Source organism: Corella eumyota, chromosome 1 (genome assembly GCF_963082875.1).
Source record: "Corella eumyota chromosome 1, kaCorEumy4.1, whole genome shotgun sequence".
Classification (NCBI taxonomy): domain Eukaryota; kingdom Metazoa; phylum Chordata; class Ascidiacea; order Phlebobranchia; family Corellidae; genus Corella; species Corella eumyota.
The window spans coordinates 7,370,916-7,650,325 of record NC_137490.1 but is presented as its reverse complement, the minus strand read 5'-3'; the positions used below and the strand labels follow the sequence as shown (position 1 = coordinate 7,650,325).

At 29.2% G+C, this 279,410-nt stretch overlaps 41 protein-coding genes, 2 non-coding genes and 1 pseudogene across 58 annotated transcripts; 20 read left to right on the top strand and 24 right to left on the bottom strand.

Annotated features, from left to right (window-relative positions):
• Nucleotides 1-54,518: 54,518 nt before the first annotated feature.
• LOC145755683 (glutathione peroxidase-like) lies at nt 54,519-56,595 on the bottom strand. The gene is made up of 5 exons (XM_082571938.1): nt 56,339-56,595; nt 55,982-56,112; nt 55,585-55,722; nt 55,298-55,425; nt 54,519-54,901 (listed from the first exon to the last, which is right to left on the bottom strand). The coding sequence occupies exons 1-5, from the start codon at nt 56,526-56,528 to the stop codon at nt 54,823-54,825; spliced, it is 666 nt and encodes a 221-aa protein (XP_082428064.1). The 5' UTR covers nt 56,529-56,595; the 3' UTR covers nt 54,519-54,822.
• A 920-nt stretch (nt 56,596-57,515) lies between these two features.
• On the bottom strand, nt 57,516-62,184 carry LOC145753279 (allene oxide synthase-lipoxygenase protein-like). Its single transcript, XM_082569722.1, has 14 exons — nt 62,101-62,184; nt 61,945-62,011; nt 61,483-61,614; nt 61,104-61,236; nt 60,659-60,721; nt 60,369-60,525; nt 59,725-59,976; nt 59,239-59,431; nt 59,015-59,095; nt 58,826-58,944; nt 58,601-58,720; nt 58,370-58,504; nt 58,147-58,245; nt 57,516-58,067 (listed from the first exon to the last, which is right to left on the bottom strand). The coding sequence occupies exons 1-14, from the start codon at nt 62,182-62,184 to the stop codon at nt 57,888-57,890; spliced, it is 1,815 nt and encodes a 604-aa protein (XP_082425848.1). The 3' UTR covers nt 57,516-57,887.
• Nucleotides 62,185-63,767: 1,583 nt separating this feature from the next.
• On the bottom strand, nt 63,768-63,849 carry Trnal-aag (transfer RNA leucine (anticodon AAG)). Its single transcript has one exon. It is a non-coding gene; the product is annotated as a tRNA-Leu (tRNA).
• A 200-nt stretch (nt 63,850-64,049) lies between these two features.
• Nucleotides 64,050-64,131, bottom strand: Trnal-uag (transfer RNA leucine (anticodon UAG)). The gene has a single exon. It is a non-coding gene; the product is annotated as a tRNA-Leu (tRNA).
• Nucleotides 64,132-64,915: 784 nt separating this feature from the next.
• On the bottom strand, nt 64,916-69,912 carry LOC145759209 (allene oxide synthase-lipoxygenase protein-like). Its single transcript, XM_082572980.1, has 14 exons — nt 69,814-69,912; nt 69,525-69,717; nt 69,156-69,287; nt 68,537-68,794; nt 68,140-68,224; nt 67,767-67,923; nt 67,062-67,313; nt 66,598-66,790; nt 66,292-66,372; nt 66,104-66,222; nt 65,899-66,018; nt 65,637-65,771; nt 65,396-65,494; nt 64,916-65,320 (listed from the first exon to the last, which is right to left on the bottom strand). Exons 1-14 carry the CDS (start codon nt 69,844-69,846, stop codon nt 65,141-65,143), a joined length of 2,037 nt encoding a protein of 678 aa, XP_082429106.1. The 5' UTR covers nt 69,847-69,912; the 3' UTR covers nt 64,916-65,140.
• Nucleotides 69,913-75,388: 5,476 nt separating this feature from the next.
• Nucleotides 75,389-77,600, bottom strand: LOC145740665 (ATP-binding cassette sub-family A member 9-like). Of its 2 annotated transcripts, none has more exons than XR_014280906.1 (4): nt 76,279-77,600; nt 76,129-76,200; nt 75,922-76,022; nt 75,389-75,528 (listed from the first exon to the last, which is right to left on the bottom strand). XR_014280906.1 is itself a non-coding variant. In XM_082558487.1 (4 exons), the coding sequence occupies exons 2-4, from the start codon at nt 76,144-76,146 to the stop codon at nt 75,456-75,458; spliced, it is 192 nt and encodes a 63-aa protein (XP_082414613.1). In that variant the 5' UTR covers nt 76,147-76,200; nt 76,279-77,491; the 3' UTR covers nt 75,389-75,455. The 2 variants fall into 2 exon arrangements, 1 of the variants encoding a protein (XP_082414613.1); XM_082558487.1 differs by having other exon boundaries at nt 76,279-77,491.
• A 2,035-nt stretch (nt 77,601-79,635) lies between these two features.
• On the bottom strand, nt 79,636-96,869 carry LOC145740664 (cholesterol transporter ABCA5-like). Of its 2 annotated transcripts, XM_082558485.1 has the most exons (38): nt 96,730-96,869; nt 96,387-96,574; nt 96,103-96,169; nt 95,497-95,641; nt 95,097-95,203; nt 94,715-94,848; nt 94,487-94,573; nt 94,147-94,288; nt 93,762-93,947; nt 93,266-93,413; nt 92,625-92,787; nt 92,223-92,392; nt 91,508-91,704; nt 91,100-91,219; nt 90,279-90,417; nt 89,879-89,969; nt 89,492-89,631; nt 88,966-89,112; nt 88,412-88,557; nt 88,171-88,288; nt 87,535-87,660; nt 87,099-87,229; nt 86,463-86,604; nt 86,047-86,156; nt 85,550-85,720; nt 85,221-85,334; nt 84,839-84,979; nt 84,348-84,538; nt 83,743-83,878; nt 83,371-83,466; nt 83,046-83,174; nt 82,899-82,970; nt 82,673-82,773; nt 82,030-82,200; nt 81,350-81,469; nt 81,039-81,156; nt 80,292-80,456; nt 79,636-80,152 (listed from the first exon to the last, which is right to left on the bottom strand). In XM_082558485.1, exons 1-38 carry the CDS (start codon nt 96,817-96,819, stop codon nt 80,090-80,092), a joined length of 5,022 nt encoding a protein of 1,673 aa, XP_082414611.1. In that variant the 5' UTR covers nt 96,820-96,869; the 3' UTR covers nt 79,636-80,089. The 2 variants fall into 2 exon arrangements, with proteins under 2 accessions (XP_082414611.1, XP_082414612.1); XM_082558486.1 differs by lacking the exons at nt 95,497-95,641; nt 96,103-96,169; nt 96,387-96,574; nt 96,730-96,869 and adding an exon at nt 95,398-95,416.
• Nucleotides 96,870-107,686: 10,817 nt separating this feature from the next.
• LOC145764156 (cyclin-C-like) lies at nt 107,687-108,615 on the top strand. Its single transcript, XM_082575751.1, has one exon. The coding sequence runs from the start codon at nt 107,725-107,727 to the stop codon at nt 108,583-108,585; it is 861 nt and encodes a 286-aa protein (XP_082431877.1). The 5' UTR covers nt 107,687-107,724; the 3' UTR covers nt 108,586-108,615.
• A 161-nt stretch (nt 108,616-108,776) lies between these two features.
• Nucleotides 108,777-110,803, top strand: LOC145764157 (phosducin-like protein 3). Its single transcript, XM_082575752.1, has 6 exons — nt 108,777-108,905; nt 109,149-109,257; nt 109,401-109,482; nt 109,707-109,850; nt 109,975-110,183; nt 110,302-110,803. The coding sequence occupies exons 1-6, from the start codon at nt 108,900-108,902 to the stop codon at nt 110,439-110,441; spliced, it is 690 nt and encodes a 229-aa protein (XP_082431878.1). The 5' UTR covers nt 108,777-108,899; the 3' UTR covers nt 110,442-110,803.
• A 504-nt stretch (nt 110,804-111,307) lies between these two features.
• On the top strand, nt 111,308-114,086 carry LOC145750434 (putative imidazolonepropionase). Its single transcript, XM_082566475.1, has 9 exons — nt 111,308-111,453; nt 111,710-111,920; nt 111,999-112,087; nt 112,212-112,373; nt 112,555-112,780; nt 113,167-113,291; nt 113,412-113,505; nt 113,596-113,756; nt 113,928-114,086. The coding sequence occupies exons 1-9, from the start codon at nt 111,308-111,310 to the stop codon at nt 114,019-114,021; spliced, it is 1,308 nt and encodes a 435-aa protein (XP_082422601.1). The 3' UTR covers nt 114,022-114,086.
• A 288-nt stretch (nt 114,087-114,374) lies between these two features.
• Nucleotides 114,375-124,758, bottom strand: LOC145745695 (syntaxin-1A-like). Of its 4 annotated transcripts, XR_014281268.1 has the most exons (9): nt 124,440-124,758; nt 124,090-124,176; nt 123,827-123,926; nt 121,340-121,482; nt 120,562-120,753; nt 119,526-119,663; nt 118,526-118,636; nt 114,876-116,876; nt 114,375-114,788 (listed from the first exon to the last, which is right to left on the bottom strand). XR_014281268.1 is itself a non-coding variant. In XM_082563844.1 (8 exons), exons 1-8 carry the CDS (start codon nt 124,467-124,469, stop codon nt 114,708-114,710), a joined length of 882 nt encoding a protein of 293 aa, XP_082419970.1. In that variant the 5' UTR covers nt 124,470-124,758; the 3' UTR covers nt 114,398-114,707. The 4 variants fall into 4 exon arrangements, 3 of the variants coding, with proteins under 3 accessions (XP_082419970.1, XP_082419979.1, XP_082419988.1); XM_082563844.1 differs by lacking the exons at nt 114,876-116,876; nt 118,526-118,636 and adding an exon at nt 118,303-118,413 and having other exon boundaries at nt 114,398-114,788; XM_082563853.1 differs by lacking the exon at nt 114,375-114,788 and having other exon boundaries at nt 114,826-116,876.
• Nucleotides 124,759-125,865: 1,107 nt separating this feature from the next.
• On the bottom strand, nt 125,866-128,889 carry LOC145763371 (protein DBF4 homolog A-like). The gene is made up of 10 exons (XM_082574808.1): nt 128,749-128,889; nt 128,429-128,498; nt 128,210-128,301; nt 127,808-127,925; nt 127,555-127,614; nt 127,405-127,480; nt 127,174-127,272; nt 127,020-127,101; nt 126,814-126,911; nt 125,866-126,638 (listed from the first exon to the last, which is right to left on the bottom strand). Exons 1-10 carry the CDS (start codon nt 128,860-128,862, stop codon nt 126,017-126,019), a joined length of 1,431 nt encoding a protein of 476 aa, XP_082430934.1. The 5' UTR covers nt 128,863-128,889; the 3' UTR covers nt 125,866-126,016.
• Nucleotides 128,890-128,998: 109 nt separating this feature from the next.
• On the bottom strand, nt 128,999-129,899 carry LOC145763329 (large ribosomal subunit protein uL10m-like). The gene has a single exon (XM_082574760.1). It carries the CDS (start codon nt 129,837-129,839, stop codon nt 129,114-129,116), a length of 726 nt encoding a protein of 241 aa, XP_082430886.1. The 5' UTR covers nt 129,840-129,899; the 3' UTR covers nt 128,999-129,113.
• Nucleotides 129,900-130,630: 731 nt separating this feature from the next.
• On the bottom strand, nt 130,631-132,523 carry LOC145750608 (N-sulfoglucosamine sulfohydrolase-like). Its single transcript, XM_082566682.1, has 2 exons — nt 132,229-132,523; nt 130,631-132,117 (listed from the first exon to the last, which is right to left on the bottom strand). Exons 1-2 carry the CDS (start codon nt 132,491-132,493, stop codon nt 130,859-130,861), a joined length of 1,524 nt encoding a protein of 507 aa, XP_082422808.1. The 5' UTR covers nt 132,494-132,523; the 3' UTR covers nt 130,631-130,858.
• Nucleotides 132,524-133,271: 748 nt separating this feature from the next.
• On the bottom strand, nt 133,272-152,422 carry LOC145764050 (staphylococcal nuclease domain-containing protein 1-like). The gene is made up of 22 exons (XM_082575617.1): nt 152,297-152,422; nt 151,806-151,955; nt 151,573-151,693; nt 151,357-151,438; nt 150,957-151,117; nt 150,429-150,507; nt 150,061-150,238; nt 149,614-149,720; nt 148,924-149,106; nt 148,607-148,748; nt 148,305-148,405; nt 147,984-148,094; nt 147,777-147,899; nt 147,443-147,534; nt 146,932-147,041; nt 136,057-136,245; nt 135,814-135,984; nt 135,331-135,495; nt 134,920-135,033; nt 134,545-134,661; nt 134,101-134,232; nt 133,272-133,622 (listed from the first exon to the last, which is right to left on the bottom strand). Exons 1-22 carry the CDS (start codon nt 152,369-152,371, stop codon nt 133,554-133,556), a joined length of 2,772 nt encoding a protein of 923 aa, XP_082431743.1. The 5' UTR covers nt 152,372-152,422; the 3' UTR covers nt 133,272-133,553.
• Nucleotides 138,824-146,102, top strand: LOC145763629 (leucine-rich repeat-containing protein 4-like). Its single transcript, XM_082575131.1, has 12 exons — nt 138,824-139,204; nt 139,598-139,771; nt 140,640-140,894; nt 141,684-141,893; nt 142,151-142,281; nt 142,581-142,717; nt 143,729-143,893; nt 143,966-144,153; nt 144,519-144,692; nt 144,842-144,995; nt 145,196-145,888; nt 145,981-146,102. Exons 1-12 carry the CDS (start codon nt 138,824-138,826, stop codon nt 146,100-146,102), a joined length of 2,784 nt encoding a protein of 927 aa, XP_082431257.1.
• A 554-nt stretch (nt 152,423-152,976) lies between the features above and the next one.
• Nucleotides 152,977-155,839, bottom strand: LOC145754841 (ciliary microtubule inner protein 5-like). Of its 3 annotated transcripts, none has more exons than XM_082571000.1 (4): nt 155,724-155,839; nt 154,048-154,070; nt 153,764-153,866; nt 152,977-153,603 (listed from the first exon to the last, which is right to left on the bottom strand). In XM_082571000.1, exons 1-4 carry the CDS (start codon nt 155,735-155,737, stop codon nt 153,372-153,374), a joined length of 372 nt encoding a protein of 123 aa, XP_082427126.1. In that variant the 5' UTR covers nt 155,738-155,839; the 3' UTR covers nt 152,977-153,371. The 3 variants fall into 3 exon arrangements, with proteins under 3 accessions (XP_082427126.1, XP_082427119.1, XP_082427112.1); XM_082570993.1 differs by having other exon boundaries at nt 154,048-155,325; nt 155,724-155,760; XM_082570986.1 differs by lacking the exon at nt 155,724-155,839 and having other exon boundaries at nt 154,048-155,692.
• A 3,065-nt stretch (nt 155,840-158,904) lies between these two features.
• Nucleotides 158,905-163,901, top strand: LOC145753182 (uncharacterized). Its single transcript, XM_082569615.1, has 12 exons — nt 158,905-159,074; nt 159,421-159,586; nt 159,757-160,108; nt 160,254-160,514; nt 160,785-161,151; nt 161,355-161,586; nt 161,850-162,000; nt 162,184-162,273; nt 162,463-162,702; nt 162,875-162,970; nt 163,105-163,275; nt 163,648-163,901. Exons 1-12 carry the CDS (start codon nt 158,905-158,907, stop codon nt 163,899-163,901), a joined length of 2,550 nt encoding a protein of 849 aa, XP_082425741.1.
• Nucleotides 163,902-164,362: 461 nt separating this feature from the next.
• On the bottom strand, nt 164,363-166,769 carry LOC145763406 (U11/U12 small nuclear ribonucleoprotein 48 kDa protein-like). The gene is made up of 6 exons (XM_082574847.1): nt 166,598-166,769; nt 166,115-166,230; nt 165,830-166,015; nt 165,446-165,564; nt 165,021-165,085; nt 164,363-164,809 (listed from the first exon to the last, which is right to left on the bottom strand). The coding sequence occupies exons 1-6, from the start codon at nt 166,741-166,743 to the stop codon at nt 164,461-164,463; spliced, it is 981 nt and encodes a 326-aa protein (XP_082430973.1). The 5' UTR covers nt 166,744-166,769; the 3' UTR covers nt 164,363-164,460.
• A 580-nt stretch (nt 166,770-167,349) lies between these two features.
• LOC145763405 (actin, muscle) lies at nt 167,350-168,628 on the top strand. The gene is made up of 2 exons (XM_082574846.1): nt 167,350-167,826; nt 167,934-168,628. The coding sequence occupies exons 1-2, from the start codon at nt 167,370-167,372 to the stop codon at nt 168,611-168,613; spliced, it is 1,137 nt and encodes a 378-aa protein (XP_082430972.1). The 5' UTR covers nt 167,350-167,369; the 3' UTR covers nt 168,614-168,628.
• An 872-nt stretch (nt 168,629-169,500) lies between these two features.
• LOC145754092 (uncharacterized) lies at nt 169,501-175,269 on the top strand. 2 transcript variants are annotated; one of them, XM_082570555.1, is made up of 5 exons: nt 169,501-169,662; nt 172,951-173,025; nt 173,562-173,728; nt 174,026-174,459; nt 174,583-175,268. In XM_082570555.1, the coding sequence occupies exons 2-5, from the start codon at nt 172,959-172,961 to the stop codon at nt 174,857-174,859; spliced, it is 945 nt and encodes a 314-aa protein (XP_082426681.1). In that variant the 5' UTR covers nt 169,501-169,662; nt 172,951-172,958; the 3' UTR covers nt 174,860-175,268. The 2 variants fall into 2 exon arrangements, with proteins under 2 accessions (XP_082426681.1, XP_082426680.1); XM_082570554.1 differs by lacking the exon at nt 169,501-169,662 and adding an exon at nt 170,077-170,125 and having other exon boundaries at nt 174,583-175,269.
• On the top strand, nt 170,998-172,380 carry LOC145753822 (BTB/POZ domain-containing protein 19-like). The gene has a single exon (XM_082570277.1). The coding sequence runs from the start codon at nt 171,127-171,129 to the stop codon at nt 172,000-172,002; it is 876 nt and encodes a 291-aa protein (XP_082426403.1). The 5' UTR covers nt 170,998-171,126; the 3' UTR covers nt 172,003-172,380.
• On the bottom strand, nt 175,117-182,425 carry LOC145754066 (protein O-mannosyl-transferase 1-like). 2 transcript variants are annotated; one of them, XM_082570551.1, is made up of 15 exons: nt 182,271-182,425; nt 181,691-181,842; nt 181,392-181,538; nt 180,970-181,205; nt 180,570-180,713; nt 180,403-180,496; nt 180,060-180,181; nt 179,466-179,597; nt 179,200-179,349; nt 178,848-179,015; nt 178,060-178,297; nt 177,466-177,640; nt 177,061-177,237; nt 176,628-176,747; nt 175,117-176,408 (listed from the first exon to the last, which is right to left on the bottom strand). In XM_082570551.1, exons 1-13 carry the CDS (start codon nt 182,387-182,389, stop codon nt 177,075-177,077), a joined length of 2,040 nt encoding a protein of 679 aa, XP_082426677.1. In that variant the 5' UTR covers nt 182,390-182,425; the 3' UTR covers nt 175,117-176,408; nt 176,628-176,747; nt 177,061-177,074. The 2 variants fall into 2 exon arrangements, with proteins under 2 accessions (XP_082426677.1, XP_082426678.1); XM_082570552.1 differs by lacking the exon at nt 182,271-182,425 and having other exon boundaries at nt 181,392-181,504; nt 181,691-181,797.
• On the top strand, nt 175,754-176,726 carry LOC145753085 (colipase-like). Its single transcript, XM_082569512.1, has 3 exons — nt 175,754-175,825; nt 176,236-176,355; nt 176,604-176,726. The coding sequence occupies exons 1-3, from the start codon at nt 175,754-175,756 to the stop codon at nt 176,724-176,726; spliced, it is 315 nt and encodes a 104-aa protein (XP_082425638.1).
• Nucleotides 182,426-185,773: 3,348 nt separating the features above from the next.
• On the top strand, nt 185,774-190,803 carry LOC145754456 (modular serine protease-like). 3 transcript variants are annotated; one of them, XM_082570583.1, is made up of 11 exons: nt 185,776-186,368; nt 186,640-186,679; nt 186,970-187,116; nt 187,275-187,442; nt 187,994-188,158; nt 188,368-188,532; nt 188,777-188,860; nt 188,942-189,055; nt 190,041-190,172; nt 190,295-190,408; nt 190,538-190,803. In XM_082570583.1, exons 1-11 carry the CDS (start codon nt 186,315-186,317, stop codon nt 190,654-190,656), a joined length of 1,302 nt encoding a protein of 433 aa, XP_082426709.1. In that variant the 5' UTR covers nt 185,776-186,314; the 3' UTR covers nt 190,657-190,803. The 3 variants fall into 3 exon arrangements, with proteins under 3 accessions (XP_082426710.1, XP_082426709.1, XP_082426711.1); XM_082570584.1 differs by lacking the exon at nt 186,970-187,116 and having other exon boundaries at nt 185,774-186,368; XM_082570585.1 differs by lacking the exons at nt 190,041-190,172; nt 190,295-190,408; nt 190,538-190,803 and adding an exon at nt 189,273-189,992.
• A 2,517-nt stretch (nt 190,804-193,320) lies between these two features.
• On the top strand, nt 193,321-196,401 carry LOC145752990 (sodium/glucose cotransporter 4-like). The gene is made up of 13 exons (XM_082569402.1): nt 193,321-193,497; nt 193,639-193,803; nt 193,992-194,178; nt 194,251-194,456; nt 194,568-194,703; nt 194,809-194,925; nt 194,991-195,132; nt 195,220-195,387; nt 195,473-195,593; nt 195,699-195,794; nt 195,855-195,935; nt 196,022-196,079; nt 196,196-196,401. The coding sequence occupies exons 1-13, from the start codon at nt 193,324-193,326 to the stop codon at nt 196,399-196,401; spliced, it is 1,857 nt and encodes a 618-aa protein (XP_082425528.1). The 5' UTR covers nt 193,321-193,323.
• A 2,831-nt stretch (nt 196,402-199,232) lies between these two features.
• On the top strand, nt 199,233-202,516 carry LOC145754414 (sodium/glucose cotransporter 4-like). The gene is made up of 14 exons (XM_082570580.1): nt 199,233-199,363; nt 199,460-199,636; nt 199,778-199,942; nt 200,036-200,222; nt 200,313-200,518; nt 200,621-200,756; nt 200,901-201,017; nt 201,084-201,225; nt 201,332-201,500; nt 201,572-201,691; nt 201,768-201,863; nt 201,924-202,001; nt 202,091-202,148; nt 202,234-202,516. The coding sequence occupies exons 1-14, from the start codon at nt 199,241-199,243 to the stop codon at nt 202,455-202,457; spliced, it is 1,998 nt and encodes a 665-aa protein (XP_082426706.1). The 5' UTR covers nt 199,233-199,240; the 3' UTR covers nt 202,458-202,516.
• LOC145754430 (tubulin--tyrosine ligase-like protein 12) lies at nt 202,269-210,539 on the bottom strand. 2 transcript variants are annotated; one of them, XM_082570582.1, is made up of 13 exons: nt 210,381-210,539; nt 209,938-210,118; nt 209,340-209,473; nt 208,955-209,114; nt 208,405-208,538; nt 208,135-208,328; nt 207,518-207,633; nt 207,101-207,294; nt 206,643-206,797; nt 206,114-206,252; nt 205,777-205,918; nt 202,710-202,880; nt 202,269-202,386 (listed from the first exon to the last, which is right to left on the bottom strand). In XM_082570582.1, exons 1-12 carry the CDS (start codon nt 210,501-210,503, stop codon nt 202,729-202,731), a joined length of 1,824 nt encoding a protein of 607 aa, XP_082426708.1. In that variant the 5' UTR covers nt 210,504-210,539; the 3' UTR covers nt 202,269-202,386; nt 202,710-202,728. The 2 variants fall into 2 exon arrangements, with proteins under 2 accessions (XP_082426708.1, XP_082426707.1); XM_082570581.1 differs by having other exon boundaries at nt 202,283-202,880.
• Nucleotides 210,540-211,465: 926 nt separating this feature from the next.
• Nucleotides 211,466-215,261, top strand: LOC145752890 (sodium/glucose cotransporter 4-like). The gene is made up of 14 exons (XM_082569293.1): nt 211,466-211,588; nt 211,978-212,154; nt 212,225-212,389; nt 212,569-212,755; nt 212,853-213,058; nt 213,169-213,304; nt 213,393-213,509; nt 213,582-213,723; nt 213,852-214,020; nt 214,108-214,227; nt 214,308-214,403; nt 214,461-214,532; nt 214,645-214,714; nt 215,056-215,261. Exons 1-14 carry the CDS (start codon nt 211,466-211,468, stop codon nt 215,259-215,261), a joined length of 1,986 nt encoding a protein of 661 aa, XP_082425419.1.
• Nucleotides 215,262-215,676: 415 nt separating this feature from the next.
• LOC145749742 (proton myo-inositol cotransporter-like) lies at nt 215,677-220,713 on the top strand. Its single transcript, XM_082565597.1, has 14 exons — nt 215,677-215,820; nt 216,172-216,303; nt 216,505-216,700; nt 216,956-217,115; nt 217,450-217,576; nt 217,724-217,799; nt 218,087-218,195; nt 218,445-218,608; nt 218,773-218,893; nt 219,255-219,372; nt 219,442-219,571; nt 219,719-219,871; nt 220,065-220,211; nt 220,338-220,713. Exons 1-14 carry the CDS (start codon nt 215,740-215,742, stop codon nt 220,412-220,414), a joined length of 1,791 nt encoding a protein of 596 aa, XP_082421723.1. The 5' UTR covers nt 215,677-215,739; the 3' UTR covers nt 220,415-220,713.
• Nucleotides 220,714-220,844: 131 nt separating this feature from the next.
• Nucleotides 220,845-227,816, bottom strand: LOC145760279 (small subunit processome component 20 homolog). The gene is made up of 3 exons (XM_082574152.1): nt 222,794-227,816; nt 222,418-222,575; nt 220,845-222,212 (listed from the first exon to the last, which is right to left on the bottom strand). Exons 1-3 carry the CDS (start codon nt 227,677-227,679, stop codon nt 221,278-221,280), a joined length of 5,979 nt encoding a protein of 1,992 aa, XP_082430278.1. The 5' UTR covers nt 227,680-227,816; the 3' UTR covers nt 220,845-221,277.
• LOC145752797 (small subunit processome component 20 homolog) lies at nt 227,817-230,271 on the bottom strand. The gene is made up of 4 exons (XM_082569176.1): nt 230,167-230,271; nt 229,929-230,076; nt 227,872-229,696; nt 227,817-227,828 (listed from the first exon to the last, which is right to left on the bottom strand). The coding sequence occupies exons 2-4, from the start codon at nt 230,069-230,071 to the stop codon at nt 227,817-227,819; spliced, it is 1,980 nt and encodes a 659-aa protein (XP_082425302.1). The 5' UTR covers nt 230,072-230,076; nt 230,167-230,271.
• Nucleotides 230,272-230,342: 71 nt separating this feature from the next.
• Nucleotides 230,343-231,372, bottom strand: LOC145752658 (5-formyltetrahydrofolate cyclo-ligase-like). The gene has a single exon (XM_082568967.1). It carries the CDS (start codon nt 231,104-231,106, stop codon nt 230,528-230,530), a length of 579 nt encoding a protein of 192 aa, XP_082425093.1. The 5' UTR covers nt 231,107-231,372; the 3' UTR covers nt 230,343-230,527.
• Nucleotides 231,368-231,694, bottom strand: LOC145752698 (DNA-directed RNA polymerase III subunit RPC10-like). The gene has a single exon (XM_082569058.1). The coding sequence runs from the start codon at nt 231,692-231,694 to the stop codon at nt 231,368-231,370; it is 327 nt and encodes a 108-aa protein (XP_082425184.1).
• A 17-nt stretch (nt 231,695-231,711) lies between these two features.
• Nucleotides 231,712-232,684, bottom strand: LOC145752648 (3-hydroxyacyl-CoA dehydrogenase type-2 pseudogene; annotated as a pseudogene).
• Nucleotides 232,685-236,834: 4,150 nt separating this feature from the next.
• Nucleotides 236,835-239,027, top strand: LOC145753060 (enoyl-CoA hydratase domain-containing protein 3, mitochondrial-like). Its single transcript, XM_082569449.1, has 7 exons — nt 236,835-236,944; nt 237,398-237,513; nt 237,596-237,731; nt 237,854-238,044; nt 238,155-238,264; nt 238,367-238,532; nt 238,624-239,027. The coding sequence occupies exons 1-7, from the start codon at nt 236,906-236,908 to the stop codon at nt 238,730-238,732; spliced, it is 867 nt and encodes a 288-aa protein (XP_082425575.1). The 5' UTR covers nt 236,835-236,905; the 3' UTR covers nt 238,733-239,027.
• A 104-nt stretch (nt 239,028-239,131) lies between these two features.
• On the bottom strand, nt 239,132-242,963 carry LOC145745255 (DEP domain-containing protein 1B-like). Its single transcript, XM_082563273.1, has 9 exons — nt 242,656-242,963; nt 242,199-242,299; nt 241,750-241,925; nt 241,377-241,607; nt 240,742-241,246; nt 240,488-240,602; nt 240,209-240,282; nt 239,899-240,093; nt 239,132-239,757 (listed from the first exon to the last, which is right to left on the bottom strand). The coding sequence occupies exons 1-9, from the start codon at nt 242,902-242,904 to the stop codon at nt 239,469-239,471; spliced, it is 1,935 nt and encodes a 644-aa protein (XP_082419399.1). The 5' UTR covers nt 242,905-242,963; the 3' UTR covers nt 239,132-239,468.
• A 2,753-nt stretch (nt 242,964-245,716) lies between these two features.
• LOC145763464 (centromere protein V-like) lies at nt 245,717-246,845 on the bottom strand. Its single transcript, XM_082574914.1, has 3 exons — nt 246,726-246,845; nt 246,346-246,530; nt 245,717-245,850 (listed from the first exon to the last, which is right to left on the bottom strand). Exons 1-3 carry the CDS (start codon nt 246,824-246,826, stop codon nt 245,717-245,719), a joined length of 420 nt encoding a protein of 139 aa, XP_082431040.1. The 5' UTR covers nt 246,827-246,845.
• A 774-nt stretch (nt 246,846-247,619) lies between these two features.
• On the top strand, nt 247,620-250,611 carry LOC145763519 (uncharacterized). The gene is made up of 13 exons (XM_082574979.1): nt 247,620-247,716; nt 247,831-248,002; nt 248,093-248,240; nt 248,323-248,463; nt 248,705-248,828; nt 248,905-248,982; nt 249,060-249,129; nt 249,233-249,360; nt 249,439-249,521; nt 249,705-249,820; nt 249,916-250,020; nt 250,129-250,240; nt 250,384-250,611. Exons 2-13 carry the CDS (start codon nt 247,844-247,846, stop codon nt 250,506-250,508), a joined length of 1,389 nt encoding a protein of 462 aa, XP_082431105.1. The 5' UTR covers nt 247,620-247,716; nt 247,831-247,843; the 3' UTR covers nt 250,509-250,611.
• Nucleotides 250,612-251,460: 849 nt separating this feature from the next.
• LOC145758468 (uncharacterized) lies at nt 251,461-254,375 on the top strand. The gene is made up of 12 exons (XM_082572514.1): nt 251,461-251,624; nt 251,722-251,872; nt 251,936-252,070; nt 252,167-252,287; nt 252,372-252,458; nt 252,523-252,592; nt 252,676-252,803; nt 253,081-253,166; nt 253,480-253,586; nt 253,659-253,763; nt 253,848-253,950; nt 254,065-254,375. Exons 1-12 carry the CDS (start codon nt 251,466-251,468, stop codon nt 254,178-254,180), a joined length of 1,368 nt encoding a protein of 455 aa, XP_082428640.1. The 5' UTR covers nt 251,461-251,465; the 3' UTR covers nt 254,181-254,375.
• A 141-nt stretch (nt 254,376-254,516) lies between these two features.
• On the top strand, nt 254,517-258,093 carry LOC145751942 (uncharacterized). Its single transcript, XM_082568105.1, has 5 exons — nt 254,517-254,740; nt 255,796-255,988; nt 256,197-256,348; nt 256,845-257,050; nt 257,575-258,093. The coding sequence occupies exons 1-5, from the start codon at nt 254,574-254,576 to the stop codon at nt 257,721-257,723; spliced, it is 867 nt and encodes a 288-aa protein (XP_082424231.1). The 5' UTR covers nt 254,517-254,573; the 3' UTR covers nt 257,724-258,093.
• On the bottom strand, nt 257,528-261,284 carry LOC145751931 (thioredoxin domain-containing protein 5-like). The gene is made up of 7 exons (XM_082568093.1): nt 261,066-261,284; nt 260,809-260,958; nt 260,351-260,660; nt 260,126-260,227; nt 259,735-259,878; nt 259,314-259,532; nt 257,528-258,338 (listed from the first exon to the last, which is right to left on the bottom strand). Exons 1-7 carry the CDS (start codon nt 261,236-261,238, stop codon nt 258,198-258,200), a joined length of 1,239 nt encoding a protein of 412 aa, XP_082424219.1. The 5' UTR covers nt 261,239-261,284; the 3' UTR covers nt 257,528-258,197.
• A 1,725-nt stretch (nt 261,285-263,009) lies between these two features.
• LOC145761958 (uncharacterized) lies at nt 263,010-266,668 on the top strand. 4 transcript variants are annotated; one of them, XM_082574622.1, is made up of 7 exons: nt 263,010-263,643; nt 264,556-264,743; nt 264,824-264,883; nt 264,971-265,088; nt 265,180-265,311; nt 265,491-265,621; nt 266,020-266,668. In XM_082574622.1, the coding sequence occupies exons 2-7, from the start codon at nt 264,571-264,573 to the stop codon at nt 266,246-266,248; spliced, it is 843 nt and encodes a 280-aa protein (XP_082430748.1). In that variant the 5' UTR covers nt 263,010-263,643; nt 264,556-264,570; the 3' UTR covers nt 266,249-266,668. The 4 variants fall into 4 exon arrangements, with proteins under 4 accessions (XP_082430748.1, XP_082430747.1, XP_082430746.1 ...); XM_082574621.1 differs by having other exon boundaries at nt 263,010-264,743; nt 265,183-265,311; XM_082574620.1 differs by having other exon boundaries at nt 263,010-264,743; nt 265,494-265,621.
• Nucleotides 266,669-275,417: 8,749 nt separating this feature from the next.
• On the top strand, nt 275,418-276,638 carry LOC145763632 (uncharacterized). Its single transcript, XM_082575134.1, has 2 exons — nt 275,418-275,987; nt 276,088-276,638. Exons 1-2 carry the CDS (start codon nt 275,581-275,583, stop codon nt 276,176-276,178), a joined length of 498 nt encoding a protein of 165 aa, XP_082431260.1. The 5' UTR covers nt 275,418-275,580; the 3' UTR covers nt 276,179-276,638.
• The last annotated feature ends 2,772 nt before the right edge of the window (nt 276,639-279,410 follow it).

Here is a 279,410-nt window from a genome sequence, read left to right as displayed (position 1 = left end):
TTTTTATTTTGGGTTTAATTAGGTCACGTGATATTTTTGGCCAATGTTATTGCATACAAATTTTAAAAAAAAATAAAAAATTTTAAATGGAAAAATAATTGTTTTGTTAGAACCGCACAGGTCCAATTACCGTGTTTACATAATATTTTTTTAAAAAATTAATATTCATAAAAGTTATGACACTTTTATTAAAAATTTATGAAATCTCAAAACCTAAAATTTTGTATTTTATTAGACGCGCATTGGCCTAACTAACATTCAAAATAAAACATTTCGCAAAAATTTTTAGTAAAACAAAAGTTTAAGATAATTTTTATTTTGGGTTTAATTAGGTCACGTCTTATTTTTGGTCAATGATATTGCATACAAATTTTTTGAAAAAAAATAAAAAATTTTAAATCGAAAAATAATTGTTGTGTTAGAACCGCACAGGAATGACTACTGTGTTTACATAATATTTTTCGAAAATATTAATATTCATAAAAGTTATGAAACTTTTATTAAAAATTTATGATATCTCAATGATATTGCATACAAATTTTTTGAAATAAAATAAAAAATTTTAAATAGAAAAATAATTGTTGTGTTATAACCGCACAGGTCCAATTACCGTGTTTACAAAATATTTTTTTTTTAAATTAATATTCATAAAAGTTATGAAACTTTTATTAAAAATTTATGAAATCTCAAAACCTAAAATTTTGTATTTTATTAGACGCGCATTGGCTTAACTAACATTCAAGATAAAACATTTTGCAAAAATTTTCAGTAAAACAAAAGTTTGAGGTAATTTTTATTTTGGGTTTAATTAGGTCCCGTGATATTTTTGGCCAATGATATTGCATACAAATTTAAAAAAAAAAATTATAAATTTTAAATCCAAAAATAATTGTTGTGTTAGAACCGCATAGGTCCAATTACCGTGTTTACATAATATTTTTCGAAAATAGTAATATTCATAAAAGTTATGACACTTTTATTAAAAATTTATCAAATCTTAAAACCTAAAATTTTGTATTTTATTACACGCGCATTGGCCTAACTAACATTCAAGATAAAACATTTCGCAAAAATTTTAAGTAAAACAAAAGTTTGAGGTAATTTTTATTTTGGTTTTTATTAGGTCACGTGATATTTTTGGCCAATGATATTGCATACAAATTTTTTGAAAAAAAATAAAAAAATTTAAATCAAAAAATAATTGTTGTGTTAGAACCGCACAGGTCCAATTACCGTGTTTACAAAATATTTTTTTTTTAAATTAATATTCATAAAAGTTATGAAACTTTTATTAAAAATTTATGAAATCTCAAAACCTAAAATTTTGTATTTTATTAGACGCGCATTGGCTTAACTAACATTCAAGATAAAACATTTTGCGAAAATTTTTAGTAAAACAAAAGTTTGAGGTAATTTTTATTTTGGTTTAATTAGGTCCCGTGATATTTTTGGCCAATGATATTGCATACAAATTTTAAAAAAAAAATTATAAATTTTAAATCCAAAAATAATTGTTGTGTTAGAACCGCATAGGTCCAATTACCTTGTTTACATAATATTTTTCGAAAATAGTAATATTCATAAAAGTTATGACACTTTTATTAAAAATTTATCAAATCTTAAAACCTAAAATTTTGTATTTTATTACACGCGCATTGGCCTAACTAACATTCAAGATAAAACATTTCGCAAAAATTTTAAGTAAAACAAAAGTTTGAGGTAGTTTTTATTTTAGTTTTTATTAGGTCACGTGATATTTTTGGCCAATGATATTGCATACAAATTTTTTGAAAAAAAATAAAAAATTTTAAATCCAAAAATAATTGTTGTGTTAGAACCGCACAGGTCCAATTACCGTGTTTACATAATATTTTTCGAAAATAGTAATATTCATAAAAGTTATGACACTTTTATTAAAAATTTATCAAATCTTAAAACCTAAAATTTTGTATTTTATTACACGCGCATTGGCCTAACTAACATTCAAGATAAAACATTTCGCAAAAATTTTAAGTAAAACAAAAGTTTGAGGTAATTTTTATTTTGGTTTTTATTAGGTCACGTGATATTTTTGGCCAATGATATTGCATACAAATTTTTTGAAAAAAAATAAAAAATTTTAAATCAAAAAATAATTGTTGTGTTAGAACCGCACAGGTCCAATCACCGTGTTTACAAAATATTTTTCAAAAATATTAATATTCATAAAAGTAATGAAACTTTTATTAAAAATTTATGAAATCTCAAAACCTAAAATTTTATATTTTATTAGACGCACATTGGCCTAACTAACATTCAAGATAAAACATTTCGGGAAAATTTTCAGTAAAACAAAAGTTTGAGGTAATTTTTATTTTGGTTTTCGTTAGGTCACGTAATATTTTTGGCCAATGATATTGCATACAAATTTTTTGAAATAAAATAAAAAATTTTAAATAGAAAAATAATTGTTGTGTTATAACCGCACAGGTCCAATTACCGTGTTTACAAAATATTTTTTTTTTAAATTAATATTCATAAAAGTTATGAAACTTTTATTAAAAATTTATGAAATCTCAAAACCTAAAATTTTGTATTTTATTAGACGTGCATTGGCTTAACTAACATTCAAGATAAAACATTTTGCAAAAATTTTCAGTAAAACAAAAGTTTGAGGTAATTTTTATTTTGGGTTTAATTAGGTCCCGTGATATTTTTGGCCAATGATATTGCATACAAATTTTAAAAAAAAAATTATAAATTTTAAATCCAAAAATAATTGTTGTGTTAGAACCGCATAGGTCCAATTACCGTGTTTACATAATATTTTTCGAAAATAGTAATATTCATAAAAGTTATGACACTTTTATTAAAAATTTATCAAATCTTAAAACCTAAAATTTTGTATTTTATTACACGCGCATTGGCCTAACTAACATTCAAGATAAAACATTTCGCGAAAATTTTCAGTAAAACAAAAGTTTGAGATAATTTTTATTTTGGTTTTCATTAGGTCACGTAATATTTTTGGCCAATGATAATGCATACAAATTTTTTGAAATAAAATAAAAAAGTTTAAATAAAAAAATAATTGTTGTGTTATAACCGCACAGGTCCAATTACCGTGTTTACAAAATATTTTTTTTTTAAATTAATATTCATAAAAGTTATGAAACTTTTATTAAAAATTTATGAAATCTCAAAACCTAAAACTTTATTTTTTATTAGACGCGCATTTGCCTAACTAACATTCAAGATAAAACATTTCGCGAAAATTTTTAGTAAAACAAAAGTTTGAGATAATTTTTATAGGTCACGTGATATTTGTGGCCAATGATATCGCATACAAATTTTAAAAACAAAATAAAAAATTTTAAATCGAAAAATAATTGTTGTGTTAGAACTGCACAGGTTCAATTACCGTGTTTACAAATTATTTTTAAAAAATATTAATATTTATAAAAGTTGTAAAACTTTTATTAAAAATTTATGAAATCTTAAAACCTAAAATTTTGTATTTTATTACACGCGCATTGGCCTAACTAACATTCAAGATAAAACATTTCGCGAAAATTTTCAGTAAAACAAAAGTTTGAGGTAATTTTTATTTTGGTTTTCATTAGGTCACGTGATATTTTTGGCCAATGATATTGCATACAAACTTTTTTTTAAAAAATAAAAAATTTTAAATCGAAAAATAATTGTTGTGTTAGAACCGCACAGGTCCAATTACTGTGTTTACAAAATATTTAAAAAAATTATTAATATTCATGAAAGTTATGAAACTTTTATTAAAAACTTATTGTATTTTAAAACTTAAAATTTTGTATTTGATTACACGCGCATTGGCCTAACTAACATTCAAGATAAAACATTTCGCAAAAATTTTCAGTAAAACAAAAGTTTGAGGTAATTTTTATTTTGGTTTTCATTAGGTCACGTGATATTTTTGGCCAATGATATTACATACAAATTTTTTGAAAAAAAATAAAAAATTTTAAATCGGAAAATAATTGTTGTGTTAGAACCGCACAGGAATGATTACTGTATTTACATAATATTTTTCGAAAATATTAATATTCATAAAAGTTATGATACTTTTATTAAAAATTTATGAAATCTCAAAACCTAAAATTTTGTATTTTATTAGACCCGCATTGGCCTAACTAACATTCAAGATAAAACATTTCGCTAAAATTTTCAGTAAAACAAAAGTTTGAGGTAATTTTTATTTTGGTTTTCATTAGGTCACGTGATATTTTTGGCCAATTATATTGCATAAAAATTTTTTTTTAAAAAATAAAAAATTTTAAATCGAAAAATAATTGTTGTGTTAGAACCGCACAGGTCCAATTACTGTGTTTACAAAATATTTTAAAAAATTATTAATATTCATGAAAGTTATGAAACTTTTATTACACGCGCATTGGCCTAACTAACATTCAAGATAAAACATTTCGCAAAAAATTTTCAGTAAAACAAAAGTTTGAGGTAATTTTTATTTTGGTTTTTATTAGGCCACGTGATACTTTTGGCCAATGATATTACATACAAATTTTTTGAAAAAAAATAAAAAAATTTAAATCCAAAAATAATTGTTGTGTTAAAAACGCACAGGTCCAATTACCGTGTTTACAAAATATTTTTTTTAAATATTAATATTCATAAAAGTTATGACACTTTTAATAAAAATTTATGAAATCTCAAAACCTAAAATATTACATTTTATTACACGCGCATTGGCCTAACTAACATTCAAGATAAAACATTTTGCGAAAATTTTCAGTAAAACAAAAGTTTGAGGTAATTTTTATTTTGGTTTTCATTAGGTCACGTAATATTTTTGGCCATTGATATTGCATACAAATTCTTTAAAATAAAATAAAAAATTTTAATTAGAAAAATAATTGTTGTGTTAGAACCGCACAGGTCCAATTACCGTGTTTACAGAATATTTTTTTTTTTTAATTAATATTCATAAAAGTTATGAAACTTTTATTAAAAATTTATGAAATCTTAAAACCTAAAATTTTGTATTTTATTAGACGCACAATGGCTTAACTAACATTTAAGATAAAACATTTCGCGAAAATTTTTAGTAAAACAAAAGTTTGAGGTAATTTTTATTTTGGTTTAATTAGGTCACGTGATATTTTTGGCCAATGATATTGCATACAAATTTAAAAAAAAAAATAAAAAATTTTAAATCCAAAAATAATTGTTGTGTTAGAACCGCACAGGTCCAATTACCGTGTTTACAAAATATTTATCGAAAATATTAATATTTTTAAAAGTTATAAAACTTTTATTAAAAATTTATGAAATCTTAAAACCTAAAATTTTGTATTTTATTAGATGCGCATTGGCCTAAATAACATTCAAGATAAAACATTTTGCGAAAATTTTCAGTAAAACAAAAGTTTGAGGTAATTTTTATTTTGGTTTTCATTAGGTCACGTGATATTTTTGGCCAATAATATTGCATACAAATTTTTTAAAAAAAAATTAAAAATTTTAAATCAAAAAATAATTGTTGTGTAAGAACCGCACAGGTCCAATTACCGTGTTTACAAAATATTTTTAAAAAATATTAATATTCATAAAAGTTATAAAACTTTTATTAAAAATTTATAAAATTTCAAAACCTAAAATTTTGTATTTTATTAGACGCGCATTGGCCTAACTAACATTCAAGATAAAACATTTTGCGAAAATTTTCAGTAAAACCAAAGTTTGAGATAATTTTTATTTTGGTTTAATTAGGTCACGTGATATTTTTGGCCAATGATATTGCATACAAATTTTTTGAAAATAAATAAAAAATTTTAAATCGAAAAATAATTGTTGTGTTAGACTTGCACACGTACAATTACCGTGTTTACAGAATATTTTTTTTTTAAAATAATATTCATAAAAGTTATGAAACTTTTATTAAAAATTTATGAAATCTCAAAACCTAAAATTTTGTATTTTATTAGACGCACATTGGCTTAACTAACATTCAAAATAAAACATTTCGCGAAAATTTTCAGTAAAACAAAAGTTTTGAGGTAATTTTTATTTTGGTTTTCATTAGGTCACGTGATATTTTTGGCCAATGATATTGCATACAAATTTTTTGAAAAAAAATAAAAAATTTTAAATCGAAAAATAATTGTTGTGTTAGAACCGCACAGGTCCAATTACCGTGTTTACAAAATATTTTTTTTAAATATTAATATTCATAAAAGTTATGACACTTTTATTAAAAATTTATGAAATCTTAAAACCTAAAATTTTGTATTTTATTACACGCGCATTGGCCTAACTAACATTCAAGATAAAACATTTTGCAAAAATTTTCAGTAAAACAAAAGTTTGAGGTAATTTTTATTTTGGTTTAATTAGTTCACGTGATATTTTTGGCCAATGATATTGCATACGAATTTTTTGAAAATAAATAAAAAATTTTAAATCGAAAAATAATTGTTGTGTTAGAACTGCACACGTCCAATTACCGTGTTTACAGAATATTTTTTTTTTAAATTAATATTCATAAAAGTTATGAAACTTTTATTAAAAATTTATGAAATTTCAAAATCTAAAATTTTGTATTTTATTAGACGCACATTGGCTTAACTAACATTCAAAATAAAACATTTCGCGAAAATTTTCAGTAAAACAAAAGTTTGAGGTAATTTTTATTTTGGTTTTCATTAGGTCACGTAATATTTTTGGCCAATGATAATGCATACAAATTTTTTGAAATAAAATAAAAAATTTTAAATAAAAAAATAATTGTTGTGTTATAACCGCACAGGTCCAATTACTGTGTTTACAAAATATTTTTTTTTTAAATTAATATTCATAAAAGTTATGACACTTTTATTAAAAATTTATGAAATCTTAAAACCTAAAACTTTGTATTTTATTAGACGCGCATTTGCCAAACTAACATTCAAGATAAAACATTTCGCGAAAATTTTTTGTAAAACAAAAGTTTGAGATAATTTTTATAGGTCACGTGATATTTTTGGCCAATGATATCGCATACAAATTTTAAAAACAAAATAAAAAATTTTAAATCGAAAAATAATTGTTGTGTTAGAACTGCACAGGTTCAATTACCGTGTTTACAAATTATTTTTAAAAAATATTAATATTTATAAAAGTTATGAAACTTTTATTAAAAATTCATAAAATCTCAAAACCCAAAATTTTGTATTTTATTAGATGCACATTGGCTTAACTAACATTCAAGATAAAACATTTCGCCAAAATTTTTAGTAAAACAAAAGTTTGAGGTAATTTTTATTTTGGTTTTCATTAAGTCACGTGATATTTTTGGTCAATGATATTGCATACAAATTTTTTTAAAAAAAATTAAAAATTTTAAATCGAAAAATATTTGTTGTGTTAGAACCGCACAGGTCCAGTTACCGTGTTTACATAATATTTTTCAAAAATAGTAATATTCATAAAAGTTATGACACTTTTATTAAAAATTTATGAAATCTTAAAACCTAAAATTTTGTATTTTATTAGACCCGCATTGGCCTAACTAACATTCAAGATAAAACATTTCGCAAAAGTTTTCAGTAAAACAAAAGTTTGAGGTAATTTTTATTTTGGTTTTTATTAGGTTACGTGATATTTTTGGCCAGTGATATTGCATACAAATTTTTTTTAAAAAAATAAAAATTTTAAATCAAAAAATAATTGTTGTTTTAGAACCGCACAGGTCCAATTACCGTGTTTACAAAATATTTTTCAAAAATATTAATATTCATAAAAGTTATGAAACTTTTATTAAAAATTTATGAAATCTCAAAACCTAAAATTTTGTATTTTATTAGACGCACATTGGCCTAACTAACATTCAAGATAAAACATTTCGCGAAAACTTTCAGTAAAACAAAAGTTTGAACTAATTTTTATTTTGGTTTTTGTTAGGTCACATGATATTTTTGGCCAATGATATTGCATACAAATTTTTTGAAAAAAAAATAAAAATTTTAAATCCAAAAATAATTGTTGTGTTAGAATCGCACAGGTCCAATTACCGTGTTTACAAAATATTTTTCAAAAATATTAATATTTATAAAAGTTATGAAACTTTTATTAAAAATTTATGAAATCTCAAAACCTAAAATTTCGTATTTTATTAGATCTGCATTGGCCTAACTAACATTCAAGATAAAACATTTCGCAAAAATTTTCAGTAAAACAAAAGTTTGAGGTAATTTTTATTTTGGGTTTAATTAGATCACGTGATATTTTTAGCCAATGATATTGCATACAAATTTTTTTTAAAAAAATAAAAAATTTTAAATCGAAAAATAATTGTTGTGTTAGAACCGCACAGGTCCAATTACCGTGTTTACAAAATATTTTTTTTTTAATTAATATTCATAAAAGTTATGAAACTTTTATTAAAAATTCATAAAATCTCAAAACCTAAAATTTTGTATTTTATTAAACGCACATTGACCTAACTAACATTCAAGATAAAACATTTTGCGAAAATTTTCAGTAAAACTTAGGTTTGAGGTAATTTCTATTTTGGGTTTAATTAGGTCACGTGATATTTTTGGCCAATGATATTGCATACAAATTTAAAAAAATAAAATAAAAAATTTTAAATCGAAAAATAATTGTTGTGTTAGAACCGCACAGGTCCAATTACCGTGTTTACATAATATTTTTTAAAAAAATTAATATTCATAAAAGTTATGACACTTTTATTAAAAATTTATGAAATCTCAAAACCTGAAATTTTGTATTTTATTAGACGCACATTGGCTTAACTAACATTCAAGATAAAACATTTCGCGAAAATTTTTAGTAAAACAAAAGTTTAAGATAATTTTTATTTTGTGTTTAATTAGGTCACTTGATATTTTTGGTCAATGATATTGCATACAAATTTAAAAAAAAAAAATAAAAAATTTTAAATCGAAAAATAATTGTTGTGTTAGAACTGCACAGGAATGATTACTGTGTTTACATAATATTTTTTGAAAATATTAATATTCATAACAGTTATGATACTTTTATTAAAAATTTATGAAATCTCAAAACCTAAAATTTTGTATTTTATTAAACCCGCATTGGCCTAACTAACATTCAAGATAAAACATTTCGCGAAAATTTTCAGTAAAACAAAAGTTTGAGGTAATTTTTATTTTGGTTTTCATTAGGTCACGTAATATTTTTGGCCAATGATATCGCATACAAATTTAAAAAAAAAAATAAAAAATTTTAAATCGAAAAATAATTGTTGTGTTAGAACCGCACAGGTCCAATTACCGTGTTTACATAATATTTTTAAAAAAAGTTAATATTCATAAAAGTTATGACGTTTTTATTAAAAATTTACGAAATCTCAAAACCTAAAATTTTGTATTTTATTAGACGCACATTGGCCTAACTAACATTCAAGATAAAACATTTCGCAAAAATTTTCAGTAAAACAAAAGTTTAAGATAATTTTTATTTTGGGTTTAATTAGGTTACGTGATATTTTTGGCCAATGATTTGCATACAAATTTAAAAAAAAAATAAAAAATTTTAAATCGAAAAATATTTGTTGTGTTAAAACCGCACAGGTCCAATTACCGTGTTTACAAAATATTTTTCGAAAATATTAAGATTTATAAAAGTTATGAAACTTTTATTAAAAATTTATGAAATCTCAAAACCTAAAATTTTGTATTTTATTAGACGCGCATTGGCCTAACTAACATTCAAAATAAAACATTTCGCGAAAATCTTCAGTAAAACAAAAGTTTGAGGTAATTTTTATTTTGGGTTTAATAAGGTCACGTGATATTTTTGGCCAATGATATTGCATACAAAGTTTTTTAAAAAAAATAAAAATTTTAAATGAAAAATAATTGTTGTGTTAGAACCGCACAGGTCCAATTACCGTGTTTACATAATATTTAAAAAAAAAATTAATATTCATAAAAGTTATGACACTTTTATTAAAAATTTATGAAATCTCAAAACCTAAAATTTTTTATTTTATTAGACGCGCATTGGCCTAACTATCATTCAAGATAAAACATTTCGCGAAAATTTTTAGTAAAACAAAAGTTTAAGATAATTTTTATTTTGGTTTTAATTAGGTCACGTGATATTTTTGGCTAATGATATTGCATACAAATTTAAAAAAAAAATAAAAAATTTTAAATCCAAAAATAATTGTTGTGTTAGCACCGCACAGGTCCAATTACCGTGTTTACAAAATATTTTTCAAAAATATTAATATTTATAAAAGTTATGAAACTTTTATTAAAAATTTATGAAATCTCAAAACCTAAAATTTTGTATTTTATTAGAACCGCATTGGCTTAACTAACATTCAAGATAAAACATTTCGCGAAAATTTTCAGTAAAACAAAAGTTTGAGAAAATTTTTAATTTGGGTTTAATTAGGTCACGTGATATTTTTGGCCAATGATATTGCATACAAATTTAAAAAAAAAAAATAAAAATTTTTAAATCGAAAAATAACTGTTGTGTTAGAACCAGACAGGTCTAATTACCATGTTTACAAAATATTTTTCGAAAATATTAATATTCATAAAAGTTATGACACTTTTATTAAAAATTTATGAAATCTCAAAACCTAAAATTTTGTATTTTATTAGACGCGCATTGGCCTAACTATCATTCAAGATAAAACATTTCGCGAAAATTTTTAGTAAAACAAAAGTTTAAGATAATTTTTATTTTGGGTTTAATTAGGTCACGTGATATTTTTGGCTAATGATATTGCATACAAATTTAAAAAAAAAAATAAAAAATTTTAAATCAAAAAATAACTGTTGTGTTAGAACCACACAAGTCTAATTACCGTGTTTACAAAATATTTTTTAAAAATATTAATATTTATAAAAGTTATGAAACTTTTATTAAAAAATTATGAAATCTCAAAACCTAAAATTTTGTATTTTATTAGACGCGCATTAGCTTAACTAACATTCAAGATAAAACATTTCGCGAAAATTTTCAGTAAAACAAAAGTTTAAGGTAATTTTTATTTTGGGTTTAATTAGGTAACGTGATATTTTTGGCCAATGATATTGCATACAAATTTTTTGAAAAAAAATAAAAAATTTTAAATCGAAAAATAACTGTTGTATTAGAACCATACAGGTCTAATTACCGTGTTTACAAAATATTTTTTGAAAATATTAATATTTATAAAAGTTATGAAAATTTTATTAAAAATTTATGAAATCTCAAAACCTAAAATTTTGTATTTTATTAGACGCGCATTGGCTTAACTAACATTCAAGATAAAACATTTCGCGAAAATTTTCAGTAAAACAAAAGTTTGAGGTAATTTTTATTTTGGTTTTCATTAGGTCACGTGATATTTTTGGCCAGTGATATCGCATACAAATTTAAAAAAAAAAAAAAAAAAATTTTAAATCGAAAAATAATTGTTGTGTTAGCACCGCACAGGTTCAATTACCGTGTTTACAAAATATTTTTCGAAAATATTAATATTTATAAAAGTTATGAAACTTTTATTAAAAATTTATGAAATCTCAAAACCTAAAATTTCGTATTTTATTAGATCCGCATTGGCCTAACTAACATTCAAGATAAAACATTTTGCGAAAATTTTCAGTAAAACTTAGGTTTGAGGTAATTTCTATTTTGGGTTTAATTAGGTCACGTGATATTTTTGGCCAATGATATTGCATACAAATTTAAAAAAATAAAATAAAAAATTTTAAATCGAAAAATAATTATTGTGTTAGAACCGCACAGGTCCAATTACGGTGTTTACATAATATTTTTTAAAAAAATTAATATTCATAAAAGTTATGACACTTTTATTAAAAATTTATGAAATCTCAAAACCTAAAATTTTGTATTTTATTAGACGCACATTGGCTTAACTAACATTCAAGATAAAACATTTCGCGAAAAATTTTAGTAAAACAAAAGTTTCAGATAATTTTTATTTTGTGTTTAATTAGGTCACGTGATATTTTTGGTCAATGATATTGCATACAAATTTTTGAAAAAAAGATAAAAAATTTTAAATCAAAAAATAACTGTTGTGTTAGAACCACACAGGTATATTTACCGTGTTTACCAAATATTTTTTAAAAATATTAATATTTATAAAAGTTATGAAACTTTTATTAAAAATTTATGAAATTTCAAAACCTAAAATTTTGTATTTTATTAGACGCGCATTAGCTTAACTAACATTCAAGATAAAACATTTCGCGAAAATTTTCAGTAAAACAAAAGTTTAAGGTAATTTTTATTTTGGGTTTAATTAGGTCCCGTGATATTTTTGGCCAATGATATTGCATACAAATTTTTGAAAAAAAAATAAAAAATTTTAAATCGAAAAATAACTGTTGTATTAGAACCACACAGGTCTAATTACCGTGTTTACAAAATATTTTTTGAAAATATTAATATTTATAAAAGTTATGAAACTTTTATTAAAAATTTATGAAATCTCAAAACCTAAAATTTTTTGTTTTATTAGACGCGCATTAGCTTAATTAACATTCAAGATAAAACATTTCGCGAAAATTTTCAGTAAAACAAAAGTTTAAGGTAATTTTTAATTTGGGTTTAATTAGGTCACGTAATATTTTTGGCCAATGATATTGCATACAAATTTAAAAAAAATAAATAAAAAATTTTAAATCGAAAAATAACTGTTGTGTTAGAACCACACAGGTCTAATTACCGTGGTTACAAAATATTTTTTTTAATTATTAATATTTATAAAAGTTATGAAACTTTTATTAAAAATTTATGAAATCTCAAAACCTAAAATTTTGTATTTTATTAGACGCGCATTGGCTTAACTAACATTCAAGATAAAGCATTTCGCGAAAATTTTCAGTAAAACAAAAGTTTGAGGTAATTTTTATTTTGGGTTTAATTAGGTCCCGTGATATTTTTGGCCAATGATATTGCATACAAATTTTTGAAAAAAAAATAAAAAATTTTAAATCGAAAAATAACTGTTGTATTAGAACCACACAGGTCTAATTACCGTTTTTACAAAATATTTTTTGAAAATATTAATATTTATAAAAGTTATGAAACTTTTATTAAAAATTTATGAAATCTCAAAACCTAAAATTTTGTATTTTATTAGACGCACATTGGCTTAACTAACATTCAAGATAAAACATTTCGCGAAAATTTTCAGTAAAACAAAAGTTTAAGGTAATTTTTATTTTGGGTTACTTAGGTCACGTGATATTTTTGGCCAATGATATTGCATACAAATTTAAAAAAAAAAATAAAAAATTTTAAATCGAAAAATAACTGTTGTGTTAGAACCACACAGGTCTAATTACCGTGTTTACAAAATATTTTTTTTAAATATTAATATTTATAAAAGTTATGAAACTTTTATTAAAAATTTATGAAATCTCAAAACCTAAAATTTTGTATTTTATTAGACGCGCATTGGCTTAACTAACATTCAACATAAAACATTTGGCAAAAATTTTCAGTAAAACAAAAGTTTAAGGTAATTTTTATTTTGGGTTTAATTAGGTCACGTGATATTTTTGGCCAATGATATTGCATACAAATTTAAAAACAAAAAAATTAAAAAAATTAAAATCGAAAAATAATTGTTGTGTTCCGAAGAGGTCCAATTAGCGTGTTTACAAAATATTTCTCGAAAATATTAATATTTATAAAAGTTATGAAACTTTTATTAAAAATTTATGAAATCTTAAAATCTGAAATTTTATATTTATTTAGGCGCGCATTGGCTTAACTAACATTCAAGATAAAACATTTTAAAAAAATTTTACATAAATTTTTTTTTTTTAAATAAAATAAAAATTATAAAAATGTTTTTTTTTTAAAATAAAAAATTTTAAATCGAAAAATAGTTGTTGTGTTAGAACCGCACATGTACATTTACCGTGTTTACAAAATATTTTTAGAAAATATTAATATTCATAAAAGTTATAAAACTTTTATTAAAAATTTATAAAATCTCAAAACCTAAGATTTTGTATTTTATTAGACGCACATTGGCCTAACTAACATTCAAGATAAAACACTTCGCGAAAATTTTCAGTAAAACAAAAGTCTGAGGTAATTTTTATTTTGGTTTTCATTAGGTCACGTGATATTTTTGGCCAATGATATTGCATACAAATTTAAAAAAAAAAAAATTAAAAAATTAAAATCGAAAAATAATTGTTGTGTTAGAACCGAAGAGGTCCAATTACCGTGTTTACAAAATATTTCTCGAAAATATTAATATTTATAAAAGTTATGAAATTTTTATTAAAAATTTATGAAATCTTAAAATCTGAAATTTTATATTTATTTAGGCGCGCATTGGCCTAACTAACATTTAAGATAAAACATTTTAAAGAAATTTTACATAAATTTTTTTTTTAAAAATAAAATAAAAATTGTAAAAATGTTTTTTTTTTAAAATAAAAAATTTTAAATTAAAAAATAGTTGTTGTGTTAGAACCGCACAGATACAATTACCGTGTTTACAAAATATTTTTCAAAAATATTAATATTCATAAAAGTTATAAAACTTTTATTAAAAATTTATTAAATCTCAAAACCTAAGATTTTGTATTTTATTAGACGCACATTGGCCTAACTAACATTTAAGATAAAACATTTCGCGAAAATTTTTGGTAAAACAAAAGTTTGAGGTAATTTTTATTTTGGTTTTCATTAGGTCACGTGATATTTTTGGCCAATGATATTGCATACAAATTTAAAAACAAAAAAATTAAAAAATTAAAATCGAAAAATAATTGTTGTGTTAGAACCGAAGAGGTCAAATTACCGTGTTTACAAAATATTTTTTAAAAATATTAATATTCATAAAAGTTATGAAACTTTTATTAAAAATTTATGAAATTTAAAAATCTGAAATTATATATTTAATTAGGCGCGCATTGGCCTAACTAACATTCAAGATAAAACATTTCGCAAAATTTTCAGTAAAACAAAAGTTTGAGGTAATTTTTATTTTGGTTTTCATTAGGTCACGTGATATTTTTGGCCAATGATATTACATACAAATTTTTTGAAAAAAAATAAAAAAATTTAAATCGAAAAATAATTGTTGTGTTAAAAACGCACAGGTCCAATTACCGTGTTTACAAAATATTTTTTTTAAATATTAATATTCATAAAAGTTATGACACTTTTAATAAAAATTTATGAAATCTCAAAACCTAAAATATTGTATTTTATTAGACGCACATTGGCTTAACTAACATTCAAAATAAAACATTTCGCGAAAATTTTCAGTAAAACAAAAGTTTGAGGTAATTTTTATTTTGGTTTTCATTAGGTCACGTGATATTTTTGGCCAATGATATTGCATACAAATTTTTTGAAAAAAAATAAAAAATTTTAAATCGAAAAATAATTGGTGTGTTAGAACCGCACAGGTCCAATTACCGTGTTTACAAAATATTTTTTTTAAATATTAATATTCATAAAAGTTATGAAACTTTTATTAAAAATTTATGAAATCTTAAAACCTAAAATTTTGTATTTTATTACACGCGCATTGGCCTAACTAACATTCAAGATAAAACATTTTGCGAAAATTTTCAGTAAAACAAAAGTTTGAGGTAATTTTTATTTTGGTTTAATTAAGTCACGTGATGTTTTTGGCCAATGATATTGCATACGAATTTTTTGAAAATAAATAAAAAATTTTAAATCGAAAAATAATTGTTGTGTTAGAACTGCACACGTCCAATTACCGTGTTTACAGAATATTTTTTTTTTAAATTAATATTCATAAAAGTTATGAAACTTTTATTAAAAATTTATGAAATCTTAAAACCTAAAATTTTGTATTTTATTAGACGCACATTGGCTTAACTAACATTCAAAATAAAACATTTCGCGAAAATTTTCAGTAAAACAAAAGTTTGAGGTAATTTTTATTTTGGTTTTCATTAGGTCACGTAATATTTTTGGCCAATGATAATGCATACAAATTTTTTGAAATAAAATAAAAAATTTTAAATAAAAAAATAATTATTGTGTTATAACCGCACAGGTCCAATTACCGTGTTTACAAAATATTTTTTTTTTAAAATAATATTCATAAAAGTTATGACACTTTTATTAAAAATTTATGAAATCTTAAAACCTAAAACTTTATATTTTATTAGAGGCGCATTTGCCTAACTAACATTCAAGATAAAACATTTCGCAAAAATTTTTAGTAAAACAAAAGTTTGAGATAATTTTTATAGGTCACGTGATATTTTTGGCCAATGATATCGCATACAAATTTTAAAAACAAAATAAAAAATTTTAAATCGAAAAATAATTGTTGTGTTAGAACCGCACAGGTCCAATTACTGTGTTTACAAAATATTTAAAAAAATTATTAATATTCATGAAAGTTATGAAACTTTTATTAAAAACTTATTGTATTTTAAAACCTAAAATTTTGTATTTGATTACACGCGCATTGGCCTAACTAACATTTAAGATAAAACATTTCGCGAAAATTTTCAGTAAAACAAAAGTTTGAGGTAATTTTTATTTTGGTTTTCATTAGGTCACAAAATATTTTTGGCCAATGATATTGCATACAAATTTTTTGAAATAAAATAAAAAATTTTAAATCGAAAAATAATTGTTGTGTTAGAACCGCACAGGAATTATTACTGTGTTTACATAATATTTTTCGAAAATATTAATATTCATAAAAGTTATGATACTTTTATTAAAAATTTATGAAATCTCAAAACCTAAAATTTTGTATTTTATTACCCCCGCATTGGCCTAACTAACATTCGAGATAAAACATTTCGCGAAAATTTTCAGTAAAACAAAAGTTTGAGGTAATTTTTATTTTGGTTTTCATTAGGTCACGTGATATTTTTGGCCAATGATATCGCATACAAATTAAAAAAAAATAAATAAAAAATTTTAAATCGAAAAATAATTGTTGTGTTAGAACCGCACAGGTCCAATTGCCGTGTTTACATAATATTTTTCGAAAATATTAATATTTATAAAAGTTATGAAACTTTTATTAAAAATTTATGAAATCTCAAAACCTAAAATTTTGTATTTTATTACACGCGCATTGGCCTAACTAACATTCAAGATAAAACATTTCGCGAAAATTTTCAGTAAAACAAAAGTTTGAGGTAATTTTTATTTTGGGTTTAATTAGGTCACGTGATATTTTTGGCCAATGATATTGCATACAAATTTAAAAAAAAAAATAAAAAATTTTAAATAGAAAAATTATTGTTTTGTTAAAACTGCACAGGTCCAATTACCGTGTTTACATAATATTTTTTTAAAAAATTAATATTCATAAAAGTTATGACACTTTTATTAAAAATTTATGAAATCTCAAAACCTAAAATTTTGTATTTAATTAGACGCGCATTGGCCTAACTAACATTCAAGATAAAACATTTCGCGAAAATTTTTAGTAAAACAAAAATTTAAGATAATTTTTATTTTGGGTTTAGTTAGGTCACGTGATATTTTTGGTCAATGATATTGCAAACAAATTTTTTGAAAAAAAATACAAAATTTTAAATCGAAAAATAATTGTTGTGTTAGAACCGCACAGGAATGATTACTGTGTTTACATAATATTTTTCGAAAATATTAATATTGATAAAAGTTATGATACTTTTATTAAAAATTTATGAAATCTCAAAACCTAAAATTTTGTATTTTATTACCCTCGCATTGGCCTAACTAACATTCAAGATAAAACATTTCGCGAAAATTTTCAGTAAAACAAAAGTTTGAGGTAATTTTTATTTTGGTTTTCATTAGGTCACGTGATATTTTTGGCTAATGATATCGCATACAAATTTAAAAAAAAAAAATAAAAAATTTTAAATCGAAAAATAATTGTTGTGTTAGAACCGCACAGGTCCAATTGCCGTGTTTACAAAATATTTTTCGAAAATATTAATATTTATAAAAGTTATGAAACTTTTATTAAAAATTTATGAAATCTTAAAACCTAAAATTTTGTATTTTATTATACGCGCATTGGCCTAACTAACATTCAAGATAAACATTTCGCGAAAATTTTCAGTAAAACAAAAGTTTAAGGTAATTTTTATTTTGGTTTTCATTAGGTCACGTGATAGTTTTGGCCAATTATATTGCATAAAAATTTTTTTTTTTTAATTAAAAACTTTTAAATCGAAAAATAATTGTTGTGTTAGAACCGCACAGGTCCAATTACCGTGTTTACAAAATATTTTATTTTTAATAAATATTCATAAAAGTTATGAAACTTTTATTAAAAATTCATAAAATCTCAAAACCCAAAATTTTGTATTTTATTAGATGCACATTGACTTAACTAACATTCAAGATAAAACATTTCGCGAAAATTTTCAGTAAAACTAAAGTTTGAGGTAATTTTTATTTTGGGTTTAATTAGGTCACGTGATATTTTTGGCCAATGTTATTGCATACAAATTTTAAAAAAAAATAAAAAATTTTAAATGGAAAAATAATTGTTTTGTTAGAACCGCACAGGTCCAATTACCGTGTTTACATAATATTTTTTTAAAAAATTAATATTCATAAAAGTTATGACACTTTTATTAAAAATTTATGAAATCTCAAAACCTAAAATTTTGTATTTTATTAGACGCGCATTGGCCTAACTAACATTCAAAATAAAACATTTCGCAAAAATTTTTAGTAAAACAAAAGTTTAAGATAATTTTTATTTTGGGTTTAATTAGGTCACGTCTTATTTTTGGTCAATGATATTGCATACAAATTTTTTGAAAAAAAATAAAAAATTTTAAATCGAAAAATAATTGTTGTGTTAGAACCGCACAGGAATGACTACTGTGTTTACATAATATTTTTCGAAAATATTAATATTCATAAAAGTTATGAAACTTTTATTAAAAATTTATGATATCTCAATGATATTGCATACAAATTTTTTGAAATAAAATAAAAAATTTTAAATAGAAAAATAATTGTTGTGTTATAACCGCACAGGTCCAATTACCGTGTTTACAAAATATTTTTTTTTTAAATTAATATTCATAAAAGTTATGAAACTTTTATTAAAAATTTATGAAATCTCAAAACCTAAAATTTTGTATTTTATTAGACGCGCATTGGCTTAACTAACATTCAAGATAAAACATTTTGCAAAAATTTTCAGTAAAACAAAAGTTTGAGGTAATTTTTATTTTGGGTTTAATTAGGTCCCGTGATATTTTTGGCCAATGATATTGCATACAAATTTAAAAAAAAAAATTATAAATTTTAAATCCAAAAATAATTGTTGTGTTAGAACCGCATAGGTCCAATTACCGTGTTTACATAATATTTTTCGAAAATATTAATATTCATAAAAGTTATGACACTTTTATTAAAAATTTATCAAATCTTAAAACCTAAAATTTTGTATTTTATTACACGCACATTGGCCTAACTAACATTCAAGATAAAACATTTCGCAAAAATTTTAAGTAAAACAAAAGTTTGAGGTAATTTTTATTTTGGTTTTTATTAGGTCACGTGATATTTTTGGCCAATGATATTGCATACAAATTTTTTGAAAAAAAATAAAAAAATTTAAATCAAAAAATAATTGTTGTGTTAGAACCGCACAGGTCCAATTACCGTGTTTACAAAATATTTTTTTTTTAAATTAATATTCATAAAAGTTATGAAACTTTTATTAAAAATTTATGAAATCTCAAAACCTAAAATTTTGTATTTTATTAGACGCGCATTGGCTTAACTAACATTCAAGATAAAACATTTTGCGAAAATTTTTAGTAAAACAAAAGTTTGAGGTAATTTTTATTTTGGTTTAATTAGGTCCCGTGATATTTTTGGCCAATGATATTGCATACAAATTTTAAAAAAAAAATTATAAATTTTAAATCCAAAAATAATTGTTGTGTTAGAACCGCATAGGTCCAATTACCTTGTTTACATAATATTTTTCGAAAATAGTAATATTCATAAAAGTTATGACACTTTTATTAAAAATTTATCAAATCTTAAAACCTAAAATTTTGTATTTTATTACACGCGCATTGGCCTAACTAACATTCAAGATAAAACATTTCGCAAAAATTTTAAGTAAAACAAAAGTTTGAGGTAGTTTTTATTTTAGTTTTTATTAGGTCACGTGATATTTTTGGCCAATGATATTGCATACAAATTTTTTGAAAAAAAATAAAAAATTTTAAATCCAAAAATAATTGTTGTGTTAGAACCGCACAGGTCCAATTACCGTGTTTACATAATATTTTTCGAAAATAGTAATATTCATAAAAGTTATGACACTTTTATTAAAAATTTATCAAATCTTAAAACCTAAAATTTTGTATTTTATTACACGCGCATTGGCCTAACTAACATTCAAGATAAAACATTTCGCAAAAATTTTAAGTAAAACAAAAGTTTGAGGTAATTTTTATTTTGGTTTTTATTAGGTCACGTGATATTTTTGGCCAATGATATTGCATACAAATTTTTTGAAAAAAAATAAAAAATTTTAAATCAAAAAATAATTGTTGTGTTAGAACCGCACAGGTCCAATCACCGTGTTTACAAAATATTTTTCAAAAATATTAATATTCATAAAAGTAATGAAACTTTTATTAAAAATTTATGAAATCTCAAAACCTAAAATTTTATATTTTATTAGACGCACATTGGCCTAACTAACATTCAAGATAAAACATTTCGGGAAAATTTTCAGTAAAACAAAAGTTTGAGGTAATTTTTATTTTGGTTTTCGTTAGGTCACGTAATATTTTTGGCCAATGATATTGCATACAAATTTTTTGAAATAAAATAAAAAATTTTAAATAGAAAAATAATTGTTGTGTTATAACCGCACAGGTCCAATTACCGTGTTTACAAAATATTTTTTTTTTAAATTAATATTCATAAAAGTTATGAAACTTTTATTAAAAATTTATGAAATCTCAAAACCTAAAATTTTGTATTTTATTAGACGTGCATTGGCTTAACTAACATTCAAGATAAAACATTTTGCAAAAATTTTCAGTAAAACAAAAGTTTGAGGTAATTTTTATTTTGGGTTTAATTAGGTCCCGTGATATTTTTGGCCAATGATATTGCATACAAATTTTAAAAAAAAAATTATAAATTTTAAATCCAAAAATAATTGTTGTGTTAGAACCGCATAGGTCCAATTACCGTGTTTACATAATATTTTTCGAAAATAGTAATATTCATAAAAGTTATGACACTTTTATTAAAAATTTATCAAATCTTAAAACCTAAAATTTTGTATTTTATTACACGCGCATTGGCCTAACTAACATTCAAGATAAAACATTTCGCGAAAATTTTCAGTAAAACAAAAGTTTGAGATAATTTTTATTTTGGTTTTCATTAGGTCACGTAATATTTTTGGCCAATGATAATGCATACAAATTTTTTGAAATAAAATAAAAAAGTTTAAATAAAAAAATAATTGTTGTGTTATAACCGCACAGGTCCAATTACCGTGTTTACAAAATATTTTTTTTTTAAATTAATATTCATAAAAGTTATGAAACTTTTATTAAAAATTTATGAAATCTCAAAACCTAAAACTTTATTTTTTATTAGACGCGCATTTGCCTAACTAACATTCAAGATAAAACATTTCGCGAAAATTTTTAGTAAAACAAAAGTTTGAGATAATTTTTATAGGTCACGTGATATTTGTGGCCAATGATATCGCATACAAATTTTAAAAACAAAATAAAAAATTTTAAATCGAAAAATAATTGTTGTGTTAGAACTGCACAGGTTCAATTACCGTGTTTACAAATTATTTTTAAAAAATATTAATATTTATAAAAGTTGTAAAACTTTTATTAAAAATTTATGAAATCTTAAAACCTAAAATTTTGTATTTTATTACACGCGCATTGGCCTAACTAACATTCAAGATAAAACATTTCGCGAAAATTTTCAGTAAAACAAAAGTTTGAGGTAATTTTTATTTTGGTTTTCATTAGGTCACGTGATATTTTTGGCCAATGATATTGCATACAAACTTTTTTTTAAAAAATAAAAAATTTTAAATCGAAAAATAATTGTTGTGTTAGAACCGCACAGGTCCAATTACTGTGTTTACAAAATATTTAAAAAAATTATTAATATTCATGAAAGTTATGAAACTTTTATTAAAAACTTATTGTATTTTAAAACTTAAAATTTTGTATTTGATTACACGCGCATTGGCCTAACTAACATTCAAGATAAAACATTTCGCAAAAATTTTCAGTAAAACAAAAGTTTGAGGTAATTTTTATTTTGGTTTTCATTAGGTCACGTGATATTTTTGGCCAATGATATTACATACAAATTTTTTGAAAAAAAATAAAAAATTTTAAATCGGAAAATAATTGTTGTGTTAGAACCGCACAGGAATGATTACTGTATTTACATAATATTTTTCGAAAATATTAATATTCATAAAAGTTATGATACTTTTATTAAAAATTTATGAAATCTCAAAACCTAAAATTTTGTATTTTATTAGACCCGCATTGGCCTAACTAACATTCAAGATAAAACATTTCGCGAAAATTTTCAGTAAAACAAAAGTTTGAGGTAATTTTTATTTTGGTTTTCATTAGGTCACGTGATATTTTTGGCCAATTATATTGCATAAAAATTTTTTTTTAAAAAATAAAAAATTTTAAATCGAAAAATAATTGTTGTGTTAGAACCGCACAGGTCCAATTACTGTGTTTACAAAATATTTTAAAAAATTATTAATATTCATGAAAGTTATGAAACTTTTATTACACGCGCATTGGCCTAACTAACATTCAAGATAAAACATTTCGCAAAAAATTTTCAGTAAAACAAAAGTTTGAGGTAATTTTTATTTTGGTTTTTATTAGGTCACGTGATACTTTTGGCCAATGATATTACATACAAATTTTTTGAAAAAAAATAAAAAAATTTAAATCCAAAAATAATTGTTGTGTTAAAAACGCACAGGTCCAATTACTGTGTTTACAAAATATTTTTTTTAAATATTAATATTCATAAAAGTTATGACACTTTTAATAAAAATTTATGAAATCTCAAAACCTAAAATATTACATTTTATTACACGCGCATTGGCCTAACTAACATTCAAGATAAAACATTTTGCGAAAATTTTCAGTAAAACAAAAGTTTGAGGTAATTTTTATTTTGGTTTTCATTAGGTCACGTAATATTTTTGGCCATTGATATTGCATACAAATTCTTTAAAATAAAATAAAAAATTTTAATTAGAAAAATAATTGTTGTGTTAGAACCGCACAGGTCCAATTACCGTGTTTACAGAATATTTTTTTTTTTTAATTAATATTCATAAAAGTTATGAAACTTTTATTAAAAATTTATGAAATCTTAAAACCTAAAATTTTGTATTTTATTAGACGCACAATGGCTTAACTAACATTTAAGATAAAACATTTCGCGAAAATTTTTAGTAAAACAAAAGTTTGAGGTAATTTTTATTTTGGTTTAATTAGGTCACGTGATATTTTTGGCCAATGATATTGCATACAAATTTAAAAAAAAAAATAAAAAATTTTAAATCCAAAAATAATTGTTGTGTTAGAACCGCACAGGTCCAATTACCGTGTTTACAAAATATTTATCGAAAATATTAATATTTTTAAAAGTTATAAAACTTTTATTAAAAATTTATGAAATCTTAAAACCTAAAATTTTGTATTTTATTAGATGCGCATTGGCCTAAATAACATTCAAGATAAAACATTTTGCGAAAATTTTCAGTAAAACAAAAGTTTGAGGTAATTTTTATTTTGGTTTTCATTAGGTCACGTGATATTTTTGGCCAATAATATTGCATACAAATTTTTTAAAAAAAAATTAAAAATTTTAAATCAAAAAATAATTGTTGTGTAAGAACCGCACAGGTCCAATTACCGTGTTTACAAAATATTTTTAAAAAATATTAATATTCATAAAAGTTATAAAACTTTTATTAAAAATTTATAAAATTTCAAAACCTAAAATTTTGTATTTTATTAGACGCGCATTGGCCTAACTAACATTCAAGATAAAACATTTTGCGAAAATTTTCAGTAAAACAAAAGTTTGAGATAATTTTTATTTTGGTTTAATTAGGTCACGTGATATTTTTGGCCAATGATATTGCATACAAATTTTTTGAAAATAAATAAAAAATTTTAAATCGAAAAATAATTGTTGTGTTAGACTTGCACACGTACAATTACCGTGTTTACAGAATATTTTTTTTTTAAAATAATATTCATAAAAGTTATGAAACTTTTATTAAAAATTTATGAAATCTCAAAACCTAAAATTTTGTATTTTATTAGACGCACATTGGCTTAACTAACATTCAAAATAAAACATTTCGCGAAAATTTTCAGTAAAACAAAAGTTTGAGGTAATTTTTATTTTGGTTTTCATTAGGTCACGTGATATTTTTGGCCAATGATATTGCATACAAATTTTTTGAAAAAAAATAAAAAATTTTAAATCGAAAAATAATTGTTGTGTTAGAACCGCACAGGTCCAATTACCGTGTTTACAAAATATTTTTTTTAAATATTAATATTCATAAAAGTTATGACACTTTTATTAAAAATTTATGAAATCTTAAAACCTAAAATTTTGTATTTTATTACACGCGCATTGGCCTAACTAACATTCAAGATAAAACATTTTGCAAAAATTTTCAGTAAAACAAAAGTTTGAGGTAATTTTTATTTTGGTTTAATTAGTTCACGTGATATTTTTGGCCAATGATATTGCATACGAATTTTTTGAAAATAAATAAAAAATTTTAAATCGAAAAATAATTGTTGTGTTAGAACTGCACACGTCCAATTACCGTGTTTACAGAATATTTTTTTTTTAAATTAATATTCATAAAAGTTATGAAACTTTTATTAAAAATTTATGAAATTTCAAAATCTAAAATTTTGTATTTTATTAGACGCACATTGGCTTAACTAACATTCAAAATAAAACATTTCGCGAAAATTTTCAGTAAAACAAAAGTTTGAGGTAATTTTTATTTTGGTTTTCATTAGGTCACGTAATATTTTTGGCCAATGATAATGCATACAAATTTTTTGAAATAAAATAAAAAATTTTAAATAAAAAAATAATTGTTGTGTTATAACCGCACAGGTCCAATTACTGTGTTTACAAAATATTTTTTTTTTAAATTAATATTCATAAAAGTTATGACACTTTTATTAAAAATTTATGAAATCTTAAAACCTAAAACTTTGTATTTTATTAGACGCGCATTTGCCAAACTAACATTCAAGATAAAACATTTCGCGAAAATTTTTTGTAAAACAAAAGTTTGAGATAATTTTTATAGGTCACGTGATATTTTTGGCCAATGATATCGCATACAAATTTTAAAAACAAAATAAAAAATTTTAAATCGAAAAATAATTGTTGTGTTAGAACTGCACAGGTTCAATTACCGTGTTTACAAATTATTTTTAAAAAATATTAATATTTATAAAAGTTATGAAACTTTTATTAAAAATTTATGAAATCTTAAAACCTAAAATTTTGTATTTTATTACACGCGCATTGGCCTAACTAACATTCAAGATAAAACATTTCGCGAAAATTTTCAGTAAAACAAAAGTTTGAGGTAATTTTTATTTTGGTTTTCATTAGGTCACGTAATATTTTTGGCCAATGATATTGCATACAAATTTTTTGAAATAAAATAAAAAATTTTAAATAGAAAAATAATTGTTGTGTTATAACCGCACAGGTCCATTTACCGTGTTTACAAATTATTTTAAAAAAATATTAATATTTATAAAAGTTATGAAACTTTTATTAAAAATTTATGAAATCTTAAAACCTAAAATTTTGTATTTTATTAGACGCGCATTCGCCTAACTAACATTCAAGATAAAACATTTCGCGAAAATTTTTAGTAAAACAAAAGTTTAGGATAATTTTTATTTTGGGTTTAATTAGGTCACGTAATATTTTTGGTCAATGATATTGCATACAAATTTTTTGAAAAAAAATAAAAAATTTTAAATCGAAAAATAATTGTTGTGTTAGAACCGCACAAGAATTATTACTGTGTTTACATAATATTTTTCGAAAATATTAATATTCATAAAAGTTATGATACTTTAAATAAAAATTTATGAAATCTCAAAACCTAAAATTTTGTATTTTATTGCCCCCGCATTGGCCTAACTAACATTCAAGATAAAACATTTCGCGAAAATTTTCAGTAAAACAAAAGTTTAAGATAATTTTTATTTTGGTTTTCATTAGGTCACGTGAGAGTTTTGGCCAATTATATTGCATAAAAATTTTTTTTTTTTAATTAAAAAATTTTAAATCGAAAAATAATTGTTGTGTTAGAACCGCACAGGTCCAATTACCGTGTTTACAAAATATTTTATTTTTAATAAATATTCATAAAAGTTATGAAACTTTTATTAAAAATTCATAAAATCTCAAAACCCAAAATTTTGTATTTTATTAGATGCACATTGATCTAACTAACATTCAAAATCAAACATTTCGCGAAAATTTTCAGTAAAACTAAAGTTTGAGGTAATTTTTATTTTGGTTTTCATTAGGTCACGTGATATTTTTGGCCAATGATATTACATACAAATTTTTTGAAAAAAAATAAAAAAATTTAAATCCAAAAATAATTGTTGTGTTAAAAACGCACAGGTCCAATTACCGTGTTTACAAAATATTTTTTTTAAATATTAATATTCATAAAAGTTATGACACTTTTAATAAAAATTTATGAAATCTCAAAACCTAAAATATTACATTTTATTACACGCGCATTGGCCTAACTAACATTCAAGATAAAACATTTTGCGAAAATTTTCAGTAAAACAAAAGTTTGAGGTAATTTTTATTTTGGTTTTCATTAGGTCACGTAATATTTTTGGCCATTGATATTGCATACAAATTCTTTAAAATAAAATAAAAAATTTTAATTAGAAAAATAATTGTTGTGTTAGAACCGCACAGGTCCAATTACCGTGTTTACAGAATATTTTTTTTTTTTAATTAATATTCATAAAAGTTATGAAACTTTTATTAAAAATTTATGAAATCTTAAAACCTAAAATTTTGTATTTTATTAGACGCACAATGGCTTAACTAACATTTAAGATAAAACATTTCGCGAAAATTTTTAGTAAAACAAAAGTTTGAGGTAATTTTTATTTTGGTTTAATTAGGTCACGTGATATTTTTGGCCAATGATATTGCATACAAATTTTAAAAAAAAAATAAAAAATTTTAAATCCAAAAATAATTGTTGTGTTAGAACCGCACAGGTCCAATTACCGTGTTTACAAAATATTTATCGAAAATATTAATATTTTTAAAAGTTATAAAACTTTTATTAAAAATTTATGAAATCTTAAAACCTAAAATTTTGTATTTTATTAGATGCGCATTGGCCTAAATAACATTCAAGATAAAACATTTTGCGAAAATTTTCAGTAAAACAAAAGTTTGAGGTAATTTTTATTTTGGTTTTCATTAGGTCACGTGATATTTTTGGCCAATAATATTGCATACAAATTTTTTAAAAAAAAATTAAAAATTTTAAATCAAAAAATAATTGTTGTGTAAGAACCGCACAGGTCCAATTACCGTGTTTACAAAATATTTTTAAAAAATATTAATATTCATAAAAGTTATAAAACTTTTATTTAAAATTTATAAAATTTCAAAACCTAAATTTTTGTATTTTATTAGACGCGCATTGGCCTAACTAACATTCAAGATAAAACATTTTGCGAAAATTTTCAGTAAAACAAAAGTTTGAGATAATTTTTATTTTGGTTTAATTAGGTCACGTGATATTTTTGGCCAATGATATTGCATACAAATTTTTTGAAATAAAATAAAAAATTTTAAATAAAAAAATAATTGTTGTGTTATAACCGCACAGGTCCAATTACTGTGTTTACAAAATATTTTTTTTTTAAATTAATATTCATAAAAGTTATGACACTTTTATTAAAAATTTATGAAATCTTAAAACCTAAAACTTTGTATTTTATTAGACGCGCATTTGCCAAACTAACATTCAAGATAAAACATTTCGCGAAAATTTTTTGTAAAACAAAAGTTTGAGATAATTTTTATAGGTCACGTGATATTTTTGGCCAATGATATCGCATACAAATTTTAAAAACAAAATAAAAAATTTTAAATCGAAAAATAATTGTTGTGTTAGAACTGCACAGGTTCAATTACCGTGTTTACAAATTATTTTTAAAAAATATTAATATTTATAAAAGTTATGAAACTTTTATTAAAAATTTATGAAATCTTAAAACCTAAAATTTTGTATTTTATTACACGCGCATTGGCCTAACTAACATTCAAGATAAAACATTTCGCGAAAATTTTCAGTAAAACAAAAGTTTGAGGTAATTTTTATTTTGGTTTTCATTAGGTCACGTAATATTTTTGGCCAATGATATTGCATACAAATTTTTTGAAATAAAATAAAAAATTTTAAATAGAAAAATAATTGTTGTGTTATAACCGCACAGGTCCATTTACCGTGTTTACAAATTATTTTTAAAAAATATTAATATTTATAAAAGTTATGAAACTTTTATTAAAAATTTATGAAATCTTAAAACCTAAAATTTTGTATTTTATTAGACGCGCATTCGCCTAACTAACATTCAAGATAAAACATTTCGCAAAAATTTTTAGTAAAACAAAAGTTTAGGATAATTTTTATTTTGGGTTTAATTAGGTCACGTAATATTTTTGGTCAATGATATTGCATACAAATTTTTTGAAAAAAAATAAAAAATTTTAAATCGAAAAATAATTGTTGTGTTAGAACCGCACAAGAATTATTACTGTGTTTACTTAATATTTTTCGAAAATATTAATATTCAAAAAAGTTATGATACTTTTATTAAAAATTTATGAAATCTCAAAACCTAAAATTTTGTATTTTATTACCCCCGCATTGGCCTAACTAACATTCAAGATAAAACATTTCGCGAAAATTTTCAGTAAAACAAAAGTTTGAGGTAATTTTTATTTTGGTTTTCATTAGGTCACGTGATATTTTTGGCCAATGATATCGCATACAAATTAAAAAAAAATAAATAAAAAATTTTAAATCGAAAAATAATTGTTGTGTTAGAACCGCACAAGTCCAATTGCCGTGTTTACATAATATTTTTCGAAAATATTAATATTTATAAAAGTTATGAAACTTTTATTAAAAATTTATGAAATCTCAAAACCTAAAATTTTGTATTTTATTAGACCCGCATTGGCCTAACTAACTTTCAAGATAAAACATTTTGCAAAAATTTTCAGTAAAACAAAAATTTGAGGTAATTTTTATTTTGGTTTTCATTAGGTCACGTGATAGTTTTGGCCAACTATATTGCATAAAAATTTTTTTTTTAAAAATAAAAAATTTTAAATCGAAAAATAATTGTTGTGTTAGAACCGCACAAGTCCAATTACCAAGTTTACAAAATATTTTATTTTTAATAAATATTCATAAAAGTTATGAAACTTTTATTAAAAATTCATAAAATCTCAAAACCTAAAATTTTGTATTTTATTAGATGCACATTGACCTAACTAACATTCAAGATAAAACATTTCGCGAAAATTTTCAGTAAAATTAAAGTTTGAGGTAATTTTTATTTTGGGTTTTATTAGGTCACGTGATATTTTTGGCCAATGATATTGCATACAAATTTAAAAAAAAAAATAAAAAATTTTAAATAGAAAAATAATTGTTTTGTTAAAACTGCACAGGTCCAATTACCGTGTTTACATAATATTTTTTTAAAAAATTAATATTCATAAAAGTTATGACACTTTTATTAAAAATTTATGAAATCTCAAAACCTAAAATTTTGTATTTGATTTGACGCGCATTGGCCTAACTAACATTCAAGATAAAACATTTCGCGAAAATTTTTAGTAAAACAAAAATTTAAGATAATTTTTATTTTGGGTTTAATTAGGTCACGTGATATTTTTGGTCAATGATATTGCATACAAATTTTTTGAAAAAAAATACAAAATTTTAAATCGAAAAATATTTGTTGTGTTAGAACCGCACAGAAATGATTACTGTGTTTACATAATATTTTTCGAAAATATTAATATTGATAAAAGTTATTATACTTTTATTAAAAATTTATGAAATCTCAAAACCTAAAATTTTGTGTTTTATTACCCTCGCATTGGCCTAACTAACATTCAAGATAAAACATTTCGCGAAAATTTTCAGTAAAACAAAAGTTTGAGGTAATTTTTATTTTGGTTTTCATTAGGTCACGTGATATTTTTGGCTAATGATATCGCATACAAATTTAAAAAAAAAAAATAAAAAATTTTAAATCGAAAAATAATTGTTGTGTTAGAACCGCACAGGTCCAATTGCCGTGTTTACAAAATATTTTTCGAAAATATTAATATTTATAAAAGTTATGAAACTTTTATTAAAAATTTATGAAATCTTAAAACCTAAAATTTTGTATTTTATTAGACGCGCATTGGCCTAACTAACATTCAAGATAAAACATTTCGCGAAAATTTTCAGTAAAACAAAAGTTTGAGGTAATTTTTATTTTGGTTTTCATTAGGTCACGTGATAGTTTTGGCCAATTATATTGCATAAAAATTTTTTTTTTTTAATTAAAAAATTTTAAATCGAAAAATAATTGTTGTGTTAGAACCGCACAGGTCCAATTACCGTGTTTACAAAATATTTTATTTTTAATAAATATTCATAAAAGTTATGAAACTTTTATTAAAAATTCATAAAATCTCAAAACCCAAAATTTTGTATTTTATTAGATGCACATTGATCTAACTAACATTCAAGATCAATTATTTCGCGAAAATTTTCAGTAAAACTAAAGTTTGAGGTAATTTTTATTTTGGGTTTAATTAGGTCACGTGATATTTTTGGCCAATGTTATTGCATACAAATTTTTAAAAAAAATAAAAAATTTTAAATCGAAAAATAATTGTTTTGTTAGAACCGCACAGGTCAAATTACCGTGTTTACATAATATTTTTTTAAAAAATTAATATTCATAAAAGTTATGACACTTTTATTAAAAATTTATGAAATCTCAAAACCTAAAATTTTGTATTTTATTAGACGCGCATTGGCCTAACTAACATTCAAAATAAAACATTTCGCAAAAATTTTTAGTAAAACAAAAGTTTAAGATAATTTTTATTTTGGGTTTAATTAGGTCACGTCTTATTTTTGGTCAATGATATTGCATACAAATTTTTTGAAAAAAAATAAAAAATTTTAAATCGAAAAATAATTGTTGTGTTAGAACCGCACAGGAATGACTACTGTGTTTACATAATATTTTTCGAAAATATTAATATTCATAAAAGTTATGAAACTTTTATTAAAAATTTATGATATCTCAAAACCTAAAATTTTGTATTTTATTAGACGCGCATTGGCTTAACTAACATTCAAGATAAAACATTTCGCGAAAATTTTCAGTAAAACAAAAGTTTAAGATAATTTTTATTTTGGTTTTCATTAGGTCACGTGATAGTTTTGGCCAATTATATTGCATACAAATTTTTTTTTTTTAATTAAAAAATTTTAAATCGAAAAATAATTGTTGTGTTAGAACCGCACAGGTCCAATTACCGTGTTTACAAAATATTTTATTTTTAATAAATATTCATAAAAGTTATGAAACTTTTATTAAAAATTCATAAAATCTCAAAACCCAAAATTTTGTATTTTATTAGATGCACATTGATCTAACTAACATTCAAGATCAAACATTTCGCGAAAATTTTCAGTAAAACTAAAGTTTGAGGTAATTTTTATTTTGGGTTTAATTAGGTCACGTGATATTTTTGGCCAATGTTATTGCATACAAATTTTTAAAAAAAATAAAAAATTTTAAATCGAAAAATAATTGTTTTGTTAAAACCGCACAGGTCAAATTACCGTGTTTACATAATATTTTTTTAAAAAATTAATATTCATAAAAGTTATGACACTTTTATTAAAATATTATGAAATCTCAAAACCTAAAATTTTGTATTTTATTAGACGCGCATTGGCCTAACTAACATTCAAAATAAAACATTTCGCAAAAATTTTTAGTAAAACAAAAGTTTAAGATAATTTTTATTTTGGGTTTAATTAGGTCACGTCTTATTTTTGGTCAATGATATTGCATACAAATTTTTTGAAAAAAAATAAAAAATTTTAAATCGAAAAATAATTGTTGTGTTAGAACCGCACAGGAATGACTACTGTGTTTACATAATATTTTTCGAAAATATTAATATTCATAAAAGTTATGAAACTTTTATTAAAAATTTATGATATCTCAAAACCTAAAATTTTGTATTTTATTAGACGCACATTGGCCTAACTAACATTCAAGATAAAACATTTCGCAAAAAATTTTCAGTAAAACAAAAGTTTGAGGTAATTTTTATTTTGGTTTTCATTAGGTCATGTGATATTTTTGGCCAATGATATTGCATACAAATTTAAAAAAAAAAATAAAAAATTTTAAATCGAAAAATAATTGTTGTGTTCGAACCGCACAGGTCCAATTACCGTGTTTACAAAATATTTTTCGAAAATATTAATATTTATAAAAGTTATGAAACTTTTATTAAAAATTTATGAAATCTCAAAACCTAAAATTTTGTATTTTATTAGACGCACATTGGCCTAACTAACATTCAAGATAAAACATTTTGCGAAAATTTTCAGTAAAACAAAAGTTTAAGATAATTTTTAATTTGGTTTTCATTAGGTCACGTAATATTTTTGGCCAATGATATTGCATACAAATTTTTTGAAATAACATAAAAAATTTTAAATCGAAAAATAATTGTTGTGTTATAACCGCACAGGTTCAATTACCGTGTTTACAAAATTTTTTTTTTTTAAATTAATATTCATAAAAGTTATGAAACTTTTATTAAAAATTTATGAAATCTCAAAACCTAAAATTTTGTATTTTATTAGACGCGCATTGGCTTAACTAACATTCAAGTTAAAACATTTCGCGAAAATTTTCAGTAAAACAAAAGTTTGAGGTAATTTTTATTTTGGGTTTAATTAGGTCACGTGATATTTTTGGCCAATGATATTGCATACAAATTTTAAAAAAAAAATTATAAATTTTAAATCCAAAAATAATTGTTGTGTTAGAACCGCACAGGTCCAATTACCTTGTTTACAAAATATTTCTCGAAAATATTATTATTTATAAAATTTATGAAACTTTTATTAAAAACTTATGAAATCTCAAAACCTAAAATTTTGTATTTTATTAGATGCGCATTGGCGTAAATAACATTCAAGATAAAACATTTCGCGAAAATTTTCAGTAAAACAAAAGTTTGAGGTAATTTTTATTTTGGTTTTCATTAGGTCACGTGATATTTTTAGCCAATTATATTGCATAAAAATTTTTTTTTAAAAAATAAAAAATTTTAATTTGAAAAATAATTGTTGTGTTAGAACCGCACAGGTCCAATTACTGTGTTTACAAAATATTTAAAAAAATTATTAATATTCATGAAAGTTATGAAACTTTTATTAAAAACTTATTGTATTTTAAAACCTAAAATTTTGTATTTTATTACACGCGCATTGGCCTAACTAACATTCAAGATAAAACATTTCGCGAAAATTTTAAGTAAAACAAAAGTTTGAGGTAATTTTTATTTTGGTTTTCATTAGGTCACGTGATATTTTTGGCCAATGATATTACATACAGATTTTTTGAAAAAAAATAAAAAATTTTAAATCGAAAAATAATTGTTGTGTTAAAACCGCACAGGTCCAATTACCGTGTTTACAAAATATTTTTTTTAAATATTAATATTCATAAAAGTTATGACACTTTTATTAAAAATTTATGAAATCTCAAAACCTAAAATATTGTATTTTATTACACCCGCATTGGCCTAACTAACATTCAAGATAAAACATTTTGCGAAAATTTTCAGTAAAACAAAAGTTTGAGGTAATTTTTATTTTGGTTTTCATTAGGTCACGTACTATTTTTGGCCAATGATATTGCATACAAATTTTTTGAAATAAAATAAAAAATTTTAAATCGAAAAATAATTGTTGTGTTATAACCGCACAGGTTCAATTACCGTGTTTACAAAATTTGTTTTTTTTAAATTAATATTCATAAAAGTTATAAAACTTTTATTAAAAATTTATGAAATCTCAAAACCTAAAATTTTGTATTTTATTAGACGCGCATTGGCTTAACTAACATTCAAGAGAAAACATTTCGCGAAAATTTTCAGTAAAACAAAAGTTTGAGGTAATTTTTATTTTGGGTTTAATTAGGTCACGTGATATTTTTGGCCAATGATATTGCATACAAATTTTAAAAAAAAAATTATAAATTTTAAATCCAAAAATAATTGTTGTGTTAGAACCGCACAAGTCCAATTACCGTGTTTACAAAATATTTCTCGAAAATATTATTATTTATAAAAGTTATGAAACTTTTATTAAAAACTTATGAAATCTCAAAACCTAAAATTTTGTATTTTATTAGATGCGCATTGGCGTAAATAACATTCAAGATAAAACATTTCGCGAAAATTTTCAGTAAAACAAAAGTTTGAGGTAATTTTTATTTTGGTTTTCATTAGGTCACGTGATATTTTTAGCCAATTATATTGCATAAAAATTTTTTTTTAAAAAATAAAAAATTTTAATTCGAAAAATAATTGTTGTGTTAGAACCGCACAGGTCAAATTACTGTGTTTACAAAATATTTTAAAAAATTATTAATATTCATGAAAGTTATGAAACTTTTATTAAAAACTTATTGTATTTTAAAACCTAAAATTTTGTATTTTATTACACGCGCATTGGCCTAACTAACATTCAAGATAAAACATTTCGCGAAATTTTTCAGTAAAACAAAAGTTTGAGGTAATTTTTATTTTGGTTTTCATTAGGTCACGTGATATTTTTGGCCAATGATATTACATACAGATTTTTTGAAAAAAAATAAAAAATTTTAAATCGAAAAATAATTGTTGTGTTAAAACCGCACAGGTCCAATTACCGTGTTTACAAAATATTTTTTTTAAATATTAATATTCATAAAAGTTATGACACTTTTATTAAAAATTTATGAAATCTCAAAACCTAAAATATTGTATTTTATTACACCCGCATTGGCCTAACTAACATTCAAGATAAAACATTTTGCGAAAATTTTCAGTAAAACAAAAGTTTGAGGTAATTTTTATTTTGGTTTTCATTAGGTCACGTACTATTTTTGGCCAATGATATTGCATACAAATTTTTTGAAATAAAATAAAAAATTTTAAATAGAAAAATAATTGTTGTGTTAGAACCGCACAGGTCCAATTACCGTGTTTACAGAATATTTTTTTTTTTTAATTAATATTCATAAAAGTTATGAAACTTTTATTAAAAATTTATGAAATCACAAAACCTAAAATTTTGTATTTTATTAGATGCACATTGGCTTAACTAACATTCAAGATAAAACATTTCGCGAAAATTTTCAGTAAAACAAAAGGTTTGAGGTAATTTTTATTTTGGGTTTAATTAGGTCACGTGATATTTTTGGCCAATGATATTGCATACAAATTTAAAAAAAAAAATTATAAATTTTAAATCCAAAAATAATTGTTGTGTTAGAACCGCACAGGTCCAATTACCGTGTTTACATAATATTTTTTGAAAATAGTAATATTCATAAAAGTTATGACACTTTTATTAAAAATTTATCAAATCTTAAAACCTAAAATTTTGTATTTTATTACACGCGCATTGGCCTAACTAACATTCAAGATAAAACATTTCGCAAAAATTTTAAGTAAAACAAAAGTTTGAGGTAATTTTTATTTTGGTTTTTATTAGGTCACGTGATATTTTTGGCCAATGATATTGCATACAAATTTTTTGAAAAAAAATAAAAAATTTTAAATCAAAAAATAATTGTTGTGTTAGAACCGCACAGGTCCAATCACCGTGTTTACAAAATATTTTTCAAAAATATTAATATTCATAAAAGTAATGAAACTTTTATTAAAAGTTTATGAAATCTCAAAACCTAAAATTTTATATTTTATTAGACGCACATTGGCCTAACTAACATTCAAAATAAAACATTTCGCGAAAATTTTCAGTAAAACAAAAGTTTGAGGTAATTTTTATTTTGGTTTTCATTAGGTCACGTAATATTTTTGGCCAATAATATTGCATACAAATTTTTTGAAATAAAATAAAAAATTTTAAATAGAAAAATAATTGTTGTGTTATAACCGCACAGGTCCAATTACCCTGTTTACAAAATATTTTTTTTTTAAATTAATATTCATAAAAGTTATGAAACTTTTATTAAAAATTTATGAAATCTCAAAACCTAAAATTTTGTATTTTATTAGACGCGCATTGGCTTAACTAACATTCAAGATAAAACATTTTGCGAAAATTTTCAGTAATACAAAAGTTTGAGGTAATTTTTATTTTGGGTTTAATTAGGTCCCGTGATATTTTTGGCCAATGATATTGCATACAAATTTTAAAAAAAAAAATTATAAATTTTAAATCCAAAAATAATTGTTGTGTTAGAACCGCATAGGTCCAATTACCTTGTTTACATAATATTTTTCGAAAATAGTAATATTCATAAAAGTTATGACACTTTTATTAAAAATTTATCAAATCTTAAAACCTAAAATTTTGTATTTTATTACACGCGCATTGGCCTAACTAACATTCAAGATAAAACATTTCGCAAAAATTTTAAGTAAAACAAAAGTTTGAGGTAGTTTTTATTTTGGTTTTTATTAGGTCACGTGATATTTTTGGCCAATGATATTGCATACAAATTTTTTGAAAAAAAATAAAAAATTTTAAATCCAAAAATAATTGTTGTGTTAGAACCGCACAGGTCCAATTACCGTGTTTACAAAATATTTTTCGAAAATAGTAATATTCATAAAAGTTATGACACTTTTATTAAAAATTTATCAAATCTTAAAACCTAAAATTTTGTATTTTATTACACGCGCATTGGCCTAACTAACATTCAAGATAAAACATTTCGCAAAAATTTTAAGTAAAACAAAAGTTTGAGGTAATTTTTATTTTGGTTTTTATTAGGTCACGTGATATTTTTGGCCAATGATATTGCATACAAATTTTTTGAAAAAAAATAAAAAATTTTAAATCAAAAAATAATTGTTGTGTTAGAACCGCACAGGTTCAATCACCGTGTTTACAAAATATTTTTCAAAAATATTAATATTCATAAAAGTAATGAAACTTTTATTAAAAATTTATGAAATCTCAAAACCTAAAATTTTATATTTTATTAGACGCACATTGGCCTAACTAACATTCAAGATAAAACATTTCGCGAAAATTTTCAGTAAAACAAAAGTTTGAGGTAATTTTTATTTTGGTTTTCATTAGGTCACGTAATATTTTTGGCCAATGATATTGCATACAAATTTTTTGAAATAAAATAAAAACTTTTAAATAGAAAAATAATTGTTGTGTTATAACCGCACAGGTCCAATTACCGTGTTTACAAAATATTTTTTTTTTAAATTAATATTCATAAAAGTTATGAAACTTTTATTAAAAATTTATGAAATCTCAAAACCTAAAATTTTGTATTTTATTAGACGCGCATTGGCTTAACTAACATTCAAGATAAAACATTTTGCAAAAATTTTCAGTAAAACAAAAGTTTGAGGTAATTTTTATTTTGGGTTTAATTAGGTCCCGTGATATTTTTGGCCAATGATATTGCATACAAATTTAAAAAAAAAAATTATAAATTTTAAATCCAAAAATAATTGTTGTGTTAGAACCGCATAGGTCCAATTACCGTGTTTACATAATATTTTTCGAAAATAGTAATATTCATAAAAGTTATGACACTTTTATTAAAAATTTATCAAATCTTAAAACCTAAAATTTTGTATTTTATTACACGCGCATTGGCCTAACTAACATTCAAGATAAAACATTTCGCGAAAATTTTCAGTAAAACAAAAGTTTGAGGTAATTTTTATTTTGGTTTTCATTAGGTCACGTGATATTTTTGGCTAATGATATTGCATACAAATTTTTTTTAAAAAAATTAAAAATTTTAAATCGAAAAATAATTGTTGTGTTAGAATCGCACAGGTCCAATTACCGTGTTTACAAAATATTTTTCAAAAATATTAATATTTATAAAAGTTATGAAACTTTTATTAAAAATTTATGAAATCTCAAAACCTAAAATTTTGTATTTTATTACACGCGCATTGGCCTAACTAACATTCAAGATAAAACATTTCGCGAAAATTTTCAGTAAAACAAAAGTTTGAGGTAATTTTTATTTTGGTTTTCATTAGGTAACGTAATATTTTTGGCCAATGATATTGCATAAAAATTTTTTAAATAAATAAAAAATTTTAAATCAAAAAATAATTGTTGTGTTAAAACCGCACAGGTCCAATTACCGTGTTCACAAAATATTTTTTTTTTTAATTAATATTCATAAAAGTTATGAAACTTTTATTAAAGATTTATGAAATCTCAAAACTTAAAATTTTGTATTTTATTAGACGCACATTGGCCTAACTAACATTCAAGATAAAACATTTCGCGAAAATTTTCAGTAAAACAAAAGTTTGAGGTAATTTTTATTTTGGTTTTCATTAGGTCACGTGATATTTTTGGCTAATGATATTGCATACAAATTTTTTAAAAAAAAATAAAAATTTTAAATCGAAAAATAATTATTGTGTTAAAATCGCACAGGTCCAATTACCGTGTTTACAAAATATTTTTCAAAAATAATAATATTTATAAAAGTTATGAAACTTTTATTGAAAATTTATGAAATCTCAAAACCTAAAATTTTGTATTTTATTAGACGCGCATTGGCCTAACTAACATTCAAAATAAAACATTTCGCGAAAATTTTCAGTAAAACAAAAGTTTGAGGTAACTTTTATTTTGGGTTTAATTAGGTCACGTAATATTTTTGGCCAATGATATTGCATACAAATTTTTCGAAAAAAAATAAAAAATTTTAAATCGAAAAATAATTGTTGTGTTAGAACCGCACAGGTCCAATTACCGTGTTTACAAAATATTTTTCGAAAATATTAATATTCATAAAAGTTATGAAACTTTTATTAAAAATTTATAAAATCTCAAAACCTAGAATTTTGTATTTTATTACACGCGCATTGGCCTAACTAACATTCAAGATAAAACATTTCGCAAAAAATTTTCAGTAAAACAAAAGTTTGAGGTAATTTTTATTTTGGTTTTCATTAGGTCACATGATATTTTTGGCTAATGATATTGCATACAAATTTTTTAAAAAAAAATAAAAATTTTAAATCGAAAAATAATTATTGTGTTAGAATCGCACAGGTCCAATTACCGTGTTTACAAAATATTTTTCAAAAATAATAATATTTATAAAAGTTATGAAACTTTTATTGAAAATTTATGAAATCTCAAAACCTAAAATTTTGTATTTTATTAGACGCGCATTGGCCAAACTAACATATAAAAATAAAACATTTCGCAAAAATTTTCAGTAAAACAAAAGTTTGAGGTAACTTTTATTTTGGGTTTAATTAGGTCACGTAATATTTTTGGCCAATGATATTGCATACAAATTTTTTGAAAAAAAATAAAAAATTTTAAATCGAAAAATAATTGTTGTGTTAGAACCGCACAGGTCCAATTACCGTGTTTACATAATATTTTTCAAAAATATTAATATTCATAAAAGTTATGAAACTTTTATTAAAAATTTATAAAATCTCAAAACCTAAAATTTTGTATTTTATTACATGCGCATTGGCCTAACTAACATTCAAGATAAAACATTTCGCAAAAAATTTTCAGTAAAACAAAAGTTTGAGGTAATTTTTATTTTGGTTTTCATTAGGTCACGTGATATTTTTGGCCAATGATATTGCATACAAATTTTTTGAAAAAAAATAAAAAATTTTAAATCGAAAAATAATTGTTGTGTTAGAACCGCACAGGTCCAATTACCGTGTTTACAAAATATTTTTCGAAAATATTAATATTCATAAAAGTTATGAAACTTTTATTAAAAATTTATAAAATCTCAAAACTTAGAATTTTGTATTTTATTACACGCGCATTGGCCTAACTAACATTCAAGATAAAACATTTCGCAAAAAATTTTCAGTAAAACAAAAGTTTGAGGTAATTTTTATTTTGGTTTTCATTAGGTCACGTGATATTTTTGGCCAATGATATTGCATACAAATTTTTTGAAAAAAAATTAAAAATTTTAAATCGACAAATAATTGTTGTGTTAGAACCGCACAGGTCCAATTACCGTGTTTACAAAATATTTTTCAAAAATATTAATATTCATAAAAGTTATGAAACTTTTATTAAAACTTTATAAAATCTCAAAACCTAAAATTTTGTATTTTATTAGACGCGCATTGGCCTAACTAACATAAAAAACAATAAAAAACAAAAAGAATTATTTTTTAATTTATTTTCGAATTATAAATACTATAAGATAAAACCGACCAAAATTTAAAAACCTAATAACAATCTTTAAATTTAAATAAACAAACACTAATTAATTAGTAATTAGTGACAAAATTAAATTCGTTTTTGAGTTACTAATATCATGATATCTAATTGACAAAAATTTAAAAAATTAATAACAACCTTTAAATTTTAATAAACAAACACCTATTATTAAGTAATTAGTGATAAAAATTAAAATTTTAATTTTTTTTTTAGTTAGTAATATCATAATATACAATTGACCAAGATTTAAAAAATTAATAACAACTTTTAAATTTTAATAAACAAACACCTATTAATTAGTAATTAGTGATAATTAAATGTCGTAAATAGGAGGTTTGCGATTCGTTGGGATAATAACAAACATACTAAAAATTTAGAACTTTTAGTTTTAAAGAACAAAAGTTATCGTCTTTCAAAATTCTGACTAGAAAGAATAAAAACAATAATAACTAGATTTATTTGATAAATAAAATATGATTCGAAATTATTTGATTATGTTTAACATAATTTTTTTAAATTAAAAAAGGTACACATAAACATTAACTAAGAATATTACATATATTTAATTTTTAAAAAACAAACAAGCATTTAAATATTATATACATACAAAAATTAATATTTTAACCAAGTTTTAAGTTGTTAATATCAGGATATACATTAGACTAAATTTTAAATTTCTAAAATTAATTTTTGATTTTTTTTAAATAAACAAGCATTTACAAATGATAAATAAACAAAAATTATTTTTTAAGTGGGTTTTTTAACTACCTATATTATAAAATACATTATATTAAATTTTGAATACTTAATGTCTAACTTTAATTTTAAATAAATGAACAATAATTTAAATATAATAAACAAACAAAAATTAAATTTTTTATCTATTTTTGAGCTACTGCTATCATGATATACAATAGATTAAGATTTAAAAAAGTAATAACAATCTTTAAATTTTAGTAAATAAACACCCATAAATTTTAAGTTAGTGATGAAAATTAAAACTTTAATTCATTTTTGAGTTACTAATATTATGATATACAAATGCCCAACATTTAAAAAAGAAATTACATTTTTTAAATGTTATTAAATAACCACCATTAATTAGTAATTAGTAAAAAAATTAAAATTTTAATTCATTTTTGAGTTACTATTGTTATGATATACAATTAACTAAAATTTTAAAAATTAACAACAACCTTTGAATTTTAATAAACAAACACTTATTAATTAGTAATTAGTGATAAAAATTAAAATTCTATTTTATTTTTAAGTTACTCATATCATGATATACAATTGACCAAGATTTAAAAAATTAACAACAACCTTTAAATTTTAAAAAACAAACACCTATTAATTAATAATTAGTAAAAAAAATTAAAATTTTAATTCATTTTTGAGTTACTAATATTATGATAAACAAATGGCCAACATTTAAAAAATTAATAACAATCTTTAAATTTTAATAAACAAACACCTATTAATTGGTAATTAGTAATAAAAATTAAAATTTTAATTCATTTTTGAGTTACCAATATCATGATATACAAATGGCCAAGATTTAAAAAATAAATAACAAACTTTAAATTTTAATAAATAAACACCTATTAATTAGTAATTAGTAAAAAAAATTGAAATTTTAATTCATTTTTAAGTTCTTATTATCATGATATACAAATGGCCAAGATTTAAAAAATAAATAACAATCTTTAAATTTTATTAAATAAACACCTATTAATTAGTAATTAATAATAAAAATTTTAATTTTAATTCATTTTTGAGTTACCAATATTATGATATACAAATGACTAAGATTTAAAAAATAAATAACAAACTTTAAATTTTAATAAATAAGCACCTATTAATTAGTAATTAGTGATAATTAAATGTTGTAAATAGGGGAATGAAAACACAATCTGATAATAAACAACATACTAAAATTTCAAAACTGTAAATGTTCACAAACAAAAGTTATGTTAAATCAAAATTTACAGCTTACAAGACACTGGAAAAGATTAATAATAATAATAATAATGACAATAACAATATGTTTCGAAATCTAAGATTTCGAACTATAATAATAAATACACTGACAATAACAATATGTTTCGAAATCTAAGATTTCGAACCATATTTAGATTTATTTGATAAATAAAATATGGTTCGAAATCATTTGATCATTTTTAAAATTAATCTCTATTAGTAAATAAAGTTATGCATCAACTAAAAACGTATTAAATTATTAAACTAAGAAAATTTTAGAACAAAATTATTTTAAAAGTTTTAACATATCAATCTTAAACTTTTCAATCAACAAAAAAGTAATTAAATATACTTAACAAACAAAAATTAATTTTTTTTTACCAGTTTTAAGTTGTTGATATCTAAATATACATTAGACCAAGTTTTGAATGCCTAGAATTGATTTTTGATTTTTAATAAATAAACAAGCATTTAAATATAATAAATAAACAAAAATTATTTTTTAAATATGTTTTTTAATTACTGAAATTATAAAGTACATTATACTAAATTTTGAATGCTTAATATTAAACTTAAATTTTTAATAAACAAACAAGAATTTAAATATAATAATCAAACAAAAATTAAATTTTTAATCCATTTTTGACTTTATAATATTATAATATATACCTGACCAAAATTTGAAAACCTAATAACAATTCCTAAACTTTAATTAATAAACATCTATTAATTAGTAATTAGTAATATTTAAATTATCAAAATAGGAGGGTTGGAATACGATATGATAATCAACAAAATATTAAAATTTTGAAGATTTATATACACAAAATCAAAAGTTATTCGATTTCAAAATTCGGATTAGTAAGAATAAAAATAAAAATAATAATAAATATACGGACAATAACAATATGTTTCGAAATCTAAGATTTCGATATGTTTCGAAATCTAAGATTTCCAACCATAATTATAATACGGCTTTTCTTACGAAAGACGATCAGACTCGATTGTTACATTGGAGGTCTTGCCGAGATCCTGGTTCTTGAAAAATTAAAGATGAATTGTTTGAATGCCATAAAACACGATGAAGAATTGCACTCCGCAATTTATCACCATTTACCATCTATAATCGAAAGTGCCCTGGAAACTGAACAACTTTACGAACAGCTGTATCGAGTGGATTTATGCCTTAACTCAATGTCGTGTACCAGCACTAAAGACTACATTACAAAATCAAGCCGTTCTAATTTACCATGTGCGTTTGATCCTATTCCCAGTCCGACAAAACCTTTTTTTGTACAGAAATAAACACAATTCAACAACCAAAAGCGATTACTACCAAAAAGAAACTGGTTCAGGAAAATGAAACTTTTTATATGCCTATTCGTTCAATATCAAAATTAAATGACGATGATACTAATGAAAAAGAAAATGTCCAGGCCCAATTAGAAGACCCTGATATAATAAATGTAAAATTTTATCTTCGTTCTAAGCCAACTAATAATATAATTTCCACAAAATTTAATGGCCAGCTCTCTTCATTGGTGATCAAAGATGATGTTCAATTTCGAAAATGGGAGTCGGCATCGGGGTCAAAATTCCACTTACAAATGGTTGTTTCAGCATCGCTACAGGCAGGGATTTTAAAGAAGGCGAGTGAAGGCCATAAGGGGTTATGTCGACGCTGAAGAGATTACGACGACGTTTTTATTGGACATTATTAAAAGCTGATGTGATTAAATACAAAAGGCAGTGTGCGTCGTGCAAGGAAAGAAAAAGAGATAAAAATGGAGAATCGCGAAGTTTTGTTCCCGGAGAGACGGTCTGGCTTCGTAACAAAAGTTCGGGTGGAAATTTACAAAAAGACATTTGCGCAGCTTTTGTAATTACGCAAAAGCTCAATGACAATACCTATCGCATAAAAAAAACAATATGTTCAAACAAACCTATGGTCGTTAGCAGAGCAAGGCTCCATAAACTCTATTAGTTTCAGGGTGAATTCGTTTCTCATTTTTGTTGAATATTTCCTGCTTTCATTGGGAAGGGAGGAATGTAACGTATCCGCCATCTTGTTGTTTACGCCAAAGTCCTATCTATTCTGCAGATCACGTGTTTACACCTATTGCCGATCTGTTACTCCTTATCTCTGTCACGTGGCTTAATCACGTGATGTATTAGTTTAACTGTTTCGGATGTATTTGTATTTAGTATTCGTGGTACAAGCTTGTGAACGGTTGTATGTGTATCTTTCCGCAATTATGAACTATAAATTATAATACGGCTTTTCTTACGAAAGGCAATCAAACTCGATTGTTACAGTAATTGCTGTCAATGATTAGCTAACATAAAATTAGATTTTTATGATGGTTCCGCTTAATTTGTTTCTTAACTTACATCTTACCAAAGATGTTATTTCAGACTAACAGCTTTGTTACATTTAAAATGAACAAGTTAGTTTTAAGTTTGATAATTTTAAGTTTAAATGTTGTAAATGGGCAAAAGTGGTTTGTATACGAGAATGTAGAATATTATTTTAGTTTAAGTCACGTTAATTACGCAACAGCAATGACAAGATGTGCAGAAATAAACTCAATGTTGGCAATTCCCAAGACATTAGAAATCCGTGACTTTATTAGACAAACAATATATTTAAATGAAAGTGTAGGATCTAATACACTCCTACTGTGGCTTAAACAATTATTAAACCCCAATAGAGTACGCTGTAAAGATGAGCATCGATAAGAAAGCCACACTTAATTAAAATACACAAAATAGTCGTGTTAAATCAAACTCGCTAACTTATTACCAAAACCTGCCCAAGGATTCAATCTACCAAATGTAATCTGTACAAGCGGCTTTTAATCAGAATTGAAACTACAGGAAATGCGAAATAAATGCGACACAAAAATATGACATAAAACACAAACTACAAAGTATATAATCAACAAATTAAGTATAAAAGCGAAAGTCTAATTGTGTGTTAAACCTTACTTCGGCCTTACTTATTTATGAGTTTTTACGTCCAGCGAACTGACCAAAAGCTATATTGCCAGTTATTTAAAGCGAAATAAAATAGGAGAAAGCGCATACAAACAATAAAGAAAATACAAAGCATTATCGATAAACAGAACAACAAGTGCGTCATAAATGACGATGGGGAGTGAAAATCTCCCGCAGCTGGGATCAAGCCGAATGATTCAGCGTGAAACGCCGGAGCTCACTAAAAGTGACCTCCCGCTAATAAATCATTTCAAATTTTTAATAAGATCGATAATGGACATAACAGAAAGTGAAAACCTAGATTTTAAACTCAAAATGTTTATTTAATGATGGGTAATAAATAATTACTTCTAAATGAACAGTTTTAACCGGAGTTTGTATTTGCCAACGAAATTTGCCAGCATGTAAGTAATTTATAAAATAGTTCTTAATTCTACTTTGTTAATTTTTGTTAATGTACAGCTACAACTACAGCAGCTTCTAATCCTATGACGACAACATCAAAGACAACAAACCATATTAAAACAATCAGCATGAACAAGGACATCGCGAAAACAGAAGTTATGTTAATAAAATTATCTTTAAAACCAACAGCAGACTACCCTACGGTCAGTACCTAAACTTGTACCTATAACATAACTTTTAAAATTGTAAAAACTAAAATTCCTATGACGACAACATCAAAGACAACAAACCATATTAAAACAATCAGCATGAACAAGGACATCGCGAAAACAGAAGTTATGTTAATAAAATTATCTTTAAAACCAACAGCAGACTACCCTACGGTCAGTACCTAAACTTGTACCTATAACATAACTTTTAAAATTGTAAAAACTAAAATTCCTATGACGACAACATCAAAGACAACAAACCATATTAAAACAATCAGCATGAACAAGGACATCGCGAAAACAGAAGTTATGTTAATAAAATTATCTTTAAAACCAACAGCAGACTACCCTACGGTCAGTACCTAAACTTGTACCTATAACATAACTTTTAAAATTGTAAAAACTAAAATTCCTATGACGACAACATCAAAGACAACAAACCATATTAAAACAATCAGCATAAACAAGGACATCGCGAAAACAGAAGTTATGTTAATAAAATTATCTTTAAAACCAACAGCAGACTACCCTACGGTCAGTACCTAAACTTGTACCTATAACATAACTTTTAAAATTGTAAAAACTAAAATTCCTATGACGACAACATCAAAGACAACAAACCATATTAAAACAATCAGCATGAACAAGGACATCGCGAAAACAGAAGTTATGTTAATAAAATTATCTTTAAAACCAACAGCAGACTACCCTACGGTCAGTACCTAAACTTGTACCTATAACATAACTTTTAAAATTGTAAAAACTAAAATTCCTATGACGACAACATCAAAGACAACAAACCATATTAAAACAATCAGCATGAACAAGGACATCGCGAAAACAGAAGTTATGTTAATAAAATTATCTTTAAAACCAACAGCAGACTACCCTACGGTCAGTACCTAAACATGTACCTATAACATAACTTTTAAAATTGTAAAAACTAAAATTCCTATGACGACAACATCAAAGACAACAAACCATATTAAAACAATCAGCATGAACAAGGACATCGCGAAAACAGAAGTTATGTTAATAAAATTATCTTTAAAACCAACAGCAGACTACCCTACGGTCAGTACCTAAACTTGTACCTATAACATAACTTTTAAAATTGTAAAAACTAAAATTCCTATGACGACAACATCAAAGACAACAAACCATATTAAAACAATCAGCATGAACAAGGACATCGCGAAAACAGAAGTTATGTTAATAAAATTATCTTTAAAACCAACAGCAGACTACCCTACGGTCAGTACCTAAACTTGTACCTATAACATAACTTTTAAAATTGTAAAAACTAAAATTCCTATGACGACAACATCAAAGACAACAAACCATATTAAAACAATCAGCATGAACAAGGACATCGCGAAAACAGAAGTTATGTTAATAAAATTATCTTTAAAACCAACAGCAGACTACCCTACGGTCAGTACCTAAACTTGTACCTATAACATAACTTTTAAAATTGTAAAAACTAAAATTCCTATGACGACAACATCAAAGACAACAAACCACATTAAAACAATCAGCATGAACAAGGACATCGCGAAAACAGAAGTTATGTTAATAAAATTATCTTTAAAACCAACAGCAGACTACCCTACGGTCAGTACCTAAACTTGTACCTATAACATAACTTTTAAAATTGTAAAAACTAAAATTCCTATGACGACAACATCAAAGACAACAAACCACATTAAAACAATCAGCATGAACAAGGACATCGCGAAAACAGAAGTTATGTTAATAAAATTATCTTTAAAACCAACAGCAGACTACCCTACGGTCAGTACCTAAACTTGTACCTATAACATAACTTTTAAAATTGTAAAAACTAAAATTCCTATGACGACAACATCAAAGACAACAAACCATATTAAAACAATCAGCATGAACAAGGACATCGCGAAAACAGAAGTTATGTTAATAAAATTATCTTTAAAACCAACAGCAGACTACCCTACGGTCAGTACCTAAACTTGTACCTATAACATAACTTTTAAAATTGTAAAAACTAAAATTCCTATGACGACAACATCAAAGACAAAAAACCATATTAAAACAATCAGCATGAACAAGGACATCGCGAAAACAGAAGTTATGTTAATAAAATTATCTTTAAAACCAACAGCAGACTACCCTACGGTCAGTACCTAAACTTGTACCTATAACATAACTTTTAAAATTGTAAAAACTAAAATTCCTATGACGACAACATCAAAGACAACAAACCATATTAAAACAATCAGCATAAACAAGGACATCGCGAAAACAGAAGTTATGTTAATAAAATTATCTTTAAAACCAACAGCAGACTACCCTACGGTCAGTACCTAAACTTGTACCTATAACATAACTTTTAAAATTGTAAAAACTAAAATTCCTATGACGACAACATCAAAGACAACAAACCATATTAAAACAATCAGCATAAACAAGGACATCGCGAAAACAGAAGTTATGTTAATAAAATTATCTTTAAAACCAACAGCAGACTACCCTACGGTCAGTACCTAAACTTGTACCTATAACATAACTTTTAAAATTGTAAAAACTAAAATTCCTATGACGACAACATCAAAGACAACAAACCATATTAAAACAATCAGCATGAACAAGGACATCGCGAAAACAGAAGTTATGTTAATAAAATTATCTTTAAAACCAACAGCAGACTACCCTACGGTCAGTACCTAAACTTGTACCTATAACATAACTTTTAAAATTGTAAAAACTAAAATTCCTATGACGACAACATCAAAGACAACAAACCATATTAAAACAATCAGCATGAACAAGGACATCGCGAAAACAGAAGTTATGTTAATAAAATTATCTTTAAAACCAACAGCAGACTACCCTACGGTCAGTACCTAAACTTGTACCTATAACATAACTTTTAAAATTGTAAAAACTAAAATTCCTATGACGACAACATCAAAGACAACAAACCATATTAAAACAATCAGCATGAACAAGGACATCGCGAAAACAGAAGTTATGTTAATAAAATTATCTTTAAAACCAACAGCAGACTACCCTACGGTCAGTACCTAAACTTGTACCTATAACATAACTTTTAAAATTGTAAAAACTAAAATTCCTATGACGACAACATCAAAGACAACAAACCATATTAAAACAATCAGCATGAACAAGGACATCGCGAAAACAGAAGTTATGTTAATAAAATTATCTTTAAAACCAACAGCAGACTACCCTACGGTCAGTACCTAAACTTGTACCTATAACATAACTTTTAAAATTGTAAAAACTAAAATTCCTATGACGACAACATCAAAGACAACAAACCATATTAAAACAATCAGCATGAACAAGGACATCGCGAAAACAGAAGTTATGTTAATAAAATTATCTTTAAAACCAACAGCAGACTACCCTACGGTCAGTACCTAAACTTGTACCTATAACATAACTTTTAAAATTGTAAAAACTAAAATTCCTATGACGACAACATCAAAGACAACAAACCATATTAAAACAATCAGCATGAACAAGGACATCGCGAAAACAGAAGTTATGTTAATAAAATTATCTTTAAAACCAACAGCAGACTACCCTACGGTCAGTACCTAAACTTGTACCTATAACATAACTTTTAAAATTGTAAAAACTAAAATTCCTATGACGACAACATCAAAGACAACAAACCATATTAAAACAATCAGCATGAACAAGGACATCGCGAAAACAGAAGTTATGTTAATAAAATTATCTTTAAAACCAACAGCAGACTACCCTACGGTCAGTACCTAAACTTGTACCTATAACATAACTTTTAAAATTGTAAAAACTAAAATTCCTATGACGACAACATCAAAGACAACAAACCATATTAAAACAATCAGCATGAACAAGGACATCGCGAAAACAGAAGTTATGTTAATAAAATTATCTTTAAAACCAACAGCAGACTACCCTACGGTCAGTACCTAAACTTGTACCTATAACATAACTTTTAAAATTGTAAAAACTAAAATTCCTATGACGACAACATCAAAGACAACAAACCATATTAAAACAATCAGCATGAACAAGGACATCGCGAAAACAGAAGTTATGTTAATAAAATTATCTTTAAAACCAACAGCAGACTACCCTACGGTCAGTACCTAAACTTGTACCTATAACATAACTTTTAAAATTGTAAAAACTAAAATTCCTATGACGACAACATCAAAGACAACAAACCATATTAAAACAATCAGCATGAACAAGGACATCGCGAAAACAGAAGTTATGTTAATAAAATTATCTTTAAAACCAACAGCAGACTACCCTACGGTCAGTACCTAAACTTGTACCTATAACATAACTTTTAAAATTGTAAAAACTAAAATTCCTATGACGACAACATCAAAGACAACAAACCATATTAAAACAATCAGCATGAACAAGGACATCGCGAAAACAGAAGTTATGTTAATAAAATTATCTTTAAAACCAACAGCAGACTACCCTACGGTCAGTACCTAAACTTGTACCTATAACATAACTTTTAAAATTGTAAAAACTAAAATTCCTATGACGACAACATCAAAGACAACAAACCATATTAAAACAATCAGCATGAACAAGGACATCGCGAAAACAGAAGTTATGTTAATAAAATTATCTTTAAAACCAACAGCAGACTACCCTACGGTCAGTACCTAAACTTGTACCTATAACATAACTTTTAAAATTGTAAAAACTAAAATTCCTATGACGACAACATCAAAGACAACAAACCATATTAAAACAATCAGCATGAACAAGGACATCGCGAAAACAGAAGTTATGTTAATAAAATTATCTTTAAAACCAACAGCAGACTACCCTACGGTCAGTACCTAAACTTGTACCTATAACATAACTTTTAAAATTGTAAAAACTAAAATTCCTATGACGACAACATCAAAGACAACAAACCATATTAAAACAATCAGCATGAACAAGGACATCGCGAAAACAGAAGTTATGTTAATAAAATTATCTTTAAAACCAACAGCAGACTACCCTACGGTCAGTACCTAAACTTGTACCTATAACATAACTTTTAAAATTGTAAAAACTAAAATTCCTATGACGACAACATCAAAGACAACAAACCATATTAAAACAATCAGCATGAACAAGGACATCGCGAAAACAGAAGTTATGTTAATAAAATTATCTTTAAAACCAACAGCAGACTACCCTACGGTCAGTACCTAAACTTGTACCTATAACATAACTTTTAAAATTGTAAAAACTAAAATTCATTTAAGTTTTTCATTTAAGCCTTTGGTATATTTTATTGTAAATTACAAAACTTTGTGAGTTTAGAACATTTTCCTAGTCATAGCATTGGCAATTACTGGAGCATTTCTTTTTATTTTTGTTCTTTTGAGTCTCTGTCTACTTTGCAAATATAAAAACAAAGTTCCATGTAAGTATAAGTTAAGATTTAACAAAGTTCCATGTAAGTATAAGTTAAGAGTATTGTCTGTTTATTAACATCCGACATTTGAGTATACCCAACTTAATTTTAATTTTTTTAACAGCAAAATCTTAACATGAATACAGAGAAGAAATTAATTGTAAGTAAATTTTAAAATATTTTGATATATTTTTGCGTTAATTTTTTACTTGCAAGAAAGGCAATAAATAGTCTTCTTATTTGTTTAATAATGCAAACTGAAAATAAAATGTTTAGGTCGCGCATTCGACCTTCCCACATCAAGGATAAATGTATGTACAAATAAAAAGGTCTAACCAAAAATTTGTGGTTTAAAAAATGTTTTTGCACTTATTTTATAAAGATGAACGCGCTGTAATTTCCATTTAAATTCACTTTAATTTCAGACAAAGGTTAACAGTAGTATGTAGCCTAAGTTATATGCAGGAAAATTGTACTATGTTAACAGTTTGCCATTTCTTATTGATGTTTCTTTTTTACATGGCTTACAATTTTAAAACAAATTCTTTTTTTACAGTCGAATCAGAACATGAATATGCTGAAATGGTGGCAAGTATGTATATTTTAATATCTCGTTTAATAAACTATATTAAAATATACAAAGAACCAACTTACTAATATTTAATTATACGCAAAACAGTCAAAAAATCTGGCTATAAGATATATTTCTAGCTATTTAATTTAAAAAGGATTGCATTAAACTTAAGCTAAGTTTGGTTTGAATATAAAAAAAACAATTATCATTTTGCTAGCCTAACTTTGAGTTATTCAGCTAAATTTTTTTTTTAAGTGGCCCCAAAGCAGCTCTCAAGCGGGGCTTACTCTAACCTTTAACTTAGTTGGGTCAGGTATCACTTATAGCCTAGGTTTGTTTAGCAATTAAAAATATATTTTTGGTGTTAAATTTAAATTTATTCTTCCAGTCGAACCAGAAAATCGATGTACAGAAGTTGTAGTACGTAAGTTAACGTGCATTTGCACAACTTGAAAATAATTTATTTCTTTAATTTAATTATTTTAATTAATACCAACGGTTTTTAACTTAACATTTTACGATATTTACCTCTTTAAACTCGCTTTAGTTCCGCAATAAAGTTAATATCATTTTAGCTGTGTAAAACTCGTTTAATTTATGTTTTCTATTATACCATACCACAAGTTACCAATATAGTCGCCTGATTTAAAAAAATGGGATTTTAATTATACACAACTTGATTGTTATTACGTTAATTTATTGACTTATTATTGTTGTCAGCTGTGTTATAATAAGTATGTATTTTTAATCATTTTTTATAGATTTAGTTACACTCTTCTTAAAATTCTTACGCGCGTGTTTTTTAAAATAAGTTAAAATAAAAAATAATAATTTAAGGTGGTCATGAAGTAAGTGAGTAATATTAAAAATTAATTTTACAGGTATTTTTGATAAAATTTACTTTTTTTTGGCTTTTCTTGTTTTAAAACCTTGTTATTTTCGATTAAGAAAGTTTGTTAATTTTTTTCTTTTGTGTAAAGTAATATTTTTTAATTTTTTTGTAAGCTAATTATACTGTAATATTCTTTTTGTTATTGTCTCCACATTTAAAAATGTATTTTTTCTTAATAACAAAGTTAATTTTAAGAATTCTAACTATTGCAAATTTATTAGTTACCACACATTTTAAAAATGTTTATTAACTGGTTTTGTTTAAAAACTTTTTGATTTATTTAAAAGCTTAATCTAAATATTTTTTTTAGTTTTTAAATATTAAACAATAAATCAATTTAAATTACCTAATTTATTTTTTTTTTAAATTTTTAAATCAACTTAATCGTCAGTTTAGCCAGTATTTTTTCGCCGAGTCATGATATTTTTGGACTAAAATAGTCCAAAGCCCAGAAAAAAGTGGACATGGAAACAGGCTATGTGTGGCCAAACTTTTTATTTTTACAATAAGTGAATTAAAACTAGCTGTACACTTATTTTCACCTTATTAGGTTTATTACAAAAAATAGTTGTAACAATGTTTTATCTACACACAATACAAATTAACAAAATAATTTACATTTCACCACGACTTTCAAATTCAATTTATTAAGTAGTGCTAAGGTAAGGTTTGTTAACGACTGCTCAAAGGCGCCACAGCGTGGAAGCGGTGGGAATCGAACGTGGAACCTAAGTTTTAATTTAAAAATACAGCGCAACGTTGGTTTAACTTTATAACAATTTAAACGAAATTTAAACGATGAAAAAATATAAAACTTATTGAATGTAGAACTAAATTTAATTATTCCCGTATATACCAAGCCAAAAACTGAATACTCGGCTGTTGTCACTTGTTAGTTTTAATGTTTTGCGTTATTTTGTGAAAAACTTAAAAAATAGCACTTTTAACATTTTAAACCCAATAATACATTTTTACACAACTAATTTTAGCGATTTATGCAAATATAAACTACACAATATCACCATAAATTAATAAAAAAAATATGTTAATACTTTTATTAATACAATTAAAAGATAAAAATGACGGCTTTATTTAAAGTGACTGGTTATATGCCGACTGCCTCAGCACATAAAACCACTAGCGCCCTTTCGCGGATATTCGTTACGAAGCGTTGATTTGAAATAGCAGCAGTCTTTAAACGGCAATCAAATGAAAAATTATTAACAGTCCAGTAGTTCTATCTCAATAAAGTAAAACAACGACTTTTTTACCTTAATCTAAGATGTCTAAAAAGGTTAAGAAAGCAAAGTTCGGTCTACAAAGAGAAAATAATAAAACATTTTATATTTAAAAATGCAACAAACAAAAGTAAGCTAATTTGTATAAAAATCAACCACTACACATCCTTTTCATGTCGAAATTTATTTATAAATAACACACAGCCTGTTAATTACTTTTAACTATTTGCCTAAATTGCCCAAATTACATAAACTTGTATTCACCTTTGCTAAATGCACAAAAACAAGAGTGAAACCAAGTCGCTCAGACATCATTACTTCCTTGGCAGAATTTAAAATGACGTCATCATATACGTAACACAGAAAAAATAAACAAAGGGGCAAAAATAGAAACAGTGGTGCTACAGAACGATAAACATGCACGATGGGGTTAGTAATAGATTGGTTAGTACTAGGGTCGAAACTACAACTAGTGGCCTAGCTCAAGCAGATTATTCACATCCTTCAATAGAGTTGGGGACTCTGGCGAAATAAGATGATTGTATCGTCTGAGATCAAAATAAAAAGAAAATATTTTTTAGATTTTGTTACAAAAAGATATTTCGACCAAGGCAGTTTAGATAAACATGTGCTTTTCAAACATGCTTACAATAACTTAAAAACAAATAAACAGTTTGAATATAAAAAACCTTCAGCTACGAAGTAAAAGTATACCATATAATAATACTTAAGTTTTAAAAAAGAAATTATATATATATATTATATATGTATACATTTATATATAAAAGTAAACGAAAACTTTGTGGCTAAGGAACTAAAATTTGATCAATATCAACAAATAAAATATATATTTTTTTAATTGTAGAAAATTTAAATACACCCACGTTTCAAAATCCGTCTTATACCATTGAGATAAAAGAAGCAAGCGTATTATCTTAAAATACCTGAAAACTTTGCCGGTTTGGTCGACCAAAAATTTATGAAAATTCCACTCAATATCGTTGGGGCTTATTGGATCATAAAATAATCTCGCTTTTGGTGAAAATTTTTTCGACACAACACTACATTGTTCCTGTTATATAATAAAAAAAATCTTGTGGCATTGTCAACAATAAAATTTTTTGTCTCTAATAATTGGAATAGACTATAGTAATGCTGATTTAATTTTTTATAATGGTTTTAAAGCTAATGTCAATAAAAGAGATGTAGTTTTTTTTAAACGTAAACTTACCCTCATAAATTGAAATAAGGGGTGAGCGTTCTCTCCGTTAACTTCTATCTTTTCAAAAATCGGAAAATTCGGAACATAACCATTACCAGGACGTATATGCTCTAACATCCTTAATATTTCGTCGTTCCTACCAGGCTCCTAGTAAAAAATAATTTGCTTTTACTGAAAAAAATGTGTTGAACGTGTATAGGTTATCGCAAACAGTAACGAAAAATATTTTCAATGAAACTAATTGGAACACTTGCGCTTCATCCTTTCTAATTCTCCCATGTATTTTATGGTCCTAAATTTTCACAAGAACCACAAGTGATTCAAATCTTTCCTACGTTTAAGCGCGTTTTTTAATCAAAAATGCTTTAAAAATGAAATACGATCAAGATTAAAGTTTTGTTGTTACCTGTAAGCCAAATTGATTACACGGAAAAGCAAGAACTGTGACTCCATTCATATTGTGCAGTGCATTTAATTTGAGGTACTGCCAAGTTGCACCTCAAAAAGAAGCTGTGTTGATAATAAGCAACACCTGACCTGCAAAAATTTAACATTGTATATATTAATTTAATTTTTAATGGTGTAATGGCTACTGGCCAACATTTAAGTCAATTTATATAGTCCAGTTGTGCAATATAACGGTCGTAGTATAAGGGAGTCGAAATGTTTAGGGTTTGAGCCCCGAGCGAATTAGATTAAACAATACTTTAAACGCTGTTGTTTTAAAAATTAGATTAAACAATACTTTAAACGCTGTTGTTACCTCTAAATTCGTTTAGATGTCTGGTGTTATTCCATAAATCTACAAACACGTGGTCTTCAACGTATATCGAATTTGCATCCTCGTTACACTTCGATCTCCTGCTAATTTCCCTATGACCTTGAGAAGGTGTTGGGCAGTTAAAAAACAGCGCGACTACAAAGGCCAGTAACGCCCTCTGCAGTACCGCCATCTTTTTAAAGTCCCGTTTGCAACTTATTCGGTTCTATTGTTACTTATGCTAAGTAAAAAAAATATGTTGACTTTTATTTCAATACACACACATTTGTCTTGGTTTATTTGAGATTTATCTAAAACTATTAGATTTCTTTAAAACTTAACTTTTATAATTAAAATATATATTCGAAACAAAAGCCCAGTTAAATTATTTAAACGCTGCTGCTTTAAACTGCTGAAATAAAAAGCATCGAAGCACTTTGCATGCCCAAGAAAGGTTTCCTTGATTGTCTACAACGCAGGAAGCAGACCGTTAAAAATTCAAGGTTTCGTTTTTCTTTCATCTAATTTCGCTTAATTAGGTAAAGGTGCTCTAAGCACTAATCTTGCAAAACCTTTGTACCGCTTTTTAACAAAAAAGGTACTGTTAGAGTGAAAAAAGTTGGTATTTGGCATAAACAAGAACGAATTTAGTTGCATTGTTTAAACCAATTACTACAGTCTTAACCACAATACACGTGGCTGTGTAATTGTAATCATTAAAAGGTATTTCTTGTTCGCTTTTTTAAGCGGGCTTACAAATAAGGTTCGACGACTCTTTGTATGTGAAACCACTTGCCCCAATTAGAAAACGAAATTGGTAAACAATTCTAGTTTTGTTTTTGACTGGTAAATAGACCAAAGAAAAAATGTTGCCCTATTTTTAGAGGTTTTTAACAAATTGGTTGACGTGTTGTGTAGGTTTACCTTGCGGTTCAAATAAGTTTACACTATAAAAAAGTGTAAAGTGTCACAAAATTGATAACTTATAACAAAAAACTTCCTAGAATTCAATCTACTAAATGTAATTTGTACAAGCTTTTATTTAGAATTAAAACTACAAGAAATGCGCAAAGAATCAAACACAACAGGATAATGAAAAACATAAACTACAAAGAATATAATTAACAAATTCAAAATAAAACCAAAGGGTAACACTATGTTAAACCTTACTTCGGCTTTACTTATCTATTAGTTTTTATGTTCAGCGAACTGACAAAAAAGCTATGTTGCCAGTTATTTAAAGCAAACCTAAATAGGAGAAGGCGCGTTACAAACGATATAGAATACATAACATAATCAATCAACAGAACAGCATATGATTAATAAATGACGACGGGGAGTAAAAATCACCCGCAGCTGGGATCAAGCAGAATGTAAGTATAAAACGCCGGAGCCCACTAAAGTAACCTCCTGGTCTTACATTAATTTCTAAAACTTTAATAACCTTGATAATGGACATAATAATATTTACACCATCTAAGGAAATAAAATACAAAAATAAAACAACACAACTAACACAAATTATGTAAAAGTATATTTTAGATGCATTTATTTAAATAGCAATGCTAATTGGGACTTTGTTGGGAAGCAAATATGCGTATGGATACGTTAGGGACTCGTTTCTTTTCTCAAATTTGGCCTGCAAATCGTCCAACATCGATTTAAGCTCTTTCTGATATTCTTCAACGTCATTTTCTACGAAAAAGCGCTCAATAACGTCCCCCAAAAACACCTATAAACAAAAAAACAACTTATTAAATTTAATGATTAAAATTAAAACTTAATTAAGGTTCTATGTAAAACTATGGTACCTCATCTGTTGCAAATTCCGACAGAGTATAACAAAATCCGATAAAGGCACTTGAAGTAATAATATCCGGCAAAGACTCCATCATTCTTTTAAACGTGCCCTAGGTGTAAAACAAAGATATTAAAATATGTTAAAATTTGTTCCTATTTTTTCAGCAAAAATTAATTTTTTTTTAAAAAACTTATAGGATGCACTTGACCTGACTTTTTGTTAATTTAGCTTACTTCTCCTCGTTTGTGGGGTGGTTTTAACATAGCTCCGGTGGCATTCGGGATAAACATGTAAGTTTCTATTTGGCCAAAGTTAACAGCTGCATGTTGTGCCGAGCTGGTAAATACTATGATGGTACACATGTTTACCTATAAGAAAACAGCGTTTTTATTTAAAATGTTCTAAACATGTCGGAAATTAGTATGTTGGTTAGAAAAACTACTTGTCGATAATTTTAAACTAACCAATTCTTCAATAGTGCTAAGTTTGTCTGGGCATCCTCTGTTATTGCCATCCTGCCAACCAAAACCCTCGTTTGCCATATCCTTCACCCATGCCTGTACTTCGCAATCGTTCACAACGTCCTATTAACACATACAAAACGAAGTAATCCACATGAAAAACCATTCAAAATTCGAACTTTTTAATCACAAATGCGCTTCAATACCCACAAGTACTTGGTTACTTACACTGTCATCATTGTAGTAATGCTTAATAATTTTTCGGTTGAAAGTTTCCATAGCTTCCCAAATGTCTAAGGCATCGTCTCTGTATGGGTTGTTAGGCAAAACCTCCTTATCATCCAAGCCTAAAATAGTGTCAAACCATTTAATAAAATAATTAATTTAAAATATAAAAGGAACCAAGAATTAACAAACCATGCTTTTTTAAGTGCTTTGGTATATCAAGGTCAAAGAAATCAAAAGTCTTGTACGCAAATCGAACAGCTGAAAGTGCACCTGAAATATTTAAATATAAAAACTTAGTAGTTGTATGTAAAACGAAAGTTAAAAATACCTATCTGATTGTGCTTTAAAATGGGTTAAAGCTACTAAAACCTATTCCTTCGTGACGTACTTATTTTTAGCAATACACAACATACTAATAGCATTCGAAACGTTGGCTTTTGAGCCTGGCGGGATAAGATGTTGTCTAGCTTGCACGTTGATTGCAGCAACCGTAGCGATGTGTGGTCGAAGGAGCTTGTAAATAGGGTGAGCTCGAGGAAGGTTGCGGAAAGTGGCAACCGCAAAAGTTTCAGAGACACCGTGAGTCAGCATGTAATGATGAACCCACTACCAAAAACAAACCATTTTACCTAATTATTTTTAACTTAAAAATTTCCGAAATCACAAAACAAGTTTTACGTTTCCTTACCATGTTTAAGGTTTTGAAGCACTAATTTAAAGTTTTATTTTGTCTATAAAAATTCCAAACTTTCAAACATAGTTTTTTGACGGCATTGTATAATATTACCAATTACTCTTTATTTAAAAGGATAGGTACAAATTGCTTTTTAAGTAAAACTGACTTAGTTATTGTGCAATAAGTACAGCCGAGATAAATTAAAGACTTAAGATACGGCTACCTCGTGTCTGCTCTCCGCAGAAGCTCTAAAATAACATTTCGCCAGGAGCCAATCGCATTCAGAATCTTTTCTAGTAAACACGTAATCTTTATCGTTTGGCTCAAGCTGAATTGCGATTGGTGTAAATTTGCCGTCAGGGGTAGCATAAAACACGCACATTGAATTTGCACAAAAAAGGGCGTCTCCCTTTGCAGACTTATTTCTATCCAAATCTTTAAGGTTGGTATAGTCAGCAAAGTAAATTTTTCCAGCCTGATTAATTTTTAAAATACATCTATAAATTTCATTATATAAAAGAAAATATTGATAAAAAAAAACATTGTTTGCATTGTAGTAGCTAACAGGGTAAAACTTAAACCATTAGGGTTTAAGTTGTTGTCGAAGCCACTTAAAAAAATATTCAAAATAGTTCGTTGTTAACATGGCTACTGGTTTGCCATAAGTTGGTACCGCAAATATCGAGTTACTTGAATGTGCTGCGATAGAAAAGCAGTAGAAATCGAACCCAAAACCTCAAGTATTTTAGACAAGTTTTCTGACCACTAAAGCGACGTAGATTTTTTATATTTTATAGTTATAAAAAAATGTTTATGCTTCACGTTTTTAAACAATGTAGGACAGTGTAACATTTTCAATCCAATTACCTCCAATTCTGTTTCCAAGGTTGCCCCGTTTTCTAACAAGCCGCTTACAGTTTTTTCGTCGATGTTGCAATAATCTGGAAACTTGTTGACTCTCCATGTAGCAAGTGGAGTAATACCAGTAAGAAGTTGTCTTCCTTGTTCTGCATCTTCTTTCCAGCTAAAAAAAAACGTTATAAATATCGTATTGTTGTTATTAGGATTAATATATGTTTTTTTGTATTTATTAAAAATTGTAATTTAATTAAAATATTATTCTTTGTGTTTAATTGTACCAAACAAAGAAAAATTACGTGTCATAGAAAAATGGATTTTCATATCCGGTTCCTTTGTAAAGTTTACAATAGTCTTCCAAACTTCAAGTTTTGATAGTATTGCTGCAAACCAAAAATATACATTGTTTTACAAATCTTGTGAAAAAATAAGTCACAGGATGCTATGTGGAAAATACCCAAGCGTAAATAATCAACGAAAAAACCTAACTATATACAAAACTAATGATTCCAGTCGACTGAGAAATTTTGGAAACTTTTGTTGCCAAACCACATTCCAGACGACTGGTGTTTGTCTCATAAAACAAAAGAAACGTCTACATTCGCAGACAGACACTTACAGCCAAAAAGATTTTGCGCTGCATTTAACCCAGCCTTCACTCCACCCTTAAAAAAGTCGTGGATTCTAGAGTTGCTTCTGCGAAATAATTTCGGCAAATCAAAATAGGTATCTGCCGCAATATACCTATTTAGCCCCCAACCTAAATCGGTGTCTTCCAACGGAATGGAATTCCATTGAAATGTTATTTTGCAAGCCTCTAGCTCTTTTTTTCGTGCTAACTTGACAAAGCAGTTGTCCACATTTTGTGGAATCGTTGCTACAAAAATTTTGAATAGTTTTAAAAAAAATAAAATGTAATAACAGAAATGTATTTACAGTTGTAAAATCTTGTTATCTTTGTAAAGTACCATCAAATAAGCTTGTAAATTTATTTTTTTTCGCGTAAATTTTATTTCGATATCGCAGAAAATTTAAAATTTAAACAATATACAAAATATTTTATCAAAGTAAGATATATAAAAAATGGCCTGATATTATAACTTTCTGTTTAATATTTAATTACCTTGCCCTCTTGCAAATATACTTTCCACATTTGTTATCCATTCATAAACTGGAAATTCATAAGCCTTCTCTTCGTGTATTATGATAATGTCATTACAAAGCCAGCCATCTATCGACGCAACACCAGTTAACTCTTAAACAGCAAAATAATATAATTTGAAAAAACATTTAATTTCATGTTTTTATAATGGCAAAAATAATTATACAAACTAGTTTATCAATCAAGCCAAATAATAAATGCTACACTTATTATTACGTTGTATGCCACCACACAAACACTTAACACAATCGTATTGCAAACAAACATGTATAAATATTAGGCAATTGTAAATTTACTTAAACAAAGCAGAACCGGGAGTCCAATAGGGTTCTTCTTCGTGAAGAATTGTATATTCGTCGCTGGACCCTTTTTTAAAATTATTTACTAGAAATTGATCTAAATTTTTCCAGCCTGTTGTTTTACCATCGTCGCCAATAATTTTGCATTGTACAGAAGCTTTAGTGCCAGCTTGAGAAAAACGATCGTTCGTCTAAAATTTGATGTAATAACAAATTTGTTCAGATTTTTGTATAAAAAAGGAAATTAAAAAAAAACAGTTGTATTTCATTGATTGTTTACCGTAATTGTAAGCTGAAATTTCTCCTTAATTTGGACAACTGCCTCGTTTTTTCCTTTTAACTTGTTTTGTAATTTGGAAAACATTTAGTTGTATAATAGTTAAATTATTTGCAATTTTAACGTAACACCATAAACCACATTTAACGAAAATCTATAAGATCTATTTAACAAATCCGTCCTTACCACAACCGGTAAAATCGAGTAGCAAAATTTTTTTGTTTGTTTTTAAAGTCAGGTACCAATTAATAAGTGAATCGTGTTGTTTTATAAGAGCAAAACATTTTTTAACTATAACTTAGCTATAACTAAAATACAATCTTCTGCCTGCTACTGCAATAAGCGTAAACTACTGCATTAAGCATCGCGGAACTTTGCATACCTAACCTTAGTTTCCTTAATTGTCTACACGCAAGAAGCATACCGTTAAAAATGTAATGGTATGTTTTTCTTTCGTTTAGTTTAACCCAATTATGTAAAGTTGCTCTAAGCACTCATCTATGATAGCTCACTTTTTAACAAAGCAGGGCACTGTTAGAGCGATAGAAATTTGGTTCTTATCTGAAATAAACACCAACGAAATTTATCTTCTTTGAATTTATACTTGTTTAACTGCGTTTATCTGCCTTTTAAAACTCTACTCACGTGGCTGTGTAATTGTAATCATTGAAAGACTTTTTGGATCACTTGTACTTTACGGTTCGCCGAGCTGTTTACCACTAAATACAATTAACAATACGTGTTGCGTACAAAAAATATTGCGATATAAACTACTTGGTAAGAACAGAAGTGAAGTTTCTTTGCGATAAAAAATGTTTTATGTATAAAAAATTAGTAAATTCAAGGAAAAAAATTATAGAATAATAAATACTAAAGTTTATTTATTAAGTTTAAAGTTTTACAGTTATTGTGTATAATCTAAAAATAAAAAACGGGGTTAATCTACCTGTATTAGTCCCATATTTATGAGTTAAAATTAAATTCAAACCCACGCCATCGAAATGACTGGTACCTTAAACCAGCGCCTTAGACCACTCGGCCACGCTACCTGATTTTTAATTGTTAACTACTTACCACCTTGGAACGACAAATTAACGATTACCGTTCCAAAATTAATAATATAACTTTTTTTCCATTGGAAGTTTAAAATTCTTTTTAAGTTGTATGTATTACATCTTTTTCACAACAAATCCTTAGGTTTATTATATCCACAAATCATAAACTCAGCGGCATTGTTATTAAATATTTTTGACAGTTATATAAGAAACTTTAAGCTAAATACGTTCATGCAGATCAAAAATCTAACCTTGGGTTTATATATATAAAGCTTAATACAGATCAAAAATTTAATGGCATTTATATTTTGCTTTTTAAATTAACCTTTGTAGTGCTTTTTGTAATTCTAAAACGATTCTGCTATAAAACAACTATCTGAGGTATCGTTTGTTGAACCTGAATGATTGTGGTATAGTAGCTGCTAAGTAGTTTTTAATTTTAATTTACCTCATAACATTCGTGTTAAAGAAGTTTTAAAGAATTTTGCCTTGCGCACAACAAGTTTTTTTCTTAATTTGCTAAAGTGCCTTAAAAGTTAAACAAAAAATAGCAAAGATTATTTTTGTCGTTTATACACAGGTTGTATATTTAAACGCGAAAAATATTAATACTAATGGCAGCGGCGGGATTCGAACCCACGCCATCGAAATGACTGGTGCCTTAAACCAGCGCCTTAGACCACTCGGCCACGCTACCTGATGTCTACTACTACCTATTTACAACCTCGGAACGACAGATAGGTTGTATGTATTACATCTTCTTCACTACAAATCTCTAAATTTGATGCTTAAAAAGTTAAACAAGGCTGATGCTTAAAAAGTTAAACAAGAAAAAGCAAAATTATTTTTGTCGTTAATGCACTGATTGGATTCAAATGCCAAAAATAATAAAAGCAATGGCACCGGTGGGATTCGAACCCACGCCATCGAAATGACTGGTGCCTAAAACCAGCGCCTTAGACCACTTGGCCACGCTACCAGGTGTTCAATTGTTATCTATTTACAACGATATCCAATTAATTCTACATATACTAGTGCCCAGAAAGTAAGTGCTTTGGTATATCAAATGTATTTTACGCAAATCGTAAATTCTTTGGGCAAAGATAAGGTTACGCAAAATTAAAAATAACCTTTGATTGCGCTTCAAAAGGATTTGAGCGACTGAAACCTACCGTTTTGTATCACTGAATATTAGTAATGCAAAACAACAAATCTATCGGACAGTCCGGTATATCAAAAAAGCATTTGTAACAAGTATAGCAAACTTTAATAAACTTCGATGCCTTCAACTACTGTAGTTTTTTCGATTGTGTACAATGCAGAAAGAACACCGTTAAAAATTCAAGGTTTTGCTATTTCCTTCGAATAATTTAGTTTAATTATGTTTTAAGATTTGATGCTTTATGCATTGTTTAAAGCAATTAATAAGTCTTATTTACTAATTACCTGACTCACAAAAAAGGTTTGACAACTTTTTGTATGTGAAAACCACTTGCCCAAATTAAGAAACGGGATTGGTGAAAAACTAGTTTTGCTTTTGGCTGGTCAATAGATCTTGGAAAAAATGTTGTTTTTTTTAAACAAATAGGTTGACATGTTGTGTAGGTTCACCTTGCAGTTGAAATATGTTTACGGTATTACCCTGCTGGTTAAATAAGTTAACATTATATAACTGTTTGTGTTGTCATTAAATTAATCAATACGCTTTTTTAATAGTGGGGTATGTCGGAAGCGGTAATTATTAAACCATGTTTTAATATGTTAGAATGATTTATTAAATAAACAAAACACCCAAACAAATGTACATCATTACAATTACGATCTTAAACACTTATTAAGTTACCAACTTTGGCCAAAAACTGTTTAAAATATTTAGTATCAAGCTATGAATATTTACATTACAAATGGTATATCTACATCATCGGCAACAAAAGACAACAAGTACCATAACTAACTGGAAATAGCTAGTCAAATTTAAATGCTTTTATTTATATAGCAATACTAATTGGGACTTTGTTGGGAAGCAAATATTTGTATGGATATTTTAGAGACTTGTTTCTTTTCTCAAATTTGGTCTGCAACTCGCCCAACGTCGATTTAAGCTCTTTGTGATATTCTTCAACGTCGTTTTCTACGAACAAGCGCTCTATAACATCCCCCAAAAACACCTAAGCAAAAAACATCATTGTTAATTTTTCTAAAAAATAAAACTTGGTTGTATATAAAACTATAGAAAGGCCTACCGCATCTGTTGCGAATTCCGACAGGGTATAAGAAAATCCAATCAGAGTGCTCGATATAAAAACTCCCGGTAACGACTCCATCATTCTTTTAATTGTGCCCTAAAAATAAAACAAAAACAAAAAATCTTTTAGAAAAGGTTTCCGCCTTTTCCAAAAAAATCACGTTATGTAAGTCATGTTTACAGTTTATAAAATGCACTTGGCTTTTATTTTTAACATGCTTTTAGCTTTTTTAACTCACTTCTCCTCGTTTGTGGGGTGGTTTTAACATTGCTCCGGTGGCATTCGGGATAAACATGTAAGTTTCCATTTGGCCAAAGTTAACAGCGGCATGTTGTGCTGAGCTGGTAAATACTATGATGGTACACAAGTTTACCTGCAAGAAAACAACGTTTATATTCGACATGTAGAATAAAATGTTATGGTCATATTATAAATAAGTTGTCAACAAAAAAAGCTTTTTATTAGCTAGTTAAACTGTATGTCGATGTTTTGGCACTAACCATTTCTTCAATAGTGCTAAGTTTGTCTGGGCATCCTCTGTTATTGCCATCCTGCCAACCAAAACCCTCGTTTGCCATATCCTTTACCCATGCCTGAACTTCGCAATCATTCACAACGTCCTATTTAAACATGCATACAATAAAGTTAAGAAATATAAAACAAAATTTTAAATTTTAGTAATCAATTTTTTTATTTACTACTTACACAGTCGCTTTTGTAGTAATGTTCGATAGTTTTTCGGTTGAAAGTTTCAATAGCTTCCCAAATGTCTAAAGCATCATCTCTGTATGGATTGTTAGGCAAGACCTTCCTATCATCCAAACCTAAAACAATGTCAAATGATATCAAAATTCAACAAATTTCACGTTATCAGTGACCAGTATTAAATATACCATTCTTTTTCAAGTGCTTTGGAATATCAAGTTCAGAGAAATGAAAACTCTTGTACGCAAATCGAACTGTTGAAGATGCACCTAGTGTATTAAAATATAATTACATTAAATTTAAACCCAACAATAAAACTCAAAAGTGAAAAATTGCATTGCAATATTTAATTTCTATATTAAATTATTTAAAAAGGTAAAGATTTAAACCGAAAGTTGAAAATGACAATCTAATTGCACTTTGAGGGAGTTAAAGCGACTTAAACTTATTTTATTATTCAGTATTATACTTAATTTTGCTGATAAACAACATACTAATAGCGTTTGAGATGTTGGCTGGTGATCCTGGTGGTATCAAAAGTTCCCTGGCTTGCACGTTGATGGCAGCAACTGTAGCTAGATGAGGTCGAAGAAGTTTATAGATCGGGTGAGCTCGCGGAAGGTTGCGGAACGTAGCAACCGCAAAAGTTTCTGAGACACCGTGGGTCAGCATGTAATGGTAAACCCACTACCAAAAACAAACGATTTAACTTTAAAAACTCAGCAAACAGTTTAAGCTTTCCGTTCACGCATTTGAAATATTGACCGACATTAAGTTTTAATTGTTAAATAAGTTTGAACTTTGAAATGTCACGAGTTACCTTCCACTTAATTATATATATATATATATATATATATATATATATGTATGTACAAATTGCTTTTAAGTAAAAATAACTTAGTTATAGTGTAGTACAAACGTGGTAAATTAAAGGCTTAAAATTTCTAATAAAGCTTACCTCGTGTCTGCTTTCCACTGATCCTCTAAAATAGATTTTTGCCAGGAGCCAATCGTACTCAGAATCTTTTCTTGTAAACACGTAATCTTTATCGTTAGGCTCCAACTGAATTGCGATTGGTGTAAACTTGCCGTCAGGTGTCGCATAAAACACGCACATGGAGTTTGCACAAAAAAGGGCGTCTCCTTTTAAAGATTTATTTCTATCCAAATTTTTGAGGTCGCTATAATCAGCAAAGTAAATTTTTCCAGCCTAATTAGTAAGTTTAATATGCATTAATAAACCGAAACCTACAAACTCGAATTTTACTAAAAACTATTGTTTGTAAAACATATAGCATTAGCTAATAGGGTTAGATTTTTAAAAACCTTGTTTTTAACAAACAATCACATCGACTTACATTGATTCAAAAAAATATGTTATTAAATTGCGTCGTTAAAATGCCTTCTTGTTTTGGCAGAAATGAGTACCGCTTATATTGCCTTACATAAGAGCGCTACGATATAAAAGCAATAGGAATCAAACCCATCATTTTGTTGTGAAGCCAAGTGTTCTGAATACTTTAACGATGCAAATTTTATATGCTATTGTTTTTAAAAATATCATTTTAGACCTCCGTGTCTAAAAGTGTTTGTTAAAGGTTTTTCTTACATTTCTAAACTTTGAGTACAAAACAGTGTCAGATTTACATCTAAGCCATTTTACCTCCATTTCTGTTTCCAAGGTTGCTCCGTTTTCTAACAAGCCGCTTACAGTTTCTGCATCAATGTTGCAATACTCTGGAAACTTGTTGACTCTACATGTAGCAAGTGGAGTAATACCAGTAAGAAGTTGTCTTCCTTGTTCTGCATCTTCTTTCCAGCTTTAACAAAACATGGCTTTAGTTAAACATTTAGTTATAAGTAAAGTAATACTGTTATAATTTAAAATTAGATATTAATATGTGTATTTTGTAATTTATACGTGTATTTGTTTTACTGCAAAGTTGTATATTTTGTTAGTTTGTTTAATAAATTGGTAAAAATCTTAAGTTTTTAAAAAAATTGTGTTTAATTGCAACAAATATAAGTAAAATTACGTGTCAAAGAAAAATGGATTTTTATATCCAGTTCCTTCGTAAAGTTTGCAGTAGTCATCCAATTTTTCAATTTTTGTAAAGATTGCTGCAAAACAGAAATATTTAACATTTCACAAATATTTTAAAAAAAGAAGTCACGAGTTATTGCTTTATGGAATACATCCAAGACTTCCTGTTTATTTTTAGTAATATATTCGATTATTGTCTGAAGTCTGATTTCAATACTTTTTATAACGCCTAGTAGTAATTAATCAATGACACAAAGTTAATTAAGCAAAATATTAAACCCAGTCGGCGTGAGATGTTAAAAACGTTTGTTGTCAAATTACTATCTAGTCCACGTAGTGTTGCATAATATTAAAGAAAAACGTGACATACCATCACAGACAACACTTACAGCCAAAAAGATTGTTCGCTGCACATAACCCGGCCTTTATCCCACCACCTAAAAAGTCGTGAATTCTGCTGTTACTTCTACGAAACAAGTTCGGCAAATCAAAGTAGGTTTTTCCCTTAATATAACGATTTAGCCCCCAACTTAAGGCGGTGTCTTCCAACGGAATGGGGGTCCATTGAAATGTTATCTTGCAAGCCTCTAGCTCTTTTTTTCGTGCCAACCTGACAAGGCAGTTGTCCACATTTTGTGGAAGCGTTGCTGGGAAATTAAAAAAAGCGAATTTAATATAGTTAAAAAGTGAAAAGTATTCAGTTGCTTTGACAAAAGTTTTACTTTGATTGTAGCAATTTAAAATTTAACGATAAACATTTAACCGTAATGGGATACATTAATAACTGGCATTATATAACAAAAACAATTTAATCAAACATAATGACTTATTGTCAAATTAATAAAAGGCGATTTCGTTGGGAAGTAAACAAAGGTGTGTCGAACCTTTGATGATAATTAATTTACCTTGTTTACTATTTTGTCATTACTAATATGCTATCAAAAAGTCGTGAAACAAAACAACAACAACCAAATAATTTTATTTTCTGTTTGATGATTAATTGATTACCTTGCCCTCTTGCAAATACACTTTCCACATCCGATATCCACTCATAAACTGGAAACTCATAAGTCTTGTCTTTGTGGATTATAATAATGTCGTTACAAAGCCAACCATCGCTCGACGAAAAACCAGTTAACTCTAAAACAGCGAAACATTTTAATTTAGATAAACACTAAAGTTGTCCTGTTTTTATAGTGCTGAAAATAATTCAACAAACTAGTTAAAAACTTAAGCGGAAAAAGTTGCTGCCACACCCAATATTAAAGCAAACACACGATACAACCAATGTGTAAAACTAATCTTATAACTGCTTTTAATATAAAAAAAACGTATTGTGAACAAGCATGTATGATAATTAAACAAATGGAAATTTACTTAAACAAAGCAGAACTGGGGGGCCAACTGGTTCCTTTTCGTGGAGAATTGTATATTTGTCGGTAGAGCCTTTTTCGAAATCATCTACCAGGAAATGGTCTAAGTCTCTCCAGCCTGTTGTTTTACCATCGTCGCCAATAATTTTGCATTGTACAGAAGCATTAGTGCCGGCATAGGAAAAACGATCATTTGTCTGAAATTTTACAAAATAGCAAATTTTGTTAAGGTTTTTCGCACAAAAACATTTTTTATTTAAAAAATAAAAATTTGTATGTTATTGATTGGTTACCGTAATTGTAAGATGAAATTTTTCTTTCAACATGATTTTCCTTTTTAATTTTCAAAAAGCAAAATTACGTAACGCTTAATTATTTTTTTTAAATAAATCTAAAAAGATTTTTGCAAATTCCTGATTAGAATTTTTTTTTAAATAAATATTTAAAATAGTTTTAAAAGTTTACTTAATAAAACCAAACTATTAACTTGCATATTATCGTAAAGTATTTGCATATTTAAAAAAAAAATATATATATTTTACTAAATTACTTTAATTTTAATATATGATTTAGTGATATAACTTTATTTAAAGCCCAAGTTTAATTCATAAAACACACCCATTCTTAAACCGAGCATTATCATTATCCTGCCTCTGCAAAATTTAATATTTTCAACTGAACAAACTTTTCCGAATTGAGTCAATGACAATTATATTTCAAAACGTGATTAACTGCGATGAAAACCATTTTGAAACATGATTAATTGCAATGAAAAACATTTTAATACATGATTAACTGCATCCGCGTAATTAATTAACATTTAAAAAAAACTAATTATTTAACAAATTGTAATAAAAAAAAACACTATTAATTTAACGCAAAATGATTTTATTGAATTTTAACTGCTTTTAATATTTAAAAAAAACGTATTTTGAACAAACATGTATGATAATGAAATAATTGCAAATTTACTTAAAAAATTGTATTTAAACCTCGCTCTAAACTGTTTTCTAAATCGAGACGATCCCCCTTATTTAATAAAAGCCTATAGGTACTCCGCTTTAACGGCTCATCGTAAAATCAATTTAGCTAACCCTGTTACCAATATTAATACACAAAGTGGTTGCGGTACGTTACTTTAATCACTTATTAAAAACTACACATACGCTAATTACAATAAAAACATAAGAACCATAAAATCGTATTTATAAAAGCAATACAACTGTACCTTGTCACACCCAAGTCAGAACTAACTTATTCAGCCGCCACATAGAACATTCAAAGGTACAGTTGGGTTTGTGGCAGTATTTGTGCTTGGCAAACATTTAGTGTTTAATACGTTTCTTTGTTATTTCCATAATCGATGTTATTAAACTTTTAGAAATCAATCTATTAGCGGAAAGTCCCTTTAGTGAACTCCGGCGTTCTATGCTAAATCATTCGACTTGATCCCAGCTGCCTGGGATTTTTACTCCCCATCGTCATTTATGACGTTGTCTCTTTTATCGATTATGTTTTGTGTTGTTTAACTGTTTGAACTGCGCTTTTTTGCTTAAAATAACTGGCAATAAAGCTTTTTCGTCAGTTCGCTGGACGTTAAAACTCATATTTAAGTAAGGCCAAAATAGGATTTAACTAAGACTTAAACTTTCGATTTAATACTTAATTTGTTAAATCTATATTTTGTAGTTTGTGTTTCCTGTTATGTTTTTGTGTCGCATTTATTTCGCATTTCCTGTAGTTTTATTTCTGATTAAAAGCCGCTTGTACAGATAACATTTGTTAGATTAATCTTTAGGCAGGTTTTGGTTACCAGTAAGCGAGTTTTGATTAACACGACTATTTTGCGTTTTTTAACTGAAGATGTCCTTATTTATCCATGCCCATCTAGTAGAAGTTTATTAGAGATTACAACATTTAATCACAATACTCGGTTGTTGTTAAATTAAACTAGTCAATATTATTAATCGTGAGTAGTTATTTCATGATTAAATATTATTAAATCCAAATTCGGTCTGTTTTGCAACGTTTCAAATTTATTTCAACTCGATTTTTTTTTAAAAGTATAATAATATCGAAGTAGACTTTAAAAGAGATTTGGTTAAACACCTATGAAAAAATCCCTTTTATTTCTATATTCAGGTACTTAAAAAGCGAACAAAGAAAACCTGCTTTTAGTTCCTTATTTCAATATATCTAGATTAGTCAAAAAACAACACTTTTAGATACAATTTTGATTTAATTTTTATTTACATTAGCTTCTTTTTGATTTGCACATAACTTTTATATTGAACAATAAAAAATTCCTAAAATAAAAAAAAACTAATTTTGATATAAAAATTTTTCTATTTTAAAATTCATTAAAACTTAATAAAATGTAGGCATGTTTAAACTCTACTCTAATAACTATTTAGATACAGCTAAGGAACAATAGTTTTTTTTTTTTCGGCAACTGTTCATCACCAGTTTAACCCTTGTTTTAGCGCACAAATAGCATAACACATTTCCATTGGGCCGGGAAATGTAATATGCAACCTCTGTTTGCGCGAGTTTACATCATCTGCTCGCATTTTCGTAACTACATTCATTTTTGAGCTTATCCACGTTTATGCTGGCCCAGCATTTTCATCGAATAAGGAAACTTTGTAGCGACATTGCTTGCGATTGGAGATGTTTTTGGCTAACACTAGCCAAGAAAATTTAGGGTATTGTTGTTTTCGTGGTAGTTGTAAACTCCCACGATGCGTGATGGCTCCCAGTTGACTGAAAATCGACCAGCTACCTTTTCAACATCTGGGCCTCCACCAAATCCAGCTAAAATCGAATACCTAAATTTGCTTGTTTCGGGAATTAAGTCGTTATCTTTAAGGTAGAATCGTATTGGTATTTTCGTTTCTTTACCAAGCAATGTATCCCAATCTACAACAAATTCAATCGGGTCGATGGTAACGTTATTAGTTGTTTCAAGAATAAATTTCATATAGGATCTGAGTTCAATAGCAAAGTTGGTCCATGGTATTGAAAGTTCGTTTTTATATATTATTGGATCCAATTTCTGACTTTTTTCGGCAATGTACCAAGTTAACTCATATTCTACCCCTTTTGAATCAACTGGTTTGTGATAACCCAAAGTTTGCAAATCCATTTTACCTAGGTTATTTGTTTACATAAATTAATATCGACAATCTAAATACACACCATAGTAATTAATAAATCCAAAAATCATTACAATAATTACGAATTAAAATGTATGTTCATTTTAAACCAATTTTATAAAAATACAAATGTTCTAACCAAAATGATGTATATATACATAATATGTAATATCTCTTGTGTTTATGCATACTAAATTAGTAGTTTTTTACATATTAAAAACCAAAAATTTAAACAGTATAAAATATATTCTACAAAATTTCGCAAAGTTTTCTGTCTTCTAATGATAGCGAAAAGCGCCCCGACAAAACCCTTTCAAGCGTTTTTTCGCTCCCGTAATCTATTTTGTATTCAATTTTTGCACTGTTTTCGTTGTTTACACTCGCCTTAGTAACATAAAATCGTGTAGGAATTAATGTATCTAAACCTGTAAGCAAATAGGGTTTGATTACAGCACTTTTAGGGTCAAACACCATGGCAGATGGACCGTCAAGACTAAGAACAATGTCACGTCCTAGCTGTAACACAAAGTTCTCAGTTGGTATAGACGAATATTCGGGTGGCTTTATTTTAGATGTTGGTTCCAGTATGTCTGTAATGTACCAAGTAAGCTCCCTCTCTATGCTGTTTTTGGCAATGTCAGAAATGTAACCAAAAGTGGTAAACTGCTTTCTTAACTCAGAAATATTCTCAATTGGAATTTGTAAGGAAAAATTCCAAAAGTGGTCAATTTTAAAAGACAATTTTTTGCTTCTTGTCATGTTAGTTGTAGAGTCCAATTCCCATTTGGAAGATGTTGTACTTTCTAAGGTCATAACATTAATTTTGACAGGGTTGTTTTCGTTAACAGCGGTGTAAGGTGTAAAAACAGTTACTTTAACAGGTTTTGCAAATTTCAGGCCTGCAGGTTCGCAACACAGAACTCTGGAAACTGCAAAATAACTTGTGCCTTTGTGTGTAATGCTGTTTTCACTTACAGCAGTTGATAAAGTTATCGCTGTTTCTTGGTGCAAGGCCCCGGGTTGAATTTCAAGCATGAAATTTTCACATGTAATGTAACCACCTTTTTTGCCAATAATTTGGTGGACTTGAGAATCGTCGTTGACGTTCAGTGTTGTAACATTTTCTTGGATATTTAACTGCATGGTGTTTGGCAGATCTAGTACAAAGCCACTATTTTCTTTTCCCTGAAGTTCAATTTTTTCAGTGATATTTGATGGCATTTCTACATCATCAGTATCGGGTGTTAAGCCAGTGTAACCACCATAATTGCCGCTTTTTAGCCTTTCGCACATATTTGCTAATTTGTTGCAAGTTACAGGGAAAAGTCTTTTTGCGATCCAAACAAGTAAAGATAAAAGTGATGTTAAAATAATAAGAATAAGAACAAACACAGCACAAATCGTAAAGCATACAAACATTAAAAGCAAAGCAGAAATCAAAGAAATACACCCGCCTTCAAGTTTGTAATTTTTTTGATTGCAAACTAGAATAGTAGACGAGAGTAACAACCCTGTTGCACAAACAAATCTGCACAAATACCTTTGCTTTTCTTCCTTGAAACTTTTCCAAAACACAAAACTAGTAACAAAACAAACGATTAAAATAACGACCATCAAAACCAAACTACCAACGTCCACCTTCTTAATTTCAGGCGTTCCGGTATACATATCTAACCAATACGTAAGTTTTTTAAAGATACAACAAATCTTAAAATATAACAACCTCTTATTTGCTATTCTGTTTAATTCAAGGCCTTGCAAACAGCCTTCAAAGTTATTTCTGCTCTATTTAAAGACACGTATCCATTTCTTACTTTTCCTACACCTTAAGGTTAAAAACCTAAAAAATACCCTTTTATATCTGTCCCACTAGGTAAGCGAAAAATCAAACAAAGAAATGTTTTTTCAGTTCCCTATTTTTTAAGTTTTGATTTTGACAATACGTGATTTGGTGAAACAAAGAGCAAATACAATTTCTTATTCAATACAACTGCGAATTAAAACAAACTCTTTTCAAATGTAAGCTTTGATAAAACCTCGCTACCCTGAACAATATATTAATTTAATTCATCACATTTATTATAATACAAGTTCAGAAACTAACACAATAAAGAATTCTTTAAAATTAATAAAGTACGCCGAAAACATAAAAAATAAAAACATAGTGCAATAACCTAGAGTAAAGTTCAATTTTAAAAATTCTAATACTTAAAATAAAAAAAAATTCGAATCTGGGTTGCATAAACAAAAAAGTACTGAAAATCATCCTTTAATATATATTTACATTAATGTTAAATAAAATAATATATACAAATAAACACTCTTAATTTCATAAAATATATACATTTTTTTTCTAAAGGTTGAAAATTAGTTAAAAAGGTGAAGTGACGTGCTTCGTTATTAAAAGAAACAAAAAAAAGTCAGGTGTTACACTTGCACACAGAAAGTGTCTTAAACGTGGAAAATCGTGTGTTCACCTTGTTTTAGTCACTTGGCGTCGTTGTCGCATGTTCTTCGTCTTGTTCTCTAGCGAACTGCAGAAAAACCTAAAAAAAGAATTTAAAAATATTAAAAAATTTGAAAAAAAGTTTGTTACTAAACCATTAAACATTACAATAAGTTAATACAAAATTATATAATGATATTTGTGTAGAAATGCATTGCAAACACATTAAACAAATAGCATACTTGCTCTAAGGTAGACTGACTGAAACTATATTCCTCTATACCCAGACGAGATTTGGCCTGTTCCAGATCACTAAACACTGTGGATAGTGACGTCACGCTATTTTGCGGAACTTTGAAAACAAATCGTTGACTGAAATTTTCGGGTTCACTGGCGTCGGGAAAGAGCTATGAAAAACACAACAATTTTACCAACTTGATATAAAGTATGGATATAAAGTATACCGATAGCATGGTATTGTAGTCAGAACACTTGTCTTCACTACATGGGGTTCTGGGTTTTCCTCATACTTTCATGCTGTAGCGCCCTAGAGCAAGGCGGTAGAAACGATATAAACTCCTGCTGAGACAACACTTTATCAGCAGCTCAATTATCGGTTAATTATATTCAATAATATCCCAAACTAGTTATTGAGCAATTGTAGTCTATAATACCCCAAACTGCCATAGGTAACTCGAGAATATATACAAAAAAAATAAACATAACATTAGACATCAAATAAAAAAGCACAATATAATTTATTTCTAATAAAATTTTCTAATTCTTAAAAACTTTCATACCTTTCAATGGTTGGCTTCATACTGGATTTTTTTACACCACGAGCGGCTGCATAAATTTCCAAGTGTTCTAAAAGTGTTAGATTTTCCCATAACGGATTGTCCTATGAAAGAATAAATAAACATGAGCATGAAAATTACAAACAAAAACAAATTCAGGTAACTACTTAAAAAAAATTAAGATATTAATTTTTTTTATGAATAACTTACTTGGAGACAATATCTCATTTCTTAAAAAGCTTGAGACAAACTCGATTGAATATTATAACCAGATAAAAAACCCTAGAAAATAAAATTAAAATTTACATAATTCAGCTTTTAATAATATAAATTCACATAATGATAAAACGTGGTACATACTTTGCCCCTGGTTCGCGCATATCTGCAGTTAGTGTACTAATCACAGTTGTTTTTCCTGCTCCATTAGGTTCTAAAAAACCCAACACTTTACCTAAATATACTGTAAGACATTATTTACAAAAAAGTGAGACATCATTTACAGCAACCTAAAATATCGAAAAAAATGATTTGCGAAATACATAGCAAAATAAATTTACAGAAACGAAACAAATACAATTTTAATGCTAAGACACTCTTTTTTTAGAAAGCATAATAATAATATCGAAATAGGACTTTGAAAGAGGTTTGGTTAAACATTTTATGATTAAACACCTGCGAACAAAAAAAAACCTTCTTTTAGTTCCTTATTTTGATAATTGGTCAAAAAACAACATTTTAAGCTACAATTTTGATTTAATTTTTATTTACCCTAGCTTTTTTTTGATTAGCACACAACTTTTTATTTAATTAATAAACGAATTTCTAAAAACAATTATTATTTTCAATTTGTCCTATTTTAAAATTTACAAAAAATTTCTTAAAATTTAATGAAAATTAGGCATGTTTAAACTCTACTCTAATAAATATTTAGATACAACTAAGGAACAACTAAGGAACATTAGTTTGTTTTTTCAGCAACTGTTCATCACCAGTTTAACCCTTGTTTCAGCATAACACAACAGCATAACACATTTTTAAATTTGGGCCGGGAAAATGTATTATGCAACCTCTGTTTGCGCGAATTTACATCATCTGCTCGCATTTTCGTAACTACATTCACTTTTTGAGCTTATCCACGTTTATGCTGGCCCAGCATTCCAATGAATAAGTAAACTTTGAATGATAGCGACATTCCTTGCGATTGGAGATGTTTTTGGGTAACATTAGCTAATAAAGTTCAATATATTGTTGTTTTCATGGTGGTGGTAAACCCTCACAATGTCTGATGGCTCCCAGTTGACTGAAAATCGACCGGCCACCTTTTCAACATCCGGGCCTCCATTAAATCCAGCTAAAATCGAATACCTAAATTTGCTTGTTTCGGGAATTAAGTCGTTATCTTTAAGGTAGAATCGTATTGGTATTTTTGTTTCCTTGCCAAGCAACTGATCCCAATTTACAACAAATTCAATTGGGTCAATGGCAACGTTACTGGTTGTTTCAAGAACGAATTTCATATAGGATCTGGGTTCAATACCAAAGTTAGTCCATGGTATTGAAAGCTCGTTTTTGTATATAATCGGATCCAATTTTTGACTTTTTTCGGCAATGTACCAAGTTAACTCATGTTCTATCCCTCTTGAATCAATTGGTTTAAGATAACCCAAAGTTTGCAAATCCATTTACTTAGGTTATTAGTTTACATAAATTAATATAGACAACCTAAATACACACCATAGTAATTAATAAATACAAAAATCATTACAATAATTACAAATTAAAATGTATATTCATTTTAAAGCAATTTTATAAAAATACAAGTGTTCTAACTAAAATGATGTATATATACATAATATGTAAAATCTCTTGTGTTTATGAATACTAAATTAGTAGTTTTTTACATATTAAAAACCAAAAATTTAATTAGTCCAAAATATATTCTACAAAATTTCGCAAAGTTTTCTGTCTTCTAATGACAGCGAAAAGCGCCCCGACAAAACCCTTTCAAGCGTTTTTTCGCTTTCATAATTTATTTTGTATTCAATTTTTGCACTGGTTTCGGAATTAACACTCCCCTTAGTAATGTAAAAACGTGTGGGAATTAGAGTGTCTAAACCTGTAAGCAAATGGGGTTTGATTACAGCACTTTTAGGGTCAAACACCATGGCAGATGGACCGTCAAGACTAAGAACAACGTCACGTCCTAGCTGTAACACAAAGTTCTCAGTTGGTATAGACGAATATTCGGATGGCTTAAATTTAGATGTTGGTTCCAGTATGTCTGTAATGTACCAAGTAAGCTCCCTCTCTATGCTGTTTTTAGCAATGTCAGAAATGTAACCAAAAGTGGTAAACTGCTTTCTTAACTCAGAAATATTCTCAATTGGAATTTGTAAGGAGAAATTCCCAAAGTGATCAATTTCAAAAGACAATTTTTTGCTTCTTGTTATGTTAGTTTTAGAATTAACGCTCCATTCACTTTTTGTAGAGTTTTCTGAGGTTAAAACCTTAATTTGAACAGGCTTGTTTTCGTTAACGGAAGTATAACGTGTGGAAAATCTGACTTTAACTGGTTTCGCAAATTTTAGGTTTGCAGGTTCACAACACAGGACATTTGAAATTGCAAAATAACTTGTGTTTTTGTGTGTAATGTTTTCACTAAGGGCAGTTGAAACGGTTATTGCAGTGTCTTGAAGCAGAGCCCCGGGTTGAATTTCAAGCATGAAGTTTTCACATGTAATGTATCCACCTTTTTTACCAATAATTTGATGAACTTGGGAATCGTCGTTGACTTTTAGTGTTGCGACCTTTTCTTGGGTGTTTTTATCGTGGTGTTTTGCGCTTTTTGATAGTGCAGTGTTAAAGGAATCTAACACAAAGCCACTATTTTCTTTTCCCTGGAGCTTTATTTTTTCGGTGATATTTGATAGCATTTCTACATCATCTAAATCGGTTAGAAGATCCTTTCCAGGATGATTGCCGCCTTTTTGCCTCTTGCACATATTTGCTGATTTTTTGCAAGTTATGGTAAACAGTTTTTTTGCGGCCAAAAAAAATACAGGTAATAGTGTGAATGTAAAAACAATTGCAATGCTAATTATAAGGCATGCGCATAATATCATTAAAACAGAAATTACAGAATTACACCCGCTTTCAAGTTCATCATTGTTTTGTTTGCAAATTACAACAGTAGACAAAAGTAACACCCCTGTCGCAAAAGTAAATCCGAATAAATACTTTCGATTTTCTTCCTTGAAACTTTTCCATGATACATAAGTGATAATAAGACAACTATTTATAATAAGTATTATCCATTCCAAACTACCCATCTTATTTATTTGAAATGAAAAGGTATACATATCTGTAGTGCGTTACTTTCTTAAAAATACAACAAAAACGTCTAATTAGTTATTTTGTTCAATTTTTAGCCTTTGCAAACGCTTTTTAACTTTTTATGTCAAGAAAACGCATCTATATCTTCTTTGTCTTTACACCTGAAGGTTAAAAACCTAAGGGGAACCCCCTTTAATATCTGTCCCGCGGGGTGCGCAAAAATCATGAAACAAAGAAACTTTTTTAGTTCCGCATTTTTAAATCACATGATATGGCGAAATAAAAAGCAAACATCATTGTTTGAATACGACCGAGATTTAAGGCTAACATTCTTTAAATAAAATTTGTTTAAATAAGCAACAATAAACTATACAAGCTTTAATTTATAACATTTATTATAACACAAGTTTAGTAACTAACAAGCATATTATGTTTAGCAAACTGTTAAAAAATTTGTAAAATTTAAACATAATTAAAGAGTCTTAAAAATAATATAAATAAGCTAAAAACAAAAAAAAATAAAAACATAGTGCAATAACTTAGATAAGGTTCAATTTCAAAAATTCTAATACTTAAAGTAAAACAAAATTAAAATCTGGGTTGCATAAACAAAAAAGTACTGAAAATCATCCTTTAATATATATTTACATTAATGTTTAATAAAATAATATATACAAATAACTACTCCCAAATATATAAAATATATACATTTTTTCTAAAGGTTGAAAATTAGTTAAAATGGTGAAGTGACGTGCTTCGTTATTAAAAGGAACAGAAAAAAAAGGCAGTTACACACAGAAAGTGTCTTAAACGTGGAAAATCGTGTATTCACCTTGTTTTAGTCACTTGGCGTCGTTGTCGCATGTTCTTCGTCTTGTTCTCTAGCGAACTGCAGAAAAACCTAAAAAAATAATTTAAAAATTTAAAAATATTAAAAAAAGTTGTTACTAAGCCATTAAACATTACAATAAGTTAATACAAAATTATATAATGATATTTGTGTAGAAATGCATTGCAAACACATTGAACAAATAACATACCTGCTCTAAGGTAGACTGACTGAAACTATATTCCTCTATACCCAGACGCGATTTGGCCTGTTCCAGCTCACTAAACACTGTGGATAGTGACGTCACGCTATTTTGCGGAACTTTGAAAACAAATCGTTGACTGAAATTTTCGGGTTCACTGGCTTCGGGAAAGAGCTACGAAAAATACAACAATTTTACCAACTTGCTATAAGGTAAACAGACAGCATGGTTAGTGGTCAGAACGATTCCCACTGCTCTAATGCTGTAGCGCACTAGAGCAAGGCGCTATGAACGGTAAAAACTCCTGCCAACACTTCATCAGCAGCTCGATTATTGGGCAATTATAATCTATAATTTACCAAACCAAAGTCAACTTAAGACTTGGTAGGGGTAACTGATGTTACTATATATTTAGGTCGTAAAGTCGACCTTCCCACATCGAAGATAAATAAATGCAAAAAGTACATAAGAACAAAATACTTTTTTTTCCTAATCACCTTAAGGCGATAGGTTTTTTATATTTTTTTTTATGGGTAGGGGTGTGATATTGTGACGTGTTTGAGCTATCCGTAAACGCCAGGCTTAAGGGCAAATTATGTGGCAATGGTGCGGCTCGAACCCGAAACCTTTCGGCCCGTAGTCCGCTGCCATGACCGCTTAACCACACTACCGGACAAAATACATATTTTTATTTATTTTAAAAAAAATGATAAAAAAAACCCTAGTGGAAAAATAATCAAAAAACATAGTCTTTACCGTGTCAACAAAACCGGTTAATTCAGTGGGGCTATTTTCCCCACTCGAGTGCAATTTAATTTCAAGAATATATCCTTGACCGAATTTATTTTTTAGGTGTTGCGTTGAACCAAGACATCTGAAAATTAATAATAAAAAAATTTAGACAATCGCTGTTAAAACACTTTTAACATATTACAAAACAATATTAAAATATTTTAAAAATAAATTTCCATTGTTCAATAATTATTTCTTTTTAATATTATGCCAATTAAATTATCCGTTAAGCTATGTCATTACATAAAGCAAATATATACAATAAGAATTTTTACTTTAATTTTCCCAACACCATAATTCCAACACGTGAGCACAAAGCATCAGCTTCGTCCATGTAATGTGTGGTTAAAATTGCTCCTCTGTTTGTGCCAGCAAATGCACTGCTAATTGTGTCCCTGTTTATATATATATATATATGAAAATGTTTGTTATTCAAATTTTTTAAGTGTATTTAAACAAGCTTACAAAAAAATCTAAGTTTTTGAAAATTACTTGCTATTTTTATTACATTTTAATCTATATCTTAACCGCATTGAAAACTGTATTACTGTACAACGCTACAGCATGAAAGTAGTTGGGATCGAACCCACAACAACACATGAAGTCCCAAGTTTAATTCTCAATATTCTCATGCTGTAGTGCCTTACAGTAAGGCGGTATTAACGGTATGAACTACTGCTTTAACAGCAGCTTAATTATTGGGCATTCAAAATCTATAATATTTCAAACTGCCTAAGATAACTCGAGACTGGGTAGAGGAAACTGGCGTTACTCTATGTTTGAGTTGTTGAGTCGACCTTTCCACATCGAGAATAAATTACATAAAAAAACTATAGTTTATATACAAAAACCTATTTTTAAGGTCCTGATAACCTTTTAATTTATCCTTAACCTTACATTAAAATAATGCAGCGATATAATCATTTGCATAGTGAAACATAAACCTGCAACTTACCACATAAATCTCTTGGTTTTGGGATCCATTCCAGTTGAGGGTTCGTCCATTAAAACAACTTGTGGGTTACCCAACATAGCGATAATAAAACATAATTTCCTCTTTGTACCTCCTGATAATTGTTTGGCTCGCTTGTGCATATGCTCACGTACACCAATAGCATCAATAAAACTGAATAAAAAAAACAAAATTTATTAAAATTAATTTCCAAATGTTTAGAGGCTGATTTTACTATATAAGTGTATTGCTGGCCAGGTCCTGTATATTTATTAACATTACCGAAAACGTTGTGTAGTGGTCAGAACACTTCCTACACTACATGAGGTCCTGGGTTCAATTCCGAGTGAACTCATGCTGTAGCGTCCTGAGTAAGGCAGTATAAACTTCTGCTGAGCCAGCACTTAATCAGCAACTTAATTATCGAGCAATTATAATCTATAATATCCCAAACTGCCACAAGCAACTCGAGACTGTGAAGAGGTAACTGTTGTTACCTCTATGTTAAGGTCACACATTCGACCTTTTTACATCAAGGATAAAGATATATACAAAAAGAATTAACATACCAGCAGACCTCAAACAAAAAAGCACAACAAAATATTTTTTTCTAATAAAAATTTCTAATTCTTTAAAACTTTAATACCTTTCAATGGTTGGTTTCATGCTGGATTTTTTTACACCACGAGCGGCTGCATAAATTTTCAAGTGTTCTAAAAGTGTTAGATTTTCCCATAACGGATTGTCCTATTCAAGAATATATAAACATAAATATAAAAATTAAAAACAAAAAACAAATTCAGATAACAACTTAAAAAGAATGTTTTAATTTAAAAAAAAATATACATTAATTTTTTTTACGAATAACTTACTTGAGGGCAATATCCCATTTCCTGAAAAGCTTGAGACAAACTTGATTGAATATTGTAACCAGATACAAAAACCTAAAGATAAAATAAAAATTTACATAATTTAGCTTTTAAGAATATAAATTCGCATTAAAAAAATGTAGTACATACTTTTCCCTTTGTTGGCGCATTATCAGCAGTTAGTGTACTAATCACAGTTGTTTTTCCTGCCCCATTAGGTCCTAATAAACCTAACACTTCACCTGGATATACTGTGAGTGAGACATTATTGACGGCAACCTAAAAATACCCCAAAAAAATAATTTATAGAACTTTGTTTTTTGTGTAAATTCTGAAAATTTTTTTTTCCGCAACAATTTTAAAAATTTAATTTAAACAATAATTTAAGTACAGCACATATTAATTTATTTTGATTTTTTATTACTTTAGACTATATTTAAAACATGATTTATTATTAACACTACTCTGTTCTTACCTTTGTAACATCTTCTTTTTTCTTTTTTTGACACATTTTTTGTTTTGTCCGTTTTACGAAATGTTTGGTCAAGTTGTTGACTAACACAACAGATCCCTAAAAATAAAAAATAAATTTTTTATTAAATAACTGTTTCAACAACACTAAAAATAAATTTTTATAACTCTTAGTTTGCTAGACCATTGATGTAAAAATAAAAAAGCCTAAATACTATTTTTAAATAGTTTCAGATACAACTAATTACTCAGCATTAGTTTTTAAGTGAGGTAAAAATGATTAGCAATTGAGATGAGGTTGTATTAAAATATTTAATAGGATTCGATTTTTTTTCGAATCCGGACTATTTTTGCCATTTTTTTATATCATCCTTACATCATTTTCTATTTCTTTGTTCACAATTTTGGCAACTTTTATTTTTTCGTCTTTCACATCACTGTCCATATTATCGTCATCATCATTAGTTTGATTTAATTCAACACAACTATCACCAATTGATTGGCCCTTTTTTCTAAAAAAGATCACACAAACTATAATTAGCATAATATTTTCTAAAAGATAGAAAATTGTTTGGAACTATCACTTATGAAGGAAGCAAATATTTACAAATTTAAAATTTATTTAACTTTCTATAATTCTAATAGCCATTCTACTAAAAGCCTTTTATAAGCTAGTATTATAACATTTTTTGTGTAAAGGTATCCCTAAAGTAAAAGGCTTATTTTAAAGCTTAAATACAAGAAAAAATATGCTGCTGTGACCACGTTTAGGTTTTAGAGTTTTTGGCAGTTTTTTTTTAGAATTAACAATGGTTCGTACTGCCAATGGGCCAAACACTTTGGTATAGAAGCAGTGGGAGTCAAACCAGTAACCTCATGCTGTAAAGCCAAGTGTTCTAAGTAATTCGCTGATTTAAGATTGAATAACAATAAAAACAAAAGTTGAAAATCATCTGTAAAATATTTCAAATAATAACTTACTGGAGACAAAAAACATCTTTAACATTTCCTCCACTTTTCCTTACATCAAGTATTTTAAGCAAGATTGCAAAAAAAACTACATGAATGTACGAGATTAGTATACTAAATGGTACCATAGGATAACTCCAATCAAAATATGCAGAAGCAGGAATGTTATTGCTTAAATTCATTCTCAAAAATTCTATGTAAATCTACAAAAAAAATTTTTTTTTTTTATTGTCCTAATATAGTTATCACAATTTCCAACTTACATATGCTTATGGTAATTTACCTTTGTACCACAAACAGTAGTTGTTTTTTTTCAGGCCAGAAATTAGACATACATTGTCCGTTAAACTTAGTTGTATTATATATAACCTTTAATCTTCAAAATTTATTTAAACTGTACTTTTTTTTATTGTCATATTACTGTTTAGAATATATATACAACATAGATTTAGGATTTTTACTTATTCACATCAATGGCAAATTAAATTAATTTGAGCTAGTACCTTCGAAATGTAATAAATTCCACCAAATCCAACATAATATGGAATCAAAATTGAGAAAACAACATTTAAAATCGCAGCAGTATCTTGAGAGGTTGATAGTTGATCCAACAAACTTACAATCAAATATGGTAAAAGGGAAGACTAAAAACAACAAAAAATCATACCATAAACTCTTTAAAAAAAAAATAGGTGTTTTGTTACTACTTTGGAGGTAGAATAGTGTTACACAACATAAAAACATATTTTTGTAAGTCACTAAAATTTACTAGTTGCAGATATGTAAATGTAATATATTTAAAAAAAAAACTTAAATAACATTAATTATTTAAACAATAGGTAAATATGTAAATGTACAATAAAAGTAAAAAATGTTAAAAATTACCAGTTGTACTATATTAGGAGCAGCCCCTGAAACAGTATCAAACTTGTCAAACAGAAAACTTAAACAATAAGAAGTAAGAACACTTGCTGCTCCCCAACCAAGAACTAATAAAATCTGTTGTTAAAAATAATTTAAATTTTTTTTTTAATTTAGGTTACACTTGTTTATTTTTTTTCTAATTTGCAAAATATTTTTTTATTTTAATTTCTTACTACATGTGAAAATTCCCCACAAAATTAAAATAACAAGAAAAAATAAAATTTGTAAATATTAACCAAATATACAAATTATTAAAAAGCAGATTGATTAAAAATATTTTTTTTACTTACCAATGCTCCCATAGCCCCAGGCACAATATAAGGTACTGCTTGAAAAGCAGCCAAACCAATAATAAATGCCAGAGCAATGAACAAAAGCCAGCAATAATCAACAGTAAATGAAGAAATCCAATACATGTTAAATGTAATACCAGAAACCCTAACTTGGCTTCGAATTTTTTTCTGCAAAAAAATTAAAAATAGATGTAATTAATAAATTCAAAGCTAAAATCAAAGATTTTGTTCAAATCTATAATAAATTTAACTTTATTACCGAAAAAAATAATGTACATTTTATAGTTCTTTAAAGTTGCCATTGATGGTCCATAGAAAATGACAAATAGTTAATACTTTTTGCAAATATATTATCATAAGCAATTTTATAAAAACTTGACAATTGAGTTAAAAATTCAGGCTCATGAAAAGGGCATTTCTTATTAAAATGGTAAACTAAAAACAAATAATCCACAAAAACAGTTTAAAAAGTCTAATTTAGTAAATAAATTTACCTCTCTTTCTTTAACAGGGTTAACAGCACCTAGACCACTTGATATAACAATTGCCATCGCTCCCATTAAGGGTCCACCAAAAAGAGCTCCACTAAAGTTGGCAATTTGAACTAAACAAATTTGAAATAAAAATTAAACTAAAATATCTACATTTAAAAAGTTATAGTTCTAATAACTGGCTGTGGTAGTGGAAAAACACAGTCTAACATCGAAATATTTATAAAATTATATTTTAAAAATAAAAAAATATATATTCTTCTTATTTATTTATTTTTACAGATTTTTGATGCAATATAATATGTAGAGTTTAAAAAATATTAAATTAATGCAACAAAAATATATGACAAAATCGCTTTCATGAGAACAAAGATAAAATTTTTTTTTAATAAACCTAGAAAAAATTAGGTGACACTTACCCAATGAAGGCCATCTAAAGTTGTATGTATCGAGAACCACATTTGTCTGGTTGAAAAAAGACATCAAAGATTTACTCATAAGATTGATGATTGTAGGTAAAGATTGAATAGCTGTTGTGTTATATAAGGCATTGTAATGGAGCTATAAGAATAAAAAAACCTTTAATTACAACAAGTTCATTTAACATAATAACAATAAACAGTGAATGGTTAAAGTGTTTAACATAAGTTTTTTTAATACTTGAAAAAAAGAAAAAAAATTTTACTTTTTTATTAAAAAAAGTGCATTATTAAAACTTGTCAAACCCTTATTATTAAAATTTAGAACTTAAATAAAAAAAAATAATTAAAAAGATTATATATTCAATAATATGTCCCAGGTTATTATTTAAAACTAGCCGATTGCCTGCCCTACGGGCAGCGTTTTAATTCCATTATGTGGTCACAACTAGCAATTATTATTTGCCGTTGTTAATATACCTACGCACCACAAAAATTTTTTATTTTTAGGACTCTAATACACATATATCACCTACTAAGCTCCATTATATATAAGCATTTAAAAAACAACTTTTAAAACTATCTTGATTAAATTTACACACAACAAAACACAAACAAAATTTTTTTTTAAATTACCAAGTTGTTGTCAAACTGAAATATATCACCAGCAATAAAACTGCGAACAGGTTGTTGAAGTAAATTTTCTAAATTGTTGGCAGTTGTGTTAACACCAAATGTGTTACTTGTGAAGTTAAACAACGACGATCCTGAAATACAAAAAAATTTAATAAATCTGTTTATAATTTTGACAAGCAATAAAAACATTTTACTAAATATATGTTTTAAGACTAAAGCTAAATAAATTAAAAAATAAACTTTTCCAAAAAAAAATCCCTAAAAGTATTTTTCAAAGAAAAAAGGTTCAAAATATAGTAGTTCTAAAAAAGTTTATTAAATTGTTTTTTAATTATTTGCCAAATTATTTCAATTTAAAAAAATCCTAACCAATTGTATAAAAAAAAACAATTCTAACAAAATAGACAAAAAGAAAACCTTAACAACAACTGCTTACCAGTTGAGTTTTTGTACATAAAATCAGTATAGGCAGGATAAGCAGAAGCAAAAACTGGGACTGGTACAGGGAGAGGGGTAGAAGCAGAACTGGGTGTAAAAGTTTGAAGCAAAGCCCCACTTCCAACTGCAAAATAAATCAATTTCATTTTTTTTTCAAATTTACTCAAAAATTTTCTAATAGGAAAATTATCTCCAAACTGAAATTAATTTATAAATAAAATTTTAAATTAGCAACTATTTCATAGTAATACACGAATAACATATTTTTAAATGCCCACAAGATTAAGGTGACTTTTTAAAAAATCTAAAGCAGCTTAAAATTATAAATGCTGCAATTTAATTATTAAACCTTAATACGATCACCAAAAAATCAACAATTAATTAAATTTTAAAAAATAACAAAAAAAACAAAAACTTGATGAACATCTGTATTATATAAATATGTAGTAAAGCATGTTAAACAATAATTATTCATATATATAAATTCGTATTGTATATATGTTTACGATATATGCCTTTATAATCTACCATTTGCAATTATAATACAACAAACCATTTATTCGTAAATAGTAAAATAAATAAAAATAAATAATTATAAAAATATATATACTTGTTAAAACACCATTTTACTTACTTGCCAATCCAATAGGAAATATAAGACCAAATACGATGATTCCTGGATTTCTTATGTACACTAAAAATTGTTTGCGAACCATGGCTTTATATACAGCAAGTGTACTTGGCTTTCCAACCTATTTATAATACAAAATATTAAATAGTTCTTTCCCACATCGAGGATAAATATATATGAAAATATAACATAACTCATAATATTTAAAAAAAAATTTTAAATTTTTAAATTTTTTAATGAATACCTGGCATTGATTGGGATCAAAAGTAGAAGAAACAGGGATGTTAACAGCAGGAATTTCATCAAAAGCCCCGTTGACATGTGCATCCGATGTGTGAGAACTCACTGAGGTTATTCTCTTTCTTATTTCATTGTTGCTCATCAATGGAGCTAAAATTTTACAATTTTAATTAATTTTATTTAATTGCTAACTTATAATCATTGTCAATGGCTTAAAATACATTAAAAATGCATGTAAAAAAAATTATCATTACCAACATTCATCTAGCAAATTTAAAAAGTTTTACAAAGTTGAGTTATATTTTGCTAAGTTCTCTATATTTTTGATATACAAAATTATTTCTTTAAACCTACTTTACCCACAGCAAAAACACATAAAAAAATTATAAAAAGAATTAAAATAAAAATGTACAACCAAACAAATAAAAAATTAACAAAAATTGCAATATCCATTTTTTATTATTTTCTAAAAAAACATCAAAAATAAAAAAGTTAACTACAACAAATTTTTTTTCAAAAGAATTAAAATTAAAGTTAATAAATTAAAAAAAAACAAACCATTCGAGTCTGATCCATTCTGCGATGTTTTGTCTCCTTCGTCCTCTTCCCCGATCTTAAGAAAGACTTCCTCCAGTGTTGTCATGGAAACTCCATAACTCTGCACATCCATCTCTTCACCTTTCTGCTCCAACTCAGAAAACAATCCTAGAAAAAATGGAATTTTGAAAATTAAAATATGAAAAAAATCAGAATAAAATAGGAAAACATGAATATCTATAATACTGAAGCTTGGTGTGTAATATACATATGTAAATGTAGGTTTGTACAATTTATAGGCATACAAAATAAGCAAAACTTCCAATAGTGGTAAGCAATTAAGTAATTGCGAGCAAGTATTAGTTTAAAAAAATTTAGAGTATCCAAATTAAATTAATATTAAAATAATACTATTACTTTTACAAAAACATAATATTAAAGACTTGACAGTAAACTGTTAAAACCTAAAAAACTAAGTAATCATTTATAGAAAAAATTAATCAGAAATTAAACATATTTGTACAATATATAAACTCTTTAGTTTAACCTGCAAATTTATCAACTTCTACTATTGGTAGAGTGTACCCAAGTTCAAATCCCGCTGACCTCTGTAATTCTGAGCCGTTAACATGTCTTGCAATACATTGCGTAATCTTTTCATGTTGATCCCGTTCTTTTGTAACAACTCTGTAAAAGAATTAAATATTTCGAATTTCAAAATTTTAAAACAAAAATAAATAAATGTAAAAAAACATTTCGTGGAATAAAATTGCAAAAAAATTATATACTTTTTAACCTTAATATGTTTTGAGCCACCAAAAATTTTCACTATAAAAAGTATTTTTAAATAAATGGTCAGAATTTTATCTGCTACCAGTTTGTTAAATTCTCTGCAATCAGAATTTAAAAAATTAAACTACTATTTGTAACATACCCAAGATGGTATCCAACTCCATATCTGTTCTTTAAAAACAAAGAAGAACCAACACATCTCAACTTTCCACAACTTATTATTGCCTTGCGATCTTGAAAAGTAGTGATAAATAATGAAAAGTAATAAAAATTTAGGTTGATAAGTTGACTAACAAAAAACTTGATAACATTCACAAAAAAAATAAAAATAAATTTGTAATCAAATTGGAACTTTAAAAATAAATGCAATAATAGACAGAGAGATCATTTCTAGTTTAAAAGCTAACAGTTATAACATTAAAATAAAACTTTATATTTAAATGTTCATTTGTTTTACATTTAAAGTTAATAGCAAGGCAATAAGCTTCTATATATTGTGGCATAATTTTTATAATAACAATGTTATTACAACATGTAGTTACCTGCAAGAATATCTGCCTCGTCCATGAAGTGAGTTGTCAAAAGAGTAACTTTTCCTTCTTTTCGGTTTTTCAACACCGACCATAATTTATGGCGTGAATATGGGTCCATCCCAGCTGTGGGTTCATCCAGAATCAAAATCTTAAAAAAAGGAAAAATTTATTAAGTTATAAAATTAATATTTCTTCAGCAAAAAAAATGAGTTCAGAAATAAATTGCGGAGTAAAGCATAACAACACTTAAATAAAAAGCATTGTTTGCTAAAATAATATCAAATTTTACATAAATATTCACTACTTCAAACTTTAAATTCAAAGCATACTAAACCTTTTTATTTTGGGTTTAAAAATAGATTTAAAGCTAACATCAACCCTCGTGTTGGCAAATTAAACAAAAACTTAGAAAGTGGTTGCCCATATAAAACTTCAATAAATTAACAAACCTCATTAATTAACACACATATACATCATATGACATCAACTGATGCAAACCATTCACGTCACATTTAAAAAATAGAACTATTAATTTAAAATATAAAATAAATTAAAAATTCTTTAAATGAACGTTAAAATTTATGTTATAACTAAGCAAAATATATGCAAAGAAAATTATTACTAATTGCATTTAAATTTAAAAAAATTTAATATAATAATATAAAAATAGAATTTTCTAGAATGTTCAATAACAATCCTAGTGTGCAAGTATAGGAATATTATCAGTACATTAAAACAATATGTAGTATTATCTATACCATATTAAGAAATCTAGTTTATTAAAATTCACACAACTTCTACAATATAAAAAACTGTTAATATGTTATTACCTTGGGGTCACCCATAATGGCAATTCCAACGCAAAGCTTTCGTTTTTGTCCACCAGATAATTTTATTGAGAAAGTATTTGCTTGATCTTCCAAGTCAATTAACTTTAAGACCCTCTTTATCTGTAAACAATAAATTTTAATAACAAAGTATGACTTTAAGTAATGATATGCAAATCTTGATATAATTATAAGTAAGCAGCATGTAATGCAGAATTAATGAAACGCTATTACATTGTAAACAAAATAAATTTAAAAAAAACATATAAAAGCTTATGTCATTTTACAATAGGATTTATAATAATAAATTGACTTGAAAATTTTAAAATTTGAATTTAAAAAAAAATTAAAACAAAATTAAATTTTAAAATTCGAATAAAAAAAATTAAAAAAGTTTGTAAATATTTTTACCTCACTGGACACCACACTGGAGAGAATATTTTTAATTCCCGCATAAATTTTTAAATGTTCAACGACAGATAAGTTATCGAACAGAATATTATTTTGCGGGCACACCCCAGTCATTTGTCTAATCTTTGCCATATGGTCTGCATTGCTGATGTTATATCCACATACATTTGCATTTCCATTAGTTGAACTTACAAACCCTAAAAAGTTAAATTTTTTTAATATGCATAGAGAAATAAATAAACCTAATTAAATGACTATGATTAAAAATATAGTCCTATGATATTAAATAAAGTTTTATATTTTTTTACCCTAGGTTTAGAAATAGGATTTTACAGTCTAAACATAGGGGCCTATTTGTTACACTGACTTAGTTTTGAGTTGAATTTGTCAGTTTAGAATATTAAAAGTTATATTTGCCCAATAATTATTCAACAGGTTGGTATTTGGCAATTTTTACTGTTTAAAGTAAGTAAGCATTAGAAGCATATATTAAACTTAGGTCCTTAGGCTAATTAATTATCTTTCCCAACTTACAATTTTAAAAATTATTATCATATTTTAAACAAAATTTAAAAAATAATTTTTTGTATTTAAAAATTATTATAATTTAATAGAAATTACTATTAAATAATAACATTGATAATAGCAATAATTGCAATACTTTTCCACTATCAATTTTCACTTTCTATTTAACCGAAACAGTTTAATATTGTACCTGTTAAGATGTTGAACAAAGTGGTTTTCCCTGCCCCATTATGTCCCAGTATAGCAGTGATTTGTCCCTCATAAATGTTCAGAGAAAAGTTGTTGACCGCTGGTACTGGCGGCTCTTGGTTTCTCTCAAAAAAATTTGATTTCTTGTAAACTTTGTAAAGATTACGAATTCTAAAATAAAATTTTTATTTAAAAAAAAAACTTAAAAAAAAAAAAAAAGCCTTGTACAATATTCGTGGTAGACTTTATAAAGGCAATACTAAAACAACATTATACCTAAATCTAATTCTAACTAACTTAATTTTAAAAAAGACCGAAATCTATATTCATACTAATAAAATTATTTAATGTAGTGTAAAATAATATTATTACAAAATTTAATTTATAAGCAAGTGAGAAATACTTTATAGATTCTTTTCCTTTCAAATCATCAGATATTTGTTCTATTTCATCCATGGATAAAGATTCTTGCTGATCTGTTACCTCAAGTTTTTCTAGTTTGTTTCTGCCAAACCAATATGATGGAGTGAGACAGAAAAAGATTGAACGACCCTGACCATACTCACCTAAGAAAAAACACAAAGATTAACTTAAGCTTTCACACTCAATAAGCCATTGAGCAAAAAAACTAGATTGCAGTATAAAACTAACCCAATTTATAGTTTAAAAATGCAAAAATATAACTTTATATTTAAATAACTGTATTTTGTGTGGATTGTTTAGTTATCCTCAAGTAAAAAGGTTGACTTTATGACCTAAACGTAGATTAGCATTAGTTACCCAGACCCAGTCTCCAGTTGCCTTAGCCAGTTTCAGTTAATATAAATTGTAATTTACTAGCAAAAAGTTTAAACCATTCGTGGCACCTTACTCAAGGGTGCTACAGCATAAAAGTAGTGGGGATTCAACCCAAGACTTCCAGCAGTGAAGCCAAGTGTTCGAACAACTATACCATGTTGCCTGTTAAATTCAATAAACCTACACGAGCAAAATAAACATGACTGTGTTTACCACAAAAAAAATTTAAATTGAATTTTCTTTTACCTGGTACAACTCTATCAAAGTACAAAGTGAGCAAAAAGTAGAGAACAATATCAACTGGAAGCATGACTAGCGCAATTCCAACTGGGTATTGTCCATCCCATACATTTTCAAATGTGGCCCCACCGTTGGCGACATCCAAGTACGAAAGCTAAAAAAAATTTGAAAATAGACATTTATTTAATTTAAGGTTGTTATACAAATTATAGCAAGTATCTAGGCTTATTCAACTTAAAAAAAAAAAAATTTAAAAGTATTTTAAACAATATTTTAAGTAAGTCGGCGGAAAAATAAACACCAAAAAAACAAAAAAATTACTTATTATAAAAATTTAAAAATAAAAAGTGCTGTTGTAAAAACAAAATAGTTTAAAACGCAACTGTATATTTTTTAATGATTTAGCATAAAATATTATTTCTCAACAATAAGCAATTTAAATTAAGATTTATTTATAGCTTAGTTAAAACCATGACAAATTTTCTTATTATTACACACTAACCTGGTATATTGCCACAGCAAATGAAGTAGGAGATAACAAACTAATGGCCCATGCAGCACCGGTTGATATATTCGCAAACACAACAAGAAAAAAGAACAGGGAAAGAATGAGAGAGAACAAACTGCCGAAAGATGCTGCTGTGCGACCTTTAGTGAAAAAGGGAGTCAACATAAATCCCAACATTTCCTGTGAAAAAGTTTATACAAAATTTAAAATAAATTATTAATACTTTTTAAAAAAAAGTTAAAAAAAAATTTTAAAAAATTAAAAAAAAAGGTTAAAAAAATTTGCTGTAAACTAAACGCAGCCACTTACTATTTTAAAATACCCAGTGATTTTTTATACTTTTTTAAAATTTTATGTTTAATAAAAATGTTTTACTCACCATACTTAGTCCATACAAAAAGAAAAGCAAAAACACCAAGAAAAAGTTACTGTTAGGAAAAAGTTTACCGAAAACAGCAATAAGTGACATAACCAAAGTTGTAACAAAAATCTGCACACTGTAAGTAATACTCCAAGACAGCCTGTAAATAAAATACAAATCACTTAAACAATAAAAGAATCTAGATAAGTAGAGCAAAATAATAAGCAAAAATAAAAATATTTTTAAAAATTTAACCGTGAAAAAGTAGTCACTAATAACATTAAAGAAATAAAACCCTTTTTAAATTTATATAAATTGTTTTTCTTTAAATGGCTTAATAAATAACTAGTTTATTTACCAAAAAGCCAAGCTATCAAGGCCCATCATGCACATTGCTTCTTTAATCTTTTGTTCTTTTTCATACACAACAAACACCAATAAAAACCTTTAAAAATAATTTTAAATGCAAATTAACTAATTTTTATTTCTATTGTTATACATTTAATTTTTGTAATATACTATCTTAAATGTTCCTGATTAAATTTAAATACATTATCCTTTACGATAAAATGAGCAATATATTTACACTAAGAATGGTGACAAAGCAAAAATAAGGTAGAGGGAGGTAACTATTTGAAATGTCAAAGCACCAACCACTGTGCCCGAGATGGGCATCCGTTGAACAGTGATATTAGGAAGATCAAAATCTGGCACAAAATCCTAAAATATAAACTTATTTAAAAATAAAAATGCAGAATTTAGGTAATTTCCTTTTCTGATACAAATTTTGGTAAAAACTTATAAATAAAACATAGTTATTTGCTTAATATGTATTATTAATAACAATATAGATAACCTCCAAAAAAAACAATACCAAAAAATTTTTAAAAAAATTTAATGTTAAAAACACATAGAATTATCACTATAAAAAACACACATAATATTATTAATTTTCATATATTGGTTACCCTAATAAGAGCAGTATCAATAAGAGCTTGCAAGAAAGTAAATCCACTGTTGAGATATTGAGCTGCAGGGCAAACTTCAGTAGGATTTCCATATGCTCGACAATTTGCTAAAATAATGCAAAAAATTCAAGTTTAGATGGCATATTTAGAAAAAAAATTAAAAAACTTACAGACATATATAGCCCATTAATTGTGTGGGTTACAAACTTATTAAAGTTTGTTTGTAGAATGGAATCTTGAAATTTAGATTAAACAGAATTACTTTATTTTAAAAGGTATTTGTAAAAAAAGGGATACTTACCCATGGCACGCTCCACTATAAAATATAGAAAAAATTAACTTATTCTTAAAATCATTTTTATTATAAAAAATATTATTTCTTAAACTTGGCAAAACTTACCGCCTTGATTGTTACCAATTATAGTGGCTGAGGGTACAGTAGTGTATGGAAATCTAATATAGTAATTACTCAAACTGGAATTAGGAAAGTATATTCCGAGTGGGTTCAATAAAGGAGTTAACAAATACCTGGCTTCCATTTCTTCCTAAAATCAAAAATATTGCATTTTGCATTTTAATCAATTTTTTTATTATTTTATTCAAACACGGAGAAGTAGAAAGCCATTGCAAACAATATGATCACAAAAATTCATTAGATTTAATATAAATATATAGATTAGTCATGCAAATCTTAAAAAAATAAGAATATGAATTATGCATTCATTTTGCTATATACATCATTTAATTCCTTTATACATTTTTTTTAAATATCCTATTTCGTAGGTAAAATTATTGATGGTGCCTTATGCATCTACGTTTTGCGAAAAATTACACCTTACATAGAATTATTTTGCTTAATATAAATTATTTATTGGTTTGCCATAAATAAAGCAGCTTTGTGCTTGTTTAATTTGTTGCCACACCATGTCATTTTTTTTAAACTTGAACAATAAAACTATCAGTAAAAAATAACTTAAAATATGAAAAAATTAATATTTATACTTACAGATGTGTTAAACCATTCAAAAGTTAGTCCTGCAATCTTGTTCATATTTAATACTCGATCCATTATTCTAAAAAATAAACATTATTTATGGGCATCATATTAATAATAATTTACTTTTAATTTCGGTGCCTAAAAGTGTATAATTATTTTATTTATTGCCAAAAAATATTTCTTTTTTTACATTTCGATTTAAAAACTTAAAAACAATTAAATTATCAAAACATTAATTAGACAAAAAACATTGACAAAAATCAATTTAATTTTAACATAATATTCTAACAAACCTTCTAGCTTCTGGAAAATCCGGTGCAACATATAAAACAGTGTTATTGGCCAGACCTGGGACATTACCATTAAGTAATGAGGTGATAGTATTGTTGGTGTTAGATATTTCAGGATAGCTGGTAGGCTGGTATGCAGTAATTCTTAAGATCACAAGAAGCACAACAAAATATATGGGAAAAATAATTTCCTAAATAAAATAAACAAGTAAAATTTTATATATAAATTATTAAAAATGTAGAAATAAAAATATTGTCCTAATCATTAAAAAAATAAGATAATTGGTAGTGTTAAGAATTAGTTAATTTTTAATACAAACTACAAGAATTTTTAAACAATATATACCTGCAAAGTAATGCTTCTCTTTCTTAATTTTATTAAAAAGTTTCGGTAAATAAGAATTTTTAACTGACTCCATACCAACGACTGCTGCATTTTAATATATTTCCTAACACATTAACAAAAAAATCTAAAATAAAACATTTTCTTGATAAATTTATTATATACATATGTGTGTATAAATGTTATAGATTTGCGTAGCTTAGCATTGAGCTTGTGAAGCAACGTAACAATGATACTATTGTCAGTATTGTTTTACGTTAAAGCAACAACGTCTGTAGTCTGATTGTACCTGACTATACTATGCCACTTTATGCGATACGAAATATCACATGACGACTGATCTGGTATGTTGGTGCACAAATAGTAATCAAACGCAAGTGTTTATACTCGCTTATAGTCAGATTGTGTTGTAGAAATATAATGAACACAACAATTCAAAACCCTTAAAAGTCACAACATGCTTTTATTTATGGGCATAAAATGCGTGTGCAGTTACCAGTTAGTAACTGAACTGAAATAGTGAAATGTACACTTAAGCCTGCAGCTTGCTATTCTGCTATTGATATATGTTTAAACGAACAGTTGTGGCTTAACTTATATACTACGGACCGTGTCACAAGGGGTCATATGATAAGTTTTTCTCCTTAGCGGTTTGCTTGCTTTACTCGATTTGTTGTGTTCACTTCGCTCTATTATACGTTAAAAAAGGGAAAGTTTTAAAATTTGCGTAACGTGAGTAGGCTATAGAATCGTATTTACGTAACTTCCCATGACCAGACATCTCGTGATCAACACAAGACATAACATCGTTATTACAAACAAATAAATGGAAAATTTTACAAATTCTTCTTCTGCTTAATCCCCATAACTTGTTACGCCGACGCATTAAAACCGGCTTGTCTTAGCTGAATCACGCCCGGTTATTATAATTACTTATTTAAAATCAAAATAACGATTATGTATTAAACTATCACAAAGAAATTAAAAAATGCAATAAAATAAACATGAGATAAAGTATTGATAGCATGATGATCAAGGTAAATACCCAATCATTAGCTTAACTAATTAACAGGTACTTGAAAAAAATATCGAAATCAACGCACAAAATTACTAGAACGTTAAAATAATAGCTTTGACATGTTAAAAAAATTTTGGCATGGGAAAAAATACAACGTCATCTTAATTTGAGGAAATTGTAAATTTATTTAGGACAATAAAAATGCCCATTACTAACAAAAAATTCTAAAATAAGAAGAAATTTTTTTTGGTGCATGATCTTATAATAAAGGCATTATCTGACACGCGCCACGTGTTTCCTTTTTGCATGTGCGATATTAAATACCAAATTCAATGCCTAAATTTAAGCTAATTTCCATCAAACACAATTGCCTTTACTTATATTACCGTAGTCCTTGCCAATACAATAATGTAAGAATATGATTATACTGAGTATCAAAACACTTGATTATTTTCAATCAAATTTTTTTTCATCAGGTTATTATAATCAACCTGGTTAGAGGTCTACCTTTTTAGGCAACATGGTGTAAAAATTGCTTTTCTTTAATATTTTTTAAAGTTAAATCTTAAGCTTGTGAAAATGTATTAAAAAATTCTTGTTAGGCAAAAGTTAAAATTAACAATTACTATATAGGTCCTATAGCCCTAACTAAAGGTTGTATGTGTTGAAGTGTGCACGATGCCGCTGGCAACTCTTTCTTTGGATTTTTAAGTACAGCAAATTCTTGTTTACAAATATTTACTTAACCGTAAAGTGGTAGACTATTATCTTACATAGCAACCCCCCGTTTCTAATAAAGCTTTAATTTTTGAAATAGCTGTACATAATTTAGGTTACAAACTCCAAGTTTGCCAATATTATAAAATTCCTGTACTAAATAAACCCTTTTTTAAATACGTGCTTAAAAAAAGTTGCCCTGGTAGTTTTACTGTCTTATCAAAAGTCCAAACAAGAACTACGATTGTCCAGAAAAGAAGAATTTTATGTTTATTTTTGAATGTCAACTTATTGGTGAATTTAATTGGCCCAAGTATATGAAGAAGCTAATAAGTGTAATGAAAGTCTCGCAATACCTTTAAGGTAAAATAAATCGATCGGTGCTTTTTTAGTTAATAAAACTAAATTATAAAACTACATGTAAACGATACATGTAAAGTAATCTGGCCTGCTTATAAACCAGTTTATTAAAAACCACCATCTACCCTTATGAATGGCTTTATAACGCATACGATTTTGCCAAAAATAGATCCGCACAGAAAATTAAGCCGACGGTACACATTTTATTTCGAAAATATGAACTCCTTTTTAAATCAAATTCAGGGATTAAAACATTTTTAAAGCTTCTAACATATTATTTGATACGAATTTTAAATAATAAATCTAAATTGACCATTATTTTTATATGATATTATAATCTGGAGAATACAATTAGCAAAAGATAGCGAAAAAATGTATTTTGTTATAGCAACGACAAGAATATATTTCTAGTATATATTAAGCAATAGAAATTGATTTTTTACATTATAAGCAAAATGACTTATTGTTAAATGCCTTAAGGAAAAATTTGTCTTTTATAGAATATGAATAGGGAAGTTAAGGGAAGTGATATCACAATCACTGGTCTGACTGAAGTTAAGCTACAGCTATTAAGTTTGTAATGTAACTATAAAAAATAAGTTGGGCTTATATACTAGGTAATTTTCAGGACATTTTTTTTAATTTTTACCTATGTAAATCGTAGATTTGAGTTTTAATGTTTAAGAATGTCGACTGAAGCAAACATAGTTAAAAATATTAAAGACCTTTGCTATAAAAATGGTAGAGAAAAATGCCCTAAAGAAACAGCAAAATGGTTTCACAAACTTGGATTGATATATTGGAAAAAAAGCCCTGATAAAATAAGCTTAATTCGATGTGCAGCATTGTTAAATGCTGCCATTGTAAGAAATCCTGAAAACGTGAATGAAGTTCAAAAAGATCTTCGCAAATTCTGTAAATATCTGCTGCAATTGTCATTTGCAACAAATAAAGAAACTGAGCTATTGGTTGCTACAGCTGCTATATCATACCGTTTTAAAGTAATGAGATATGAAGTTAACGAAGCATTAAAAATAATACCTGTTCTGCCCGATGACATTTCTGAAGAAGAATTTTATTTGGAAAAAAGAAAAAAAATACAATTAATGTATAACTTGCAACATATGATATGGGTAAAGTACATAGAAATCATGAGTTTTTTAGGAAAATACTGTGAGACTGTTATGGGACAACTTCCTTGTCAATATGCTTTAATAGGAATGGGCTCTATTGTACGCAAAGAAATTACCCCTTATTCTGATTTTGAACATATAATAGTTCTTGAAGACAACATCATAGGCTTACCAAATTATGAAAATATAAGAGAATATTTTAGATGGTTTACAGTTATTTTTCAAGTGGTTTTGATTAATCTTGGGGAAACTAATTTGTCAAGAATGCAGATCCCAGGTCTGAATGGTCCCTCTGGCTTTCACTATTACGATTCGTTCACGACGGTTGGAATATCATTTGACGGCATGGTGCCACAAGCCTGCAAATTTCCGCTTGGAAGACAGTTTACAACTGTTAACAACCCTTTTATTCTTGAATTAATACAACCTATTTCGGTAATGACAAGTTTTATAGGAACCGATGTTGATCTTAAGAACGACTACCATTTATCCGATATGTTAACCACCGTGTGCTATGTGGGAGGTGATATTGAAACTTACTACGATTATGTAAAGTCTGTTTTATGTAAATTGGTAACATTTACAAATAAACACTTCCAACAATCCATGAAAAAGCAACTAAACGCCCTAATGCGCCAATTTATAATTAAAAACCAATTTTGGATCATCCATTCTGTAAGCAAGATCAACGTTAAAAAAATTATTTACAGAAATTACACAATTTTTATTTCGCTATTAGGAAAAGTACACGGCATTCTAAAACCTTGCGGCTTCTACATCGTGAACACATTATTATCAAATGAAAAAATAAACTTCAATGATTGGTTAAAAATCGCATGCGAAGCTAGATTAAGAGTTTACATGGCAAAAGAATCACAAAATGATATAATACAACACACTGACATGTTTATTGAAGTTATTGATATGATTGGGTTAAAAAGCCTTACTGAGTTTTTTCTTATCCTTGAAGCTTTACTAAGTAACTTGTTTGAATTAAAAAACAAAATTCGGCCCAACATTTTTCTAATTCCAGGAGTATATAATCTACTTAGGCAATATCAAAGCATTACTGATTTGCCGCTAAAATACAGCCCCAAAAAATACTTGATGGCAATTTCAACATTTCCAAGTTACCACTACAAAGATATTGACTTACTAAAATACTTTTTAGGATTTTGTGTATTTAGAGTTAACGATCAAAAGGATGCGGAACACATTTCGTTTTTAAAAAACTCACCATCAAGGTTGCTGAGTATAGAAAATAATAATGCATTATATGAAAACATAAATATGAAACACTTTTTTCTAGAATTTTGCATTTTTAAAACGAAAAATGTCACAAATTTGAACAAAATAGTTTTTTTTGAAATCACATTGCCCAAAATGTTGTATCCGAACGATGAGGTAACGGGGATCCGCTTTTTCTGGTTAGCGAAAGCCAAATTACACCTTAATGAATGGAACGAAGCCATAACACATTTCCAAACGTCCATTAAACTATGTCAACAGATGCCATCTGAGGAACAAAAATTCTCCAGTATTTTAATCTGCCTATATTTTATAGCCTACAGCAAACATGAACTAGGTCACTATGAAGAAGCAATTTGCGACTACAATAGTGCAATTTTATTCTATCAAAAAGTAAAAATAAAATCGGACTTTCAGCATGATTTGTTTGCTACAATGAAATATGGAATTGGGTTGGCCAAACACAAACTAAAACAATACCAAGGAGCAATAAATGATTTTTTATCAGCGCTTGATATAAGAGAACAAATAACAAAGGAAAAAACAATTGAAAAAGCGAATTTAAATTATTCACTTGGCAAATCCTTGTTTAATTTAGCTCAATACAATATGGCCCTAGTTTATTTTAAAACCTCATTGGCGAGACGAAAGGGTATATCCGCGATACTAGATGTAGTAGGAGACGTTAAAGCTAATGATAGCTTATGGATTGGAATAACTAGGTACCGACTTCAGCAATTTACAAAAGCTTTACTTGATTTACAAACCTTTTTCGAATTACAACAACAAAACTATGGGTTAACTGTAAGTGAAGACATAGCTATGTACCATCATTTTACAGCGGGCTGTAAACGTAATTTAGGTCAGTTTAAGGAAGCAATTATGCACTCGAACATTTCTTTAAATTTTTATCTTCAAGCGCCAAAAAATGCAAAAAACAACTGTATTGCTGGTTGTTTCTTTTATTCACTCGGCGTATGTAAATATAAACTTACTCAATATGAAAACGCTTTACAGGATTTAAATCAATCACTTAAATTGCAACAAAATGTAGACATTACAAACACTGACACTTTTGACTGTTACCTTTGGATAGGACTCTCGAATTATGAGTTAAATAAATGGAAAGAAGCTATACAGAATTTTCAAGCTTTAATAAAATGTTTAAGGCACGAAAGAAACATATTAATAAAAAACAAGTTTTCTGCAGAATGCTTTACTTGGATGGGACTAACTAACCTGAAACTACAACAACCCGAAATTGCGATACAAAACATGCAAAGAGCACTAGAAATATATCAAAATTCTACATTAGGTAAAGACTTTGATAACCGCATTAATGACTGTAAGAAATGGGTTAATACTTTACAGGAATTCTTACTTAAAAAGGAAAAAATCCATTATTTTGTTTACGAAAAAGTTTAAACCAGTAATGGCATTTTTTGTACTCACTTATGTTTTACCAAATTGTTTAAAGACATACAATTAAAGATTAAATATATAATAACAGTAGTAACCTTTTTTACATTTATTTGAAAAAATATTTTTTAAAGTATTTTTAGTTAAAAAAAATAAAAAAATATTGTTTTGTTTTCTATTTGTTTTAATGGTAAATTTTTACAATTTTTTGAGGCAAATTCTCTATATAAAAAAAGTGTTTATAATGGGTGAAATTTAATCGCATTAAAATACTACTATCACTTTATGTTATTTACAAAAGTATGTAAAAACTACAAAGAAAAATAAATGAAGCACAAAAATTGTAAAAAAAATCCTTTTAGAAAACAAACATATTAATTATTTTTTATTGAAAAACTAAACATTACTTTAAAATTTTCTAAGTTATAACCTCTTTTACCTTTAATTGTGACGACTTGTTGTTATTTAACCAAAATCTCTTTAAAGGAATATAATTTTTTACCAAAAACGTTATTTTACCAACAATAAGACATTTTCTATTTATCCCAGCTTACCCTAACTCTCTTCTTGGAAATGTTCATTTTTATTTAAAAAAAAATGTTGTCCTAAAAGTACAAGTAATTCCTTTAACGAAATGCAAATTTAAAAAATACTTCTGTGATCATTTTTATAAGAATGAAATAATATGTAATAGCATTGTAGATATTGCACTGTGTAACGAATTTTAATTACGAACTGTCTTTAGTTATTGTTGGTTGATACAAGATATAGAAAATTCTGGGTAATTTCTTAAAAATAAACACTGAATTTAAGTTAAATCTAAATCCATGTATATATATTAAGTGGTGTCTGTTAAGAAAACGAAATTGCCGATCTGTTTTTTTAAAACGAACATTTGACCTAAATAAAAATAGGAAAGAAAAAACATGATTTAATACCAGAAAAACGAAGTTAGAATTCCCATGTGAAAAGAGTTGTAAAATATAAACCGCAAATTTGCTAAACAATAGTTAAAAGCATTGGAACATATTATTAAAATAGGAAGACAAAATACACCAAAGCGAGTCAGCAAATAAATAACAAATCCATTTTAAATCAACATCAAAAAACTATTCGTTTATAAAATGTAAAGTTAGCTTATGCAGATTTATCCAAAGTAAGTTACAACTACATGTAAACTGAAGAAAAATTTGTCAAAAAGCCTCATACAGTATTATTTACAAATTTTTCATAAATTTACAATATTTCCAAATAAGATAAAAAAAGTTTTAATTTACCATTTGTTTTATTACTCTTAAATCCCATAGTGCAGTATTGAGAAAGTGGGCAATAAGAAAGATAGTTTATTTTATTTTTGTGGCATGGTCACGCTAGGTTTTATAGGTGTTCATAGGTACCCCTACTTGACTCCTGCCTGCATGTTCCAATACAAAATGCTTGTAAGACTCACATCTACAAATCAACTAAATTAGTTTGTTATTAGTTTATTTAAAGAAAAAGAACAAAAACGCAAAAAAACGTCATAACTGGCAGAAAACTTTTAATAATTATTTATCCTCGGCCAAAAACTTCCCATCTCGTCTTTATTTTTTTATAACACAAAATCTAATATAATTTTTTTTCTTTATTTACTACCCCGTTTACATATTCCCTCATTATATTTGGAGATTTAGGCCAACTGTACTTTGGTTTATAGCCAAAATGTTCACAAACTTTTTATTTGGAGACAGTAAATCGTGTGCAGGCCAGTTTGGCTGTGCTTGGCGTGATATTAGGCTAAAATTAAAAAAAACAGTTTTATTAAAAATGTTATTCATAAAATATTTATTTACTTGCATTGATTCAACTTTTTTATTCATGTATTTACCCTTAGAAAGGTCCACTTCACGACCTAAACATAAAGTAACAGCAGTTACCCCAACCCAGTCTCGAGTTGCGTTATTCCAACCCTTATAACCAAAGAAATATTCATACAAATATTGGTTATTTTTTCTAAAGAAAAAGAATATCTCTTTTTTTTTGAAAACCTCTGAACTTTTTCTAAATGAGGATCAGGGTATAAGAAATATCTTATGTCTTTTTGTAGGTAAAACTACTATTCAAAAAAATTGTTACTTGAAAATAACTTTTTTACCGAATATATATTCCAAGGAAACTGAAAATTACAAAAACGACTTTTACTGAAGGCTAAGGTCAAATTCTTTAAGAAAATTAAAGCGAGCATTCAATAAGAGAGTTTAAAAAAAAAATCTTGTTGTGGTTTAGCTATTCATTTAATAAAATGGTTTTTATTAATATAAGGTAGTTTAGTCAAAAACAAATCAAAAATTTGAATAATTACAAATTTTTTAATAAACTTAAAAACCATATCTTTTAGTAAGCTGTGGTGGTACTCGAACCTGAGACCTTTTTGACACTTATTCAAAGTCAAAGCAGTGAACAACTGAATTTTGTTTACCTGCATACACCAAGCCACGTTTCCAACGTACATTCTAGTTTGTAGCGCCTCTGGTGGAATCGGAAACTCTATCACTTTAGTCGCAAGATGATCCAATAGAATCGATTTGGTGACCTTGTCATCTTCGCCATAAATGTTAGAACCTCTAAGTGCACACGTGACCAGTTTCTACAAAGTATTATGAAGTCAATAGTATAGACCAAACGCATAAAAAGATACGTCACATGTCAATTTCCCATCTGTTTTTTGTTCCACTCCAGTACAAGCTCCTCCGCTTCCTTTTTTGTGCCCCAAATGACGTCACAGAACAGTAAGAGTAAATACTGTCTTCACGACCGCCCACTAGTGGTTTTATGTCTCGATTTGGTCCGAAAGTCTCGATAGAGCTCGTGTAGAGACTTCCAGCATGTTTATTGTTCCTATATGACGTCAAAATGTATTAAACATCGGCCTGCAGTAATTCACCATTTAAGTTCAAGAACAAAAAATCTATGTTGTTTATCCAATATACAAATTAACATCACTTATGAAGTTACAATGCCTACCCCCAACATTTACTTTCCATAATTTTGACGAGGAATTAGATCCTTGTATTTAATGACACTGACCATATGTAAGACCGCGTGATATTCTTGTAAGGCTGACATAAGACTACTACGATCTGTGATGTCACACTTGATCCATTTAACTTCTATGTCAAAATCTACGAAAATTAATAAAAAAATATAGAAAAGTTTAATAAAAAAAATCCTAATTAATTAATCAATTGACAGTTATCCCTTACACTTACCTTTGCAAAAAGTCTTTTATTTTTTCATGACGTCATTGGTAAAACGTTAATCTAAAAGTTTTAGACGGGTAACATCATCGATGTTATATTCACAAATAATTTTAACGAAATGGTTTCCGAGAAAACATTATTTCTAAAGATTAAATTAATCTGATGATATTACTTGTAATTGGTAATCTGTACAACTTTGTAAACTTTCAATTTCTTAACTTTTAAGTTATATATTTAAATGATATTACTTTTATTCATTTATTACTTTTTATCATTGATTTATTCATTTAAATAATATTACTGGCTTATTTACAAGATTAAGTCCTCAGTTTTAAAAGTAATTCAACACCCCTTAACTAGACTTTTTATAATTAACTAGAACTAGAAACTTGCTTTGTTTTTTGGCAAACGTACAAGCTTAAAGCACGAACCATGTTTGTTGCTAAAAGGCGTGTGCGGTGAGCATATGGAATCACTTAACTCGTTTCTGTGTTTCTTGTTCTATTTGTTTATTGTGTCCTGTTTCTTAACAGTACCTGAACTTACATGTTTATTTTTCCAAAACACGATACATATAATTTGCTTCCGTCCAACGTGATATAAATCAGTATTGAATTTTTCTGAATTATTCATTCTTAAACCTTATTAAAATTTTTCAAAGCCCTTTTATGTCGGTTTTGTTTTTTTTCTTAACACTAGACTATAATTTCTTTCTAAAAAAAAATTAATTAGGTTATTTAAAAAAAGGGGTTTAATATCCATTTCATTGTAACCGCCAGTTTGTCCCGTTTATACAATCGTACATTTTTTATTTCTGAAACCTTTTCGAGTCTTTCATACAGGTCTATGTCCGCAAGTCTTAATTTGCAGGTTATATCGACTTTGTTTCACTTTATCACCGCCATTTCCCCAAGTTTTGTTTGCGGAAATCCGCACTTTTCTCCGATAGTATATCCTAGTATTTTTCTCTAGAGTAGGAAATTCTTGTTTCGATTTTAAAGCTTGGTCTGTTTGATGCGCCTTACACACTTGTTTTTTGCGTCAAACTAATATTTTGCGTTTCCATACTAAAATGGCTACTCAAAACCTATCTTTAGACGTGTACATTCACAAATGAACTAAGGTTTGTTTGTGTTCAGAATTTAGCAATGTGCACACAATGCTGCTGGGGACTTTTGCTTAGGCTAACTGCGGCTAACCCCTTCGTTAGCTTAGCAAACTTCGTGCAACTATTAAAGCTATATAAATGGCACACTCTAGTACCACTAAATTAAAATATGTACTAGTGCCTAGGTTGAATATTTATAAGCGTCGGGAGTTTAAGTTTTGGTCACCTAATATGCATAAGCCCTATTTTGGTTTTCGTTGTAACGAAAGTAGCAGTATGATGAAATTTGTCAAATAAGGAATTGTAAATGTTTGTTTTTATTTTGGGTGATACCCCAACTTTCTTAAAAGTAGAAAGTGGTTAAAAAGTTGACTGTTACTTTATACGTTTATCCTCAATGTTAATCTGTGTTTACCTTAAGCAATGTTAAACATAATAGATGCCCAAATAAGCTTTTAATCTAAAACGTGCTGAAGGTATTGAATTGGCATTAAACAGTCAAATTAACAAACAAGTATCTGGTCTGCTTATAGTCATTTATTGAATATTATTGTGTTCGTTATGACCAAAAATAGGTATTCCTAAATTTTTAACCACATTTGTCAATAGTTGGTCAGTTGTCAGTCTGTCAGTTAGTTATGTTTTTTAGTTGTAACCTGTTTCTGTCTGCCTGTTAATATTATAAAATAATATAATTTATATTCAATTATCAGATTTTATATTTATTAAACATAAATTAAACTTCTATATTAAACTATGGCTGGTAGTTTTTGGCAAAGCTCTCATTTTAAACAGTGGTTATTGACCGAGGAGTTTTTAGTTCGTGAGCGAAGTGTGGATTTACAGCAACTAAGCCTAATCGAGTATCAAAAAATCATGATGTTTTTTGCTAATGTTATACAAGCTATTGGCGAACAACTCAAAGTGAGGCAACAAGTCATTGCCACTGCCACTGTTTATTTTAAAAGATTTTACTCAAAACATTCCCTTAAAAGTTGTGATCCTTTATTACTTGCCCCTACAAGTATATTGCTGGCTGCCAAGGTTGATGAATTCGGGCCAATTTCAAATTCCCGATTAATAGCAGCTGCAACAAATGTCGTTAAATCAAAATTTTCTTACGCCTTTCCGAATGATTTTGGTTATCGCATTGGCCATGTTTGGGAATGTGAATTTTTTTTACTCGAAATGATGGATTGTTGTCTGGTGGTGTTTCATCCATATAGACCTTTACTCCAATATGTCACAGATTTAGGTTGGGAGGAAGATTTACTAAGGGTGGCATGGAGAATTGTAAATGATTGTTATCGAACCGATGTTGTACTCCTTTTCCCACCTTTTCAAATAGCTTTAGCCTGTCTACACATGGCATGTGTTGTACAAAACCTTGAAAGTAACCATAAAGTAAAGCAATGGTTTGCTGAGCTCAATGTGGATTTGGACAAAATAATCGAAATAACTGCAATGATTTTAAAACTCTACGAATTGTGGAAAGTGTTTGAAGAAAAAAGTGAAATGGGTGCGTTGTTGAAGAAAATGCCTCGTGCTGTAGTTGCTCCCCAGAGAGATGATAAAATAGATCAATCTGGAAGCAATCAGCCAATGTCTGGAAAATAACTCATCACACTTCCAAAATTTTTATATTTTTCTTTATAATTGTATTTCAAAGAAAAATTTTATTATCACTAAAAGTTAAATGTTTTGTTTAAATGTGTGAATTCATTTTTTCCTTTTCTTTAAACTGCTGCAGCTGTTATTGCCTTTTTTATGTCTTTTTGTTGTAATATTTACACTTTAAAGGTGTCACTTCTCTTACTACATCCCTTTAAGTAACATTTTTTTCTATTTTTGTCATTTTAGAAATAGTAGGATTTAAAAATTGTGAGAGCAAAACTTAGTTGAAGTAAAAAATTTTGATTAAATTATTTAAAATGCAGGTAAGTTTTACTTAATAGAGTAAATAAATTATGTTAATTACAGTCTGCAGTCTGTAAAAAAATAATTAAGTTGAAATTATCAATTGGAAAATTATAAATTAAACTAAAAATGATTTAATGTAATATCATGTTAGCCATAATTAACTTTATATAGCCTACTTAAGTGTTCAGGCAAAAAAATTTGTTTTGCTAATAAATGGTTTTTAAGATAAAATCACAATTGATTAAACCTTTTATTTTTAGGATATAAATGAAGATACAGAATGGAATGACGCCCTTAGAAAACATGGAATTATTCCTAAAAAGGAGCCACCTCCACCCCAAGTTGAAGAAGTTGACCAAACTGAAATAGGTGGGTCATAAGAATTAAAAAAATATTCTATTAAAAGAATCTTGGGTTTTGCTTTTTGTGGTGATTGTATATTTCTCAAAAGACAGTTATGTGTAATTGTTGTGCTTCCTTCAGTGGTATTTATTTTCGATTTATTCTTTAAGGAAATAATTATGAAGATATGACGTTAGATGAATTAGATGAATTCGAAGACGAAGAAGATCAACAAGTTATGGAAATGTACAGGTAACCAATCGACATACTTACTAGTAATTAAAATCACAAATAATTTATGTAATCAACTACTCAACAAATTTGAAAGATCTTTTTTAAGTTTTTATGGTAATTAAAAAATATGTCCTGGGTGGGTTGAAAAAGAATTATTTTTTTCAAGATTGCATAACATAATTTTAAGACATTAAAAATAATTTTGTAATTTAACATCGAGTTACTATTTGATTTTTTGTTAGACAAAAAAGAATAGCAGAGATGAAGGCTCTGCAAATGAAGTCAAAATATGGCGATGTCAGGGAAATATCAGCTATCGATTATGTTCAGGAAGTAAACAAAGCTGGAGAAGGAATTTGGGTTATTCTTCATTTGTATAAACAAGGGTAAATAAATTAATTTATGTCATAAAAAGTATTTTTATGAAATTGCCACATGAAAAATTTTTTAATAACCAAAAATTTTTTTGTATGTTTTTCTCTGCCTAACTGTATTTTTCTTGTGTTTTAGTGTTCCATTATGCAGTTTAATTAATCAATTTCTGGTGCGTCTTGCTGCCAAGTTCCCGACAGTTAAATTCCTTAAAAGTATATCAACCACTTGTATTCCAAATTTTCCTGACAAAAATGTGCCGACCATTTTTATCTACAAAGATGGTGAATTAAAACAACAATGGATCGGACCTATTGAATTTGGGGGAATGAACCTCAAAATAGAAGGTAGGGCATTATTTGAATAATAAACCAGCAAACATAAGTTTAAATAATAAACAAGAAAATTTAAAGACTTTTACCAGACTGACCCCTTACATTTAACTAACCCCTGACTTATTTTTAGCTCTTGAATGGAGACTACATAAAGTCGGGGCAGTTGTAAGTGACCTCGAAGATGACCCCACGCCTAAAGTTCATGACGTTATGACATCATCAATTCGGGCCTCAACCCAAAAAGATGATTTTTCAGACGAAGATTATTAACCTCAAATGTAAACACAAATGGTTGCACAACTTATACACCAATCAAAAACTTAAGTCGAATTTTAAGTAGTACTTGAGTGTTAATCTGAGTTAACTCATATTTTATTTTTGAAAACTTGCATTTACATTTTGTGGCTATTTCTTTTCTTATTTAAAATTTTACACCATTTAAGTGTGCAATTTAAATTTTATAATTAAATCAAAATCAAGTAAATTATCGTTTTAAGCTACTTAAAATCACTTCTTTTTAAATAAACCTATTTATACAGTATATCTACTTCAATTTTTTTACTGTTCTGCAGTTTAACAAGTTTACAAATCACAGAATGCTTTTCAAGCAGAATTTTTTAAATGTTATGTATTTGTTTATGTTGTTGGTATGTGAACGTCGAAATTTGTCAATAAAATGATTGCCTTGAATATTTGCCAAGCTCTTTTTTCGCTGTAGCCAAGCGTAAAAATATGCAGTCAACCATCTAGTTTAGAACATATGCGTAACATAACACCGTAGGCTAGGTTGTATTTTCCTGCTTGCACTAGATAGCGACTTAACATGTTTTTGATATACCTAGCTTGTTAGTTTTCATGTTATAGTAATTGTTGTAGTTTAAAACCATAAGACTAGAAGCATAGCACGGTGATGTATAATTCTATCACCTATTTAGTTATATAACCGCCTTCCTTAGCCTGCTAGGCGTTAAAAGTTTAGAGATTTAAAAAAAAACAGCCTGTCATATAAAGGGGTTATTAACATACTTTACCTGTGTTATTTTACACGGTGACTTTTATTTTGGTGTTGGGCTAGTGATGATCTCATTTGTGTTTGGATTTTTTGTGCTAGGTTGCTAGAATAAAAGTTAGTTAAAATGGTCACGTATAACTTGCTAATCAAGGGTGCGAAACAAATCGTTCAAATATGCAACAAGCTCGAGGAGATGTTAATAGGAAAGGAAATGGATAATATTTCAGTTTTGGACAGCGACAAACACGACCTCGCAATTTTAGTTGACAGGTAAAAACTATTGTTTACAATCATTTTTTAATTACATAAAAATAATGTTAAAATGCATTTTTTTTCTCATATTTTTCCCCATACAAAAATTGCTGTTTGCAGAAAAATGTGACTTTCTAGATTACATATATTGTGCCTTTAAAGCTATTTAAATTGCCACGTGCACGAAGGTCTGCCATGTTCTTTACCTAAATACCGGCATTGCATAAACAACAATAAAAAACACTAGAGAATAAAAATGCGTAGTACTATATAGAAAGGGAAATATAGCCGCAATAGGCACCTATTCTCAAGTCATCACGGAAAAGAATATATCCATTGACCAAATAGATCGGGTGTTTGACGCAAAGGGAGGCTGTGTAGTACCCGGTTTAGTAGATGGGCATACACATCCGGTATCGGCTGGAGATCGTGTGCATGAGTTTGCTATGAAATTGGCTGGAGCAACGTATATGGAAGTTCATAAGGTTAGTAAGTCATAATTCTGAGATATGCTTATTACATATTTTTTTCAATTTTTTAAGTAGTTAGTTTCTTTTTGAAAGGCTGGCGGGGGGATTAATTTTACTGTCGAGCACACGAGGAAAGCAACCGAAGATGAACTATTCGCCTTTTTTAAAAAAAGTCTTTTACGGTACGACAAAACCCTGTCTTTATTAATGTATAGTGTAATAAACACCAACAAAAATAATAAAGGGAATAGTAGACTATGGGTTGTTATTTTGTTTTGTACAATGTTGTTATTTTGTTTTGTACAGGATGATTAAATGCGGCACCACACTGGTTGAATGTAAAAGTGGGTTTGGACTAAACACTGAAACCGAATTAAAAATGTTGAGGGTCATCGAGCGAGCCAGAAACGACGACACAATCAAAATAGACATCTTTACCACATTTTGTGGCGCACACTCAATACCAAAGTAAAATACATGCATACTTTTTGCATGCTATCTTATTACTTCTCAAAATGCTATTTAGGCACACAGTATTATATCAATTAGAAAATAAACTTTTATATTTCCAATTAATTTTTTTTTTAATTAAATTTCCAATGTGTATAAGTAAAATGAAAACCATTATGAAAAATATTATTATTTGTAGGGGTATGACACCGGAAGAGGCAACTGATGACGTCATAAATAATCAAATTTCTGCAGTAAAATGTGAAATGGATGCGGGTAGGCTACATGTGGACGCAGTCGATGTGTTTTGCGAAACCGGAGTTTTTGACGTCGACCAATCGAGGAGAATCTTACAAGCCGGAGTTAAAGCTGGAATGGCGATCAACTTTCACGGGGATGAGCTTAGCGCCATTAAATCGGCAGAGGTAGGATTTGAAGTTGAATTGTACGCAAGTACTTTTACGAACCATAATATAGAACTGTTATGCATTGCAGTTAGCGTAACATATAGCATTCTGTCATTTTTTTCCATATCAAATTAAGGGGATAGGTTTTTATATTTTTTATTGGGGAAAGGTGTGCTGTTATGACGAGTTTATGCTATTCGTAAACACCGGGCTTAAGGGCAAATAGTGTGGCAATGTTTTTTTTTTCATTTTGTCATTTGAACACTTTACCCTATATATTGCTTAATAGCGCTACCTAGCGGTCGATAATTTCTCTGATCTAAAAATACAGCTTATTCTTTTTAATTACTTTTTCATTTTACTAATATTTTTTGCAATACGTTTAATGAACTGTAAATATTTAGATGGGTGCAGCACTAAACGCACGAGCCATTAGTCACCTCGAGGAAATATCGGAAGAAGGAATAACAGCAATGTCAAAATCAAAATCAGCAGCTGTCATTTTACCAACAACAGCTTACATATTACGGTAAAATTGTTCACACTGTTTGCGGCTTTAACCGAAAGCTGGTATGTTTTTAAATATGTGCTTCGTAGCATTTAACATTAAATGCCATTTTATTAATGTAGATTTAAACTTTCATTTTAGTTTAAAACATCCGCCCGTGCGAAAAATGATTGAACAAGGCGTTCCTGTGGCTTTGGGTTCGGATTTTAATCCCAATGCATTCTGCCTAAGCATGGTAGGAATACAAATAATGTATTTAATTCAGAAGTTAAATCTTATGTGAATATAAGACTCTGGATCATAAGAATGATGTTTTGTCTTGCAGCCTGTGACAATGCATCTGGCTTGTGTTAATTTTAGAATGACGCTGGCAGAAGCGCTTACCGCTTCTACGATTAACGCCGCTTATTCGCTCTCAAAATCACATTCCCACGGCAGTATTGAAGTGGGAAAAAGGGCAAATTTGTTGGTTATTGATGCTCCAAAGTAAGTTTAAATTTTACAAGTTAGACCACGAATATGTTAACAGAAACACAATATTTTAACGTCGAATTTAAACATTTAATTTAAGATATAAAAAAATAACCATTTCGTATACTGAATCAAAACCAATCCACAATAACGGTTATAACATCCTTAAATTAATATGAATTTTAGGTGGGAGCATCTAGTTTACCAATTAGCCGGTCATGATGAAATCATAACTGCTGTTACATGTGGCGGTGATATAGCGTACCAAAAAACAACCTAACATAATATTAAGTTTTAACTTTTTCATACAAAGATGGAAGGAAGATGGCAACCTACTTGTTTTAGTTGCACGCACCCTACTCAACATAGTATAATAATATTTAATGTACGAACTGTGTTCAGCTTTGTTTTAACGCCATTTTCATTTAGGTTAACTAATAAAATGTCTTATAAATACTATAAGTTAACAATAGATATGCATTGACTTATTTTAGTTAACAAACAAAAAGAATTCTTGTATAAGAGAGTTTTACTTTAATCGAAACGCATAGAGACAACACAGTATAAGTTAGATGACAAAGTAAAATCGAAAGGGTAATAGAATAATATTAACAGCGATTAGCATATCGACGTGGTAACTCACTATAAAGTGTATAGTGCTCAGTGGTTGTTAAATAAAATACCATAATATACAGACAATTAAAACACACTTATACTGCCATGCAGTGTTTAAACAAACACACATAAACGACAAAGTCAGGGTTGAAATGTTACCAAAATCACTATAAGAACAAAACGAAAATGCTCGTTTTTCGAAATCGGTAAGAAATAACAATTAAACTGACGGTTAAGTATATGGTAACCTTCTATATTAAAGTTGGATTAGGTTAAGTAGCCTCGACCAACCTATTTTGCTCGAGTTTTGAAGCAAAACCAATGCCACATTCTGAGAGCATCGATGTTGCATTACATTGGAATATAACTGATAATAATGCAGATTATTATAATTAGAAGAATGACACAGCAGACGATCATACAGATTTTCTTCTGCAAAATTAAAGGGATAAAGTTAATAGTTTTTAATTCCGATTAAGTGGGTTAAAAATATTTTTATCAAACATCAAATGAGCTTACCTTTTTAAGATAAAAATACAACAATAGGAGTGTCCCGACATCAAAACATGCACAAATGGATTCACAGATAACGTACAATACCACATTTACTAAGTAACTACACTTTCAGCCAAATAAACCTTTTTTCGGCGTTTTTTGACAGAGAAATTATTTTAAATAAGTGTAAATGTTAAGCCTAAAGAACACTAACAATTTTATTTTTTCAACTTAAAGTCGCAATTCCGCGTTTGTTTTTTTTAAAGCAAAAACTAGTTAACATAACATAGATATTTTTAATAAAATTTTCATACAGAAAACAAAAATAATTTACACAATCAGAAAATAACAAAAGCAAGGCGAATATTGAAGTTAAATTGCTGCCAGCCTTACAACGAACGAGTATTAGTAAAACATAGCCAGCAAAAAGTTTCTAATTAAGTAACATAATACTATTGGTTTTCGAAAATGAACCAGCCTAGAGAATTTTAATGTTGGAATTATGAAGTGCCAATAAAAAATAAATAAAATTAGTTAATAAAACGTAAACTGAAAAATAAAAGTGTAAATGCTTTCAAAAGTAGTTTTTCGAGAGTTTGTAACAACCCCAAACTTTTATATATAGAACCCACTTTAATAATTAAATTTTATTTAAATAAAATTACAATATTGATTTAACGTCGGTGCCTAATCAGTGCCTTTGCAAAAATAGCTTAAATTATTCGAATATTGCTAATATAAGGGCTTCATTTAAAAATCGATTGCACTAAAAACACTTTAGTTGAATATATTCGCAAAATTAGTTAATAAAAACGTTGGATAAATTTACTTTGAAACTTAAGACGAAGATCAAGGCACAAATCGGACAAGACAATCCTATTTAATACTGAGGATAAATCGCATATATTTCTTTCTGTAATCGAGCATGCGTTTTACTAAATTGTGCGCAATATTAATCTTCGGATAATCCAATCAAAGGAAAAAAGATAAAAGCAACGACATACTAAAAAAATTGTTTATTTCTTTTTTTAGATAGACATATTATTGAGGGTGCTGTAGAATCGACCTTATCCTCGCCAACAGACTTTTTGTTAATATCGCATTCAAGGCAATATGTCGCTATATGCGAATCATAATGCGAAACTAACCCTATGCCAACGAAAGACGTCTTTAATCGCCGCCTGTGAATGGGTGATATAACGTAATAACGGTAAGTGCATAATAGTGAAGTTTAAACTACTGTACAACCAACAAATAAAACCCTAAGTCGTGAATGTAAATCAGATGTAATGTGTTAAATATTCGATTTTTTTAGCAAAAAAAAGGAAATTGGCGGACGCGTTTTATCGTGCATAGAAAAAAGACTTATTTAAAAAAACTTGACGAATTGCTTGAAAAAAAAGTTTTGCTAAATAAACACGATGATATAAGATTGACTTTTGGCCTTAGCGGATTTTCCAATGCGCACAAAAATACCAAACCTATTTTAGCACTACACGCATGGGTTAATAGTACAAATGTGGTATTTGCTGCAAAACTTTGCGCTTTTGACCTCGCAACGAAGCGTTTCATTTATATTGCACAAGTACAAACGCCCCGATAATCGATAACGAAAATCGCCGCCAATCAAAAATGAGTTCGACCGGGTAAATTGGCCTTTTTAAACTTAAATGCAGCAATAAACGAAATGCATGGCGAAATCCGCGGAAAAATGCGAATTCTGTCAAAAATCCGCAGAATTATATAGTACGAAAATAACAAAAAAATCAAATTTTTTCTGGTAAAGATCGAAATAGCATCCCAGCAAAATTGTCTAGAATTAGATTTGGCTATTTTTTGTCGAAGCTGAAAATGTTACATTTTTCTGCTGCCCGATATACAGTCTGTATTGAACATGGAATTGTAACCGACGAATTTTCAGATGTCTTGATTAAGATATGGAGATTATGTCCCGACACTCAGTCCAATAATCAAGGCAATCACGCCTAAAATAATGATCACCACAACGGCAATAATGATTTGTTTCTGAGATAAATAAACCAATTTTTAATGAACAAAAAAAAATAGCGTGGCAAGGGTGTATTTTTTTATTTAATTTTGAAACTAAAATTAAATAATAAAAAAAACTAAAAAGTGCCCGCTTCTCCTTCAGCAGCTTCTACATATTTATTTCTTTCGAATTTTTTTTTGTTTAGGTTTCTGAATAAAAAGGTTTTTAAATAAAAAACCCGAAGCGTGGAAAGGGTGTATTTTTAATTTGAATATAGATTTAAAATAAAGAAAAAAAAACTAAAGACTGCCCGCCTTTCCTTAAAGACAGCAGCTCCTACAAATTAATTTCCATCCTAAATATTGCGAACCATTTCTTTTAAAGCAACGTTTTAAGGAAACAACAACAAAACCATTCAGGAAATTCCCCTCACTTAAAAGCAAATAAAAGCAAAAAAGTAATCATAAATATGGCCTAAAAAATCTAAAACTTTCAATTAACGCCACAATATATTAAGGGTCAATTTTAGTAAGCATATACCATTTTAAAAGTCGCTTTATTTTTGCGAGATACAAAATCATTAATCGGCACAGGAAATTTTCCAAATCGCTTTGTGGCTAAAACAGTTTCGTTTAATCGCCGGTTTGTTTCGCTAATGCGAGGCAATCAAAGCTATTGGCAGAAAATCGATGGTTTTAAAGTAGCGACGCGAAATGCAAGAGATTGGTTATTAGCGTGAAGAAGGGATTGCCCATCTGCGTAACGATCGAGATTTTGCGACTAATTGATTTCGCAATTTGTACGAATTGTATCGTTCAATATTTAACATGCAGCGTTTTCTAAAGCCAAGATCGCGTGGAAAGTCAATTGCCAATGGTCTAATGTTTTTACTGTGTCGTACACTTCTTGTGTTGCTATGGCAAAGAACATGCACATATATTTACAGTTAATCTTTTATGTTGTATATGGGATTCGTAGAACTGGATCAAAGGCTTATTATAACGCCACGTTCATTAACAAAGCCCGTGAGTGACTTGGGCGAATGTTACCCAAACAAACTCATGTTTGCTCGTTAAATAAAGTTGAATTTAAGTTTAACAAGCAAAAATGATGTTGTGTATTTTAGCAAGCACAGAGCAGTTTTATTATAGACTAATCACTTGTTGTGATGTACAATGGCTTTAATAATAGTTATGCTAATATCATAACTAAAACTGTTTGCCGACAGGGGAAATATGCTGTAGTTTTCCGAACTCGTTCAATAACATATATATTAATACAATCTATATTATAGCATTATTGTGTGTTTCAACGACATGCTAATATACTACAAAGATAATTGTGACAAATGACGGGTGCTACACGGAACAAATGGACGACACGAAATTGCAAAAAAGGGGTGTACGACGACTCTGTGTGAGATTTACTGTTAACCAAACATGCCATGTCACGTGATCTTACCCTTCGTGCCTTGCTCTGGTACTTGACCGCTTTCTTGGTGTCCGAAACCGCCCGCTCGACATAATCGACCGAGTGCTCAACGTTATACTCGATCCTATCAATGATTTCACCCTTAAAAAACGGACCGCGAACAAAAAAAAACACTTTTAAAACGAGTAAGGCTATTCTAAGGGGCTGCTGTTGGAAGGGCGGGGAGGGGGGATAAGGGGCGGGCATACAATACCTTGCGCGCTTTGCTTTGATATACCACGGCCTTTTTGGTCTCGTTGACCGCCTCCTCGACATAATTTGAGGCGTTGGTTACGTTGTATTCGATTTGGTTTACCATCTCGCCCTGCAAATACAAAATAAATGTTAAAATAGTGAATCAATAAAGTATAATCACAGTGAAAGACATGTTCTAAAGGTTTATTTATACAACAATTATATACATTTTTTTACAGTGTCCCCTATTTGACGATTATATACTTGTTATTGATACTAAGATATAAGAAACAACAAGGGCTTGAAACCAATCAAGAAGTGCTGCATTAATATAAAGTGAAAGAAGAGTTAAAAGAATAGGAAGAAGTGTGGTAAGCATAATAGAAAGGAAGGCGTGGTGCTTATAAAGTCATCACTTCCTTTTAAGTTTATAACCAAAACTTATATAGCTTTAAACCATATATAAATGTTTAAACCATACATTTTTGATATCAAAATATAAATGTTTACACTATAAAAATGTAATGCATTATCTTAACAACATTTAAATTCCGGTTAAAACACAAAAAAATATTAAAGTAAAAGTAATTTCATATAACATAAAATTGTGATTATTTAAGTTTATAAAGTGTTTCTTAAATAAAAAATATAACAAAATTATTATTAAAATAAAAAAAAATTCAAATGTGATTTTTAAGTTATTAAACGAATAACTTGAAAAATAAATTTGTGCACAAGACAGACAAGTGACCACGACATCTATATCGAATTCAAATTACCTTTTTTTACTTTGTTGATTATTTAGGATGCTCCGCACAATGAGCATAATAAATTTGTGGACAAATAAAAATAAAGTTAAAATACGCCCTCCAACAGCAGATTAAGGGGGGGACAAATTAAACACAAATCAAAAAAATAGTAAAATAAAAAATATTGGTAAAACATTGTGTTTTAACCAGTTAAATAAAAACTAAAAAAAAAATTAATTACGCTTTACAATATAGTAAGTTTTTTTATACCTGCTGTTCTACTAGCATTGCCATGTCCATAAACATGTCATGTAGCTCTCTTATGCTGCTTTCTAACTTAATAATATCATTGTGTCTCGCTTCAATGTCATTCAAAGCTTGTTTAGTTTGTTGGGTATCCATTATAATCTACATGAAAATAGAAAGAATGGTTGTTAATAAAGAATATAAAAATGTATTGTTAGTATAATAGAATAGTAAACCCAACCTTTATTTAAACAATCTTAACATTATTAATATGTCCTTTATATTGATTGTGTTTAAAAAAAAAAAAAAAAAACAATTTTAAAGGCCCTTTTTAACTTTTTTATTTAAGTTTGTTTTTTACATTTTTTATGACTTTGTATATAGCTAAATTGAGTGTTAGTATTATTATTATTAATATAGGTATATTGTTTTAAAGGAAGGAAGTGATGTAGTATACAACAATATACATCACACATTTTTTTTCTTCAAGGCAAAATGCTGTGCAACATAATTAGGCGTTTGTCTAAATTATTTATGGCTTGTTTAAGTGTTTTTAAAAGAAAATGATTTAAACGAAGAAACAAAATAAATTCTAGAACACCTGCCGCAATCTTGTTGTGACAAGCAAAATATTGTGGAATTAAAAAAATTAATATTAATATTGTAATATTTTATTAAACTATTTAAGATTTACTAATTGACGTAGTAATTTTTTTATAAACATTATGTTATATTGGATTAAAGACATTGTTATTGTTTTTACTATAAACTAATGGTCCATATTTAAAAAAATCATATCGCAGATAAATTTTAAAGTTATATAATTTTAAGGGTAAATTTCTTCAATCTTGCAAAAACCTTGGCTAGTAAACTAAACAATTCTAAAAACTTATAAACCTTTAATCCTATCATAATAACATCATACATCTATATATTTAAAATAAGTTTTAAGCCAAACATGTTTAAAATTTTTTTTTTTTTTTTATAATTTTATTCTGTTTTATTTAATATTCGCGTATTTAGGGTAATTATTGGTGTGAAAATATTAAAATTTATTTACCCCTCCAGTAAATATAGCAGGACTTCCATCTTTACTATTTTCTAACATGTCCTCAAGTTCGTTGTCTGAAACCTGTTTGCCTGTGATCTCGAGTTGTCGCTGGATTCTGGCTTTACATCTCTCTCTGTAGTCGGTTTGGGTTGTGTTGTAGTCTGTCATTACTGCAATAAACTTCCGAGATAATGTTGAATGCTGGAAAAAGCAAATGTGGAAATAAATTTAAAAAGAAACAAAGAAAAAAATTTAGTTTTTGAAGTAACACTAGTAGTAGTTCTTATAGTATTATAAGCATATTTTGAGGCTTTCAAATTACACAAGTGTATAAGCGTGTTGTCCATTAGACTTCATGATATAGATATAATGTGTTACTTCAACATTGTCTTATGTATAAATTAAAAAAAGGTCATAAAAACAATAAATAATAAAGCAATCAGACTTAGACTATCAGGTATTAAATAAAGTTACATCAACTTAGTTTACTTATTAACATATACAGAATCTAAAAATAGAAAAGTTATAACAATAAACTTATATATGTCATTACATTATTCTTGATTTAACTGGCCTTTTTATGTTATATCATTATTAAAATATTGAACAAAAAAATTATAAACTTTGGGTCAGGCCCGGTAGTGTGGTATACCGGCTATGGCAGCGAGCTATGAGCCGAAAGGATTCAGGTTCGAACTCTAACAATGACACCATCCATTTTCCAATAAAAATACAAAAACCTATCATCTTAATTTAATGAAGAATTTATAATTTTGGCTTATCACACCTGTGTTTTTTGAATTCGAATATCGGCTGGAGTGGCACTAGAATTTTCTTCAATATTTCTTTCGATGAGCTTCAGTTTTCCCCTCACCTTGTTGGCATTTCTTTTTATATCAGCCATACATTCTTCCATTTCTTCTTTGGTTTCTGGCAGAAAAAGTTTTTATATTTAAATTTACCAATATTTCAACTGAGCTTTAGCTTAACTTTTAAATTGTGTATGAATTGTATAGTGTAAAAAATGATTAATTTTTACAGAATGTTTTTTGTTTTAATTTTAAAGTTTTGGATTCTTAAAAATGAACCAAATAAAAAAACTTAACTCCCATCTAAGAAAGCACAAAAAAGACTTAATGTATATAGCCAATAGAATAAATATAATGTATATACATTACACAATGCCACAGAGAAAGATAGTGTTAATCAATAATCATTTACTCATAACGCAAATATGTAACGTGTACATATTAATGTAGACTTTTTAAAATATTGTTTGGCAATAAAAAACAAAAAAAAACATTTGTTATATATATCTTATTACAAAACTAGTTTGGATAAATTCGGTACAGGAAAAAACTTGTAGCTGGCCTTTGTGATACCTCCAATAAAAAGAAACCATAAATAATTGATCATATTGGAGTATCGAGAATATTTTTTAAGAAAAGATCGTAGCTACTTTAAAAATATGATATGACGAAGAAATATATGCCATGGAAAAGGTGAAAAAAAAGATCCAGAAAATGCTCTATAAAAACAGATGCATACCTAAAAAAAACTCGAACGGCCAATTCGACTAAAGTATGTTTATTAAGATTGATTTAAAGTACAGTTGCCCTGTGCTAATATTTGCAATATATAACAGCGCGAATGAGCAGATAACTGGGTGGATTTGTTTACATTAGCGACGAAGGGCCACATGACCGAAGAACTACGTAAAGCCAAAGTCGCGCAGCACACACACGCGCGTCCATACACGCTATATAAGGTAGGTCAAGAAATATAGAAAGTTACTACGAAACCCGTTATATTTAAACCGGGAAACGAAAATGCATAAATCTCACCCTAAAAACGAGTCATGATTTAAATATAGAATCTTTACTGGTATTATGAAGTCATGACAGTGGAAATGGAAATATATTTTTTACTACAGATATGTATGTCGCACCGCAAATTACAAGCTGTGAATGTCAGGTCACAAACAACGATTCACACATCGTCGGTTTTTAATAATTCCCCATGACCGGCCGGCCGATATACGACTTAGCTGTATTCATTATTTAAAAGCTTTTTTAAGCCCGCTAATGTACGATAGTGCTTCGCTATCAACATTTGCCCGTGGCTTGCGACATAATGCAAGAGTTGGCACAACGTTAAATAAATCAATATACTTTGTATTTCCTTGACCTATCCAATTCCTAGTCTCCATTATTCCGTATTGGATTTTTAATTTCGATTCTTAATCATTAAGCGCTGTTCGGTAGACCTCTGGCCCAAATAGAGCAATGCTTTCTGTCACATAATAGACTTTTACAACGCAAACGCTCGCCGGTCTCCCAGTGGAATACATAAAACATACGAACCCAATTACCATAAAAGCATTTAAAACAAAAAAATAATGACCTTATAGAAATTTTAACAATTTGACCACCGCCAAATAAAAAGCAAAGGTTATGATTAAATTGGCAATTTACATAATGAAAAAGTATTTAATTTATTAAATTTGAGTCAAATAACATATTGATTTTTTATGATTAATAGTACAAAAAGCCTTATGACAATCTTGTAGCAGGCTATTTAGTTTTGTTTTTGACCAAAAACTTTTAATTTATTATTAATTATTTCAGAAACCCTTGGTCTATGTATTAATCAATGTTTATGTTCTTATTTGTATAATATTAACAATTTTGCTGGTTTTCCATGTCTTGTAATTAAAAAGAAACAAATCAGCTTTTTGTTTAAAATAAACAGCCAATCGTTTTATTATTTGCCCTATATTTGTAAATCATTGTTAGTTATGTAAAGTAAAACAACAAGTTTTATTTTGTATACAAATGAAGGTATACATGTCATTTATTTGGATGGCTTTATTAAGTTGTTACATAATCTATTGTTTACCATACAGTTTAAAAATCTCCAAAAGTCTTAAACAAATATAATAAAGTTTTTGGATTTACCACTCATTAATTAAACACTAGGTTGTCATACATTAGCCTATTGTGTATTAAACATAAAAATAACAAAAAAAGGATTTTTAAAAGTGTTTTTGAATTTTAAGTAGCATGAGATGTATGTTTACATGTAACACAATACAAACAGTTGTTTTTTACATGTCTAATTTAAATTTTGTTAAAGCTAGTTTTACATAAACCAGCAAGAGCAAAAATCAAATAAGTTATCCAACATTGCCTTACAATCAATGCAATTATAGTTTTTTAAGAGTTTTTTAACAAAATTTTTTGGGCTAATATTGGTATTAACATAGTTTACTTACTGTCATCTGCTTGTGGTGCTGACAATATGTCGCTGTGTTTAACTTTTACTTCTTGTACTTTGGTGGAAATTGTGTCGATAAAACCTCGGATTTCATCAACCTTTGTAAGAATAAAAATAAAGTTAAAAATAATTTATTAAACAGCACAAGAGCCGTAATTCCAACAAAAATCCACAATTTAGAATAGTAAGACTTAAATTAGCTTAATTAGGGTAAAAAATAGGATATTTTGGGGTGATATAAGGTTAAGTTTGGTAATAAACCTGAGTAAAAAAGTCCTTCATGGTGTCAGCCTCCATTGTTATAGAAACTGATTCATCTTCATCATCTTCTACATCATTACTCATTCCCTAAAAAAAAAATATATTTTTAATTTGAAAAATTAAAAATTTGAGTAAATAAAAATTAGCATTTGTTTACAACTACTCAAGGACCATAGAACTTGGTCTACTATATAAATATTATAAATAAAAGTAAAACCCAAATTTTATGAAAATTTTTTGTATATATGACTTGTATAAATGTTTTATAAAATTTTGTAAATGCTCTTATTAAGATCTTTGTAAATTACCAATTAGAAAAACTTTGTAAGGCAAATACTTTTAGAACTTACATTTTTTAATTCTGATAAACGATCCCTCATTATGAATGGATTATTTCACACTTTTTTATTAAACAAGTGTTCTATTGAGGTAGAAGTTAAATAAACTTGCTAAACAGCAAAAATATATCCAGTTGTCCCAGTGATCCACACCCGATATCCAAGAAAATGTTTTTTTTTGTGTACAAGCAATATGATCCAAAATTTTTAGACAATGTAGCTTGTTGGCAAAGTCGAAATGAATACAAATTTCTTTAACCAAAAAAAGATAATTTCATATTTACACCACTGTTATAGTACAATTTTCTTATACGTTAATTTTCCTATACGTTCGCTTGAATTTAAAATAAACAACACAAATTCGTTTGAAAGATTTAGTTTAAACTATAGTTAAGGACATTTTATACAATTATACCAAAAAACAGACAGGTAGAAAAATAGACTGGTAGTAAAATAAAATAAAAACTGACTGCTTGCAAAAGTTATACAATCTTAGAATGTATAAAAACCTGTTTATACCAAACAATAACATAAACAGATTTACATCATTAGTTAGATTAAGACTTAAAACATCGCTTTTTACATGCTATAGTTCACTTTCACTTGTCTGCTTGTTTTGTTATTGCTTGACAGCATAGATATTACATTACATTGTAATGTAAATTGCTTGAATGTTGGCCTTTCGTTGTCAACAATGTTTAAAATATAAAAACAAACCCATTTCACACAAAAGTTTAAACAAATAGAAAGACTAACTGACAAAGCTGGTAAAATATTACAACGCCCCTAAAACCAACTTTCCCTTACAATTTTTTTTAACAAACTGAGCAAAGGGTTTGCCAACTGTTTACTTTTATAAATTACTCTCGGACACAGCGTGGTGGTTTGTTTATAAATAGATTTTCAGGATTTGAGGATTTTTTTTTTCAATAAAATTAATAATTGGTTTAGTAACGACAACGTTATTATTTGTTTATAACGTTTATAAAAATTTAGAAGATATTAACTTAATACTTGTTGTTTTTGCAGAACAAATTTATGCACGATTATTATTGGTTAAAACAAAATCTGTTTTAAAACTAGAACTAAAGCCTGACAAGGCAACCATGTCTTATTTTTCTATAACATCTAATATAAAAATTTAATAATTTTGGCACATTTTTATTTATAAAATTATTTTTTGCATCACCTATTTATTGTATATTTTATCACGAGTTTTTCATTATATACACACACTTTCATTTCTTTTTTATTTGATTTACTTAATTTAAATACAAACCCTCCTACTAATAAGAAAATCAAGTTAATTAAATTTTAAAAATTAATGAGTTATAATTTCATTCTTCAAACATGCTCATTAATATACCTGCAAAAAAAAACTAAAAAACACACGATTTTTAGTTCTTTTTGTTTTTAATATAAAATTCACGAAGCGTATTGGCATAAACCTAATAATAAAAAATGATAAAGAAAATATAACGTATTAAAAAAAGTAACATTAAATATAAAAAAATATGACAAAAGATTCGCCCAAAATATAAACTTTGACAATCTTAATTTAAAAAAAAGATCAGTAAAAATAAAAAAAATTAAAATCCGAAAAAGTCAGATGCTTCCTGGTCTGATGTATGTAGTAATTGCCTAACTTTATCACTAGTAGTTAAAGTTATATGAACGCTCGTTTTACGCACATTGTTCACCCTGTTAAAACTTCGAAGCCGCCTGCGTGGTATAACATATTCAACTTCTTTATCAACCAGCATATCAGGTTGACAGGGCGACGACTCGAGCTTAACGGGACTGCTGTTAAGAAACGAGGTATTTTTTTCAGGAGATAAATGTAAACGCGACCAGGTGCAATCCTCTAAAGATTGACCACCCTCACACATCTCACTACGTTTTCGCTTGCCAGAGTGCGATACCACTTCTGAAATTGGCGATGGGGTAACTGGGCGAATTTCGTCGCTTTTTCGCCTTGGAGACCGCAGTGGATATCTATGCCTCGTTGTGCCATTAGGCGATAGATTCGTCTGCATTGAGGCTAGGATAATTTTTGGTGACGATTTTGCATCTGACTTTGCAGTCGTGTTTTTTATAAATTTATTTATAGGAATAGGTGTAGAGTTATTTGCTGTCTGAGAATTTAAAGAATGGGATCGAAGTTTTTTCTTTGGTGAACGTTGTTGCTTTTGTAGTTGCCGTTTTAAAAACCTAAATGTGGGATTTTATTACTAAATTTAAGGATTATTTTTTTGGGCGAATTAAAATAATCATTCGACAAAAAATATGCTGATTAGAAGGTTTTTAAACATTCTGTGGTAAGAAATCCTAAGATTTATTTCTTCAAATTGTTTTATATAAATAAGTTGAAATTTTTTTTACTAACATTTGTAGTCCCAAGTTGTTTGTTGTCACAAACTGATCAAGGTTAACATAGTGTGAGATTTTTTCTCCATAATTAATGTGTTGAACACTTCTTCGATGCTAAAAAAAAAACAATTGTTAGCTAAAAATAAAAAAAATAATTTATTTTTTAAACAAACAAAAAAAATTAATTTAGTTTTCTTTTTTTAAATGTCATAGGCTATTTACTTTAACTTCATTGAGATAAGAAGATTGGCAACATTCACAAAATCCTTTTTGATCATTGCTTTTTTTCCTGGTTCCTGGTTTTCTGTTTAAAAAATTTATTAATTTTGTAAAAAATCTATACAAAGAGTTACCAAGTTAATAATATCGAATATACCTTGTTGATGATGGCTTTGTTTTTAAAAATGGACATTTGTTTCCACTTGAATAAAGATCCAAAAAAGGAAGAGATTCCAATTCTTCATACATGGGTTTTCTAAAAACAAAATATTAACAAAATCTTTTATGTCAATGTTTAAGGCAAAATTATTATTCTTTTTAATTTCAAAGAAAATAAACAATGTTATATATTATATTACTTGCAAATTTAATAAATAGAATTACTTACAATTTAAGGTCTTCAACTTTAATACAAGGTTGTTTAATAACTATTTCGTTGGGCCTTTTTGTAACAGAAAGCTGCCCTAAAATTTAATATTTAGTTAATATTTATATTTTTAAATATATAAATTTAAATATATAAGTGCTAAAATGTTACCAGGGCCAGCGGATGCAGATTTTAGTTTCTCTGTTTTTTTGTTTAACCAACTCCAAACCTCTAAAAATTAGCAAAATTATATGTTTTTTATTAGGATTTTTTATTTAGACTAAAAACTTTGATTTTTTATATAGACTATAAAAGTATGCTTCAATAAACACATTATTGTGTCCAATAGCTATAAAAAGAGATTTAAATTAAACTAATAGTGTGGAAAACTTTTTGTAATTAATTTTAATTAACATCAACAAACCATCAACATGTCTGATCTTAATTCCTAAATTTTTTGCAGTGTTGATTACACTGTTAAGACTGGCTGTCATTGATCGTGTTGAGTTTGCCCTTCTTGCCATATCTTTCCATCGATTATTCTTATAAACATATATTATATATATTATAAATAAGTATTAATGAGACCTGTTTTTGTATTTTGTATAGTTAATTTAAATTAAATATTAAATAGGTACAGTGCTATGGATGGTTTGAATTGTGTCTATCATAAAAGCTATTAACGAATACAAAAGGCAACTCAGGACTTTGCCGCGGTAGAAAGAGTTACTTTATAATTAAGCTACAGAGTCAGCTTTCCCACATAAAAAAGATATTTTATTTATATGGGCTATCTATAATAAAAGTTTATTTCTTTTTAACTTACAACTAAATGATTGTTTTGGCAAGATGACTGAGATCCAGTACTTGTTCCAAATGGACTGTTTGAGATAGGGCTGGAAATTGGAAGTACTTTTGCTAAAAATAAAACAAAAACACAATTTTAATAAAAATATTTGTATTAGGTTGCATTTGAAATTTAACAAGAATATAAATAATAGGTTTGTTAAAATCTCTTTATATATATACTATATATACAGCCTACTTTTTTCTTTTTTAATTTGTTCGTTGGTGATTGCAAAATGAATAGTTCTGTCAAGAAATGCTTCCACTTTCTGCAAAAACAAAAAAGATTAAAAGGACTAAATGTTATCAATTAACTATTTATAACAAAGTATAGTGAACAATATTTATATGTGTATGTCCAATTACAGACCTACAAAAAAACTGCCATTTGTTGTGCACAAGAAAAAATACCAAAGGCAAACATTAGTTAAGAGTTGCAATCACAGCCAATCGATTTGTTAATATAAAACAACATTACCAATATTTACTTTCTTTTATTTAAAAAAAAATATAATTTACCCCGCCAAGAATTTCAATGTTTTCCTTTATCTTTTGACTTAAACTTTTTTCCACCTTCGGATCCATAAAAAATCGTTTTCCTTTTAAAGGCTTATCAGCAGTTTTTTGATCCATATTGGTTAAAAATATATTAAAAAATTATTTATATCATCTAAGAAAAAAAATATATTATTCAACAAGTTTATATGCAATTAAGTTTTCCTTGAAAAAATTGTTGTTAAATTGTTAACCAAAACGAAAAATAACTGAAACTAGTTTGCTAAACAAATGATAGGAAAAAATATATTTAAAAAAAATATTTTATAAATTTAAAAGCATTGGAACATTATTATGATTGACACAAACAATTTTTTTTTTAAATTGGACTACATATCATCATTTTGTTTAATATATTGGTCAAGGTTTGCTGATAAGTTTGATGCCCCCTTAGTCAGAATATTACTTAAGTTTCGTTGCAATGTTGTCATGGTGGAACATAATTGCCCTCTACTAACATCCAATGGTGGCAATTGTGAATACAATTTAAACTGTTGTGCACTCATATATTCACTATCGACGACACCCCCCATTAATAACATGTGTTTATTTTTCTTGATAGCCTTGAGCACTTCATCTGCTTTCGGTTCACCATATATAATTAAAGTTTTGTCACTGCAAAGTCTTGACATTAAATGATAAGGTGATCTCTCAAAAGCAAATTCGAATACATGCTGAGGAAAATTTTCCATTCCCAACCCATCTTCTTGCAACTCATATTTGACTCTGAAATAATCATCCCAATCAGACTCTGACAACAAACAAATCATCAACATTCGACTTTTATTAAGTATTTCATTTAATTCCCTGAGATATACATTGTCAAGTCCATATAATTTGGGTTCTTCTGTTATGTCAGGCAAAATTCCATCAGTTGATTTAGGTGCAGTTATTTTAGGCAAGGTGATTTGCATTAAGCGTACTCGTTCTCTGCATTCTGGTCTTGCTTCCCAATAGTAGCGAGTTCGATTTGGTATAACTGTCAACTTTTTAGAGATTCTGATTGAGGAAATTTGCTTGGAAATGTAACGAAAACCAAACAATCCACAATTCATCTTCAGACAAACTGACAAATTACAGAATTAACAGCCAAACATAAGCCTTTAATGAGAGTGATTATCTTTAAAATACAAAGCTTTTTTTTAATAATAGAAAGACTAAAATGGTTACAAAAATAATTTTAAAACTAACTGACTACGTTGTACGTAAACTGTCAAATAGCAAAATATGCTTTTTGGTGATTATCTATTTAAACTGATTTATATTTAATAGTTTATTGTCGGTTTAAACCATAAACCAATTAAACTAACAAACGCAGGTCCAATCCGCTGAAATAAAAAACTACTGCTTTTTTAAAAATGATATATCTTTCAGTCTTTTATAAATAATTTAACGTTAAAAAAAGCTGCAGCTGCACATTTTAGATTTTTAAATTTTAATTTCTGTGATTTTGTTTCTTTATTGCCCTCACGCGTAAAAAAAATGAAATGACAAAACCCTCAAGTGATTTAAATTTATTGAGGTTTTTAAACTTGAACCACAATCATTAAATTATAAAGCAAAAAAATAAATATTTTAAAGAATTTATCAGTCATGCATATTATCCCGATATTTACCAAATGTTATTGTAAATTTTAAAAAAAGTTAGCATAAATTACATGATTGCAAACCTTTAAAATATTACTATGTTAATAAACTATAGATATTACATTACACTGTAAAATCTACGATAAAACTAAATACTAAAAAAATATTACTTACTTTTTGTCAACCTCAAAAAATAAATATTTTAGTACGTTTTACAAATAGTTTAAATTTTATTAGCACAAATTAAGTTGAACAAACAAATACGTAAAAAACAGTTAAAAAAGCAGTGGGATTTTTTAAACAAAAATTTAATTATATTGGCAAAGATTGGATTACACTGATATTGCACCTAAAACATAAAACTAAATGGCAACAATACAAAAAAAAAGTTTACAGAATATTTAAAAAAGGAATAATTTCTAAAAAATATATAAAAATTAGCAAAAAGTCAAAATAAGTATTTTTTTCCTATTTTTAAGTATTTGATTTATTTAAATCCATTCAACAAGGGCATACAAACAGGATGATCTTTAAATTGTCCTGCATCTTGCAAAACACCTCCAGGAGCACATCTCCAAGGATCAAATGTTAACTTTTGCCAATCTTTCAACAAAGCTTTCAGTTCTTGTATTGTATTACCAAGGGTTGGATTCATTGCCAAATTGTGCTTTTGTATAGGGTCACTTGTTAAGTTATATAACTCATACTGTGGCCTATAGTAATATTCTTGTAAAGTTTTAAACCAATGCAGGTCCTGTTTGTAATAGGTCCTGTTCAGTAAGTCATCAAATGAGGAAGATAAATAAAAATCTTGGTCAATAGGAAAGGGCATAAGGTTATTTAAATTTTCAATATAAGTTAGATTGTCTTTCCTTACTGAACGCATTGGGTAATACATTGTCACTTCATGTAAGCTATGGCTTCCAAATACAATTAAACTTGAGTTAGTGGATTTATTTAAAAGGGACTTCCCTGTTAATGTCACACCCCTTCCAAGTAAATCATAAGTAGGATAAGTGATATCAAACCAATCTAATACAGTGGGGGTAATATCTAATAATGAAACAAATTGATCAGAGGTATCACCGGTGCTATGTCTTTGCAATGGAGATGAAATAACAAAGGGTTGATGTACACCAAACTCATACAAATTTGTTCGACCATTTGGGAATGGGGGTCCATTGTCAGATGTAAAGATAATTAAAGTGTTATCTCCATACCCAGCCATGTTAAGTTCATTGAGAATAAGTCCCACGCCTTGATCAAGTCTCGATATAGTTGTGTACTGAGCAGAAATGTCTTTTCGAGATAATTCAGTATCTTGAACAACCCCGGGAACAATAATCTCTTTCGGGTCATAATAAGCTGGTTTCCAGTCGGGAATTAAACCCATTCCAGGCTGACCATTTCCAAATTGTTCACAAAATTCACCGTATTGAATATGAGTATGGCCACATCTATGAGGATCATGAAAACCAATGTACAACAGAAATGGTCTGTCCTTTGGTTGACCAACAAAAAATTTTCTAGCAAGTTCTTTCATTTTTGTGATGTTTCGACCAACTTGTAAAATAGAATTGTTCTCTTCGGTTTCTGCATAGTCGAAAGGGTAAACAGCTTCTGGGGCAACATGCTTTTTTCCTATTATTCCGGTTCTAATTTCATGGTTTTTAAGAATCAGGGGTAAACTTTGAACTTCATCAAATGAATTAAAATGGTGATAGCCATTATGTAGACCATACATTCCTAAATAATTATTATAGTTTAGCTAATTTAGTAAAGTAAGATGGTATAACAAAATAAAAACCAACAAAGCAAAAAAATTTAAATAATAAAATAAAAGATTGAAATGTTCACCATTTTGATGCTGTGGCAGTCCAGTGAGAATAGCAGAGCGACTTGGTGAACAACTACTTACAGTGGTGAAAGCATTTTTATAAACAGTTCCCTGGGAGGCAAGCGCAGCAATGTTAGGAGTTTTAATTACGTTGTTACCATAAGTAGTCAACTCCAAACCAAGATCATCTGCCACTAAAACAAGCACATTCGTTTTGCTAGAAAGCTTTGCATTTAACAAAGTAACGCATAAATTACTAAATAACAAGGTAAGTACAAACTTCATATTTTACTAATTAACAAAATGTTGAAGTCATTTTTATCATATTTGCTATACTAAATATTTGCCTTTTTCTTTTTAATATCTCACTTGAACAAAATGTCTCTTTTTGAGTATGGTAAAAAAGAAAAAAGGGCTACACCTATTTCATAAAATAACTTCATTTTTCGAAAACAGCGCCGGACGATTTTTTTGTTTATGGTTCTAGCGAATTGAAAATATTTATTTATTATGAAATGTTTCGTTCATCTTGTTCTTGTTATCGTTTGTTCGTTTTTTGGCCCTTTTTTTTAGAGAGTTTAAAACTAAAATTAAAAAAATAGCTAAAAAAATGTCGTTTTTAGGCGTTAGCGCGGGTTCAAAGTTAGTTTTGACAAACGAAAGCCATGCTTCACTTTGATATATGAGGCCACAGAAAGTTTTAGAAATTAAATCAGTTATAAGAAAAGAAACTGGAAGATTACATCCGTGAATAAATATTTACAATGGCATTTCTTACAATGCTAATCATTGATTAGAATATAAAATATTTATCAAAATTATCTTAAATTGTAAACTGTTAAAATTATTTTATAAAATGTTTTTATATTGCGAAATTTGCACAAGAAACACTATTTTTAAAATTGATTAAGTAGTTTTCAAAATACATGAATACATACTTAATAAAAAAAATGTAAATTTGACGCTCGCTATATGTAGTCAATTGAAGTGTGAAATATGCCAGTAAAATTAAAAAAAATAAACCTGCAGTATTACGATCCCTTTAAATAAAGTAAACCAAAGGTCCATGGTTACAAGATTTATTTTTGTTGCATGTTTAAAATTTCATTCATGATTTTTACAACCAACTAAAGAGAAGTCGAAAACTGCAAAAAAAGTTTTTTGACTAAAACATCAAATCAATTCATTATATTAATACTAATGCACTTTGTAAAGGGAGTTAATAATCACAAACTACTTTAAACAAGACACAAAAATAGCAAAAATGCCACCACAATTTAACACACATAATTGAACACCGTTGTAGACTCGAAATTTAAACATCGAATGCTGTGAAAAACGAGTTTTAGTTTTTCTTGTATCCAAATTCGCTGGCGTCGTCGTCCGTAATGTCGCCGTATCTCCACAAATTAAGCTGAAAAATTTACAATACAGTGTAAGTTAAAAACTTTATTGAAATTAAACAATATCTAAAAAAAATAAACAATACCTAAAAAAAAAAATTAACTTGTTAAAATAATTGCAAGAAAAAATTAGACTAATATCTGTTTAAAATAGGATTAATTGTGCATTAACATATTTTATGAGTGCACATGAAACGGTAACGGATAAAATTACTAAAAACCTTTAACTTAATGAACATTTTTCCAAAAACCGAAATTTCAAAAAAGAAATTAAAAATTTGTTTTGGAAATTTAGAGCATATTCCAAATATAAGGTTAGGCTACAAAGAAGTTAATAAAAAACATTTTATTTTCGGTAAAATAACTTTTTCGGGCATATGGTTTTGGTCAAATATCTATTTGGAAATGGTTTTCGGTAATACGAAAGTAATTCCATAAAAACAACTATAAACCGAATTATATACTACCTTTTAACACAACAAAACTTACATGTTTTTTCTTCGCATTTTCCTGATCTTTAATATAATCAGCGACCATTCCAGTCAGCCGCTTCTCTCTTCTTTTACTCACCGTACAGTAACCAGTCGTCACCAACGTTTTACCAATGTCAGTTTTATCCTCCTAGAATAAGATTTTAAATTAAAAAAATTAAAAATGGTAAAACACTTAGTAAAATCGTATACTTTTAATAATGTTTACAACAAATATGCCTTTTGTTAGGCAAAAATACCTAATATATAAACTGTTTAAAAAATCATTTTTTAGAAAAAAGGTTTTAAAAAAAATAAATATATTTAGCTGTAGTTTAGTAAATCTACCATAATATTATACAAAGTTGTAAACACGCTTTACACAAATACATTTGCATACCACACGTCGTTACCCACTTATGATCACGTGCCTAATAAAATTCGCATATGTGTATTTACTTACAGGGTTTAGAAGAGTGACAAAGTCCAGGCCAGCATCCTTATATTCGGTGTTGAGAAGATAACTCGGGCTTTCAAGCTTTCTACAAAGTGCTTGGAAAGCATCAATCAGCGAATCTTCCTATATGATAATGCATATATGTAATGTGTTAAAAGATAATAGATAACAGCAATTGTGATAATGTAACACCTATTATAGGGCTGTATTCTATTAGCAGTGTGTGTAGTTATAGGACCGCATGTAAAAATGAAAAATCGAAATATCAAAAAAATCGAAATATAAAATATAAAAAGGAACAAAATTAAAAAAAAATAAATAAATAAAAAATTTGTAAGTAAATTTTGTTTAATTTAAAAATATGACGTCATCAGTACTTACGTCAGATGGTGGGTTGATAAGAGCGAGCGCGCACTCATGAGCTTGCGGGAGTAAAGCGTGGGTGTTAAAATCTGCAGGGAGTGAACTGAGTCGATTCAACGGCACAACCTCTTTCTGAAAGTCGAAAAATTTATTACTATACAATCGTACACGGTTTCGAATAAGCTAATGGAGAACTAATTAATTCAAAATAAATGGACAAAATTAAATCGCTTTATGCAAGTTTTATAACTTTAACATAACTCTTTAATTTTTTGAATAAGTAAAATACGTTTACAGTTTTTTTTTAATTTTAAATTAAAACTAAAAAAAATAAAAACATTTGCATATATTTACACAAAAACAATAAAAAATTATCCAAACTTGTTTAAAATATACAAATTCATACAAAAATGTTAATATAAAACTTACATTTCCAAAGTCGATAAAATGAACGTGAACATTTTCCCCGGCGATTTTCTCGATGCGGGCTCTATACCACAAACCATCGGCTGAGAAAATGGCAACACAAAAATCTCCCCTGCGAGGTTTGTAACTACCTGGCAATGGCGGTTCGGCAAGCAACGTGGCACGAAGCTGAAAATAATTTAAAAAAAATTATAAATATTTAAAAAGCGACTGAATTTTAAAAGTACGTTAAATATTTAAGCAAAAATATTAAACCCTGTTTCGTTTTAATATAAAAGTTTAAAATTCTTATTTTCACCAAAATGCCTATTCTACTAGTGTTTTCTTAAAACTCCATGCGTACATAGAAAAAATACCCTCAATTAGAGAAAAATCTCAAAAAAATTAAATTACTAAAAATGTTTTCAAACTTTAGTTGTATAAACTTATCAATCATTTTGCATCTAAACAAGCTTAATAACAAATAAACCATTTTCTTGCAATAACCTGTTCCATGAGAACTTCCAATTTACTTCCTCCATCAGCCTGTTGGTAGTAGAAATGAAGTTGTGGGGTAACCTCAGTGATGCACACGTTCCGGAAGTTGGTCTTCCTCTCCGTTACCTCCTCCGCGACGACCTCCTCCACTTCCTTCGCTTCCACGTAGTCTTCCCAGATCTACGTCATCAATAAAATAAAATATGACGTCATTATATATTTTGTAAAAAGTATTTTTTTTTAAGGTCTTACCTTTAATCGAGCAAATCTCGCCTTTTCTTCTGCCTCCTGCAACATCTTGAAGTAGTTGCTCCTCTCGGCGGTGAAGTGGAGTTTAGAAAGTCCGTTCTCGAGTAAAAGTTGTGAGATGTTTTTTCCGTCGACGAAAACCCAACCGATAAAATTTCCAACCCTGTCGATCGTCTCCACTTCAACCATTACCTATAAAAAATTAAAACTCAAATTTGAAAATGAACAAAAAATAAATAATATCTTTATTGTAAAATCCTAATTAATCTAAAATAGATATATTTTTAGTACTTAAAAATTTTTTGTATTTTTAATTTTTTTTTGTAAAATAATTTGAAAAATATATTTTTAATTTCAATTTTAAAAAAATATCTTTTTTGTATTTTTAAATTTTTATGTGTAACAATTTATCTGTTTAATAATTTTAGCCAAAATGCACTAATATTTTTTCAGTATTTTTTATTTCTAAAAATTAAAATAACTTATTGATTTAAACTTTCTTCTTAATTTAACAAACAAAAGTTTGTGTAATATTCTTGTTTAAATTAACTGCTATGTTCAACACAGGAATTTAATTATTTTTGTTAATAAATTTCAGAATAACCATCCCTTGGGCCTTAATGTCTTTTGAACTTGAATACTGTATAATTAAAAACTACTACGTACCCCTTGTTTAAATAACTCAAGTAGTATATTGAAATCGTACCAATACTTTTTCAAGAATGTTTTAAAATCCATTAGAAAAAGTTTTAATCAAAAAACATACCACGTAATTAGAAAAAGAGATTATAAACCGATTTCAAAATACTTTTTTTTAATTCCGATCAGCTGATATTACATTACTACAAGATACGTTAAAATTTCAAAAATCAATGTGCTGTCATTCCACATTTAGATTCTCGGCGGTCACGTGACTACTACAATACAGCAACGCGCATTGTCCACATATGTCACGTCACAATGGTATATGTTCCAATTTTAATTGCATGTTCTGATCGATATTGCGGCATAAGTTATCCAATTCGATTGTAATGACGTAAGTTTTAAACATGTTAAGAAGTCAGAAAAAAAAGAGTTTTATGTAATTCTAATAACAATCATTAAGCATAAATTCACTTGTGATATTAGTTAATACAGTCCCTTTATACCCAGGGTTAACACATTTTTTATGGAATTTTGGTTAATTTAATGCAGAAAATGTAAACGCAAATATTTTAGCGCAAGAAGAGTGCAACGTCGGTTTCTCAGATACGATTTTTTCCTCTAATTTTTACGACTTAAATTTTTTTTTAAATTAGCTGAAGTTTAAAACGATAGCGAGACAAAAGGAAGTAAAGTCAAACAATATTTTGACAAAAATTGCAATATTCCCATTGGAAATCAGAAGACTGGTAATGAATGACCTTAGAAAAGAATGAACAAGATTGTATATGGTTCTTAATCTACGCGCGTCATATCTATGCATAGCGTATTCGAAGACACTTGCTAGTTTTAGAAAGCGGCAAAAACTTTTTCTGCAACTCTTTACTGAAAATAAGTAGAGTTTGTAAAAGTTTTCTTATGACGTGCAATGCCGTACGGTCGGCTAAGGGTCAGGCAGTGTGTCGTTTATTTTAAATGGACCGATATAATGTCGTGTAAGCGAAACGCATGGATCGTAGTCGATAAAATTTGATTGATTTTCGCCTAGGCATTAGTGAAGTGAACAAGAAATTTATACAGACAGTACAAGAGCTAATAGGAGTCAGCAAAGTGTGGGTTTTCAGCCGTCTGCTCGATTAAAAAAATTAAATCAAAAAACAGAAAAGTTTTAAACTGTAAGGTCAATTAAATTGATATAAATAAAAATTCAAAAGATATATATAAATTGTTGCAAAAATGTTTGTTTAAAAAAATTAAAGTATTTAGTTTAAAGTTTTTTTTAGGAAAGTCAAGTTTTTATTTTTTTAAAATTTATTTTTTTTTAATCAATTCAATTGATTTAAATAAAAATTCAGAAGATATATATAAATTGTTGCAAAAATGTTTATTTAAAAAAATAAAGTATTTAGTTTAAAGTTTTTTTTTAAGAAAGTCAAGTTTTTATTTTATAATTTAATTTGCGAACAATTTTACGTAAATAAATTATACAACAATCTTTTTAAAAAAATTGAAAGCGCATTTAATAAAATAGTAAATTATCTTAAACTAAAAATTAGTGTTTAGGTTATAGAACAAAAAAGTCAAATTAAATTAAAAATACGAAATTAAAATTTAAACAATAAAATAATCTTTTAATTTATAAAACTTTTCTTTAGATTTTTGTTCTCTTACATTAGTTCAAAATTAGGGTATTAAGTTAATGCGAAAACCTTTATTTTTAGGTTCGAAGTTTGCGTCTAATTTTTGTTGACACTGTCTGCTCTGTGATAAATAATTGACGGGAAAATATTAGGTCTCTGTATGAGGGTGTGACGTGTCAATTAAAACCCGAAACTCGAAAACTCACTTAGAGCGGCACAAAAATAGAACAAACAACGCGAAAGCGCCATCGAGTGTCCGAAGAAACTCGTAAATCATAATTCTTCCCGACGTGAGAGCGTTCTGGGAACTTTCGACGACGACGAAGCGAGCGCGTTTGATCGACGAGGAATGACGTTACGTTACACGTGACCATACACGCGCGAACGGGTTCGAACAACACCAAGTTCGAAATCGAGAAGCAGCGACCTCATTAACGCGATCGCGCTAATCAAGGCCGACTAGGGAGAAAAAATCACCAATAATTAGCATGAAATTAGGCAAGCTGTTTCAGAGATCCTGTGCAACAAACCACATCAAGCACCAAAGCGTGGGGAATAACACACAAGGTACAAACGACGTAGTTTGTAGGGCTGCGCCGCTACTTACGCATCGACAGGATCCGCGCGATGAATATTTTATAAAAAGTTTCAGAGGCGAGAAGGCCAAACACTTGGACAAAAGGTCGTCGGTCCCAGATCGGTTTAGTTTAGGCGACAAACAGCACAAGTGGCGCTCTGTTGATAGAACGAAGAGGTACGTCACGGTATTAATGATGGCGTGGTGGTGTTTCAGTGCGGATAACTGTGTCAAGGTGCGGGGTCAAGGACTTAGATGCCCGAACGACTGCGATTGTTTGAAGAAATTAAAGGTAAAAGCAAATAAAAAAAAAATTTAGTTAGGCAAAAAAACCTTTTTTATGGTGTTTCCTACTGTAGAAATAATGCTAGTTTTTAAATATTTTGATCGTAAAAATACGTTATTTTTATCGTAGTGAACAGCTTACAAATGTAGTTAATTTACTTAAAAAATGTTATATTATACTGACCATACTACTAACCGCATGCTTATAGCATCATGCCAGTAATTAAATAGCCCGCCAATCACCAAGTTATATATCATATACCAACGGGTTGTTATGGTTAGGGACATATTAGTCATGACTAAGATATGTTATATCTCCCATTGGGAATGACGCAAAAAAAACTTTTTAGTTTGAATTTATTGTAATTATAAATATTAATAATTTTACTTTATATTTCAGGAAATTTCATGCGAAAACAGAAATCTACGATCTCTGCCTCCGGGTCTTCCTGCTACCACCCTTAGTTTAAGTTTAAGTAACAACAACGTAAGAGACTTGCCTAGAAATGCGTTTCAGCTACTTACAAACCTTAAAACATTAAGACTCAGTGGAAATTTTATAAGAGAAATATCGGTTAGTTAGTTTTTAATATAAGAAGTTTTTATTGTAAAAAAATATTAACCTGTAGTTGTTACACAAATTTAAAAGAAAGAGAATATCGTCTAAAAGTAATAGGATAACACATTAATGAACAAACGAATTAAATATTATTAAATTATCGTTGAATATAGGTCGAGAGGTCTGGGCTAAACTGAGTTTGAATATTTAATGAGCGAAAAAGGCGCTTTCGTCATTTGCGGCTCAAATTACAAAGGCTTGAATTATTACAACACAATTTAATAAAACATGCCAAAAAGCGCTTTAAATATAAATTCCATGTTAGAAATTGTAATTTTTAATTAAACTAATTTAATTTGGAAAATAAAACATAGTATGTCAGGCTTTATATTAAAGCATTGTTTTGTTTGTATAATATTAAACTTATTTCGATTCGAAATTGTATCGATTGAAATGACGCTGATAAATGGATACATATTAGTATCGACTATTTGTTTTACGCTACATTGCCTTGGCTATCTTTTAGATCGTAGAATTAACTCGTTTGACCCTTTAGTAAAATCATATAATATTCCTTAAAGCACTACAGTAAAATCATATAACATAACTTAAAGCTTAACTTTTTATTATTTGCAAAGCAAATAATATTTTAGGGTTATGCTAAAAATTACTGCTATAAAGCCTGCACTTAAAAACTGAATAATTTTTCAAAATTCATATAGGCTAAATTTTACTAGTCGTAATAAGACTCACAACTAATATTAATTTAATTTAACTGCGTACCACAAAAGGCAATTTATTTTATTTTTATTTTAACTTTAAACTAAGCCTTTCAATTTGTGAGTAATATAGCAAAATTCGTGTTGTTTTTTGCATTTCACAGAGCAGCGCATTGTACGGATTATCAAACCTTGAAATATTGGACTTATCAGAAAACAAACTCTCCCAAGTTCCAAGCCAGTCGCTTGCCTATCTCAGCAGCCTAAAAGAACTCAACCTTCGAAATAACCCAATTACTCATATCATTTCCTTCGACTTTGTGCAAGTGAGGGGCTCACTCCGTGTATTGGATATAGGAGAGTTAAGGCATCTTACTTACGTGTCTGGACAGTCTATGAACGGCTTGGATGGTTTAGAGGTAAAAGTATTTTCTATTTTATTGCATAGTTGTGTTAGTTTAAAACGTACAGATATTAAATGATGTAAGCATGTTATGGCTAACTTGAATAAAAACACGTAGATTTTATATACCCAGGCCACGGTTTTTTTACTTTAACTATTTTTTCGTATTTTTCAATCGTTTTAGTCTTGTATAAATAAAAGCACAGTTATATTGGAGAAAATGCTTTTATAGCATTACCGCTACGAAGGCACCCTGTTAAACGTGTAAAATCAACGCCTATGTACAATAGTTAAGCTGTAGATGCAAACGTGCTCAAAAAACGGACTACCAGTAATTGGGATCGATTTTGCATTAATTATTAACGAACCAACGGAAAAACTTCGAGCCTCTGGCCTTGCGACTAAACATGGAAAATTAAAACCGCGCCGCGTTTAGGCTCAAAACAAAGCGTTAGTCATCCTATTACCCGATGTACTTTCTATTTTAAAAGTCAGGGGTTTACAGAGGTTTAGAGCCATCCATATTGCTATATGCAAAATACGGAGTTTAAAATAGCGACAATTTTGAATCGATAATGACGCAACCTTTCTATTTATATGGCCAAGTGCGCGTGTTCTCCGTTAAACGGTTACAGTTTTTGAGAAAAAAGGAACATAAACACATTTTTTCGCATACAGATATCAATGATATAAAATTACTCAGGACCTAAACAACTTTACCCTTTTTCTATTTTTGAACAAAAACATTTACATTTTTTGCAAAAAGGCGATTACTTAGCTAACCACGTGTTTATTTTTGTTTTAGACCTTGAGAATGGACTCGTGTAATCTGCGGGAAATTCCTCCGCTTTCCCCGCTGATCAACCTCAAAAAAGTCGACCTGTCTTCCAACAAGTTTACCTCGATTCAATCCCAAGCTTTCGCCGGATTAAAAGAACTCGCCACCCTCTCGATTGCTTATTGTGACGTCACAACTATCGAACTAGACGCGTTTAAAACGCTTCCGTCTCTGCAGGTCAGTATGGCATTGTGACGTCAAAAGTTGTTTTCGCGCCACGATAAAATCGAAATGAAAGCGGAAACAAATTCGATTTGAAATAAATTTGCTCCTTTTTTGTCCGCACGACTTAAAAAATTAAATTTAAAAATCGAACCCCATTACTTTTTCGAACACACTTAGAATGCTAGTGTTAATAAATCCTCAAAGTGCCTAACATAAACGTATTAAAAAAAATTAAAATTAAACAAAAAAAATGAATTTTTACTTTATAGGTGTTAAATATAGGAAGTAACAATCTGTCTACATTACCCGCTGACGTGTTTCGATATAACTCTCGTTTAAGGGGAATTATGATGGCGAATAACCCTTGGTTGTGTAACTGCGACCTTGTTCAATTAGCTGGGTAAGTGGGTGAATATTGCCTCGTGTGAAAATTTGGGAAAACTTTGATTAATTGGGTTAAATAAAAATAAAGCAAGATAATATTTGATTTATTAAGGTAAAATAACATTAAATTGGGGTAAAATTTGATTTATTGGGGTAAAACCTAAACTGGGGTAAAATACAAGTTCATTAGCCTGAAAATGCGTACTTTTTGAGGGTATATATATATTTTTTACATTGTAACCATTTTTTAATAGTTTTGTTTTTTTAAACCGATGCAAACGTTTAATTTAAACGAGTTTAATTACATTTTAACAGGTATATTGAAGAAGGGAGCATCTGCGACGCTGAAACTTGTCCGAAATGCCGTTACCCTGATAAATACGCGGGCATGCCCGTTTCTAACCTCACTCGTATCAATAACACACCTTGTGCGGCACGTATAATGAAACCACGTAAGTCCTTCACCAGTGTGAGAATAGTTCCCGTAGAAGTATTCGATATAATCAATTAAAGCACACGCAGTGATTACATTTTACCGATTTATGTATGTTGCTTACAACACGGATTTAATAAGTTCTAGGGATTAGCCAACAGTTTAATCAAATCACGTGGTTCAAGAGGCTATCCTGCCAAAGTTTAAAGATTTTTTACTAAACTCATTATAAGGAGTATTGATTAAAAAAGCGACAGCCAGATAGTTGTCGCACAGCCTAACCCGACGCCCATGCTTATTCATATAAAATATTATATGAAAACGAAAAGGTTGGGCGGTTAATAGATTAAACTCTTTAAAAATCGATTCCGCGCGAGCCCAAAATCAAATCAAAAGTTTATAAGCGAAAAAATCAATCGACTGCTTGCCGCAGAAAGTAATTATTTAAGTATTTGAAGCGTCACTTTAACATATTGCCTTCAGTTACAGAACATGATGAGGTGTTGGAAGGTGTGAATTTATTTGTAAAGATAAACTAGTAGCATGTGTCGTAAACAGTTAATAAAGAATAGAGATCAGGTATTCTGGTAAAGAGTGTTAAGGTACTAACAGCTACGTTATCAGAACAAAAAGTTGCCATTTAAAGCCAAACATAGTGTAGCAAAGATGATCAGTTTTTAAAATTCTTTAAATTTTAATAAAAAACCCGAACTTAAGAATAGTGTTTGGCCATATTACCAAAAAAACATTCAACCAAATAAACATTTTTGCTAAAATTAAAAATTCAAAAACTACATTTAGCCAAAATTTTGGTCAAAAAATTTTTCGGAAAATTAAGGACATTTTCCAATAAGAGTTAGAGTAAGATGGTTAAAAATGGTGTTTTATGGCATACGGTTTTTGGTCAAATGTGTATTCCGTAAACTAGTTTTCGGTAATATAACAGTAATTTGAATGTTATAGCTATAGCAAAGTCAAAATAAACTCCTAATTTTTGTAAAGGAAAATTATAAAAAATATTTTTAAACAGCGCCACTAGCAAGTATGAATGTGTCGGTCGGCGAACCCATCAAGTTACCCTGCCCCACTCTCACCCCAAATCAGAACGCCGGTGACGTCATCAACTGGAAACTCCCTAGCGGAAAACCACTCCAGCATGGAAAATACAAAGTTCGGATTAAAATGTTGGGAAACGGTAAGAAAAAAAAATTTAAAAAAACATTGGGTAGAGACTTTAAAATAGTAAACACTTTTTTTTATTTTCAAGGGGCCTTAAACTTCACGAAAGTAACCTTGACCGACAAGGGCGTGTACACTTGCTCCATATCGCGGTCCGGAAACGAAATCGCGCAGTCGACCGTTTATCTCAACGTCACCAAGCCCAGTGACGTCATCACGATGACGTATTTCACAACGGAGACGACGGTACTTAAACCCACAAACCCTGTCATCCAAGTCCAAAACCCGACGCCGCGGACTATCACAAAAGCGGTGAACAAACAAAAATATTTTTTTTAACATCAAAATGTAAATTTAAACTTTAAAATATGAAAAGGATTAGGTTAGATCGCCCATCTATAATTTATATTTCAATTTTGAAATTTATTTCGATGTAACAAAAGTGTTTCGCCATTTTTTTAAAAAAAAAGCAGAAATTGAATTATCTTAATGGGAGTTAGCGTTAAGAACCCATGCCTTTTGATTTAAATTTAACTTGTGCCTTTCACCAGCGCATTAGACTTTTAATTCGAGATTTAATTTCGAAAAGTGCATTTCGCGTCGAAAGTCGAATAAAAATCGATTTAATTTTATTTCCACAGAAAACAACAAAGGCGATAAACACCCGCGTGACGTCACCGCCACAGGTTATGACGTCATCAAAAACGTCAGTCAAGACGAGGTTCGTGCCCCCGCCCGTCGAACAGCCAAGGCCGAGTATGAAAACGACAAAAGCAACGAAAAGCCTCAACCCCTCGACAGAGTCGGTCGATCAGGTAATAATAATAACACGGGGTCGGTGTCACGTGACCACCAAATAAAATCAGTCACGTGACCACCAAATCAAAGAGTTCAATTAATAACGCCTATTTCCCTTTCTATATATTGTTATCTTTTTTGAAACTATTTCATTTTTTGTTTTTAGGTGATGGCGACCACGAAAATTATAATCGGCTGCTTTGTCGGTTTAACCATCGTGGCTGCAGCAATTTTAATTATTTTCTACAAGTTGAGAAAAAAGAATTATTCTCGAGCACGAAGGAATAGTCACCAACTTGAAAAATATGATAAGGAACAAGGTAGAAAAATTAAAATTATCAAAAAAAAACTTGAATAGGCTATAGACAATTTATTTTTTTTAAATTAAAGTAAAATTATTTGATGTTTTTTTTTTAATTAGGTTAAATCAATAAAAACCTAGGAAAATATACAATTGCCAAATTAAAATTGATGATACTCCAATAAACTTTAAATTATTTAAAAAAATAAATGTCTTTAGACAAAAAATCCAACATTGAACAAGATGAAAGCGAAGAACAAATTCCATTACAAATCGAACAAATGAATATTTCGGGGGAACCACCTTATAAGCACCCTGCCCCCTTATTCGGCACCCCGACCCCATGGCTCGCCGCGCTATCCCCACCCCACGAAATACCACAGCCGATGTCACACAACACGTCATCAACTACGTCATGCGATAACGATTACAGATCCAAGGACATACACGTGTTGCCACCGCCACCGGAGGAAACAATAATGAATATTATGACGTCACAGTTTCAGCACCCTACGTCACAATACTCGACCATGATGTCACGACCCGCGTCGACTTTGCCGAACGCAAAACACAGATTCGTGACGTCAGGGTCCAAACAGTTGCTTAGCAACATTGCAGCGTCGTGTCAGCAAGTTGCGCTGCAAAAACAAACTCAGTGCGAAAGCGAAAGTTGTGACGTCATGCAGCGGCAAGCCACAAACGACTATAGTGACGTTACGACTAGGAACAATACAAAATATTATATCGAAGCACTCAAAGGTGGGCCGGATAGTAACAACGCAAGTCGGAACAACAACAGAGTAAGATATCACAAATCTTGCGAAAATATCCTTAAACCGATGACGTCGCAGAAACGCAGTAACGGTCACGTGATGGGAGACGTAGCAGATCTGGATTTTTCAAGGGGAAGAGGTAATTCAACAACGCAAAAAAAATTTAAATTTTTTTCTTGAAAAATCATGTTCTATTTTTATAAAATATTCCACACATTTTTTTTGTTACAGGTTACGCAACCCTGGATCATAAAATATCAAATAATAAATCTTATGACGTCACCAAACGTAAAATCCCGGTACGGAAAAGAAGTATGGAAGGACTGCTTAACCATCAAGAAACTAAAATTTAGCCTAAAATTCATATCAAAATGTCTTAAAATAAAAAGGCATGTAGAAAATAAAAACTAAGAGACAATTAGTTGCGTAAATTGCGTTGAATATTAAAAGTAACTTATTTTTAAAATCGTGGAAATGTTACTTGTGGAGCTATTAGTTGATTTTTTTTACGAATTTAACAGTTAATTTATAAGTTTTGCTTGCTTCTTGACTAATGTGTGATTTTTAGATCAATCATAAATAAATTTAATAATATTTATCTTAAGTTGTAGCTATTATTTTACATATAATTAAAATAATTCAATCTAAAAATTAGATATACAAACAAAAACAAGGGCTAAGCTCAAAACCTATTCAAGATTTTAAGCCTTTTTCTTGTTGAATAAATTTGTGAAAATTTACATACATAATTTTAATCACTGGCTAAAAAACATTGCAAATTTAAATCTAATTTAAAAATCAATATCTGCAAAACTTAATGCATTATAACATTTAGGCTTGTTCTAGCCAAATTTCTAAACTTATTATCCAATTTCTTGGATAAATAACATAAATAATGGTTTAAATAATCTAAAAAAAAACAAGTTAAAAAAATTTCAGAGCTAAAATATTTGCATAAATTGATAACCCGAAAACCAAACTTTCGATAACAAAATTTTACCGAAATATAGGTCAACCCTTTTTTAGAATTTCAAAAGAAGGTTTAACTAAGCGGATGTTATCAGAAAATATTTTAGCTGGTAAAAAAGAGTTTTGGTCAAATCTTCACTTAGGAAAATACTTTCAGTCTACAGGAACTCGCAAAATATACACCAACTACCAAAATTAAAAAAGTCTACATACCTCACGATGCATGCACTGATCTTTAGTGAACGCCAAAGCTTGATCAGCAAATGGGTCGGCTTCCATTAAACCACCAGCTCCATTTCGTGCTCCACGTGGACAATCAATACCTGGGTAATTTAAATAGTATTTAAAGTTTTTTTTGTAGGTTGCCTATTTATCTTCGATATGGGAAGTCGACTTTACGACCTAAATGTAGAGTAACATCCTTTACTCTAACCGAGTCTTTAGTTGCCTTTGGTAGTTCGGATATCATAGTTTATAATTGCTAATAGGTACGCTGCCTAATAGTTAAGCAGGCATTTATACTGTTTATAGCGCCTTACTAAATGGGCGCTATAACATGAAAAAAGTGGGGCTGGCCTTGATAGAGACCAAATTACTGCAACAAGATTCAATAGGGCTAGTATGTTGTTTGGTGTGTATAAAAGCATTTAAAACAAAACAGTTGAAAATGCTACCATAGATTTTTTTTGTAGTTTTAATAATGTAAAATGAGCTATTAACATACCAGCAAGTAAGAAAGTGATGAGGCAAGTCTCTCTTGGAATGTAAAGTTTAAGTCTTGATCCACCAAACACATACTCAACCACTGCTTCAGATCTAAGTTAACACAATGACTGATTGATTAATATCATTTTTTTTAAAAAAAGAAACAAAGAGTCTATGATCTAACAACTGTAACAAACTGGAAGCCTATACCAAATATTTTTACATTTAAAATAACTATATATAGATAAATAAATGTTGAAGTATTTACAAAAAAATTTAAATCAAAATTATAGAAAATACGATTTGATAAGCCTAATAAGGAACAAAATATTTGAAATTTTTTTTCCTCTAACCTTCCAGCTCTCTGCAAGAATGGAAGAAATTGTTTTGCCTTTGTAACATCACTAGATATTTCCGCAACTCTGTGGATTGGTGGTTCTTTCTTGCTGTTTACCCCCTTACCAGTCTTGATGGCTCTATAGAAAAAATAAAATTTTAAATCCAAAAGAAAGCAAAGAATGTAATATCCAATTTAAACAGAAGATGGAGATTTATTTTACCTTTGTTCAGCAGCAAGTAAGTCATCATAATGAGAAGATCGATGATCATCATCTTGTCTGTGTCTTACAACCTTCACTAATCCCTTACTTACGAGTGCTTCTGCAATGTTACTACAAAATAAAACAATAATCATGTTAAGAAAAATACATCAGAACTGTTTTTATAAGTGTTATAGAAATAAAAAAAAATTAAATAAGTGTATACATTTGTACAAAACGGAACACAAAATAAAACATTAAAGAAATTAATAAGCTTTAAATATCTGATATTATTAATATTTTTTGTAAAACTAATTTTTAAAAACATAGACAAAAACTTACATTCCAGCACTGGTGACAGTTGCACAAGTTCTTTCTGGAAACGCTCCCAAAGATTCAGTAGCAACACTTGATGGCTTGATGTAATCTATCTTCACATTAACCTGTACAATCAATAACAAAATTGCTAAAATATATATATGTGTGACTTGCAAGATGCAATTCTGCTATGTAGAAAAAAAAATGCCATTTGCTGTGTGTTAGTAGTTGCAAATATAACTCGCCAAGTAAAATATAGCTCGTAGGGTGAGCTATTGACTAGTAATATAAACTTTCCATAAAAATAATATATACAACATTTTCACCTTTTTGCCAATTAGTTTTTTTCTCATGAATTCTCTGGCTTCAAACATGTACGGAACATCATACAAAGGTCGATTCTTTCCTTTACCTCCCTCTTGCTGTGGTGCTGGCTCCTTATCCTTTTTAAAAGTGACATCATCAAATCTAAAAAAAGTTAAATATTTTTGGTACAAAAATACAAAAAAAAGATTAAAACATAACTTTTTAAATATCAGTGATAACACTTATAGCACAAATAAACCTACTTAGTCAAAATATATAAAGTCAATTGCAATTTTTTATTAAATTTACACAATTTTTCCTAAATATTGATTTTTACCTTGGTGGCCTTACACTGGATAGATGAATAGTCCTTACACCTCCTGCCGAGGTTTTTACTGCAATGGCATCAGCATTAACAATTTGGATCACTTTACCAGTAAATTCACGTTCGGTAATGTTCTGTTCCTGTGATTTAGAAACCCAGTCTTTCCAAATGCGAATTTTTCTCTCCTTGGCTTGTCTAAAAATAAACAAAAACGTTGTGGGGTTAGTTTTTTATCTATGTTAGTAAAAGTGCTTGCTTAAAATAGTTAACAAAGCTAAAGAGCTTGCTTAAAATAGTTAACAATCTAAATATAATAAATCTTAAAAGATGACAAATATATGTACTTTACATAGCCTATCTTAATATGAAAAAAACTATAAAATGTGGTGATTTGACAACCCATAAGAAATATTTATTGCAACTCTTTTACAACAATTAATTCATGGTGATCAGTTGGTGAGTTAAAACATAGGTAATCAACCTACACATAAAATAAATCTAATAACCAAGGTATGATTAACAGTAAAACACTAACAGTATCACCAGTTTAAAACAACAACATTTTTCTACATTACAAAAAAATGTGTTTAAAAGCATTTTGACATGTCAGAATAAATATATAATTTATGGTGACACCAAAACAATTTATTTACATCAATTGTATTTTGTTAATTTTTTTAAGCATATTTAAATTTCTCTTACTTTTCCAAGGCTCTCAGTTTTTCAGGTCCTTGTGAGTAAGAAGTAATACTCCAATCCACACATCGTGCAAAACCTTCTTTTAACAACATTTCAGAGATGTTTCCATTCTGCAAACAAGCATTTTGGTCAATATTTCAAACCAAAAAATATGTCACCAATTTAAAACAATTGGATTTATGTGAATAGGTTTAGACAGAAAATTAAACATGCTGTATGTGCACTAAATTTACAAGCAGTAAGAAGCATTTCAAATAATAATGTATACACAGTAAAGGCTTTATTTATTTAAGGCTTAGAGAACTAAACAAAAAAAAACAATATATGTTTTAAAAAAGTATAAAAACAAAATTAGAAAAAATAATTATTTGGAAAACCACACAAAAAATTATAATTTTTCAAACTGACATAAAAATTCCAGAATATAAAACACAAAAACTTTAAACTTACAGGATGATGAACTGTTGCAAGCAAAATATTTTGATTCGAAACTCCCTCTAGTATGATCTTTACATCACGTTGTAGCAATCTCGATTCAACATAAAATTTCGCCTCGGCAGCAAAGGGTTCTGCAACCTCTTTTTTGGGGTCCTCTGGGTCACGACGAATCATGGGACATTTTACCCCACTAAAAATACATAATTTTTTTTTAAATTATGTTTTTGAAATAAAAACAATATTTGCTTTGTTGGTTTTAGTGCAAAATTGCACACCCTTAAAAAAAGTGTTAACTGTAGGAGTGGCTATTTTAAAAAATATTTTAATGTAAAACAAATATTATCAACCAATAGACACTTTTATTTAAAAAAAAAACAAACCTAAGCATGAAAGTGATTTGATGATGAGAAGGAAGAGAAGCTCTCATTGTACACCCATCTCTTACATGCTCAATCACAGCTGAAAATTAATTTTAACTGTCTGTAAATTGTGAAATTAAACAAACAAATAAATTTGCCGGTCCAGAACATAAGAATGGGATCACTTGCACTTTACGGTTCTCATTAAAACTCTCGTACTTTGCAGTCCTAGGTAAATCTCTCTCATACTTTATGTTACTGCCTAATTCTCTCTCGTATTTTATGATCCTACCTAATTTTTTCTCGTACTATACTGGCCTAGCTAATTCTCTCTCTTGTCTTTTACGGTCCTAGCTGATTCTCTCGTATTTAATGGTCTTTGCTAATTCCTTCTCGTCCTAAGATTTTCCAAGAACCGTTAAGTACAAGTGATCATAAAAATTTATATAAATACTAGTACAAAAAAATATTTTTCTACCTTTGTAATTAAAATACAATACATTAGATTTTTAAACTTTGTAAAGCCCTCTTATATATATAATATATTACCTGGTACAGGTTTTGCATGAAATGAGTCCACAAAATTTCTTGGATTGTCAATTGTCCAATGAACATCTCGAATAGAACCCTCCGGTTTAGGCTCCACCCACTTTCCTTTCCCCTCAGCTTTTGCTTGATCTTCAAGCTCAATTAAACGACTGTGCTCAGTGCTGAGTTAATTAATTGTAAAATTTGTGTTAAAATAAATAAAATTTTCCAAGAAATGCCTTGAACTATAAATGGTTACTTTTAAAATATTGTAGTTTCCAAAAGCATAAACAAGATTTATAAACATAGCCTACAATGTGATTTTTTTTTTGTTTTTTACTTCAATATTTTACTAAATAATATTACAGTTTTATTTAAGAAATTGAACACATATGCATCATTTTTTTCTAATAGAACCTACTTGTCAGATCTTACATTCACTCTTCTCACTTCCACCAAACCTTCTTTAACTTGCATCTCGGTCATATTTTCACCATTTTCACCTGAATTAAATATTTTCAATTTAAAAAGTTTTGTAAAGTAAAAGTAAAATTAACGCATTGAAGCCTAAGTTAATTTTTAAAAATAAAAAAATTCAGACCAACCCAATAACATAAAAATAAATATAGCCACTAACTTGTTCCCAAATATACTGTTCCATAACATCTCTCATTATTGGGTGCATAATCCACAGTAAAAAATACTTCTCGACCAATAATTTTTCTCCTTAAATTTTCTCTTGATTCCCAAGCAAAAGCCTAAAACAAAAAATAGTAAATTTTTTTTTTAAATTTAGGGAAATTTTGTTGTTTAAATTTAGCAACAAAAGTTAAGTTTATTTATTTAAAAATTTTTCTAATATTTTTTTACCTCATCGCTAGTTTGTACAGAATCTGGATAGTTAGGATTTGATCTTCTGGCAAGTTTAGGAGCCAAAACATTAGAAAGGTTGATTTGTTTCTCTGGAGGAGGACCACCTTTTGGTTGACCTCGAATTATTATTGCATCACCAGATAAAACCTTTATTAATTTTTTTTAAATTATTGAAGAAATTTCAACTCTTGGGACTAAAACTACTGTTTGACATTTTTTAGGCCTGATGTGCTTTGTAAGAATGTATAATCAGAATAAAACTAATTACACATTAACTGTAAATGTGAATTTTAAAGAAAATGTTTATTTATGTATAAAATCATAAAAAAAAAATAACCAAAACCAAAAAATATTTTTGAAATAAAAACTTTTAAATAGAATATTTATATAAAATTAATATAAAAACTTTGAACTCCAAAATCTATTTAATCGTAAAGAACCTGAAATATATATTTACAAGTTTTGATAAAAAATAAAATTGAATTTACCAGTTTTACAATTCCTCGTCCTTGTTTTACACCCACAGTTGACACTGGAGCTACTGGGTTTGGTAAACTTGACATTATTTCAACAATTTAAACATAAACCTAATAAATAACACCTAGTAATTTTCTGATTAAAAATAAGCAAGTTTAAAATAAAAAAAAACTACAACCGTCAGACCGTAATAAAATAATTGTTATTTAAAGTTAAAAACACACCGTATTTATTTTTCACTGCATTTAAACCATTTTGCTCCATCTTTTTTTATTTAAAAGTAAATTTGTATACCGACAGAACGAAGTTGTCTATTTTTTGTATGTTTTTATCTAACAAAATTTTCTACGTCTGACGTCAAACCGTTTTTAATTGTTTTTGTTGATATTCAGATATTGGTGCCTGTTACACGTGCCTAAGGCTATTACTGAGACCCTGTTTCTATAATTACCAAGAATATCTAAAAATTTCAATGGTTTAATTACTTTAATAAAAACACGTGCGTGATTCATGTTAGTGAATAGACAAATTTCCCTTTATTATGATTCCCGGCCTGCCCGAGGCTCTTCCTGGTTCGTGGATTGTCACGTCATAGTGGATATTTTAATATTCCCACGATTAAATACGACACCCCATGGATTAACGTAATTTTTGTGAAACTATATTTTTAATTAATTTTTAGGTTAAAAAATCAAATTAATTTTTTTTATTTATAATTAATACATAACTCAATTGTATAATTGCACAGCTAAAAGTTAAAGGATTGATATGAGCACTTACAAAATTAAATTTCTACAATATAAAAAATATAGGTAAAAACCGAAAAAAAATAATCTATTTATATGTCTACAAAAAAAAATAAATTACTAAATATGAAAAAGTAATACTTTTAGTATTTAGTTAATATTTGTGAGATAGTTTGGCTTTATAATACGGGCAGAATCCAAATTAGTTTAACAAAACTCATATATACATGATAAAAAAACTGTAAATTAAAATTAGACATTTTATCTTTTTTAAACTAACTAGAAATCGTTTTTAAAATACATTTAACAGATACATTTTTTTAACAGTATTCATAAATAATTAAACGCAAACAAACTCGGGGCCCATTCTACATTTTCGATTCGAAGAATGAAACATAAATTCCATTTTGGTCATTTCGTCCCCCAGTTCAGTTTTAATTCGACTACCGTAAACATGGCCTTGTGTATCCGGCAAATTCTCGCTGTAAATTGCCTCCCTTTCCGGAAGCTTTTTCGGTGTTTTTGGTCTTCCGCGAGGATCAAAGTCGTTAAGAAAACCCCAGTTTGTTTTCCTAGAAACAACCACAAAATTATTTATATATATAAACATAATAAGCTTTTTTGATTAGTTACATACAAACGCATATTATATCATGTGTTAATATGTTTAGTGTATACTGTGGTCAAATACAAAATTAAATAATACACTAGATTTTGCAAATTATTATTTACCATTCATGCACTCCTTTCCATTCGCTCTGAATCTGTTCTCTCCAGATTTTGTTTGCTGAAACTTCATCGCATTTCTCAACAGCTCTAGCTTTTCCTTTAACACCTAAACGAAAATATAGCAATAACAAAATCTTTTGTTTTTCAAAACTAAAATAAAACTTAATTAAAAGCAACTTAAACATGAGATAAACAAGAGCAATGCGATACGGCTTAACTATTTAAGCTACCAGAACTAGTTAAATATGTATAAATTTTAAGTTAACGGTTGCTTTTTGTTTATTTACCTGGTGTTTGTGAAGCTTCTTGTCTGCTGGTGTCACGGTGGACGGAGGTAGTTTTCCCAAGTGGAAGTCGGTAACCAGCAGACGTTGTACGTTCCATTGTGTTTAGGTCGTTAAATTGAAGAAGCCATAAAAAATAACCTAAGATGTTAGCTACGAATACAGTTAAGTTAAAACCAAAAAATAGTAAGCTCGTCGCTAGCTGAACAACATGCCATTTTTAATATTGTTTAAAGGACAAAGTGATCTAAACACAAAACACGCGAAGACTATCTGTACATTTTTAATAACAACTCCCAATCAAAAGAACTTTGTTTGTGACAAAAATACGCGTTTTAGCTACCTTACTTTGTTCTCAAAGCAACAACACAAGTTCTATTTGAAAACATGTAGCTTAGAGATTGTATTATTAAATGAAACTGTTATACTATCGAGATAAAATACAAAGTTTAAGACAATGTATTTAATATCATTACCACCACACACGAATATTGCTTTGAATAAAGAATATGCTTTTGCTGAGTCATTTACAAAACAAAAATAGCTTTTTGTTCTTTATTTATATTCCAAATTAAAAGATTATATTTTACCACAAGCTAATAGTTGTTTTACAAAATCCACATAAGTCTTATTAAATTTTGATATAATATTTGTTAATTAATAATAAGAGCGTAAACCAAGGCCACAAAAACTGTTTCGCTATTAATCAAGCCAATCAATCAGAATGAGCAAACATTAGTTAAATAAATATTACGACTTGGTAGGTTGTTAGGCTTTCTTTAAATAAAATTTTGACGCAATATGCCTCACCAAACTGGCAAATAATCGTAATGTAATGAAGTATTTAGCAATTGACTTTATCTGCGCTTCATAAATATAATTTTTAAACCTTTAAAACCGTGAAATAAAAAGCTAAGAGTTAACCATAAATACTATAACCTAATGTAACGTACGAAAGTTACCCTAGTTGTATTAACTTTATCTAGTTGTATTAACTTTATTCATTTTTAAGTAATAACAACAAAGTATTTATAACTAATCTAAATTAACTTAGTGTTTTAATTTAAAACAATTGTATTAAAAAAAGTCAAGCTTTACACTTGAACTACTTACAGATGTACCGCAATAAGCTTTACTACCTAACTGACAGCTACGCCTTTCGAGGCCTTATAAGCGAAGCAGTGTTGTTGTATCGTTGACACGGTAACACAAGCTCGCTAAAGGCGGGATTCAGTAGCTATTGTTTCTTTTGTTACGCAACAATACAAGTGACGAAGCTAACTGAATTCGAAAAAGTTATAATTTTTAAACGACAACAATGGCCACTAAGATAATCACCGGTAATAGAATTTTTTAATTAAATAAAATATTTTTTAGGTAACGAGTGACAAAAAAAAAGAATTTCAAGCATAAGTTGGTGATTTTTAATAAAAAATCTCAGACTAATTTATTATCTTATTCAAAAATCTTTTTTGAGATAAAAAATCAACAAAATACCTCGATTTATTTTATCTAACGTATGGGTAAAAGTTCAATAAATAAGGTAATTTATCTAGCTTATCTTTTTCTCAACGAAAAAAAATTCAAAGGCCCTTAATATTAATTTATTTAATTTTTACTTGTTTTGTATATTAAATCTACGTAAAAAATATAAATAAACTAATAAAAAAATACATTACCCGTTTTCCGCCATGACTGACTTTCCTGCTTCAGTATACGATATCACCTAAAAATGAACACTAAAAAAATGTTAGTCGAAATGAGAAAGCAAAAACGTCCTTAAAATGTACTCCAGTCAACTAAACAAAGATTTAAATAATAATTATAACGATTTTAAGCTACAGTGACGTCACTGAGAGCTCTTAAAATCGCTTTTTCTAGAACGTTACCAGCATCTTTATACATACTCGAAATCTTGACTTTAAGTTGACTTTAATTTCAATAGTGTTGATTATTTTGAAATAAAAATAAAAAAACAGGTATTTGTTTTTTCTATATTTGTTTGTTAAATAAATATTTATTATATTTAAATTTGATTATTTGGTCTAAAATATTGATTAAATTTTAAAATAATTTTTAAGCTTAATTAAAAACACTTTAAAATTTTTTAAAACGTACGTTTAGGCACCACATATAATTATACAAAAAATCAGAAGCAAAATATATCAGAAGTAAATATATATTTAAAAAATAATTTTTTTTATTGCGCTGTTACATTTGCTATTATTATATTTGAAATTATGTTTCTGGCAAAAAAATTTTAAAGCTATAAATTGTCAACAATCTGATACTTTATCTAAAAATTTAAAGATAAACTATAGATGGTTTGCGATAATTGTTTGATTAATGAACGACTAACCCTCCCATAAAATATCAAATCCTGTTTTACTACAAATTTAAAATCTGTAATTGTTGTTTACCACGTTTAATAATTTTGCTGTCATGTAAAAAAAAACTTTGGATAATGTTTAGACGATTCGAAACTAACTGAACACAGTGAAGAGTTATGCATACATATAACATCATTCTAAGCATATACATAAGTAAAAAATCTAGTAATAAGCAATTAAACTGCTTTGGAGAAATAAGAAATATCAATTCAGTTTAACGAAAAGGGTATAAAAAGTAACGCCCACCTTTGAGTTATACACCCGAATTAGGTGGGCGTTTGGCATTGATAAACGATATTTTGATCTTCTAAAGATAGATCACACAACCCCGTTAACTTGTTGAGCACGGAATTATTTACGCTTCATTTAAGACGAGTAGAACCAAAATTAATCGAACGAGCTGACACGTGAGTTAGGTGGGCATACCTTGTCACTTAAAATAAGATATAAGCAAACAAAAAGTAAAGTCCATTTTCGGTATTGCTACTCGCGATATTTTTCAGCAGAGGTTATAGACTTTCTCGTAAATTTTTTCGTGTGGAACCTAATATAATAAAAAAGCCTTTTAGATTTTATTGGTAGATGGTTTTTATAACTATAATGGTATTGTAAACTAATTCATATATGTGCCTATTGAAGAAATATTTTTATTAAAAGTAAAATTTAGAAAGGATGTAATTTGTCACATAAATTATAGCTATATTATTGGGGCCAATACATAGCTCATTCGCGTTTATAATTTATGACGTTATAACTGAACTTTAGCCAATATTTAGTGTAAAGAGCACAAAACGTTTTTGTACCTGAAACGAAGATACCTTTTTCTAATCTATTAAAAGTATTACAGGTTTTTTGAATTTATTTTATTTAATATTAAACGGCCACATAACAAAACGGGGCAATTTTTTATAGATGTGATTGCTCTCCAGTCTCTTTTAGCGTTAATGTTGTTGGTGTCGCTAAAGCTTAGCGCTAACAGGGTTTTTAATCGTTAAACTCATGTATAATTCTGACGACACGACTAAACGACATCAGGCAGTGACAGATAAGGCATCACATATCAGTTACAGAAAAAACAAATAGGGTCTGTTTTGAGACACATTTACCAGAAGTTTGCCTTATTTAATAAACCCCAATCTCTAGTGTATTGAGAAAAAGGGTTAAACAAGGTGTACTGTTGTGAGAGTTTTATATACTGTGTTAAGTACAATAAACATTTGAAAAAATTTGTGTCGTCTAGCAACCTTTTTAAATTCAAGCATTAATATTTAATTCTGGGCAGCACCTATATAAAATAATTTTAATCAATGAGACAGTAACACATACGGTCAGTTTAGTTTTTGGCTATGTTTTAATTGTTTTTAGAGAAGTCATTAATTGCTTTAAAAAGTAATAATGTTACAAAGAGAGGATGTTATTGTCTCAAAGTGGTCAATATCATGAATAAATCGCTTGACCTTAAAAAAAAATTACCGCAAAATTGCTTTACGATTACTGTGTTTGTTTAAAAAATGAATTCATTTTAATCGACGTAATAATAGTGAGTACGTTTAGGCTTAATTAATCCAGAAAGATAATTCTGTTATTTTAGCAATAGGCTTTACTTATAAGAGTATAGATTGGCAAAAACATATTTGTAAAAAAACAGCTACTGAATTTTTAAAAGTGTAAAATATAGTGCTTTTGTAATAATAAATTTATGCTAACGGTTAAATATTTAAAAATGTCAAAAAAGTTGTATGTTCGCTGAACTATATTGCAACCTTATAGGTCACTTGTATTTGCTTACTAAATGTGTTTACTTTAAAGCTAGATAAAAGGCACGTTTGTGTATTTATATATAGAAGTTCTTGTATAGTTACAATTCTAATTTCTCATTCCCAAAGATGTCAGGTTATGAGTAACTTAGAGAGCTGGCAAATATTGATTTTATAGCTTGGCTAGAGAAGTTAAAACCAAAGGCTATCTGATTCTAGTACAGCAAGTTTAGTAAAGAAAATGCTGCTGATTGGTAAGTCGATTTATATTACAGCTTATCAGTAGTTACAATAACTTGTGTACATTGTTGTCACCTACTGTTGATAAGTCTTTATATTAAAACATTAAATTAAGCTTTGTAAAAAAGTAGGGGACATCTTAAGACAAAAAATAGCCTATACTGTTGCCACGTGTAGTAACTAGTTGCTTAATCTTAAATTAAGGTTAAATATGACATTGTGACGCAGACTAATTTAAATATTTACTTTGAGTATAATTTAATAGCAAAATTTACGTTTTAAATAAAAAACAATAACCTGGCAATAAAATTTGACATTTTCTTCAACAAAAAAATAGCCTATACCATAAACGCATCCAGTAGTAAAATAGGGTGTCACTGGTATTTCCATGCTTTTATTTGCTTTACTCATATGTATAACTTACTGAAGACTGTGTTTTTCTTTTAGCCTTTGTTTTGCTTTCAATACAAGTTATGAAAGCATGTTGCGTTGAATATACTTCAAATAAGACCTTTACATGTGATTGGGATACAAGAGAACTAAACCTAAGTTCCCTTTGTGACGACATAATTGATTGTGATGACGGGTCAGACGAAAATTATGCAGGGAAAGGTTTCCGATGCCACATAAACGGCAACAGACGGTTAGTCAATTAAAAATAACAGTGTAAAACTCCCCAATAACGCGTGAATCACCTAACTGTAGATTTTTAAGTTTGATTGATGCCTTATAGGGAATGTATAATGCTTAACCAGTTCGATGTAAACATTACGGTTGTTAGGTTACGTTGTTATGTTGAGATGTGATTCAGAATCTTTAAAAATTATTCATTTTTCGTACGACTCTAAAAAGAATCTCATTTCAACCAAATACAACGATCTAACTAAAGTTAAATCTTAATGTTTCTTATTAAAAAACATTCTTTATAAGTAATTTATTACCTTATCCTTTAAAACTACCTAGCTAAAAATTAGCTTTTCACTTTTCAGAAAATGTGTCATTCCACAGAGTTTTGTTCAAGATGACGACATCGACTGCGACGATAACTTGGACCAGTGCTTCGATTCAAATCACAACTTTTTACCCAAATCTTGTTTCAAATGTTTAACTGGAAATCAAATTGTTTCAATATCTCAGGTATTCGAATGTGATCATGTAAATAAAGTGAAAATGCTAGTTTATGTATAATTCAAACTTGGAAATGTTGATTGTATTGGTAAAAATGGTCTTTTTAGGATTCAGATTCGCTTTATTATTGGCAAAACTTAGGTCCGAATATTAAAATGTTTTGGGTTAAACAATAAGAAATGTTTTGATATCTTCAGGTTTGCAACGGGATAATAAATTGTAATGACCTTTCGGACGAATGTTTGTGTATCGAAAATAAAAACACTTGGTCAGAACACACAGGTTACGATATAGCCAACCCAATTTGCGAACAAATATGTGTCGCAACTCCCAAATCATTCCCAAAAACCGATATACATAATTGCGGTACATGTAAACTGGGTGATGTAGTGTGCTCTTTAAATGTAAGCAAAAAAAATCTCGATAACACAACTGCTTCAGCGGATTTACGAACATGTATACCACCTGATGCTGTATGCAACGGCGTGAAAGATTGCCAATATGGAGAAGACGAAAAATATTGCCCTATTTCTGACTTCAAATGTAAAGGTAAGGTTGTGTTGATAAAGCTTTACTAGCTACTGTGTATTTAAATAGGCTTATCGTAATTGGTTTTGCGGTGTGCCTAATATATTCAAAGAATTGCCCCACGTAAAGTTAAAATACGTCATTGTCACAAACATGTTTTTGACAGATGGAAACCAATCAAGCACAGCTTGTGACGTAGAAGTCACGTGTCCAGATATGAGCGACGAATGCGAAGCAAATTGCTGGAACAGACCGGACTACTGCGACAATGTAGTTAGCTCACAATTTAAATGCAACCTAAACGAATCCTTTGAAAACGTGACCAAGTCACTGTCCTACGATCAAATATGCGACAATGTAGTGGATTGTAAACTCGACTCAGCGGACGAGTTGCACTGCACCGCTGCCTCACACTTTTATTGCTGGAGTAAGAAACAGTTTTTGTGCATGTGAGCAATTTTAATGTTTTAACAATTACAGTTATTATGAGCACTCTGTATAAACTCTATAAAAATACTAAACAATGTCTAAGTTGATTTCTATACAAGGTATATTCAAAATCTATTCGTTATATTGCGAATTTTTAGGCTTTAAAAATTTCCTTATATAACGACCACTCCGAATCTACCCAAAAAATAAAAAAATCCTTTATTCTATAGTTAGTTTAGATATTGCCCTAACACTACACTTTGTCCAGGTGGTGAAATACTGTTCACAAACCAAAGTCAAAGATTCGACGGAACTCGTCACTGTAAAGATGGCAGTGACGAATGCACCGGTCTTTTCCACCACAATCTGACAACCACTTACGCCAACCAAGACGAGCTCGTGCGCAACCCGTTTCTGCGATTCTGCGTTTGGGTAATGGCATTTTTTGCCCTGTTTGGAAATGCTTACGTCATCATAAACACGTCGCGTGATCTGTGGAAGGACAGGCACAGAGATATGCTCGGCAGACTGGCAAAATGCAATCGAACATTTGTGCTCAACTTGGCTTTCGCGGACTTGCTGATGGGATTTTACTTGCTGTCGCTTGGTATACACAATATTGTTAAATCAGAAAGGTAATATTAAAAATAAATTTTACAAAAAAGATAACTTTTAAGATTTGAGATTGGTGGTAGCAAACATGTAACCTTATTTGATACTGTATACCAAATTAAAACTAGTCCGTTTATATTAAATTTCTACTTTCAATTTCTAGTCCGTTTATATTAAATTTCTACCAATAATGTCTGTATAATACACATGATCGTTATTTCTGCAGATATTGCGTTAACGACCGAGTTTGGAGGTCAAGCAGAAATTGCACTGGTTTAGGTATCATCAGTTTATTTTCGTCTCAGACCTCGGTGTTTCTGCTACTGTTGATGACGTCATATCGATTGTACGGGACCTTGAACCCGTTTAAAGTGGAAGAATCTAGATTGCTTGGAGGCGCTGCAATGCTCACATTTCTATCGTGGCTGACGTCAGCTTTTATATGTTTAATACCTCAGGTAATTAAATAAAACTAACATAAATAAAGGATTATAACAGCGTTTATATGATAAGCAAGGTAATTGTGAAAGATTTAATCAATTGCCTTTTAAAATAAGGCAGGTATATGATAAATAACCGTTACTTTTGAACTTTCAAAATATATGTCTAAAAGGTAACCCGAACGATTTGGTGTCCGTGCTCGTTTAAATGCAGTAATGGCGTTATTCAATTCATAGAAAAAAATGTTTAATCTTATCGTACATGTGTACATTTGTTGCAGTTTCGGACTCTGTATGATTACTTCGTGGTATCTTATTGGCTTCCCTTACCATTTCTATATCACGATATTTTAAAAAGACCGGAGATGACGAATCTTACTTTAAATGTGTTTTCAATTTTGCATCGATCCAATAACAGTGTTCCGTTACAAGGTATCACTTTAATATACAAAGAGTTTTGTTTAACTATACTACTATGATGACGCAAATCAGCATTTTTTTAAATGCCAATCAAGTTAAAACAAATATTTATTGTTAAATAAGGCCAATTAAAGTTGTAGGCACTATAGGCGTATGTAGAATCTTACTGAAATTTACTTGTCTAATGTTTAAAAGATCTTGATTGGTTGTCAATGATAAAGTATTATGGACAAATAAACGTCTATCCTATTCAGCCACAATGGAATGCCAGAGGGGTACCCATAGGTTTGTAATGTTTTTTTTCATTATTTTGCCGTTTTAAAATTCAATTGTCACTTTTGTAATAAAATTTAGGCGTAATTTAGACAATAAATAATTCAAGAAAATATATATTGGCTTAAATTACGATCTGAGTCACCCAATTGCGTAAATCAATATATTTGTCTGTAAAAATTCTTTTTTTTTCAATTTTAGGGTTTTACAATCAGAATGCAGTTTGCCAGGCGTTCTTTTACCCGAACATTGGAGACACGGCGTGGGTTTACATGGCCTGTATAATTGCCTTCAACTTTATTGCGTTTGTGTACATAGCAGTTGCTTACTTGGTTATATATCGTATTTCATCAAGGCCAAACGTGCGTAAGAGCGTGCGAAGAAAATCAAAGCAGTGGAGAAAAGACAATAGAAAAATGCAGAGAAAGGTGCTGGCTTTAGGTAAAATACCTTTTTTAATTATGGTGTAAATTTACCCATGTTCTCTTTGTAATAATTGGTGTTTAACATTGAATAAAGCCTTAGGTTTACTCAACCTAAATGTAGTAAATCTTAAGGCAATTCATTTAATAATGTTATTAAATACAACTTGCACTTTTTTAAATTTTTGCAGTGGTCACTGATATGGCATGTTGGATGCCAATCTGTATTATCTTTACTCTTAAATTAGCAGGCGTTTGGACCCATCCAATGGTCCATGGAATTACAAGTAAAATATTTTATGGCATTACATTTTAATTATTAACAAGTTACCTAGGCACCACATTGTATGACTTGTTTTTATTCATCAATGACATAACCAATTTCTCCTACGGCATATTATATCGTAACATATATCTACAGGTACGTTTCTACTTCCTATAAACAGTGCAGTAAATCCTCTCATTTACTCAAGCATCTTGGACAAAATACAAGCGATTAGAAAAACCCAACGAAGAAAATGGTTTAAAAATAAAAACGGTGAAAGGAGTGCAGGATATATGCGTCAGAGGTCTTTATCTACGCCAAGCATAGGTATAATAGAAATTGGTTTAGTTTTAGCAGTTAGGTCTATTAACTATACTTATGACCCTTTCCTGAATCCAACTTAGCTGGTATCAACGTGAGGTGTTTTTAAGCCACTCGTTAATGCCGGGCTGAGGTGCCAAAAGTGTGCCATTGGCGCGGTTCGAACTCAAAATCTTTAGCTCGAAGTCCGCACAACTGGACTAGTACCTCACTAGGTGAGATTAAAACGCCAAACTTTGCCCGACCACGCCACCCAACGGCATGTAAACTTGACAGTAACAATAGCAAATTGTATCTGCTAATAAAAAAAGTTTACAATAGCCAAAAATAAACTTGGTTTTCAATAAATGAGTAACCAATCATAAATTTTATTTTTAGCCACACTGGATACTCAAGTAAGCAACTTTTCAACCACGAACAACAAATTTAACACTAGATCGACAAGAAAAAACAATCAGAGGATTCGAGTTCGGTTTGCGGATAACGATTCGTCAAGCATAACAATCTACGACTCAGATTCGTGCGTGACGTCACCACTAACAGATTACGTGACAGGCAACGTTTTCGAGCTTTCCCCCTTGACGAACGTTGAATTGGTAGATATGAAAAATATGAAAGAAAGTGTAATATAACTTGTATTTTTATTTTTTTTAAACAAAAACGATCAAAAATGATTTTGTTTTATATTATCTCAAGTTCTTATTTATTTAAACCTTAAAAATGGGTGTATAAAAATATTAACAAATTCTAATACACTCAGTCGTCTTTTTTCCTTCCTTAAAAATTTAAATAAAAGAGCTGTTGGTTTTTAAAAAATCACCACCAAACGTACCTGTAAAATATTTTTGGTCGCTTACTACCTCATGAAAGTATGTTCTGTATTTTTTTTATTTCCCCTCCCTTAATAGGACGATAGAAGCTTTTTGAGTTTGAAAAATGTTGTGTTTTATAGTATACAATAAAAGTTTTGTGCATAAATTAAATTTGACTAGCGGTGCATCAAAATTAAAAAATAAATATTTGTATCTAATAGAGGTGTAGGAGATTAAGCGCGTTTTTTGATGTGTTAATTATTGTAATACCAAAGTCCAGACGAAGTCGGAGGGTATTTATTTTCGATCGTAAGGTTTTTAGTTTAAAAATTAAATAAACATCACCTTTGGGTTACGACGATAAATAAATATACAATTTTTATCGTTTATGCTTCTTATGTTTGTGTTTATGACTTTTCTTATGACGATGTGATTTTTCGTCGTTACTCTTCTCTCTTTCCTCCTTTTTTTGCCTTTTTCTTTTTGGTGACCTATTTCGATCTTGTGATGTACTATCCCGTCGTTGTTTAGGCGAGGACTCTGGGTTGCGCGACACCTTTCGGCTTTTGGGTGATTGTGATCTTAAATTACTTTGTGAACCACAATGGTGTAAACGAGACTTTGATGCAGACCGTCTATTACGTGACGAAGTCTGCACGTCACATGACATCGGGGCCAAGTCACGTGACGAAAGTTTTTCATGCCTAGTAGAATTTGATGATTTTGATCTGTGGTGCGTATAAGAGTTCGTTGAACTTTTAATAAATAAATCCAACTTTTTTTATGGTATCATTTTTTTTGAATTTAAAGGCCATATTAAAAACCCAAATACTAATAATAATATAATGTTATGCATTTTTTTAATAATATAATGTTATGCAGAGTTGTATATTTTTTCTAGAAAAAAACATTTATAGATATAAAACAAAAACAGTTCACCTAATTTTAGTACTCCATAGCTCCCTTAATTCATCCATGTGAATGTTGAGAACTTCTCTGATTATCTACAAAATTGTGACATACACTTAATTTGAACTTTATTTTACTTTTACATTTTACTTAAAAATTTAAAACGTAAACATTCTAGAATGTTGTTATCTACAAAGCAACTTAACATGTGACTATCCAAAATTAAATGTACTAGAAAAAAAATGCTGGTATGGTGCATGGAAAATTTATAGTTGCAACCATATCACCACAAATGATTTAATAGTATACTGTAAATTGGGTAGAATGCAACTAGCGTGGTCAGCACCCCAGTTTAACCCGGTAATAAAACAAACAACAAAAAAGTACTTTTACCTACAAACTTGCAATTTACAAATTAACAGATAAATTAGTACAAATTTATAATTTAATCTCACTTCTGTATGTGAACGTTGAGTGATGTGAACATTTTTTGCCCTGTAGCTTTGTCGCCTTCTTTTAAAATCTCTTAGTTCCTTGAAGATTTCGACATTACTTTTTTGTCTTTTGGCATCATCTAAATAATTATTATATATATTTTAGGTTTTATTGTACCAAATAAAATGAATAGAGCTCGTACAAATCACACAACTTATGTAATAAAAAATGTAATATTAACAAATTAAAGCTCAGTATCTTATACCAGCTATACTTAAAATCTTAAATAGACTCGTATTAAAATTAATTTAAAATGTATTGCCTAGTATGTGCCAGGGTTACACAATATATCATAAAAGGGTTATATACTTTTAGGTGCAACTTAAACTTAGATTAAAGCTTACCTTCAGATTTACTAATTGCCTGATGTAGATTATAATATAATGAAGGGTCATGATCACAATTTTTTTGCATTTTTTCACAAACAAAATCGTAAACTTTTAAACGCTGTTCACTATTTAAATACATTTTAAAAGCTTGATCTGTACGCAAAGGTGGTGCATTTGGTATAAGTTTAGATACAAATTTATCTAAAAAATTTAGGTTTATATAAAACAAAATTATGATTTTTATAAATTTACAAATTTTTTTTATTTTTAAATCTAAATAAATATTGATTTTTTACTCACCAATATTTATTGTTTTGTTAGGTTTAAGTAAATCTTCATCCGAAATAATTTTATTTACTTCTTCTTTCGAATAACCCCATTCTCTCCATTTGCACTTCTGTGTATGCTTTTCTAAACTAAAGAAAACGTTTGAACAAAAATCATTACGGCTGTATGGGTGTCTATGGTTTCATCTTGTATTAATGATTGCTGGAATATTTATGTGTATTTAGTTAACCAATAAAAAATGAAACTTAATTCGTTTTTTACATTGACTTATCCTCAATGTGGGAAGGCCAACCTTGCAACTCTATAATAGAGTAACATCAGTTGCCTTTATCCAGTCTCGAGTTGCCTTTGGCAGTTTGGCAGATTGGAATAATATTGATTTTATTTGTCTGCTAACTATAAACTGCTGATTCTGTGTTAGCTTGGCATAAGTTCATACTGTTTATAGCCCCTTACTTTAAAACAATTTAACTTGAACAAAAAAATATTTAATACCTTAAAGGTGAAATTAAATGGTTTTTGTTTACTGGACACTGAATTAATTCATTTTCTGAATCATCCTTCCACCCCAAAACCTTGTCAATGTTTCGAATTACAGACTTTGCATTTTCTAAGAATTTATAAATATCATTTGTGTCCATAGTTTTATTTATTCCTAACACCAACACAAAATATTGATATTGAAATTCACAATTTCAGAATTTTAATTTTTGCAAACCATTTTCGTTAGGGAAAGTACCGAAATTAATCACGCGAAACGAAGAATAATTTTAACTAAAACGGGACATTTTATAAAAACCCTATATTATTAGTAAATTAAAAAAACATCAGTTTAATATATAGAAAAACAATTTAATCATTTATGTTTTGAAATTTTTTTGGGTCATTATCATCTGTCGTAATAGTGTGAAATTTTTCACGACCGCGTAGCTCGATTCAGATTTCAACAATAATCTGTAGATATCAACACCTTAGAAAATGCAGCTGACTCTTGCCGCTGTTGTTACCAAACAAGGTAATAGTTTAGAGACTGTTAAAAACTATAAAAAGCTTGTGGTCGTCGTAACAAATCATTCATTTGCCTTCAGCATCTCTTCAGCATCAACAACTGAATTTATTATATTTTTAAAGTCTAAATCGAGCAAGTAAAATCTATTAACCTATTTGCTATAAAATGTGCATTTTTGACTATCGCTAGTAAGCAAACTTTACTTATTTTTAGATAAACTAAAACAGCATTTATTTTCAGATAAACTAAAACTACAACATGTCTGACTCAGAAGAAGATCAAACCGCTTTAGTGTGCGACAATGGATCAGGATTAGTCAAATCTGGTTTCGCTGGTGACGATGCACCAAGAGCTGTCTTTCCATCTATTGTTGGACGACCAAGACATCAGGGCGTCATGGTCGGTATGGGACAAAAAGACAGCTACGTCGGTGACGAGGCACAAAGCAAGCGAGGTATCCTTACATTGAAATACCCAATCGAGCACGGAATCATCACCAACTGGGATGATATGGAAAAGATCTGGCATCACACTTTCTACAACGAACTCCGAGTTGCACCAGAAGAGCACCCAACCCTTCTTACTGAAGCCCCACTTAACCCCAAAGCTAACCGTGAGAAGATGACCCAGATCATGTTCGAAACCTTCAATGTACCAGCCATGTACGTTGCAATCCAAGCTGTACTTTCACTTTATGCCTCAGGACGAACAACTGGTACGTTGTATTTGCAGTTAAAATCTTATTTATTACTTCTAATTGTATAAAAAATAGTATTATATTAACATCATTAACAAAATAATAACTTAAATTTGTTTCTATAGGTATCGTTCTTGATGCTGGTGATGGTGTTTCCCATAACGTCCCCATCTACGAAGGTTATGCACTCCCTCACGCCATCGCGCGTTTGGATTTAGCTGGTCGCGATCTTACCGATTACCTCATGAAAATCTTAACCGAGAGGGGCTACGCTTTTGTCACCACAGCCGAGCGGGAAATCGTTCGTGACATCAAAGAAAAATTGTGCTACGTAGCACTTGACTTCGAACAAGAGATGGCAACTGCTGCTTCATCCACCTCTTTAGAAAAAAGTTACGAGTTGCCAGACGGACAAGTCATCACCATTGGAAACGAACGATTCCGTTGCCCAGAAACCCTCTTCCAACCTTCATTCATCGGCATGGAATCAGCTGGTATCCACGAAACAACTTACAACTCTATCATGAAGTGCGACATCGACATCAGAAAAGATCTTTACGCCAACAATGTCCTCTCCGGAGGAACCACCATGTACCCTGGTATTGCTGACAGGATGCAGAAGGAGATCACTGCTCTTGCTCCAAGCACAATGAAGATCAAGATCATCGCCCCCCCAGAGAGAAAATATTCCGTATGGATCGGAGGTTCCATCCTTGCATCTCTCTCAACCTTTCAACAAATGTGGATTACCAAACAAGAATACGACGAAGCCGGTCCATCAATTGTTCACAGAAAATGCTTTTAAATTATTTATTGCATTCTTATTTATTTAACAATATCACAATATGAATATTTTTAATTAGATGCCATAAAATAATCCACAATTTTAAAAGTTAGATAAAATAATTTGATCGTTGTTAATAAAAATAATAAACTGAAAAAAATCTGTAATTTGGTACAGGCTAATTTTCTATGAAATGTCTGTGATTATAATTTTAATAAAAAAAAAACGGTTTGTGGGACATAAACTTACGCCGAGTCATTAATTATTTAAATAATTATTGTTCATAATTTACAATATGACCATTATTACACAATACATTTCAAACAAATAATATTAAGGCAAATAACTATGTAGCATAAAATAGTGTCAGTAAGTTGTTTTTACTGGAAGTGCGCACGTTTAACGCTTAAACCGAACTTTTAAACCGCACATAACCACTTTATTCTCGAGCGGTTAAAGAGGTTATAGATAACATGTCAGTGCACAATGGTTGTCGCATTTAAAATGTTTAAATAGAATAATATTTTTAACATAAAAATTTAGTGAAAATAGAAATATTTTATTTAAGACAAAAAAGACAATAGTATTATTTCGAGTAATTAAATTATGTTGATCAAATTACCTTATCTGTTTTAAATAAAAGGCCAACAAGTATATGTCCGAAAAGTAAAGTCCAAATATCACCATTTAAAAAAGGAAAACATAAAATTAGTTAAGTATAACTAAAGTATAGGCACAGATGCCAAAACTAAATAAGTTTAAAGGTATTAACGCCTATTTCATATCTTTTAATTATTACAGTGTCTCTTCAGCAGCTAGAAAAACAAGGATGTCAATAAAAGAAAGTTTGTTTTCTTAGTAAAATTATCCAGCTATAACGTAGTATAGGTGGGAATGGCCACTTGTGTAATTACATGATTTCATTTGTTGTTTTTACTCAATCCAGAAGGACAAACATGTATAGAAATATTAATATGTGTGATTATAATAATATGAAAACATCATAACTATTTCAATTTTTTGTATAAGACTGGACATCAAAAAAGCAATCTGTGATTCCAAATTTTAAGGTACGTTGTATATGAACTATTTATATTTAAAATTGTTTTTATACACAACATTCTAAACGGTTTGGTCATTTTATTTAAAAAGTTTATATACATACAATACGACAAACTTTACTTAACCAGCAAACTATTTTAACTTGACCAAATTTAAAGTTTAAAGCAATCGAAGTAAATCAATACATCTTCAGCAAAATCATTCGGGAGTGGGATTAAATGTGACTGTGTAAATATAGCGATAGAGCAGACTCGTTTGAGCAATCAAAAAATAATCCAAAACTTATCGATGCTTATTAGAGTACTTAGGCTAATATAAAGGATAGTGTGGCAAGCCCTACTTTAAATTATAGCAGCTGTGTTTAAAATATTATATAGATTTTTATGTACTTGAAAACGGATTTTACCTGGAACAGTGTTGCACTTAATATTCTTTTGTGTATTCAAAAAATGTTCTTTGCCACCATAACCGGTAGGTACAAATTAAAAATAAAATTGTTGTTGTTTGTAGGCTACAAAGTTAGGTTCAAAGCCATATAAAGGTTTATAAACGTTTATATAGTTTTGGTCAGGCTTAAAAGATGACATAAACTTTAATTTTTATTACTGAAAATATTTGTTAGTTGTTTATGTAATATCAATCTTAAACCTATATGTGAGTGCTGTTAAAAAACAACGCAGTGATATGTGATCTTTAACTTGATTAGTAGCAGCATAATTAACATGGTTTAGCGAAACACCAATTAAAGGCAGTCAACATGCCATATCCTTTACTTGTAGACTATACAACAATAAAATAATAAGCCATTATTACGACATAGCTCCGTACATAGTCAGTTATGGAAACGAAGAGAAAACTTTAGACACCCAATAATTAAGTAATAATCATATCCGAAATTGCTTTTATTACCCGTTTATGGATCGAGAAAAGACAAATTTAACTGATTGAATTTGGTTGATTAGTTTTTTGTTTAGCGTGAAACAAGAAGGACAACTTTAACGACACCCCAGGCTATCATGTTGACGCGAGGCAGTCTTTTTTCCGCGCAGTACGACTCGTAAGTGAATGTTGTCTGGGCGTTACCAGATAGGTTATTAGTAATAAGCATTTCGTTTAAACGTGACTTCGTTATAAAAGTAAAATCAAAATTTAAAAACCCAATTTTAATGGCCTGTTGAAGCTTTAGCGTAGGGTGTCCAATGCAAGTCAGTAAGGTTTTAAGGACACAATTAGTACATTATCCATTAGATAATGCTTAGTTTTCTGCATAAGAACTCCAAAAATATACTGGCATAAATTAACCAATTTGCTAAATAAGGAAGTCATAACATATACTAGGTGTTAAAACTATATTGTTGTTTAGAATAGCATTGTAAAAACACTCATATAACATTACAATTAAAACAGTTATTGGACTATTAAGTTACTTGTTAAATCCGACCTGCTCCACCAGGCGAAAATATTAATTCAAGATGGACGAACGCTTGGTGCGGGGCGACCAAACCGCTTTTTACAGCCTAATGCGTAAACGCTGCATCAACCACAAGGATTTTAGCGACACATCTTTTCTAGTTGGCACGCAGAGGCAGTTAGTGTACGGTCACAGGTGCTTATTGGCTGCAAGATCTGACGTTATGCGAGCAATGTTCGCAAAACAGCCAGCACATGCTGGTACAAGCCGGGACACGCCACATGCCCTGCCTAATATTAGACCAGAAGTGTTTCTTACCGCCTTAGATTACATGTACACTAACTGCTGTACACTGACTCCTGATTTAGCGCCTGATGTCATGTCTTTGGCGATGGAATTTAACTTGGACGGGCTACGACGTTTATGCTCGAGATTTTTACTAGACGGTTTATCGGTGGATACAGCATGCGAAGTTCTTCAAGCCTCTGTTTCCCACGCCCAACCGGAAATGCTACAAAAATCCTTAGATTACGCAATGAAGAACGGTTCTGAAGTGTTGAAGACTGAGGGATTTCAACAGCTTTCCCCAGAAGCCATGGGGGTGTTCATGAGAGGCGATGCACTAAACGCTGACGAGTTAGATATCTTAAACTCGATTAAAAAATGGGCTAGAAGTAATTCCATTGTTTCTGGCAGGCACATACGCGAATTAGCAGGATCAGTCATATCTCTTGTTCGCCTACCTTTGCTATCTTCTGATGAGCTCACAAAAGTCGAAGAGGACAACCGAAAAGATGGTTTAATTCCGATGGACCAGCTTGCCGCCGCGTGGCGCTTTCACGCACTCAAAGAGAACACCCCTGCCTCCTACAGCACATGTATGCGAGTCGGTACCAAGTCACGTGACAGTCATCAATATCTGCCAAAAGTCAATTAAAAGCGTGACGTTAAATTTAAACGCGACTCTGCAAGAATTTGGTACAGACAGTCGTCGAATCCGCGAAAAATAGAAAAATAAAAAGACAATTGTGGTGTAAAACTGTGCCAAACACCATATTATTACAATATTTGGACTAAAGATAAACAACTAGCGCTAATTTAAGTCATTTGTTTAACTTTGCCGCGACCTCATATTGGCTTATACACTTTTCCAATAAGTACAAGATATTCTTATTTAGCTTATGACAACGTATGTTTTGTTTTCTTCCTTATAATAAGCACCTGTGGTAATATTATGTTATGTCGTGTCTTATTAATACCCTTATTTATTATTATTACACTGCTTACAAAATAAGAGTTGTGAATTGTTTTTTGTAAAAAAGTTTATATTAAAAAACATTTTGAGATCAGAAGTTTAAACTGGCACAAATACAAGTCTACCTAATAAGTACTTATATATATATATTTATATATATAACACTAATGTAAAAGAAAGCAATGTTAATGAGCTAAACGGAGCCCTTTAGCGAAAATTAATAGTTTTTGACATTTAAATTCGAGTTTATAAATAAATAATAATTAAAGATACTGGGACAGCTTTGTCTAAAAAACGTGTCTCGCGATTAACTATATGTCAGTGCGGTTCGAAACTTTACCTTTCGTAAACAACCACGTGGTGATTAAACAATGACGTCACGACTTACGTAGTTACACGGTATTCATCGTAGGATATTGAAAGGGTTTGGCAACGAAGTGTTTAGGTCACGAACACTAAAAAAAACACTTAATGAATTTACAAAAATTTAACATATTTGAAAATTCCAATTTTAAATGTTAAAATACAAATTACAAAATAAATTTTACCCAATCAACCCATGAAAAAAATCTTTGTGTAAATGTATATCTTTCTGTAGTAATTTTGATATTTTTCAATTTCTTTTTACAGGTCTAAGCATGGCAAGTCAACTAAGTCGACAACCCGGCTTTAGCCAACCATCTGGGCTTCCCAATATCAAACAAGGTAATCGCCTTTTTCAATTAAAATGCGCTTAAAAATTAAGGGTATACGCTTTTATTTATTCAGATGAATAGGTCGGCCTATACGCTATTATCTTTAAATCCGACCTTTAGGGTTCTACAAGTCGACGCCGAAAACAAATTTGTTAAGTACGCACTCTTTATTCCCCATAAACACAGCGACAACGGTATTTAACCGCAAATTAACCCGACCGATGTTGTTTCGTTAGTGATAGGGTTAAATTAAAAAGCATCTGCTATAAGGGCATTTATTCCATAATCTAGCCTTGAAAGGGGTGCTTAGGGTAATAACACCTTTGTCTAAACACTTCCTATTGTGTCTTATAGGCTTGTATATATTACTTTGCCATTTCGTTATCATTGCCTTGGTAGGAATTCAGTCAGAATCAATGATAAACGTCAATAAAAAAATATAAATAAAATTATTGTATATAGGTAGAAAAACAAATAAATAGCTCGGCAGTTGGTGGGATATATATATATATATATAAGGTTTACAAGATGCCTGTTATGTTTCAGACGCCTGGCATAACACGTCAGAAAATGTAAATGGAAGTTACCTCAAACGGTTGATGATTCTAAGAGGAAACCTGGAACAACAAAAAATTGACGACGTAAAAAGATTTGCAACCAACGAGTACAACGCTAAAGACCACTTGACGTTAGATTTAAATTGCAATATCAAGGTAATAAATACTTAACTTTACGGCAACATATGGAAATAGGAATATAAATCATCTAAAAATTGGCATTATTTTTGAAATACAAAAAGGATTATAATTAATTTAACTTGATTTTTCTTGTCTGTATCAGATATTTAAAAATAACAAAACATAAATCAGACATTGACATAGTTTAGCCAATTTGACTGATTTAATAAAAGCTAATGTCGTTAGATTTTAAGAAAAAAAAGTCGACATTTGACTGATTTAATAAAAGCTGATGTCGTTAGTTAATGCAAAGCAATATATAATTGTGTACAGGACATGCGCGGACCCCTAGACGTAACGAAGTATCGTGGTTGTCTTGCTGGTGCCGAACCTGTCGGTCGAACTAACCACAACCGGAGATCTCACCTAGACAGACTTCAACAAATACGAGAAAAACAAAAACAGGAAAAAACTCCACCCCATCTGTTACCCCTTCGCGGAGTTCGATTAATAGGAAACGAAAGAACGGGGGCGCGCCTTGTTGCGTCCCAGCCAGCGCCCAAAATCGAACGCGAGACTGCGGGATCATTAATTCCGGATTTTTCAATGATTTTAAGAAAAAAAATTCGACCGAAAAGAGCAAGGGTCGAGCCGACCCGCGACGACGTCCTCTACCACATCCACTGGATGCAAGGAGGAAGTGTTATCACTCCTCTTCCAAAAAACCGAGGTCACTTTTCACATCCGGTCAATCAAAGAAAATTAAAGTAAGTCGGTGATAATTTTATACTTTTAAGTAAAAAGCGAAATTTTAATACTAGCTTCATTTAAAAAGTATTACTTTAAATAAAACATTACTAGGCAAATTAATTTTTTCTATAACCTTGTAGCGTTCACAATCTCGCTTCGAGTTGTCCTCTACCCAGACCCCTAAGTAGTCGAAATCCCTCGATATTCCGGAGGTCAAAATTGCGAGATTTGGGTCGACAATCTTTACAACAAGTCGCACTCTTGCGTACCGACGACATCGTGATTGGCGAGAAGCCGTCTACGGTGACACAGGAACAAAAACACCGCGAACTTCCGCGCATATCCACGATCATCAGCAGCGACGCTGATTTGATGCGAAAACAAATTATCGTAAAACTTCCGCTTCTTGAAACATAAAACGTTTTTGGTGGATTCCATTTTCGAAAAAATGCTTTAACATTTCGTTTTAAATCATTTGCCCGGGGTCAAAACTGTGCTACAGAAAAAGTGGTCTTTAGGTTATGAAATAAGTAATGAGTTACAATTTTTTGTAATTTTGTGATTTAATTGCATTTTTTTATGTATAGATTATGCGTTTTAAGTTGATCAACGCCTTTAATTAGTTGGTTCAACTTAAAAAAAAATTAATCTACAGAAAACTTAGATTATTTATCCACAATAAAAAGTTTATTTTTACAGGTAAAAAAATTCACAAAAATTATGATTACCAAACTTAATAAACGCCATAATTACTTAATGTATTTATTTTGTCTACACAACTTTTTTAATACTCTTAACCCTTATTTACTAACAAAGAAATGTAATTGCAAAGTGAATATTAAATTGATACAGATGTATAAAAAATAGAAACCAAATAAAGCATATTACTATATAGGTAATAGCACAGAGACAGACTAACAAATAACCTAGATCAAAAAAAAGGTTATGACCTAACATAACCTTAGCCTTTTCCTACTAAAATAAACGTGCGAATTTTACCAGATGTCTTTAAATAGAAATACACTGCTGTTATAGAAAATAGAACATAGTTTTGCAAATGTATACTAAAGAAAAAACTATTTCAACAAAAGAAAAAACTATTCAACTCGTTAAAAACTATTTCAACAAATTTAAAAAGTTATAACAGAATATATTGGGGAATTTGTAGCAAAAAATACTTAAATTTCAAAAAGTTATGTTAATTAAAAAACAATTACTAGTTTAAAAGTACATTAAAATAAGATTTTAAGTTGTAGGTTACTTATATATGTTTTAACTAGTTTTTGTTGTAGATTTTAGAAATAGAAAAAAATGCGCTTGTTGTTTTTAATACTTGTGTGCATTTTGCCATTGGCTTATGCTGACCCTCTGTTTTATGACTTGGTAAGTAGTGATTTAAATAGTTATTTATTTAAATTTAAAATTTTGATAAAAATGTAAACATAACAGGGGTAGTAACCCATACCAAGATATAATACTGTTATTAAAGCTTTTCATAAAAATTAGCTAAAAAACAACGCAATTTTTTTGCAATATAAAAAAGGGGATCATATTCTGACCTCAATCAAAACTAAGAATTTTTGTAGAACCATAAATGCTAGATTACGAATAGTAGTAGAGTCTTTAAACAACGCTTAAAAAATAAATGCTCAATATCAATCAACAACATGCAAAAAAATTAAATCCAAAACACTAAAAAAACAGGGATTTTACATTGCTATATAGTAAAGAACACAAATCCTTCGCTTCTACCAACTGTTAAGTAATACAGAATTTTAAATCCAATTTTCCAGGACAACGGGGAAATATGCTTAGAAGGAGATCAATGTAAAAGTGGATGTTGTATGTATGATTGGTTAAAGGTGGCTCGTTGTACAGCCCGTACCAAGGAATATGATCGATGCCAGGATGACGTAATTTGTTATTTTTTTATTTTGTGTATTAAGTACAAAAAATTCTGTCCGTCCTTTAATAATAGAAGACTCGTTAAAAACAGCTATTTAAAACAAACCTATGCTACAATATATTTAAATCAAGCGTTGGCAATTATTTATCAATTAATTTATTCTTAATGTAAATACACCAATTTAAAACAGCTAGCAGAAAACAGTTAACTAAAGTTGATTAAATTCCTAAATATATTTATATGTTTATATTCTAGGGCATAATTGACGTATACACTTACTGTTTATGCGAGCTCGGCTGTCATTGTGATCGAAACTCGAACGGTGACAAGAGGTGTGCAGATCGTAACAACCCGAATCCCCCTCCTTTTACAACTTAAGAACATGGCTGCACTTTTAAGCTAAACGTTAAAATCGCCAATTAAATATTAATTATTCACAATAAAATAATTAAAGAAATATTTGGTATTTTGCAGCGAAAAAAATGTTAAGTTGAATTTAAGTAATAATGCAACACTTTTTTTAAATTTATTTCTCTTAGCTGTATTTTTGTCGATTAGCTTTTTTAATGGTATAAACTACCGTTTTAAGCTTCTTACTTAAGATACCTACACAACATAACGACAGTGGGAATCAAACCCTCGACTTCGTGTAAAAAAGTCGAGTGCTTTTAGAACTATACTACAGTGTTGATACTAAAACACAACTTCCTACCTTTACGTTCAATTTTAACCACGCGGTCCTAATATTTCCCAGGTATTCCACCACGAATTATCGATTAAATCTTGCTTTCCAGTGTGTGGAAACCCATATGTGATTGGTCTTAAACTCCAGTAACAATAAACAACTAATCCAATGTAAATGAAGGTAATAGTTTTACCCAGCACACCACTGCAAGTGTATAAAACCTTTTTTTTTAAATTAATAAAAATACTTAGGGGTCAATACACATACAGTTAAATAAAAAAAATATTGGCAAAAAGTCAAAAAAAACGCTCCAAAAATCATTTTTTTATAAAATTGTTAAAAACTAAACAAAACAAACAATAAATTGGTCCTTTTGAAAAAACATTTAACGATAAGAACAATATATTGATAACCAAAAAATTTCAATATTACCAGCATGAAAAAGTAGTTCCCAACAAAGCAGATTGTAAAATATGAAGACACAAAACAGCAGGTAAATATTGATAAGAGAATGAATATTGATTAGCTGATATAAAATGTCGATATATTTGCAAAAACCATGCAGATACCATCATGAAGTAAACTCTGTTCAATCTGTGGCATTGTTCTAAAAAAATTAAAAAAAATTTTAAACTTTTTTGAGGAGCCAGTATTTTCTAAATTTAAATTTTTTCATTTATATTTATCTATCCTTAAAAGAGAAAATCCAACCTTATGGCCTAAAGATAGAATACCATATGTTACCAAAACCCAGTCTTAATTTAATTTGGCAGCTTGGGTGTTGTTGGTAATTAAAATGGCTCAAAAATTATTTCGCAAATGGTTTTCTTATAGCTTCTTACTGATGGGGTTTACAGTATGGAAACAAATGGGACCAAACCTAAAAACCTTATTTTGTAAAACCAAGTGTTCTAACCACTACACTAAGATTGCGTTTTTTTTAATTCCAAATTTGAATAACAAAAATTAAAAAAAAATGAATATTAATGGTTAGAAAAATTGACAATAAACAACCATATTACTTACCTGGTATTTTAATTCCACGTTGTACACACAACAAAGTCAAAACAGCATGAACACTTGTTATAAAAACAGCCACCAGACCACCTGACCAACTAACTACATTGCCAACAAATAGGATATGAGAGTTTGTCGTTAGGTTATGCCAGTATGTTATACTGGTTTGAGCTAATGGCCAATCATAGACCTTGGATCCAAATCTGTGTTCTGTAGCCGGGTTGCGAGATATTTTTCTAGTGAATGTCTTTAAAAATAAAATAGTTTCAATCACACAATGTTAAATTTCAAACTAAAAAAATAAAACAGGACTTTTTTTGTAATATATATCTTTATCCTCGACATGAAAAAGTCAACTTCATGACCTGAACATAGAGTAAAAACTGTCATTTCGACCCAGTTTCAAGTTGCCTTTGGCAGTTTGGGATATTATTAATTATAATTGCCTGGTAATTATTTTGCTGATTAATTGCTGGCTCAGCAGGAGTTTATACCATTTATAAGGCTTACTCAAGGGCACTACAGCATGAGAGCAGTGGGAATTGATCCATCAACGTTATGTTGTGTAGCAAGTGTCCTGACTACTATACTACTATAAACCATTTTAAAAAATCTCTTAAAATAAAATAAATAATAACTTAATATAAGCAAAGATTAAAATATATGATGCAATAGATTTAAATTATTTTTTTTAAATATTATGTTTATGCATTGGGTATAACATTTATTAAAAAAAATAAGATTTTATCTTTACAAAAAAAAACAAATAACTATTATAAAAAAATGTTTAGCCTTACAATGTACTCCAATGCCTTTTGAAAAGTTCCAATTATGTTTTTTCTTTTCTTTTTCTCACATTTTAAAACTTCTGCATTCCAACTAACATGTAAGTCATCATCAACTGTGACATCACCAATGACCTCACTTTCACCTTTGCCCCATTTTGGCAAATTTCTACCACTTGTCTGTGTCAAGTGTAAAAAAATATCAAAAAAAACCATAACATTAAAAAATTAACTAAAAAATCTGTTGTGATCTTTATTCTTTTAGGGTAGAAAAGTAAAATAAAGAATACTCTTCTAGTTCTTACAAAATTTTGTTTTATTTTGGTTCACTTATTAGCAAAAATGCTGCTTATATTTTTAAAACCTGTAATAATTTTCCAGTGGCCACATGCTGAAGTTGCACAAAAGTTTGTCCCAAATTTCTCCATGATCTATCGTCATTGGTATAAGTGACTATTTTTACTTTCCAGTCAAAAATATTTGACAAATTTGAATCCATAGCACCACAACAAACCTGCAAAAATTTTTTTTAACTTGTTTAAGGCAAAAATTTTAAATCCATAAATAAAAATTAGGCTTAATGGCATCATAGTAAGGTAGGCCAAATTAAAAAAATTAAAATAAACTTACTTCTTGATGATAATAGGAAATAGGAGCAGCAACATCGTGCGTTGTAAGAAATATTTCTGTTTGTTGGTGTTGTAGCCAAACAATGTCTTTATCTTTAACAACATTTCCCAATATTTTATCAGAATGAACAATCTAAAAAAATATATAATAAATAATGTTACATAATATCTTAAAAAAGCAGTTCCTTTAAAATATACAGGATCAAATGGATGAATGTATATCAAACGGATATCCAATGGACCAAATGCTCCAGTGAACCACATGTACTAAATGTATACAAAATAGAAAAGGGTTGAAGTTAGGGTTAATTTATGCCATTTGATATTTTTGATTACATGACCATGCCGTATTTTACCGTAAAATTTTGTATATATAAATGTTTGATAATTTGGAAATATTTGTATTTGACTTTGTTATTCTTTCCAATGCAATGTAAAGTTCATATACCCTTTCTTGTTAATGTCATTCAGGATTTAAAAAAACTAAATTAAAAAATTATACAACTATATTAAAAAGAAAAAACAATTTTTTTTTTACAGGTTATAACAACTTATGCAAATGTAACAACCATAATATGTTTAAAGGCTTACTAACTTTCCATTGAGAAGATGTTTGTTTTTTCCTAGCACATGTAACAACCTGTTGACCAGAACTACCTCTGTTATCAGAATAAAATAATGGGTAAAGCATTGGGTACGACTGCAAATAACAAGAAGCTAGATAATACATAAAATTGTTAAATAATGGTAATATGATGTTGAGGCTGCAAAGATATTTGCAAAATAGTTTAAAACTTTAGTAAAGAATGATATAATTAATTTAACATTTATTTTAAATTAATTAAAATAAATAATACTTCTTTATAGAGCATATAAAAATAACAAAAACTGATTATTTTCACCTAAATCAAAAATATTAAAAAAATGTACTAACTTACCATAAGGATAATCTAAATCGTTTGCTCTTAACAAAATTGTATCTCCATATTTAATATTAACATCAGTTGAACACAAGCCATCATCCAATGAAGCCTAACATAAAAAAGTTTTTATTTTTATTTTTTTTTAAACTTGATTTAAATTTTTATTTTTTTAAATAACCAACCTGAAAGTTTGATGACATCATTGTACTATAAGGGCCATTGTTGCTAAGTAACTTGATGTTAACCATGTGTATAAAAATGTATAAAAACAATGGGATGAAAATTGAAGAAATAATGATCAGTATTGATTTAATTAAAGACTTTACCTTAAAAATTATAATTATTTTATAAAAATTTTCATAAACAATTAAATTTTCATAAACAAAAAAAAAATTTTCATAAACAAAAAGTGTTTACAATTTATTATTAAACTTTCTTACTTAAATTTTGAACAATTAAATAAAAAATAAATTTAAATATAGCAGTGCAGCCTAATAAAAATTAATTTATTTTAATTAATTGTTATTAAAAAGATGAATACAAATATTAAAACCTAAAAATTTTGTCTCATAAATTACTTACAAGAGATCGCGAACAATTAATTGCAACAACCCAAGCAGATTGAAGACTAACAACAAAAACAAGAAACCAAATTGATGTTGAGCTTCGTTTTACTGATATCAACAGTCCAATAGTCACATGTAATAATATTAGGCAACAAAATGAGTCAAATGTTAGTAGAAAAAACACAAATGCCAGAAGAAAAAGATGCAAGGAATCGTTCAACATTAAACGGCTTTGAACAATTATCCCATTATCTGTAACACAAAAAAACATTTTTAAGGTTTGTCGAAGGCTTACATAGTAAAATATCCTAAAAGTAACATAAACAAAATTAGATTACAACCAATTTTTTAAAATAAGATAACAACCAACTCTTACACTACTACTCTTTCAAAAGCTTTTCAATAAAATAAGATTCATAAACAAAAAAATATTCTTACCCATTGTTATTAGAAGTCCAGTAATAAATGCAGTGAAGTTAGAGAACTTTAGATTTAATAATAGACGATAAACAAGCAAAATTAGCAAAACCCCCAGAACGGCTGGAATTAGTCTGAATACAATGCCATGTATGCCAATTACAAATTCTTAACACAAAAAATTAGTTAACTTTTCATTATAATAAGATAAATCATACCAAAAGTATTTATACTTCATGTTGTGCACTGCTATGCAGTCCTTTTTTGCCACAAAAAACTGGATTAATTTACTTCATATAAACAAAAATATTTATTTTTACCTTTTCCTATATGTGCCCACAAGTCCTTTTTCTGATATATTTCAGGTAAAAAAGAACAAAGAATAATTTTAAACAAAGGAGGCTGCTCATCAATGTAAAATGTTTTATTAAAATATAAAGAACAAGAAGATCCATAATATACCTCATCAAACCTGAAGGAAAATTTATTTTCTAACAGATTAAATAACATATGTATTGAAGAAAATGTCATTAAAATTTGAAATTTTTTGAATTACTTATTCGGGGAATATAAATTGCTACACCACACATGAGGTCGTGGGTTCAATCCCCACTGTTCTCATGCTGTAGCGTCCTTGGCGCTATAAACGGTGTGAACGTAAGGCGCTATAAACGGTGTGAACTTCTGCTGAGCCAGCACTTGATCAGCAGTATAATTATCAGGCAATTATAATCTATAATATCCCAAACTGCCACAGGCAACTCGAAACTGGGTCGGAGTAACTGATGTTACTCTATGTTTAAGTCGCGCAATCGACGTTCCCACATCGAGGATATACAAAAAAAAAATTTAAAATAAATAAATTTTGAGTTAACTATTTAAAAAAAAATGTTTTCTTACACTGGTGAATTAGGAAAATTGAGATCAGAACATCTAGTATATACCCCGGTAAGAAATAATAGAGTTTGTAAAATGTAATTTGTATATTTTTCTGGCCACTTTACTTTTTGAAACAACATATTATCAATTTTAGTGCTATATAAATCAGAAATTGTGTAAATAAATCAAAAAATGTCAATCATTCTGAAATGCTCTAAAGGGGGAATCCCTTTAGGGTCTTTTTTATAATCATTTTATTTTATAAATATATATTTGTCCTCAAACATTAAATTAATTGTTTGTAGAAATATGAGTTAATTGTCAGCTACAAACTAAGAAAAATATAACACAAAAAATTATATATTTTCGAACGTGAATATTTTTATGCTTGTAAGTGTTATAAAAAATTACGCATGTAAAATTCTACCATCCTATTTTTATATTAATAATAATTTTAAGTCCTAACCAGGTTTCCCAAGTCCAAATAAAGTCTGCCTCCGAATCCTAAGGTTATTAGGACTTAATTTATTCTTTAAAAATCTCGATTACCTTTTTACACAAAATATTCCAAATATAACTTTTATTTTGAAGTCCAAAATTTTAAACTATGATAAGTACTTTCGTTTTTTATGAAATTAGCTTTATGAAATTTAAAAATACACTTTTTGTTTAACTAATTATAAGGAACTTTCAACTAATAAGGAACTTTACTTTGTAAAATATTGCACCATAAAACAGGAACTAAAAATTAGAACACATTTGATAATAACCTATAATTTTGTATTGCTAATTTTGACATGGCGCAACACAAAAACATAATCAGAAAATTTCTATAAAATATTTAAAAAACTAATTTTAAATACAAAAAAAAATATTACCAAGTAAAAATATTTTATTAAGCTGTATTTAGAAATATTATTAATCATTTAATTGGTTTGGTTTAAAACAACAAAAATGATTTTATCTAAGGAGAAATCAAAAAGTGACCCTTTATTAAATCAAGAAAAATCTACAAATTATGACGTCACATACCGCAGCCGGCCAATCAACCAATTATCATCAGCCCTGCGGCCTCATAACAATATGCTATAAAACCAGGAACACCTGTATTTGTAGTGTATTATAATAAAATAAATTTGCATTAAATTGTATGAGATAAAAACAGTGAGAAACAGAAAGTTACCCTTCTTTGAAATAAATAATCTTTCACTGTTAGTTAGAGATTTTTTTGGTTCGAAAAAAAAACAAGAAAATAAAAATCAGCCAGCGGATACTATATTGCCTGTAATTTCTTAGAAAACATGTAGTTAAACACTTAGTTTTCAAGATTTTTTAATATTAGTTTAGTAGATTTAAAAAGTAATTTAACAATAAATCTATCGCGTAGATTCTTGTTAAATCTTGGAAAATTTTTTTTTATAAAGTTGTTTTAAAACCAATTAAATAAAAGGAATTTTGGGTCTTTTTAAAAGCAACGAAGTATGACAGATTCACAGCCAACCGTAAAACAGATAAGCTAGCTATGTCACGTTTACAAAAAGTTTTACAAAAAAAGATAAAAAAATATTTTCAATTTCTTAAAAGTAAACCGTTATTAGACTCTATATCAAAAAATGGAAAAAATTTTCCTATTGAAAATATAAATATTTTCTTATCGTAAAGTTAATTACGTCATTCTATTCAAGTTAATGGGTTCCATTGGGGTACATAGCTTTTGTGATGGTATTTAAATCAGCGTTTTTCAACGACGCCTGCGTATTGATTAAAACAACAAAACACGGGACTAGTAACTTTCTCCTTTAAATTACATTACGTGAGGCCCAAGAAATGGCGTTTTACATACCCATTTAAGTCGAGCATAGTTTTAGGTTGCGTTCTTCAGTCCCAAACGTCATACGGCGCTGAACGCGACAAAAATAGGACGGATCATCAGAATTGGATTTAAATATCGCATTAGTTTACGAAGGTTGTAATTATTGGCTAAAGTTTTGGTGTTAGTTAATAGAAAATATGGTTTTATTAGACAGCGCGAGATAAATTTTATCAGAAAAAATAAAATATTTTGTAGAAAAAATGTGTTTTTAAAATTATCGTTTAACTAAAACTTGATTGTCAACTTATTTTGATTAATAAGACGGCCTTACAATTAACGCAGACGTGTTATTAGCGCTATAGTAAAAAAATTAATTGAGGCATTTAAATTATATTACAAGCATAAGGTCTATATAGAAACTGGACAATTATTGTTTATTGATTTTTGGTATCGACGCGTTTTAATTATAGCTTTTTGCGTAATAAAAAAAAAACAAAACGGAATTTTCATATCCTTCAGCAGTTTAAAGTACAGCGTGATAAGGCAAATTTAATCTGTTAAAATTAACTTAGAAAAACTAATAATGAATAATCGGGTATAATTCTTTTTAAATGATATCTTAAGGTAATTTTTTGCTTTTCGGTCGTGCGTTTAGCCGCAGTGACGCGTTTCAGCTAAAAATAAAGTTTTGTTATTAAAAGTTGAAAAAAATATTTTAAATATCGTACGCCCGATATGTAAATACCATCATTTGTCTTTTCACGGTCTGTGGTACCGTATATTGGAAGGTTCTGGATAACCTAATAAGCCAGTTGTGGTTAGCTTTTGTCAATTATACTAAACGCTTGTTAGACCAAGTTGGTTTATTAATACGACATAAGTCACCTTAATTTCCTATTACATAGAAAACGTTTATATGGCACAAAATGTAAAGTGCTTAAGGCACCGTTTGCGGCCACGTTATACGGTCGAGTGCTCTTTTTTCTTATTTGTTCAAATTTTCCGGTAAAGATGTTAAAAATATTTTATTTTATTAGCCCAGCGCATTGTTCATTAACATAGGCAGTCAACGTTGTTTTAACAGGGCTAAACCTAATAATGTTCAAAGTCAAATTACACAGCGCGACGGGTGGATAGTAAACGTGATAGCAATGATGAGTTTAGACTGGGTTAAAACAGAGTTTTATGTTTTCGTGGACATTTTAATGATAAAAAATAAGTTTTTTAAAGGTTTGTGACGTGTTAGTTCAGGTATATATGCGTTATTCACCCAAAGGAAACCGGCCAGGTAACCTACAAGGTTCCGGCTATAATCAAGCCATTGTTACCTGCATAACTGTATTATTAGCGCCATAAAAATTAACACAGATTTGTCAACAATATTTTTGTACTAAAGTCAGATACAAAATAAAAAAATAATTTATTTATTTAACAAGGTTATAAAATACATGTCAGTTAACTTGCAGGCTGTAAATATATTTGCTAAATACTGTGTTATAAAGAAGAGTAAATATTAGTTAAGTTTGCAGCCAGGAATGTTATTATCAAGAAAATTGTTTTCATTTAATTTTGTACAAGATAAGTTTGCCTCTTTCTGCACATGAATAAACAATAGTAAACTTCAAGATAGCAAATATTTACTTCAGCTTAGACGTATCAGCAAACAAACTGTAACCAGACATTAAACAATTCAGGAATTCAGTTATGTATAAAGTTAAAGCGTTGGCGTTGTGTTGTGTTTTGTTTAATTGTTCTGCACACGGTAAAAACGAGACGTCTGTTGTGTACCTGCTAGCACTTAAAAAACACTTAGAACTAGACCCTTTCTCTGTTTAACAAAGTCATGGTTAAAACCCAGACAAAATGCCCCACAATAGAAAACCAAACAAAAGTAAAGCGTTTCAAAAAAGAAGCCACATTTATATATTATTGCACCATTCTGTAGGGCTTTAAAGTTGTTTAATTTATAATAAATCATCGTAGGGGTTTATAATTCTGAGTTATTTAAATTACAAAAACCCAATGGCATTTATTTAGTTCTATAGAAAGGTCAACAAAATGCCAGTTACTATTTGAAGCGTTACGAAAATAAACAGGCAAAACCCACATAGTTTTACTAAGCTGTAATATAAGTTACCTAATTGGACAGCCGAAAACAAACTATTCGTCATAAAACAACGTTGTAAAATAACAACTGATTTTTGTTTTGTTTTTAGAGCAAGAGATTATTTATTTTTTTAAATATATACAATATGCAAAAAGTTATTGTAAAGTTCCTTATTTTGTGCACATTTGTTTTTACTGAGGTAAGCTAATAATAAAAAATTCTAGACTTTATTTTACTGTTTAAAAACGTTTTTACCTTTTCGTATACCTGATGGAATGAATGCGTTAGTGAAAATATGCGTCACTTATGACGAATAATTAAAAATAGACTGTTGGTGGGGTAGTCATGTTAACAATAGTAGACTAGAGTTTATAAAAGGGTTATGTCATTTTTTCCGACACAGGAAACTACCATATATTGCCTTTTAATATTTGTATTCGAAAAAAAAACTAACAGTGTTCTGTTTTTAGACTTTATCGCAATCTATTGTCAACAGTCGGGAATCTAATGGTAAGAGAAACGTACTTGCTTAAATTTTTTTTTTCACATTTACTTATCCTCGATGTGATAAGGTCGACTTTACGACCTAAACATAGAGTAACATTAAGTACCCCGACTTAGTCCATCAAACCCAGAACCTTATGTAAAGCCACAAGTGTTCTGTCTGACCACTTCACTTCGCTGCCGGTCAATTTTATTACATAAAGCATGCAACAAAACACACCTAAGTAAAATATACAAAAGCAACTGTTAAAGTAAAATTGTTTTTTTGCCAATCGTGACAAAACGTATATGTATAGACGAGTACGAGTACGTTGAAAGCGATTGTCTGCGGGACGAATTTTATTGTGCCGAGGAAGGCATGTGCATTGAACTTATAAGGCAATGTGATGGGGTGTCAGATTGCAACGACAACTCGGACGAAGTAAATTGCACCTCAGTTAATGGTATTTTAAACCATATTCTGTTTATAATTAACCCCCAAATAGGAAGTCACTTTGCATTGTGTACTTGTTTTATTAATAGGTACCGCATAAAGCTTTGTAATCAAAACCAATGCATTTTTACCAAGAATAGTTAAGTAACTGTAACCAACCTTTTGTAGCTACTCAATCCCCAGTTGAAACGACGACAGGTGACGACGATTACTACTACAGTGATTGTACTGGTGAGAATGATTTTGACTGTGGCGGCGCAATTTGTATAAACGTGTCGTTAGTATGTAATGGGGAACAAGATTGTCCTGGTGCAGTGGACGAAGAAAACTGTCCATGTAAGATAAAGTATTTAAAATTTGCTGGTATTTAAGGCAGATACGTGTATTAAAATTAAAGATGCCTTGACTAATTTAAAATAATTTTTTTCATTGTGTGTTGGTTTCGCTATAACTACTATTTTTACCAATATTGAATAAAACGCTACTATGGCACTTTAATAGAATCGAAAAGTTTTTAGTTGAAGCTAAGTCAATGGACTTTCATGTTCGCATTTAAACCATTGTATTAAATGGTATTAAAAAAATTGCCACAAGACCTTTTTTAAGTATTTATCCTTTATATTAGGAAAAACTATTTTACTACCCAAACATATGGCAACACTTGTTAACCCAACCCAGCTTTAAATTTTAGTGTTTTGATATATTATTGATCATTTTGTCCAATAATTTACCAGCCAATTGATTTTAATTTGACAAAAGTTTGTTTAAACTCTTTTTTAAGTGTGCTACCAAAAAGCATTTTGTTAAAACTTGCTTTAACCATTACACCCGCCTAGTTACTAGTATATTTAGCAGTTTGGGTTATAACTTTGTTTTGTTATTGTTAGCTACAACAGCTTCAGCAACTACAACTGAACCGAGTTATTACGGAGTTTGCGACGACGGCGATTTTGAGTGTTTGGACACTGGATTATGTATTCCTACGTTTTTACTATGTGATGGAACAGCAGATTGTAGTGACAGTTCAGACGAAGTGGACTGTGGTGGAACAGGTATTCTAAAACTTGCAAATGGCTTATCAAAGTAACCTACCTAATAACACATACCTACACCTGTTAAAATAAAGAGCAAATACTGGCATATTTCCTAAGTGTTCCAAATTGCTAGAAAGATTTTAAAACCCAGTATTTTACAAGGTGCTTAAAAAGAATGTCGTTGTTCCTTGTTTTTGTGCTTTTTTTTATGTTGTGTGCTCTTTTAGGCACTACATCGCCGGTTGGAACAACCATTGATACAGATTATGGAGGATGCATCGACGACGAATTTGAATGTGTGGGCGCTGGATTGTGCATACCGTTGTTTTTGGTATGCGATGGAACAGCCGACTGCAGTGACAGTTCAGACGAAGTAAATTGTGACGTCACAGGTAAATTAAAACACTCTTTGTAAATATTACCAGGTGCTTTAAAACATCTCTAGATTCAAAATGCATAGAATAAAACTCGTTAATACATACAACTGTCCACAACTTACTGATTTGCGTTTAAAAATCTTATCATTAGTATGTAACACTTGGTCACATTATTGCTCATAGTTATAGTCTAATATATCTATTTTAACTGGTAAGAAAATACGCTTTCGTGGTTATTATATTAAATTATTTACTTTAGAAAGTTCTACTCCTGCGCCTATGGTACACACAACAACACAACCGGCTGTAACATGCATTTATGAAGGTGTTATTTATCCTGCGGGTAGGTTTAAACTTTATATATTACAAAACTTCCAGAGATTATGCAACTATTTACATAACCTATAAAAATTTTGTCTTTTAGGTTCTGATATTCTTATAACTAACTGTACTGAAATTATGTGCTCACGAAATGGTCACGTGTTAACTTATGAAGATCCAGCTTGTGCTGGTACACATGTTACCCCTACTTTGCCATGTAAGTGTTAAATAGTTTTAAAATGTAAAAATATAGCATGTTTTGGTAAACTACCGCAAACTACCAAATTGCTGTTTGATTGAGTAGTTGGTATAGTTGTAGATATAAGGTTATCTTCACAACGGACCTTGTAATTTTTCATCAGAAATTAAACAATAATACGATTTGCAAACATTCTAATTGTAATTTGAAACTAATCAACGCATGCGCTTTTTAGATTTGCTCTTCGTTGCCTTGATAGTGGTGTGTTTTCTTCGATAGTTGGCTGCCAACCTAGTGCATGTTATCAAGCTAAGCCCATTCGTCGCAAAGATTTTTTGGAGCTGAAGTAAAAAATGCAATTTTCAACCTACAATGTTCTTGTTTTTCGCTTTATTTTTTAAATAATATAACAAATATTTAAATATTTTTAACTAATGTTAGCTTTTTTAGCATACTTTTTATTTTTCATTTGTTTTTTTATTGCTTAAACTATTTTATTAAGCCAAGTTGGGTGCAATTTTATCTTGTAGATCAAGAATAACTTTTTTTTAAATCACCTTTCAATTAACGCATGTTCATTATGTTGTGTAATTTGAGAACAGCATTAATCGTTGTCATTTTCTATTTCTATGCATAGAGTGGTTTTAGATACTTTTATTTAGCCTAAAAATGTATTTTATTTTAATTTTGCAATTAACCTATTTTTATGTCTTGCACTGCTTTATTATCATATATATGTGCACTAAATCACGACCAAAGCGCCTCTTTTTATTTTTTTATCGCGCTATTGTAAGAGTACTATTATTAAGTTCCGAAATTTGCCAAGTTACTTATTTTATTCGCCTTTTATTCTAATAAAAACTTCGTTAAAAATTTAAATTTAAGTTGTTATGTTTTGAATACTGTTTGCTTGTATTATTTAAATTTAGTTCATAAGTACAAATTTATTCAACTATGCCTAAAAAATCTAAAACATTAAAACTTTTTGATGTTTGTTTTATAGCTGGCACGACCCCCAGTTCCCCTACGACTTCTCAAAACTTAACAATTTGGATTGTAGACTTCAACCAATGGAGAATAACTTTGTTTAGTAACTGGATACCAACTGTAAAAAGATACATCAACATTGTTAAAGGTAAAAAATAAGTTAGACTTTCTAATTATTCAATACACAACTTGTTTAAAAGGAATTACCAAAAATAAAAATCAACAACATCATAAAACTTTAGATAATTACAAATTATGTTATTTTTTAAGCAAATGACGTCGAATATTCTTGTCCCCCATTTTCAAAGGTCACGTGCTTGCACAAACTGTGCGTGACATTTCCTGAAGGTTGTTTATACTGCTACTGCCCTGTAGTAGTTGGTGGTAGGTTCAAGGCTTTAATTAAAACTTCAAACTTTGGTTATTTAAAACTATAAACTTTGGTTATTTTCTCGTTAATAGTCCTAACTTATGCACGCATAATAAATTAATGTTTATAAATAAATGTTTTAGATAAGCTGCCTTTTTTGCATGAAGTGTGGAAGAGAGATGTATTGTTTTGGAAACAAGTCATTAGCCCTGTTTGGGAAGCTCTATTTCAATATTATAAACAAAGCACAAATGAATTATAACTTCAATTCAATAAAAATATATTAAGCAAAGATATTAAAATATATAGAAAATTCATCTTTTTAATTGTTAAATATGTTGCAACTAACAAATACTTCACGTTTTTATAGGTGTGCCTTTTGCAATTCAATAAAGAACTATTAGTTTCATTTGGTAATACCTAATGGTTGAAAACTTTTTACTTAATTTTATTTAAAGAACATATTTTAAATATAAAACCAAGTCAAAATATTGGCAACAAGTATGAGGCTTTAATAAGGTATTTATTTTAAAGTATTATGTAATGGTATTGACATAATAACGTTAAGTTATTGTTACAAGCGAAGCTTGTTAGCTTTAGCAATCATAAGTACACATAACAAAAATGAAAAGCAATTACAGTCACCTATTATTAACTTTCACATTTAAAAATTCTTTTTTTTTTTATGTTTTTGATAAAATATTGAAATTTTAAAATCAAAAAAAAATTTTATAATTTAATTGCTGTTTATTTCAATTCTGTGGAACGGTTTGACATTAAAACAAATTGTCAACATTGATTTTAACGTTTTTCATATCCTTTTTCCTTTCATATGGTACTGTTGTGACAGTTGTTACTTCTACACCCATTAATTTATCCCGAATCTTTTTTCTACTTTTGGTTTTAAAGCAATTTGTTATCAAGAAAACACAAGTTCTTATCAGACGCAGGAAAATAAAAGCAGTTAGAATTGCAATGATACTTTCCTAAAACTAACAAGCAACTTCGAAGCAAAAATCAAGTCAAGCTATATTAATAGTTTAAACAAAATTTAAAATAACTTCGATACATTAAAAAGTTTTTTACTTCTATATTTTTGCACGTAAAACAAAACTTTACTAGTATAATTAATTCTTTTTATTTTGAACTTTGCGTGACCTTTGTGTTTTAAATTCTATTAATAGTTACAAATAAAACAGTTGTACAAAATCCACTTACTTTAAGATCGAGATACTAGTAAACACCGCAAATGGCGGTTTGTGGTTCTGCACGAACTTTGTATTTTGTAACAGTAATTTTCATAACCACCAAAATTTGTGCAGGTTTAAGTAAACTTTGTTTTTATTGTAAAGGTATGTAGAGTCAGAGTTTACAATAATTTAGATGAGGTAAAACTAGCTGTTTGTGGCTAATGTTTATTGTCTTTAGATAAACTTCGTTAGCACAGCCTATACACGAAAAAATTGCATCAGCAAAAGTAGACCAACTAGTTAACCTTTAACTAGTTAAATCGCCAACAAAATTCCGTCGATTAAATATGATAAATCATGTTGTTGATTCAATATCTGCAGGCAAAACGATTCGACGATACCGTAATCGAAATTTAACAAAGCAAGTCTAATTTTTAATGTTATGCTTAGCTAATATTAGATCACCGATTCGTGGAATTGCAAGGTAGGTCGTTGTTAAAGCCTTTAGATTTTTGTATGTATTAAATAGAACACAAAGAATGTAGGTTACCATACAGGCTTAACAAATTTTCATGCGTTTTTAAAAAAAAAAAATAACTCAACCCTAAATTTTAATCATATTTTTTAAATATTGGTTTGCGAATGTTATTTTTTCCTGAAAACATTTCGAGAAAATGTGTAGGATTTCCGGGCTGAAATCGAGCAGCAACTGTTTAACAACTGATTTAAAGGAAATAAGACTTAACTGTTTTCAAAAAATAGTTTATTATGCATTCTTATATAATAGTAAAAATACAAGTTTAAATAATATTTTTTTTAGGTTTAAAGATGTAAAGAAAAAATAGTTTTTAGCAACGAGGGGTTTACATTGACTCTTAAAGCCTTTCAGTAAAAAAACAAAAAATAAAGTTAAGAATATTTATTTTTTAATTAATCGTTTAAATATACTAGCTACAGCTCAAGTGTTTATTACGTAAAAAATGCTTTTTAAAGACTTTTTTAAAGCAGTTTGTCTATTAGTTTAAACGTAAGGTCCCTTAAGAAACTTAAACAGTCTGTTTCAAAAATTAAATATGGCAGAATCTATATTTAAGAATGTTTATTTAAAATCAATTAATACGTTAAAAATTACATTTCTAGTATATCTCGCAATATAAATTGCAAATAAAAACAATAATGGGAATTAATTTAAACCTTACGTTATATAACACTAATGGGCCTGATATCGCGTCGAGAGATAATGATTAACTTTCCGACAGAAACTTGTACATTAGCAACTTTAACCGAATAGTTTTTTATAATAAATATTTATCAAAAAGTCAATAAAAATGCATGTAGAACATAATTACCCTCCGTAAAAATTTACTGATTAATTAAAAACAAGTTAAGCAATTTTTGGATGTATATTATTAACGTGAACTGACTATGTTTTGTTTGGTATTTTAAATTAAATATTTAGTAAGAGAAAATTGTGAAATGGAAACAACTGTGCAACAAGATATGACAACAGTCCCATATTACGATGATACAACCCTGGATACATGGGATTATGTAGTGATCGGAATTTATTTTGCATTTGTTCTAGCTGTAGGAATATGGGTATTTGATATTAATATTTATTTTAATGTAAGTGCCTTAAAAACCTTAACGCTAACCTTGGTTCTAATGTAACGGTCTGTTTGTATGATAATATCTCTTTTGCAAAATATTTTATTATATCAAAACCAATGCTTTAGGCTATGTGTAAAACGGACAGGAGCAATGTGCAAGGCTTCTTTTTAGCGGGAAGAGACATCACGTGGTTTCCGGTGGGCGCTTCTCTGTTTAGTAGCAACATTGGAAGTGCTGCTTTTGTTGGGCTTGCTGGGACTGGTGCTGCTGCTGGAATCGCTGTTGGTGCGTTTGAATGGAATGTGAGTAGACTTATAAAGCATTATAATTAAACTTAGTAATGTTATAATCTCTGATGCATAATTCTTTTACAAATGCATTATTGTGTACATGTTTACGCTTTTAGCCCGTTTTGTTTATATATCATTTTTTCTGTATTTTAGGCAATGCTTGTTCTTTTTTTTCTCGGTTGGGTGTTTGTACCGGTTTACATAGCTTCTGGGGTAGTGACAATGCCAGAGTATTTGCAAAAACGATTCGGTGGCGAAAGAATCCAAATGTACATATCCGTACTGTCCTTATTGCTGTACATCCTTACCAAAGTGTCGGTAAGTGAATTAATGATTGAAAATCTCAAAATTAATAACAAATTTCCCAAGAAATAACTAATATCCTGGTAAAATAACTAATAAATTATCCATTTAACAGTAAAAAAAATTCCTTGTAACATACTTTTGGCTTTTAATCAAAGATACAATTTCACAAATTCACAACCATTTATAACTCAATTCTTTAGGGTGACCTTTTTTCGGGCGCAATCTTTATTCAAGAAGCTTTGGGTTGGAATTTGTATTCGTCGATGATTGTCCTTCTTTTTATAACGGCATTGTACACAGTAACAGGGGGCTTAGCTGCAGTTATTTACACCGACACTGCTCAAACCTTTATTGTAATCGGGGGAGCAACAGTAATGATGGTTTTATGTGAGTTTACCACACAACCTCCCTTCATAAAAAATAACTAAGACAAATATTCAAACAAGTGTATTTTTACAGCATTTCAAAAAGTGGGTGGTTACAGTAGTTTGGAGGAACAATATTTTGAAGCAATACCGACTGTACGCCCCCCAAACACGACCTGTGGGCTACCACGGGCGGATAGTTTCCACGTGTTTCGAGATCCGGTAACAGGAGATCTTCCCTGGCCTGGTTTAATTTTTGGACTAACAATCATAGCAACGTGGAATTGGTGTGCTGACCAGGTTAATAACCTTTAAAATGCATAAAAGGCAGGGTGTTATATCGGTAAAATAGACCCTTAGCTTGTGTGTTTAACATATTTTCACTTAACAAAGACATTTTTCTTTGCAAAGGTGATTACACAACGGACATTAGCTGCCAAAAACTTGTCACATGCAAAGGGAGGTTGTGTTGTAGCTGGCCTAATGAAGATATTGCCAGTTTATATGATGGTTATGATTGGCATGATCAGTAGGGTTGAATTTCCAGGTGAATATCAATACTGTTGGGTTAAAAGATCAACTAGAATAGCATTTTATCTTCCCTTAAAAATCCCAGAAAAAGCTTATAGGTTATTTTTGTTTCGTACTATAGATACTGTTGCATGTGCTGTTGGATCGGAATGTATGAAGTATTGCGGTTCATCAAGAAGCTGTTCCAATGTGGCTTATCCCAAGCTTGTTTTAAAAATAATGCCAACTGGGCTTAAAGGTACGAAAATTATTAATTTGCACCTATTTTAAATTTTACCTAGGATTTCGCAATTTCGGTTTTAGGTCTCCTTCTTGCCGCAGTAATTGCAGCACTTATGTCTTCTTTGACGTCGGTATTTAACAGTGCTTCAACATTGTTTACTTGTGATTTATGGCAAAAGTTTCGTAGAGGTGCAAGTGAATGGGAACTTATGATTGTTAGAAGGTACATCACTATTTGTTTGGTATTTGCACATATGCTTTCATAAATCAGTGATAATTTGTAACATAATATATTTTTGTATTTTTTTAGAGTTTTTATATTGTTTATGGTTGGAGTAAGTATTGCTTGGGTACCGATAATACAATCATCCGGTACAGGACAACTATTTGACTACATTCAGTCCATTACTAGTTACTTGGCACCACCAATCATGGTTATTTTCACGATGGCAATATTTTGGCCGAGGTTAAATGAACCAGTAAGAAATAACTTATGAGTGGCTATTTAAGAAAGTCACTTTCAACTGAAATCAAAATGACATAATTTGGTGTTAAAAATTTTAAGGTGCTTTTTGGGCTTTAATGGCAGGGTTAGTGGCCGGTTCTATTCGCATGATCATGGACTTTGCCTACGGTGCTCCGCTATGTGGTGAAGCAGAATTTAGACCAGCTGTTTTATATAAAGTTAGTAATTGATTTTAAAATGAAAACATTTAAGAAAAACACATTTAAGAAAAACACATTTAAGAAAAACATCTCTAATAAAAAGTCATTTTTATTTTGTTTCAGGTTCATTACCTTTACTTTGCAATTATACTTGCTGGTATAACGTGTATAGTTGCAGTATTTGTGTCTTTACTAACACCAGCCATACCACAGAAACATGTAAGTAAATATGATTAAAAAAGCCTTAACCATACTTTATTCAAATTTCAATATTTTTAGCTGTACCGACTAACCTGGTTTTCACGTTTTCGAACTGCTGAAAGAGAAGAAATAGTAACTGAAAAAGAAGAAGCGCTAAACGTATGCCTCATAAACTTTTATATTTGAGTTAAAAAAATGTTTAGATTCTCAAATGCTTGTTAGTTAAATGGTGTTGTTAATTACAGAGCGAAAAAAGTGACAAAATTAACAAAGATGAGGTAGAACTATATGATAGAGATGAAGGTAAAATAAACAAAACCTTTTCAATGTATTGTTTATGGTTCCGCTATAAATGCTGCCTAGTTAAAACATAAAGGTTTTAATTTTTTTATGTTTATTAACCTTATTTTATGTGCAAGATACACGCACTGATCAACGATCATATTGGAAAAGGGGGTTAGATTTTTTCTGTGGATTCGATTCTTCTTTAAAAAAACAAACAAAAATTCAATCAACACCGATAAATATAAGCATTAAAGAAGAAAAATGGCCTGCTATTATTGTAAACATTGCTGGTGTTTTGATGCTATGTGTCATGGTGTTTTTATTTGCCTATTATGCGTAATTGATGGGCAATAGGTTTTAAATTTTAAAAAAATAGCGCCGTATATTCTACTACAACGATGTTTGTATACTTTATATTTATTTATCCTCGAAATAAAAAGAATGACTTTACGATCATAAACATGGAGTAACTTTCTTAAAGCATAATAACGTCGACAAAAATTAGTAACTGTGAATCTTGCTAAATAAGCTCAATAGATGACTAGAAATTGGTAAATCAATAAGTCTACAATTTAAAATACATAATTTTAACTAAAACTAATAATTTGTTTGTTAACTGGATAGGGTATTATAACAACCAACATTTTAACAAAGCACTATGGGTATGTTGTTAGCTCGATATATTTAAAGTTAAAAAAATATCAACAGGCTAACAATCTTGCAATATCGTAATTAAATTAAAGTTTAAACTGATCACCCATAAATACAACTTGCAAGCGTATGCTCGACTAACTAACCGCGCATATTGGTGAAAAGGCTAATGGACTTTTAAAGAAAATACACTATACAATTAGGTTGCCGTAAGCGTAATAGTGATATTGTTGCAGAATTATAATCAGCTTTTAATAACGTTGTAGGCTAACCTAATTTAAATAGAATTTCACACATTATGTATATATATATATATATATCTATTACAAAAAGTAAACTAAGGAAGTAATTAAGTCAAAAACTAGCAAGTCAAATTCATTATTTAACTTAAGAATAGAAGTACGTTAACAGCTAAATTATAGGAAAGTATGAGACTTCCATCAACGACGCACGCAAACATAAATAAGATAAGAGACCACAACGTTAATAATATACGTTTTGTCTAATTGAATTAAAAACACAGAACTTAAAAAATGTTTCAACTTTTTAATGTTTAATCTTTTTTTACATAATGGTCTTTTACAACGTCATTAAACCACAGGAAATAGTTTTAATTTACAAGAAATCAGGAACAGCGCATTCTACAAGAGTGTAATGACAAATCATTTTAAAGGAGTTTGCATTACCAACAACATTTTAATTTGGACATTATATAACACAACAGTAACAGAATTGCGTTAAAAACTTGGTATACGGAAACGATTAGTTTAGATCAGTGGTTCTTAACCAGGGTGGCAAAGCACTAAACCCAAATTTAAAAATTTAGCGCAAAAAAGTTGATAAACAGATCTTAGCACAACAGTTTACGTAGTCATTAAAATAAGTATAACTTCGTAGAAAGAGGTAACTTACAGTAATCACATTACTGTAGTTAATTAGATAAATCGACAAAAAATACCTTTTGTACGTATTAAAAAATTGAGAGGAGGGAGGCTTGAAGGGTATTATTAATACTTAAGGGAGGCGTAGTTAGAAAAAGGTTAAGAACCACTGGTTTAGATTGATTAATTTTCGGCAAAAGAGCAACTGTCAAACACTTAATCAAAAGGAAATAAGTTTCTTTATATCCACGATTTTTCTACAAAACTTAATTATTTATATTTTCCTGAAACAGTTGATTGATGTGTTTTTAATGCAAAAGTTAAGGAAAAAAATGTCAGTAAAACTTTGACAAAAGTGTAGCACAAAATATACATATCAGTATACTTAAGCTTAGCACAAAATGTATATTAGCAGTATACTACAGTATTGAAATAAGATATATCTCGTATAAAACCCAGTCGACCATGCGTTTTAAAGCCAACTATCGAAAATAGTAAACACATTTTTAAAAAACAGAAAATAGTAAACACATTTTTAAAAACAGACATATTTAAAACGAAAAGCTATATAGTTAATCTTAATAAGTCAAAAACAGTTTAATTATGTAACAAAAAATACGAGAAAAATAGCTAAGTTTTACGTGCTTTTTTGAACAATATGTTCTACTATAAATATCTCAATATGCATTTAAAACGAAAAGCTATATAGTTAATCTTAATAAGTCAAAAACAGTTTAATTATGTAACAAAAAATACGAGAAAAATAGCTAAGTTTTACATGCTTTTTTAAACAATATGTTCTACTATAAATATCAGATGTGATAATATACCGGTAATCGCAGTCAGTTTTATTTTGCATTGTTTGTCGTATTAAGCCCGGCATTACCTTTACCCAATGCTCGTCATAAAAATGGTGCAGTTTGTTTAAATTACATAACAAAAATGTCCCAGGAATTGTCTTAACAGGTGTTTATTTAGGTGGAACTTGTCTTAACGGAAATTAATTATTTAATAAATACGTTAAAATGTACATTTAAAAATATTATCCAAAATATAGCCTACTAAACCAGTAATAAAAACAAATATTAAAAATTGACTTTTTGCTTACAACATTAACTGTTAGCGTATAGGCCTAAAAACGCCATTGAGAGATAATAATTAACTTCTAACAAAAATCTGTGCATTGGTAAACCTAGCCATGAACAGTTTTTTGGCAAATATGCATCACAAAGTCAATAAGTTTGCAAGAACAACATATTAAAGCTTCATACAGATTAATTACACACCAGATACCGGTTATGTAATCTTAAAAGGTTTTAATTACTCTCAGTAACAATGCGACCAAGTTTTTTTTAAATGAGCAATTTTCAACTGGCGGAAAGTAAAACTTCAGTTGCGTTTAGTTTGTTACTAGATTTAAATTTCGGTTTATTTTTAGCCAGCAGACCCTAAACTCAGTTTATTATTGAACCCACTATACAAAAATCTACCTTCACATTTTTAATTTGGTGCTGAATAATATACCGGTGTCGAACTGTCTTTGCGTTGATTTTATTGTATATAAAACATTTGTTACCTTAAAATTTCAGTATGTCTTGCATGGTATTTTAACTTAAATAATAAGGGGGGAATTCGAAGAATTTTAAAATGGAAACCACTACACATCAAGATATGACTACAACACCATATTACGATGATACAACCCTGGATACTTGGGATTATGTAGTTATCGGAATTTATTTTGCATTTGTTCTAGCTGTAGGAATATGGGTATGTATTATTGAAAGTGTAATATTTCTTTTTAATTTATATGACAGAAAATTCAAGAACAACATAAGTACTAAAATACAAAAATCTACGCTGCAGGCTATGTGTAAAACGGACAGGAGCAACGTACAAGGCTTCTTTTTGGCAGGAAGAGACATCACGTGGTTTCCGGTGGGCGCTTCTCTGTTTAGTAGCAACATCGGAAGTGCTGCGTTTATAGGTCTTGCAGGAACTGGTGCTGCTGCTGGAATCGCAGTTGGTGCGTTTGAATGGAATGTAAGTACATAATTTAAAGATTTAAATTCGACTTTGGGTCGGGTATAAACATTACAAAATGTCCTATTGCGTGTTGTGCCTATAATTAAATTTTGATATAAATACACATAAAACTATTATTTTTACTTTTAAACTTTTTAGGCAATGCTTTGTCTTTTTTTTCTTGGTTGGGTGTTTGTACCGATTTACATAGCTTCAGGGGTAGTAACAATGCCAGAGTATTTGCAAAAACGATTCGGTGGCGAAAGAATTCAAATGTACATATCCGTACTGTCTTTGTTGTTGTACATCCTTACCAAAGTGTCTGTAAGTAAATTAATAAATGAATTGTTTAAATTTATTTGTTGTTTGGAATTACATCTTACAAAATTTCAACGATTTTTAAACTTGCTTTCACAGGGTGATCTATATTCAGGAGCAATCTTTATTCAAGAAGCTTTGGGTTGGAATTTGTATTCGTCAATAATCGTACTTCTGTTAATAACAGGAATATACACGGTGACAGGTGGCTTAGCTGCAGTTATTTACACCGACACAGCTCAAACCTTTATTGTAATCGGTGGAGCCGCAGTAATGATGGTCTTATGTAAGTTAAGTGTAACACCGTTTTGTTAAAACAAAAAATAACTATTAGCACACAAAATTAAAAGATACAATAAAAATTGTATGATTGCAGCATTTCAAAAAGTAGGTGGTTACAGTAGTCTAAAAGAACAGTATTTTGAAGCAATACCAGCTGTTCGGCCTCCCAACACTACATGTGGGCTACCACGGGCGGATAGTTTTCACGTGCTTCGAGATCCGATAACAGGAGATCTCCCTTGGCCGGGTTTAATATTTGGTCTAACAATAATAGGAACATGGCATTGGTGTACCGACCAGGTTTAAATTTTTCTGAAAAATATTTATATAAACAAAGTGTAATAAACATAAAAAAAACCATACATTTTAGAATGTGTGTCTTCTATATTTTTTTTTGCAAAGGTGATTACACAACGGACATTAGCTGCCAAGAACTTGTCACATGCAAAAGGAGGTTGCGTTGTAGCTGGCCTAATGAAGATATTGCCAGTTTACATGATGGTCATGATTGGCATGATCAGTAGGGTTGAATTTCCAGGTAAATTAGAAAAGTAAATATAAAAAAATGAAAGGCACTATATTTGTAAATTTAACTTTTTTTGAAAACCGCAAAATACACATGAACTAAAATTTTTATTAAGTTGTATTTTTAAAGACTGTAACTTTGTTGTGATATTACAAGATTCGGTTGCGTGTGCTGTTGAATCCGAATGTATAAAGTATTGCGGATCATCAAGAGGCTGTTCCAACGTCGCCTATCCCAAGCTTGTATTAAAAATTATGCCTACTGGGCTAAAAGGTATAATGTCGAATGGGCTTTAGTATCTATTTTTAAATGTTAAAAACTGGTAAAATTTTTGTTCAGGCCTTCTTCTTGCTGCTGTTATTGCAGCACTTACGTCGTCACTGACATCTGTATTTAACAGTGCTTCAACATTGTTTACTTGTGATTTATGGCAAAAATTTCGTAAAAATGCAAGTGAATGGGAGCTTATGATTGTTGGAAGGTGCAGAAATAGATGTCTGTCATTTAAACTTTACATTTTTTTTATTAAGGTTAAGAGATATAACATAAAATGTTAATAACAAGTCGCGATGTTTTGGTATCTTCAGGATTTTTATATTGTTCATGGTGGGAGTTAGTATTGCCTGGGTTCCAATAATACAATCATCGGGTTCAGGACAACTATTTGACTACATTCAGTCCATTGTTAGTTACTTGGCACCACCCATTATGGTTATTTTTACGATGGCAGTATTTTGGCCAAGGTTGAATGAGCCAGTAAGAAAATATTTTTGAAGAGTTTTTAGATCGTTAAAATGCAAAGCCGTTTAATATTACAATAATTTTAGGGAGCTTTTTGGGCTTTAATGGTAGGGTTAGTGGTCGGTACTATTCGAATAACTATGGACTTTGCATACGGTGCTCCGCTTTGTGGCGAAGCAGAATTTAGACCGGCAGTTCTATATAAAGTAAGTAAACTTTTGCGAGATGACTTAAAATAAAAATTGTTATAAAAAAGTCATATTAAAATATTATATGTTTCAGGTTCATTACCTTAATTTCGCAATTATCCTTGCTGGTATAACGTGTATAGTTGCTGTTTTTGTGTCTTTACTAACACCAACCATACCACAAAAACATGTAAGTAAATATGATTAAAAAAGCTTGGATCATAATTTACCAAAATTCTATTTTTTTTAGCTATACCGATTAACCTGGTTTTCGCGATTTCGAACTGCTGAAAGAGAAGAGATAGTAACTGAAAAAAAGACTTTAACGGTCAGCTTTTAAAGCAATTCAAGTTCTTATGTACTAACAGTAGATATAACAAAACAATGCTTCTAATTAAACAATGCTTCTAATCACAGGTCAAAACAAATAACAAAACCAACCAAGATGAGGTAGAATTATATGAAAGAGATAAAGGTATGCAAATTGAACAAACTTTTTATATAGTTTGATTTGCGTGGTAAAAAACATAAAAGTTTTGATGTTTTACTATGTCTATTAGAAACAGTTTTCGTGCAAAATGAGCACATCGATCAACGGTCATATTGTAAAAAGGGATTGGACATTTTCTGCGGTTTTGGTTCTTCTTCAAAAAAGCAAACCAAAGCTAATCCACAGCCGATCAGTACGAACATCAAAGAAGAAAAATGGCCTGCTATTATCGTAAACATTGCAGGTGTTTTAATGTTATCCGTTATGGTGTTTTTATTTGCATATTATGCATAATCAGGCAATTGATTTTTATCTTCATAAATCTTGCAATATAATTAAATAGTTTAATGAAAACCTCCACATATATATGCAGAAATAAACAAAATTTAGACTAAATTTTGGTATATTTATCTGAATATGCCGGATCAAGCATTTTATATGACAGCTACTGCTACCAAAACCCTTATCTGTTTTATATTAGGCAAATGAAAAACACTGAGTATATGTTTAGGCACAAATGAAGCATATAAATAAAATTAAACTAACAATCAAATATTCTTCACACTTAAGAATCTGATATGTCTATTACATTAGAAGTTTCACCCAAAAACAAAGTTTGAAAAACCTCATTTAGAAATTGTGAGTTGAATTTGCAAGGCAGGGCAAGATCCGGCATGATGTTGCATTCCAGAAATACAGGCTGAATGTACTTCAAACCTATAAATAAAAAAGATTATAAAAATTATGATCAACAATATATTAAAACTAATCATAGCTTTATAAAAATTTAATGATTCAGATTTAGCAAAACATATTAACAATCTGATTTGTAAATAATCAAATGTATTACTAATTAATTGCAAATATTTGACTAAATTGAGGTCTAAATACTTATTTTTGTTTATACTAAGCTAAATCAAGCAGTGTGCGTTAATTTTTGGTAACGTTTTGCAACTATTCATATATAAAGCAATTTTATTAGATGTAGTGTAGTGTACGTTGTTATAACGCCTGCGGTTCTAGAATTAATTGGAAAGCCGGTCAAACGGCTGGTAAACTGCGCGTATCGATAATGGCAATCAAACACTAAACAATATGTCAACTTTCGACTTATAAAACTTTGTGAATCATTTATACATAACACGATAGCTTTGAGCTCTGGTACAAAAGCAAGTCTATAAGACAGCTGTATTTTTTAACAAAGGGCAAGCGGAATTAAACCTTGATTTACCTTTAAAACGCGTAGGATTATATGCAAATAAGTCTTGTAGGATTTTACCTACAATGTAGGATTTTACCTACACTTAGTCGGGACAATATTTAAAATTTAACTTAGCATAGGCTTTTAAAATTTCACAACAATACGCGGAAACAGGTTCTCTGCAGTGCAATAAGGAAGTAGTTACATTTTCGCCAGATTTGTATTAAGTAAGGGTATAGTGAGTAAAAAAGGTGGGAATTAATATACAAAACAATAGGGTAGGAAAACTATATCATTTAAAAAAAAACTATAGTAAACACTTAAATAGGTGCGACTAAAATACACTTAAGCCTACTTAATAGAACAAGGCAATTAATATAACTTTGAATAAAAATATGACACACAATAAAAACAAGCAGAATATATATATTTTTGTCTCAATAAATTTGTTCTGCGAGTAAGTACAGATTTGTTACGCGTCAACGTTTACTGGTACAAAAGAGTTAACCAAGACTGCTTATTAACGCATCAGCAGCCGCCTATTACAAGTAATTCAGGTGTAACACAGATATAATATTAAATTGCGTGAGTGTACAAAAGGTTGTAAAATCAAAACAATGAAAATGCAACTGGTATTCTAAGTTGAAGTTAAAGAATTTTTACACTGTTTACAGGACTCTGTTAAGGAAAAATACTCATTTTTTTGCTAGCTTAACAAACTTTATGTTGTTTCAACTTAAATAGTAAGGTGAGAAATAGCCCTGCGAAATTCTATTCACATCAACATGCCTATGGTTTTAAGTAACGTGTGTTACGTTTATAACATTGCCAACAATAGTTTTTTAACCGAAAACAAGGTGATCGGGTAATGTCAGGCTTTACCAAAGTAATAGTTAAGATTTGTTACTACTTTGTATACATGAAATGTCAAGTTTTACTAACAGCACGAATACTGCAGTACCAACTATAATAGTCGACTCAAAGACATTAAGGCAATAGGGTAGGAATAACATACACATTAAATAGTGTAAGGCAATAAGGCTTAATTGCGTATTTAATCTGGTTGAGACTTACAGGAAATATCCATTAACGTCATATGTATTTAACAATGTTGAGTGATAGGCAAAGAAAAATAAAACCACAATCTCGTGTTGTTTTGAATAATAAAAAAATTTGTATGGCCATATACACATAGCAAAAACGACTATTTTAGTGCGTTGAAATCAGGTCTTCAAGTATTAAAGGTAGAGTAATGGCAATAAGTTAATATATGTAAAATTGTATTAGGTTAAGTTCTACAAACGATTTATATACAATACAAGTTTTACCATTTTGCAGCGTTAAAGTAAACACTTTTTATTTTTACAGGTTTAAAATTTTTTATAAACCCCCAAATTAGACTAAAACTGGATTCAATATAACTAAACAAATGCCAGAACAAGAATCGTGCAACTTTTTCAGGCTCTTAGAGAGCGTTTTATTTGGGGGAGGAATAATTATTTTGCTTCTGTGGTGGAGTAAAAATCGCGACACTACCAACAACGGAAATAAGACTGAAAATGAAAAACAATCTCAAATCCTAGCAAACGGCGATTTGGAGGGGAATAGTGACGTCACACAGTTAAATAACAATTGTCTCGCAGATGACGCTGTGAAAACAGTAAAACCCGAAAGCGTTGATGCGTGTACGCAAACACCTGAAAACGACGTAGTCTGGGCCGCGGTAATGGTGGATGACGACTTAGTTAGCCTACGTCACAGAAGTGAACTTAAGTTAAACTTTGAAAGCGGGGAAGTAACTAGGCGCGAGTTAATATTTCGAAATAAATCTACCCACGTTTTGACAAAGGTATAACCTTACAAACATAACATTATTTTATAAAAAAAACATTCTTTATGTAAAATATTTTTTTACTCAATTTTGCACAGTAATACTACACAGGATTATACACCTATTGCTTTTTTTACTTTACTTTTAATTGTTTTTTTATTTGACTATTAAATCTGGCACTAGTTAAAAAATATTACGTTTAAGTGTGTGGAATAAATTTAATAAACTTTTGTTTGCAAAATATTCTTGAGTAAAACTAATAAAGTTGTTTTTCTGTGTAATCTTTGTTACTAACCCTTTTTGTTTTGTTTTCACTGTCTTATGATTTACTTTCATTGTGCATAGTTTTATATGTATGGCAAAATATAGCAATAAGTAAATCAATTTAAAAGTAGATATATATTATTTATAAACTAATTTGGGGTTTAACAGTATGTTAGTAAGAAATCTAACATAACTCAAATATAAAACAAAAAAAATACTTAAATTGTAACCCTAAAATACAATAAAATACAAAACAATATCTTAAAGAAGGTAAATACTAAACTTTTAGTTTATTCTGAAATAAATAAAGTGCATACCTGTTAAGTTGTCAGTTTTCCAAGCCAACAAGATATCAGCAGTGTATAAAGCTCGTGATTTCGAATATTGTCCAACACCAAATGGTGCAGGCCGTGATGTTGCAGCAAGAAAAGGTTTTGTAATACATTTATTTATTTGTTTCTAAAAAAATTATACTTTAGTTGTTATAACACAACGGTAGAAAAATGCATCACCAGATATGAGAAAAAGGGGAAATCTATACTGGTTTATACCATTGTAAAATGCAAATGCGTTCTTGTTTTCACTTTGGTTAAGCCAAAGAAAAAATCAGAGACAAATCAATATTTAAAAGAAAGTTTGTTACATTTTACATACTTGTATGTCTTCCCATCTATGATTAGGATATTGTTCTTCAAATAATTGAATAAATTCGATAGAGTTCATCTTAATTCCATGAGCTTGTGAGGTGGTACAATGTTGCCCATGATCATCAAATTTATCAAGGTTAAATGCTCTAATTTATTTAAAACATTAGAGTGAAACTAATTAAAAATTTGAAAATTGAAACTAATTTTTTTGAAAATAACCATAACAAGTTGTCCGGAATGACATGGTGGTCAAGAGACTAGTGACATGACATACTAGTTTTGCACCTCCCGACTTACTTATTGCATTCATTAATAAGTTGTTAATAAATATATATACTTACTTTTGTTAATCCTAAAAACTTAATAAGGGAAATTCAAATACTATTTTCAACTTTGACTAAATTAAAATTCATACAACAAACAATGCAACTTATTCCCTCAAAAAATGTTTATCACATTTTTCGACCTAAAATTAAAGGCCAAAAACAAGTAAAAAATGCATTTTTTTACAAAAGATCTGCTTTTTCCATACTTACTTGGTACAAAAACATGCATAAAAAGTATTTGCTGTGAAAAGTTTAAGTTGTTGTACTGATGTCAAAAGAACATGGAATTTCAAGTCAAATTTCACAGCACCATCTACATCAGGTAGTTTAAGCAAAACAGGAGATTCTTCATATTTACAAACAACCTAATATATTATCTTTTATTTTTAACATGTGAGGTAAAGATAAAATGATAAAAATAAAGCATGAGAAATTTATACAGCTTTTTTATGCTGCCAAAAAAATTGGGATTAATTTGTCTGTAGGTTTTTTTGTATATTTATCGTTGACATTGAAGTGTAAACTTTACCAGCTAAACCTAAGTTAACAGTTGCCAAACAAACCCAGAAGTTAGTAGTGTTTTTAGTGCCTTACTCAAGTGCGCTACAAAATAAAAACAGTGGGGATAAAATACAAATCCCAATAGTCTTATAAATTCACAGATTTACCTTTGGTATGTTCGTTTCTCTCAACCGTATTATTTCATCTAAGTTATCAGTGACTTGAACTAGCATACTGTTCTTCATATTCAATGGCTTGACAATCCAAACATTTTTACCACAATCTTGATGTGACATGTAATATGAAACAAATTGAGGTAATTCTTCTTGCAAGTCAAATGATATTGGGGCCCATGATGGAACTATAAATATCATTTAAAAAAGAATTGTTAAATTGAAAAATACTTTTATAAACAGTAGCTATCTACATATCTAATTTAATGTATATATAATAAGCAACTTTTAAAATCTGGTCTATATTTAGTTTTTCACACCATTAACAAAAAAAGAGAATTTAACAGAGCACTGTTAATAATATTTCCATATATAAACTTTTAAAATCCTAAAGGTAAAAGTTTTATTTACTTTGTCCATTATCAGAAGACCTTCTGCACCAATCCATGAAAAAATCTTTGCAGACCAAAAGCTGTTCACATGGAAACTGGTTTATAAAAGTGTGAGGCCTTTCTTCGCTAAATTGCCTGTAAACAATCACTTTTACATTTAAAAAACGCATAAGAGAGAATAAAATTATTGACTATGGAAACTGTAAAGTTATCTTTTTCCCTAATGTTATATGCTGATGATCTAACAAAAGCAAAAAAAATAGTTTCAGTTTTTAAAAAATAGTTTAAGTTTTTGAAAAATAGTTTAAAATATTTTATGGCAAATAAAAATAGGTTAACCAAGCAAACTCTTCTGTTTTGACATTTAAATTCAGTTGCAATTGCATACTCACATCCAGTTTATATAATTTCCTATTCACAAGGACTGTATAGGAAATAACCTATTCACATGCCTACGCGAAATATAGTATACACAAATCTTAAATAGTTAGTCTAGACTTCAATATTATTTAATATTTTTAATGTAAACTTATAGTTTGTTAGCAAATTGAACTTTAAATAATATTATTTTTTTTGAAATATTTACATATATATTTTATACAAAAATTAAACTTAGAAATTTGTGTTATACATTACCTCATGTTTATTAATTTTTCTTCTTTAAAAATCACATCAGCTTCCTTTTCATCCTCAACCAACTTAAAATTAGGATCGCTCAAAAATGTTTTTTCTTTTACATTTATATAAGTTCTTAGTTTATTATTGTCTGAATTGCTTGAATGTGCATCTTCTGTGTCTGGCAAAGATTCCTTGGAATACTCAAAATGATCCTTTAAGTTAAAATAATAAGAAAATTAAATAGCAAACAGGTAAAACCTTCAGTAGGCATAAAACAAAGTTACCAACCTTATATTTTTTTAAATCGTATGGTTTAGTTTGGCTAGAAACCCCAGGTAGATCACTGGGTAACCAAGGCAATAGTTTACATTTTCGTAGCAATGGATTATTCTCAAAGTTGGCATAATCTCTGGTCAGTTCCTCTAAAATAAGGTAAAATAATATTTATAACAACTAACAAACACCTCTAAAAAAAGTTTGTTTTTTAAAAAGATTTCTTGTATTTGTGAACCCACAACAAAGAGACTGGCAGTGTGGTTTAGTGGTCAGAACACTTGGCTTTACTACACGAGAGTTTAGGTTTAATCTCCACTGCTGTCATGCTGTAGCGTCTTTGAGTAAAGTGCTATAAGAGATATTACTTCCTGCTAAGTCAACACTTAATTAGCAACTAATAATTTTTGGGCAATTATAATCAGTAATATCCCAAACTGTCAATAGCAACTCAAGACTGGGTTAACTGATGTTTCTCTATGTTAAGGTTGTAAGTTAACCTTCCACATAAAGAATAAATCAATAAAAAAAGAAAATTTACAACTACTCAGACAGAAAATTCTACCTCCATAACTTAAATCTTTTAGGGGTACAAGAAGTGAAAAACTTGTTTGAAGAGGTTGATAAAAGAACGGTACAATAAGAGTTGTGGGATTGTCAGAATGTTGAATATGTGATCCAAACTCATCCAACAAATACCAAACTGGTTCTTGAAGGTTAGAATTCTAGATACAATGTTAGGTTTTATATAGACTAGGATAGTACACACATATTATTCTAGCTGTAACTGCTTAATCAATCTTATGCTTTTAAATAACATTAAAAGGATTTTGATAGTGCCATCCTTGCTTTTTTGGCTTTAATAATCTTATAGAATAAGTTTTAAAGAACATATTTAGACTTTAATGCATTATAACATAAAATATCAAAATTAATTATAGTAAGTTCACCATTTGTGCAATGGAATAGGTTTGATTATATTTCCACATATCCTTTATAATGTTATTTACAATATCATCATCTGGACCAAAGACTTCTCCATGAACAGAATATCCCATTAACTCAGCTAAGCGAGGTAGGAGACCTGAAAACAAGTAATTATATATTGTATTTTAAAATAAACAATTAAACATAGGTTTACACTAAATTTTTGTTTAGTTAAATTAAGTGTATAAAAAAAGATAACTGTGTAAAGTTACATAAGTTAAAAAATAAGACCGGCAGCGTGGTGTAGTGGTAAGAACACTTGCTACACCACACATGACGTCGTGGGTTCAATCCCCACTGATCCCATGCTGTAGCGCCCTTGAGTAAGGCGCTATAAACGGTATGAACTCCTGCTGAGCCAGCACTTAATCAGCAGCATAATTATCGGGCAATTATAATCTATAATATCCCAAACTGCCACAGGCAACTCGAGACTGGGTCGGAGTAACTTAAGTTACTCTATGTTTAAGTCGCGCATTTGACTTTTCCACATCGAGGATAAAGATATATACAGAAAAAAAAAGGACAATGTAATGTTTCTAATTAACTTTGTCACTCAACCTGGTATTTCACACAATTGCTTTCTTGCCTCATTTGCTCGATATGTCCATGCATGATCAATTAGAAATATCGAAGAGGAATCAGAAACTTTAATACCATCTTCATTGGATACAACTGCTTTCAGTTTCCGTTTTCTATCTTCAGCGTTAGTCAAAAAAAAGTAATCACCCGCATCAAATATCTTAAAATTAAAAAAAAATTGAGACAAAATAGATAGATGCATTAAGTGTTAAGTAAAACATTCTTTTGCTTTGATACAGAAAAGAAGTAAAAAAGTAGACCAAGAAAAATAGAATGTAATAAGTGTTTGTAGTGTTGTTTTTTTGCAACTATTAAAACGATAATAAAAAATTTTCCGACATTTGTATAAATTGCATTTCGTTTAACGTAACATCATTATTTACCAAAAACCAAATTGCAAAACTGTCAAGGCAAAAACTTACTTCGTGTTCAAGCTTACGGTGAAGATCCTTTAACAAATGTGAAGCTATCCCATTTTGTTGTAAAATATATTTATAACAATCACTAAACTCTTCAAAAGTAAAACCTGTTCGCTCTTCTGACATCTTTTAATCTGGAAGAGCTACAATAATTTTTCTAGCGCAATTTTTAGGGGAAATCCCAACATAACACGCGTTTGTTTTTTCACGTGTTTCCAAATATTGCGTTGGTGCAAGATGACGTCAATTTTAGAAAAATAAATGAATTTTAATTTACATTAAAAACAAATCAATTTAGTTTTGACAATGATAAGTTTACTAACCACTCAAATACTAAGTTTTAATTGCGATTAATGTACAAAGTGAAAACGCGTGACTTTTGCACAAGGTACATTTTTCTACAATGCTTTTACAAGTTTACCTTGGTTAAAGAGGCCTTTTCTGTTACATATCACAAGGGAATTTTGTAACAAACTTCTGATAGACTGCCAATTTAAATAGGTAGTTTTAATGTGTTATAAGAAATAAGATTACGAAAACAGTAAATTTAAAAAGTCATCTATCTACTTAGGAAATCTTTGTACAATACGTAAGTAAATAATTAACTTAACAACAAAGGTTATAAAACGTTATTGCATTGACTAAATATTTGATATACCTTAAAGTTTATGTAACGCAAATACGTTTTGATATTAAAGTAAATATGGGTGGATGCCATTATGCAAGCAAGGTTAGTACGTATATTAAACATTATATTATGCGCAGTGCAGTCTAATTCGTTAAAAACTGTTGCCTAAGTGCGTACTTAACATCTGAAAGCCTACAATTCAAAGAAAATGTTAAATTTTAATAAATAATTACTGATTAACGCAAGTAATTACTACGGAAAAGTTTTAGGTAAAATTTATCTCCAGCAGCTATAGATGTTTTTAAAGGGCTAAAATAGAAAGGTACAAACATAATTATAAGTAAAGTAAAAAATCAATTTTTTTTATTTAGGTTTATTATTAAATAAATGCGTATAATGCACGAAATTGTAATTTATTCATAAAACAGGCTAAGATAAAAAGTACATAACTAGTTGAAAAATGGAAACCACCACACTTCAAGATACAACAACAAGCCCGTATTATGATGATACAACCCTGGATACATGGGATTATGTAGTGATCGGACTTTATTTTGTATTTATTCTAGCTGTAGGAATATGGGTAATAATTTACAATCATAATTAACATTTCAAAAAAAAATCCAACAATTTTTATGTGAAAATTTTAAATTTTAAAGAGCACCTTGAGTAACTGTGCACAAGGATAGAAATAAGGTAAATTTTATTACCAAATAGCCAGTTGTTCGTGTGGTTAATATAGCTTGACATTTTATCGGCCTCATAAAATTGCCTGATCGTTAACTTGGTTAACTGTTAACTTCATATAAAAAATGGTTGACGCTGCACTTAAGAATATTTTAAGATTTTCGCGTAAAAAGAATCTCACCTAGGTAACATACCCAAAAAGCACACCTTGCATTTTAAACCAGTCTATGATTATACTTATTATAAAAACTAATCAAGTTTAAAAATACTCACTTGTTTGTAAAGGCGATGTGTAAAACGGATCGCAGCAACGTGAAAGGTTTCTTCTTGGCGGGAAGAGACATCACGTGGTTTCCGGTGGGAGCTTCTCTGTTTAGCAGCAACATCGGTAGCGGAAGTTTTGTTGGCCTAGCCGGAACTGGGGCGGCTGCTGGGATAGCAGTTGGTGCTTTTGAATGGAATGTAAGTGTAACCTATATTAAAAAAAAGCTTAAACTTAAAAGTTTTGATAATTGATACTTTATTTTTATAGGCGATGCTTTGTCTTTTTTTTCTTGGTTGGATTTTCGCTCCGATATATATCGCCGCTGGTGTTATTACAATGCCCGAGTATTTGCGAAAACGATTCGGTGGCGAGAGAATCCAAATGTACATGTCAGTTTTATCTTTACTTTTGTACATTCTTACCAAAGTATCAGTAAGTATAAGTTTGATTACAAAAAATTACTTAGTCGGAAAATTTAACATTGTTAAATGGACATTTTATAGCGCGCTACTGACTATACACTGACGGTAAAGTTTAAACAATTCCCTATACAATGTAAATAAATATTAATCTATCATGCTCTAATAAATAATCTTATTTTTAATTGATAGTCCGACCTATTTGCGGGCGCAATTTTTATACAAGAAGCTTTGGGTTGGAACTTGTATCTTTCGATGATTGTCCTTCTTCTTATAACGGCATTGTACACAGTAACAGGGGGCTTGGCTGCAGTTATTTATACTGACACAGCTCAGACTTTCGTTATGATCGGCGGAGCCATAGTAATGATGGTGCTCTGTAAATATTTTTTTACATTATTACCAAATATATAAAAATATACAATTACTAATTTGTCATGGTTACATTTACTAAGCAAAAAAACAACTTATTTTAGCTTTCCAAAGAGTGGGTGGTTACGCTGGCCTAGAGGAGCAATATTTTGACGCTATTCCAGCAATACGGCCTCCAAACACGACCTGCGGTATTCCTCGTGCAGACAGCTTCCAAGTGTTTAGAGATCCGGTAACAGGAGATCTACCCTGGCCTGGTTTAACTTTTGGTCTTACGATTATAGCGACTTGGTATTGGTGTGCTGATCAGGTAGCTTTTGTGAATTTGTAAATTGTAATTAAAAAACATAAATTGTTAGTATACAATACTGTTTTGCATTTTTGTTTTATGAATTGTAGTTTTAAAATTTATGATTAAAGGTAATTGCTCAAAGAACCTTGGCAGCCAAGAATCTTTCACATGCAAAAGGAGGCTGCGTTGCCGCTGGTTTTATGAAGATTTTACCGATGTATATGATGGTCATGATTGGTATGATCAGCCGAGTTGAATTTCCCGGTAAATATTATGCGTTTGGAAATTTTTTAATAAGCACCACAACTAAACGTACACTATAACGATCCTTGCATGTTTTACATGTTGTTAGATTCGGTTGCGTGCGCTGTTGCCGAAGAATGCATCAAGTATTGTGGTACACCTGTCGGTTGCTCTAATGTAGCATACCCAAAACTAGTTCTTAAGATAATGCCAACTGGGTTAAAAGGTATAAATAAGTAAAAGATCGCTTTAAAAATAAACAATTATGTACACCTTTTTTGTTTTGCCTTATATTTAGGCCTACTTCTTGCGGCTGTAATTGCGGCGCTTATGTCTTCTTTGACGTCGGTATTTAACAGTGCTTCAACATTGTTTACTTGTGATTTATGGCAAAAGTTTCGCAAAAATGCGAGTGAATGGGAACTTATGATTGTTGGGAGGTTAATCCTTACTTTTGTTTTTTTTGACTATCATAGCCTTTTTTAATAGTCAAATCTGTAATAAATGGTAAAGTATTTTATTAAATTTTGCATTTCTAAAGAAAAATCAATGTTTACTTTTTTATTAGGGTTTTTATACTAATCATGGTCGGAGTTAGTATTGCCTGGGTACCTGTCGTACAATCATCAGGTACCGGACAACTATTTGACTATATCCAAGCCATTACCAGCTACTTAGGACCACCCATCATGGTTATATTTATGACAGCAATTTTTTGGCCAAGACTTAATGAACCAGTGGGTTTTTAGTAATATTTCTTAATAAGTAAAATAAAAGAATGAGTAAGCATTGCCAATTAATACAATGTTACGAAATTTTTTTAGGGAGCATTTTGGGCACTAATGGTAGGCTTGATTGCTGGTTTGATTCGTATGATTATGGACTTTGCTTATGGTGCTCCGCTATGTGGTGAAGACGAATATAGACCAGCCGTTTTATACAAAGTAAGCTAAAATTATAACAAGTTTTTGCCCTTTTTAAACCATTAAATATTGTAATGAAACACCTGTCTTTATTGTTTTAGGTTCACTACCTTTACTTTGCAATTATTCTCGCTGCTCTAACATTTATTGTTGCTGTCGTCGTGTCGTTAGTTACACCAGCTATACCAAAAAAGCATGTAAGTAAGATAAGTAACAATGCTGCAAGTTGAATTTGATTTTACGTATTGTTTCAGTTGTACCGGTTGACTTGGTTCTCTCGTTTCCGAACAGCAGAAAGAGAGGATATAGGGGCAGAAGAGAAAGAGGTAACTTAATGCATTTTTTTAACACACGTATACGCCTTTACTAATTTTTTATACATAACTTGCATATATTTTTTTAAAAATGTCATCATTGTTTTTTTTTGTAATAACCTAGGATAAGAAAAAGAAGGAACCAATTCAGGATGTTGAAAAAATAATAGGAGGTGAAGAAGGTGAGATAACCGGCAGCATGGTGTAGTGGTAAGAACAGTTGCTACACCACCATGAGGTCGTGGGTTCAATCCCCACTGATCTCATGCTGTAGCGTCCTTGAGTAAGGCGCTATAAACGGTATGAACTCCTGCTGAGCCAGCACTTAATCAGCAGCATAGTTACTGGGGAATTATAATCTATAATATCCCAAACTGCCACAGGCAACTCGAGACTGGGTCGGAGTAACTGATGTTACTCTATGTTTAAGTCGCGCATTCGACTTTCCCACACCGAGTATAAAGATATATACAAAAAAATGTAAAATAAAACTTTTTTTTAAATTTTCAAATCAAAAAAATAAAAACTTATGCAGAGGAGCAAATTGATACAAGATCAACCTGGCGAAAAGCATTCGATTTGTTCTGTGGTTTTGATTCCTCCGCAAAACAAGAAACAGAAGCTACACAAAAGCCGACTATTACAAGCATAAAAGAAGAAAAGTGGCCTGAACTTTTTGTCAATATTGCTTGTGTTCTAATGTTGTGTGTCATGGTGTTTTTATTCGCATATTATGGCTAAAATTTATTAAGCTTCTTGTTAAATATGCACGCAATAGTAGTTTTAATCCGCACTTCACGGCATTAGGCAATATATATGAAATAAACATACAATTTATATAATTTTGTTACTATCAATAAAAGTTCAATATAGAATTTTTTGTAATAAGTTAATTTATAAATAAAAAACGGGACGGTCTTTTTAAATTTTTGTTGCATTCAACTAGAACTTATATTTACGTAGTTTAACAGGCAGAGAAAATGAACGATTTTTCAGTCGCAACTACAATGTATACATCAAACGATCGTACAATAAAAAAACTTTTCACACTCCACTGTTTAAGTAATTTTAAAAAAAAATGTCCGCTAAAGGGCACTCTCGGGCTAATGTTATTGTGGCAATCAGCTGATGCCAGGTTGTTAAAATTTGTGGAGATCAGCACGAAATTGTAAAAATTGAAGTAACTATTTTATATGTTTATTAAATTGAAAAGGTATTAATGGTAATGGAGTCTAGTAAAATGTTAGAAAATATTGACCGTACCAACGCAAATGGCCCGCTTATTTTAAAAGTTAAGAAGGTAAGTCAACCTTAGTGGGTAGTACTAAAATACGGGATGCGGGAAGTTGCGGGGTTCATGAAATACCGAAAACGTATGTGAACGTTAACTTATACCCTTCCCTAATCTTCCCTTGCGCTTTATAGTCGATATCGCATTATTTCTCAGCTCTTAAGGTAAATACTGCATTCATCCAGCGGTAAAATACGAAAATGCCGTTCCGTCTCGTATTCCGCGAATTTTTGTTAACGTTTACATATGGCCCCGCACTATCCCTCATCCCGTACTTTAGTATTGTCCACCTTTGTTAAAAAAAATGATATATATGTTAGTGTTATTTAAATAACCTTAATATATTTTTTTACAAAAAAGACACAATGGTTTGTATATGTGCTTACCTTTTTCTCGGCCATTGGTGGATTTTTGTTCGGATATGATACTGGGGTAATTAGCGGAGCGATGATTCTCCTAAAAGATCAATTTCAACTCAACATTCTTTGGCAGGTGAAAAGAAATTATTGCTTTATTTTAATTTAAAAATTTTAACAGTCAAACAATTTTATTCTTATAGAAATCTAAACTGTTATTTTGTATAAACAGTTTATATAATATAAATAAGATAACCCTTTGTATTTTTTTGTAAATCTTCAATTTATATTTGACTCTTTTTTAGAATTTTAATTTTTTTTTTTCTAATTTTTTAAGGAATTAATTGTTGCAGTAACAGTTGGGTTCGCAGCAATTTTTGCCTTCATAGGAGGTCCCTTAAATTCATGTTATGGTAGAAAAATAGTGATTATGTTGGCAAGTTTTATATTCACAGCTGGTGCAATAGTTTTAAGTATGTCAAATGGAAAAGAAATGTTGCTCGCTGGCAGAGCAACTGTAGGAATAGGAATTGGTAAATTACGATAATGACTCTTTTATTAGATTGGGTACATACCCTGGTTTTCTTACCCTTACTATTAGTGGGTTATAAAAGTAGTAAAAGCACATGTGATTTACTAAGACCAGTATGGGTTTGAGTAACTTTTTAGAGTAAACAACCTTTTTAGATTAACAAGAGCAGAGAAAATAATAAAAAAAAATTATTTTTTCATTATTAATTAATAAGAAAATTCATGCATATTTTTGATATCTTTTCTCTATTTTTAAGGGCTCTCTTCCATGACTGTACCTATGTATATAGCAGAAGTGTCACCTTCTCACATCAGAGGTCGTCTTGTTACTATCAATAATTTATTTATAACTGCAGGACAATTCGTGGCTGGGTGCATAGATGGAATTTTTAGCACAGATACTGAAAATGGATGGAGGTGGGTTTTCGGAATTTGGTTAATAAGAATGTCAAAAATATAAATTATTGATGACTTTTGCGCATCTTTAATAAATCTGAACTTTAATAGCTTAATGTATATAAATTATAATATATAAATTAATATTATTAAATTTGTTAAAGCTAAGTAATTAATTATTGCCAGTGTGTTGTTAATTGTGAAATCATTTATGTGTATGTATACCATTTTAGTCAGTGTTTTGACACCTATTATTTAATAATTTATACATTTGAACGACGTCAATGAATCATTAAAATTGTGAAATTAGAATTGTGTGTATTATATTGTAATCATAAATATTATTTACATTAAGATTTATGCTGGGCTTAGCTGCTGTGCCCTCTATTATACAACTTGTTGGTTTCATATTTTTACCTGAGAGCCCAAGATGGTTAATTGAAAAGCACAGATACGACAAAGCTATTAAATCACTACAAAAGGTAATTTATAGATTCTAACTTTCATTATTTCCAAATAATAATTTTTATGTAAATGTTATTGTACTGTTATAAAAGGGCACTAGAAGAGTTATAATTTCGTAAGAGATAGCCTTTCCCTAAAAAATATTTATTCTATTTTGTTTAAAGATTTTAAATGATGATGTTGAAGTACAAAGGGAATTCGAGGTTGTTAAAAATGTGGTTGAGCAAGAACAAAAAACAGGTTACTATTAGAAATAATTTTTTGTCAACAAAAATTTATTGATGAAAGTGTTTACTAATTTTAACCTAAATTTTAAAACAAAAAACACTCAAAATCAATACAAATTAAACGTGTATTCCATTTTAAACAATTGGCAACAATTCACACTTCAAATTAATGTAAGTGCTCTTGGCATCCAAATTTTTTAAAAATGTGTGAAAAAAAAAAACGTTCTTTGTAAGTGTTTGGCTAGCCGGTCATACTTTCCTTTTATATGCCAAATGATTAAAACTTTATAATTATTTTAGGTTCGAACAATTTTTTTCGTGTTACAAATGACGTTGGTGTGAGAAGAGCTCTCATAGTTGGATGTGGATTGCAAATGTTTCAACAACTGGCAGGGATTAACACTGTAATGTAAATAAAGTTTTGTCAATTTATATCAATATTTAAAAATTTTATAATTTTTTTTTTTTTTTACAAAAAATTTTTTTTTTATATTAATTTTGCTAAATAATTAATGACCCCATAGCTAAAGATTTTTTGTAATATTAAAAAAAATAATTTTTGTAATTGGTAAAATGTGTATATATTTTTTGTTTTGTAAGGCAAATCGTAAAGCTGTTAGTATTTAAAGTAAAAATTTTATTTATTTTTTATTTCAAGGTATTACTCAGCTACCATAGTTCAAATGTCTGGTATAAGAAGCAACCAGGTTGCAATATGGCTGGCTGCTTTAACTGCATTTGTTAACTTTATTTTCACTTTTGTTGGGGTTTATTTAGTTGAAAAAATGGGCAGAAGGATGCTCTCTCTCATCAGTATGGCAGGTTAGGAAAGTTAAAAATTTTTTTTTTTTAATTTTTTTATTTCACATTTTTTATTTGGTTTTGTACACATATGTTATAACTGCCATTATTGCATAATTATTTATTTTTTTATGACAATTTGCATAAATACTTAATTGACCATTTTGGTGAAATTTGCAATTCAGGAGTTACCTTTTCTTTGCTGTTTCTATCAACTGGATTTTTTCTAACAACCCTATACTCACCTCCAGTTACAATAAACACAACCAACATTTTAAATGATACTGGGGATTGCTATCAATACAGGTGAAAAAACTTATATTTTACAACCCAAACATAGAGTAACATCAGTTACTTCAACCCAGTCTCGAGTTGCCATTGGCAGTTTGGTAAATTATAGATTATAATTGCCCGATGATTAAGCTGCTGATTAGGTATTGGCTTAAATGGAGTTTATACCTTTTATAGCACCTTACTCAAGGGGGCTACATCATGAAAACATGGGAATCGAACTTAGTACTGAAAACAAGTATTCTGACCACTACACCACGCTGCCGTAAAATAACAATCAGCAATGCCTTACATAATAAATATGTTAAATACTGTTAGTACATATATGTTTTTTTTTTAATTTGACACCTTTAAAACCAAAATAATTGATTTTTAGTAACTGTGCTGGTTGTATGGAGTCAGTAGATTGTGGATATTGTTACATGCCAACAAATACCAACCAGTGGGGTGCAGACAATTCAACTTGCTTATCAGTCAATGCAAACAATCCCCAAGTAATTTGTTTTTTTAAGACAAATTTTTTAAAGAAAAAATATCTGTTATTTAATTAAAATCTTTTTTAGTTTTCATTGGATGGTCGATGTACCAAACAAAGCGATGGAGGGCCTTATTTTGCCTCCGATTACTGCCCAACCCAATTTTCATGGATGGCAATGATTGGAATGGTTATATATCTAATCTTTTTTGCACCAGGTAAGTTTTTAGCAAATTTCTATAAACCCCTTTATTTTTTTTAACCAAAAAATAATTTTAAATTTTAATATTGTACTTAAGGATAAATTTGTTACTGTCGCTTTTGGTCAATATATTGACTTTTTATTTTTATTCAACCACCTTTAGGAATGGGGCCTATGCCATGGACAATTAACTCAGAAATATATCCGCAGTGGGCCAGAAGTACTGGCAATGCCTTGAGCACAGGAACAAATTGGATATTTAATGTTATTGTTTCATTAACTTTCCTTGATGTGATACAAAGTCTAACTACAGCAGGTAAAGGGTTATAGTTAATAAGTTTTTGTAATGTTAGTAACTTTTTCTATTTTAAAAATTAACTACACAATGTGTGCAATAAATCAACTTTCAATCATGAAAGTAAATTTGAAATTTCCTTTAAAAGAAATATTAATCGATTAAAAAAATTTCCATTTTTGGTTTTATCTTTTAATTTTTAAATACTTTTTAGGTGGGTTTTTACTTTATGCCGGCTTTTCATTTATTGGCATTTTGTTCATGTATTTTTTGTTGCCTGAAACTAAAGGCAAGGAATTGGAAGAAGTTGAAATTGTGTTTAGACAAGGTTGGGTAGTGCCTTGTGGAAAAGAAAAGACAGGTGACTTAAATGAAATATTTTATTAATGTAACTGTTTTTAGATCTCATGTATAATGTTATGTGGTATATAAAATCTTACTTAATATTCTTATTTGTGAAATATTTTCTAACCCAAATTCTATGTAGAATACCAAGTTATTTTAAACGAAAATCAACATTCTGATGAGTCAGACGATAACTCAACTTATCCTCAAAATAGTTAATTTTCTTACTTCACATAAAGTTGTGTTTAAAATGTGCGTTATGTTTTTATTTTATGACATAGTGCAATATAACAAGTAGATGCAATACCGTGTTTTATTGTAACCTATTGTTTATATGTTGAATTTACTGATGATAAATACTTACTACTATTGCCAATAAGCAACTTATAACGATTTCATATTTTTATCATCTTTTTTTACTTATATTGTACAACTGTGGTGATTTTAAGCAAACATTATTGTTAAATTAATAAAAAATAGTATCAAACTTTTCATGGAGTATTGGCGATTTCCTAATTTATTACAGAACTGTAAAAACAAAATGTTATTATTTGATTGACATTAGAATATCATTGTTAATATAAATTTTGACTGTTTACACATTTTTTTTAAACAAATAGTTGAGTATACCAAAAATCAAGTAATTAAATTTAACCAGTTAACAAAAATTACAAATTTTTACAATATTTTATGTATGTAGTACATTTTTTGATGTTTTATTTGTTGTTTCAATTGCCAAAAGAGTTAGATCTTTAAAATTATAATTGAAAATTACATTTAACAAAGTGTTAAAATTAAAGCTAGTTAATATAAGGAACATTACTTTTTCTGAAATAAGAAATTAAAACAAAAGTTTTTATATAACCGAAACAGCAATATGTTTTAAATTGGGCAACCACTAAACCAGGGAAAAAAGAGGTATTTTAACTCAAGTTTTAGTACTACTTGCAAATTAAATTTAAACAAATTCAGATAGTTATTAAAATATTTTATATCCCTACTAATTTGAAAAAAAAATCTTAAAAAGGATGATTATATATATTCGATTTACCCAAAAAATAAGGTATCCCAATAATTTAACATTATTCCTGCTTGCGCAGTTTACTAAGATTTGCCAAACCATATTCAGGTCTTAGATTGGCAATTTTTCTTTTACGTTGTATTTTTGTCCTTTCTTGTTTCCTCACTTTAAAAGATGCAGCCTTTTGTGGATTAGTAACTAGTTGTACAGCCTTTTCCCTTTTCCTCTCTTTCCTTTTGTGTGTCAACTTCTTGGACACGGCTAGATAAGTCTGCGAAAATAACTCATGGCCTACTTTATTTTTGACCAAATCTAGAACTTCAGCCGAAAGCTGCCTTAAATTGGAAATGGGATCTTGTTCAACTTGTCCATAGGTGGCACTAGCATTAATGCCTCTGTGTACCGGTTCAAGAATCAATTTTAAAAACCGTTCGGGGCTATCAACATTTAGACATGCTGCGGCACAAAATTTAAGCACTGCAGTTCTTTTGGTGGTTACCTTTGGATTGTAAGCTTGTTCATGTTTAGTTACGTACTGAAGTTGTTTTAAAATGTTTATTATACTAGGATGAACTTGATTAAATTCGCTTTGTTTTACAAATTTAAAATGGTCTAAAGCTCTTACAATAAATAGAAGGTTTTTGATCACTTGTTCAGCAAGTTGGTCAATCAAGAGCCCAGACTTAAGCTGTTCACAAAAACTAAGAGAAAGCAGACTTAATTTAGCCTCGACATCGTTAGCAAAATAAATTTCTGCACCAGTGTGTTGTGCTAAATCCAATGCATCCCAAGAGCCAAATAGACAGCCATATATTTGGGCACAAACAAGTCTGACCCAGTTATGTGGATGGGTCAAAAGACCTTCTATTAAAGTAAAGATGGGTTGTAATAGTGCTTGAAATTTAGTAAGCCTAGATACGTCGCAGAACTTCAGAATGGCAAGGAATGCATAAAGGTGGTGATAAAGGGTATGGTCCTTTGTTTTAACAGTGTCATCTTAAAATACCAATAAATTTAATTTTAATAGCAGTTCAAATAAATGTAAATAGTAATATCCTGATCTAAAGTAATTTTTATAATATTTTTCCAATCGCATTATAAACCACTGCAAATTTAGTTTTAGATAAATAAATTATGTATTTTTTATTTCTTACAGTCATTAAATAATATAACACATCATTTACTGGGTTTTTCTATTTACCTATATCTTCTTTGTTTATCTCATCAGACACACAAGTTTCTATCACTGGAAGCAAAGTTTTAAAATGTTTTTGTAGCTCGGTTGTTTCTATTTCGGCAAAAAGAGAAACCAATATGGAAGCTAACCTTTGTTGAGCAGGTACCTCCTTAGCACAGTACCTTTTTAAAATACATATAAATAATATAAAATCAAATAAATAAAGAGATTACAAGACTTTAAAAAAAAAAAAATATTAAAGCGAGGTATTGATGATAATCATAAAAAGCCTATTTTTTGTTAACAATTTTTTTTTATTTTAAACTAACAATTTTTATTTAATTTGTATAGTTTTTATTAAAAATTATTTAAATAATTTAAATTACCATTGTTTACTTACCATTGCATAGTTAGTGAGAACAATTCTTTTCTTTTATCAATACTTAGTTGTTGGAGAAGCAACTTGATTGTTGCTGCAGCCATTTTTCTGCACTTTGGTGATTCATCATTAATCAAAGATGCAGCGGTGGGGACAAATATAAATGTTGCATTATAAGTTAAAAATTTAGTTGGAAATGAGGTGATAATCATTGAGAGAAGCTCAAAACATGAAGACCGCCCATCTTCAAATTCATAAGAAAGCTGAGCAAGAATAAACTCCAGTTGACGCTGGAGTTTTTTCTCATTAAAAAGGTGGTTCAACATGAAATAAAAATACAGACTACGACTTTGAGATCGTGACGAGGCTGCTTGGGATTGAATTGCTATTTTTTTCACTTTATCAATGACCTCAGTGATCTCATCACATTTCAATCCATGTTTTAGAATGGATTTAATGAGATCAAACGCATGAGTTTGACGTTGGGAGTCGTACAAGTCTTCTTCAGCATATGTTAGCAACACTTTCAGTTGTGATTCATTTAAACATTCCCCGTATTCTGTTGAGCATAGCACACTTAAACTTTTAAAGCTGACTGCTGCTGTCTCCTGATTACCGGCACCTTTTGTGTGACTCCTTAATATTTTAAACATTGTGGTTGTTATGTCAACAATGTGGGCATGCATGGAAGGCATATCGCCTCTCATCATTCTAGTTAAACAGCGCGTAGCATCAACCACTGTTTGCTGATGACCTGACTTTAAACACTGGAACAATCTTTCCACGAGTGGATCAAGCATCTGTAGATGCTCCTGCTCTGACAAAGTAACAATTTGTTTCTTGAAAGCGAAATGTAAAAGCTGAAGAGAGAACTCAACAAACAAGTGCATGTTAGTTTTGACTGTTTTTGTCGTTGGCTTGGTTCCGTAACGTTTTGGTTCAATTGGCAATAAAAGACAGGAGGGTGGTTTAAGTCCAGGTTCGTCCACCACAGAATTTTTTAAGTTTGTTTCCTTGGAAGGGAACAAATCAAATATGCTTTTACCTAATAAACTGTGCACCAAAGTAAGTAAGTTTATTGCTGTGAGATCTTCATTCTCCATTAAACCATGACTAATTTCAGTCAAAACATCCTTTACAGTTTTTTTTAAGGCGTGTTTGTGAGTTTGATCAAGTTTTTGTTTTAAAGGATCTAAAAACACAGAAAATGAGGCCATTTTCATGAAACGAGCAAGTGTTTTATAGGAAGAAAATGCTTTGCTTCTGCCTCGAGCTTCGGGAATTTTTGCTCTTAATTTTTCCACACCCTTCTCATCGGCCGTCTGTCCAAATAAATCATCATTTATTATTTCGAGTAACATTGGAATGCAAGAATCAAAATCACCAATTTTTGCGGTTGAAATTAAAGACCTTAGCAACGAGTTAACCACATGTACTAATACATGTTTTTGATAGCCTTTGCTTAACCCAGTTTTCATATCCTTCACTAACACAAACAAATATGAGGATCCTAGTAACTGAAGAATATTCACCATAGAATGTCCGGCAATAATTCTAACATCGTGAAGCTTGTGTCTTAAATATCCAACAACTCTTAAAATAACACTGGACAATTGTGTGCGAATAATATCACCAGGCATCTTGCGTAAGGCTGAAACCATTGCGATTGCTAGAGGTATTCTATGTTTGCATTGCTCGATATCAGTTTTGGCATTTGATAGCTTATGTTCTTCTCCTTCGTCCTTGCGAGATAAAATATCTCGTAATTTTGGTAATATTAGCTTAACTACATCCATGACAATAATCTTAGCATCGTGATTGTTTATTTTAAGCTTTTGTGCCTCAAGCTGCAGAATCTTTACATCTTCATTCTCACCATTTTCTACTATTGCCTCAATTTCATTTTCCACATTCTCACCGACCTCATTGTTAATATCAAGATCGCTTTTTGGTTGGTATTCATCAGATTTAATTTCCGGAAAATTGACCACTGCATTTTTCGCTTCAAACAATTTGCTACTATTAAAACTAGTCAAATCAAATGGAAACACTGTCAGTGCAGCACATACTATATCTATAGAGGTCTTGTGGCGATCTAAATCCCATATGTGTAGTAACAAGAATCGCTTATATGCAGACCAGGGCATCATCGTGGCACAACTTTTGACAAGTGCCAAGCAAGCTTCTCGTAAATGAATTGCTTTGGTAAAATTGTAGGTGTGAAGAGTTTGCATTGCAATGGGTAGTAGGTACTTTGTGGCAGTCTTAAAGGGTATTGAAGAGTCTAAAGTAAGATTTTCACTATTTTCAAAATTTTTATCAGGTTTAATTTCAATTTCATTATTGTTCCCATCAGCTGAGGATTTTACCAGGTTGTTATCCTCCTGAAGTTGTAAAGCAGGGTATAGAATTTTTGCCACCTTTCTTAAAGCACGAGATCTTCTATGGACTTGTATATGGCAAACATTCTCAAAAAAGTCATCTTCAGGATTAGTGAGATTACACAAGGAATACAAACCTTGCAATGCTGGTTCGTTTGTAAAAACTCGAACTAATTTTGATAAAATATGAATGGTTTCATGTCTACAACCTTCATCTTCTGATTTTAATCCCTTTTCTATCAAGGGCAACAATAGCTCCCTTATAACCTTTTGGTAAACAAGAGCACCTTCCTCAAAATTACTATTCATCAAGTCCATGACTTTGTCAATAACAATATTTAACACCCTGGATACACTTTCACGTAATGAAATATCAGAATAGCAGTGCAAGATGGTATGAACACAGCAGTGCATTATGGGAAGAAACGAAAAGCAATTTTCTGCGAACAGTTCTTCATAGTTTTCCCCTTCCAACACAGCTGCAATATCTTGAAATGCTGTTAATCTCGAATCAAAATCCATTTCTTCAATATACCGTTTATCCCAAGCATTCAGCCTTGCCACAATTTCCGAAGTCCATAAAAGACGTTCATTATTTTGAGAAATTTGTTTTAATATAGTTACAAGAAAAAGGCGACTTTCCCTGTCAGAGATTGTTGAAAACAGTTTGGACAGTTTAGGTAAAAATCTTAGTTCATTCATTGTATGAGACAAAGTTTCGAGTGCTGCCGTAATAGATTTTTTGTTTTTCTTCACTGGTTTTGAGCTAACAACAAGGACATGACTAAGTAATAGCTCACTTAAATCGGAAAGTAATTTTTCATCATTGACATTTTCGCTTAGCAATGCCAGTAATTCTAACTGTCTTGCATTAAAAGAGAGGCCTCTTTTACTTTCTTTTAACCGGTTTAAAAAATAACTAACAATGGATTTTATGTAGGGGCTGATTATGGCAAGGCCAAATAAGGATCTTGTTGTTAAGCTTTCATAATTAAATTTTGGGTCAACTTCTCCAACCAAAATCTTCAAACTTTGAATATTTTTCATAACATTGGCATCTTCTTCTTTATTTAATCTCTCTTCAAGTGCCAATGTGATGATCATTTCCAAAATAAAGTTGCAAATATCCAAGCTAGTTTTGGGAGAATTCAACAGAAATACTAAAGCTTCTGTAATTGTGTTAAATCGAGTCTCTTGGTTGTCTATTGTCTTTAGCTTGACAAGATAAAAAAGATATTTAACATTTTGAGTAAAACACTCAATGAGTTTTAATAAAACAGTTGGATGGCCAGAACTTTCATGAATTAGTTTTTCTATGTCGGGCCAAATCGAAGTGGAAAATAACACATTAATTTCATCTTTTGATAAATCTGCATGCTCAGGCCACGAGTATAACAAATTAATAATACTTTCAGTGCACAATTTTCGCAAATTTCTTAAAGCCGGTAAAAAATGCTTGTTAATATTTTGGGACTCCAACAAGCTAGAATAAGAAGTTATTAGACACAGCAACATTCTTAAAATGATTGAGTATGAACTAGCAGGTAATTTTTGGTTGTGCTTTTTAATTAAGGTCTGTATAGTGCCCAATATACCCTGCTGTCTGGAAAGTGGCACAACTTTAAAAGACGATGCAAAATTTTTTCTAACAGCAAAAACAGCTTCAGTTATATTCAAAGAGGAATCCATGTACTCTGTAAATGGTTCTAAAACTATGTTAATAAAACATTGCATTTCCTCTTCATTGACATTGGATAAATATCTGACAACAACAGATTGACGTACATTAGATGCTCCCTTGCCACCTGTGGAAAAACCTGTTTTCGATTTCATTCGACCAAATAAAATTCTAACCAAAACTGGCACGACATTTTTTCTCTCCTCATCAGCTAGATCTGCTATAATAAAGTTAGTCAGAGTGTCCCTGAAGATTTTGTCATTAAAAAAGTTAAACAGTTGTTCACTATACTTGCTTAAACCTTTGTTTTTGTAAGTCATGATACATTTTAAAGAAGCTTCCTGCATCTGTGGATCAGAATGAGTCAACATGGTATAAAACAGATCGTTAAGCTTTTTAGATTGATATGAACCACTTAGATCACTAAATCTTGCAAAGACCCCAAACATTGTGCAAAGTAATTTAACTGCATCTTTTCTCCTAGCTGGTTTTTCTTCCATGTCTGTTTGGAAGTTGCACAAATCTTGACTCGGTGACATCCTTTGGTCCAGAACGTAATGCTCGTTTTCCAAGTATCGAAATAAAAGTTGATTCAAAATTCTGTTGTAGCCTTCAATCACACCAGGATAAGGAAGAGTGCACAAAGTTTTCCACAAAAGCAATCGATAATTAAAAAAGTCTGGCCTGGGGTTAACCACCTTCTGTTTATTGACACTTTCGCCTCTTAAATACATGTCATACAAATTAAAATCATTCTTCAAATTAAATGAAGATTTGGATCCTTGACCAGGCAGCCACCACTTAGAATTTTCCGCATTTTCTGAAGAATTTTCCAACACCTCAAACATGATCAGCCAAAAGTCATCAGATTTTACCAAAGGTGCGTGAGTACATAGAATATCCTGAACAGGCTTCCAAATGGGAGTAAGATTGATGTAGAGATTAGAGGACAGAAATCGAATCACAACTCTTCGTTCCAAGTCACTTAACTCTGCACCTTCATTGTTATCATGTTTTTGTAGCTTACTTAAAGCTAATACCCTTGAGCGAAAATCTAGCCCAGTTGGTAGGGTTTTCTCAGCAGTAATACATTGTAAATAAACATTCGCATTGGAATTTAGTTGCAATAAAATGCGCAACGACAAAAGTCTCATTTTTGGGCAGTTTGCTGAAACATATTTCTCCAATGTAGAATTAAATTCGAATAATTTTTCTTTTTTTATAATATCATTTTGCAGCAACATGTCAAATAAATAAAGAACATGTTTATTGGACGACCAATTTTCCATCAAGGGTAGAAAGTTCATAGAGGACAACCCATCTGTTTTCTTGCGAATAACAAAAACCTGTACACATATTGCAATCACAGAAAAATATTCACCAGGATGATCAATTTCTATTTTATTATTGCTGACAAAATCTAACAATTTGGATATCAATTCAGTAAGAGTAGTGTTAACATTGAATGTTACTGAAGAAACATGTTGCAAAACAACAACTGCATACCACAAAGTTGAAGGGTCAGTACTGTTTTGTATCAAAGATTGAACAACATTTGCGAGTTTAACATCATTGCGCTTTTTGGAAATCATAGAAAAATCAATCTGCTGTGGAAGAAAAGAAGTTAATTCGCGGGCATCATCAGGAAAATCATCGGCGTGCATGGAATAGTCAACAATTAGTTGTATAACTTTAATATTGGTAGTATCACAATTTTTCTGTAATCTAAGATGGCAAAACTGTAGAAAAGGTTTGTGCACTAAATCGTTTAAATTATCTATTGAATACAAAGATTTCCAGAACTTTACCATACAGTCGAAATCAAGAGAGCTCTTACACAGCTTGGTTATCATTTCTTGCTTTGTTGAATCTAAAATTTCAGATTTCGCTCCCACCAATACAGTTGTAACAAGTTCGCATAAAACAGAATGTAATTCCAAATTTTGAAGGGAATTTTTTTCAATAAACACTAGACTTTTACTGATTAATTGCATTAACTTATCAGCATCCACCAATTTTGAAGAGAGTCGATTTTGGCACCAGGAATTTAATAATCTTAATAAAAAAACTAAGAATTTATCGTCATCGAAACATTTTAGCTTTTTTTGTATCAACTGAATTAAAATATTCCAAACAGTTGAACCATATTGTCTTTTGGTGTGTTCGGCCATAAGCTTAACAGAAGCATTTATCGAATTGAACACTAGCTCCCTCGAAAACTGATCTTCGTGTTCTTTGTCCAAAAATGACAAAAAAACAGGTAATACCTTACTCGTACATGAATGAAACTGATGTTGTGAACTTTTAACAATATAAAACAAAACTCTTCCCACAGAATCAACACCCTGGGGGTTGTCGTTTAAAATACCAAACAACTTTTGCAATACAAAGGGATGATCTTTTGATTTGCGAAGCAAAAACGAAATGCTTTCAGCAGCAAATGATCCAATATGATCAGGGTGCTCTCCAGTAAGTAAATTAGCATACAAATTTAAAATATTTTCCATGTCGTTAATCATGTACCTCCACAGATTCCTAAACAGCATCGAAATAGTTGTAAAAATCCATTCCAATTTGTCAGTCTCTTTAACATGAAGCAACCCGGTCAGAATATTAAAAAACTCAGGAAAATGGGGGTAAAAATCTAAACCTAAATCATAACTCAAGGCAACAGTTAGTTCTAACAAGGCTTGAAGAGCTAAAGTGTTTTCAATGATTAAATGTTGTTGCAGCAGTTTAATAATGTCATTTCGATAGTGAATTACCATCTTGTAGTTTTTTGACATCTCAGTGACTTCTTTTCGAAATTGCACAAACTGAACCGACAAATCCAAATCTCTCCATTTCACCAAACTCTGGGTATATCTAAACAACCATTAAAAATGCAAATTGAACAAAACACAATTAAGGACGCAAAGTAATATAAAACTTAATTAAATGGTTAAACTCACTAAAAATGATCAATCTTGATGATAAACACAATAAATTCAGTACAGACATACACTGTAAATTATTTTTTAGGCATTACATTCATTAACGTTATTTGTTTAATATCATTTTTTGTAACTTATATTAAAAACGACATTTTTACACTAACCTGGACTGATTTTCATCGTCATCAACTTCTACACGTTGAATTTTATGGACAGCATCAATGTTGACAAGGGCCAATCTTTCCGAGAAAGTTTTAAATCGATAAAGATTTGTTTCTTTGTGTTTATGGGCAGCAGAAGCCGGCATTTTGACTAAAATAAATTAGGCAACATAATTAAAATAAAACTTTTGGTTTTTGTTTTTAAATGCCCTTTTTGTTTGTTATAAAGTGTTGCACTTACTGTTTCTTTATAATGATAGGTTTTAGTGTTCTTAAACAAGTTGATTTGGCATAAATATTGAAAGTTTGTTTTTTTAGTTTTATTTTAACCTAACCAATATACAAATAGTTCTGTAAAAGAAATTTAGGATTAAAATAACTAGTAAAAACTATATTATAGTAACACTTGTCATCAATATGTAACCAGCAAAAATTAAAGGCAAATCTAGGTAATAGTAATCACTTTTTAACGACAACAAAAATACTGTAATTATATAGTTTTAAACAATATACAAAAATATTATAAATTGTTTTAAAGAAACTATAATAAAAAGCAAATTAAAAAAATTAAAGCAACAAAAAATAGAGTTTTACTTAAATATTTAAATATCATATGTCAACACAGAGTCTAATATTTTGTCATGGTCATGCGTAGGAATATTTGGACAAATTTGTTCTTTAAAAGCAAGTCCAATTAAATGCGGTTTCTTGTGAGAACTTATTTTTTCTATATATGTATCATAATATCCTTTCCCATGACCTAAGCGGTCACCTTGTAAAGTAAATCCTACCCCTGGGACAACAATCAAGTCTAATCCGCCACTTTGCATGGCATTTTCCCTGTCTGTTTCATCATCAAGGGGTTGTTTAATATGCCATTTTGTTTCAGGCATGCTCTCGTAGTCAGCCATCGATTTTAGCAAAACCATATCCATGTTGTTTCCGACATATTTAGGAATGTACACTCTTTTTTGATTTTTTAATGCATGTTCCAGTATATCATAAGTCTGCACCTCTGTTTTCATACTTAGATAAACAGATATTCTTTGGCTTTTTTTGTAAACTTCGTGGTTTAATAACTGATTAACGATAAATTTGGATTGTTTAAGGCGGTCTGCTTCCGTCATAAGTTTCAGACGAGATTTAATTTCTTTTCGAAGGGCCAATTTTGCAGCTTGCATTTTTCCTAAATATTTCTCATAGATGTCTAACCATCAAGCTGCTTAAAATAACAAAAAATAAAGTTAGATTAGCAGAAAAGTGTGCAATATAAACAAATAACATGTTAACTCATTAACATCACCAACTTTAAATGTAACAATACTAAATTACTGTCACAGATAGGCCTAACAGATCACTTATACAATTCTGTGAAAGTGTAATCCTAGTAAGCGAAGTAAATCACTGCATTAAATAATTTAATAAATATGCAACAAAACAGGTTATTCTTTCCACTGGTGGCCACACTGATGGTTACAGCACTTATAAAAAATAGTCATCGGTTCATCAGCCGACCGAGTTTGAATCTGCATGAAATAAGCACGATTGTGTTCACACTTTGGACATGTTTCTTCTGTGGAATCAACATTTTCCCAAGCTGCTGATCCTCCTAATACGTCGTCAACTGCTTTAAGAGTTGGGTATTTTTTACTGCTCAGTTTGCGAGTGATGTTGTGTATATAAGGACAGGTGGGACATGCAAAACGATAACATTGATTACCCTCTTCTACAGATAAAAGATTGCCACAGTTAGGACAAAAGAGTAGCATCACAAAATTGTTAAATTATTAAAACAAAGTTATCTATAAAAACAACAAATATTTTAGAATTAACAAATTGACTGCTTAAACATAAAAAAATATATATAAAAGCAAATACAAGTTGGTATATTTTTTTATATCTTGCATACTACATATATTGGAGCAATTTGCAACAATATGTTAACTGACATGAGGCATTCTTAAACCTGCATTAAGTTTTATAATTTCCCCATTGATCATTGGGTTTTTAATTATAGTCTCTACGCAATGTGTAAATTCGTCCCCCTGCCCAAAACGATGAGGAAAGGCATTTAAACCTGCCACTGTTTTAATAACGAGTTCAGGTGGGTTTCCAACCATGGGTGTATCAAAAAAACCAGGAGCAATGGTTGCCACCCTTATACCTAATGGACCCAAATCCCTTGAAATTGGTAATGTCATGTGTGCAATCCCAGCCATACTGGATGAATATGCGGACTGTCCATTATAACCATCAAATGCAGCCATGGAGGATGTATTTATAATAACTCCTCTACTCTTATTCGAATCTGGTTTATTTTTAGCCATAACTGCTGATGAAAGTCTTACAACATTAAATGTTCCTATGATATTAGTTTTAACTATATCATCGAACATTTGCTGTTCATGCATTCGACCAGAACCAAAGTTATACGAGAGTAACATTCCTGCAGTTGCAGCACAATTTAAAACAACATCTAGCTTGCCCCATTTTTCTTGAATGGTTTGCAATGCTTTTTCAATGTCTGAAGTTGAACAAATATTTCCATTTAGCAAAATGCAAAGATCTTGGTTAACCCCTTCCAAAATCGAAGAGTTTTCAGTTTCAGAACACTCCTTTGGATTTAAAATAAAATCTTCTTTATGCTCAATATCCACACCGACAACACATGCCCCTTGTTTTAGAAAATTTGCCACTGATGCTTTGCCGAGTCCGGATGCACTGCCAGTGACTAAAGCAACCAGACCTTTCAACATTTTACAAAAATCTAAAAAATATATACATATACAAATTAATTAAATCTTGCCTGACACAACTAAACCGATTAATAAAACAAATTGACTGCTGAAGTAGAAAGCAATCAATTTACCTAAAAAAATATTCTACTCAGCAAAACTTGCTTGGCAGCAATAATTCGCAGTATATACAGAAATGCATGTAGAGATGTAAAGCGATAAGGTTTATAGAAACTGATACCACAAGAAATATACACATCATAAAGATATTATTGGTAAACTTTGTTATCTTGTCGAAAACTGCCCTACTTTTCAGACTGGCAGACAGACAGATATATATTTATATATATATATATATATATATCTCTATATAGCAGTATAGTAACAAAAATAATGCCTCAAAGTCATGCACTTAGCAAATAATTGGCTTTAGAATATTTGGCCGCAACTCATGAAAAAAGAAAAAAAAAAAAACTTGAATAATTTACTTCTATTAATATTAACACCTAAAACTCTTCACAAATTTTCCTTTTTTTAGAGAAAATGTAAATAAAGTATGGCGCACGTGTTGAGATACGTAATGCATGACTGAACTTAAAAAGGTTTATCTGATTGTCCTCTACAAAATTTTTTTAATACTTCTTATTTGGCTTCTACATATATCAAACAAACTTAAATATTTTAAAAAAACTTTATAAGTAAATTTAATAATTTTACTATTTTGTGTAAATGCAATTTTAAAATTTATTATTGAAAATTTTAGCGTGAGTAATATAATTAACGTAATTTTAACACTGTCATTCTGCTAAAAATTTTTGATGACGTCATGGTCGCGGAAACCGAGATGCCGAGTTTCAGCGTGTCGCCGAGCGCGAAATACCTGATGACGTCGCCCCAGCATTTGGATCCGTTCTTGATCGCGGAAAACGCGAAAAATTTGGAATCACAATCCTTAGAAACAGCGCTTAAAAACGGTGGTCTACCCATCCCCGCCGAGCCCGGTAAATCTGCAATCGAAAACGAGTTTGAAAACTTATCAAACCAGTGGCTGGGTGCTATTGTAAGTGCAACAGAGCATACTTACATTGAGGCGATCACAAAAATACCTTCTCTTAACTTAAGTAGGTCTAAGCAACTGGTCTCAGACCTGGATTACATGGCCAATGTTATTGACTCATTAGGTTTGAGTCCCTCAATCAAGTTGAACCACTTGAGGTCGCTGTTAAATGTACCTACAAACAATAAAGATAAATTTAAAGAATGTTGCGCAAAAGCTCCGCATAAATTGGCGATTTTTATTGCTGATATGCGGCAAATGAATATAGAAAATTAAGTCAAACAAATTTCTGTTCTTTTTACATATATACTCGGTTTTTACAATTTCTGTGCCGACAATGGGAACCAAACCCTAAACCTTGGGTGTGTTTTAAACAAAACAATATTGTATCACGCGCATCAAAAAATGTTTTTTTTTTAATTTTAAGTAGCGTAAAAATACATTGTGTGTATTTCTGTTGGGTTATAATCCTATTACATATTATAAACGTGCAATATTCATGTTATCATTATTTAACCGGTGCTAATTGTTATATAAAAACTTAAACACGCGGTTAAAATTTAATATAAAGCCCTATAAGCGTATTCCTTTATTTTACGTGTAATTATAAATGTATTTGGTTCTTAAACAAAGCAAAGATTTTGTTAATATTAATTATTTACAACATAAAAATATTTATTGTGTAAAAAATATGCAAGATGTATTTAAAATAAAGAAAGACAAATTAAAACTTTATTTTAAATATAAAATCTTATATGAACATGCGTTTAACTGTTACAGCAAATTTATTGCCAAATAAGGTTATGAAATGATGAAATCCTTGTCCTAATTAAACCTGTCTCCCTGAGAAATTCCTTTAAAACGAGGTCCCGGGATTTTACATATTTTTAATTAGGCAAAAAATTGTTAAACAGAACGAAAATTCATCTCCAAATAAGGTTAAAACGTTGTGTTATTACAGTTATTGTTTTACAATTAAATAAACATAAAGATATTGTTACAGGGTATTAGTTTGTTAAAAAAAAATTAACGTTTTAATTAATTGTTTAAAGTTAAGTGGATATACTTTGGGTGACAGTTCGAAAAGCGCTTTTTCAAAAATCGTCGGTACATTTAAACAAAAAACAATATTTGCACAAGTTTTCAAAACTTGTAAAACTGGACGTTTTAGATAATATATATATACAAAAAATTGTCTTACTAACTACATAAACCTTTGTCACTATATCATTAATATCTAACTACTAACTACTATACTACTCAAAACTATTGTCACTTTATAACGAAAACTTAACTAAACTTATGTCTTAGAAAAACTATTGCCACTTTGCTAGAAACTTAACTGACCTTAAGTCTTTCCCAAACCATTTTCTTTATATATACCATAAAAACTTAAATTACGTTCTACATAAACATTTGTCTATTTGCCATAGAAACTTAAATGACCTTACTTATTATTTGTACCTTTGCCACTATACCAACAAAATTTAAATAAACTTAAACAAATTTTCCCTACCACTTAAACCAATGTTACCATACCATAAAAATTTACCCAAACTACTGTGTAAGATTCAGTCAGAACACTATTAAAATTAGCTACTATTAAAAATATTGTCACAACACTATTAAAAGAATCTACTAAGTTGAACATTGTCAAAAATTATTAGAATACTGTGTTAAACATGGTCACAATACCTTTAATTCCATAACAATAAATTACTACCTTGCCTTAACACCACAAAAATTTAAACGAGCTACAATGAAAACGTTGTTAGGGATGATTGCAGTAGTTTAAAACTAAAATATTTAAATAATTAATAAATAAAATAGGGCCCAATAGGGGGATTTTTATTAAATTTTAAAATAGACAATTTTAGGGTGAGCATGTAAAAAATCTTGAAGAAACCCTAGCTCATGCGATTTCAAGAAAGATCGGTGGATTGGTGACGTCACATCGGCTTTAAATTAAATATAAAACATTTTATTGCATTATTTTAATTATTATATACTATGTTCCTTTATTAGACTACTCAAGTTTAAAATATTTTAATTTTATTACATATTTTTAAAATAAAAATAAAATATCAAGGATAAACCAAAAATTCGGTGTAAATATGTATGGCCCAATAAACATAAGTTTATTCGAAATTCGTATTTTAATTTAACTTGAATAAATAAAGCATAAGCTCATTACTACTATATTATATTAAACAACGTAATTGTAATAATATACTGTTATAACCTAATTTTATTATTAAATAAGTTTTAAAATATTAATTTTGTCATTTTCTTTTCTTCATTTTACCTAGACTTACGGGGTCCGAATTGTGCCGGGTTAAATTTGTTAAAAGTTAAAAAGTTAAATTTGGTAAAAGTTTTTGATTGATAGCTGACGTAATTGAAACTTGTTCATTTTGAAAATTAATAAAGCTATTCTTTTGAGTATGAATCAGACAATGTTACATTTTTATTAAGTTTCTATCGCCGGGAAGTATTTTTAATTGGATTCGAGGGATATCTCGTTTCTTTAATGTTTTTCGACTTCACCATAATTTTTGCAAACAAAAGTTGTTTCGCTTTAAACTTTGCCTGCAATGTTTAATTATCGTTATTTATCTATTGTTAAAATTTGGTTCGTATTATTTAGTCGGAATATACTTTCTGCCGGAGAGTGAGATTCGTTTTTTTGCCTAAAGGGAAAATGTTTATCTTTAAACTGCGCAATCTTATTTGCAACTATCAAGGTTGAATTTGTATTAAAATTTATTCGACTTCCTAATATTTTTAAATATTTGGGGAATATAAACATACTGTTAGATATTTAGAAATATTTAAATTATAAAAATTGTTTTTTAGGAGTTTAATTTTGTTTTTAAATTAATTCGGTGATATTTTAAAAAACATAACCGTAAAAATTTAACTTAGCTTAATATGCGCATTCTAAATAATAAGTAATGTGTGTCTGTTTATTTTGTATTATCGACGTAACGTATCATATCAACGTAATATTTTGCGGAAAAAATGCGGAGTTCTGCTAGGATTTAAAATAAAAATTTTAGCAGATTGACTGTGGTGTAATTTTACAACAGCAATATCAAAACAATTTTACCAATAGTAGTCTCATTTTTATTTTACAGTTTTAGTTTTGTAAAGTTACTGGTTTATGATTATATAAACTGTTTGTAAACATGATATCGTTGAGCTGTAGAATGACATCGCTTTATCAAGTAATATTTGGGGTAGTACTAAGATACGAGATGCGGGAAGTTGCGGGGTGCGTGAAATACCTAGGCCGTATGTAAACGTTAACAAAAAACGCTGAATGCGGAAAATGGACGGACTTTTTATACCCTCCCCTAATCTTCCCTTGTGCTTTATATTCAATTTCGCATCATTTCTTGACCTTTAAAGTCAATCCCGCATCACCCCTTAGCCCTTTAGATAAAAACAGCAATCATCCCGCAGAAAAGTACAAAAATTCCGTTCCGTCCTGCATTCCGCGAATTTTTGTTAACGTTTACATACGGTCCCGCACTATCCCGCATCCCGTACTTTAGTCTGTTAGTATTGTCCAATATTTGTACTAAATTTGTTTTTATATTTTTTTGTTTCTTTATGCACGTAATGCACATAGATCTTCTTAACCTATTGAATTGCTTAATGCATTACTTCCATTTCAGAAGCTACCATCATTTTTCGGAAATGGTATTCGTCTGATGTCAAATAGTGAGCCTCTTACAAAATGCATAGAAGAAAACGGTATACGACAAATCACATTGAACAATCCAAAAGCAAGGCATGTGTGAAGTGAATTGAAAACACCGATTATTGTTTGGGCCTAACTAATTTATTTTTATTTTCCTAATATAATTTTAAAGGAATGCATTGTCTTTGAGTTTAATGGAGAGTTTTAAAGATAATTTATTGAGAGGAGTTCGCAATCTGGATCTTCGAGTTATTATCATTAAAGCAAATGGACATGTCTTTAGCTCCGGTCATGATTTGAAAGAATTGGTAAATTGTGTTCAATTTTTGAATAAATTTTTTATGCCAAGCATCCTAAAAAATATAAAAATTTGGAAAACAATTAGATTTGGGTATCCCCTGGCCTAATTTTTCATTAAATAAACTTTTAGATGCAAAAGAAGAAGAGATCTGAACATGCACACATATTCAGGATGTGCAGTGATATTATGGAACTAATACAAGACATTCCTGTTCCAGTGATCGCTGAAGTGGATGGACTTGCCACTGCAGCAGGATGCCAGCTTGTGGCAAGTTGTGATTTGGCCGTTGCTTCTGAAAATTCAACTTTTTGTACTCCTGGGTAATATAGCAAATAATTTAACACTGTATGCTTACATTTGTACCACTTTAAGCTATAAACACTACATATGATGTTGGCTTATAAGGCTTTGGCAATGTTTTATTTCTTAGGGTAAATATTGGATTGTTTTGCTCTACTCCTGCAGTTGCTTTAGCTCGTTCTGTACCTCGAAAACTTGCAATGCATATGCTTCTTACTGGTGAAATTATTGAGGCACAGAGTAAGAGAGAAAATTGTATTGCATAACCCATGCACAGACCTTAAATAATTATCATCTATTTTTTACTTTAAGATAATCAAAATTAAATACAATCATTTTTAGAGGCCTTACAATTTGGGCTCTTAAGCAATGTAGTAAAAGCTGAGGAATTACATGACAATGTAATGAAAATTGCTGAACATATTTGTAGCAAAAGTAGATCAGTGAATTCCCTCGGAAAATCCACTTTCTACAGACAAATTGTCAAAGATAGAAATTCAGCATACCAGTAATATTTTTACAATAATTTTCATACATAAATTAATCTGAATGCATAAATAACTCTAAAAGTAAGATTTTAAATAAAATGTGTTATATAGGGATGCCTCCAATATAATGGTTGAAAACCTAAGCATGTTGGATGGAAGAGAAGGAATAACAGCATTTCTTGAAAAAAGGAAACCAAATTGGAAGCATGATTATGACTGAAATAATGTTTAGCCCCCGTTGTTTTGTCAATAAATTGTAATGATTTAACTTATTTCCTAATGATGTATAGATGTTTAATTGGTGTTTTTGTGTAAGGCGATCTTGTATTTTACTTTCTATCTCTAATTAATATGCAACTGTAATTTAATAATGCCAAAATTGTATTTATAAAATAATTCTTCTGTCTATTCCTACTGTTCAAAACTTTTCAATACATTATTTTGCAATTTATTTAAAAAAAACTTTTATTTTTTCTGGTATTGTAATTTCTTACTTAGCTATCTATTTTTTTTAAAAAGAATATAAAAACTGTTTAGTATCTTGTTAAATTTATGATTATCATAACAAACAATGATTCAAAACTATATGAAACACAAATGATTTAGTGAAGAAATGTCATTGAAGGTAAAAAGAGGCAACATAAATTTAAAAAAGAAAAGGTAAGAATTACAGAGCATAGGTAAATGACATAATTGAAGCACAATAAATATTAGTTTAGCAGCTTTTGTAAATGGGTAGTTAAAGCATTATTTAAACAAAATTGTAGCAGGTTAAAATCTATTCTTACTTCCTAGGAATCGTCATAATTTTCATTATATTGTACATTAATATTTATAACACCAAAAGGTAAATGATATTGATATACTAACTATTGATACAATTCATCGACAAACACTACAATAATAACAAAAAACACTGGAACATGTTGGAAGTATATTACATAAACTATTTCAATTTATGACCTATTTTTGCGAAGCCTGTTGATTAGTGATTTAATATTTCTGGTCGAACCACCAACAGCAGAAGATTTGGTTGTTGGCAGGTTGTTATTAGTCGGGGATATAATAACTAACCTATCACAAATATCTGGACAGGATTGAGCTGGTTTTAGCGGGTTTTTGTTGCTCGATTTTGACCACAAATTGTTGAAGACTTTGCTGGAAATTGTTGAGCTGCGGCTGTGTTGTTTAACACCTTTTTTTGGTAGTGATTCATCAGAATAGTTAAATGTTGTTGATCTGCGACTGTAAAAAATATAAATGTTAATTGATTTTGTCACATTAATAAAAAATTTAAGCAATATATGATTTTGAAAGTAAGTTTTTATAAATTTTCCAGAAACCAAAATATTTTTTTAAACCGAAGTTATTGAAAAAAATACTTACTGTTTTGTGTTTTCTTTTTTTGAGTTTTGCATTGAAGCAATGTAAGCTGGTTTGGGTCTTAAGTTTGTCTTTAAAGCCTTCATGACATCAACAGACTTTGATCTAGCGAGTGGTTTTAATGGTTTAACTTCGATATCGGAAGGTTGAAATCTTGAATATTGAATAAAAGAACCTTGGAGATCACCATCTGCATACCTAGGTAAATAAAAATGAATTAGTATGACATAAAAGTTAACTCTAATATAGTTTGCTTGTACCAAGTAGGTAATCTGAAGTTGCTATAAATTAAGTTTTATTAAAATAAACTTACTGTATTATTGGTTTTTTCATTCTTTCCAATCTCTCTTCAACTGTAGATGCTATAATAGAAGGGACTTTCATAACCTAATACAAAAAGGTAAAAATTAGATAAGGATAAACATTTTAGAAAGATGGTTTTATAAATATTAATATCCTTAATTAATAATTCATATACAAATGATTTTTTAACCACATACAATATACAATTTATTTTTTAATCACTACAATTATATAAATTGGGACCTAAAAATTAGTTAAAGTAGTTAATGACGACTTATTTAATTCTTACCTCTAAATGATTGTCAATTAAAAATGTAACAAGTCTCATAGCCAACAATTCATCAAGGTATACTTCTTCAAAGCATGCCAATATATGACGTGAAAAAGTGTGCAATAAAAACACCCTAGAGATAAAAAAAACAATGATTAGTTACCAGTCTTTCAGGCACCATAGGTCATTAAACTTACACAATGGAAAACTAATTAAAGCCCAAATGTACTATAAATTACTATACTGAAATAAAATAATTAAAAAAGGCTTACCTTGTTGGCATGTGCTTTCCAATATGGGTTAATTTTTGATTGACTGAAACCTTAGCCATCAGCCTGAGCAAAAGGTGTAATTTTCTTCTATTTGCAGGTGGCAAAAGCAACAAGGAAAACTGCAGGGCCTCAATCGCAACAGCATTTGTTTCTGGCCTCAACAGGCACAATATATTGGTAAATAACTCATACAAATCATAGGTAAGTAAAGGCTCATGAGAGGGGGCCTTGACTGATGCATAAACATTTTCTGATGATGGAATGTCTTTTGTATAAGAGGTTGTAGTTGGTTGTACTGTTGCGTTGTGACAATAATAATCGCAAATTGCCTTCAGGACATCTTTCTCAAAACCTGGGTAGCAGGGAAGGCCTGCGTCTCTTCCATTTGGCCAGTTAGCCAAACATGTCATAGCACTCAATGCCCAGTATGGTATATCTTGATCAATAGAAACCTGAACTACACCAGATTTGCCAATCTTGGATGAATTATGTCTAATCCAATCACCTAAAAAAATACCAAAAAATGTTAATTTTAAACAAAAAAGAATGCAAAATAATATGTATATATATGTGTTATTACTATCATATTTCAAAAATCAAAAAAATTTATTTAAAATATATTAAAAATTGCATACCTTTTATGGTGGGTGGCATAAGCAAATCATCTAAACTTTTAAGGTGAAGAGTCTTCTTCAGGTTTTGAACAACAACATCTTTCCAAACATTACTTATTTCTTCCTCCGAAATCTTGTTGGGCACAACTTGGCATTGAGGGACTGGGGGTAAGGGTCTGGTGTGCAGTGGGGGTGAGGGTAAAGACGAAGCAGTTGATGTTGGTGATGCATCTGAACTTGAATTCTCAGAATCTAAAAAAAATTTAATATTTAAAACATTACATTGTTAAAAAAAATCTGATGATTTATTTAACTGATCCAAGTACAATTAAATGTCATTTTATTTAAAAAATCTTATTAAATATATAAAATATATATTACTAAAGAAACACACCTGTCCCATTTGTTTTGGCGAACTTTTTTGATTTTTGTTTACTTTCTTTTAGTGGTTTCAATTTTTGTTTCTTGCTATCACACTGATCTCTTTTATGCAAAACATTCTCATTAACAAGGGATAAGGGTTGTCTTTGTTGAAATCCCAAAGTTTGTCCAGGTGCACTGGCTGCAAATCTAAATAAAGTAAAAGCAATGTACATTAACATCTTAATGTGATTGGTAAAGTCTACACTATTTAAAAATGCAAATACCACAACCAAAAATGCAAATAAAATAATTTACCTATTTTTTTAATATTGTTTTGTCACAAATTTACATTAGGATATCAAACTTGTACTTTAATTAATCAAATATATATAATATTTTAAATGATTAATATTTAAAAAGATGTAGCCTAAAATGTTGTACTGCTAACATTGTTTCACATAAAAAATAATAAAAATTTACCTGTATAAATGATTATTATCATCGATATTTTCGTTCCCCCATTCACCATGTACATCTTCAATCACATGGTTCTTTAGAAATTTCTGAAGCAATTTAATAGTCTAAAAAAATGGAAAATTAAAAATATTAAGTGACCTAAATTTGAGCTTAAATAGTATCAGAAATGTCCTTTGTTAATTAAATGGTTTTAATTCCCTGGATTAAGTTCAAAGGGTATTATCTTGCGATTATATTGATATTACCCTTATGGGAATGCTATTTTAAATGCCTTTAATCCTTATCTTATCTGATATATCCACTTTTAGAAGATTTAATACTTTAAACTTTGTTTGTGACTAGAATTCTAAAAAGCTTAATTAAAATTTATCAACACCAAAGTCATGTAAAATTTCAATTTGTAATGTTACATTAACTACTAATCGAAAAAATTTAAAATCACTCTTAAATAAAATTTTACCTGTTGTCTTGAAACTTCGCTGCCAATATTATGATTTTTCTTTAAAATTTCGTGCAAATAATTAATAGCATCATTTGCAGTGAAGCAGTCACTATGCAATTTTAAGTGGCGTCGGTGACGTCTTCTTGGCATTTTCTCGCGAAAATTTCGAACGATTTCATTCCAAAGTTTTGTGGCTCTGTAAGGTCCTGGTGTGATTTTTCTTCCACTCATACCAGCGTGTGACAATACAGTTACTTGGTCGTACATTTTATTTAATACTACTTACTAATTTAAAAGTTAATTTAAGACTAATTTAAAAAAATTTAAATTCCTGTAACAAATAAAGTTTGTTAAAAGAAATAAAAATAACGCCTAAACTTTGAGATTTAATATACTTTTACTGTTTGATCGTCAGTTTCAACATACGACAACAGCATATTCATAATAAAAAATAAATCCGCCATGTCTAATACAAAATAACTAATACTTCAAAAACTAATCTATACAACTTTGCATTACAAAATTGTATTAGTAACTTTTTTAAAAGGGTTCGTTCTAACAACTACATTTACGTCATTTCTTGCTGCTTGCGTCATACAAACAACCTGAACAATTAAATCATTTACGATGAGCAGCGACGCTTTTAAATTTTTTCAAAAGCCCGCTTCGCTTTCTGAATGGCTTAAAGTGCTCCTTTCTCTTTCTATTGTTGTTTACAATCGCGTTCTCTCTTATTCAAATCGCTTGCTCCTATCTGCAAGAACAGCGATGCACGTGCGATAACAAAATAGATCGGACGAACAACAAACAATAACGGGATTAAAAGTAATAAAGGTGTTTAATTGAACTAAAATTAACCGTGCAAAACAACACAGAATTTTAAAGCCGGCTTATATCGGTTGGTTAACGTTGTTGCACTAACAATACGCAACCAAATTAGTATTGTTATTTTAAACACCTTAGATTCGAGCAGGTGACGGCTTATTTTAAATATCTCTAGCATAATTCTATAATACTTCCAGGTGAATGATTACTCTTTAACCAACTAGTATTAAGTACCAACTAAACATTTAAACAATTAAAATCAAGCAAAATTGGCACCTGTTTTTGCTTTAACACACAACCTGCAACTTTATAACCCTAACCCTCACTAAGTGAACTAGTCCTTTAATTCGTTTTATTTTAAACCCACTGTTCGTTAATACGACTACGATGTCAAGTGTTCACAGAAATGAAGTGACTACGATTGGTCTGGCGACAATTTATATATCACTTGTCTAAGACGCCGGTCTGTATTTACTTCCCTGCTTCCGATTTAAGGTAAATAAACAAGTCAATGCGGTCTAGCGTGAGATTGCGCAGGTACAGTTTCACTTGCATTTCCCAGTGGGAAGTCTCACGATAACTAATGCTCTGTATCCTGGGGTAGTGATAATGAAACGAAGCAGACGACAAACATGCATCCTTTAACTTATAACTGTCATCCTCATTAGTGATAATTACAGACGCCGCCTTCAAAGATTTTACCGCGTAATATCAAAGTGAATATCATTTAAAAAGAAGTTAGGATTATCTTATCAAAGATCGACAATATATTAAAAATAAACTGCAAAACAAAATGTTGTTACCAATGTCTATAGCTTCTAATTTTCGTATACTATTATAATAGTAATTGCATATTTCTTTAATACAAGTTTTGGTTCAATAATGTTTAAACTTATTTTCTTGGCAACAGATATGTTTTTACAAACATACATTTAAAATATTTTAACATTAATTTATTATCTCGTATTGGTCGTATTTACTAATGTATAATATCCAACAAATTTGTTTATTTCCTGAATCTAATTAAAGGAATATTGCATCCTGTTGTTACTCTGATAAGAATGACCTCAACTTTCGATTAATTTTAAGTTTACATTAATCGACTTTCTAATCTCCAATACTTTACTATGTTTACTAGCAATCGCGTGAATGTTTATTTGCATAGCCTAAGCTTGTTTCCTATTTTTCGTTTTAGTGCCAAACTTTGTAAACGTCTGATAACTGATGTTTAATTTAGTCACCGAATAGTAAACCCTACTGCCAGTAGCAAACTGAAAGTTCCAAGTCTGGCAGAAAAATATTTTTTTTAAGTACGTAAAATGCTTGTCTCCAATTCTTTTAAGACCGTTTTCGGGGATTAAACATTTATGTCATTTGGCCAAAATACGAGATAAATATTGTAAGCCTATTTGCACGTCGCTGGACATCTGGTAATGGCTTATGTTTAGCAGTTGCAATGAGTTTTTAATAAATGTTAAGTAGATTGATTTAATTTTCACACTTCCCCGTAATGCTCATTAGCACCAAGAACAAACAGAAAAGTGTTAATTTTTGGGCAACAGTGCATTTTGGTAAAGGTCTGTAGGCATAAATAGGTTTCACACTTTTTACCGCCTAAATTAAAATGTTTTTTGAAAATTCAAAATACCGACAACTTGATTAAATAATACAATTTTACAAAAACAATTTGCCACTTAATGGCCCAACAACACACATCGAGGATAAACATTTATAAAAAATAAATATAATGTGCGCTAATACCAACACTGACATGGGCAACTTAACATGGAATTAAAAATTTAAGGGTCTTACAATTAGTTAGATAAATAACGGCAAAATGTGTATCTTAGTTAAACACAATGTTCATTGTTTACATTTTAAAGATTTAGTAATTAAATTACCATAATTGATTGCTAAAAAAAGTTATTTATGGTAAAACTTATTCAATTTATTTGTTAAACCTATTAGTTAAGTCGATTTTTAGGAATCAAATATGTCATAACAAAAACCCTTACATTTTCTGTGAATTTAATTTTCTGACTATTGGTCATTTTTTACATAATATAATCTATTCAAATCGTTGTATAGACTAAGATGATGTCATGAATTTTTTTATATTATTTATTTGTTAAATTATGTATCTACAAAAAAAAAAAACAAAGTATGAAAAAATGTTTTATTATTAATTTGAGGTTAAAATATAATACAAGATAAAAGTTATATACACCTACAACTCTCAATTCCTTTAACTGCTTCATTTAGATCTTGATTGAATAGAATTAGGTTTTTTCAATTGATCCTCCATTGCTTTTTCCCAATTTACACCATCAATATCTTCAACCGTTATACTTTCCACAGTTTCTTTATCCAAGCATCTTGGATTAACACCTTTTTAAAAAAAAAAAGATATTTGAGGTAAATAAAAATATAATAGAATATTAAAATTAAGTCAATGAATACAAAATAAACACCACAAAGATTACTTAAAAAAGCTCTCTACTTTTTTTTTTTTTCGCACATTGAAACTAAATATTAAATACGATATACAATTAATATTACAACAATGCGACGGGAAAAAATGACAAAATCAACTTGTACATATAACTGTACAGTGCAAAGGCCAAGGGTTTAAACATTATACAATTTCCATTATTGGATATTTTTTATAAAAATAAAATAATATACACATTTTTTTTAAATAATTCTTCATGTAAAAATATTTGTTAATTTTGGCATGTTTAAATCAAGAATTTCATTTTTCTAACCTTATCAAAATATTGTTAATTGGATATTAATTTTTTATTGTGATTTTTATTAATGGGCTTCATTGAAACTTTTTACTCAAATTTTTAAAAATGTAGAGCTAATTAACTTTCCACCCACCATATCCATCTGGATTTGATCTTGGCTTATAGAAGCTTTGGACCCCACAAATCTTACAAAACATGTGTTTTGCTTTGTGTGTGTTAAAAGTATATGTCGTTAGCTGATCTTCCCCTGATATCAATTTAAACTTGGAGGAAGAAACAATAAAATGAATGTTGCTTTTTACATCACATATACTACAACTAAAAAACATAATTTGAAAGTAATGACAACTTTATTGTTAAAGACTGTGCACTTTTAAAATAATCTTGCTAAAAACTATGCACTTTTAAGACGTTTATGTAAAATTTATTAGTTTTAGAAAATTAAAATGGGCGTTTAAAAATTAAAATAATTAGTTTTTTAGTTATATGTTATAGTTTGAATTTGATAGTTACTTGCAATTGTACACATGAAGTTTTGAGGGAGCTGTAACTTCAAACCTTACAGCTTTGCAGTGGCACCCACCAGAATGGACAACTTCATTGTCACCCGACATCTTATACAGCAAAAAAACAACAAAAAATAGGTAGGTTGCTTTCAGGTAAAATAGTTTACCACGTGTGTTTAAAATGTAAACAAAGCAAACGATGTAACCTATTTGTGGGTTGTTTAAATTTTACTTTTATATTTTTAACAATGCATGTTTTAAATAGAAATGATATTTGTTAATAGTGTTAATAATACCTAATTTATAACCTGAACATCAACATTTAAAGTTACGAAAAATTTAAAAATAATACGCGCCGTCAATGTGATACTTAATTGCCAAAGCGGAGATAATTTTGTTTATTCCCAAACTTTGTTACACAAAATAACCTCCCGAAATCATAACACAGTAGCCTTGGGGCGTCTCTAAATACTTTCGTGAACACGCAAACGTGTTTTTGACGTCAATAATCGTAATGACGTCACTAACACCGAGTTCTAGTTGCAATTAGCTGATGTTGCGAGCATTTAAAATGTTTAAGATTGTGTAAACTTCCCCTTGTGGGAAGACAATCAAACGAATTATCTTTGTGTTTAGGTTTAATTAAGGGAAACGAGCGACCAAATGAAGCCTATTACGTAATTAAACCTAGCTATAAATTAGTGTCGTATTGGCATTTGGCCAATTAGTTAAAACCTGTATATATATAACACACAGAACTTAAAAATAATAGAAAAAAATGTAACTAAGTCAGCCGCGTTCCAGACTTCCATTTAGGCTTAGTTATAAAAAATTAAAATAGGTTTTACAGCAGTGTAAGCTACCGTTAAAAGTTCATAAAACAGTTTTTTGTTTTGTAGGTTAATAACCAATATTTAAAAAAAAAAAACGATTTGAAAAATAATCGTTAGTTTGTAAATATATATTGATCGTACTGTATATAACTTAATCGTAAAAAGGTAAACCTTACTTAACGAATTTACTTTTTTAGTTTTGAATAAATTAATTTACCAAAAAGTATGTATATATATTTTCTTCACATTTTCTGACAACGTTTTTTTAAATTTGTATAGGTAAAATATAAACATGCGTGTGTGCCTTATGCTTTGTTCTCTATTTCTTTTGGCTTTGCCAAGTGCATTTGCCCAGTTTGACTTTCCAGTTCCCACTAACATACAAGCTAACCCAAAACCAAAACAAGTCGACATATCGTGGGATGCCGTTCCGGGTGCTTTAGAATATGAGGTAGAATAATTAACATTATAAACTGTTATTAATAATTTCATCGTTTTTAAAGTTTAAACTTTATTAAACAGCATCATTTTTTCTGTTCAGGTAACTATTGTTGGTGGCGAAGTTATTATAACTAACGGCGAACAAGTGAACTTTAGAGACTTGACACCAGTTACCACATACACCGCAACTGTTCGTGCTCTTGGAAACGGCACCATTGGAGCAGACGGAATTGTTGTTTTTGATACAAGTAAAGGCATTTTTTAAATATCAATTTTGCATTAATGTGTAATGTAGGTTTTACAATTTAACACAAGTTTTTTTATATTAAGTTTTAGGAAAAGTTCAGAACTTGAGACAAAATGTTGACACATCTACTGCAAGTTCAATCGATGTAGAATGGGACATGCTTGACGGAGTCACCCACTATGAGATCGAATTAAAAGACAGAGAAACACAACTTGCTGTCTCCGGTAGGTGGCATTGTTGGTATTGATTTTTTAAACTTATCTGTGTGTATTAATGTACAGTCTACAGGTTTTAAGTTAACCTGGCGTTTGCTTACAAATTATGAACGCTCCAGCACCCTTTACCACCAAAAAAATCGTTAAAGTAATGTAATATAAAAAATGTACATACTTATACATTTAACTGTATATTGTCCTAAAATAATTACCAAACATTTGATAATTGACTATTTAACATTTTATAAAGGTCCAACGATTCTTCCCGATACAACCACCGCTTACAGTTTCACCGGAATTACTTCTCTTAAGTTTTTCCGTGTTATATTAAAAGCATTTGGACCAAATGGCCAAGAACACACCACTGGAATTCGGTGTGCAATTGTTTAACTTGCAATATAATTAAATTACCCATTAAGTGTTTTTGTAACAAGTTTTGTTTTTGTACAGAGTTCGTGTTGATGGATTTGGAATTCAAGGTCCAATTTACTGGGGACTAAACATGGGAGGAGAGGCTATGATCTACAGGTAATTATCTAGTAATTATATATATTAAAATAAAATAAACTTGAAATTTACGTGATTGTTAATGAAATTATTTTTAGACCTCTTAAAGTCCCACGTGGCCCATTCAAAATAGAACTTCAACTCCCATGTGCATGCCAATCAATCAAAGTAAGTTTGAAATATGTTTTAGACATTCTCATAATTCTATTGCAATACAAAGTATATTATACATGCACGTAAACAAGTTAAATGGAATATATTTTTTTTATAGTTTTGGAATGCTCGTATTGACCACGACTTGTCTGATGAATTTACCGGACGATTCGTTTTGGTTCAAAACCGTGCATGGATGAAACGAAAGAATGTTATCGGGTTTAACTTCTTGTTAAACAATGAAACGTAAGTTATACACTGCACCATTATTTTTATGTTTATATATGTGCAATTTATTTTTTATTAAATAAAATATATTTTCAGCCTTTGCGATTTTCCTACTTCGACAATTACAGTCGACTACTATAACAGCCCAGCACCCGCTCGAGCAGTATCTACATTTTTACGTAAGCATTTGTGACGTCACGTTTGATTTAAATAGGCTGGGTCAAATAATATTAAACTAAGTAGTCCAACTAAATAAATTGTTACTTTATTTGTTAAGATCGAAATATGAATACTTTTGGCAGAGTTACATGGTATTTACATTACTGAATATTTTTTTATGAATACTATTCTTTTGTTTACAGCTTTACCTATTAAAGTAATGGAATGGCAATCTATGGCAGCTAATTTATCCGCAATTGTTTCACCAGCGGGAATGATTAAGTTTAAATTGCATAAAGTTTTCAAAAATCCCAACAAGGTGTAATAATTGTTCTTGTCAAGTTGATAATTTATTGTTGCATACAGTCAATTGTGTAAAGAAAATATAAACAAACATTTTTTTGCCTTTGTCAGGGTCAAGATACCACTAACATGACGATGCCTGACAAACCAGACGTTGGAATGTTTGTTATGGTTTTAAACACTGGGCCGGGATGTTCTGGAGGCATTCTTCCAATGGTAAAGTACTTTGACAATTCTTACAATTAGGCTTACTCATTCAAACTGTTTTGAACATTGTATATGCACCACACATTAAGTCTAACTGAGTCTTTTTTTTTATTTTAGAGGCCTTGGGGAATGACTTTAAAGGACACGACTGGTATGCCGGGCTATCTTCCAAACATGATGTATTTTGCACAAGATTCAGAACAGTGGTACACAAATGATTCTGGAGCAGGTAACATTTTTGCATAAAGTCTACCAAATTTTACTTAATGTTTTAGGCTATGCTATTAATACTCTGTAAAATGAGTACAGCTAGGCCTGGTAAAAAAATGTTTATAATAAATCAACTTAAAATTAAAATATGTTTCTCTTTAGGTTTTCTGTATGGGTTTGACCCGACTCTCTGCCCAGACCGAACTGGAATGACAGCCCAAGCAGTATTGGATAGCGACTTTGTCACACAAGTGTATGACTCTCCTGATATCATGCCACCTTATTAATTTATTTTCTGTTCCTAAACCATATTTTGCAAAATAATATTTTTTTTAATATGGATATTATTACAGAATATATTTCGTATGGATTTTAAGTCATTAACCACTTTCTGCGCTTACTATTTTTGCAAAACAATTTGCAATTGTCATTATTTGCATTATTGCCAACTTTTGTTAAATAAAATAATGTAATAAATTGGTTTTTGCAAGAAGCAACATTTATTTTTTATACAATTTGTTTTGTTCGTTTAATTATATGTTTTTATGCCTAGTTTAAGGCATAACATGTTTTTGTATTCCAATGTTTACTGCTACATTAGCCATAGTCTACGTAGGCTAAATAGCAAACTTATTGGCAAAATAACATGTGTACTAAAAATAATTTTCTATAGGCAATATGCATGTTTTAAATATCCTGTCAATATTTATAAGGTTAAAATTATCTCAAATTTTATCATTCTTTTAAAACCAATTTTTAATCTTTAGATAAACATCTTAACTGATAAAATTCACTTTGGGTAATTTCCGTAAAAGTTAAGATTTTCGGTAAATGAAATTTATGTTATCCAACCTTTGTTTATGATATTGATATTACAATTTTTAAATATCGCCACGAATAGGCGTTATATCGTTTACAGGCCGATTCATGATGTTATTTTTTTAAGAAAAGAGTCATGCTGGCAGGCTACGCATCGCCTTAGGGAAGCATGAGGTGTTTTTTTCGAGATCTAATCTAAATGGCACTATAGGCATGCGTTACACTAATGTAATAAAAAGTTATAACACTATACGTATACCTACAATTACTATATGTTAGGGTGTAAGTTTAGAATCTATATACTTTTAGTAGGGATAGGTAACAGTTTAGAATATTCATGAAGATATTTTACCAACATGTTAACTTGACATTTTTTTAAATTTTTAAATTTAATTTTGATTTTTTCTAAATACAGTTTTGTCAACATGAGTTCGTTTCAAATAGTTTGTTTTACATTTTTATTGTTTGCCTCTACGGCACTTTGCCAATTTGACTTTCCAGCGCCACAAAACTTAAGAACCAATGTAAGAGCTACCTCGGTTGGAATTGCATGGAGACGTGTCGTAAATGCGACTTCATACGAGGTTTGTGATAAGTCTACCTATATTTTAAACCTATCAAAACTTTTTTATTTTAAGTAACTTAACTTTACTTTATAAATTACATGTTTTTTTTGCAAAGGTCACTTTACTTGATACAAACCAAACTGTAACGACTGAGACCAACAGAGCAGCATTTGGCGGCCTAACTCCATTAACTGGTTATACAGCAACCGTACGTGCACGTGGAAATGGAACAGTAGGGGAGGAGGGGACGATATCTTTCGCCACAGGTAAGATAATTCTACAAATGTGGTTAGTCTTTCGAAATATAAAGATTTTTTTTATTTAAACAGTTTTGGGAAAGCTTCAGAACTTAAGATTTGTGGAGGCCACGGCTTCGACGATGGACATAGCGTGGGACGAGGAAATATTTGCTATCGGATATGAGGTTGAAGTTAGAGTACGTGACACGAATGAAAATGTAACTAGTAAGTATAAATACATCTTCACTATTAAATTGAAAACGTTTTTATATGACGTCACGCAACAAAGAAACATTTACTACTATAGTTTAAATTTGTTAGGTGCAGAAGTTTTCATTGAAGGTACAACTGCTTTTATCGTCGGACTTGAACCTAGAACTTATTACAGATTCATCGCACGATCCATCGGCACCAAGGGGAGAGGTGCAAATACTGTTATCAGGTAAATGTAAGACAATTAACATTTAAATATTTTTGTATAAACAATATAATGCAGTAGTAAATAACACCAATCTTATTTTTATAGAGCTCGTACTGATGGTTCAGGTGTTACCAGACCTCAATACTGGCAAGGAAGAAACGGATTTATTGGTGGACAAGCAACAATATTCAGGTATGTTATTATAATAAATTATACGGTGTGAACTCACATTTATTATTTATATTCGTATTTTTAGACCTCTTGAAATCCCCCCTGGCCCTTATAACATAAGACTACAGATGCCATGTCCGCCTACTTCGATCAAGGTTCGGTTTCATTGTCAGTTTTATTTTAGCTAAATTTTACCATGTAACATAATAAGATAAAATTGTTTTTGATTTTATTTTAGTTTTGGAATGCAAAAATTAACAGAGAGTTGTCGAGACCAGTGGACGGTTTTTACGTTCTTACTCAAGATAGACCTTGGATGAGAAGAAAAACTGAAATTGGATTTAACTTTCACTTTGCAAACGAAACGTAAGGTTTAAGTTCGTTTTATGCAATTATTTGTAATGTTATAGGGACCTATCAACTTACACTGGACATACAAGTTTTTATAGAATCTTAATTTATACCTTTCTGTGTAACGCGTTAATGTGGTTGCCCCAGGCCCAAACCACGTTATATCGATATTATCATCATCATTATTACAACATAGCGGTCATCATACTATCAAATCATACACGTACCTTTGCTTATTTATTTTAAACGTGAAGTACGATAACGCAATTTGACAATTGTTTGTATTTTTCAGATCTGGACTTTGTGATTTTACTGCTGAAAATATAACAGCCGATTTTGGCGATGATGTTGTTCCGCGCGAGACTTCTACATTTACAGGTATTAAAGAAAACACATTAGTTATTTTATAGTGTTTAGCTAAAACTGGTTTAAGGCCTGTTCTTCTGGCTGTATTTTTTTTGTTATTTGTCTGGTTACAATTTAATCGCTTGCTGTTAAATTGTCGCAAATGATATATGCCTGTAGTCACTTACCCGCTTACCACAATAGGCAGATTTTTGTATTTTGACACCGTAAAAACTGAAGACATATATCGCTAATTGTCTATAAAGCCCCATTATAAACAGAAAAATAATTAAATTACATTAACACATATGTGTTTGAATAAATATTTCTGTTATCTGTGTTAAAGATCTTCCATTAATGAGACAAGAATGGTGGACAACCACATTACAATTTGCCGAATCTGCTGGTCTTGTTCGTTTTTTGCTGAAGGATATTTACGAAAACCCGAATACAGTAAGCTTTAATTTTTACAAAAGTTTTTACTTTTTAGCATTACTAAACTAATGATTTAATACTTTATACAAGGGTGGACCGGAAACAAATTTAACTCTCCCGAAAAAGCCCGTTGTAGGTAAATTTGTGCTTGCGCTTGATACTGGAGAGGGCTGCCAAGGAGGCATAATACCCATTGTAAGAGCTTGTTGTTTATACCTATAGGTCTTTTATAACATGCTTAAATTCACGTCTTGTTATTTATTAAACATTTTATTATAGAATACCTGGGGAATGAGGTACAAGGATACAACAGATATAAGTAATATTCCCAACCTTCTATATTTTGCCCAAGATGCGGAGACGTGGTCTGTTCAAGAACCAGGTATAAATTCTTGTAGTCCAAAATTTCCAAAATAGGACTTGTATAAGCAACCAACATTACTTTTTCGAATAATGTTATTATAGATCGTATGTTTAATGAATACATTTTGCTTAGGTTTTGTCTATGGCTATGACCCGGCGGATTGCAGTAATCGCTCTAATTTATCTGCTCAAGTTGTAGAGGATAGTTCGTTTGTAGATCAAGTTTTTGGATCACCAGATATTAAATAAATTTAAATGTTGATTTTAATGTATTTAAAACAGTCGTATCTTGTAAGTTATATAAACCAGATGATCAACAATTGTATAAAAAATATGATTATTACAAAATATGTTCTGCATGAAAATGTGTTAAATAAAACTGATAACCTACAAGTTTTTGTCGTAAAAAACTATAAATAAATATTGAATTATACTGTATGTTAAAACCGAGTTTTTGCGTTTATTTGTACATATACACTCTATAGAAAGTATTAGAATTTCATTGTTTTTTTTTAAATCACAAATCTATTACGAGCTTGATTTTAGGTAATTTCCCATATAAAACGCAAAATAAAAACAGAAAAACACGTGAGAGATTATGTTAAAAGTTTTTATTCATACATATTAATTACAAACATAGATATGTTTTTACGACAAATTTTAGTACCACCGCCAAATTTATTTGGAAGATGTAAAAGAAATTTATTAGAAAATGCAAAACCTCAAAAAAACATGTTGAACGGTTATAGAAATGTGAGGTCTATTTTTTGCAGCGAATTACTTGAAAAGCGCCATAGTGGAGAAAAGGGGTAAGTCTTTATTTGTTTTAATGTTTTTTTTACTGGCATGCTTTTTAATTTAAACTAAAAATGGGCATGATTGAAACTACAAAAAGTCGTGGGTTTAAACCACATAGATACTGATTACTGCAAACAAATTGCCCGGCAATTTTTTAGACACCATTTTATACACCTTTAAAATGCTTTTTATTAAAAAAGTATTCAATATAGAGTGAATTTTAGAGGTGTAAAAAAAGGGGTGTAGAAAAGTGTTGGGTGTCAGGTTTCAGTACCACCCAAAGGTTAGTAGTAAAATGATAAATTTCACTTAACCAAAAAAACACAAAAAATTAAAATATTTAAAAATAAAATTTAAAACCTAGTGTATAACAAAATTATGTGATTTGTAAAAATATGGAGATTTGTTGGATTTAATATTTAAGAAGGACAACTTTAAGTAAAGAATTAATATATAGTGGTTTAAATCTATAAAACCCCACTCATATTCTAAATTTTTTATGTTATTGGTCACTAAATTATCGCTTTTCAATGCTAAAACATATTTATTTTTGTTTAAAAAAACAGTATGATTTTATACAGCCTATGAATTATACTATGTAGAAGAGACTGTTTGCTTAATTATAAATCACAATGCTTGCCATGCCAGTATCTTTAAATAATCCGAGAATTTATGTTCTTTATCTAAACTAATGTTTCATACTTATGATCGACAGTGTGGTGTAGTGGTAAGCCCACTTGCTACACCACACATGAGGTTGTGGGTTTAATCCCCACTGCTCTCATCCTGTAGCCCCCTTGAGTAAGGCGCTATAAACGGTATAAACTCCTGCTGAGCCAGCACTTAATCAGCAGCATAATTTTTTGGCAATTATAATCTATAATATCCCAAACTGCCACAGGCAACTCGAGATTGGGTCGGAGTAACTGATGTTACTCTATGTTTAAGTCGCTCATTCGACTTTCCCACATCGAGGATAAAGATATATATATACAAAAAAAAGAAGCCTTGTACTATGTTTATGTTTTTAGAGTTTTAATACAAAAACATTGTTTTATAATTTTAGGGTGCAAGAAAAAATTATTAAAATGTTGTCGAGTCGAAAAAACTTAAGAAAAAAGTTTTACGACAACAGCAACGTTGACAGTAACTTCATTAATTCTGTAACATTAGGCCAAGGAAAAGTTAAACCAGTTATTAATAAAAATGTGTTGATTAGAGAAAGAAATGTTTCTAGTGTGTTGGTCACCCAAATTCAGGTAAATACTTAAAACTTTTTTTTAATCATTGCACTAAAAAATATTATAAAAAATAAAACTTAAAATAAATAGTAGTTGAGCTTATATATTTGAATGTTAAAAAATAATGCTTAAATCTTAAAAAAAAGAAAAAAAATTGTTGTACAAAAACAGTGTATACCCTGGAAAAATTTTTAGATAAAAAAAATATTTTTTTTTATCCAATTAGGAGGTTATTGATACAGGGATGGTTTCTACAGAGCTAGCAGAACTTCAAATAAAAATAACAGAAGCCTCAATGAGAAATAAAAATTCCTGTATAGTTTATTGGGACTCACAAGATGTCGACAGAGATCATCTTATACATGAAGCTTTAACGAAGTATGTTTTTTAGCACTTCACATTTGAGCAAAAAAATTTAAAGGTCTATCCCAATAACAGAACAACTTTATTTTTAATATATACCTGGAAATAAAGTTACCATTATGTCTAAATTATAGAAAACTAAAATAATTTTTAAATTTTACTTAGGTATTATCTTGTTGTAGTACTTGGTACAAATGGCTTTGCTAAAGCTAGGTTTAATTTTCACTGCTTTTATGCTGTATCAAGCACCATTTTGTAAACGCTTTAATTGGTATTAAAAAAAATTTGTAAGCTAAATACCCAACAATAAAATTATTATTATTCAAAACTGACAAAGACAAAAAAGAATTGGGTCAGGGTAACAAATATTATCCTTTTTTGGTTGTAAAGTCACCCTTTTAACATTAGGGGTTAGTTTTTTAAGAAATTTTTAGTAAATTTTTTATTATAAAAATGAGTATTTACATAAAACTTTTTCAGGTATGTTACATTTTATTTTAATTTGCTATAGATATTCATCAAAAATTCGTCATATTCTTATGCATAGTTTTGTGATTTGTCATGTGCCTAATCTCTATTTTCATTTGGACAATCGCGTCATCACTATGAAAAAACTAAACAAAATATTTAATTCAAAAGACTTCGATTCTGCACCCAGTGAAAATAACTTGGAGACTATACAAACAGATAAAAATATAAATTTAAATCAAACAAAAGGTATGTAAAGGGCGCTGTTTAGATTCTAAAAATTATATCCTAACTGTATAATTTAAAAATTATACAAAAATCTTTTCCTAAAAGAGTTTTTAAACTTGCATGGTGTAGTGGTCATAGCACTTGTTTTTTTATACATAAGGTCATGGGTTCGATTCCCACTGTTCTGATGCTGTGGTGCACTTGAGTAAGGAGCTATAGACAGTTTAAACTCCTGCGGAGCCAACACTTAATCAGCAGCTTAACTATCGGACATCTATAAATCTTTAAATTCCTAAACTGCTAAAGGCAAATTGAGACTGGGTCAGGGTAACTGATGTTACTTTATGTTTAGGTTGTGAAGTCGACCTTTTGATATCTATGATAAATAAATATAAAAGAAAACTTAATTTTAAGTTACCTATAATCATTGGTTGCAAGGTAAAATGCTATTTATATAAAAGTCATACCTACTACAAGAATACAACATGGTAGTAAATTTCATCGAATTGTATTTGGCGTGTAAAATTAATTGCTCAATATTTTAGATTGGAATGCGAAAGCAAAAAGCACATCATCAAATCCCATGTTTACATTGTTTGGAATAGACCATGAATCAATTAACAAAGCAATCAAGTTAAAAAAGGAAAGTCAAAATAACAGTAATTTAGAAGAAGATAAAAATAATAATTTATAAATTTTTACATTATCTAAAAAATGTATAACTAAATATATGAAACAATCAAGTTAAAAATGTGAATTGCACTAAAAATCAACTAGGCTGTGTAATTTGTACATATTTATAAAAATCATTTAGTACTTTATGTATACATAACTAAATTATATATAAAGAATCCAAAATGATAATCACAGATACATTTTAATAATTTTTTAACCTTCAGTTAGAAACAAAAAACAATGGTATGACCTTACAATAATTTGAAATCTGACTATTTACAAAAAGTACTGTTAAAAAAGCACCATAATTATAAAAAATGATATACACCCTTGCTTGTACAAAAACATGCTAAGCTTCAAAAGTTTAAAAATAAAGAGAAATGTTTTAGAGGTGCCATTGATATTTAAAAAAAATTTAATTAATAACAAATTACAAAATTATGCTTCTTACGATTTTGCTACAGGCTACAAATTTCTTAAATTTTAAAATTGTTTATAGTTCATCTTTGTTGTCTACAATTGCATCTACATGCTTACTTATGAAGGCTTTAAAACCAGTCAACGTCCTAGCTGCTTGATATTTCTCTATCATTTCACCATCTTTGAATATCAGCAAGCTAGGATATCCCTTAACCTAATTACAAAAAATTAAAGTTTTTTATAATTGAATAAAAAAATTAAAATTAGTTATCACAATCGAACTAAGGCCGTTAGGATTTAATTTGATGTATTATGTGGTAGTATACTTTGCTTATTATTAGGGATGGGCTGAAATCCAAATTACTCGGATTCGACGAGCCCGAGTATTTTGTCGCGATACTCGGCCGAGTCCGAGTACTCGGTTATGATGTCATTTAAACGTATATAACTGTTCACGAGAATCTTTCCCGCATAATTTTAAAACTGCAAAATTTGCCAAAAAACACGTATTTATGGATTATAAAAGGTTTAACGTTGGCAAAACTACTAACCGCTGATAGCAATATCATTTTAAGTCCAAACGAAAATGTTTTAAGTTTTAAATTTATTATGCGTAAAATTTAGTAAAAAAAGTGTAGTAAAAAGTGTATTAGTTGCGCAATTGTTGCTTAAATAACGTAATATAATTGAGAGTAGATTATAAATTATTAGAAAAAGGCAAACCTCGTGTTTTTTTATGTTTAATAAATCGTATACGATCTTAAATGACAAATTATTACTCGGCGTCCGAGTACTAAAAAATGCTCGACGAGCACGAGTATTAAAATATACTTAATACTCAGGCCGAGTACTCGGACTCGGATTCGATTGGCCCATCCCTACTTATTATAATTATAAATTACCTAATTACCTGGTAATTTTACATTATCATACCACAGTAGTTACGTAATGTGCCTAACTTAACTTATAATCTCAGTCTGGGAAGAAGATTATAAATGACATTGTCACCAATTTAATTATTGTCTTTAGACTTGGCTTATCACAAAAAAAGGAAAAATTTCAATATTGTAAAGAAAACTGAGAGTGGCAATTTAATTTTTAAGTCCTAATCCTCATAGAAATGTTTCTGACTGGGTCTCGATTTAATTTAATGAATTATAAAGTAATAACCGCAACCATAAAAAGTTACCTCATATTCTTTGCAAACTTTGCTGTTTTTAGTGCAGTCCACCTTTGCTATTTTAACCTCGACGTCATAGTCATCGAAACCACTCACAGCTAATTCTTCCCAGGTTGGAGCAAGTTTTTTACAGAACCCACACCATGGAGCATAAAACTTAACGAATGTAACATCAGTAGCAACATGGAAATCAAAATTCTTATCGGTAAGAATTAGCACTGGAGAGTTCTGTGAAGTCAAAAAAATGACTAAAAATACGATAAAATGAATACTAACATCTAAATTTTAGAAAAACAAAATTTACCTAGCTTACTTTATTGTAATGATGTCACTTTTTTCTATATTATAATACTTCAAAACATGACACCTAACTTTAGTCAGCTTAGTAAATTTAACTAACATAAATAATTTTTAGGTTTAACAAGCTTACCTCATCCTCTTCCTCCTCTGCTGGAGCCTTCGTGGCAGTAGGAGGTTTCTTTACAGGAGGTTTCTTCACAACAGGTTCTTCCTCCTTTACACCAGTAATCATTTCTTTGACAAATTTCTCCAAGTTTTTAATATCTCTTCCACTCTAAGCAGTAAAAATTTTTCAAAAAATTGTTTATTATTTTAAATTATAAATGGTACTATTAATATTTTAATGAATAATAATGAAATGAAAAACTATTTATTAAAAGTATGGCAATTAAGCTTCATTTCCAACTGGAAATTCTATACTGGTACTTATTATTTTTGATTGATGATTGGAATTTTATGGATAATTACATTTTGCTGATGTGGCAAATTTCATAATTTATTTTCCAATGGAGTTTACTTACTGAATATTTTTGGACCTTTTCACCATCTTTAAACCACAGAAGTGTGGGGTATCCTCTTACTTCATACTTTGTACACGGCTCTCTGTGTGCTGTACAGTCAATCTTTTACCAAGTATACAAAAGTGTAAATGTTAAACATACGCACTTAATTCATTAAGCAGTATTTTTACCTTTAAATTTTAATACAAACTATGTCTATTTTTCCTAGTTAAAATAATAGTTTACCCTTGAAATTTTAACATCGTCGGCATTTTCATCTGAAGGCATGTGAGCCTTTGCCAATTCCATCCAAGTAGGTTCTAGCTTTCTACAGTGTCCACACCATGGTGCATAAAACTTAATAAAATGAGACCCAACTGCAACATGGGCATCAAATGTGTCCACTGTGAGGTCATAGAGGCCTTCTTTTGGAAACGCAACTTCCGCTTCCTTTGCTGGCTCCTCTTCAGACTTTTTCATAAATTTTTTAAGTGACACTTCATCTCGAGCACCCTGGTATCTTTCTCCTTCTTCACCTGGCTTGTACAACTTTAACCTGTTGTGATACAAAATTTAATATTATTCTGTTTTACAACAGATAAGACTATGTCTGGATTCCGAATAACTTTCAATAATTTAAAAGTTTAAAAACAGTGTATGTATATATATATAACTTTAATTTTCATTTTTTTTGTATGACTTACGTTGGATAACCTAGAACACCTTGATCTGAACACAGTTTTGTCTGTTTGGTGCAATCAACTTTTTCCATTTTGACTTCTAAATCTTCGTCATTATTTATCTCATCTGTGAGCTTTTCCCAAACTGGCTTTAAACGTTGGCAATGTCCACACCTGGATTTACAAAATTAAATTTTTTTAACTAGATTTAAAAACAGAAAAATTTGCAACTTTTCTTTTTTGGTGGAAAATTTCCTACAATCCACAAAGTGTTTTCTTACCATGGGGCATAGAACATAATAAAATATGCATTTTCCTGCGTTTTATCTTTAAAGTTTTCATCTGTAAAGGTAAATTCGTCTTCAGCTGCACCTTCTTCATCTTGAGTCTCAGTCTCACACGTTACAAACGTTAAGAATACGAAAAACATAACCCATTTTAATAGTTTAAACATGCTCCTTTTTTAACTCACAGTTTCCCTCAAATTTTCTAAAAACCGAAACAACTAAATTAAGTGCCTAAGTGGCAGATCAATTGCAAAATGCAACAAAAAATAACAAAATTTATAAAAACTATTGCTTTTCAGCTGGTTAAATATTTTATATATATTTCAATCAGCCTATAGTATGCACGATAATAAAAATAAGAAGTGAATATTTCTATAGTCTGATATTAGGCAAAGAATCTTATTTTTAAACAGGTGTCCCTTGGTCAATGGTGCATGACATACTGTCGCGTGTAAATAAAACAAATAGAAATCATATAAACTGTAGATTATTTTTTTTTTGGATTTTACGTGATAAAGTTAACCATAGCAATGCTTTATTCATTGAAAGCAATTTTTTCTGTTAAAACATGTTTTTTATGTAAAATAGGCGGTAATGTTTTTAATGTGTCAGTCACATTTTGATAAAGGTTGCTAAAAAAATCAATATGTTTCATAAATACATATTTGGTCACCTGCTTTTCGTGTTATTTTTTCAATACATAATTTAAAAAAAATAGTTCAATATCTTTGTTTTGCATTATATTATATTGACAGTTTTTGTTAAATGTAAAATTTAAACTGTTTTAGATAGAATAGTTTTAAAACGAAATGCAAAACCGCAGTCAATTGTCTTTGGAACAACCATTTGTTTGGGTAAATACAAGTAATGTTTCATTTAAATTAATTCCTTTAATTGTGCAAGTTAAATATTTTTATTTTAGGTCAAATATTTTTTAATTGTGATAGGAAGGCTGTGTTTAGTTATCTTAACTTTATTATATAATTATTCAATATATTTTTTTAATTTTATGAAAAATCGATTGCCAGTTTTTTTATTTTATAAAAATACAATCGTTCACTTTTTATTATTTTTTTTAGTAAGCTAAAGTTAGTGTGATTTTTGAATTTTATTATTAAAACCATCTTTCATCGCCCAAAGCGCTATCGGGTGAAGTATTTGCCTGTTTGTTGGTGCATACTGCATAGTATTTAAAAACGCGGATTTATTTAAAAACATGCTTTTTCAGCAAATATTTCATGTCAAAAATACCACTTTGTAACGGTGCTATTCCATTTGTATTAGGATTAATAGCCTACAGAAAAAATTAAACACCAAGAACTCTTTGTCATATTTGCGGTTGCAAGATTTATACTTGCTTGTTTCAGAAATTGTATTTTGTGTATAAGTCAGGCTGTAATTCCATTGTTCGCAAGATACGAAATCCAACTAAATATTGTAAAAAATCCAACTAAATATTGTACGAATTTTTAAATATTGTAAAAATTCGTATGATTAAAAACACATTTATTATCTGCATTTAAATAGTAGACAACATTTGTACAATGTTATAATGATTTAAATGTTTTTTAAAGAAGTAGCGATTAAAATAAATTTAAAAAAATAGTCGATTGAATAGGTATTCCTATTTTTGTTATAGAGCGACGACCTCACGTCGCCTTTGTAACGCGTAGTTAGAAAAACTTAAGCTTAAATAATACGCTGCGGTTTTCGCCTGTTTTAACAAAAACTTAACCTTTTCGCCTCCTGCTTTTAAATAACGGTTCAAGCGTGACTTACTGGCTGGTTAACTAATTTATTGTCCAGTCTTGTTTAAGTGAACTGTCCTTATTATTAGCAGGTTATTTAATTGCTTAGTTTGCGTATTCTAAGTAAGATAGGCTACAACGAAAGGTGTTAAATAGCGTAAGCTAGTACAAATGTGTATATATTGTTAGGATTAAGTTAAGTTGTGTATTTATTTACAAAACAAGTCTCGATTTAATTAGTTTGTTCTGAAGAGAAATGTACTCGGTAATTTTAGACATATCGTTACGAATTGGTGCAGGAAATATCGACGAAATAATCACTATAAATCCCAATGGATTTCAACAATTAGTTGTTGATGGGACACGGTAATCAAAGCCCAATTTGTCATTAAACGCGCACCAAAATTTCTACATAACGTAAGCTAAAAATGCAAAAACAATCAGGTTATTTGTTTGTAGTAATTTAAAAAAAAAATGACTTGTGTTTAATACACCTACAAATTGGATAACCACAAAATGCCTATCGATTCAGTTAGATAATTCGCACAATCAAAAGATAAATAGACCCATTATATTATTTCGTATGTGTGATTGATTTCCTAATAGAGGGGGAATGCTATAATCGATAGAATCTTTTTATGTTTTCTTTTTTTCCGAGTTGATTGTAGTCAACTGTGTACGTGTATTTTGGGTGCAGGTAAATTTGGTAAAGCAAAGGTCGTAAGATTTTTTTTAAATATATGTTTTTTAACACAACAACGAAAAGGTCGTTCGACTTAACATCAACTTAATAAGGTGAAGATTGTCGTTCGACATTATAAAAGGTTAGCTTTTAAGTTTAAGCTTTAAAAGATGTTTATCAGTAGTTTAATCAAGTTGAATTATTTAAACATAAATATTTCATCAATTTCCGTTTTCATTAATGATATTTGAGTTTAAAATTGCCTAAACGTTGTATATACCTTATCAAGTCTGCTATCTTTTTGCTATTAAAAGCATAGTAATGTCAAATTCCAATAAATAAAATAATTAGGTTATGCTTGGACAGACAATCCCACATGTATGTATTAATATTTAATTACGAAAAATAAGTATAAATGTATTTTTTTTTAAATTTATGTCTTTCCCAGCGTTCATTAATGTATGTATGTCATTATTTATTCTGCAGTAGCATTCGCTTATACATCAAGTATAAATAACACAAGGCTACCAAAAATAGTTACTTAGTCATATATTAAAATTTCATTAAAGTTTTGGTAAGTGTAAATTTTGTGAAATTGTACCATGCAAAACGCGTTATTAAAAGTTGCAAAAACAGGTGTTTTAAGCAGCCAGAATTGATTTTTTGTATAATGTCAAAACAATCGTGTATTGATTTAAATATCAATATTTGTTTGATGTGATCAAAACTAACGTGGTTTGTAACTTAAAAGTAGGTGCGTAGCTTTTAAAAAAAACAATTAAAACACTTTTGGCAGTTAGCAGAATTTTGTTGTAGGTTAGACTTACTATTTAAACTGAGCACTTTTAAATATTTTCCCGGGTCAATTAAAAGTTTGCGCCAATTTTAAAGCAGTTAGGTAGTAAATCGTGATTTAATTGTGCACTGTCACAGCCATATTGCATGCTTATGCTTTAAAATCCAATATATTAGGGATTGCTTTAGCCCAATAAGTTAAGGGAAGGAAATTAAATTAAGATTTAACAAACCAAACTTAATGTTTATGTTAACGCAGAAAACAAACACAGTCATGGCAGGCATGTTCTCACTACTTAACAACAATAGGGGTGAAGCGAACCAGGGCGTTCCGGGTAATGGATGGGACGAAAACATGCAAAATCGAGCCACCCCCTCAAACCGCACCCCCGTTATGACAAGAAGGTCAGGCGGGGAAGGCGGGGGGTTCCGAAAGGGGTTTAATAGGTACTTTTTTAAAAATTTATTGCAATCTAAATTATTTTGACATAATTTAAAATAGTTCTTTTTTGTATTTTTTTACACAGCAATCCGGTAAAAATGAACATGGGTAAAGACCGATTACCAAAAAATCTTCGAAAGAGAAGGTATTTATTTACTTTATAGTTCTTTAATCCTTTTCCTTAAATGTTAACATTTTGGACGTTATACCATAATGGTTTATGCAATGACAGAATTGCGTGGCTGCATCCACTACTACGCCGCAGCGTTTGTACCATTATTCTGGCGGGAATGATTTTACTTACTGGATTTATATTTCTACTAATAGATCTTTTAATGTATGAGAATTGGGTAAGATTATAATGCAAAGTTGTTTTAACATAAGCTCAAATCAAAACGTTTTATATATATATATATAATATAATTTAACTTATTACTCTAGAAGTCTGTAAGAGGGCTGATAGCGTTGGTTATAGGAATTTTTATGACAATATTAGGCATGTTGTGGTATTGGTGGAGTAAGAAGAAATTACGCAAACTTATCAACAAAAGGGAAAGGGCCAGAGAGAAAAAGGTGCTCTTATAATTTAATCTAAATTGCCAATCCATTTTGTCAAAATTAAAATATCCTGGCAGCAATAAATATAGTATTTAATTTCGAAATAAATAATTTATTGATCGCAATCACATCATTAAACCATTTTGCTTACCTTTAATATTAAGGGTTACCAAATAATTTTACATATTAAATAGCAGTTTCAGCAGCAAAAGAAAATGGAGAATGCAGCCTCTACTATCAGACATCCAAATATTATGAATTTAATGTTACAGGCACATCGGACAACTCAATGGCCTGAAAAGCCAATTAATTCTGCATATCAGGGGTGAGCATAACTTAAGCGGTTGACTTGTAAAAATACGAGTATTAAACTAAGAGGAATCTTTTTTTTAAATGTTTTTACATTTCGTGGCTTTAAATAACAAATTTTTAAGTTCTTTTTCCGCACAACTAATTATGGTGTAAAAACAACATCCACTTTTATCACGCTTTGTATTTTACTTATGTTTTTGCGCCAACTTACCTAACAGACCGTAACCTATATATTTGACATAGCACGATTTTACACAAACAATTTAAAGCCCTGAAATTTTCGGTAATTAAATGTAATCTTGTTTAGGCACCCGTTAAAAAAAACTAAATGACAGTTCTAATCATAAAAACCTTACCTGACAACCGTAACCAAAAAAAAAAATTAGAAAATAGTTAAAAACTTGTTTTTAGGGAAAAAAGAAGTAGTCAGCCCTTACCTGTTATAACGCACGAGTCTGCAAGTGACACTGAGAGCTCGAGTTCATTACTCGTTAATAAAGTTCGCAATTCCACGAACCCGCCGCTTAAAATGCAATTAATGAAACCCAAAGATAAAAATCTTGGTAGTAGAGACTCAGCCTATTCTGAGCTTAGTTGTTTCGAAGAGGGAACGTCCAGTAAAAAATATTGTGACGAATAAAACACTCCACCCTTAATGTATTATGATCAATAAAATTGATGGTTATATTTATGAAGATGTCTCATTCGTTATTGGTGCATTACTTACTTGATTCTATTTATGTTTTTAAATTTTCGTTAGCTTTTAACTGTAAAGTGTTTATTTTTGACTTTATGCTTTTTTTGTTTATTTTAGACGTCATATTAAATCAGAATGCTGTTGGCACATTTTTTTTTAACTTAACTAACGCTGTTTAAAATAGTAATTAAATGTGTTGGCTCTGTTGTGGTTACAACACTTGGTGCCTTATATAAGACGATGTCCTGGGACACTTACTAAATCCATGTCCTACCGCACATAAGTAGAGAGCTATACAAGGTATTCCTTTAACATAAAAAAATAATCAACTAGTTAATTATAAGAAGAAGTGATCGAATACATCTAAGCTAAAAAAAAAAATTTAAGTCTGCACCATGCTTAGGCTGTAACGTTGACCTTTTTCTATCGACGATAAATAAATATAAAAACTTGAATTTTGGTTGTACGAACAGGGTTGCACGAAAGCGTAGTTTGTTATAAACAATCTAAATTAATGTCTGGTAGATGGCACAAATTAAGGTTTGCCTGTTTAATTACAAAAAAGGTACGTAAAGTGTACTTGCACTGGGGGATTACAGTTTTTTAAAGTTAACTTTATTTTTTTTTTAATAATAGAGGTTTTGCCGCCTAAATCCAAAATATTATTTAGTTATAAATTTTTTAATAGATAAGATTGTGTGACAGTTAGGGAGTGTTTTATTGGTAATTAAAATTAACTAACAGCATTTATTTTAAATTTTTAGAGAATACTACTGTAGTAGATTGCTGATTGCGTTTTTTAAAGCTCAATTTTCAAACATCAACCAGTTATAGTTCTTCAAGACTATTTCTACCAAAAAAGTTCTTTTCAGAACTATTTATTATTATTCTTTATTCTTAAATAAGTCTATACTAAAACCGTTTTACCATATTTATTCTATTGGTTCTTCTGAACTTATTAAATAATTATGTAGCCTTTACTTTTATATTCTTTAAAGTCAGGCCATTAGTTAGCTATTAATCGCTTCGAAGCGGATAAAAGGTGGATCCATTAACCGCTTTGAAGCGGGTGGAAAATGCGCTTCGTCTGCTGTGGTATTGCATTAACGCTTAAAGCGTTAATGAAAAAAATGTAAAATATTTAAATATTAAATATTTTAAAATACTAACCTAACACAAATCTTTATTTAATCAATAATACTTTTGAAAAAATAATAGTCCATAAATTTTTTTTTGTATATAAGTTTATCCTCGATCTGAAAAGTTCAACTACACGACCTCTAGACATAGAGAAAACAACTGTTTGTTTGCAGCTTTAGGTCTGATAGGTTCGAATTGCCCGATAATTTAGCTGCTGATTAAGTACTGTTAATGGAATCGAACCCGGGACCTTAGTAGCGTGCAGGCGCAAGAAATGTAGGGAGTATGCTGAGTGTGGTACAGCTAAAATATTTTTGTTTTTTAATTTGTAAAAAACAATATTATCTTTTTGTTATTAAAAACAGCATGTTAAAATAACATGTTAAATACAAATATTTTAGTTTGTTACATCAATTGAGAAGGTAAAGGCCACAATTACTAAATTCAAAACTCCCACTTTGACCCAAGTTTATACAGCTTCAAGTCCACAAACGTTAAAGTGAGCAAACTTTATGGAACAAGGATTTTGTACCATACAGATTTATTATAAGTTTTAAACTGAAATGTCAACATGGCAAGGACCGTAGCAATAGCTTGAAAGCTAAGATTAAAGTAATACCAGAGGTAAAACACTTAATTTGAATTATATCAATAAATACCTTACTTTAAAAATAGGTCAAACTGAAAATTACTTAATAATTTATATACAATTTATTATTTTTAATTTTTAGCTTACTGATCATGTGGTACCTAGAACATGCATGTGCTTATAAGGTTAAAAAAAAAGGAATTGTCCTGCTATTATTAGCATTACCAAATAGAAACTTTCCAACATACAAGGTTTATTTTAACGTTTTTACCCCCTTTTTTAACAACTGCCTAATATACAATTGCAACATTTTAATAACAAATAACACAGAACATTTTGAGATTAATTTAAATAAGTGCAAAAATTTAATTTAAATGAGTGCAAAAAATTTAAATGAGTGCGTGTGCACAGAATCAAAGATTGGTATTAAATCTGCACTGGACATAATGAACTACGTGACAAAACAAAAATTAGGATTTCCGGATTTAAAAGCAAAGGTTGTTCCACATACCCTGCAGCCAGATATTATGAGTTGTGGATTTTTTGTCTGTATGTACAGTAAGTGGCTTACTTTGCACCAGAATCTTAAACAACCTGACTGCCAAACTTCCATGTACAGAGATAAACTTTACGCTACTGTTGGCAATTGTTTAACTGGTAGCCTCATAAAAAACAAATGTCGGATGTGTGAAAAAATGCCTTATTTGTATGTCCTTTAAGAACTGCAGACAAAAAAACCTAACTTTAACCAGAGTTAAAAGCAACAAACAAAGTTAAGACTGACTGAAACGGAGGCATAAAAAGTTAAGATCTGATATAGATGTGGTTCGAGATGGCCACAACAACAAACAAAGTTAAGACTGATATCACAGTGATAATTTTTTTATAACTGATAATTTATTTTAAATGCTGCCATTCCTAATTTGGCCTTATTAAACATAATCTTGCCCCCGAAAATAAAGGTACGATGACTACTATACCTTTTAAATCCATATTAGTATTAGTAAGTTTTATAAATCACTTAGTTTTAAACAAAAGTAATTTTATTTAATTTTGGATGAGGTCTTCGGGGGGCTGGAGTCCTGACAGAAAGAGGGAGTTCGGCAGTTTGTAGGGCCAGTAGTGGGAGAGGGGTACAAGTTTTTCCTCAAGTACTCCATTTCTGCTCCGTTCCCCAACCACTGACCCATCTTTTTCGCTCCTCGCTTGCTTATCTACAAAAAAAGTTTTAATTTTTTTTACCCATTCCGAATCGTTAAAATAAAAATCAAGTAGTTACTTTGATGTTAAACAATCTGCCGGTTTTACTGCCAATCCTCTCTTCTGCTGTCTCCTACAGCGAGAGCCCCCTTGCCACCATGTGTATTTGTAAACGAAAATTAAAGGAACGGAAAATGAAGGAACGAAAATTAAAGAAACGGAAAATGAAGGAACCGGAAAATGAAGAAACCGGAAAATAAAGGAACCGGAAAATAAAGGAACGGAAAATGAAGGAACGGAAAATGAAGGAACCGGAAAATGAAGGAACGGAAAATAAAGGGATCGGAAAATGAAGAAACGGAAAATGAAGGAACCGGAAAATGAAGGAACCGGAAAATGAAGGAACGGAAAATGAAGGGACCGGAAAATGAAGGAACCGGAAAATGAAGGAACCGGAAAATGAAGGGACCGGAAAATGAAGGAACAGAAAATGAAGGAACCGGAAAATTAAGGAACGGAAAAAAAGGAATCAGAAAATGAAGGAACGGAAAGTGAAAAAGGAAAAGCGGAATTAAAAAAAATAAAACGCGGAAATTCCGTTGACTGTTTATTTGTATTTAAGTCAATATTATTTGAGAAATAAACGGAAATTTTAAATAAAAAGTCGACACTATTTCGGCGTTTTAGTTTTTAAGATTCCGCCCTTTCCTTTTTTGATTTCCTTCATTTTCCGGTTCCTTCATTTCCCGTTTTCTTCATTTTTCGTTCCTTCATTTTCCGGTCCCTTCATTTTCCGTTCCTTTATTTTCCGGTTCCTTCATTTTCCGTTCCTTCATTTTCCGGTTCCTTCATTTCCCGTTTTCTTCATTTTTCGTTCCTTCATTTTCCGCTTCTTCAGTTTCCTTTTCCTCGTTTTCAGGCGACCCCTAAAAATCGGTTTATTCAAAACAGGTAATTTTATTACAACACATTATAATACACGCATAAACGCACACACGTGGTATTAACCATTAAATTAAACGTCTAAACGTATTATTCTCGTTTTAACATAATGAAATACTGTTATTTATTTCAAATATTTAAAATTCACGGATTGTCAAAAACTAGATCAAAATCGGCGGTCGTTTGTTTGCTATGCTAAAAATTAACAGTAAATTATTAGTATTTATTTTTTAACCAATATTATGTTTAGGCTTACATAAAATACACGAACAAGATATTTCAAAGACGAGTCATGGAAATTAAAAATGCTCTAAAGCTGTAAACAGAAAATGTATGGTTAATAAAAACTCCACAACCAAGCTAGAAGCTAAGCAGCGCCCACTGCAGGTATTTTGTTTTATTAAAGCAATTTCTGTTTTTATTTAATTGTTACTATCTAAATAATTTGTTCTTTAAAAAAAGAGATTGGCCATTTGTTATTGAAAAAAATGCGTTTTGAGTGCGTAACTACAGGTAGTCGATATACCGTTTTTTTTGTATGTGCTACAGCATATGTTGTTCGCTAGCGCAATGCCATGACTTAAAAACGCGTGGGTCGACGACATATTTAAAAAAACTGGTTAATTCCGAACAGTGAATGCACGTTACATAATTGGTTTACATGGGAGCATTTAGTTGCTCCATAGCGCCGCGCCACTCTTGACTTTTAAAAACCTAAGGTTCTTTCACATTTATTATTCTTTTTTTTTACAAAAAGAACTAAACATCATATGTTCGGGTAGTTGTTTTTAAATTTCAGAGCGGATGGACGTTAATGCTAATTTGCCGATGTGGCGGAAAAAGTTGTGGGGAAATATGTTTTAAATGCTCTTTAGGCTTTCAGTTTTGGCAAATAAAAGTAGCGTTTGTTAATTCAGCCGTTTGACACTTTGATATTTTTTATTTAAATGGAGTATTGAACGTAAAAATTTATAGATATATAAAATGTTATAGTGGTATATACTAATAGGTATATCATCCATACTCGTTTTCCTTTGCCGATTTTACAAAGTTTTTTTATGTTACTTTTAACTGGGGTATTGTGCTGTTTTATGCTAAAAAAACGTAACTTTACTTTTATAGTTCTACTATATTTAAGTTGACTTTATACAGGTATATACAATAACTTTAAACAAGTACTTAAAATATTAAGTCAATAAGCAAAACAATTTTTGACATTTTAGATATATTCGTAGGCTGCTAAGTAGCTTTAAAACAAAAAGTTTACGCGGATTTGATTAAATTTCACTATGAGTTGTCATAGCTTCCTTTTCCGGTTTACCGGTCTTACGTAGCTACAGCAGTATATATAGAGCTGCGCCAGTATTGCTAAACACCTTAGTTATGGAAAGCGGCTGGCAAGCAATGATGTGCTACAAGAATTATTGATATGCTATAAGATTTATCACACAATTTAAAAAGAACAGCGGTTTAATATTGAACTTATAGAATTAGAAAAATAAAAGAGTCGCCAAAATGTAATTTAGGTAGTCTTTTTTGTTCGATTTTGCCAACTTATCTACATTAGGCGGGGTTACACGTGGCACCATACACTAATGTATTACAAAATATAGTGAACAGCTACTACGTAAAGCAGAGCGTGTAACAAAAAGCATTATAAGTTTAGTGCAACATAAAGAATCTAAGGTTATATTTGAACTTTGTGTCAGCTGAATAAAGGTAGTATTATATAGCAAGTGTTTTAAAAGAATGGAATAAGGATAAACAATCAATTGTTTGAAGACAGTAGCTGAGCGAGTAGTTAAAAAAAGTAAACAATGATTTTGGGATTCATAATTAGGCATTAAAATTTAGAAATTGTTGTTCATAATAATATCAACAAAGGATATTTTTAATAGGGCAAACAGGCCTTGCTAAAAATTATTTTATTTGAAGATTCGAATTAAGAAAATATCGTTTCATCTAAGCACGACGTAGCATGGGGAGTTCTTTAATTTTATGACAAACCTGTACAGGTTGTTTACTAGCGTCAAAACAAGAAACTTTTTTTCCTCATACAAGAGAAAGAATATAAGTCGTTGTTAAGATGCGCTTAGGGTATATCGTGCAGTGCCTATCCAGTTTGGGTAATAATTATTCGAAAATTCCCCTTCTGCTAGAAACAGTTAAATATTCTTGTCGCACCTTTTTGTAGCTTACGGATGGTTGTTTAGTGTGTCAGGTCACATTATTAATTTATTGTCTTAAGTTGACAAATAATGTTAGTTATCTTTCTATATTGTGGTCGAAAAAATAAATTGAAAATTGTCTTTTTGTGTATGTTTTGATTTATTTCTATCCATTTTTGTCCTTTTTAAAAACCATCTGTTGTTATAGTTACCGTTTGTTTATGTAATGCCTAAAAAATGGGTTGTTTAAATAGGTAACAGTTAAGGATTTAAGTTTAGTTTTGTGAAAAACGTTTGGGTGGCAAAGCCAAATTAGTTTTCTAACCTTGTGGTCACTTTATTAAAAAGCTGCTAATTAACAGTAAATACATATTAACATGAGATAGTTGGCAGTTTAGTAGATAAAAAATTCACCACTTGTTTTTTTGTATTAACTTGGGTAACCGTACCCTATTACAAAAAAGACTTTACACGTACATTTGCTTCTGAAAAGTGACTACTGAAATAGTAAGTAAAAAAAATACTCAAAATTCTGACGTTTTTGAATGTTAAATTTAAGATCTAAGTTTATTATATTATTAACTGGATTAAATAATGGCATGTAGTTTAAATTTAAAACATGATGTTAGTTATAAATATCTGCGTACGAGGTTGATCTAGTTACCGCAATACGACATACAAAAAAGAAGGCTAAAAAATCTTATTTTTTAATATTTTTTCCTAGTTTTATAAAGTCTTTAAAGAGAAAATAAACAAATTGCGATCATATACAACGTTGTACATCTGCCAGTTTTTGAACAGATTACGTAATGCGCCTAGTTTTAACTTCAAATAGACCAGATACCCATTAATAGGTTGTTCTCAATTATTTATAGAAATAAACTTATAATTTTGTCTACCATAACATAACTAAAGATCTCTTATGGTTTTTTAAGCCTAGGTTTTTATAGGCATGCAATTTGCTAGTTAATTACTTTCTTTCAACGGCGTAAGTTGATTATAAAAAATAGTTTAAAAGTCAATTGGACAGATCTTAATTAAAACAGATTTAATATAGGTGATTAACAAGCTAAAAAATAAAAAAACAAAAACATACTTTACCCTAAGACATTAGACTTACATTTGCTTTCTAAAACTGCTTGCTACACAGTAAACTGAAAGTCAAAAAAGACACATTTTAACGGTTAAAATAATGTTTAAAATTATGATAGAAACATAAAATTTAAAATTGACATTTAAAATTAAACAAAAATTCAGTTGTGGGTTGAAGTATGCGCATGTTAATATCGCATTTCACAAATCCCAAATGAAAGGATTTCACTAATTTACGACCGACCCTATCAATAAAAATTGTCTAGGGTAGACATTTATCGTCATCTTGTCGGTAAAATTAAACGAAATAAAACAAGTAGTCTGTTAGTTGCAACAGATTACGTAATGCATCATGGCAGTTCTTCTAACGTAAGTTTCCATTTAACTTATCAAATACTCGTTTTAATTTAAATTAATTTTGAAATAAAGCTGTTTAGAATTAAATTACGCAGGTCTTTGCTGAAACACTGTATCAATATAGGTGACTGACAGCCTGATTTAATATTTACAAAGAATATAGCAAATTTAGAGGTTATTCAAGTTAAACAAAAATACAAATTAAATCCCAAAAAGTAAATACGCATTAAAACACCGTATTTAGTTATAGGACTAAAGTATATTATTATTAAATACTATGACAATAAAAAAAGGAATTTCGAAACTTTGTAGTAGAAGAAAAGGTATTAATATCGATTTAGGATTAAAAGCGCAAAACAACACGACCAATAATATTCGAAATATGGCGCAATAAATTACATTGAGAGTTGTTAATCCTGTTTTATTCAAGATTTAGTGACTTTGGTTACGTCACTGTTCAAGTGTTTGTAATTACGAAAGTTAAACTGTATATTAAATTAACAAAGAAGAGTAAGTCAATTGGATATTTTTATCAATTAAAAACTACTTTTGCTTACGGATGTCTTTAAGTGTTTTAGTTATAGTGATATTTATTCAGTTGATAAAGGATGTTGATTATCCTTGTACATGGATGTTGATTATCCTTGTACATTATCCTTGTACATGTTGATTATCCTTGTACACCAATTTTTAAAAAAATGGTATCCTCGTGCAAGTTGGAAAAATTCCAACATAATTAAAAAAGAAACTCTGCGACCGAACCATCTCTTTAATTAAATACTAAGTGTATTATTCGCAGATGTAAATTCAGGATATGTACTAAGGCAAAGAGCATTTTATTAATTAAAAAAATGTTGTACTAACATCAGCTTATAGCCTTTGTTTATAAATTAAATTGCATATTTTTTTTAATTTAGTAACTTTTTCCCAAAAACAGGAAGAGATTTAGTTACACAACTATATAAACATGATTGACAAAACTATAGTTGAAACAAAGCGTGCCGAACAATTAGGATATAATACTTAGTACCTGCAAATTAATCAGAATTTATTAAAGCACATGTATTTAGAATCACACGAGTTAAGTACACACTTGTACATACAGCATTATTTTGTTCTTGTTTAAATTTTAGCTGTGTGTTGCGAAAGGTATAAATTTACCACTAAATTTTATATTTATTAATCAAGCGCTGCTTCGATTTAAATTTTTTTCATCTATTTTTTCCTAGGGCAACTTTACCTAATTTGGGTTGTTTACAACAAATATGGGTTTTAACGATGGTGACGTATTCAGGGAAATGACGTCACAGACTGTATTTCCCGGTTTAGCAAATATGCCAAAGCTTATTCCGTTTCAACCTAAAGACTGGACCCATGAAGATCTCTTAAAAAAAATGTTGAACGTGCTGGAAGATAGAAAGAAAAAAGATAAAAAAATTCAAGTTAAGCAGTATAAATACAGCGGAGTATACAACGTGAAGAACCTAAACGGCAACGAATTAATAAAGCTCTTTACTCGTATATTTAATGATCGTGAGCTTCTTGTACCTGGGAATTGCTTCTTGTTCACTGTCGACGGTAAAACTATTAACTTTGCAGTTGCAGTTGTGTATGTTTGGCAACTTTTATTCTCTTCGTATGAATATAATGAAAACTCAGTTCATTTTTTGCACGAAAAGTTGTTTGATGATGTCACGTGTAAATGCAAAGCCGAAATCCCAGCGTTAAAAAAACTACCAGAAAAGGATCGGTACGATGAAACAACTTTAAACAATCTCCGCTCTGGAATGGCCGAGCTGTATTCAAGATTTCTTCAAGGAAAAATTGTCAACGTACCTGAAGACTATCAACATGCGTTTGCTGGTATTGCAGTTCATATTGCTGAAACCCAAATTAGAAATAGAGATGGTTTTTTTAAAATACATCCCCCCATACATTTGCCGATGGCTGCTTTTGTTAAAATTGCCATTTTTGACGCCAAACGACCTCAAGAAATGCAAAAAGCGTTCGGACTACACGATCAAAGCTTGGAAGATCTTGGTATTAGGTCGGGTAATGGAGTAGGCAACCACTGTCTTGGTAATGGAAGTTCAAACCATCATCGAAAAACTCCACGAAAAAAACTGACACCCGAAAAAATTTATAAACAAAAACGATTAATTCGTCAAAAGGCAATGCTTCCAATTCTCATTCAGTAAGAATATTTTTTTTAGTTCATACAATTTATACTATATTTGTGTAGCTGTATAGAGGTTTAAAAGGTATAGGTGTTCTAAATTTTTTTTTTTTTTTAGTAACCTTGGAGAAAAAAACAAATTCAACTGCTATAACGAAAAAAAAGTTCAAGAAGAAATAAAAAAAGTTAAAGAACTGTATAAAATCTAGCAGCAAAGTATGGTTGCGCTATGGAGCAAAAAACTTTAAGTTTGTGTTTATAAATTGACCAGGGGCGGCATTACGAAACTTGTTAAGTTTAAAGTCAATCGTTAGTTTTACGTCATTAGCAAGCGAGAACGTCACTTGGCGAGAAAATCGGTATTACGAAACAAAAAATGTCACTATTAACGAACGAGAAAGCACAAAATTTATCGAGTAGATTTTATCGTCCGTTAATACTTGTATTGTTTCGTAAAGTAATGCGTTTTTAAACATCATTCTTACAATAAAATATAATACCCGTACCAGTTTTTACTGTCATTATGAAAACGAAAGTATAAAAGCATCCCCATGGGTATGATGTAATATCGCCGCTTTGTTGTAGCCTGTAATATTGTGTAAAAACGTAAGAAACGTCACTTTGCGCAGCTCAAATTCCCTTTTTTTACACTCTCTCATTTATAACGAACTAGGTGATTTAGTAATACCGATTTAGTTAACGAGTGGGATAGCTCGCTAAATTTTGACTCATTAGCGAGATCGTTAAATTTAACTTAACGAGTTTCGTAATGCCGCCTTGGTACAAAAAAAAATTAATTGATCAATTTGTAAAAAAAGAAATTATTCTTTAATAATAACAAGTTTAAAAAAAAAAGATTTTAAATGGAAATGATTTTAATATCAATTTTTTTAATTTTTTAAATTAAAATTATTGTGATTTAAAATTTGCTTACAATTTGGCGTCAAAATTTAAATTATTTCACAAACATATTTTGGTGCAATTTATTTTTTAAATAATATAATAAATTTATAAATTATTACTAAAAATTTATTTTTACTTTGTTTATATTTAAAACATAATGATGTTGCAATTAATAAATCAGGCAGTTATTTCTATTATATTTTAATGCCTTACCTTACGTGACCTTAAAAGGTCTGGTGTTTAAATAATAATAAATGTTTTATGAAATAGATAACAATATATATTTTTTACCAGTTGTTATATTTACCAAAACCTCGCTACATGTGTTTGTTTGTGTATTTTGGCTTGAGATCATTAAATTATTTATATACAGTTTTAGTTAAGCATGACTATTTCCTTTTTAGAACCTAATACAACCGTTGTGTTTAAACAACAAAATCATGCGATTTTAACTGTTTTTTTGGTTTGCTGCATGTTTTAATAGTTTGATGACGTCAGTTAGGGGTGAAAATGTTTTGACCAATCAAAAATAACACCAAAAAAGGATGAACATAATAATGATTTTCAAAACCTCAAAATTTTCGAACGATTTATAGAATCTCGCAACATTACTTAAATTCTCAAACTTTATACGATGGACATATATTTCTTATACGTTATTTAAAATTTAGGAATATTATTACATTATTGCTTTTTGAATTTGAAACTTTGAATGCTGTTATGTTGTTGTTTTAAATGTTATAAAAAAAAGCTTAATTTTGCAATGCAAAAAAACTTTGCCAAATAGCACGTCTTTTTAGATTTATTTGAACAAAAAATCGCAGTTCTTTATTTAAATATTTAAAGGTTTAAAAATTTGCAAAAAAATGTTAGTATTTTTTCCTTAATTTGACAAAACTTTTTTTATTTTTTTTTGTCTTGCTGTTGTTATTGCGCAATTTCAAGAAAACCACTTCAAAAAGCGCGCCAATAATCCATTGGCTGTGTGTCGAGTTTTAGATTAAACCGGTTGAAACCAGCGCTTATCAATCGGATCTGATTCGGAAATGATTCCCTACTTTGATTTGCAACACTATAACACGTTATCGACTATAACACGTTATTTTATGTTTCGGGTAATTTTCCATTAGCGTCCTTAAAACAGTTAACTTTCATTTTAACTTAACGATTTCACGATGCCTTAACATTAAATTAAAAGTTAAGTTGATGATTCATATTTAAAAAACAGAATTCTCGAAAATGTATGTCAGAATAACATGAACAAAGGCGCGACCTTTGCTTGCATTATTTACGTAAATGAATTGCTGACCATAAAAAAAATTAAAAATAACTTTGAGGTAAATATAGTACATATTTGGATGATAGGAAAATTTAAATTTAACATTTCTTTGTTTAATTGTTTATAAAAGGATTTAGACACGTTACGTAATTTAAATTATTTTACATATATATTTCAAATTTTTGACTTAATTTGTTTTTCAAGATAATAAATACATTGTGGAATGTTATTTATGTAATAAAACTATGTTTTATATGTTATATGACTCTTTTATTACAAACAGTGAAAAAATTTAAATATTTAAAAAAGTTTGTTGTTTAAGTGTTTTTAATGAAAAAAAAATAATTATGTTAAAAAAAACGTTATTTTGACTTTATATTAAAATTTTGACTTTTTATAACAAATTAAGGCACCAAACTTTAAATATTTAAAAAAACGTTGTTTTTATATTTGATTAAAAAAACTATGCATGGTTTGTCACGGTAAAAAAATTTAATTCGACAATTATTAGACGTTTTTTGTGCTAAAATTAATATATATTCTTGGTCATATATACAGCTTGATAAAGGCTTACTATTCAAGTGAAATCTTCTGTAAAATTCTTTGGGATAAGGCGTTTTTTAAAGAAAAATAAATTTATCCAGTATTTAAAAACAATGACTTGACATTTAGTCACCTTTGCTTCCGATTTGACCTGAGGTCACTTCGGTTCGACCTGAGGTCACTTAATAAAACAAAAATAAATAAAACAAAAATTTACATTACTAGGTTTTAATTTAAAAGAATTGTAAGTCTAAAAGAATTATGTCAAAGGCAGGTATTACGCTTTTAAATCTCTTTTGTTAAATACGGAAATTGTTTCCGCAATTTTAGTCAGTCTAATAAATATTAGTTGTTTATATATTCCTGTCAGGTTAAAAGTGTAACATATTTAATCGAAAATTGACATCAAATTCAAATAAAACGTTAATATTTTTTTGCCACACATGGTTTTTTAATGGATTATTTGTTTATTGACAATTGGTTTATATAAAAAAGTCGCTTATGCCTTTGTCGTGGTTATATATATTTATATAGGCATTAAATAACCTGTTGAGTGTTGACTGTGACCCTTTTTTATTCGGTAACGATACACAAAAAATTAAAAGAAAGACTTATCTTTCTATGTAAGCTCTGGTGACAATATTTCGAAATCAGTTTTAAAAAGCGCTTGTCGAGTATCAAGACTTTATGGTAGAAAGTGGCCAACTATGAATGGA

Excerpts from the sequence above, each read along its gene's own strand:
- LOC145763464 (XM_082574914.1), bottom strand. The coding sequence starts at position 246,826 with ATGTCGGGTGACAATGAAGTTGTCCATTCTGGTGGGTGCCACTGCAAA. Across the intron at positions 246,531-246,725 it reads CTTCATGTGTACAATTGCAA|TTGTAGTATATGTGATGTAA; the intron begins GTAACTATCAAA and ends TATGTTTTTTAG. Across the intron at positions 245,851-246,345 it reads ATCAAATCCAGATGGATATG|GTGTTAATCCAAGATGCTTG; the intron begins GTGGGTGGAAAG and ends TTTTTTAAAAAG.
- LOC145752990 (XM_082569402.1), top strand. The coding sequence starts at position 193,324 with ATGTGTAAAACGGACAGGAGCAATGTGCAAGGCTTCTTTTTAGCGGGA. Across the intron at positions 194,179-194,250 it reads AACAGTAATGATGGTTTTAT|CATTTCAAAAAGTGGGTGGT; the intron begins GTGAGTTTACCA and ends GTATTTTTACAG. Across the intron at positions 195,594-195,698 it reads GACCAGCTGTTTTATATAAA|GTTCATTACCTTTACTTTGC; the intron begins GTTAGTAATTGA and ends ATTTTGTTTCAG.
- LOC145761958 (XM_082574619.1), top strand. The coding sequence starts at position 264,538 with ATGTTTATGTTAACGCAGAAAACAAACACAGTCATGGCAGGCATGTTC. Across the intron at positions 264,744-264,823 it reads TTCCGAAAGGGGTTTAATAG|CAATCCGGTAAAAATGAACA; the intron begins GTACTTTTTTAA and ends TTTTTTACACAG. Across the intron at positions 265,622-266,019 it reads ATTAATTCTGCATATCAGGG|GGAAAAAAGAAGTAGTCAGC; the intron begins GTGAGCATAACT and ends ACTTGTTTTTAG.
- LOC145763519 (XM_082574979.1), top strand. The coding sequence starts at position 247,844 with ATGCGTGTGTGCCTTATGCTTTGTTCTCTATTTCTTTTGGCTTTGCCA. Across the intron at positions 249,130-249,232 it reads GTGCATGCCAATCAATCAAA|TTTTGGAATGCTCGTATTGA; the intron begins GTAAGTTTGAAA and ends TTTTTTTTATAG. Across the intron at positions 249,821-249,915 it reads TTTTCAAAAATCCCAACAAG|GGTCAAGATACCACTAACAT; the intron begins GTGTAATAATTG and ends TGCCTTTGTCAG.
- LOC145753060 (XM_082569449.1), top strand. The coding sequence starts at position 236,906 with ATGATATCGTTGAGCTGTAGAATGACATCGCTTTATCAA. Across the intron at positions 237,514-237,595 it reads TTGAACAATCCAAAAGCAAG|GAATGCATTGTCTTTGAGTT; the intron begins GCATGTGTGAAG and ends ATAATTTTAAAG. Across the intron at positions 238,533-238,623 it reads GATAGAAATTCAGCATACCA|GGATGCCTCCAATATAATGG; the intron begins GTAATATTTTTA and ends TGTGTTATATAG.
- LOC145754430 (XM_082570582.1), bottom strand. The coding sequence starts at position 210,503 with ATGTCAGAAGAGCGAACAGGTTTTACTTTTGAAGAGTTTAGTGATTGT. Across the intron at positions 209,115-209,339 it reads CCTATTCCATTGCACAAATG|AATTCTAACCTTCAAGAACC; the intron begins GTGAACTTACTA and ends CATTGTATCTAG. Across the intron at positions 207,295-207,517 it reads GTCTTCTGATAATGGACAAA|TTCCATCATGGGCCCCAATA; the intron begins GTAAATAAAACT and ends TGATATTTATAG.
- LOC145764156 (XM_082575751.1), top strand. The coding sequence starts at position 107,725 with ATGGCTGGTAGTTTTTGGCAAAGCTCTCATTTTAAACAGTGGTTATTG.
- LOC145754092 (XM_082570554.1), top strand. The coding sequence starts at position 170,104 with ATGTTCTTTGCCACCATAACCG. Across the intron at positions 170,126-172,950 it reads GTTCTTTGCCACCATAACCG|GTCTAAGCATGGCAAGTCAA; the intron begins GTAGGTACAAAT and ends TTCTTTTTACAG. Across the intron at positions 174,460-174,582 it reads GTCAATCAAAGAAAATTAAA|CGTTCACAATCTCGCTTCGA; the intron begins GTAAGTCGGTGA and ends ATAACCTTGTAG.
- LOC145754841 (XM_082570993.1), bottom strand. The coding sequence starts at position 154,144 with ATGGAACGTACAACGTCTGCTGGTTACCGACTTCCACTTGGGAAAACT. Across the intron at positions 153,867-154,047 it reads AGAAGCTTCACAAACACCAG|GTGTTAAAGGAAAAGCTAGA; the intron begins GTAAATAAACAA and ends ATTTTCGTTTAG. Across the intron at positions 153,604-153,763 it reads TGGAAAGGAGTGCATGAATG|GAAAACAAACTGGGGTTTTC; the intron begins GTAAATAATAAT and ends GGTTGTTTCTAG.
- LOC145763406 (XM_082574847.1), bottom strand. The coding sequence starts at position 166,743 with ATGGACACAAATGATATTTATAAATTCTTAGAAAATGCAAAGTCTGTA. Across the intron at positions 166,016-166,114 it reads TAACAAAACAATAAATATTG|ATAAATTTGTATCTAAACTT; the intron begins GTGAGTAAAAAA and ends TAAATTTTTTAG. Across the intron at positions 165,565-165,829 it reads GGCAATTAGTAAATCTGAAG|ATGATGCCAAAAGACAAAAA; the intron begins GTAAGCTTTAAT and ends ATAATTATTTAG.
- LOC145753085 (XM_082569512.1), top strand. The coding sequence starts at position 175,754 with ATGCGCTTGTTGTTTTTAATACTTGTGTGCATTTTGCCATTGGCTTAT. Across the intron at positions 175,826-176,235 it reads ACCCTCTGTTTTATGACTTG|GACAACGGGGAAATATGCTT; the intron begins GTAAGTAGTGAT and ends CCAATTTTCCAG. Across the intron at positions 176,356-176,603 it reads ATGATCGATGCCAGGATGAC|GGCATAATTGACGTATACAC; the intron begins GTAATTTGTTAT and ends TTTATATTCTAG.
- LOC145750608 (XM_082566682.1), bottom strand. The coding sequence starts at position 132,493 with ATGAAGTTTGTACTTACCTTGTTATTTAGTAATTTATGCGTTACTTTG. Across the intron at positions 132,118-132,228 it reads ACTGCCACAGCATCAAAATG|GAATGTATGGTCTACATAAT; the intron begins GTGAACATTTCA and ends ATAATTATTTAG.
- LOC145752797 (XM_082569176.1), bottom strand. The coding sequence starts at position 230,071 with ATGCCGGCTTCTGCTGCCCATAAACACAAAGAAACAAATCTTTATCGA. Across the intron at positions 229,697-229,928 it reads GACGATGAAAATCAGTCCAG|ATATACCCAGAGTTTGGTGA; the intron begins GTTAGTGTAAAA and ends ATGGTTGTTTAG.
- LOC145740665 (XM_082558487.1), bottom strand. Across the intron at positions 75,529-75,921 it reads ATGAAGCCAACCATTGAAAG|CTCTTTCCCGACGCCAGTGA; the intron begins GTATGAAAGTTT and ends TGTTTTTCATAG.
- LOC145764157 (XM_082575752.1), top strand. Across the intron at positions 109,483-109,706 it reads CAAGTTATGGAAATGTACAG|ACAAAAAAGAATAGCAGAGA; the intron begins GTAACCAATCGA and ends ATTTTTTGTTAG. Across the intron at positions 109,851-109,974 it reads CTTCATTTGTATAAACAAGG|TGTTCCATTATGCAGTTTAA; the intron begins GTAAATAAATTA and ends CTTGTGTTTTAG.
- LOC145740664 (XM_082558485.1), bottom strand. The coding sequence starts at position 96,819 with ATGCAGCAGTCGTTGGTATGGAGTCAGTTAAAAATTCTTATTTACCGA. Across the intron at positions 94,289-94,486 it reads CTTGATAGCTTGGCTTTTTG|GCTGTCTTGGAGTATTACTT; the intron begins GTAAATAAACTA and ends TTTTATTTACAG. Across the intron at positions 81,157-81,349 it reads ATGGTGTTGGGAAAATTAAA|ATGTCTTGGTTCAACGCAAC; the intron begins GTAAAAATTCTT and ends ATTAATTTTCAG.
- LOC145752658 (XM_082568967.1), bottom strand. The coding sequence starts at position 231,106 with ATGCAAGCTGCAAAATTGGCCCTTCGAAAAGAAATTAAATCTCGTCTG.
- LOC145763329 (XM_082574760.1), bottom strand. The coding sequence starts at position 129,839 with ATGAATTGTGGATTGTTTGGTTTTCGTTACATTTCCAAGCAAATTTCC.
- LOC145749742 (XM_082565597.1), top strand. The coding sequence starts at position 215,740 with ATGGTAATGGAGTCTAGTAAAATGTTAGAAAATATTGACCGTACCAAC. Across the intron at positions 216,304-216,504 it reads AACTCAACATTCTTTGGCAG|GAATTAATTGTTGCAGTAAC; the intron begins GTGAAAAGAAAT and ends TAATTTTTTAAG. Across the intron at positions 217,577-217,723 it reads CTATTAAATCACTACAAAAG|ATTTTAAATGATGATGTTGA; the intron begins GTAATTTATAGA and ends TTTTGTTTAAAG.
- LOC145763632 (XM_082575134.1), top strand. The coding sequence starts at position 275,581 with ATGGCCGAGCTGTATTCAAGATTTCTTCAAGGAAAAATTGTCAACGTA. Across the intron at positions 275,988-276,087 it reads ATGCTTCCAATTCTCATTCA|TAACCTTGGAGAAAAAAACA; the intron begins GTAAGAATATTT and ends TTTTTTTTTTAG.
- LOC145759209 (XM_082572980.1), bottom strand. The coding sequence starts at position 69,846 with ATGTTGAAAGAAAAATTTCATCTTACAATTACG. Across the intron at positions 69,288-69,524 it reads CCCAGTTCTGCTTTGTTTAA|AGTTAACTGGTTTTTCGTCG; the intron begins GTAAATTTCCAT and ends TCGCTGTTTTAG. Across the intron at positions 65,495-65,636 it reads CACCCCACAAACGAGGAGAA|GGCACAATTAAAAGAATGAT; the intron begins GTGAGTTAAAAA and ends TTTTATTTTTAG.
- LOC145752698 (XM_082569058.1), bottom strand. The coding sequence starts at position 231,694 with ATGCTACTCTTTTGTCCTAACTGTGGCAATCTTTTATCTGTAGAAGAG.
- LOC145763371 (XM_082574808.1), bottom strand. The coding sequence starts at position 128,862 with ATGGATCAAAAAACTGCTGATAAGCCTTTAAAAGGAAAACGATTTTTT. Across the intron at positions 127,615-127,807 it reads TAAGATCAGACATGTTGATG|AGGTTTGGAGTTGGTTAAAC; the intron begins GTTTGTTGATGT and ends GCTAATTTTTAG. Across the intron at positions 126,639-126,813 it reads AACAACTTGGGACTACAAAT|GTTTTTAAAACGGCAACTAC; the intron begins GTTAGTAAAAAA and ends TCCCACATTTAG.
- LOC145751942 (XM_082568105.1), top strand. The coding sequence starts at position 254,574 with ATGTTTTTACGACAAATTTTAGTACCACCGCCAAATTTATTTGGAAGA. Across the intron at positions 254,741-255,795 it reads CGCCATAGTGGAGAAAAGGG|GGTGCAAGAAAAAATTATTA; the intron begins GTAAGTCTTTAT and ends TTATAATTTTAG. Across the intron at positions 255,989-256,196 it reads TGTTGGTCACCCAAATTCAG|GAGGTTATTGATACAGGGAT; the intron begins GTAAATACTTAA and ends TTATCCAATTAG.
- LOC145745255 (XM_082563273.1), bottom strand. The coding sequence starts at position 242,904 with ATGTACGACCAAGTAACTGTATTGTCACACGCTGGTATGAGTGGAAGA. Across the intron at positions 241,608-241,749 it reads CGCCAAAACAAATGGGACAG|ATTCTGAGAATTCAAGTTCA; the intron begins GTGTGTTTCTTT and ends AATTTTTTTTAG. Across the intron at positions 239,758-239,898 it reads AAAAAAGAAAACACAAAACA|TCGCAGATCAACAACATTTA; the intron begins GTAAGTATTTTT and ends TATTTTTTACAG.
- LOC145758468 (XM_082572514.1), top strand. The coding sequence starts at position 251,466 with ATGAGTTCGTTTCAAATAGTTTGTTTTACATTTTTATTGTTTGCCTCT. Across the intron at positions 252,804-253,080 it reads TTTCACTTTGCAAACGAAAC|ATCTGGACTTTGTGATTTTA; the intron begins GTAAGGTTTAAG and ends TGTATTTTTCAG. Across the intron at positions 253,167-253,479 it reads CGAGACTTCTACATTTACAG|ATCTTCCATTAATGAGACAA; the intron begins GTATTAAAGAAA and ends TCTGTGTTAAAG.
- LOC145763629 (XM_082575131.1), top strand. The coding sequence starts at position 138,824 with ATGAAATTAGGCAAGCTGTTTCAGAGATCCTGTGCAACAAACCACATC. Across the intron at positions 143,894-143,965 it reads GATTAAAATGTTGGGAAACG|GGGCCTTAAACTTCACGAAA; the intron begins GTAAGAAAAAAA and ends TTTATTTTCAAG. Across the intron at positions 144,154-144,518 it reads CCACAAACCCTGTCATCCAA|AAAACAACAAAGGCGATAAA; the intron begins GTCCAAAACCCG and ends TTATTTCCACAG.
- LOC145760279 (XM_082574152.1), bottom strand. The coding sequence starts at position 227,679 with ATGTTTGAGGTGTTGGAAAATTCTTCAGAAAATGCGGAAAATTCTAAG. Across the intron at positions 222,576-222,793 it reads TTCTCACTAACTATGCAATG|GTACTGTGCTAAGGAGGTAC; the intron begins GTAAGTAAACAA and ends TATTTTAAAAAG. Across the intron at positions 222,213-222,417 it reads GATAAACAAAGAAGATATAG|ATGACACTGTTAAAACAAAG; the intron begins GTAAATAGAAAA and ends TGGTATTTTAAG.
- LOC145751931 (XM_082568093.1), bottom strand. The coding sequence starts at position 261,238 with ATGTTTAAACTATTAAAATGGGTTATGTTTTTCGTATTCTTAACGTTT. Across the intron at positions 260,228-260,350 it reads ACGATGTTAAAATTTCAAGG|ATTGACTGTACAGCACACAG; the intron begins GTAAACTATTAT and ends ACTTGGTAAAAG. Across the intron at positions 258,339-259,313 it reads AAGTTTGCAAAGAATATGAG|GTTAAGGGATATCCTAGCTT; the intron begins GTAACTTTTTAT and ends TTTTGTAATTAG.
- LOC145754066 (XM_082570551.1), bottom strand. The coding sequence starts at position 182,389 with ATGTTGTTTCAAAAAGTAAAGTGGCCAGAAAAATATACAAATTACATT. Across the intron at positions 181,843-182,270 it reads AATTTTCCTAATTCACCAGT|GTTTGATGAGGTATATTATG; the intron begins GTAAGAAAACAT and ends ATTTTCCTTCAG. Across the intron at positions 179,016-179,199 it reads CCACTGGAAAATTATTACAG|ACAAGTGGTAGAAATTTGCC; the intron begins GTTTTAAAAATA and ends CACTTGACACAG.
- LOC145745695 (XM_082563844.1), bottom strand. The coding sequence starts at position 124,469 with ATGAGGGATCGTTTATCAGAATTAAAAAAT. Across the intron at positions 121,483-123,826 it reads AGCACCACAAGCAGATGACA|AAACCAAAGAAGAAATGGAA; the intron begins GTAAGTAAACTA and ends TTTTTCTGCCAG. Across the intron at positions 119,664-120,561 it reads CTGCTATATTTACTGGAGGG|ATTATAATGGATACCCAACA; the intron begins GTAAATAAATTT and ends ATTTTCATGTAG.
- LOC145753822 (XM_082570277.1), top strand. The coding sequence starts at position 171,127 with ATGGACGAACGCTTGGTGCGGGGCGACCAAACCGCTTTTTACAGCCTA.
- LOC145763405 (XM_082574846.1), top strand. The coding sequence starts at position 167,370 with ATGTCTGACTCAGAAGAAGATCAAACCGCTTTAGTGTGCGACAATGGA. Across the intron at positions 167,827-167,933 it reads TGCCTCAGGACGAACAACTG|GTATCGTTCTTGATGCTGGT; the intron begins GTACGTTGTATT and ends TTGTTTCTATAG.
- LOC145754414 (XM_082570580.1), top strand. The coding sequence starts at position 199,241 with ATGGAAACCACTACACATCAAGATATGACTACAACACCATATTACGAT. Across the intron at positions 199,637-199,777 it reads TTGGTGCGTTTGAATGGAAT|GCAATGCTTTGTCTTTTTTT; the intron begins GTAAGTACATAA and ends TAAACTTTTTAG. Across the intron at positions 201,226-201,331 it reads GAGCTTATGATTGTTGGAAG|GATTTTTATATTGTTCATGG; the intron begins GTGCAGAAATAG and ends TGGTATCTTCAG.
- LOC145753182 (XM_082569615.1), top strand. The coding sequence starts at position 158,905 with ATGAAAGCATGTTGCGTTGAATATACTTCAAATAAGACCTTTACATGT. Across the intron at positions 160,515-160,784 it reads CTCACACTTTTATTGCTGGA|GTGGTGAAATACTGTTCACA; the intron begins GTAAGAAACAGT and ends CACTTTGTCCAG. Across the intron at positions 161,587-161,849 it reads TTATATGTTTAATACCTCAG|TTTCGGACTCTGTATGATTA; the intron begins GTAATTAAATAA and ends CATTTGTTGCAG.
- LOC145754456 (XM_082570583.1), top strand. The coding sequence starts at position 186,315 with ATGCAAAAAGTTATTGTAAAGTTCCTTATTTTGTGCACATTTGTTTTT. Across the intron at positions 187,117-187,274 it reads AAATTGCACCTCAGTTAATG|CTACTCAATCCCCAGTTGAA; the intron begins GTATTTTAAACC and ends AACCTTTTGTAG. Across the intron at positions 190,173-190,294 it reads ATACATCAACATTGTTAAAG|CAAATGACGTCGAATATTCT; the intron begins GTAAAAAATAAG and ends TTATTTTTTAAG.
- LOC145753279 (XM_082569722.1), bottom strand. The coding sequence starts at position 62,184 with ATGTTTTCCAAATTACAAAACAAGTTAAAAGGAAAAAACGAGGCAGTT. Across the intron at positions 60,722-61,103 it reads TTAGGTTGGGGGCTAAATAG|TTTGGAAGACTATTGTAAAC; the intron begins GTATATTGCGGC and ends CAAAACTTGAAG. Across the intron at positions 58,068-58,146 it reads CGGAATTTGCAACAGATGAG|GTGTTTTTGGGGGACGTTAT; the intron begins GTACCATAGTTT and ends TTTTGTTTATAG.
- LOC145764050 (XM_082575617.1), bottom strand. The coding sequence starts at position 152,371 with ATGTCAAGTTTACCAAACCCAGTAGCTCCAGTGTCAACTGTGGGTGTA. Across the intron at positions 150,508-150,956 it reads TCATGCAAAACCTGTACCAG|CTGTGATTGAGCATGTAAGA; the intron begins GTAATATATTAT and ends ATTAATTTTCAG. Across the intron at positions 135,985-136,056 it reads CGAGATTTGCTCGATTAAAG|ATCTGGGAAGACTACGTGGA; the intron begins GTAAGACCTTAA and ends TTGATGACGTAG.
- LOC145750434 (XM_082566475.1), top strand. The coding sequence starts at position 111,308 with ATGGTCACGTATAACTTGCTAATCAAGGGTGCGAAACAAATCGTTCAA. Across the intron at positions 112,781-113,166 it reads GCGCCATTAAATCGGCAGAG|ATGGGTGCAGCACTAAACGC; the intron begins GTAGGATTTGAA and ends GTAAATATTTAG. Across the intron at positions 113,292-113,411 it reads ACAACAGCTTACATATTACG|TTTAAAACATCCGCCCGTGC; the intron begins GTAAAATTGTTC and ends CTTTCATTTTAG.
- LOC145752890 (XM_082569293.1), top strand. The coding sequence starts at position 211,466 with ATGGAAACCACCACACTTCAAGATACAACAACAAGCCCGTATTATGAT. Across the intron at positions 212,155-212,224 it reads TTGGTGCTTTTGAATGGAAT|GCGATGCTTTGTCTTTTTTT; the intron begins GTAAGTGTAACC and ends TTATTTTTATAG. Across the intron at positions 214,533-214,644 it reads TAGGGGCAGAAGAGAAAGAG|GATAAGAAAAAGAAGGAACC; the intron begins GTAACTTAATGC and ends GTAATAACCTAG.